Genomic DNA, 288358 nt, shown 5'->3' on the forward strand with positions numbered 1-288358 from the left:
CTACCAATTAAGCATATTAGGTGATGTGCATCTCTGTAATGAGAAGGGGTGTGGTCTAATGACATCAACACCCTATATCAGGTGTGCATAATTATTAGGCAACTTCCTTTCCTTTGGCAAAATGGGTCAAAAGAAGGACTTGACAGGCTCAGAAAAGTTAAAAATAGTGAGATATCTTGCAGAGGGATGCAGCACTCTAAAAATTGCAAAGCTTCTGAAGCGTGATCATCGAACAATCAAGCGTTTCATTCAAAATAGTCAACAGGGTCGCAAGAAGCGTGTGGAGAAACCAAGGTGCAAAATAACTGCCCATGAACTGAGAAAAGTCAAGCGTGCAGCTGCCAAGATGCCACTTGCCACCAGTTTGGCCATATTTCAGAGCTGCAACATCACTGGAGTGCCCGAAAGCACAAGGTGTGCAATACTCAGAGACATGGCCAAGGTAAGAAAGGCTGAAAGACGACCACCACTGAACAAGACACACAAGCTGAAACGTCAAGACTGGGCCAAGAAATATCTCAAGACTGATTTTTCTAAGGTTTTATGGACTGATGAAATGAGAGTGAGTCTTGATGGGCCAGATGGATGGATTGGTAAAGGGCAGAGAGCTCCAGTCCGACTCAGACGCCAGCAAGGTGGAGGTGGAGTACTGGTTTGGGCTGGTATCATCAAAGATGAGCTTATGGGGCCTTTTCGGGTTGAGGATGGAGTCAAGCTCAACTCCCAGTTTCTGGAAGACACCTTCTTCAAGCAGTGGTACAGGAAGAAGTCTGCATCCTTCAAGAAAAACATGATTTTCATGCAGGACAATGCTCCATCACACGCGTCCAAGTACTCCACAGCGTGGCTGGCAAGAAAGGGTATAAAAGAAGAAAATCTAATGACATGGCCTTCTTGTTCACCTGATCTGAACCCCATTGAGAACCTGTAGGCCATCATCAAATGTGAGATTTACAAGGAGGGAAAACAATACACCTCTCTGAACAGTGTCTGGGAGGCTGTGGTTGCTGCTGCACGCAATGTTGATGGTGAACAGATCAAAACACTGACAGAATCCATGGATGGCAGGCTTTTGAGTGTCCTTGCAAAGAAAGGTGGCTATATTGGTCACTGATTTGTTTTTGTTATGTTTTTGAATGTCAGAAATGTATATTTGTGAATGTTGAGATGTTATATTGGTTTCACTGGTAAAAATAAATAATTGAAATGGGTATATATTTGTTTTTTGTTAAGTTGCCTAATAATTATGCACAGTAATAGTCACCTGCACACACAGATATCCCCCTAAAATAGCTATAAGTAAAAACAAACTAAAAACTACTTCCAAAAATATTCAGCATTGATATTAATGAGTTTTTGGGGTTCATTGAGAACATGGTTGTTGTTCAATAATAAAATTAATCCTCAAAAATACAACTTGCCTAATAATTCTGCACTCCCTGTATTTTTCAAAGTGTTTTTTTTTTTTAACCTATAAAGAACTATGAATTTGGAAAGCTGGTTAAAGCAGGGAACTCTTCAGAGAAAAACTATTACTACTTCTACCTGTTTGACACTTATAGAAACTGAGAAAGAAGATCCAACTAAAAATCCAGAAAACATGCCTGAAATAGTTGTATCTACTGTTCCTCAAATAGCAGCGACATAGGACAAGTCTAAAAAGAAGAGAAAAGCACACAATGCTAGTCAATCTTTTTCTCAAAAAAAGAAAAGAAAATATGATGACAGCTACTTGTCATTAGGATTCACAAGTGCCAGAAATGAAGATAGTCCTGAAGCACAATGCGCACTTTGCAATAAAATATTGTCAAACAGTTCATTAGCACCTGCTAAATTACATCGTCATTTTGAGCAAAACCACGCAGAGTACAAAGATAAAGACATTGACTTTTTGAAGCGAAAGCTAAAGGAGTATCAGAAGAGTAAACAATTTATGAGCAAAAAAATTTAAAATGCTAATGAAAAAGCCACAAAGGCTTCTTACAGAGTGAGTTACCGCAAAGCACTTGCAGGAGCAGCAAACACAATTGGGGAATCACTAATAAAACCATGTGCAAAAGAAATAGTGTAATGTATTTTAAGTGAGAAGTTGAGTAAAAATATTTAAGCTGTACCACTTTCCAACAACACAGTTTTGCATCATATTCATGATCTTGCTGATGACATCCATACTGAACTAATTTCTTGACTGCATCAATGTGATGGGTACTCACTGCAATTAGACAAGTAGAGGGGGCTCTAGACTTTATGAGGCCTTGGGCGAAACGCAAACATGAGGCCCCACTAACAAAAAAGTGTGACATATTCACATTGATGCACTGTCTACCTGTGTATGTGCCTGAGAGTGTGTCTGACAGAGAGTATCCTTGTGTGTGTGAATGTATGTCTCTGTGAGCATGTTTGCGTTTTTGTCTGAGACCCTATGTGTATGGGGTAGCTGCTTGAAGTGTGTTGTGTGTATGGGGGGGGGGTGATGGTGAGAGGGAGAGGCGGGTGATGGTGTGGGGTTGATGGTGAGAGGGGAGGGTGATGGTGAGAGGGAGGGTGATGGTGAGAGGGGGGGTGATGGTGAGAGGGGGGGTGATGGTGAGAGGGAGAGGGGGGTGATGGTGAGAGGGAGAGGGGGTGATGGTGAGAGGGAGAGGGGGTGTAATGGTGAAAGGGAGAGGGGGTGTGACGGTGAGAGGGAGTGTGATGGTGAGAGGGAGAGGGGGTGTGATGGTGAGAGGGAGAGGGGGGTGATGGTGAGTGGGGTGAGGCTGAGGGTGGTGACGGAGGGTTATGCTGAGGGTGGTGGGGGGTGATGCTGAGGGTGGTGAACGGGTGATGGTGAGGGGGGTGATGCTGAGGGTGGTGGGGGGTGAGGCTGAGGGTGGTGGGGGGTGGTGAGGCTGAGGGTGGTGGGGGGTGGTGAGGCTGAGGGTGGTGAGGGAGGTGAGGCTGAGGGTGGTGGGGGGGTGATGCTGAGGGTGGTGAGGGGGGTGATGCTGAGGGTGGTGATGGGGGTGATGCTGAGGGGGGTGATGCGGGGGGTGATGCTGAGGGTGGTAAGGGGGTGGTGAGGCTGAAGGTGGTGGGGGGTGAGGCTGAGGGTGGTGGGGGTGAGGGTGATGCTGAGGGTGGTGGGGGTGAGGCTGAGGGTGGTGGGGGGTGATGGTGAGGGGGGGTAATGTGAGAGTGAGAGGGGGGTGATGTGGGAAGGAGGGGGTGATGGTGAGTGGGGTGAGACTGAGGGTGGTGACAGAGGGTTATGCTGAGGGTGGTGGGGGGGTGATGCTGAGGGTGGTGGGGGTGAGGCTGAGGGTGGTGGGGGGTGGTGAGGGTGGTGATGGTGATGGGATGGGGGGAGTGATGCTGAGGGTGGTGGGGGTTGGTGAGGCTGAGGGTGATGCTGAGGGTGGTGAGGGGTGATGCTGAGGGTGGTGGTGAGGCTGAGGGTGGTGGGGGGTGAAACTGAGGGTGGTGATGCTGAGGGTGGTGAGGCTGAGGGTGGTGGGGGGGTGATGGTGAGGGTGGTGGGGGGGTGAGGCTGAGGGTAGTGGGGGGTGATGAGGCTGAGGGTGGTGGGAGGTGAGGCTGAGGGTAGTGGGGGTGAGGCTGATGGTAGTGGGGGGTGATGGTGAGGCTGAGGGTGGTGGGGGGTGATGGTGAGGGTGGTGGGGGGTGAGGCTGAGGGTGAAGGGGGGGTGAGGCTGAGGGTGGTGGGGGGTGATGGTGAGGGAGAGCCTACCTTAATTTCCCTGGTGGTCCAGTGGGCTCCCTGGTGGTCCGGTGGCCACTGCTCCCGGTCTGCAGCTCCGCAGAGCTGCATACCGTGTAATCTCGTGAGATTTTTGGGTTACCACGGCAACGCTCTGATTGGCCCGTTTTCGCAAGACACATGGTCTGCAGCTCTGCTCACTGCGGAGCTGCAGACCGGTGTCTGCAGTGGCTGGCCGGGCAGCCAGGAGGGGCCTCGCACCCGGCGGCATACCGGGCACGCCGCCGGCCCCCTCCTGGTGTCAGGTCCTCGATCAGTGACCGAGGACCTGACACACTCTGCCCACAGGCAGTTTAGGCGGCCGCGAGGCTCCAGCCAGTGCGAGGCCTTAGGCGGCCGCCTAAACCACCTAATTAGAGCCGCCTCTGTAGACAAGTGAGGACTTTCAGTTTTGTTAGATATAATTTTGACAAACAGATTGAAGAAGACTTGCTTCTGTGTGAAACTTTGAAAACTCATACCACTGGTGAAAACATCTTTAACTGTATCCAGAAGTTCATGAACACACACAGTATAAATTGGTACAAATGTGTAGATGTGTGCAGTGATGGTGCCAAAGCAATGGTTGGAAAAATGGCAGGCGCTGTGACACGAATAAGAAATGTAGCATAAAACAGCACCAGTCCTCACTGTGTTCTTCACGAATCAGTCCAGATTATTAATTTTCTAAAAAGTCGGCTATTAAAGTCAAGACTATTTAAAATTTTATAACAAGACACGGAGGCTCATATTGCATATCCCTTTCTTTACTGTTGACAAATAGCAGCAAAGGAAACAAACAGAATGAAAAAAGAATGAACATGTGATAACATAGGCCCCTCCCCCTCAGGTCCCAGTATAACAGGCAGCACTTCCCTTCCATTTCCCTCTTTCTTTGCTGCTCTGACACAAAGATAAGTACATGCCATATTTTCTCCTCATATTTCTCTTATATACTGATAATTTTCTCTTATTTAACTTGTATTGATTTAGTCTTTTATTTCTAAGGTTAGTATTTGTCTCTTTATACACTAGCCTCAGGGCCCAGACCTCCCCTGCTTATGTAATCTTCTCTGTTTCTTCTGCTCGAGCGCCTTTCTGCGCACTTCTTCTTGTTTCATAGTTTTACCGCGTATCTCGCGGGTGCCGCGAATCCCGCGAGATTCCCGGCGGCCATTTTCTGACATCCTGTCCCCTACCTCTTAGTGTGTCGCTGGTCTGGGCCCTGGTGAGAGCGTTTTTTTCCTTGCTTAGTTTGTTTGGGTGACTAACCCATACGTCCTTTATTTCCTATCACCATCATGCCTAAACCCAGACTATCTACTGGGTCCGCTCACTCTGGGGAGTCGGATTCCCCAGTAATCAGAACTGAGGCCCCTGTCACCTCAGATATTTCGCCTTCTATGGCGGATGGGAATACCCAACCCGGTGGACCACAGTTTCTAGCGCTACAGCGCTCAGTAACAGACGCCATTATGGCTGCTATGGGGTCTATGTCCTCCACCCTCTCCCATACCATTTCACAAGCCCTCTTGCCCCGTCCTTCAGACGAGCAACTCTCGGGCACCTTGACACCCCAGGGAGAGGTGTCTAAAGGGGACTTCAAAAAGGCTGCCCGTAAGTCCAAACACTCCTCTGCCTCCAGAAACACCATGACTGGCGTACCTTCGGTCGCCCCAGAAAGCGTGTCCCATCCACGCAAAAGAGCCTTTCCGCGCCAGGCAGAACGGGCGCGGCTATGGAAATGTGCTAGAGCACAGATTGAGAGCGACACCGACTCAGAAATCGGGTCAAATGAGGAGGCTATGAACGAGTCAGATACCGACTCTGATGCGGATTCCGCCGATGGCGCTCTTGACCTCCTTTCCTCTGCTCAGGCAGAGATGCCCGGAGGCGAGACAGGGACCAGGAACCCCGCGGCTGCGGGGCCATCCCTCGTGGATCCTTCGGGGGTCCCACTCTTCGACCCGGATGACCTTCATCATCCGAGGTCGGCGGAGTGGCTCCCGGCCGACCACGTTGCCACATACCTAGAAAATTGGGTCAGAAAACCCTTAAGCAAGGCGGCCCGCAACAAATTGAGGGCGGAGTGTCCTAGGCCTCTGGTGCCCAACAAGGTGTGTGACACCCCAGAGGTTGATCCTAAAATGACTCAGTTCCTCACTAAACTGGGCTGGAATCCCCGTAAAGGACTAGAGTCCGCTTTGAAGTCCTGCCAGGACAAGCACCTGGATATATTCGGGCCTTTGGCCAAACTATTTGACTTGGCGGAAGACGCCAGAGCGGAGAACCGCATGGTCGACCCTGAAGACCTTAGAGGTTGGGTCCAGAGAGCAATTTGTATTGCTGGGAGCGTAAATACCTCCCTATCGATTGAAAGGCGTAAAGCCATATTATTCAAAATTGAGCCCAAACTGGCCAACCTCGCCCTTACGGAGGCGGGCAAAGACGCCCAAGGACTCCTCTTCGGAGATTCCTTCATTAAAGATTTAGGGCGTTTTGTGGGAGCATTCACGGCTCTAGACAAGGCCCAGGCCTCCATGAGGCGAGTATTCCAGGGGCGGGTCTCTACCAGGGCCGGCAGAATCAGGAGCCGTCTGTCCGGCCGCAACTATCCCCAATCCCGTGGCACGGGAAGAGGCTCCTTTCAGCACTATAACCAGTACCAGGAGACCTCCCGCCCCATGTTTTTTCCATCCCGCGGACGTCAATGGTGATCCAGAGGCCTTCGGGGTAACCCAAACTCAAGACGACCATACGGTGAGTTGCCTTATACCACACATTTCTTCTCCGGGTTACATAGGGGGCAGACTCCAACATTTTTTCCCAGCCTGGTCACAAATCACTTCAGATCCCTGGGTACTGGCCACTATTCGGGGCTTCAAAATAGAACTCACCTGCCGCCCTACACACATTCCCCCTCCTCGACCGATCCGCTTTTCCCTCCAGGATCGCGGTCGGATCGACGAAGAACTTTCAACCCTCCGGTCCAAAGGGGCTATCGAACTAGCACCCCCCAACCCTGCGGGCGTAATAAGCAATATATTCCTAGTGGAAAAGAAAGGCGGCCAATTGAGACCAGTCATAAATTTGCGCCCCCTCAATGCCGTAGTCAGGTACCGCCATTTCAAGATGGAGGGTATTCATCTGCTAAGGGATCTCCTCTCTAGCAAAACTAGACCTAAAAGACGCGTACCTGACAGTGCCAATAGCGGAGGCCTCTCGGGACCTCCTACGCTTTTACTGGCGACACGAAACATGGCGGTTCACCTGTCTGCCCTTTGGCCTATCCTCAGCCCCGTGGTGCTTCACAAAGCTTCTACGGCCCGTTATGGCCTGGCTACGCAGTCGAGGAGTTCGACTAATCGTCTACCTGGACGACATTCTCCTCATGGCTCAGGAGCGTTCCACCCTCCTCACACATCTCCGACTAGCCATAAACCTCCTGTCACGCTTAGGTTTCATAATCAACTGGGAAAAGTCATGCCTGACCCCCGCCACCCGCTTGGAATTCCTAGGATTCCAAGTGGATTCGGGGGCTGCAACACTGAGTCTCCCGATATCCAAGATTCGATCCATCCGCAAAGAATTGCGCAGGGCCCTTATCCGACCCCAAATCACCTTACGCCAATTGGCACGCCTCATAGGCCTGCTGGCTTCTTCAATCCAGGCCGTGTTCCCAGGCCCACTCCACTACCGAGCGCTACAGCGCCTAAAGATCGCTCACCTAAGAGCCGGGGCATCCTACGCAGACCTGGTCTCTCTGGACAACGAGACGAAAGACGAGTTGCGATGGTGGATTCTCAACCTGTCTGCATGGAATGGCAAAGCCATCTTCGGCTCAATGCCGGAATTCACGATCGACTCGGATGCGAGTCTACACGGTTGGGGAGCCCACTGCGAGGGAATCTCATCTGGGGGCCGGTGGTCGGAGTCCGAAGCCCGACTACATATCAATGCCCTGGAGCTTCTGGCAGGCTCCTTCGCCATCCGCAGCTTCGCCAAGGACCGTGCCCTATCATGTATACGGCTCCGCATGGACAATGTTTCGGCGGTGAGATATGTCAACCACCTGGGTGGTACACAGTCGGCGGTCTTGGCCAGGTTGGCGAAAGATTTTTGGGAATTCTGCCTGGAACGGAACCTGATGGTCTACGCGGAGTACTTACCTGGTCTGCACAACGTCCAGGCGGACTGGGGTTCACGTTATCTTTCAGACACCAGCGACTGGAGATTAGCCAGGACGGTGTTCTCCAATATTTCATCTCTCTGGGGACCATTTACCATAGACCTTTTCGCCTCCCGGCTCAATGCCCAACTCCCACGCTTCTTCAGCTGGAGGCCGGATCCAATGGCGGAGGCAGTGGATGCCTTCCTGCAAGATTGGCAGGGAGGCCTCCTCTATGCCTTTCCCCCGTTTTCCATGATCCCTCGCTCACTCCTGCAAGCCCGCAAACACCGGGCGGAGCTGGTCATGGTCACCCCATTCTGGGAAACGCAGTCCTGGTTTCCCCAAATACTCGAGATGACGTTGGACTACCCTCGACTCCTGCCGGGGCACCACGACCTGCTGCAAGACCCGACGGGGCGCTATCATCCCCTCCGGCTAGAGGGCTCTCTCCCACTTCTAGCTTGGCGAATCTCCGGGGACCCTGGGAAATCCCAGGAGTTTCGGACGCAACTAGACACTTATTGGCAGCGGCATGGGCTCCCGGCACTAGACGGGCATATGGGTCAGCTTGGCGAGCTTGGGCTAGCTGGTGCATGGCTCGGAACGAGGATCCCGTTTCGGCCCCTGTAACAACGATCCTGCAGTTCCTGACGTCCCTCTTCGAAGCCGGTAAGGCTTACAGGACTATTAACCTTTACCGTTCCGCTATCTCGGCTATTCACCAAGGTTTCGAGGGCCGCCCCGCGGGACAACACCCTCTTGTGTGCCGACTCGTCAAGGGTTCTAGATTTTCAAGGCCGCCCAGGCCCCGCTACTCCACGACCTGGGATGTTTCCGTTGTATTGGCTTTCCTCTCATCCTGGCCCGCTAACGCTGGACTCTCCCTCAAACAGCTGTCCGCCAAATTGGTGTGCCTGCTCTGTCTCATCTCATGCAAGAGAGTCTCGGATGTTGGTGCACTGGACGTCGATGCCAAGTCATACACCCCGGACGGGGTAACTTTTAACATCAGCAGGCGCACTAAGACTTCCATCAAAGCGGTATCCTACCCTAGTTTCCCTGCCTCTCCTTCGCTATGCCCAGTGACCTGCCTTCGTGAATATGAATCTCGCACCGAACCACACCGCTCTACTGCCTCTCATCAGTTGTTCTTATCTTTCCGTCCTCCTTTTCACCCAGTTTCCAGCACTACCTTGTCACGCTGGGTGAAATGGCTGCTAACCCAAGCGGGCATTGACACTACAGTGTTTGGCGCCCATTCAGTACGAGGGGCATCAGCCTCTTCTATGATGTCAGCGGGCGCCCGCCTAGAAGACATTATGAGAACAGCTGATTGGTCTAGGGAATCTACCTTCCGTGAATTCTACTTTCGACCGGCCCCACACACATTCACTGTAATAATGGATCAGCTTTAAACTTGCAATATGAGCCTCCGTGTCTTGTTATAAAATTGCATGATTTTGCTATTACATGACGAAAAGTCATGATTTTATTAAAGACACGGAGGCGAGTATTGCCCCACCCTTTTTTGTTATTTTTACACGCTGGTAAGTATGTATCTCCCCACCCAAATTACTCATACCACGATACACCACATAGTATGGTTTGGGACGGTGAGTGGGGCCGTCCTTAGACTTGTTGTTTTCAATATTGCTGGATATGTTAACATTGATTGTTTTGTGGGACTGTACATACAAGGGTCCTTGTTCTCACTGGTGTAACCTTGTAACTAGTTGCAAGTATCGACTTTAACCTGTTGGCTCCTGTCCTTTATATCTCCACAGCTTAATCTGGCAAGACGTCTAGCAAGGGTCCGGTTTATTGGTCTCCTCCCGCTGTCCTCCATCGGTCCTATGGATTCTACGGTCACACTTCCCAGTTTTTGATGTTATACCTCTTCGGTTTTTCTGTTATTACATTGGGACTTTATTCTCGCACTACTCTAGTTATGGACATTGTTCTTTGGTCGCATCTGCAGAAAGAGGGAAATGGAAGGGAAGTGCTGCCTGTTATACTGGGACCTGAGGGGGAGGGGCCTATGTTATCACATGTTCATTCTTTTTTCATTCTGTTTGTTTCCTTTGCTGCTATTTGTCAACAGTAAAGAAAGGGATATGCAATACTCGCCTCCGTGTCTTTAATAAAATCATGACTTTTCGTCATGTAATAGCAAAATCATGCAATTATATGTGAAGAAATCGGTAGTCACCACTCTGCTTTGCTTTTGCATTCATAAGTCCACTGGCTATCACGAGGTAATTTCTTGTTAGAATGTTTGAATTGCGCCAAGAGTTGTTTGCATATTTCCAGGATCATAAATTTGGATTATCTGATCGATTAACAAACACTCTGTGGTTATCCAAAATATCTTGCATATTCACAAGATTAAATGACATATGTTCATCACTCCAAGGAAAAAACACTAATATTTTTAATGCAAGAGATAAAATATTTTCACTGTCTCGTAAGCTGCAGTTTTGGACCTCATCTGTTGAGCAAAATAATTTGAACTCTTTGCCAACACTTAAGGATTTTCTTGAAAAATCAGAAATGGAACTTGAAGATGAAATTCACAATGAAATTGTAGATCATCTTCTCCATTTAATCACATCTATTAATCAGTATTTTCCATTCTTGAATGAAAACAATAATGAGTGGGTTTGACATCCATTCATAAAAGACAAGCCAACCAAGTTTTCTGATGTAGATTTTGAGAATCTGATAGATATAACTTCTGACAGTCAACCTAGCCAAAAATTTAAAGAAGTTTCTCTTATTGCTTTTTGGGGTGATTTACGCGAAGAATACCCCGAATTGTCCGAGCGGGCAATCAAAGTTCTGTTGCCATTCGCCAGCACATACTTATGTGAAACTGGATTTTCGCTCTACTCTGCAACAAAATCAAAGTATCCAAATCGACTTGATGCAACTGCAGACATGCGAATACAATTGTCAACAATTAAACCAGATATAAAAAGAATTTGACAGCAAAAGAGCACATTACACTCTGCTCGTTGAAAGGTTTGCGCTGCGCTACTCTACAGCACACGTTTTTTTGTTGGGGTTCCAAAGTTTTGCTATACCATGTCAAAGGGTTCCAAGGGAAAAATTAATTGGGAAACCCTGCTATATAGTAATGTATGTGTATGTATATATAAATATATAGAGAGAGAAAGTCTCACTCTGAGTCTGACTTCCTCCACTATAAATTTATGCTGCGCTCCTACAGTCTGGCTCTTTCCTTTGCAAAAGTAAATTACTTCAATACCTTTATAACCACACTCTCCCGCAAACCCAAATGCCTATTTCACACTTTAAACTCTATTCTTTGCCCTTTTGCAGCTCCTACCAACTTGACCACCACAAGCTTTGCAACTCACTTCACTGAGAAGATTTCTACAATCAGGCAAGAGATCTCTCATTTATCTCCTTCCCCTACCAATACTTCCCCGAACCGCAGTCACTCCGCTGTTCTATGTTCATTCACACCTGCTACAGCAGAAGAGGTTTCTGCTCTGCTCCAGTCCTCCCGCCCCTCCCCTTATTCCCTTGATCTTATTACCTTGTATCTCATGCGCACTCTGTCTCCTTCTCTTGCTCTGTCTCTCACTAAAATTCTCAATCTCTGCCTCTCCTCTGGCATATTTCCATCACCCTTCAAACGTGCAACTGTAACCCCGATTCTGAAAATGACCAAACTTGACCCTAACTCTGCATGCAACTACCCGCCCTATCTCACTCCTGTCTTTTGCGTCCAAGATCTTGAGAGAGTTGTGTATGAGAGATTGACAGACTTCTCCGAGTCCAACTTTCTGCTTGACTAGCTTCAGTCTGGTTTCCGCACTCAGCACTCTGTGAAAAAAACGGCTCTGACCAAAGTATCCAATGATCTACTCGTGGTCACTATTCTATACTTATTCTCCTTTACCTTTCTGCTGCCTTTGACACTGTTGACCATCAACAGCTTCTTCTCATTCTCTGTAATATCAGTCTATGAGATATAGATCTCTCCTTGTGCTCCTCCCAGTGCTTTTTCTCTGGCTCTGCCTCTTCTCCCAAACCAATCTCTGTTGGTGTCCCCCAAGGTTCAGTCCTTGGTCCCCTGCTCTTCTCGATCTATACTGCCACCCTTGGTAAACTCATCAGCTCCTTTGGTTTCCAATTTCATTTCCATGCATATGACACGCAAATCTACCTGTCCTCTCCTGATCTCTCGCCGCCCCTCTTGACTCATGTCTCTGGCTCCCTTTCTGCTACTTCCAACTGGATGGCTGCTCACTTCCTTAAACTCAACCTGTCCAAAACAGAACTTCTGGTCTTTCCTCCCTCAAGTGTTGCTACTCCGGTTTCTGTCTCCCTCCACGCTAACGGCGCCACCATCAGCTCAACCTCGCAGGCTCGCTGCCTAGGTGTTCTCTTTGAATCCGACCTCTCCTTCACCCTTCACGTCCAGCCAATCGCTAAATCCCTTCGATCTCAAAAACAAGCGTGCATCGGCCTATATCTAACTCTGGATGTGGCTAAGGTGCTGGTCCATGCCACTATCCATTCCCGCTTCCCAGTAGTCTTACGTGCTCCCAACTTGCCCAGTCTATACTGAACGTGGCAGCGAGGCTAATTTTCCTGCTTGCTCCTACCTCCCGCCTCTGTCAGTCCATGCATTGCTACAACCTATCTATTGTCCCTAATACACAAATACGTCCCATTTAGGCCCTTACACTTTGCTGAAAAACTATGTCTATCCTCTGTTTATACTCCCACACCTGATGCTCGTATCCAAGACTTCTCTAGAGCTGCACCGTTCCTGTGGAACTCCCTTCCCTTCTCTGTTAGACTTCTACCCAGTCTCCACTCCTTCATAAAAAAAATAATTGAAAATGCACTTCTTCAGTAAAGAGTACGGTACTGTTAATAGCTCCCCCACATCACATCCCCTGATTCCTCTCCTGCAACAGTCTTTAGTGAATACTAGTCTACTAACTACTTTTCTACTCTACCCTTACCTTTTGTGTCACTATACCCCACTCCCTTTAGGATGTAAGCTCATTGAGCAGGGCCCTTAACCCCTCTTTTCCTGTGCTCCAACTCATCTGGTTACAATTATTATTTTATTATTTATATAGCGCCATCAAATTCCGTAGCGCTGTACAATTGCATGTTAGTACACCCATTGTACAGCGCTGTGGAATTTGTTGGTGCTATATAAATAATAATGGCAATTTTTTCAGTTCCTGACCAATTCTGCTAACAGTCCATTACTTTTGTAACAATTTGATGGGTTGTAGTTGTTTCCTATCTTAGATAGATGCTCCTATTTAGTCATATTTCGGTCTTTATTTAAATAACTTCCTCAATATATTGTTACTGTATTCCCTTTTAATTTCCTCTCTCAGTGTTCCACCCTGTGTTTTTAAACATTCTAACCAGACTCCCCCACATTCCATGAGATCCGTTATCTGTCAACAACCATGCCCGCCTGTCTTCCCGCCCTTCTGAGCTCTGTCTATCACAGCCCGGCTCGCTAGCACTGCGCATGCGCAGGGAGGCGATACCTAGCTGGGGGGCGTGGTTATAGTCGAACCTCAGTACGTGGGAGGAGCAGAGGCGCCATTTTTAAAAATCCCTGACAATCCCCCAGGAAAAGGGTCTGCGAGACACTGGGCATCTCTACCCTCACCTAGCCTGGTCCATTGTGATCTCCCGGAACCTGGCACGTGAGTAGCTCAAGCGCAGTTTGCCCCAGGTGAGGGCATTTGGTGATACCTGTGTGGTATAATGAGTTTTAATGCCAATACCAGGGTTTAGAAGGTTAAAAAGCCCCCCCAGCTGTTGTAGAACTACAAGTCCCATCTCTGCTTGCCAGCCTTAAGGGTGTCAGTGCAACTTGGGAGTTGTAGTCCAGCAACAGCTGGAGGTTTTACTTTCTTGTCTCCCCCTGATCAGAAGGTACATGGAGGTGCTCTGCCTTTTATTGTATTACTGTATGACCCTGCAGCCCTCTCCTTATATAATGCCCAGTAACGGAGACAGAACTGATATGTTAAAATAATCTTTAATATTATCTTTTTATTGATTAGCTGAGGAAGGTAGGAGTGTTTTAAACTATTCCATTTATTCCTCCTGCTGGCTTGCAAGTTACTGTTTTGGTTTTTTTTTAACTTCTGTATTGCTATATATTTATGTGCTATGTGTTTTATTTTTGGATATTGTCCATCTGGGAGATGCAGTAGAAAGGCACTAGTTCATTTGAGAAGTTGCAAATCTATGCAGGAAGAAAATATCATCTTTCTTATTTTATTATTATAAGTATCCTACATATCCTCAATTAAAACTACTGCAGTGCACTGCAAACTGTGTATGTGTATGCTTTTTGCTGTTAAAGGATCAGCGTTGGTTGAATATATTTGCACAGTGTGTTGGTTATTGCTGCTGTCCCTGTTTAGGCAGTTGTCTTGGTTGCCATGGAGATAGAACGCTACTGTCGCTCAGTTAATCGCTGGAAATGCAGTCACTGAACTTGATCAGTAATGAGTTAATTCTAAACTTTGTTAAACCAGAAAATGTCCTTTCAGCTCCTACAGTAGGAATTTTCCCTGCAGAAGTCTTTGTTAGATGAGAATAAAAAAAAAAAAATTGGTAGCCTTTACTGTATTTGTGTGTTGTTTTTTTTTTGTGTTCTCTCAGATGTACCTATTATTATGTCAGTCTTCCTTGGTTTTTTTTTTTTTTTGTTTTAATTTTTATGACTGGGTTATTCAGTAATCCAGGTGTAAGAAACCTTATGGTAGTGATGTACAAAAATAATAATTTCTAGTCTTTTGGAGTGCCGTTTTTATGTCTTTTATTAAACATTTTTTTTAGCTACTTTGTTTAACCCCTTAATGACACATGACATTTGTGACATGTCATGATTCCCTTTTATTCCAGAAGTTTGGTCCTTAAGGGGTTAAATTAAATAAAGATTGTATAGAATACAAATGCATTTATTAGATTTTTATTTTTTTCAAAATTATTTTAAGTAAATATTGTCCAACAAAATGAATACGTATCCAAGAAAAAGTGTGTCCTCCTTTCAGTGGTGTATTTAGGATTTGTGCTGCCCTAGGCAGGACGGTTTCCCACCCCTTCCTGTCAAGGCCGCACTTTAACTGACAGACGCATATTCTCATATACACTGACAAACAATGACACGCACGCACTGGCTGCCGCAGGCACCGACTGACTGCCGCAGGCACCGACTGACTGCCGCAGGCACCGACTGACTGCCGCAGGCACCGACTGACTGACAGACGCACGCACTGACACACTCACACACACTGACACATACACATTTCTCCCATCACTCACAAATTATTATATTTATTTTATTTTATTAAAGCTACCCAGCCTCCCTGGGAGAGCTGGAGTGGATTACTTACCTGTCTTGTAGGGCTACTGGGCAGGCAGGCAAGGGGCGGACAGGCAGAGTGGGTGGCGAGGGAGCTTTAATCTTCCTGCTCAGCTCCCTCGCATGCCGCTTAGTGATGCTGGGAGCCGGTCTGATGTCATATTCTGGCTCCCGGCTTCATTAAGCGGCGCGGAGGGAGCTTAGCAGGAAGAGCTCAGGTGAGCATGCTCCCTCGCTGCCCGCCTCGGGGGGCTCAAAAGTGGCCAGCTCTTGAGCCCCCCAGGACACGAGGCCAGCAAGGGATCTGCCTTTGCGTTTGGGGGCAGCTTTTTGTGCCGTCCCCTGCAAAGTGCCGCCCAAGGTAGATCTTATGATTTCAGCCAAACAGGCATATCAGGGGCAGAGCCAACAGCCGCAGACTACAATAAAGGTAAGATTTTACTATATTAAGGGGGCTGGGGGAATGGGCTAGATGGTGTTTTTTATTAACACTATAAGGTCAGTAATACATGTTTGTGTTCCTTTAATTTTTTCAAGGGTTAATGAATATCCATTGTTGGTCAAAATGTTGACTTTTAGTTGGCAATCACACACACACACACACACACCTAAGGAGTGCTCGGTTGACTACTATATATATATATATATTATTTTTATATATATATATATATTGGCCGTAGTTTAAATTAGCCATATTATTATAGTAGTATATTATAGTAGAATTAATCTTTGAATACTGCGATACTCTGTTATTTTGGCATCATATATTTTATAAATAATTCATTTTCATTTGCACTATATTCTATGTATGTAATTTGTGTACCAATGTATTGTTTTTTTTGTTTTTTTTTTCTCCTTAGAGATGTTAAATTAGGTCCCACAGGGCTTATATGAAAGGGGGTGGGAGTAATGGGCAAGCCATCCACGGTTACACGTCTGGTCTTCTGAATTCTGCGTATCATTGTACTCCACCATTACTAAAAAGATGGAAGGCTATCCAGCAATGCTTTCGCAAGTCAGCGGAACCTCTGGGTTTCCTACCTCAGACACTGAGCTGCAAAAACTTTTGATTGATGAAAGAATGAGATGCGAACTTCACAAGACAAATTATCAAACCATAAAGGCAGAGCATACCAGGTACCGTTTTAGCTAATGGTTTTATGTGGTGTTTTTTTGTTTGTTTTTCTTCTGCGTATGATTTACTAGTGGTATTTTATTTATAATCATAGGAAAATTGTATATCTCATTTTGCAGGACTTATGGTCCATCGTTAAACGATTGACAGAAATATTCTAAACATATACAATTATGTTTTTCAGTTTAGTTAATATTATATTGGCACACGATATACAAGGTGAATTGATCCATAACAAGCCATTCTGGTGTTACAGCTACACAAACCACCTGCTTTTAGATTATAACATTAAGGCTTATTCATATTATGTGGGTTTTGTATTTGTATTTTGATCTCTAAATCCCTGGGTTATTAGACAGCCTTCCTTCTACATGTGCCTCATTAATGGTGCCCAGAGACTACATAAGTTACTGGAGAGGCTTGTCTATGGAATAATCTCCTGGGTAAGGAGAGACTTATTTTATGAAGATTCATTTCCTATTTAAATCTTCGTACCAGGTTGAAATGTTCCAAACAAGGAACTTTGAAGCAGTTGTGGGCTCAGACTGTTAGGACCACAAAATGCGACTCTTTATTTCTATTATATATTTAAAAAAAAAATAATAATAATAATAATTATGGTTGTTTGCTTTGGTTTTCAACATTGCATGTCTATATATTATAAAGTAGTAAGACGCCTGATAAACAGGATCTTTTGTAGTGTGTCCACAGAATCTTAGGTAGGGGATAACCCTTGATTATTTAATAAATATAGAGACTGGGGGTGGACCCGAGCCCAAAAGAGCTCAGGGACACCAAGAAAGATTCTATGAGTCTACTCTTAGTGGACTGAAAATAAAAAACACCTTTATTATAGGGTACAAATTCCCCAAAAGAAGTAAAGGAAACTTATAAATAATGCTAACACATCTAATAAAAAAGTGGGAGGTGGTAATATGTGTATCAGAGAAAGGAGTGAGCAATAAAATATTACACTGTCCACTACTTGAAACCGTATAGTCAAGGGTTTCTTATACATGTGGTTAGTGTGGAAAGTAGATAGTAATCATAGCTTGAGCGATCTAACAGGCCTTTGGGGGAGATAAGAACAAGAATAGTATCTCTAATAAATAGACCCGTTAACTTAGTTGCTAGTAGGATTGATACAGATAGTCATTGAAGCCTTAGACAGAGTATCCATTATATCCAAAACTAGCAAATCTTGTGTTATAGATCGCTATTGCTTCAAAATACTGAGCTTCACCACAGTGCTTGAGACTAGCTTGTCTATGTAAGGGGTTAAATGCCCAAAACAGTGGCTTAGTATATAGTGCACAGACCAATAGTGGAAATGCTATTGCTTATATTGAAAAGCCACTGAGTTGCACTCTAGTATCTAAAAAGGGTATCCATATATGGAGCTAAATGCCCCCAAATGGTTAATGTATCGCTTATATAGATCTTAGAGAGCTCATAATGATATATTATTCTGCAGAGCTTTAGAACTTGTGATCTCTCCAAATGATTCAGTAGCAAAGCTTAAGAAAAACTGATATTCATGCTATTGCTTCTTATTGAAGAGCCACTCCGTTTCACTCTAGTATCTAAAAAAAGCTATCCATATAAGGAGCTAAATGCCCCCAAGTGGTTAGTATACCGCTTATATAGATCTTTAGAAAATTCATACAGAAAAATGATTTCTTAGAAAAAGTCCTGTTGCACAGACTTAAGGAGCAAGTATAACATAGAAACCCCTATTTGAGAAGTTACTAAGTGAAACTTCCCGGTCATTTAACTATGAGAAGCGCCAAATTGCTCTAATCTGGTATCAGCATCAGTCTCCTATATTCTCATCCACCTCCCTCCACCTAGTGAACACACACAAAGTGCTGGTGATCGTTAAAAAAGCATAACCTAACGCACGTTTCGGCGCTATGCGAGCGCCTTTCTCAAAGGTAAATGTGACACTGCCGCCCGCTCGTTTTTATATCTCTTTACTTTTGGCTGGTAGCCTATCACGGGGCGCATCTATTCAGATTCACTCGCGCCAAAATTAGGATGGGCGGTCTATGCGTCATAGCTCCGCCCATCCACGTCAATGGGGGTGTGTATAGATGCTGCCGACCATGTGATGCAGTTAATACCATGACCTAAAAAGGTATGGGGTTACGGGGCATTCTTCTTGCGCTTAGTGCATCAATTGTGATGGATGGATTACATCCCCAATATGGGATTGTAAAGCATCCTTGCTGTACATCATGCACTCATTCGAAGGAATAATATTGATTGCTGAGATATATGTATATAGAGGGCGTATAACTAACACTCCCAATGGTGTGTTAAACTTTTACATCTCATGAACACCCAGTTCACTGGGAATACACCAGAAGGATAATTACATAGTGGTTGTCCTAGAGATATGAGTTATACACACGGTTCAATGAGGTGCGGTATAGCTAGGGCGTGATTACATTATTTAAGGGTACAGTTACTAAAAAGAATCCTGTAGACTGTATAGTAACTCAATGTAAGTTCCCTTGGTTCCTATACTGCCCTATTGCATAGTTGGGAGTGTAATCTATATGTTACGAAAGTATCACATTTTGAGTTAGCTTGTGTTAAGTATTGTAACCCTCATATATCTTAGGTGTAGAATTATGTCACGAGTAGACAAACTCTTTATACAATTATACATATTTACATATTTACAAATTTACACTTAGGTACACTCAACTAATGAAGGGAGTGAATGTGAACCCCTCGTTGAGTCCGTTGGGTGATAAGGTGTCTAGTTTATGGATCCAGTAACATTCCCTTCTTTTGAGGGCCTGGTCCAGATCGCCTCCTCTTCTACCCATCTGGATCTTCTCGATGCCTGCAAATTTGATGCAGCGGGGTGTGTCCATATGTTGGGACCTAACATGTCTGGCTACTGGGGTATCCCTACTTGATGTCACTGAGTGGACATGTTCCATTATTCGTTTTTTGAATGGACGTATGGTTTTACCAACGTATTTCATTCCACATTTACATGTTAGTAAGTAGACCATTCCAGACGTATTGCAATTAAAAAATTGTTTTATGGGAATAGTAGTGGTATCAGTTGAATCAGTGATTTGTTTAGATCCCTTAGCTATGAACCCACATGCTACGCATCTCCCACATTGATATGTGCCCTGCACCGTTAGCCAATTCTTAGATGTATGTCTAGATGTAGATAGGTGGCTGGGTACTAATATATCTTTAATATTTCTACCTCTCCTGGCCGTAATAGACACTCTCGAGGGGATGATGTCCCTTAGGTGTGAGTCTTGTGTCAAGAGTGGCCAGAATCGGTTTAAGATCTTTTTTGCTTCCTCCCAGCCCGCATCATAGTTGGCTATACATCTGATTTGTTTATCCGTATTCTTTTTGTTGTTTTGCAGAAGTATTTCACGGTCACTATCTAGTGCCCTTTGGTAGGCTTGTTTCAGGCATCTTATAGGGTACCCTCTTTCTCTAAATCTTTCTCTTAGTATCCTGGCTTTTATCTTGAAATCCTCAATTGATGAGCAATTTCTTCTTAGCCTGAGGTACTGTCCCACTGGAATGCCTCTTTTCAGGGGAGTGGGATGATAGCTCTCCCATCTAAGCATATTGTTTGTCGAAGTGGGTTTGCGGAAGAGGGTAGTGTTGATCATCAGGGATTCGGATATTGTAAATGTACAGTCAAGAAAATTGACGACTTGATCACCGAATTCCATGGTGAACTTCAAGTTTATAGTGTTCACATTCAATATTGCTACAAATTCTTCAAAGGCTTGTCTGGTTCCTCTCCATATCACTAGGATATCATCTATGTACCGTTTCCATGCATAGATGAAGTCCGTATAGTGTGAATTTTGTGCAGAGAACACAACCTCACTTTCCCACCAACCCAGGTGCAGGTTGGCATATGCTGGGGCACAAGATGTCCCCATAGCAGTCCCCTGCACCTGGTGGTAGTATTTGTTCTGAAATAAGAAGAAATTGTGAGTCAAGATGAATTTCAGTAGGTCTAGTACAAACTTTGTATGGGTGTCATGTTCTGGACCTCTTTTTTCCAGAAAATAACCCACATGGTCTAGCCCACTTGAGTGTGGAATAGATGAATATAAGCCCTCTACGTCCAGGCTACAGAGTACTGACCCTCTTGGTACTGTCAATGATTTCAAGTATTTTAGAGTGTCCTTTGTGTCCTTGAGGTAGGAGGGTAAGGTTTCTACATATGGTCTTAGGATTTTGTCCACATATATGCTCCCTTTGCTAGTAAAATTATTGGACCCTGAAACGATGGGTCTAGCTGTGAGTGTTTCATATTGTTTGTGGATTTTAGGTAGACCATAGAAAGTTGAGGTTGTTGGACATTTTATGAAGATACTACCATATTCTTCTTTCGTCAAGATGCCATCGTCAAATGCCTGATCTAGGAGTTTTTTGTACTCCATTTGGTATTTGATAGATGGGTCACTGGTCAGTACTCTATAGGTCTCATTGTCCAGGAGGATATTTTCAATTGTTTGTACATAGTGCGGTCTATTCATTACCACAATGTTACCGCCTTTATCCGCCGGTTTGATAATGATATTGTCATTATCTTTTAAGCTGCAGAGGGCTTTCCATTCTATCTTGGATAGGTTACCTTTGGGTTTTATGGTAAGCATATCCGTGTTGATCAGTTTTATCATATTGGTGGTGGATTCTACAAACATGTCAATATTCTTGAACTCTCTTATATTCGGGGTAAATTTACTTTTGGGACGCAGGTTTGTGTATGGAGTAGATATAACCGTATCATCATTGTCCTCTAATAAGGTGACCAGTTCCTGTAAGCATTGGTACTCTCTTAGGTTAAATCCCAGTTCTTTCGCCCTTTTTTCATCTTTGATTTTAAAGAATTTATGTAGGGCTAGTTTCCTGCCAAACAAATTGACGTCCTTAATCCATTCAAAATGGTTGAATGGGGGGATTGGGACAAAAGAGAGTCCTCTCATCAGGACTTCTATTTGGATAGAGGTAAGAGTGATGTCTGATAGGTTGACTACTCTCATATCCTTGTTTAATATCTCCTGCGTGCCCTGCCCCTGTTCCTGGTTTGTCTGTAGTTCTGTGTTTCCCCCTCCCGAGGGGACTGACCTAAAAAAGTCACTCCTTTTTTGAGGATTCCTTTACTGCCCTGTTGTTTACGATTACTACTGGTAGTGGGGGTTGGTTCACTATCTGTGTCAGAAGTTTCATATTCGGATGTTTCATAGTGGTCTGAATCCATCCTCATAGTTTTTTTGAAACGTCTATACACGTTACCTTTTTTGTAGTCGTCATTATCACGGACAAATTTCCCGTGTTTACGGCTCTTTATATTGTTCTGATATTTGTTCAAATTTTGTTCTAATCTTTGTTCTTGTGTGCCGAAAGAAGGATCATCCTTGCAACTTTGTATATCCTCTATTGCGGTCTTAACTTTCTCATTGACAGTTTTTAATCTGTCTGCCTCAAATCTTTGTAGGATGTCCATAAATTTTTTTGAACAAGTATCAGCTGCTTCCTCCCATTCTTTCAATAGTGCAGGGTCATCCATTTCTATATTCGGTGTGGTCTGGATCCTAAGGCCCCTCGGTATCATAGACTTGCTTTGATATTTTTGTAGAGAGGTTATTTCCCACCCCAACCTTATCTGTTGTTTGCACATATTGGATAGATTCCTGAACTTGAGGTTAATATTATCATGTTCAGGTAAATACGTTACATCTTTATCCGAGAAAACGGATTCGACATCTGTACACCATTGATTAGGTTCCTTGAGTTGAGACAAGAAATTTGCCATATCGGAATGTTATAAATATCGTATTTATGAGAGAATCATATATGTAAGAGTTGACACACTGGGATTGGTATTAAAACCTCTATTAGATAGATAAATGATTATAAAGTAGTAAGACGCCTGATAAACAGGATCTTTTGTAGTGTGTCCACAGAATCTTAGGTAGGGGATAACCCTTGATTATTTAATAAATATAGAGACTGGGGGTGGACCCGAGCCCAAAAGAGCTCAGGGACACCAAGAAAGATTCTATGAGTCTACTCTTAGTGGACTGAAAATAAAAAACACCTTTATTATAGGGTACAAATTCCCCAAAAGAAGTAAAGGAAACTTATAAATAATGCTAACACATCTAATAAAAAAGTGGGAGGTGGTAATATGTGTATCAGAGAAAGGAGTGAGCAATAAAATATTACACTGTCCACTACTTGAAACCGTATAGTCAAGGGTTTCTTATACATGTGGTTAGTGTGGAAAGTAGATAGTAATCATAGCTTGAGCGATCTAACAGGCCTTTGGGGGAGATAAGAACAAGAATAGTATCTCTAATAAATAGACCCGTTAACTTAGTTGCTAGTAGGATTGATACAGATAGTCATTGAAGCCTTAGACAGAGTATCCATTATATCCAAAACTAGCAAATCTTGTGTTATAGATCGCTATTGCTTCAAAATACTGAGCTTCACCACAGTGCTTGAGACTAGCTTGTCTATGTAAGGGGTTAAATGCCCAAAACAGTGGCTTAGTATATAGTGCACAGACCAATAGTGGAAATGCTATTGCTTATATTGAAAAGCCACTGAGTTGCACTCTAGTATCTAAAAAGGGTATCCATATATGGAGCTAAATGCCCCCAAATGGTTAATGTATCGCTTATATAGATCTTAGAGAGCTCATAATGATATATTATTCTGCAGAGCTTTAGAACTTGTGATCTCTCCAAATGATTCAGTAGCAAAGCTTAAGAAAAACTGATATTCATGCTATTGCTTCTTATTGAAGAGCCACTCCGTTTCACTCTAGTATCTAAAAAAAGCTATCCATATAAGGAGCTAAATGCCCCCAAGTGGTTAGTATACCGCTTATATAGATCTTTAGAAAATTCATACAGAAAAATGATTTCTTAGAAAAAGTCCTGTTGCACAGACTTAAGGAGCAAGTATAACATAGAAACCCCTATTTGAGAAGTTACTAAGTGAAACTTCCCGGTCATTTAACTATGAGAAGCGCCAAATTGCTCTAATCTGGTATCAGCATCAGTCTCCTATATTCTCATCCACCTCCCTCCACCTAGTGAACACACACAAAGTGCTGGTGATCGTTAAAAAAGCATAACCTAACGCACGTTTCGGCGCTATGCGAGCGCCTTTCTCAAAGGTAAATGTGACACTGCCGCCCGCTCGTTTTTATATCTCTTTACTTTTGGCTGGTAGCCTATCACGGGGCGCATCTATTCAGATTCACTCGCGCCAAAATTAGGATGGGCGGTCTATGCGTCATAGCTCCGCCCATCCACGTCAATGGGGGTGTGTATAGATGCTGCCGACCATGTGATGCAGTTAATACCATGACCTAAAAAGGTATGGGGTTACGGGGCATTCTTCTTGCGCTTAGTGCATCAATTGTGATGGATGGATTACATCCCCAATATGGGATTGTAAAGCATCCTTGCTGTACATCATGCACTCATTCGAAGGAATAATATTGATTGCTGAGATATATGTATATAGAGGGCGTATAACTAACACTCCCAATGGTGTGTTAAACTTTTACATCTCATGAACACCCAGTTCACTGGGAATACACCAGAAGGATAATTACATAGTGGTTGTCCTAGAGATATGAGTTATACACACGGTTCAATGAGGTGCGGTATAGCTAGGGCGTGATTACATTATTTAAGGGTACAGTTACTAAAAAGAATCCTGTAGACTGTATAGTAACTCAATGTAAGTTCCCTTGGTTCCTATACTGCCCTATTGCATAGTTGGGAGTGTAATCTATATGTTACGAAAGTATCACATTTTGAGTTAGCTTGTGTTAAGTATTGTAACCCTCATAAACCCTCAGTCCCCTGCACCTGGTGGTAGTATTTGTTCTGAAATAAGAAGAAATTGTGAGTCAAGATGAATTTCAGTAGGTCTAGTACAAACTTTGTATGGGTGTCATGTTCTGGACCTCTTTTTTCCAGAAAATAACCCACATGGTCTAGCCCACTTGAGTGTGGAATAGATGAATATAAGCCCTCTACGTCCAGGCTACAGAGTACTGACCCTCTTGGTACTGTCAATGATTTCAAGTATTTTAGAGTGTCCTTTGTGTCCTTGAGGTAGGAGGGTAAGGTTTCTACATATGGTCTTAGGATTTTGTCCACATATATGCTCCCTTTGCTAGTAAAATTATTGGACCCTGAAACGATGGGTCTAGCTGTGAGTGTTTCATATTGTTTGTGGATTTTAGGTAGACCATAGAAAGTTGAGGTTGTTGGACATTTTATGAAGATACTACCATATTCTTCTTTCGTCAAGATGCCATCGTCAAATGCCTGATCTAGGAGTTTTTTGTACTCCATTTGGTATTTGATAGATGGGTCACTGGTCAGTACTCTATAGGTCTCATTGTCCAGGAGGATATTTTCAATTGTTTGTACATAGTGCGGTCTATTCATTACCACAATGTTACCGCCTTTATCCGCCGGTTTGATAATGATATTGTCATTATCTTTTAAGCTGCAGAGGGCTTTCCATTCTATCTTGGATAGGTTACCTTTGGGTTTTATGGTAAGCATATCCGTGTTGATCAGTTTTATCATATTGGTGGTGGATTCTACAAACATGTCAATATTCTTGAACTCTCTTATATTCGGGGTAAATTTACTTTTGGGACGCAGGTTTGTGTATGGAGTAGATATAACCGTATCATCATTGTCCTCTAATAAGGTGACCAGTTCCTGTAAGCATTGGTACTCTCTTAGGTTAAATCCCAGTTCTTTCGCCCTTTTTTCATCTTTGATTTTAAAGAATTTATGTAGGGCTAGTTTCCTGCCAAACAAATTGACGTCCTTAATCCATTCAAAATGGTTGAATGGGGGGATTGGGACAAAAGAGAGTCCTCTCATCAGGACTTCTATTTGGATAGAGGTAAGAGTGATGTCTGATAGGTTGACTACTCTCATATCCTTGTTTAATATCTCCTGCGTGCCCTGCCCCTGTTCAAAAGAAGGGAATGTTACTGGATCCATAAACTAGACACCTTATCACCCAAAGGACTCAACGAGGGGTTCACATTCACTCCCTTCATTAGTTGAGTGTACCTAAGTGTAAATTTGTAAATATGTAAATATGTATAATTGTATAAAGAGTTTGTCTACTCGTGACATAATTCTACACCTAAGATATATGAGGGTTACAATACTTAACACAAGCTAACTCAAAATGTGATACTTTCGTAACATATAGATTACACTCCCAACTATGCAATAGGGCAGTATAGGAACCAAGGGAACTTACATTGAGTTACTATACAGTCTACAGGATTCTTTTTAGTAACTGTACCCTTAAATAATGTAATCACGCCCTAGCTATACCGCACCTCATTGAACCGTGTGTATAACTCATATCTCTAGGACAACCACTATGTAATTATCCTTCTGGTGTATTCCCAGTGAACTGGGTGTTCATGAGATGTAAAAGTTTAACACACCATTGGGAGTGTTAGTTATACGCCCTCTATATACATATATCTCAGCAATCAATATTATTCCTTCGAATGAGTGCATGATGTACAGCAAGGATGCTTTACAATCCCATATTGGGGATGTAATCCATCCATCACAATTGATGCACTAAGCGCAAGAAGAATGCCCCGTAACCCCATACCTTTTTAGGTCATGGTATTAACTGCATCACATGGTCGGCAGCATCTATACACACCCCCATTGACGTGGATGGGCGGAGCTATGACGCATAGACCGCCCATCCTAATTTTGGCGCGAGTGAATCTGAATAGATGCGCCCCGTGATAGGCTACCAGCCAAAAGTAAAGAGATATAAAAACGAGCGGGCGGCAGTGTCACATTTACCTTTGAGAAAGGCGCTCGCATAGCGCCGAAACGTGCGTTAGGTTATGCTTTTTTAACGATCACCAGCACTTTGTGTGTGTTCACTAGGTGGAGGGAGGTGGATGAGAATATAGGAGACTGATGCTGATACCAGATTAGAGCAATTTGGCGCTTCTCATAGTTAAATGACCGGGAAGTTTCACTTAGTAACTTCTCAAATAGGGGTTTCTATGTTATACTTGCTCCTTAAGTCTGTGCAACAGGACTTTTTCTAAGAAATCATTTTTCTGTATGAATTTTCTAAAGATCTATATAAGCGGTATACTAACCACTTGGGGGCATTTAGCTCCTTATATGGATAGCTTTTTTTAGATACTAGAGTGAAACGGAGTGGCTCTTCAATAAGAAGCAATAGCATGAATATCAGTTTTTCTTAAGCTTTGCTACTGAATCATTTGGAGAGATCACAAGTTCTAAAGCTCTGCAGAATAATATATCATTATGAGCTCTCTAAGATCTATATAAGCGATACATTAACCATTTGGGGGCATTTAGCTCCATATATGGATACCCTTTTTAGATACTAGAGTGCAACTCAGTGGCTTTTCAATATAAGCAATAGCATTTCCACTATTGGTCTGTGCACTATATACTAAGCCACTGTTTTGGGCATTTAACCCCTTACATAGACAAGCTAGTCTCAAGCACTGTGGTGAAGCTCAGTATTTTGAAGCAATAGCGATCTATAACACAAGATTTGCTAGTTTTGGATATAATGGATACTCTGTCTAAGGCTTCAATGACTATCTGTATCAATCCTACTAGCAACTAAGTTAACGGGTCTATTTATTAGAGATACTATTCTTGTTCTTATCTCCCCCAAAGGCCTGTTAGATCGCTCAAGCTATGATTACTATCTACTTTCCACACTAACCACATGTATAAGAAACCCTTGACTATACGGTTTCAAGTAGTGGACAGTGTAATATTTTATTGCTCACTCCTTTCTCTGATACACATATTACCACCTCCCACTTTTTTATTAGATGTGTTAGCATTATTTATAAGTTTCCTTTACTTCTTTTGGGGAATTTGTACCCTATAATAAAGGTGTTTTTTATTTTCAGTCCACTAAGAGTAGACTCATAGAATCTTTCTTGGTGTCCCTGAGCTCTTTTGGGCTCGGGTCCACCCCCAGTCTCTATATTTATTAAATAATCAAGGGTTATCCCCTACCTAAGATTCTGTGGACACACTACAAAAGATCCTGTTTATCAGGCGTCTTACTACTTTATAATCATTTATCTATCTAATAGAGGTTTTAATACCAATCCCAGTGTGTCAACTCTTACATATATGATTCTCTCATAAATACGATATTTATAACATTCCGATATGGCAAATTTCTTGTCTCAACTCAAGGAACCTAATCAATGGTGTACAGATGTCGAATCCGTTTTCTCGGATAAAGATGTAACGTATTTACCTGAACATGATAATATTAACCTCAAGTTCAGGAATCTATCCAATATGTGCAAACAACAGATAAGGTTGGGGTGGGAAATAACCTCTCTACAAAAATATCAAAGCAAGTCTATGATACCGAGGGGCCTTAGGATCCAGACCACACCGAATATAGAAATGGATGACCCTGCACTATTGAAAGAATGGGAGGAAGCAGCTGATACTTGTTCAAAAAAATTTATGGACATCCTACAAAGATTTGAGGCAGACAGATTAAAAACTGTCAATGAGAAAGTTAAGACCGCAATAGAGGATATACAAAGTTGCAAGGATGATCCTTCTTTCGGCACACAAGAACAAAGATTAGAACAAAATTTGAACAAATATCAGAACAATATAAAGAGCCGTAAACACGGGAAATTTGTCCGTGATAATGACGACTACAAAAAAGGTAACGTGTATAGACGTTTCAAAAAAACTATGAGGATGGATTCAGACCACTATGAAACATCCGAATATGAAACTTCTGACACAGATAGTGAACCAACCCCCACTACCAGTAGTAATCGTAAACAACAGGGCAGTAAAGGAATCCTCAAAAAAGGAGTGACTTTTTTAGGTCAGTCCCCTCGGGAGGGGGAAACACAGAACTACAGACAAACCAGGAACAGGGGCAGGGCACGCAGGAGATATTAAACAAGGATATGAGAGTAGTCAACCTATCAGACATCACTCTTACCTCTATCCAAATAGATACCAGGTGCAGGGGACTGCTATGGGGACATCTTGTGCCCCAGCATATGCCAACCTGCACCTGGGTTGGTGGGAAAGTGAGGTTGTGTTCTCTGCACAAAATTCACACTATACGGACTTCATCTATGCATGGAAACGGTACATAGATGATATCCTAGTGATATGGAGAGGAACCAGACAAGCCTTTGAAGAATTTGTAGCAATATTGAATGTGAACACTATAAACTTGAAGTTCACCATGGAATTCGGTGATCAAGTCGTCAATTTTCTTGACTGTACATTTACAATATCCGAATCCCTGATGATCAACACTACCCTCTTCCGCAAACCCACTTCGACAAACAATATGCTTAGATGGGAGAGCTATCATCCCACTCCCCTGAAAAGAGGCATTCCAGTGGGACAGTACCTCAGGCTAAGAAGAAATTGCTCATCAATTGAGGATTTCAAGATAAAAGCCAGGATACTAAGAGAAAGATTTAGAGAAAGAGGGTACCCTATAAGATGCCTGAAACAAGCCTACCAAAGGGCACTAGATAGTGACCGTGAAATACTTCTGCAAAACAACAAAAAGAATACGGATAAACAAATCAGATGTATAGCCAACTATGATGCGGGCTGGGAGGAAGCAAAAAAGATCTTAAACCGATTCTGGCCACTCTTGACACAAGACTCACACCTAAGGGACATCATCCCCTCGAGAGTGTCTATTACGGCCAGGAGAGGTAGAAATATTAAAGATATATTAGTACCCAGCCACCTATCTACATCTAGACATACATCTAAGAATTGGCTAACGGTGCAGGGCACATATCAATGTGGGAGATGCGTAGCATGTGGGTTCATAGCTAAGGGATCTAAACAAATCACTGATTCAACTGATACCACTACTATTCCCATAAAACAATTTTTTAATTGCAATACGTCTGGAATGGTCTACTTACTAACATGTAAATGTGGAATGAAATACGTTGGTAAAACCATACGTCCATTCAAAAAACGAATAATGGAACATGTCCACTCAGTGACATCAAGTAGGGATACCCCAGTAGCCAGACATGTTAGGTCCCAACATATGGACACACCCCGCTGCATCAAATTTGCAGGCATCGAGAAGATCCAGATGGGTAGAAGAGGAGGCGATCTGGACCAGGCCCTCAAAAGAAGGGAATGTTACTGGATCCATAAACTAGACACCTTATCACCCAAAGGACTCAACGAGGGGTTCACATTCACTCCCTTCATTAGTTGAGTGTACCTAAGTGTAAATTTGTAAATATGTAAATATGTATAATTGTATAAAGAGTTTGTCTACTCGTGACATAATTCTACACCTAAGATATATGAGGGTTACAATACTTAACACAAGCTAACTCAAAATGTGATACTTTCGTAACATATAGATTACACTCCCAACTATGCAATAGGGCAGTATAGGAACCAAGGGAACTTACATTGAGTTACTATACAGTCTACAGGATTCTTTTTAGTAACTGTACCCTTAAATAATGTAATCACGCCCTAGCTATACCGCACCTCATTGAACCGTGTGTATAACTCATATCTCTAGGACAACCACTATGTAATTATCCTTCTGGTGTATTCCCAGTGAACTGGGTGTTCATGAGATGTAAAAGTTTAACACACCATTGGGAGTGTTAGTTATACGCCCTCTATATACATATATCTCAGCAATCAATATTATTCCTTCGAATGAGTGCATGATGTACAGCAAGGATGCTTTACAATCCCATATTGGGGATGTAATCCATCCATCACAATTGATGCACTAAGCGCAAGAAGAATGCCCCGTAACCCCATACCTTTTTAGGTCATGGTATTAACTGCATCACATGGTCGGCAGCATCTATACACACCCCCATTGACGTGGATGGGCGGAGCTATGACGCATAGACCGCCCATCCTAATTTTGGCGCGAGTGAATCTGAATAGATGCGCCCCGTGATAGGCTACCAGCCAAAAGTAAAGAGATATAAAAACGAGCGGGCGGCAGTGTCACATTTACCTTTGAGAAAGGCGCTCGCATAGCGCCGAAACGTGCGTTAGGTTATGCTTTTTTAACGATCACCAGCACTTTGTGTGTGTTCACTAGGTGGAGGGAGGTGGATGAGAATATAGGAGACTGATGCTGATACCAGATTAGAGCAATTTGGCGCTTCTCATAGTTAAATGACCGGGAAGTTTCACTTAGTAACTTCTCAAATAGGGGTTTCTATGTTATACTTGCTCCTTAAGTCTGTGCAACAGGACTTTTTCTAAGAAATCATTTTTCTGTATGAATTTTCTAAAGATCTATATAAGCGGTATACTAACCACTTGGGGGCATTTAGCTCCTTATATGGATAGCTTTTTTTAGATACTAGAGTGAAACGGAGTGGCTCTTCAATAAGAAGCAATAGCATGAATATCAGTTTTTCTTAAGCTTTGCTACTGAATCATTTGGAGAGATCACAAGTTCTAAAGCTCTGCAGAATAATATATCATTATGAGCTCTCTAAGATCTATATAAGCGATACATTAACCATTTGGGGGCATTTAGCTCCATATATGGATACCCTTTTTAGATACTAGAGTGCAACTCAGTGGCTTTTCAATATAAGCAATAGCATTTCCACTATTGGTCTGTGCACTATATACTAAGCCACTGTTTTGGGCATTTAACCCCTTACATAGACAAGCTAGTCTCAAGCACTGTGGTGAAGCTCAGTATTTTGAAGCAATAGCGATCTATAACACAAGATTTGCTAGTTTTGGATATAATGGATACTCTGTCTAAGGCTTCAATGACTATCTGTATCAATCCTACTAGCAACTAAGTTAACGGGTCTATTTATTAGAGATACTATTCTTGTTCTTATCTCCCCCAAAGGCCTGTTAGATCGCTCAAGCTATGATTACTATCTACTTTCCACACTAACCACATGTATAAGAAACCCTTGACTATACGGTTTCAAGTAGTGGACAGTGTAATATTTTATTGCTCACTCCTTTCTCTGATACACATATTACCACCTCCCACTTTTTTATTAGATGTGTTAGCATTATTTATAAGTTTCCTTTACTTCTTTTGGGGAATTTGTACCCTATAATAAAGGTGTTTTTTATTTTCAGTCCACTAAGAGTAGACTCATAGAATCTTTCTTGGTGTCCCTGAGCTCTTTTGGGCTCGGGTCCACCCCCAGTCTCTATATTTATGTCTATATATTAGAAAAGTATTGAAGTGCTTGTCATTCTAATTAAATGGCTGCTCCTGCCTTCGTTTAAGAGAAGTTGCTCTCTACCTCTATCAAACCACTCAAGGTTAAGTCTGGTGTCTTGCTTTGTAGGTTGCAGGATATTTATGAAAAGTCCCAGAAGGACCACGAACGAATGCTGTCTGAGAAGCAACGCACACTTGAGAAACTTCAGCTCTTTGTAGAAGAGATACGCGGGGAATTATTGGATAAAACCAGAGAAATGGAGAATCTCAAGCTACAAGTAAGTGAAATGCTAAATCCCCACATGCATTCGGTCTTTGTTCCTCTATATGTAACTGTATCGATGCGTGATTCATTTATTTAGTTTGTACTGTTTGAATTTAGTTCTTCTCTGATCTTTTGAATTTCTTCCCAGAGAGTAATTTCACCAGCTGTTAACTTGTTGAATAAATCTAGTATTTTCTTTTTCTTTGTAGTTTGAGCTAAAGATCAAGTGAAACCCTAGGTGTTTGCATCATAGAGAATTGTTTGTTGCCCCTAAATGGTTCTTTTTTGTTGCTCTTAATAACGGTGTTATGTTTACCAACTCCCAGGTTTACTGAATCTTTAACAGGATAACCGTTACTATATCAGTGTAGCTAACGAAGATCGAAAGGAATGCTTCCAGTATTGCTTTGCTAACCTTTTAAATAATAAATTAATATTTAACATAACAAATGTACTGTTCTTTTTCAAATTACTGTATGCATGATTGTGTAAATGGTCGACCTTCTGTAGGAGTTTTTTCTGAGGCAAATAAAAACTTATTTGGGAAAAAAAAACTTAATCTCGACCATATCCGCAGAGTCCTGGAAGTCCTGTGTCATTTCGGTTTATCCCAATAAAGTGTGTGTGTATGTGTATATGTGTATATGTGTATATGTGTATATATTTATGTATAATAGTGATTTACACTTTTTGGGGGGGATGGGGGGAGGTTGTACATTGCTGATTCAACTAAACTGCAAATAAATCTTATATAAAATGTGCATTCTAGGTTTTATCACCTCAGAAAATAGAACTATTAAAAATTCAAATTCAGCAAGATCTTGAAGCCACAGTGAAGGAACGCTTCCAAAAACTAAACGAAGTAAGTGATGGTGACTATTCCTATTTATAGATACATTAAAATGTGTGTCATGGGAATTCCGTCCTCCTCATGCTTGTTTTGTGTGGTCCATCTAATTCCAGTTGTGCCACTAGCTTTCTCTTGACATTGTGCAAACATTGTGTAACTAGCTGTTTTGGTGTGAAAGCCATTAATGGCCGTAAGTGCAGATTGCTTCCAGCTGCCAGCTGGTGTGTGAGAGCAGTCACTGGCAGTGATTACAGTGCTGTTGGCTGTTGGTGTGTGAGAGCAGTCACTGGCAGTGATTACAGTGCTGTTGGCTGTTGGTGTGTGAGAGCAGTCACTGGCAGTGATTACAGTGCTGTTGGCAGTTGGTGTGTGAGAGCAGTCACTGGCAGTGATTACAGTGCTGTTGGCAGTTGGTGTGTGAGAGCAGTCACTGCCAGTGATTACAGTGCTGTTGGCAGTTGGTGTGTGAGAGCAGTCACTGGCAGTGATTACAGTGCTGTTGGCAGTTGGTGTGTGAGAGCAGTCACTGGCAGTGCTTCCAGTGCTGTTGGCAGTTGGTGTGTGAGAGCAGTCACTGGCAGTGATTACAGTGCTGTTGGCAGTTGGTGTGTGAGAGCAGTCACTGGCAGTGATTACAGTGCTGTTGGCAGTTGGTGTGTGAGAGCAGTCACTGGCAGTGATTACAGTGCTGTTGGCAGTTGGTGTGTGAGAGCAGTCACTGGCAGTGATTACAGTGCTGTTGGCAGTTGGTGTGTGAGAGCAGTCACTGGCAGTGATTACAGTGCTGTTGGCAGTTGGTGTGTGAGAGCAGTCACTGGCAGTGATTACAGTGCTGTTGGCAGTTGGTGTGTGAGAGCAGTCACTGGCAGTGCTTCCAGTGCTGTTGGCAGTTGGTGTGTGAGAGCAGTCACTGGCAGTGATTACAGTGCTGTTGGCAGTTGGTGTGTGAGAGCAGTCACTGGCAGTGATTACAGTGCTGTTGGCAGTTGGTGTGTGAGAGCAGTCACTGGCAGTGATTACAGTGCTGTTGGCAGTTGGTGTGTGAGAGCAGTCACTGGCAGTGCTTCCAGTGCTGTTGGCAGTTGGTGTGTGAGAGCAGTCACTGGCAGTGATTACAGTGCTGTTGGCAGTTGGTGTGTGAGAGCAGTCACTGGCAGTGCTTCCAGTGCTGTTGGCAGTTGGTGTGTGAGAGCAGTCACTGGCAGTGCTTCCAGTGCTGTTGGCAGTTGGTGTGTGAGAGCAGTCACTGGCAGTGCTTCCAGTGCTGTTGGCAGTTGGTGTGTGAGAGCAGTAATTGAGCAGTAATCCCAGTGCAGTTTCCAGCTGTCAGTTGATCTAAAATCTCTAGAAAAATCTAACCGTTCACAAATGGCGTTCATAGACTTCTGGGCTGGCACGGTAATAGTCCCTGCTCCATACAAACTGCTTTGCAGAGTAGGGTGGATTGCAGATTATGATCCTAGTCCTGTTTTTAAGATAATCTGTGCTAAATGTTCTTTATTATATTATAGGAAGCAGAAAAATATAAAGACGATTATAACAAATTGCGATATGAAAACACCTTTCTAAAATCACAGTTTGAGCATCAAAAGGAACAGCATGCCCGCGTTTGGGAGGAACAAAAGATGAAATATGAAGCAGAGGTATTAATGACATTTGGAGTGCATGGTGTAGGATGGAGCTTTATTTTAAAACCAGTGTTAATATATCAGATTACCTAATAAGGCCCAGTTCTACAATCAGTGCTGATACTTGAAAACATAATCGGTGTATTTGTTTTTATTAAAAAATGATTTTAAACCCGCTTTGGTGTTTTTATCACAATTCGAGTAACAGCATTGTAGGTCCCCTCACTCCCCACCCTTTTATATGATTGGTTTACTTTTAAAGGGGAACTGTAACTTATCTGGAATTAGCCCAAATTAAAGTCACCTGTAACTTGTGTTTTCCTTATTTTTCATGACCTGCTCCGTTTACGTTAAAGTCACATTGAAGATTTAACAAATAAAATCTTACACTTTGCCCACCATTGCAGAATCGGAGAGTGGATCTCTGCCTTTGGTTTTATTTGTTACACCTCACATATACATATTTTGTTAGATATTGGGATAAGTTAAACACCTTATTTAATTTTTATTTTTATTAAAAAAAAAAAAAAAAAATTCTTCTATTGGAGATTTCTGCTTTGGAAAAGGATAAGGAGGAGTTGAATAATCAGATCGTAAGTGTTGATCACACAAGAGACGGCAAGCGAGTGGAAGATCTTCTGAGGGATAAAGCTCACTTGCTTCAAAAAGTAAAAGGCTTGGAAGATGAAGTGAAAGAGCTGCGAGCCGAGAGAGAACATTATGGCTCTCAGGCCGAAAACGTTCAGAGGATACAGGTTCGACAAATGGCGGAGACGCAGACAACAATCCGATCTCTGGAGGTAACCGTTATTCTTTATTACTGATTCTCAAACATAATACACATTCACCCTATCCCTTCTGTCATCACGCCACCTAGTGGCTAAAAAGGCATATTGATACAAAAGTATCAGGATGTAGCGATGCACCTAAAGTACACTTCACAAAAAGAAACTAGTTTCTATTACAAAAAAAGTCTTTGAAGTTCCTTAGTTTTATATGAAGTCCATAAAATGCCAGCCAGTAATGCCTTCCAATTTCCCCTGATATATCCAGGTACATTAAAATTGAAGTTTATAAAGGATAGAATTAATAAATATGAAAATACTTGAAAAGGATATATATATGTTCTATCAGTTTATTTGATATATGCCATAAAAGTTCAACTGGTGATTACTTAAAATAAACCAATAAAAAGGGTATTCCTTTGTATGTATAGAACTCCTAAAATTCTGCTTTCACCTAAAAATATTAATCTGCAATATAAATACAGACCTTCCTCAGTACTTTCGCCGTCCCAAAGTTGATTAGATACAGCTGATTTGTAGCGGTCTCTTGCTGACGAAGTGTTGGAGCAGGATTGGAGTGATGGGAGTCGGCCGTTTCCAATTGCATTTCCCTGCTTCTGTAGCATTGAGCCATACCAGTCTGAACATGCCTGATCTCATCAGATCTCAGCAGCCATCCAGACTGGGGCTTGATTAGAACTCCTGTAGGAGACAAAGTAGGAACTACAGGTGCCATAGGACGCATTGAGAAAGCTGCAGAAGTGGAGAAAAACTAGCTGTGTGTGTGTGTGTGTGGTTTGCTTTTTCTCTTTTTGTATCAGTGTTTCGCTATGGGTGTGCAAGTTTCGCTATGGGTGTGCTAGTTAGAAGTGTGTGAGTGACCGTTTGCGTATGTGTGAGTTGGATAGGTGTGTGAGAGGAAGCAAATGACTATCCTAGTTATGCATATGGTGCTCAAAAACTATAAAGATTTAGTCATACAAAAAATATAGAATATTAATGAGGCCAAATGCATTAAAGTCCTATTGATGCCTGCAGTGTCCCTTTACATATCAATATAACATTTCTAAAATGTGAGATACAAATATAATGCACAGTAGTGTAGTGTTTTGCATTGAAATGTGGTACATACAGAGTTTAACCCATTTGCTGCTTGAGTTCTAACTCCATCTCCGCCAATGTCATTAGGGCACCATTCGTGAGCCTGGAACAAGCGTTCCGGTATGGCTAATGTTTGTTCTGGGCATATTGGACATCTGACATCAGCATTTAATATGGGGGAACCGGGATAGGAAGGGTTTCACCAATCGAAACTATTTATTTTTTTTAATTGATCTTCATTAGAATTATATACATTATAAAACCTTCATATCACATTGGAAAACTTCCATTGAGAGAATAAAGCTATTTCCCTTCTCCTTTTTTTTTTTCCATTTTTTTTTTTTGAGGAGTTGATTGCTTACAGATATCAATTTTTTAGTATCTATTTTATTAATGATTTTATCAAAGAATTGAAGAGTTTCTGAATTTTGAAAATGAAATTTTTCGACAAGTTTAAAAATTCCCCAAAAGGTTTCATTTAGTCATTATTCAATATATCTGTCGTCCTAGTAATGCCGTTAGTTATCCACTTAGACAAATCCACCTCTTTCAAAAAATCGCCAAGAGAATCTATCCTCATTATCATAGATGGTAAAATGTTGCCTCTAAGACCCAAGTCATCTTTAACCCCTTAAGGACCAAACTTCTGGAATAAAAGGGAATCATGACATGTCACACATGACGTGTCCTTAAGGGGTTAAATATTTTGCCAGTTTTTTAAGAATTTGATGACAATATAAAATACCTCCAAAAAAGTTCACTGGTCTGAGTAACCCTTGAATGAAACCATAAACAGATGTGTACACCACCATTTTTTTCCCTCCATTATCTGATGGTAATTTGATAATGAATGTGTATTAACACATAACTGCATTACAAATATTCCTTTTTTTTTTTTTTTTTTACTAGTCCGAAAAACAGTCTGTGAAACTGCAACTTGAACGTTTGGAAAAAGAATTCCAATTGTCCACAGAACAAAACCACACCCTCACTACTAAACTGCACAGAACAGAGCGGGAAGCTAATGAGCTTTCTACAAGAGTAAGTGTTAAAAGATTTTAATAGAATTTTTTTTTTTTCTTTTATTTCTTTGCACATTGTGCTTTGCCAATTAAGATTTATTTATTTTAATAACTTGCATATATTTTGTTTTTAGAAGAATTTCCTTAACATGCCAAACTTTATCCAGCTTATTGAGGCATAGATTGGGCATTCAAATGATTTGATTTTTTGCCAGCTAGTTACCATTTTGAAAAAGTTTTTCATTCTGTGCTGATTACAAAGTTATTTCCCCCTCCCCTGATTTCAAGCAATCCTGTCTCCGATAACAGAATAATTGGCACAAAGTAATCTCGGGGTTCCTTACTTCCTGTGTTTGTTGACTGAGTCTGTAACTGTAATTGTTTACCACAGCAGTAACCGGTAGAGCGCCCACAACTAAAGGAAAAGCCACGGAAATAAGGATTTCAGCATTATCATACATTGCAGGAATTTGTTTTGGTGCAGGGGTTGAGTTTGTAATCCAAGCTATTTTTATTGAACATAATAATAATAATTTTAAATGTGAAATGCAATGATCTGATCCAGTCACTGCCTACATATTAATCCCTTGAAGAGTTGACAGTCTTTTCATATTAAACCAAAAAAAAATACCCTTCATAAATTGTTATGCTCCCTCTAGATTGTAAGGTCATGGGCTTTTTTTTTTTTATTCCTCTAGAGCAGTGGTTCCCAACCCAGTCCTCCAGTACCCCCTACCAGTCCCGGATTTAGGGATTACCCTGTTGTGTATAAAGTGGTTTTTTTTTTTTAGTTTTTTTCCCCAAAAACACCATAGACACAATTGAGTAATCCTTAAATGCTGGACTGTTAGGCGATACTTGAGGACTGGGTTGGGAACCACTGCTCTAGACTGTAAGCTCTTTCGAACAGGATCCTGATCAACCTATTGTTCCTGTAACAATTTGTCATTGTCTCTTTCGTTGTCACCCGCTCTTTATAAAATTTTAAAGCGCTGCAGAAGAAGTTGGCGCCATATAGATGTCAATATTAACAGTACTTTTAAATACTTTGTTCTACAGAGCCAGATTAAGATCCCTCTGCTAGTCCTTGGTCACAGGAGTATTCAACTATTGGGGTCTCTACTCCATTTTGTTTCAATGTGTTTGGTTATTTATCATTTTCTCTGTAAACCCACCTGTGTGGGTGTTTTTTTTTTTTTTTTTTTTTTTAAAGTGATCTATATTAACAGTAAACTACATGACCAATGACTGATAAAAGCAAAGTTCAGGAAAGAAAAGTTTAGTTTCATGAAAAATTTAACTTAATAGCACCACCTGCTGGTTTAAGTAAGCATAGTCAATATTATTTTTAATGAGACTATGTAAACATGGTGGTGTCAGCTAAAATCGTCCCATACCGTTTGCTAGGAATATTGTTTCCAAACCTCTAGTTCAAGATTCTTATTTTATTTTAATTTTTTTTTTTTTTTTTTTTAACAGATTGATGAAATCAAATATGCTCACAAAATTGAAATTGATAACATCAAGCTAGAAGCTGAACGAAAAAAGAATGATGCAGAGAGAGAAAGAGACAAGATCAAAAGTCAACTAGATGGTATTTGGCATTCGGTATTCCATTATACTAGAACAACTTTTGTTAAAATTATTTACTCCTGACTACACCACTACACCATATTCTATGGAGCACAATGCTCAGAATTGTTATTGTATAGGGCTACATTTGTAATGCAACATTTTTACATATATAAACTTGCATAGGAATTGTAAACGAAGGAATGCCGTACACCAGGATAAAAAAAAAAAAAAAATCTTTTATGCCATTGAATTCTTTTAACAAAATACTTGCAAAGTAGAATTGGGAAAATGTTCTGTGTCTGTGTGTGTGTGTGTGTGTGTGTATTTATATTTTTTGGTCCAAACTTGACCATTCCAATGTCAATTCTCCACGATTCCTGGTTAAGTGAATCATACACCACTTTTTTCAATTTGACCGCAGCTCCATTCCCCTCCCTTTAATTACAGAGTATTCTTGGTCTCGTGTGTTGTGCGTCCGCAAGTTGGTTTCACCTTAAGCAAATCTAAAAGAGAGGCATTTGTGAAATGAACTCCAATCCTTAATACATGCTAATTTGTGTCCTTTATTTTTCAATGACAAAGCGGTGGAAACGGATAATGAAATCCTGAAAGTAAACCTAGAGCGTCAAAAAGAATTACTGACCGAAAAAGAGCGCGACTTGATCCGCAAAGTACAGGCAGCCAAAGAGGCGGGATTTCACCAGATTGCGGCTCTTGAAGATGAAAGGTGAGCAGATAAGCGTACTCATTTTATATAGTAATATTCTATTTTATCCGCATTGAGCATTTTGTAATTGGAAAATATTTCACACGAGTACCAATCTACATTTGTACCTGACTTTCCAGTGCTCTATTGAGTGTAAATAAGATTTCGTGCTTGACTTCCAACAACTATTAGCTGAAAGATGTTTTAAGAGAATTACCTACCTTTTTAAAGCAGCAATATTGAATTTTGAATATTTGATTTTCTATTCACTACAATTTTAATAAATTAACCAGGTAACATTTATGTCTGGTAATATTTTTTTTTTTTTTTTTTAACTACTGAAATATATATATTTAGAATAAAAAAGTTTAAAAACTTGTGGATATATGTTTTTAATGAATATCTTTAGAGTTAAAGGGACACTGTAGGCACCCAGACCACTTCAGCTCATTGAAGTGGTCATGGTGCGTATTCCCAGGTCCCTTAACGCTGCAATAGTAATTATTGCAGTTTTTTGTAAAGAGCAATTATTAGCTTTATGGGTTAACTCCACCTCTACTGACTGTCTACAAGACAGTCACTAGAGGGACTTTTGGTCGCCTATCTGATGCTGGATGTCCTCACGCTCTGCTCCTTTTCGGTTGTGATTTATTTATTAAATTATTTTATTTAGATTGGATTTTGAAAATCGGATCGCTGAACTTGAGAAGTATAAAATGGACCATGATAACCAAAAGCAGTCAGAAATCAGTCAACTGGAAGAGAAAATCCGCATTGCCCAGTTAGCAGAAGAATCCACCCGAAGAGAGCTCCAAAGCTTGAGGTTAGATGGCTTTTTGTAAATTTTAACAGGGTTATTCACTAAAGTAGGAATTTTACATTTAGGACAAAATAGCGAACTGTGAAAATATGGTCAAATATATTCCCATTCTAACTTTCGCTCTAAAATTTTAAATTCACTTTGAATTCTGGACTACTTACAAATGATTGAATAACACTGTGTGAGTGTGTTTGTGTAATTTTCACTTTGTAACTTAACTTCAATCACAGTTTATCAATTTTTAAACCTTTTACTTTTCTATTGCTGTTCAAACCAAAATAAGGCATTCTCCCCCAAACAAAATCTGGTTTGCAAAATGTTGGGGCATACCTCTGATGCTTGCTCACTAAATACAAATTGTAGACTATTGATATTGGATATCAGCACTGCAAAGTTTATTTGGAAATTTTCTTTATCCATAGCTGTAGTCACAACTTGGCTATCTTGCATTTTTGTTTTTATTTGACTTCAATTCACTACAATTCTTTGTTTAGTGAATAAATCTCTTTCGGAGTAGTGATGCATACAATATTTTATTACATTTTTATCAGCACAATATTAAAGAGATGTAATAACTTTATTATTAATCCATCAAATAATCTAAATATTGCTAACCAAAATGTGCCTGTCATGTGAGATGAGAGCTGTTTCCAAGAACCAGTGGTGATTGGAGGACATGCTATGTGTAGTTATCAGTTGCCTAGGCAAGCAACTATAACAAACTGTAAAGTGTCGGTGCACTTGTTTGCATAAGAATGTATAGGTTAAAAAAATTAAATATTGAAACAATGTAAAATTATTCGTGCAGTTAGGAAGCTGGATTCAAAATGAAATCGAATTCGATATTCTATGGCCACGTAATTGTGATGAAGCATAATATTAAATGATCTGTTTGCTCCATGCTCGGTACAGTTGTGAACAAAGAAACTATTTAGGAAATTTCAGTTGGGAGTATGCGTTCACTCTATACAGTATATGACCTTTTATTAGAAGAAAAGGCTGATATAGCGTAGCATTGAGGTCAATGGGTGATCCCGTGGGACACCGACAATTCCCTGCAGCACCCCTGAAATATATATATATATATATATATATATATATATATATATATATATATATATATATATATATATATAATTTTTATTTTTTTTATTATAAAAATAGAATCTTTATGAAATACTAATTTTTGACTGCCATATACACACACCTTGGGGCAGACTGATTGAAAACTGGCAGCTAGTCTCTATGGTCTTCCCTGCTTTGCTCCCTGCACAGAAGCTGGTAAGACCATGGAGAATTCCTGTCGATTTTCCAAACACTGTCTGACTCCAGGTGTATATATATGGCTGAAAGATCATGTCATACACTTAAGATAGGAGATTATTATAGTAAAATAGTTCACAAAAGATTATTATAGTAAAATAGTTTTGAGTCGACCGTTGTCCTTAAAGGGTGACTTTGCCTACCCATGACATTTTTGGGTACACTCCTGCATCTTTCAAATGACCGACATTAACGGGTTAGGCATGTATCATCTGGTATATTGAGATGGAGCCAATGTCATGGGATTCAATGACATTAAAATAATTTTAAGGGAAGCTTTGAAATCTTGTGGTGGATGCAGGAGGTTCGGTTCGGAGGAAAGAGACCTCCTAGTTATACTGAAAGTTTCTGTACTTTAAGTTGAATTGGTAATAACAAAGATCCTGTGTTTTGTGTTTCATGTTTTATTTGTGCTTAAACCCTGCCTGAGATGGGTAACGTTTTGTATACAGTGGAGGTGCAGTGCAAAAATCATTTATCTAGACAAAGTAAAAGAAATTTCACTTTTATAGAAGATCACACATTTTTAATAATTGGATGGATATAGATAACCTAATTCGTGTTAATATTTTCTTTCAAACTGCAATTACTCAGGTGAATTCCTGCATGCAACAAAGTGCCATTTTTGGTACTTGGACTTGAGTTAGCCAGCAATTGCACACACTTAGCTGCTGTAATTCATAAATAGTCGTTCTTAAATTAAACGTACATTTTATCAAGAGTTTCCATGTTGCCTGTGATTTGTTAGATGGTTTTTGTACTTGTAATTCGTTCCTTCATTGTGTTATGTTTTTATTTTTTGTTATAGGTCAAAACTTCAACAGCAAATGGTTTACACAGAGCAGCTGCAGAAAAGCAAACGAGATGAAACAGATCTTAAACAGGTAGCGCTTAAAGCACACAAATCTATTGAATGTATGAAAACTGCAAACAGAATATTTCTAGATTTCTATAATAAATTGCAGAAAGTCTGTGTTCACCTGCGCATGCATCATAAGAGATCAATTAATACTGGCTACAAAATAAAGAAAATTTGACTTCACCGTAGCCTTAACCCCATTAAAGGGGAAACTATAGTGCCCCCTATATGACGTCCCCCCCTCTCCCACGGTGCAGAAAGGGTTAAAAACCCCTTCTGTCACTTACCTGAGTCCAGCGCTTATGTTCCTCGGCGCTGACTTAGGACGTCAGCTAATGGGGGAGACCTAATGCGCATGCAAGGCAATCGCCGCACTCGCTTTAGGGATTCTCCCATAGGAAAGCATGTATAATGCTACCCTATAGGGTTTTGGGTGATGCTGGATGTCCCCATTGATACCATAAGGGTTAAGGGACCTGGGACACTGCATTCAGGCCACTTCAAAGAGCTGAAGCGGTCTGGGTGCCTATAGTGTCCCTTTTCAATGTAACTAAACAGCGGCTATAGGTAAAATAAAGTGGGTTTAGTTGCAAAATAGGATCAATTGCAAAAGCCTTCTACATTAATGTATAACTGGTAAGCTAGTATTCTAAGTGTAAAATAAAAAAAAAAATAAAAGTAGGCATTGGCTCTAATGTTTTAATGGTGATATTCAGCATCCAGGTTGTTTTACACACTATTATTTAAAGGGACACTCTGAACTGCTAAAGCACTTTAACTTGCTAAAATATATACGTGTCAAGACACAATCTTCACAATCAGTCCTGTTACTTTCTGGTGGTTTAGCACCATGGACGTGCCTTGCAAACATTTCTCTTTGAGCTGCATTGGGAAGTCTGATTGGACAGCCACAGAAAGTCTGGGCGGGGGAGGGATTGCAAAGGCTGCAAACAGAACTGCAGCTTTTGCGAGCTGTTTTTTGATAATCCTCCAATAGAAAAAAGTTTTCATTTTAGGTATTTCTACTAAAAAAAGATTTGTAGTTTTTGTGTTTCTTTTTGTTTTTAGTTGTTGGTTAATGGAGTGTCCCTTTAAACAAGATTGTGTTTTTCTTTTTTTTTTTTTTCTTTTTTTTTCTTTTTTAAATGTTTCATTTTTTCTATAGGAAATTAAAGAATTGAAAATTCAGGTAACTTCTATGTCAGAATCAGAAAACCACTTATTACGCACTAATGAAAAGCTGCAAGAAAACGTAGAGAGGTTAAAACAGGAAATACGTAACACAAGAAGCCATGCAGAACGCGTCCAGCATGATGCGGAGAAGTAAGCCTTATTTATTGTATTTGAAAATGGCCAAGTATTAAAGGTCCCCTGTCGTAATTAAAGGAACACTATAATGTCAGGAATACACTAGCTCTCAACTCTGTGAATATGAAAGGTTTGGTGTTCATAGGCACCAATGTAAACATTGCCTTTTCTCAGAAGGCAATGTTTTCAGTGCTAAGACTGCAGGGACAGGCTATAGACACAAGAACCACTACATTCATTTCTAGTGACTATAGTTTAGTTTAACCCCTTAAGGACACATAACATGTGTGACATGTCATGATTCCCTTTTATTCCAGAAGTTTGGTTTTGGATTTCATGGAAGGTGATCTGTTGTACATTGTGTTGTAAAAATGCATGCAAATCTTTATATGGAAAATGACCGATATGTGTTTGCATATGATTAAAGTGAACTTGTCATGAGCATGCCGTTGTAGTTTATGAAGGAACTGTCCCTTTCACAGCTTTAGCAATACCAAATGGATAACTGAACGTTTGCTATTTTGTTTCGTTAAATTTTGCAACCCTGAACAAACTTTTTAAATTCTCACAGTGTTGTTTTTTTTTGTGTGTTTTGCTTTGTTACCTCTGCTGCTATATTTACCTTGGTGAATCGCTTATCTGGAGGGGATAAGTCCTCTTTTTTTAAGTCTAACTTGTCTTGACACGTCGACTTTAACTGAAATGACACCATAGGCATTAAATATATTTTTTAACATAAAGATAAATTATATATTCAGACTGTGTGTGTATGTATATTTTATGCCACCTATAGTAGAGTTCTCCTTCTCTCGTTGTTGGTCAATTTTTCGGCAAAGAGGTCTGTCGAATTTGTGCTGAAATATTAATTGATATGTAGAAGGAATCCATTTTTAAATCTAAACATTTGCTAGCACAATGTACATATGGTATTTTGTTTTATTATTAATTTAATTTTGAATAAAAATATATAATTGTTTTTATAAATATTTAGAATTTCATTAGGAATTAAAGGAACACTATAGGGTCAGGAACACAAACATGTATTCCTGACTCTATAGTGCAAACCCACCATTAAGGTGATTTGCACCAAGCCCCCCCTAAAAAGGAATAAAACTCACCTTATTGACAGCGGCATGCAAGTCTGCCGTAGCTGGCCCCGCCCCCTTGGTGACATCATCGGAATTGCTGATTTTTAGCCAATCCAATGCTTTGCCATGGGGGGCTGGGCCAAACGCTGTTTTGGCCAATCAGCACCGCCTCATAAAGATTCATTGAATTAATGCATCTCTATGAGGAAAATTCAGCATCCCCATGAAGAGCGTGGAGACGCTGAACGGCAGGGCTGCTTACTGTGCAGCACTGAGCCAGGAAGCACATCCAGTGGCCATCTGAGGAGTGGCCACTTGGAGGTGTCCCTAGGGGCATGGCCACTGGATGTGCTTCCTGGCTCAGTGCTGCACAGTAAGCAGCCCTGACGCTCTGAAAAGGCAGTGTTTACATGAAAATGCCTAAAATCAATGATTGATTATACTCACCAGAACAACTACATTAAGCTTTAGTTGTTCTTGTGACTATAGTGTCCTTTTAAATGCATATGCTGTAGTCTCTAAAATGCATTGAATTCCATGCATGTGCTGAAGGATAGTAAAAATAATGCTGCTAATATTGTCTTTAGGATTCAAATATAATTAACCAGACTTCAATGTTACTTATGCGTTTTAAATATTGACGTGTGGGCATTGCACATTTTTATTTGTAGTAAAACTATATGAAAAGCGGTCACCGTCTTTGTACTTTACAGGGAACTAGAGGGGAACCGTATTGAATGGTTGGAGGAAAAGCACAATTTGCAGGATCAGCTCTCTCAATTACGAGAAAAATACAATCAGGTTAAAGGAAAACTACAACGAGCTGCTGCAGCGCAGAAGAAGGTAATATTTTTACTATATTCTGTCATTTTACACTCACTGGTCATGTTTCCATGACACACTGTGTTAAACTAATCAAATAGATCTACAAAAATAAAAAACACAGTTTTGCCACCTGCCATTGTCATGACATCTGAGTGGTTTATTTTTCTGCATTGTAAGAAGTTGCTATAACAAGTTACATTCATACATCCAGCTATGTCTAACTTCTGCAGCTTGTATGTCATTTTTTTTTTTTTGTATTTTTTGGTGCATGTTATCTGCATCCTGTAAGTTTTTAGCATTTTATTGTTTCCAAAGATCGGTTCAATTTATTAATTTGATGCACTAAATGCCTGGTGGCATTGTAGAATGTATGCAACGTTGTTCACTAAAGTGTGAACTATTGGATATTTAAAGTGAATTTTACATTTTAAGGCCAAATTGCCAAATTGAAAATGTAACGGTCTTTATTTTTTTTTTTTTTTTTTTTGTCCAAAGTATTTTAACGTCATTGTGAGTCCACACATTGTTGGTGTTCTCTTTTTGCATACTGCTGGCCTTTATTGATTTCAGAAGCCCATGGGGTTGTTCTGACTAAAGAGTCAAATATTTGAATTCTGTTTTTGTAGAACATTCTGAGAACGCATGGATTCATTTTTTTTTAATTTTTCATGTCCCCAGAGAAAGACGTTAAATGAAAACAGGTGCCGAAAGCACGAGGAAAGAATTGAGCTCTTAGAGGCAAAGAAAGAAGAACTTGAAACCCAGATACACGTGTTGAATCGGTAAGAGTTCATCTGAGAGCCGAGCTGCTATTTGGCATATCATGGTAACCGTTTGCAGGAGCTCTAGGTCTGCTGCTGTTTATATATTACACGTTAAATACACTCTCTGCAGAATGGAACTGCTCATTTATTTGTGTTCACTATATATAGAACTGTGGGGAATGGTGCAGAATCCTGAAATTTCGGCCATAAAAGCCAAGTTGGGAGAAATAGCTGAATTGGAGAATGCCTAATGCTCTGACAATGTTTCTCCTTTTAAACTCTCCAGAGTCATCCGTTCAGGAATTAAAAAAAGAACAATAATAAAAATATTTTACTAGTTTATTAGCACTTTATTACTGAAAACCGGAATGGAGGGGGAAAGGGGGGAGGGGGTTTATGTGCCATAACCAAATGGTTCAATGGTATGATCAGTGGTAGAATATGGAATGAGAGTTCAGCTCTATTAAAGGAAAAGCAGACATTTAGATCTAGTGTAATTTAAATAAAGATATTTAAAATAGTTTTTTCTTTTGAGATTCTCATTGAAAGTCCTTTTACATTCGCACTGTTTTTATTTATTTATTTTTATAAAAGAACCCTTCCATTTTTTGTGTGTGGATGAACACTTCAGAAGCTCTACAGTTGTTTTTGGGGGGGTTGGTAAATTCCTCCCGGTTCTTGGACTTTCACATATAGATTTGTATTTATTGTTAATAAAACAAAAAACGTAATATTTTACAAATGCAGAATTGACCTATAGAGAGGTGTTTGTATATTGATTTAAATAAATTATTGATGTAAATTGACCTCTCTATGGAATGATGCTTTTTTTTTTTTTATTTTTTTTTTATTTTTAATTCTTTATTTTTTGTTGTGCAGGTTGGTACATATTTTTGTCAGAACGCCACAACAGCGTGTTTATATAGTTGCATGCAGGATAAACAGTGGCATGATTTTTGGCACATTTTTTATATTTATCTGAACAAGCTTAACCTTAGCATAAACAAAGACAAGTTGACTAATAACTGGAGAAACATTCACGATAAATTGCCGCAATGCCAAGGGTTATTACTGAACATCATTGCATCTTTCTATATTATTATTAGGAATGTAAGGTATGAATTACTTAGCTATGCTTATCTGCTATTAATGTAGTTATTTGATCTCGGCTTAAGTAGGGATAGACACGTTTAGCTCAGAGCATTAGGTACAGTAATGGTATGAGGGTCAGACAGTGGAGAAACATAACATATTAGAGGAAACAAGCGTTATCTTTAGCGTTTGTAGTACAATCGAGTATGCGTTCAACGATTACAAGTGAACAGGCTTAAATATCCCTACTCCTATAGCGCTTTCCAGGTACTTAACCCCTTAACGACGAGTGACGGACGAGGTCCGTCACTCAGGGGAATGCGTTAATGTCGAGTGACGGACCTCGTCCGTCACGCGTTAAAATTAACGCCGCGATCGCGCAGTGCCGGCGATCGCGGGGTTAATGCTGTTGCTGGGTCCCTCCGAGTCAGGGGCAGACCAGCAGCAGCAAATCCGGATATCCCAGCCCATGTGATCGCTGTGACAGCCAGTCACAGCGGTCACAATGCTGCTGGGATATCTGATCCGCCTCCCTCCACCTCGTGTGGGTTTGTGAAGTGGAGAGAGACGGATCGGTGCTACATTGTGTCCCTGATTTATTGCAGAGTTATACTTAAGTATAAAATTCACTTTTCTGGAGTTAAAAAAAAAATTAACCCTTTCCCTGCTGCTTGATCACTGCTAGCAGTGATCAATATACAGGTCACAGTACTCTACTGTGATCTATTTTTTTTTTTTTACTTTCAAGGGTTAATTTTTAGTTTTTTTGTAACCCTAAGGGGTTAAATTTTATTATTTGATTTTATTAATTTGTGATTTAGTTATTTTGGTGGGTGGAATTTAGTGGGAATTAGGGAATAAAAAAAAAAAAATAAAAATTTTTTGTTAGCTGTGTTAGCTGTATTAACAATGTTTAGAAAGTATAGCGCGGAGGAGGCTTATGCCCTGTTAGCGGCAGACTCAGAGGCGACTGACACTGCCTCAGAGAGTGAAGCAGGGAGTGACGCAGGGGATGCAGGGGACATGGACTATGTGCCAGATACTGCAGGACCATCAGGAGAAATCGACGATTCCCCTAATGCTGACCATGGCGCAGATGACTGGGTACCCCCTAATAATTTTTCCCCAGACATCCCAGTGTTTACAGGCAATCCTGGCATACAGGCGGACCTGTCTGCCTATAGTGCGCTGGATGTTATGCAGCTGTTCTTGGGGGATGAGATTTTTGGGGAGATAGTCACCCAGACTAATCTCTATGCGGAGCAATATCTGGCACGCAATCCAGACTCTCTTATCTCTAGGAAAGAGAGATGGTACCCAACCAGTGTGCCAGAATTTAAACAATTCTGGGCACTGACCATGTTAATGGGGCTAATTAAAAAGCCCACAATTAGGATGTATTGGGCTAAACATCCTATTTGCAATACTCCTATTTTTGCCGAGACAATGACAAGGGAAAGATATGAAGACATACTAAGATTTATGCACTTTAGTGATAACAACAAGTGCCCCCCGGGGCGGAGCTTGACCGCTGAGCCGTGCAGACGCATCTGCCACGAGCTCCGATCCGACGGGCAGAAACCGGGGTACCAGCGACGAATATTGAGCCCAAAAGCGTCGGAGGGAGCACTACCCGTGTTGGGGGTGCCCCACTGCGCATTCTGACACCACCCCGGTGCCTGTCAATGCCGGGGAAGCGGAGTTACACGTGCGGCCTAATGGGGCTGAAGCAGGGAGGAGGCGGCCGCTCCTCTCAGCGAAGGACCTCACAAGCTGCTACACCTCTATCTACCCCCCCCCCAGGGACCGGTGGGGGACATCCCGGTCCACAAGGCACAGACGGACCAGCACGGAACAAGACCACACCAACCGCCAGAAATGGCAGGGCAACAGACCCCAGAGGTACAGCCAAAATGGCCGACCAACCCGAGCTGCGCAGGCGGAATACCCGCACAGAGGCATACACATCCCCTATGACAATACTAGACCGGACCTGCGCTGGTCTCAGGGCAGCTCTGCGAAATCAAGGAGTAACTTACCGGCAAGCTGAGCAGCTGGTAGCCTCATGGCTGCGACCGACAACGCGACGCAGGCACTACACACAGGTGCCCCACGCATCCAAGATGGCCGTCCGACAAAACAGATACCGAAAGGCATCAAAGGCCCGACTTGGCCCACAAGCTCACCTTAAATCCTGCATGCGGCGGACACTTAACCCGCAACCAGCATCAAGCAAGCTACAACCCCAGCCTCGATCCTGCTCGGAGCTATGGAGAGCCCCAGAGCACCAAGCGAAGAACACACTAATCCGCATTATCCACACCGGTTCCCGCGGTGACAAGCAGATGCAACAGCGACTAGAACCCACGACGCAGCACACTGCAGAGCCTCAGCAGGACCTCCAAACGCTCCCAACACCCTTCAAGGCGCTGGGTATCGGCTGACCGAGCTCTACCAGACCGGGACGCACAGCGGTATAAGTCCAAGGCCTTTCCTACCATGGACGCTATCTATACCACAGTGACACTTCCTAAGCAGAGTTTTTGTACTCCTTAAAATGTATCCTAGCTAGATCACTCATTTGCCTCTCAAACCTAACGATTATTTACAATAGCCTTAATAGACAGCACAGGGATTACTCAGCTTGTCTCTCATGTTTTAATGTATATACTTTTCTTAATTGTTTAGCTCATATCCTAGGCTAGCCAACGTTATATGCTCATTCACTCTAAAAATGATTACACAGCATGGTATACTTAACATTTCCTTAATAAGCAAGATAATGTACCTACAGCTTAAACTCTTAGATTGTGAATCGAGCCTCAGTCCAAAAACTGTGTGCAAAGCTTGTCATCCTTACTTATCAATATTAAGTTTAACACAAGCTCGGCAAACCACAATATAAGCATTAATGTACTTTTTTGCGTAGTGTTGGGTTAAACACTATAAGTTCCCTGTCTTACTACGTATTCTAATTACGATATCTGAGCCTGTCGCTCTGGTGCCCCCTGGTGGATAAATTTATGCATACAGAAATCTATAAATTAACTGAGACCTTAAATCACGTCTTCACGACAAAACGCAGTTCTCTATTATATTACACACAACAAATGCACAGTGAGACCGCCAACCCGGTTAAGCGACAGTTACCCTGACGCAAATCTGATAGTCTACTCGACGAATTATACATCTGCCCAGCTTAGCATGTTCATTCTATTACTGATATATAGCTTGATATCTCTATGTTTTCCATAAAATATATATTGATGTTATAACGTTACATTAACTAAGCTGGATAACCAAAACATATATTATCACTCACCTGTTTGAATAATTCCATGTTCTAAGCTTGTTTTAAAAAAAATATAAAATGAGGCGGATATCTTTAGGAGATTTTGTAAACTGTTATGACGATGTTAACCTGTATTACCCCTGCAAGTCTCCCTCTCTTTATTCTGTACCACCATAACCATATGCCTCAATAAAAGAAAGATTGACAAAAAAAAAAAAAAAAAAAACAACAAGTGCCCCCCAAAAGGTGATCCGCAGTATGATCTTCTTTACAAACTACGCCCTTTAATTGCCCACTTTAACAGTAAATTTGCCGCTATATATACCCCCAATAAAAACATTTCCATTGACGAGTCCCTAATGAAGTTTAAGGGAAGACTGGGGTTTAGACAATATATCCCATCCAAAAGATCCCGATATGGGATCAAATTTTATAAACTATGTGAAAGTGGCAGTGGCTACGTATACACCTTCCGTGTATACGAAGGAAGGGATAGCCACCTTGATCCCCCAGGTTGCCCAGATACAGTAGGGACAAGTGGAAAAATTGTCTGGGACTTAATAATGCCACTACTTAATAAAGGTTATCATCTATACATCGATAACTTTTATAATAGCATCCCACTGTTACAAATGTTGTATTGCTTCGAGACCGTGGCCTGTGGCACTATTCGTAAGAGTCGCACAGGTTTCCCAAAGGCTCTAGCGAACAAAAAAATGAAAAGGGGGGAAACAGCAGCTCTCTGCCAGAATGAACTGCTGGCACTCAAGTACAGGGATAAAAAGGATGTTTTCATCTTAACCACCATCCATGGTGAAAACACTCGGAGGGTCGCAGTTCGTGGCAGAGACGAATATAAACGGGTGCCAGTCTGCATACGGCAATATAATCGGCATATGGGGGTCGTTGACCTGTCCGATCAACTGATGCAGCCATATTTGATCATGAGAAAGACCAGGGCATGGTATAAAAAAGTGGGCATATACCTGATGCAGATGGCAATCCACAATGCCTTTGTTATTTTTAAAAAGGCAAATGCTGGGCTGAAAAGCACTTTTCTTTCTTTCCAGTTTGAGCTAATTTCTAAGCTGCTAGAATGCCACACAAGGAGACCATCAGTGGAGCCTAGCAGAAGAATGGAGGCAGGTCACTTCTGCTTTAAGATTCCACCAACCCCTAAAAAACAAAACCCCCAGAAAAGGTGCAGGGTGTGTTACAAGAGGGGCGTAAGAGTTGAGACCAGCTATTACTGCCCTGATTGCCCCTCTCAGCCCGGCCTATGTATTGGCCATTGTTTTAAAATTTTTCACACCCAGGCCGAATAAGTAGACCAGTTTTGGGGTGTGATTTTTAGTCATCTGTCTGATTGGTTACCGAATCTTGGCTTTGTCTACCGTTTATCCTGTCTTCTCTGATCCTTGACCTCGGCTTGTCCCATCGTTGTTCCGTTTCTCTTTACTCCTTTGACCTCGGCTTGTAACTTGACAATTCTCTGCTTGTATAGCCCGGCCATTCTAAGGACCGGTATTACAAGTTTCTCTCTCTGTGTTCTCTCTCTTTGTGGTCTGTCTGGGACGCAGATGACTGTGTACTACCCACGGATAAGTTTACCCCAACTATTCTGTATATGGGGGTATCATTGCACTAAGATGACATAGCTGAGCAACATATTGGGTGTTATACTGCCATAGCACACATAAGGATAGCAAAATATACAGTAACATCTCCAAGTGTGTGTCAAAAAGGCAGACAAAAATGCTAATTGCAACGAGACTTGTACAAACTAACAAAAAAATGATCCTACACTAAGGTTTAGAATATACCTTTTGAAATACCCTGGGGTGTCTACTTTAAGAAATGGTAGGCCTTTGTGGGGTAGTTTGAATTTAATACCTGCTAAGATGCTTGGAAATTGCACATAGGCCCAGCGTCAAAATTCAAAGTTTGGTAAAAACTCATATGACATGGTCTCCAATGTGCCCCTTCAACATCCACATAACCATGAAAAAGGTACACATGTGGGTATCGTTGCACTAAGATGACATAGCTAAGCAACATATTGGGTGTTATACTGCCATAGCACACATAAGGATAGCAAAATATACAGTAACATCTCCAAGTGTGTGTCAAAAAGGCAGACAAAAATGCTAATTGCAACGAGACTTGGTACAAACTAACAAAAAAATGATCCTACACTAAGGTTTAGAATATACCTTTTGAGATACTCTGGGGTGTCTACTTTAAGAAATGGTAGGCCTTTGTGGGGTAGTTTGAATTTAATACCTGCTAAGATGCTTGGAAATTGCACATAGGCCCAGCGTCAAAATTCAAAGTTCGGTAAAAACTGATATGGCTTGGTCTCCTATATGGCACTGTAGCTTTACAAAATAGTCCCAAAGACATACAATAGGGGTGTAATTTTACTCAGAAGACTTAGCTGAACATAATTTGGGGGGTATGAACTTAGTGGCACATGTGAAATATACAAAATGCCCAGCACAAATGCAATCCATATGTAAAAAACGCACAAAATTATTTTTTACCACATACTTTGGCATCTATTGGTGAAAAAATGGGGGCATGTTAAGGCACAATATGCACCTTATGAGATACCCTGGAGTGTCTACTTTTACAAATGGTAGGCCTTTGGTTTTTTTTTTTCGAACAGACAGACTGTTATAATACCCCAAATGGAAGCATAGGCTCATTAAATCCGTCTCTCAAAATTCTACTGTGAATACTGAAAAGGACAGGTCTCCTATATGGCACTGTAGCTTCACAAAATAGTGCCAAAGACATACAATGGGGGTACTGTTGTACTCAGCAGAAGTAACTGAACACATAATAAAACTTTGTACAGGAATAGCACACACCAACTTTACAAAATACACATGAGAAGTTCTTTGTTATAAGTTTGTGTGCGAAAACCCCAAAAAAACACAATTTTACTCCAATATTTAGCAGAGGTTGGCGGTAAAATGGCTACGTAGAAAGTGTCAAAACAACCTTAGGTAAATAGCCTGTGGTGTCTACTTTATATAAATATATACTTTTGTGTGGCAATTTTGTTTTCTTTTATGGCTATTAGGCTTACAAGACAAACATACCAAATTCTAAAATCGCTCCACATAAAAAGTTTATTTTACTCCTTGTGCTTTGTGACCTGTAACTACCAAAAAAAACTTAAAATCCCAGACACATTATATATTCTGTAATTCAGAACAACTAGATGAATTTATTTTTAATTACTTTCCTTAACCTGCACTAATTATGTACACATTATTATTGCAAAAACTGTAAAAAAAAAAAAAAAAAAATTCATTTTTTTGCATATTTCTGTATTTTTTTAATAATAAATAAGCATTTATATATATATATGTTACATCAAATTAAAGCCCTTTCTGTCCTTTAAAAAACTGTATATAATATGTGTCGGTGCAATGAATTAGTAAAAAGCAAATTGCAGTTGAACGCAAATAGCAAAAAATGCAAAAAATGCCGTTGTCATTAAGTGAAAGACAAGCTTCTGAAGCTCTGTCCTTAAGGGGTTAAAAGTTTAACGTCATAATATAAACAAGCTGTAGCATTTTTAAGTGTCGGCAGGCCTCACTCTCAAGATGATACTGCACTATTATGAACCATGAGTTAATGAGATAAGAGGCGCAGAGATATATCAGTACATATGTATATTTCTAGTGGGGAATTATGCTTTTGATGAAGCCCACTTATTTGAATATTTGTGATGTGATTTCTTGCATATTACTAATAAAATATGTATTTCCCATAAGGCAAAACGTTCCTCGTGAAGAGTGTGGCAGACTTCAGAAACGGCTCAAGGATCTGCAACGTAGACATAATGAATTTAGGGGCTTAATTTTGGGTCCAAACATTCCAGGTTCTGGTCTCCTGAATCCGCCCCATCTGTCCTCCACGATCCTTCCAGGAGCTGAATTTTCATTCTATAATATCCAGGTGAATAATTTTACCTCCTTGTATATTAATTCAATCTACATACGCAATTTGGTGGTGGTGTGTTTTTTGTTTTTGTTTGTTTGTTTGTTTGTGTTTTTTTTTTATTTTTTTTATTTTTTTATTATCCTTTCAGTTTAAAACTGTTTTGAATTATAGCAGGAAGTGCTATCAAGTTAACCCATGTAAGTGTGATCTGATTAAGGTGACCATAGTAAACATATCTATTGTGGTGTTTTGTTCTTATTGTTTTTTTTATTTTATTTTAGGAAGAGCATCATCAAAGAGAACTCTCTTTGGTTCGCAAGAGACTTGAGGACTTGGAAATGACACAAAAGAAACAATTGGAGGAGCTTGGTCCTCCTATCGAACGTGTTCGACCTGAAACCAGTAATTTAGGAGTACTGCATGGAAATCTAGAGACAGAAGATCTAAGTGAACTATCTGATTCTGCTGGACAGCCAAAATGTGAATGAACTTGTGATTATTTCATGTCTTTTTTTATTTATACTTTTGCCACTAGGAGGAAAAAAAAAGGTAAAAACTTAATTTTATATTTATTTTTTCAAGAGAGAAAAAATAACTTTTTATTCTTATTTTTCAACTCTTTTTATGCACACAACTGCATATGTCAGACTTCCTTACATTTCTCCTCCCTTTTGTGTATCACAGAAGACACTTTATCTTAACATATATTTTAATGTGTGTTAAAAAAAAAAAAAAAAAACTTGAATTAAATTTTTTTTAATGTTTGCAGTGGTAATCAACATCCCAAACTTTTTTTGTTTGTTTATACTGGGACAAAATAATAACAAAAAGAAAGTTATGGACAGTGTTCAAAATTCTAAACTCTTTTCCTCTCCTCATTAGGAGTGCCCGAAAGGAGCAGGTACACTAAGAAGAAGAATCATACTGTACATAGTTTTACGATGTTTGACAGTCCAAAACATTTAAAAAAGTAAATTAAAAAAAATACATACCCGAGTATAGAAGAAAAAGGAGAACAAAAAACATGCATATATTCAAACGTTTAGACCCTGTCCTGTTATATAATTCTCCTGACCTGTAATTTCCCTGCACTCTCCCTATAGACACCCACTCCAGAAATGCCTGAGACTTTTGTTGCCTCTAGTAAAAGGCAAAGTACTGGTTGAAGGCAAGGGGCAGATACCCTTCCTTGGCAATGGGGACACAAGCCATGAATGAAAACTTGTCCGGGTAAAGGAGAAAACTAGCTGGCCTGTAAATACTAAATCTAACCTCAGATAAACAACAACTTGTCTACACCACAGAGTGCTCCCCTCCCATCTAACTTCCTCCATAGCAGTATTCACATAAAAAGATGATTCGAGGTATGTCTCATAAAGGGTTTTATTTTGCCACCATCTCCATCAAGAACCAGGCTGTGCTCTTCAGGGTTTCTCTAATCTTGTATTATTATTATTATTGCCATTTATATAGCGCCAACAGATTCCGTAGCGCTTTACAATATTTGGAAAGGGTTGCCCCAGGTGGGAATGTAAAATTTCCACATTTGGAATAATTTATAAACAAAGATGTGTTTGTTTGTTAAAGTGTTTAAACAATCCAATTTAAAGAGAAATTGTAATTTGGTTAAGAATAGATGCAAAGAAGGTGCACACGGTTGGCTTCAGACAGGAGTATTGACTTGCGACCCAATCTCCAAACTGCTGCTATGATGGTTAAAACCTTCTGTGAGGAATGGAATTACCCAAGAGTGGTCCCAAGACCAGAAACCCCCGGTTGAAGAGACAAAGAGGGCATGTTATGATAGTCTAAATGGTGATTGACATTTCCCCAAAAGGACCTGATTGGACCACACTCCCTCAGACAGTGATATCAGTCTGCTTTGGTGTATACATTTAGAACATGTTTCTGAATCCCTACTAGCCATGAGAGAGAGGTGGTATGAACAATAATGGGCATAGTGAATTGTTTTTAAGAACATGTCTCAATAGAAGACCATTGTTAGTAATTGGCCTTGTGTTTAATGTGCAAGGAGGATAGCTGTTGGACCGACATCAGAAAAAAGGTGCTCTCCATTTACCCAATCCTGTTCGTATCAAGTTCCAATTTGGAACATATCTTTTTAAGGGTATTGTCACGCCAAGGGTGCATAATTCATTGATACACTATAGAATATTGCCATTTAATATCATTTATGTAGTGCAGATATGAATTGGCCACTCGGTTGCAAATCAGATGACAGAGGGGGTAGTGTGAATTGCATAGGAATGTGAAAGGAGGCAGATGGTTTGCATATGGTTGATCCCTTGATTAATCAAAGGCTCTGTAAGGTGTGAGAAGTCACACATGAGTGACCTGCAAGTCTATCTCCAATGTAAACTAGCTGACTTCAGCCATATGGCCTCTACCTTCTAATTGATGAGTGGATTTCTGTGATATGTTAATGATCATTAGCTTTCAAGAAAAGAGAAAAAAACACGCCTTGTGTTCCAGTGTCATATCCCCCAAAAAGATTAAAGATTAAATTAATATTTACCCATAGAATAATAATTAAGCCTCATTTTTGTTATATTTGGAATGTGTCAAGCACCATCTTCTAAACAAACATGATTGGCATAACTTAACCATAGGGGAAGGGATTGTGATGTCTGCTATATTGGGTCACAAGTAAGAAGTGTGACATATCTATGGAATGGAGAAATGGTAACAAATTCAGAGAGGCAATTATTATTTCTGTGGCAAGTACAAAAGAGGAGATAGAAGAAAATGTATCTATTTGGATTGATGTGGGTCTGGAACACAAGGGGGTGGTCACTTATAGTTACTATAGGTATGCCTTATCTCCACCTCTTACCAAAGACCCCCTGGGGCAGAAGTTTTACTTTGAAAGCTTGAGTAAGTGATTAGGACTGTTATGTTATCCCTTTTGTTTTTATCTGTTGTTGGTGTAACTAATTTGATTGTCATCTATATTTTTGTATGCACTGTGACTATTTTTTTTGCTCATAATAAATATTCCTTTATTAAGTTCTGCCTTTGTCTGGTTAAGAATCACGTTACCTGAAGAAACTACCGTATATACTCGAGTATAAGCCGACTGAATATAAGCCGAGGCACATAATTTTACCACAAAAAACTGGGAAAACGTATATACTCGAGTATAAGCCTAGGGTGAAATGCAGCAGCTACGGGTAAATTTTCTAAATTTGCGGTTGAACACAAACCGCAAAAAGTGCGCAAAAGGTGCCTGTGTCCTTAAGTGTATGTCCAGCTTCTGAAGCTGTGTCCTTAAGGGGTTAATAAAGGTGCTCATTTTAAAAAAAAATCTATTTGAAAATATTTTGTCATTTTCGTAATAGTGCAGATATTTTCTTTATGTGTAAATTGCTGTATCTGTAACATTTTGTTGGATTTTTTAATAAAAAATAAATACATAATCTCATCATGTGTTAACATCTTTCATCCTTTCCACCCAGCTCGTTATTCAATCGGTCTCCTCTACCATTTCATTCATTCATTCTTCTGATTTTCACTCCCTCTGACATGACTATCTGTTTTCTCTCCCTTCCCTGTCATCTGTTTTACTTTCATTCTCTTTGCCTGTTGTCTCCTCCAATATAGCCTATCCTTCTTTCTACCATTTCCTTTCATTCACAATTTCTCCCGGCCATCTCCCTTTTCATTCACTTTTCGCTCACTGCCATTTATTCTTTTATTCACTCTTCCTTCCCTGCCATCTCTCTTCCAATTGACTCTATCTCCTCTGTCAGATGCTAAATGTGAAACTACCCATTCCACGGCCACTTACCTACTCCGGGGGCTCCGAGCACAACAATCCTGTGGTGTTTAACCATCGCCATACCGAGTGGAGAGCTGCGGAGCTGCATCAAACCCCGCCCTCCTCCTCAACACTGACCAATCAGCAGGCGCATCGATTTCTTCCTTGCAGATTACCCTCACTCGAGTATAAGCCGAGGGGGGGCTTTTTCAGCATATAAAATGTGCTGGAAAAAGTCGGCTTATACTAGAGTATATATGGTAATTAGTATTTTGCAATTACATAGATATTGTGCTAAATTCAGTCTACAATCTGACAAGACAGCTCATCTTGATAAAATCCAGATTGTGGACTGAACGATTATTACTGCGGTGAATAAACAAAGCCAGCACTGGAAGCAATTTAAAATAAGACTTTATTTCGTCTGGATGGGCTTGGTATTCCAGAGACTCCCTCTGTGCGAGGCGGAGATTGCTATTTGCCGATTGGATCACGGCAAAGAGCCCTACAAATAAAAGACAAACAATGGTGGGAGGAGATACTGCTCATTTGAGAGAGCCCCAGGAGGAGGGGCGAAACGCATTACAGGACCAGGAACACGGAAGTGTTTGAAGCTTGCACACCGGTGAGACCAGCCACGATCGGAAGGAGAAGGATGGCGGCTATATCCTAACTGTCCTTCACTACCAGAGGGCTGATGAGCAGACGGTGGACTTATTTTGCTGCCATATGTGTTTTTAAGGGTTGAAATAAAGGAGATTTTTGTTTTTTTTACCTCTTACCCGGGTCACCAGGGCATCTGTTGGATTCCACGTACTCTAGGGACTGATCCTCCCTGGGCGTTATAGTGTTGAGTGGGGCTATTACCACTCTCAACTTGTGAGTTCAATACCTACAGAGGTTTTATACATATATGTTTTATTTTTGTAACTTTATTGAACTGGGAGTGCTTTCTATGTTTCTTTTTGTCTCTGATTTGCAGATACCACCAGTGTATACTTACGGAATTGCAAGTATATACACGTGTTCTATTGTGGGTTAATATTACTTCACTATTTTGCCTATAAACACCCAGACAGCACTTTTGCTACCTTGTGTCACTAAGGGTGTTCTTTTAAACCTTGTGCACCAGCACTTTTGTGGTTTCATATAATGGAAATAGGATACCAGGTTTTTGTTCCAATAATGTTTACCCCAAATGGCGGTGATTTCACAATCCGCCATGAACTAGTTGACATAACTAGGGGCAAACCTGGTCCCCATTGCTGATCTCTGTTTTTGCAAATAGAAAGAGTGCGAGTATCAGAAATAATTGTTGGATAGTATGTCTGATACTGTAATAAAATCTATTTGTAAAACCGGTAAGTTCTTTTTCTTGTAATAAAATAATTTTTACTGCCATAGTCTGGAAATCTTTTCATAAACAGGACTATATATAGGAAACAAGGTCACACATCTAGACTGAAAAAAAGGAGATTTAGTTTAAGGCAAAGGAAAGATTTTTTTTTCTTACAGAAAGAACAGTAAGGATGTGGAATTCTCTGACTGAAGACGTGTTTTTATCAGAGTCTGTATACATTTTTAAACCGCAACTGGATAAATACTTGCAAATACATATTAATTAGGGATATCAATCTTAATTTGTAAGGAAATAACTTCTTGATCCGGGATATGTGCCATTCTTATAAAATGAAATAGAAATACATACAATAGATATTCACACAGCTCTCTCTCTGTGTACTCATTGAGTGAAAGGAGAGGGGAGATACATGAGTAAAGTAGTGAACGGACTACTTCCCCTGTCACACTTGTCATAGTGAGTATAGGCTTGGATAGGACTTAGGGGGGGAAAAAAGTACAGGACGAAGCCTCCGCTTGAGGTAGGCATGGAGCTTACCCTGGGTATAGAAATGATGGATGTTCCAGGTCCGCTCATGTCAGTGATGACGCAAGTCCGAGGGACGGGTGCTTGGATGTAATAGGTGGGTGCATGGCTAGGAAGGACTGTGTTTCTTCTTTTTTTTATTTTTTTTATTTTTAATTCTTTATTTTTAGCGTGCATGAAGATATAACAAGTGGGCTCGTCATGCCCCAACAGCTTTGACCAGCATATATACAGACAATTAACAGTTGGTTGGCATGTGGAGTATTCTGCACAATTTTTTATATAGATTAGTTAGCATTAGTGTTATAATACTGCACTTTTTTTTTTTTTTTTATATAAAACATAGTAAACCATCGACATCTTGAACAAATGCTCTATGTAAGAATACAAATATTAATTAAGTCTAAACTGTGCCTGCTGAGCCAGGCTTGAATCACATAAGAGTGAAGCGGAGCGTGGATAGTTGTCAAACATTTAGTGGCACCAACGCCGCCAAGCGGGCGGGTATGACAATTATGTAGTGGGGGTTGTTCTGGAAGACTAAGGAGTGGGAAGTGGCACTCACTTCAATTGGTAGCCTGTTTGGCAGGGCGGTGAGGTGACATTACAATTTGGTTAAGCCAATTCAGCTGGTTGTAATAAAATCACTAGGCTGTTGTAGCCTTATTTGTGGTTTCGCGTTTCCACGGTAGGCTGTTGCAGTATGGCAGGGGGACGGTAAGCCTTCTCCCTGTCTGGGCAGTATGCTACCCGTTGAAGGGCCAGGTTACTGCGGTCAAGCTGAGATGTAGCTGGGTGGTGTACGGCCCTTATTGCATGAATATGCCCTGTGTGGAGGGCAAGAAAGTTGCGTGGTGTGGTCGCAGATGTGTGTGTATGTGGGGGGGGGGGAGTGATGGGCTCTGTCCTGATGGGAATCAGGGTGACGAGTCAGCCAAGGTAGTGTTCCTATATTGTGTGGGCTGTGTGGGCTATATGTGGGCAGTGGGTAATTGCATCCTTGTTTGGGCGACCCTTTAGACTAAGAGGTCTTGGGGTAGTGGGAATACATACTTTAAACATCACAGAATTGTGAGGAAAGAAAGAGGTGGAAACTAAAGTTCTCTTTAGTAAACAGTCCGTGGCTGTATACGGATATCTGGAGCTCTTCTTGGCCGCTGACCCCGTTTTCAGGTCTCAGCTCTGTCAGGCAGGGTGGCTTGTGCAGTCCTGGGAACAAACTCACAAATTCTTGCCGGGTCCAGGCTAGCCAGGCTAGGCTCCCCATTCGCAGCCGTCGGCATAATACCCTGAGCTTTCATGAGGTCCTCCAACTCCCGATACGTTCCCGCTCTGTGTGTTGCACCTTTAAAGGTGAGCTGGATGGTGCATGGTTGGCCCCACCTGTATTGGATGTCCCGGTTCTGAAGGACTTGTAAGAGGGGTCTCAGGGACCGTCGCCAGCTCAGTGTGTGTCTTGTAAGATCCGGAAAGACCAGCAGCGTCGCTCCTTCAAACGTTATCGGAGTCTTCCTCCGGATAGCCGCCAATAGTGAGGCCCTGTCCTGCAGGGATTGGAATCGGAGGATGAGGTCAGGTGTCATGTCCTGTGGGGCCCCTGCTGGCCTGGGGAGGCGGAACATGCCGTCCAGTTTCATGGCTTTGGCCTGTTTAGGCGGGAGGAAAGCTTCCATGAACCGCCGTATGAAATGAGGTAATTTTCGTAATCCCCTGTGATTCCGGTACTCCCCTTATCTTGAGGTTGTATCGCCTCCGGTGCTCTTCCAGTGCATTAATTCTGCCATCTGTCTGCTGTAGTTTGTGTTGTAGGTTTTCCAGACTTTGTTCTACCGCTGTCAGCCTGGCAGTGTGGTCGGTGTTGAAGGTTTCTAGCTGGGTGAGCCTCGAGGTGTTGCTTTCAATCGCCTTTCTGAAGTGGGCCATGTCTCCCTGTAAGTTTGCTCGGAGTTCCGCGAGCATCGCCTTTAATTGTGGTGCAGTGACCGGTTCTCTGTCTCCCGCTGTTGGGAGGGTAGGTCCCGTCTTTTTACTGGAAGTGGCCCCGTCCCTCAGTCCTGGGGAGGATTCCTCCGAGGAGCACGACGAGCCCTCATCTAGGAGCGCCATCTTGTCCCACGCGGCCCTCTGCGAGCAGCGGAACAATTCGCCAATGTCATGGCTTACCGGGCTTTTGTCAGCCTTTGGTCGCTTGTTTTTGCGCCCCATGCTGTCAGGCGTATAATAGTGGAGTTTAATTTCCCTTATTTCTGTTGATTTTGCAGGTTTTAGGGCAATAGTTTGCAGAGCACGGGAAAAGTGCGACTGCTCTGGTTCGCTGCTTGGCTCCGCCCCCGGGTTTCCTCTTTTTAAACCCGAGAATTTTCAATTTGAAGGTTATCCTCTGACGAAAGTGCCGTTAGAGCACCGAAAAACTTGTCGGGTTTTCTACTTCTTATTGTACCTACGCACTAATTCACGTGTTGCACCTTTGTATTGAGATTACGTTTTACTGGGGATCTAAGAGGGAGTTAGGAGGCTACACTCAGTGGGAGTTAGGTGTATGAGATCTTAACACCCATGAAGGTGTCGTCTAAGGAGTATAGAGTATTAGTGCCTGTCATATGTTGGAAGTAAACAAGGAGGCAGAAAAAATGACCTTAGATTGATAAGTAGGCTTACTAGTTGAGTCTTTCCTCTATTTTTAATAAGATTTCTTTCTAAACTTACTCTAATGTGTATAGCACTTTACTGACATTTTTGAGGGCCATCCTGGGGGATTGTATGCTCATTGTCTAATCCTATCACTTCCTGGATTTTCTAATTTCTATTACTTCCATCTCAGTAGGAATTGAGACAACTTTCCCTTTCCTTATCACCACTTATTGATTCTGCTTAACCCCTTCCCGACCGCGGACGGAAATTTTCCGTCAACCTTGTCCTTCAGTTAAGGACCGGGGACGGAAAATTTCCGTCGTTTACTAAAGTTAACCCCAGATCGCAGCGATCGCGGGGTTATCGGTGCTCCAGTCTGCCTCTGTATCAGAGGCAGACCGGGAGCACCCGATCGGGCTGCCCCAGCACCGGTGCTCGCTCTGACAGCATGTCAGAGCGAGCACATGTGCTCAATGTACTTACCTTCCGCCTCCCTGCACTTCCGGGTCCTGTGTGAAGTGCAGGGAGACGGATCAGTGCTGCTGATCTTCTCACTGTGTAAAAAAAAAAAAAAAAAAATTAAAGTTCAATCCCACCCCCCCTTTCCCCTGTTTTAATAAAATTAACCCCTTCCCTGCCAATTGATCACTGACTACAGTGATCAATTGGCAGGGTATACATTTTAATGTCATCTGATTTTTTTTTTTAACCCCCTGAGGGTTAATTATTATTATTTTTTTTAACCCTCAGGGGTTACATTTATTTTTATTAATTAATTTAAATATGTAAGAATTATATATTTAGTTAGCTGGGATGGGTGGAAGTTAGTGGGGAATTGGGGAATTTGGTGTTAGGCTAACTAGGGGTTAACGTTAAAAGTTTTAAAATAAGCTTTAAAAAGGTAAGAAAAATATTTTAAAAATGTTTTAGTAACGTTTAAGTAAAAAAAAAAAATACCACCCCCCTTTACCCAGTCTAAATAAAATTAACCCCTTCACTGCCAGTTGATCACTGCCTACAGTGATCAAAATACAGATCACAGTATTATACTGTGATCTAATTTTGTTTTGTTTTTTGTCAATCTGTTTTTATTGTGGCATGAAAATAATACATGACAATTTCTGTACTTCAAAGATAAATAAACCATATTTTGAATAGTAAAGCATGACTTATTGTAGCATATAGGATTTACAGGACAATTACAATACTACGAAAATAAATCACAATTTAAATGTTAATGTAGAACTTCAGGAGGGAATCAGCAGGTACACAGACAACATTAACAGATTTTGAGCAGATAGCAAATAGAATAATCAACTAACAGAAATTAGGGCTAAGCTAAACTCTGGGATAATAGAACACGGACTAATAGTCATTGGTGTGAGAGAATTCTCTGGCATGGTAGAAAACCTATAAAGTTCAAACGGAAACTTAAAAATAAAATAAAAGGAAACAATTGAAACATAGAAACATAGAATGTGACGGCAGATAAGATAATTGCATCACACTAAGTGGTTAGTGAAGGGACTGTCCCAGTTAACTGACCCCTTGTTGGAAAATACATTTGTACAAAAGGCATATAAGAGCTGACCAGAGCCCCTCGTCGCTCTGTCAACTGGCTTAAAGCCTCCATAAAATTCAAGTATGCGCTATCCCGCCTCCAGGTCTGTTTGTTGGAAAAGGCCCCATGCGTTGTGGACAGGGCCCTCCATGCCATGCAATCTATCCAGGATCCAGTGCAAGCCATCTTCTGCCTGATATTGCTTCACAATGATGCTTTCGTTATTTTTGTAAAAAAAATAAAGGCAGCTTTGAAAGTGAGGGTTTGCAGGGGTCGGACGCTCTTGAGCACCTACAGCTTCTATATCACCAAGTCTCCTGTGAGGTGAAATGCAGTGTGCAAATGAGGCTAGTGGTGGTATATTATGTGAAGAAGCACAGAAGCTGAACTTGCCAACAGTCTCTGCCAGAATGCCAGGCAAATGCCTCGAGGAGGTCTTGCTGTGATCTTAAATGGCACCCAAGGTGTACTTTTTGCATCTGCAATGCATTAACATGGATATGCCAGGTCAGTATGATGTGGGTCTGAGAGAGTAACCTTTGAGTAGCCAGTGTTGACTGGGATAACCACCACTGGCTCAAAGGTGGGTGGGGAGGGTGGAAAGAGGGAAAGTGAGCCCAGAAATTAAGAAGCACCACAACGCAGACTGTAAATCACTTCTATCACTTAGTGTCCTCCAACAGGTCACTGACAAGTCTTTTGTGCAAAACCCCCAACTCGATGTGGAGAATCACTGTATAAGAGTGTCAGGGTGTTGAGCAGATTAAAAGAGATCAAGTAACTGTGTGAAATGTTAAACACACTTGTTATTTGAGCTTGATTCACATAAAAATCAGGAGCTTCTCCACCATGGAACCTGCTCGGGCTGCAGTCAGGCCATACTTCCCCACCCGTTGGTAGAATTCTTTCCAGAAGTCACAGAGCATAGTTGGCTAAAACGTAAGAACACATAAGCAGCGTAGACACATCAAATCATAGCTTACTGCTAAACATACATGGTGGTTAGCTACACCATGAATTGTGGATAATCAACAAGGGAATTATAAATGTCAGAAAGAGGGTGAGAGTATTCCTTAAGATATAGTGGTCTACACTTCAGGTAATAAGAAATTACAGTAATTATTGGACCATTTAAACCAGTAAACTCCAGTTTATATTTATTTTCCCTGTAGGTTTATAAATCACAATACAACATTGGTCAATTCAAATATATTACTCCTTTTCCCTTTAACCCCTTAAGGACCAAACTTCTGGAATAAAAGGGAATCGTGACATGTCACACATGTCATGTGTCCTTAAGGGGTTAAGGACCAAAAAACACAAACTGCTTATAGCGCTGGTCCCTCAGACTTTTTTTTTTTAGCAACCATTTATTTATACAGCAATAAAGATAATAAGTGAATCCAGTGTGATTTAAATACAGTGTGTTAAAATTCAGTAATGAGAGGCTTGGCTTGAACAATTGGAAAAGGCTATTTTTGATTGAAAACTATATATTTTTTTACCAGTGATTATACACCAGATTTTAAAGAGTAGACGTTTCATTTAATAGCCTGCCCTGAAGCTAAACAATCACACTAGAAGCCTGTACGTGGTATCACTGGCCGCAATACAATCTGCAAAAAGTGAGCAAAACTTTGGGCATTCATTTACGAAGGGTTAGAAGATAAAGTGGCAGAATCCAAATGCTATAAAAGCCTGCTTTAAAATGTGTTTAGAAACTGGCACAAAGCATCAGCCCCAGCGCTCACACATGGGCAGCAGGAGATTATAGGGAAGAGTGATGGCAATGCAGACTATTCAATGGAACGTGATAGACCTTACACGCAGGTACACATTCTCTACACAACGCTATTACTTTAATGTAGTGATCTGACCGAGCTGCACACACTCCCACAGCCGAGAATTTGAAGAGGACATGAGAGCTAGACAGGGAGGATGTAGCCAGCTATCTAGACATTGTTAACAAAACAAAGTGAACAAGTCCTTATAAATAGAGATACATGTTAAAATAATAATAATGGAGTGTTCCTTTAATGACTCAGTAGATATACACCTGTATTTTCATGTATTTTTTTCCCCTGCATGTTTTCCTTAGGGGTAAATCTAAAATCGGTTGAAAAAGCTGCAGATGTGCTGTGTGCAGCCTTAGCAAGCTCTCCTCTTTTACAGCTAGCCAGTGGAGGCATTCTTGACAGTAAGCAGTATATGAAGCAGTCACACTTCTCAGTGGCTTAGTATGGAGAATCCTTATGCCCCCTGCTGGAAATATTACAAACATTTAAATACATGTTACTTTACATGGCTGGCTGACAGATTTATCTGGCTGCTACTACACTACACACCCGTAAACATTATGCGGCTTACCCCTTAACACCTGCACCTGAGACGGCTTGGCAGGACAGTTATAAATGGATTTATTTCGCCTCTTTATAGAATTTAAGTTTGCCCATAGCTGGTTTTATTCCTTCAGTAATATTATATATTAATACCTTTATTATAAAGACACTGTCATAACAAAACAAAATAATAGAGAGGGGTGTTTTTATATCTTCTGTCAAAGTCAAAATGAAACACATGGAATAAATATAAGTCTCTCTCCAATAGGTCTCCAGTTAGGATGGATGGACGACGCACACCTCAAGACTCGTGTCTTAACGCTACGAAGAGACTTCAATCACCCATTTTTACTTTGGACGTCTGCAAAATCGCAACAATGACACCAAACAGGCCGATGGCACTACCAAAAATTTCCACAATCAGGATCTTCACAAACAGACTGCCATTCTGAGCATCGGCAAGTGCAGCCCCGCTACCAACAATGCCAACACAGATACCGCAAAAGAGATTAGAGAATCCTACGGTGAGCCCGGCTCCAAACATTGAAAACCCTGCAAAATAATTTCGATTTCCAATACTCTCCGGGGTGGTTTCTTTAAAACTCTCCTGCATGTTGCTGATTACAATAGCCATGATAATGCCGTAAATTGCCACAGCTTCACAGAAAATGATACTGACCAAGTTCTTAGTTTTAATCCGTGGGGCCTTCACACCTCCTCCTAAAATACTTGAACCTGTGATGAAGATACCCCAAGCTGCGCCAACCACTGAAAGAGAAATGGCTAATCCTATACCGAGATTGGCCCACATATAGAGAGACGTCTCTGTAAGGAACCAAGCGACATCAAATCTAAATCCCAGGTCAAATATTGTATAACATGTACCCACGATGATGAGTGTGGCCCAGAAGGCCAGGGTGACCCCGGAGTAGAGCATGACATGGTCGTTCATGGGGTCGGACTGGAGAAGGAGCTTTCGAACTCTCTAATTTTTTTTTTAACCTCTGAGGATTAACTTTTATTTTATTTTTTTTAACCCTCAGGGGTTCAATTTATTTAATTAATTAATTTAAATATTTTATAATTATATATTTTGCTAGCTGGGGTGGGTGGGAGTTATGGGAAAATTGGGAATTTACGGTTAGTGCTGCTTACTGCTAGTTAGGGGTTAACGGTAAAAGAAAAGTTTATAAAAAAATCTAAAAGTGTAAAAAAAGTTAAGATAGTGTAAAACATTTAATAAGTAAAACAAAAAGTTTAAAAACGGGTTTTACAAAGTAAAAAAAGTTTTACAAAGTGAAAAAATAAATTTAAATATGCTTATTACCACTACACTTGGTACAAGCTAGCGGAAAAATGATCCCACGCTAAGGTTCAAAATATGCCTTTTGAATTACCCTGGGATGTCTTCTTTAAGAAATGGTATGCCTTTATGATGTAATTGGATTATATAGCCTTGTAAAATACTCTAAAATGGGACATGGACACAGCGTAAAAATTCAAAGTTTGGAAAAAACTGGAATGGCTGTGTCTCAAATGTGCCCCTTCAATGTCCACATATACCTGGCAAAGGTACATACGGGGGTATTGCTGTACTCAGCCGACATAGCTGAGCAACATATGAAGTAGTATATAGTCATAGTACACATAAGGTTTGCAAAATATACTGCGCAAACTCACTTTGTGTGTCAAAAAGGCAGAAAAAATGCTTATTACCACTACACTTGGTACAAGCTAGCGGGAAAATTATCCCACGCTAAGGTTCAAAAAAGGCCTTTTGAAATACCCTGGGATGTCTTCTTTAAGAAATGGTATGGCTTTATGGGGTATTTGGATTATATAGTCTGGTAAAATACTCTAAAATGAGACATGGGCACAGTGTAAAAATGTAAAGTTTGAAAAGAACTGGAATGGCTGTGTCCCAAATGTGCCCCTCCGAAGTCCACATATACCAGGCAAAGGTACATACGGGGGTATTTAGGTACTCAGTTGACATAGCTCAGCAACATATGAAGTATTATACAGTCGTAGCACACATACGATTTGCAAAATATACTGTGCAAATTTACTTTGTGTGTCAAAAAGGCAAAAGAACGCTTATTACCATTACACTTGGTACAAGCTAGCGGAAAAATTATCCCACGCTAAGGTTCAAAATATGCCTTTTGAAATACCCTGGGATGTGTTCTTTAAGAAATGGTATGCCTTTATGGTGTAGTTGTAATATGTAGCCTGCTCAAGTGCTCCAAAATGGGACACGGACGCATCAAAACCCTCCATGAAAATTCACACTCAAAAACCTTAACTTGTTACGTCTCTTTTACAGCAGTGTAACTTCACAAAATAGTGTCTAGGTCATACATTGGGCATATTGTTTTACTCAGAAGACTTAGCTGAGCATAATTTGGTGGGTTTGAACTTAGTGGCAAATATGAAATGTACAAAATGCCCAGCAAAAATGTAATCCGTATGTAAAAAATGGCCAAAATTATTTTTTACCACATACTTTGGCATATATTGGTGAAAAAATGGGGGCATGTTAAGGCACAATATGCACCATATGAGATACCCTGGAGTGTCTACTTTTATAAATAGTAGGCCTTTGTGGGGTTTTTTTGAACAGTCAAACTGCTATAATACCCCAAATTGAAGCATAGGCCCATTAAATCCGCCTCTCAACATTCTACTGTAAATGTTGAAACGGACAGGTCTCTTATATGGCACTGTAGCTTCACAAAATAGTGCCAAAGACATACATTGGGGGTATCGTTGTACTCAGCAGAAGTAACTGAACACAAAATAAAACTTTGTACAGGAATAGCACACACCAACTTTACAAAATACACATGAGAAGTTCTTTGTTATAAGTTTGTGTGCCAAAAACTCCAAAAAACTAAATTTTACTCCAATATTTAGCAGAGATTGGCGGTGATATGGCTACTTAGAAAGTGTCAAAACAACCTTAGGACAATAGCCTGTGATGTTTACTTTATTAAGTGTTCTTGCATAGCAAGACCACTTAATGTTATCTCACATATATATTATTATTATTAAGTGTTCTTGCATAGCAAGACCACTTAATGTTATCTCACATATATATTATTAAGTGTTCTTGCATAGCAAGACCACTTAATGTTATCTCACATATATATTATTATTATTATTCTTATTATTCTTATTATAGCCAAATTTGCCACCCTAACTCCTCCCACAGTTTTTACACTACATAGACAAAAATATACCAAAACGTACAGATTGTTCCCGATAGGATTGCTATTACTTTGTGGAACGTTTCGCCGAATGGTTCACGGAATATCGTCGTTCTTGTGGCGAAATTTGTCCCATAGGAATGAATGGCAAAGCTAGAGTGGGAGCTGGCAAAAGCTGAAAAATCAGGACATGATTTCTAAACTGCCACCACTCCCTCATTTTCAGGCCCACCTACACAAATCTTATATCAAAACGTTCAGCTATCCCTGCTGCCACTAGAAATGTCCACGGCTAAGCCATAGTCCTGATAGTTTTCACAATATGACCATTTGTTTGCAACTCACGCAGTCCATTGACATTCATTGAAACTCCACTCTGCAAAGCTCACATTTGAAGGGCAATTTCGAAACTGCGACTGTGCCTTCATTGTTAATATCTCAGAGACATACTATACATCAAAATGTAGGTCTGGGTCTTGTGATTCTCACAATATAAAGCTCTTCACTGTAGGATTTATAGTTTTTAAAATACGACCGTTTGAAGATGGCAACCGCCAAAATACTCTGATCTGTGCAAGGCTGCAGCAGCAAGTGATGTCATAGACAAAGCCTTTTACACCTGCTAATTTTTTACAACTGTATGTTTTAATGTAACTGTGAAGCACTTTGGGCAACAACATTGCAATTAAATGTGCTATATAAATAAATACTAACAGTTACTCCGCCCACTCTAGTTGTAGACTACTGATGGAGGCAAGAACACTTCACACAATTTCCCCAGAAATTGTAGCTTTTCTAGTTATTATTATTCTTATTATTCTTATTATAGCCAAATTTGCCACCCTAACTCCTCCCACAGTTTTTACACTACATAGACAAAAATATACCAAAACGTGCAGATTGTTCCCGATCGGATTGCTATTACTTTGTGGAACGTTTCGCCGAATGGTTCACGGAATATCGTCGTTCTTGTGGCGAAATTTGTCCCATAGGAATGAATGGCAAAGCTAGAGTGGGAGCTGGCAAAAGCTGAAAAATCAGGACATGATTTCTAAACTGCCACCACTCCCTCATTTTCAGGCCCACCTACACAAATCTTATATCAAAACGTTCAGCTATCCCTGCTGCCACTAGAAATGTCCACGGCTAAGCCATAGTCCTTATAGTTTTCACAATATGACCATTTGTTTGCAACTCACGCCTTCCATTGACATTCATTGAAACTCCACTCTGCAAAGCTCACATTTGAAGGGCAATTTCTAAACTGCGACTGTGCCTTCATTGTTAATATCTCAGAGACATACTATACATCAAAATGTAGGTCTGGGTCTTGTGATTCTCACAATATAAAGCTCTTCACTGTAGGAATTATAGTTTTTAAAATACGACCGTTTGAAGATGGCAACCGCCAAAATACTTTGACCTGTGCAAGGCTGCAGCAGCAAGTGATGTCATAGACAAAGCCTTTTACACCTGCTAATTTTTTATAACTGTATGTTTTAATGTAACTGTGAAGCACTTTGGGCAACAACATTGCAATTAAATGTGCTATATAAATAAATACTAACAGTTACTCCGCCCACTCTAGTTGTAGACTACTGATGGAGGCAAGAACACTTCACACAATTTCCCCAGAAATTGTAGCTTTTCTAGTTATTCTTATTATTCTTATTATAGCCAAATTTGCCACCCTAACTCCTCCCACAGTTTTTACACTACATAGACAAAAATATACCAAAACGTGCAGATTGTTCCCGATCGGATTGCTATTACTTTGTGGAACGTTTCGCCGAATGGTTCACGGAATATCGTCGTTCTTGTGGCGAAATTTGTCCCATAGGAATGAATGGCAAAGCTAGAGTGGGAGCTGGCAAAAGCTGAAAAATCAGGACATGATTTCTAAACTGCCACCACTCCCTCATTTTCAGGCCCACCTACACAAATCTTATATCAAAACGTTCAGCTATCCCTGCTGCCACTAGAAATGTCCACGGCTAAGCCATAGTCCTTATAGTTTTCACAATATGACCATTTGTTTGCAACTCACGCCTTCCATTGACATTCATTGAAACTCCACTCTGCAAAGCTCACATTTGAAGGGCAATTTCTAAACTGCGACTGTGCCTTCATTGTTAATATCTCAGAGACATACTATACATCAAAATGTAGGTCTGGGTCTTGTGATTCTCACAATATAAAGCTCTTCACTGTAGGAATTATAGTTTTTAAAATACGACCGTTTGAAGATGGCAACCGCCAAAATACTCTGACCTGTGCAAGGCTGCAGCAGCAAGTGATGTCATAGACAAAGCCTTTTACACCTGCTAATTTTTTATAACTGTATGTTTTAATGTAACTGTGAAGCACTTTGGGCAACAACATTGCAATTAAATGTGCTATATAAATAAATACTAACAGTTACTCCGCCCACTCTAGTTGTAGACTACTGATGGAGGCAAGAACACTTCACACAATTTCCCCAGAAATTGTAGCTTTTCTAGTTATTCTTATTATTCTTATTATAGCCAAATTTGCCACCCTAACTCCTCCCACAGTTTTTACACTACATAGACAAAAATATACCAAAACGTGCAGATTGTTCCCGATCGGATTGCTATTACTTTGTGGAACGTTTCGCCGAATGGTTCACGGAATATCGTCGTTCTTGTGGCGAAATTTGTCCCATAGGAATGAATGGCAAAGCTAGAGTGGGAGCTGGCAAAAGCTGAAAAATCAGGACATGATTTCTAAACTGCCACCACTCCCTCATTTTCAGGCCCACCTACACAAATCTTATATCAAAACGTTCAGCTATCCCTGCTGCCACTAGAAATGTCCACGGCTAAGCCATAGTCCTTATAGTTTTCACAATATGACCATTTGTTTGCAACTCACGCCTTCCATTGACATTCATTGAAACTCCACTCTGCAAAGCTCACATTTGAAGGGCAATTTCTAAACTGCGACTGTGCCTTCATTGTTAATATCTCAGAGACATACTATACATCAAAATGTAGGTCTGGGTCTTGTGATTCTCACAATATAAAGCTCTTCACTGTAGGATTTATAGTTTTTAAAATACGACCGTTTGAAGATGGGAACCGCAAAAATACTCTGACCTGTGCAAGGCTGCAGCAGCAAGTGATGTCATAGACAGGGCCTTTTGCACCTGCTAATGGTTTCTATAACTGTATGTTTTAATGTAACTGTGAAGCACTTTGGGCAACAACGTTGCAATTAAATGTGCTATATAAATAAATAATAACAGTTACTCCGCCCACTCCAGTTGTAGACTACTGGTGGAGGCAAGAACACTTCACAATTTCCCCAGAAATTGTAGCTTTTCTAGTATAAATATATACTTTTGTGTGGCAATTTTGTTTTCTTTTATGGCTATTAAGCTTACAAGACAAACATACCAAATTCGAAAATCGCTCCACATTAAAAATGTATTTTACTCCTTGTGCTTTGTGACCTGTAACTACCAAAAAAAAACTTAAAATCCCAGACACATTATATATTCTGTAAATCAGGACAACTAAATAAATTTCTTTTTAATTAATTTCTTTAACCTGCACTAATTAGACACACATTATTATTGCAAAACTGTACAAAAAACACATTTCTCTTTTTTTTTGTGTGCATTTTTCTGTATTTTTTTTTTTATAATAAATAAGCATATATATATATATATATATATATATATATATATATATATATATATATATATATATATATATATATATATTACAACAAATTAAAGCCCTTTATGTCCTTTAAAAAACAGTATATAATATGTGTCGGTGCAATAAACGAGAGAGATGCAAATTGCAGTTGAACGCATACAGCAAGAAAATGCAAAAATTGCTTGTGTCATTAAGCGTAAGACAAGCTTCTGAAGCTGTGTCCTTAAGGGGTTAATACAAGATATCCCTTTATAGTGAATTGCCTGTCTGCACCCTATGGTGTTTCCCTATCCCTAACATATATACTCTGTTCCCAGGGCCGGATTAAGAGCCCAGTGGGCCTGGTGCCGATAATTATGATGGGCCTAATTACAAAATCTTATTGACCAAAAACACTAAAACAGTCCTACCTCCTAAGCGTCATGTATCTGATGGAGATGATGCTGTAGGGAAACTCATAGGATGCAACTATGAGAAAACACATAATCTCATGCTAATCTCATGCTTTCATCTTTCAAGTAAACCCATACCCCCTAACAGCAGTGTCCAGTAAAGCAGGAAGTCTATGGATGCGGTAAAAGGGTGGGCTACTGACACAAATCACATAACCAGAACGTCCGAAAGGGCGAACATACACAAAAAGGGGGAATGTCTGTGTCCCTATGTCTCCCAGTCCCTTAGTGTTTGTGTCCTCATGTCTCCCAGTGTCCCCATGTCACTAGGGGACATTGAGAGACATTGGGACACTGGGAGACATGGGGACACAGATACTAGGGAACACTGGGAGACCTGGGAAATCTGAGACTCTTGGGGACACTGGGTGACAGACACGAGGGGACACAGGGAGACATGGGGCACTGAAATACTGTGATATATAGGGGACACTGGAGACTTGATAAAAACCTGGGTACAGGTCAAAATGTTGTGGTGTCCAATAAACCTGCTTAAAGCTATCACAGTGAGTGCCTGAGATTTTTTTCTTTTATACTAGGGGACACTGAGACACTACGGGCACAGAGACACTACGGGCACAGAGACACTATGGGCACTGAGAGACATGGGGCACTGAGACACTGATACATAGGGGACACTGATACATAGGGGACATTGGAGACTTGATAAAGACCTGGGTACAGGTCGAAACGTTGCGGTGTCCAATAAACCTGCCTAAATCTATCACATTGAGTGCCTGAGATTTTTTCTTTTATACTAGGGGACACTGAGACACTAGGAGACATGGGGACACAGAGACATTGGGAGACTAGGGGACTTTGGGAGTCTAGGGAACACTGAGACACTAGGGACACTGGCACACTACAGACACTGAGAGACACCAGGGACACATGGTGATACTGAGATACTAGGGACACTGGCTGGGAGACATGGGAACACTGCCATGTCTCCTATGTCTCAGTCGCCCAGTGTCCCCATGTCTCCCTGTGTCTCCATGCCTCTCAGTGTCCCCATGTCGCCCAGTGTCCCCTAGTGTTTGTATCCCCATGTCTCCCAGTGTCCCTTAGAGTCTGTGTCCTCATGTCTCCATGTGTCCTGATGTCACTAGGACACTAGGGGACACTTAGAGACATGGGGACACTGGGAGACATGGGGACACTGAGACACTAGGGACAGTGGCTGGGAGACATGGGGACACAGACTAGGGGCCACTGGGAGACATGGGGCCACTGTGTCCCTAGTGTCTCAGGGTCATGGGCATCCGGATGGGGGGTAAAGGGGGTACTTGGCCCCCCCGGATTTTTCAGCTTGTGCTGCTATTTTTCGTTTTAGTGTGAGAATACAGTGCAATACCAGCGCTGGCCAGTAGGTAGCGCTGTGAATGGAGAAAGGCAGGAAGCTACAGCTTATCCCTGCCTCTCTCTCATGACTGAAACCGCAGGGGAGCAGCACAGAGGCAGCCTACAGAGCAGGTAAGTGAGGGATGGGGGGTGGGGGAGACCGCATAGAGGAAGGTAAAGTAGAAGGAGCAGAAAGGTTCTGCAAGGGGCAGGAGGGGCCAGCAAGGAATAGAAAGGGGCAGCAAGAAGCAGGAAGGGGTCGAAAGGTTTTCAAGGAACAGGAGGGTAAAGTAGAAGGAGCAGCAAGGAGCAGGAGGGGTCAGCAAGGAGCAGAAAGGGTCTGCAAGAGGCAGGAGGGGTCAGCAAGGAATAGGAAGGGGCAGCAGGAAGGGGTAGGGACGGTCTGCAAGGAGTAGGAAGGGTCTGCAAGGAGCAAGAGGGGTCAGCAAGGAGTAGGAAGAGGCAGCAAGGAGTAGGAAGAGGCAGCAAGGAGCAGGAAGGGGCAGCAAGGAGCAGGAAGGGGCAGCAAGGAGCAGGAAGGGACAGCAAGGAGCAGGAAGGGACAGCAAGGAGCAGGAAGGGGCAGCAAGGAGCAGGAAGGGGCAGCAAGGAGCAGGAAGGGGCAGCAAGGAGTAGGAAGAGGCAGCAAGGAGTAGGAAGAGGGAGCAGGGAGGGTCTGCAAGGAGCAGGAAGGGGCAGCAAGGAGCAGGAAGGGGCAGGAAGAATCAGAAGGAACAGAAAGGATCAGCAAGGGGCTGCAAGAAGCTGGAAGGGGCAGAAAGAAGCAGGAAGGGCAGTAAGAAGCAGGAAGGGTATGCAAGAAGCAGGAAGGGCCATCAAGAAGCAGGAAGGGCCATCAAGGAGCAGAAAGGGATCAGAAAGAGAGCAGAAGGGTGCAAAATAAGCAGAAAGTAGCAGAAAGGTAAAGGAGCAGAAGGAGCCTCAGAAGGCAAAGAAGACTGTGTCAAATGAAGGAGAAGAAAATGAGATTGGAGCACTTCATTCTGGACACCACATCATTAGGCGTTGGTACCTGGGCCTGGCAGGGAAACTTTGGACCTTCTCATCTCCCCAGGTAAAAACAAACAATATCAGTGTTAATGTGTTCACTTTTATTTACTGAGTGTCAGGAAACACAGAGGGCCGCTGGGTAGGGGTGCCGCTGATTGGCTAGATGGGTCAGCTAGCACTCTAAGCCAATCAGTAGCTCCCCATTCATAAAAACGTAAAACATTTTTATGAATCGGGAACTAGCGATTGGCTTAGAGGGTCAGCTGACCACTCTAGCCAATCTGCAGCACCCATGCCTGACGTCAATCTGCACTTCCTGACACTCTGTTTCAGAAGTTGAATACCACTGAGCGACCTGGAGATCTGGAGCTGAAGGAAGCCTTTGGGGGTAAACCATTTGAGAGCGGTTTAACCCCTTCAAAGAAAGAGCACCCAGGGGCCTCCTTGCATCACATCATTTTCATTTAGATAAAGTTGTTATGGTGACCAGAATGTTCCTGTAATTTGATGAAAGGAACACTATAGTGTAAGGAATACAAACATATATTCCTGACACCATAGTTGTGAAAACGCTATTCACCCTGGCTTTATGTGAAAATGACTATGCTCCTTCCCTTTCATGACACTGTCAAAAAGGGGCCAAGCATGGATGTCATTACAATTATGTCCCCCCTCCCCCCCGGAAAAATTCCTGCGGACGTCCATGCTCAGGGTCCCCATGTTACCCAGTGTCCCAATGTCTCAGCGTCCCCATGTCTCGGAGCTGCTGTCTGGACTCTGTGCAGCTGTGCAGAACTGGTTTCCGCGGATCAGGAAGTAGAGAGATGCAGGGAGGGAGATGCCGTAACTTCTTATCACTGCCTCTCTCCACACAAACAGCGACCCCTACTGGCCGGCGCTGGTATTGCAGAATAAACTATGTTTATACTGAGACAGACAGTATTGCCGGTATTACTGCAATACCGGCACCGGCTAGGCAGCCTCAAATACCTGAGAAATACTTCTGAGAAATACCTGGCAACCCTAAGAAATACATGAGCAATACCTGGCAACCCTAAGAGTAGTGTGTAAAAAAAAAAAAAAAATGTAAAAAAAAAATATATATATTTTTTTTTTTTTTTTTTAAACCAATGGGCCTATTCCATGGGCCTGGGCCTGGAGCTGCAGCTCCATCAGCCCCTATGTTAATCCGGCCCTGTCTGTTCCTATTTGGGACTCATGCCATTGAACAGAACACTGGTGAGACTTCACTTGGAGTATTGTACGCAGTACTGGAGACCGTATATTCAGAAGGATATTGATACCTTGAAGAGAGTTCAGAAAAGGGCTACTAAACTGGTTCATGGATTGCAGGATAAAACTAACAAGAAAAGGTTAAAGGAGCTTAACATGTATAGCTTGGAGGAAAAACGAGACAGGGGGGATATGATAGAAACTTTTAAATACATAAAGGGAATCAACACAGTAAAGGAGGAGACTATATATAATATTTTTTTTGTATAATTTGTTTTTATTGTACATAAATGGATAATACAAATTTTACATCCGACCGTACATTGACCGTTCATTGACACATACAATGCGATTTGGTACAAGTAGTACAGGATATATAAATACTCTACATACAGTTACTCGCGTAGACCTTTCACAATATGTCTTTTCACATAGACCGTGTTGTATACATGATATACTAAATCCTATGTGGGTTACATGTCTGTTGTCTGGGTATCATCTTATAAGGGTGGTATCACCACCTGGTCACTATGTTCCTAAGGAACTTGCATATGGTGTTTGTGCACAAGTTCCAGTGTGCTATCCAGGGCTGCCATATACCCATATATTTCCTGTGAAGACCCCTGGTGCACCAGTGGAGTTCCTCTATGCCCCTCCCCTCCTCTACCCGGTTTATCCATTGGGCAATGGAGGGTGGTTCAATTTTCTGCCATAAAACAGGTATCAGGGCATTCGCCTCCCCTTTCAAGAACCATACAAGTTTCTAGTTGTTCATAATTCTCATTGAGTTGGGCCAACATAGTAATACCTGTGAGGGGGTCATAGTTGGTATACGTGGGAAAATTATTTTAATTACCTCTAGTACCTGTGCCCAGAAGGGGCGCACAATTGAGCACTGCCACCATATGTGATATACCATGCCTTCTTCCCTCATACATCTCCAGCACCTGTCACACACACTGGGAAAATGTGCATGTAGAAATGAGGGTGTTCTGTACCACATGGCTACACTCTTATAGAACATCTCCCTACGGGCAGTACTAATAGAGTATTTCATTACCTGTCCCATAATGTATTCCCAGTCTTTGTGAGTTAACTGTATTTTTAGGGTAGAGCACCATTTTGCCCAGTATGCTGGGGAAGTGTTCTCTGGGGTGTTTTCTGTATCAGGGAATAGAAAAACGATAGGGGTCGGTGCATTCTGCTACCTGAAGTACAAGACTTCTCAAAGGACGTTAAATCCCTCTTTTCCCAGGTTGGTAGTATATGTTTCTTGAGGTAAATGGACAGCTGGGAGTAAAGCATTACTTCTAATAGGGATGCTGGGGCACTCCTTTTTTTCAGATGTATCAGGGCCAGGACCGTAGAGCCTTTTTAACACTGATCCTATTGTTGTGTTACCGGTCCCCAGGAGACATCTAATCGATTCCTTTCCTGTTCCTAGTTGAAAATATGGATTGTTTGCTATCTGGCATAGTTGGGATGTCCCGGGGGACAGCTCGCAGGTAGTCCTGATCTTCCTCCATATATGGAAGATGTGGCCCAGAAAGGGGTGCCAGGATTGCACTAGCTTATTTAATTGGCAAGTTTGTCATGGTAAGGTCTCTAAAGGGGCCGTGGCAAATCCCTGTACCAATGCATACCAGGCTCTGGGGGACTTCCTATCCGTTCACTCTCTCATGCGTACCATAAGAAGTGCCGCGATATAATAGTGGTAAACATGGGGTAATCCCAGTCCACCTCTTTCTCCAGGGGCTGTTAGTACATTATATGTTATGCGGGGATGTCGAGTCTGCCAAACATAGGATGGGAACAGACTTTTCATATAAATAAAGAAGGATCTCGGAACATGGAGGGGCAGCGTCTGGAAAATATGCAATATCTTTGGTAGAACCATCATATTTAAGACACTGATCTATCATTGACATGTTTGGAAGGTCCCACCCTAGGAGGTCCTGTTTCACTTGCTCCAGGAGGGGGGATAATTTGCTTTGAATAGGCCGGATAGTGTCTGTGTGATATGCATCTCTAAATATTTGACTTCCTTCTTTGCCCATTGAAAACCATAAGTCTGGGAGATTTCAGTTTTAACTGCGTTTGGGACCTCTACACCAAGCACCTCACAATTGTCAGTGTTTATTTTATAATTCGACAGGGAGCTAAACCTGTCAGTTCTCGAACAACCTGCTGGAATGACTGGGTGGGCTTAGTTATTGAGACAAATATGTTGTCAGCAAAGGCTGATACTTTAATCTCCCCACTCTTATGTTTATGACCATGTATATTATCGTTAGATCTGATGGCATGGAGGAGTGGTTCCAGGGAGAGGTTGAAAAGTAAGAGGGATAACGGGCATCCTTGGCGGGTTCCGTTCCCTATCGTAAAAGGCCTTGAGTCTCTGCCGTTAACTCCTAAATTAGCGGAGGGGCCAGTATACGAAGCCCTAACCCAGGTGCAATACTTCGTTCTAAGCCCCCATGCCTCCATTGCTGCAAACAGATAGGGCCAGTCCACTCTGTCAAACGTCTTTTTGGTGTCTATGAATAATAAGGCCAGGGGTGTATTGGACATTCTAGCCCATGCAAGAGGTTCACTATTTTGGTTGTGTTAACGCTCGCCTCCCTACCCGGTACAAAGCCTGTCTGGTCAGAGTGGACCAGCCCAGGCAGTAGGGGCCTGAGACGAAGTGCCAACGGTTTAGCTAATATTTTTAAATCTGTGTTGATGAGTGATACTGGGCTACAGCTGACACATAGCAAAGGGTCCTTTCCCTGTTTAGGCATTACTGTTATGGAGGCCTGAAGCATGGGTGCTGGCAGTTGTGCCGTCCAATTGATGGAGTTTAGGGCTTCTAGAAATTTAGAAGGGAAGTTAGTCCTAAGCAATTTATAATAAGTGTTAGTTAGTCAATCAGATCCTGGGCTTTTCCCAGGGGAAGCGATCTAATAGCTGTGTCAGCTCCTTCACCGTGAAGGGAGTATGTAGTAACTTCCTTTCTTCGTCTTTGGCGCAGTGGTAGGCTGCATACATCTTGGCCATTTATGTATGCCTAAATCTTTTGCCTTGTATCTCTTGTCTTGTTTTATTTTGTCTTGTATTCCCAGTTCATGTACAGTCCTGTCCTATTCTGCCTTGTCCATGTCCTGTTCTTGTTTCCCTCATGTCTTGTGTACATGTTCTGGGTTCTGCTTTCTGTCCTGCTCTGGTTCTGGGTTCTTCTAGTCTTGTCTTGTTATCTTGTTTGGTGCCTATTTTAGTCTTGCCTTGTTTCTAGTACTGGATACATATCTGCATATATCAAGCTTCTAGGATCCGCAGAAGCTACATCATGGCCCTGGTATGTGGCCGCACAAACCCTGATGCTCAACAACAAAGGATGTGTGGTTACCCTGCACCAGACCCTGATTGTTCATTTTCACGCTGTAACTCCTACCATCATCAGGCATACAGGGATCACAGTCTCCACACCGCGACCCGTGACACAGGCCCGTCCAGTACTCCACACTCTCTTCTAGCAAACTCAGTCCCTAGTATGTCCGCTAGGGCCGTAATAGAGTAGACCTTGCCTTCATGCGTCACTGACTGTGCGAATGGATAGTTCCACCTCTATTTGTTGCCCAGTAATAACAACTATGTCCCTTTCAATGGCTTTATTCAGCTCCTTTCACTGTATCCAGATTGCTCTTGAGAAGTTTTTTACAGCCAGCAGTACTTGCAGCCTGATTTTAAAACAAACACTGACACTCATTGCCTCTACCTATTGCCATGTCTGATGTCATCATGCGATTACGGCACGCCCTTTGGGCAGAGCAAGTTCTACACAGGCGCAATACACTTGGTCGGCTGCCAACGGACCTTAGCTCCAGGTGGGGTGAGTTCATTGATAGTCTTTTGTCCTATATATTGCTTATGGGTGGGTTTAAGGTTATGTATGTATTTTTTGATCCTGTGGAAAATCCCATGGGGACTGAAATGTTGATCCTTATTTTAATGAATACCCAATAAAGCATTTTGGATTTTATGAAGCCCGTGAGAGCAGCCTGATCTGTGGAATTCTATTTATGTCAGCTCTAAGGCTTTGGCACCCGGCATTACAACATGAGTGCAAGGATTATTTATCAAATTACAGTTAAGATAGAATTACATATATAGATTATTTTTGTTTATTTTAATTTTTAGTATTTCTTAATTATTTTATATATATATAATAAAGCAATAGCTTGGTACTATCCTTGGTACTCTCCTTGGTACTCTCCTTACCAGGACTTGGTATCCAACTGCCTGGGTGCAATCCAATTGCATCCAAAATTGTAAATATCAGAAATCCTGGATGCACACTCAGGGCTTTCAAAATAGTATAATGTGATGATTTATTGAAGGTGGGTGTGCATCCTGGATTTCTGATATATATATATATATATATATATATATATATATATATATATATATATATAATTATTGTATATATGTAACTAGAAAAGCTACAATTTCTGGGGAAATTCTGAAGTGTTCTTGCCTCCACCAGTAGTCTACAACTGGAGTGGGCGGAGTAACTGTTATTATTTATTTATATAGCACATTTAATTGCAACGTTGTTGCCCAAAGTGCTTCACAGTTACATTAAAACATACAGTTATAGAAACCATTAGCAGGTGCAAAAGGCCCTGTCTATGACATCACTTGCTGCTGCAGCCTTGCACAGGTCAGAGTATTTTTGCGGTTCCCATCTTCAAACGGTCGTATTTTAAAAACTATAAATCCTACAGTGAAGAGCTTTATATTGTGAGAATCACAAGACCCAGACCTACATTTTGATGTATAGTATGTCTCTGAGATATTAACAATGAAGGCACAGTCGCAGTTTAGAAATTGCCCTTCAAATGTGAGCTTTGCAGAGTGGAGTTTCAATGAATGTCAATGGACTGCGTGAGTTGCAAACAAATGGTCATATTGTGAAAACTATAAGGAATACGACTTAGCTGTGGATATTTTTAGTGGCAGCAGGGATAGCTGAACGTTTTGATATAAGATTTGTGTAGGTGGGCCTGAAAATGAGGGAGTGGTGGCAGTTTAGAAATCATGTCCTGATTTTTCAGCTTTTGCCAGCTCCCACTCTAGCTTTGCCATTCATTCCTATGGGACAAATTTTGCCACAAGAACGACGATATTCCGAGAACCATTCGGCGAAATGTTCTACAAAGTAATAGCAATCCGATTGGGAACAATCTGCACGTTTTGGTAAATTTTCGGCTATGTAGTGTAAAAACTGTGGGAGGAGTTAGGGTGGCAAATTTGGCTATAATAAGAATAATAATAACTAGAAAAGCTACAATTTCTGGGGAAATTGTGTGAAGTGTTCTTGCCTCCATCAGTAGTCTACAACTAGAGTGGGCGGAGTAACTGTTAGTATTTATTTATATAGCACATTTAATTGCAATGTTGTTGCCCAAAGTGCTTCACAGTTACATTAAAACATACAGTTATAAAAAATTAGCAGGTGTAAAAGGCTTTGTCTATGACATCACTTGCTGCTGCAGCCTTGCACAGGTCAGAGTATTTTGGCGGTTGCCATCTTCAAACGGTCGTATTTTAAAAACTATAATTCCTACAGTGAAGAGCTTTATATTGTGAGAATCACAAGACCCAGACCTACATTTTGATGTATAGTATGTCTCTGAGATATTAACAATGAAGGCACAGTCGCAGTTTAGAAATTGCCCTTCAAATGTGAGCTTTGCAGAGTGGAGTTTCAATGAATGTCAATGGACTGCGTGATTTGCAAACAAATGGTCATATTGTGAAAACTATAAGGACTATGGCTTAGCTGTGGACATTTTTAGTGGCAGCAGGGATAGCTGAACGTTTTGATATAAGATTTGTGTAGGTGGCCCTGAAAATGAGGGAGTGGTGGCAGTTTAGAAATCATGTCCTGATTTTTCAGCTTTTGCCAGCTCCCACTCTAGCTTTGCCATTCATTCCTATGGGACAAATTTCGCCACAAGAACGACGATATTCCGAGAACCATTCGGTGAAACGTTCCACAAAGTAATAGCAATCCGATCGGGAACAATCTGCACGTTTTGGTATATTTTTGTCTATGTAGTGTAAAAACTGTGGGAGGAGTTAGGGTGGCAAATTTGGCTATAATAAGAATAAGAATAAGAACTAGAAAAGCTACAATTTCTGGGGAAATTGTGAAGTGTTCTTGCCTCCACCAGTAGTCTACAACTGGAGTGGGCGGAGTAACTGTTATTATTTATTTATATAGCACATTTAATTGCAACGTTGTTGCCCAAAGTGCTTCACAGTTACATTAAAACATACAGTTATAGAAACCATTAGCAGGTGCAAAAGGCCCTGTCTATGACATCACTTGCTGCTGCAGCCTTGCACAGGTCAGAGTATTTTTGCGGTTCCCATCTTCAAACGGTCGTATTTTAAAAACTATAAATCCTACAGTGAAGAGCTTTATATTGTGAGAATCACAAGACCCAGACCTACATTTTGATGTATAGTATGTCTCTGAGATATTAACAATGAAGGCACAGTCGCAGTTTAGAAATTGCCCTTCAAATGTGAGCTTTGCAGAGTGGAGTTTCAATGAATGTCAATGGAAGGCGTGAGTTGCAAACAAATGGTCATATTGTGAAAACTATAAGGACTATGGCTTAGCCGTGGACATTTCTAGTGGCAGCAGGGATAGCTGAACGTTTTGATATAAGATTTGTGTAGGTGGGCCTGAAAATGAGGGAGTGGTGGCAGTTTAGAAATCATGTCCTGATTTTTCAGCTTTTGCCAGCTCCCACTCTAGCTTTGCCATTCATTCCTATGGGACAAATTTTGCCACAAGAACGACGATATTCCGTGAACCATTCGGCGAAATGTTCTACAAAGTAATAGCAATCCGATTGGGAACAATCTGCACGTTTTGGTAAATTTTCGGCTATGTAGTGTAAAAACTGTGGGAGGAGTTAGGGTGGCAAATTTGGCTATAATAAGAATAATAATAACTAGAAAAGCTACAATTTCTGGGGAAATTGTGTGAAGTGTTCTTGCCTCCATCAGTAGTCTACAACTAGAGTGGGCGGAGTAACTGTTAGTATTTATTTATATAGCACATTTAATTGCAATGTTGTTGCCCAAAGTGCTTCACAGTTACATTAAAACATACAGTTATAAAAAATTAGCAGGTGTAAAAGGCTTTGTCTATGACATCACTTGCTGCTGCAGCCTTGCACAGGTCAAAGTATTTTGGCGGTTGCCATCTTCAAACGGTCGTATTTTAAAAACTATAATTCCTACAGTGAAGAGCTTTATATTGTGAGAATCACAAGACCCAGACCTACATTTTGATGTATAGTATGTCTCTGAGATATTAACAATGAAGGCACAGTCGCAGTTTAGAAATTGCCCTTCAAATGTGAGCTTTGCAGAGTGGAGTTTCAATGAATGTCAATGGAAGGCGTGAGTTGCAAACAAATGGTCATATTGTGAAAACTATAAGGACTATGGCTTAGCCGTGGACATTTTTAGTGGCAGCAGGGATAGCTGAACGTTTTGATATAAGATTTGTGTAGGTGGGCCTGAAAATGAGGGAGTGGTGGCAGTTTAGAAATCATGTCCTGATTTTTCAGCTTTTGCCAGCTCCCACTCTAGCTTTGCCATTCATTCCTATGGGACAAATTTCGCCACAAGAACGACGATATTCCGTGAACCATTCGGCGAAACGTTCCACAAAGTAATAGCAATCCGATCGGGAACAATCTGCACGTTTTGGTATATTTTTGTCTATGTAGTGTAAAAACTGTGGGAGGAGTTAGGGTGGCAAATTTGGCTATAATAAGAATAATAAGAACTAGAAAAGCTACAATTTCTGGGGAAATTGTGAAGTGTTCTTGCCTCCACCAGTAGTCTACAACTGGAGTGGGCGGAGTAACTGTTATTATTTATTTATATAGCACATTTAATTGCAACGTTGTTGCCCAAAGTGCTTCACAGTTACATTAAAACATACAGTTATAGAAACCATTAGCAGGTGCAAAAGGCCCTGTCTATGACATCACTTGCTGCTGCAGCCTTGCACAGGTCAGAGTATTTTTGCGGTTCCCATCTTCAAACGGTCGTATTTTAAAAACTATAAATCCTACAGTGAAGAGCTTTATATTGTGAGAATCACAAGACCCAGACCTACATTTTGATGTATAGTATGTCTCTGAGATATTAACAATGAAGGCACAGTCGCAGTTTAGAAATTGCCCTTCAAATGTGAGCTTTGCAGAGTGGAGTTTCAATGAATGTCAATGGAAGGCGTGAGTTGCAAACAAATGGTCATATTGTGAAAACTATAAGGACTATGGCTTAGCCGTGGACATTTCTAGTGGCAGCAGGGATAGCTGAACGTTTTGATATAAGATTTGTGTAGGTGGGCCTGAAAATGAGGGAGTGGTGGCAGTTTAGAAATCATGTCCTGATTTTTCAGCTTTTGCCAGCTCCCACTCTAGCTTTGCCATTCATTCCTATGGGACAAATTTCGCCACAAGAACGACGATATTCCGTGAACCATTCGGCGAAACGTTCCACAAAGTAATAGCAATCCGATCGGGAACAATCTGCACGTTTTGGTATATTTTTGTCTATGTAGTGTAAAAACTGTGGGAGGAGTTAGGGTGGCAAATTTGGCTATAATAAGAATAATAAGAATAACTAGAAAAGCTACAATTTCTGGGGAAATTGTGTGAAGTGTTCTTGCCTCCATCAGTAGTCTACAACTAGAGTGGGCGGAGTAACTGTTAGTATTTATTTATATAGCACATTTAATTGCAATGTTGTTGCCCAAAGTGCTTCACAGTTACATTAAAACATACAGTTATAAAAAATTAGCAGGTGTAAAAGGCTTTGTCTATGACATCACTTGCTGCTGCAGCCTTGCACAGGTCAGAGTATTTTGGCGGTTGCCATCTTCAAACGGTCGTATTTTAAAAACTATAATTCCTACAGTGAAGAGCTTTATATTGTGAGAATCACAAGACCCAGACCTACATTTTGATGTATAGTATGTCTCTGAGATATTAACAATGAAGGCACAGTCGCAGTTTAGATATTGCCCTTCAAATGTGAGCTTTGCAGAGTGGAGTTTCAATGAATGTCAATGGAAGGCGTGAGTTGCAAACAAATGGTCATATTGTGAAAACTATAAGGACTATGGCTTAGCCGTGGACATTTCTAGTGGCAGCAGGGATAGCTGAACGTTTTGATATAAGATTTGTGTAGGTGGGCCTGAAAATGAGGGAGTGGTGGCAGTTTAGAAATCATGTCCTGATTTTTCAGCTTTTGCCAGCTCCCACTCTAGCTTTGCCATTCATTCCTATGGGACAAATTTCGCCACAAGAACGACGATATTCCGTGAACCATTCGGCGAAACGTTCCACAAAGTAATAGCAATCCGATCGGGAACAATCTGCACGTTTTGGTATATTTTTGTCTATGTAGTGTAAAAACTGTGGGAGGAGTTAGGGTGGCAAATTTGGCTATAATAAGAATAATAAGAATAATAATAACTAGAAAAGCTACAATTTCTGGGGAAATTGTGTGAAGTGTTCTTGCCTCCATCAGTAGTCTACAACTAGAGTGGGCGGAGTAACTGTTAGTATTTATTTATATAGCACATTTAATTGCAATGTTGTTGCCCAAAGTGCTTCACAGTTACATTAAAACATATAGTTATAAAAAATTAGCAGGTGTAAAAGGCTTTGTCTATGACATCACTTGCTGCTGCAGCCTTGCACAGGTCAGAGTATTTTGGCGGTTGCCATCTTCAAACGGTCGTATTTTAAAAACTATAATTCCTACAGTGAAGAGCTTTATATTGTGAGAATCACAAGACCCAGACCTACATTTTGATGTATAGTATGTCTCTGAGATATTAACAATGAAGGCACAGTCGCAGTTTAGAAATTGCCCTTCAAATGTGAGCTTTGCAGAGTGGAGTTTCAATGAATGTCAATGGAAGGCGTGAGTTGCAAACAAATGGTCATATTGTGAAAACTATCAGGACTATGGCTTAGCCGTGGACATTTCTAGTGGCAGCAGGGATAGCTGAACGTTTTGATATAAGATTTGTGTAGGTGGGCCTGAAAATGAGGGAGTGGTGGCAGTTTAGAAATCATGTCCTGATTTTTCAGCTTTTGCCAGCTCCCACTCTAGCTTTGCCATTCATTCCTATGGGACAAATTTCGCCACAAGAACAACGATATTCCGTGAACCATTCGGCGAAACGTTCCACAAAGTAATAGCAATCCGATCGGGAACAATCTGCACGTTTTGGTATATTTTTGTCTATGTAGTGTAAAAACTGTGGGAGGAGTTAGGGTGGCAAATTTGGCTATAATAAGAATAATAAGAATAATAATAATAATATATATGTGAGATAACATTAAGTGGTCTTGCTATGCAAGAACACTTAATAATATATATGTGAGATAACATTAAGTGGTCTTGCTATGCAAGAACACTTAATAATAATAATAATATATATGTGAGATAACATTAAGTGGTCTTGCTATGCAAGAACACTTAATAATATATATGTGAGATAACATTAAGTGGTCTTGCTATGCAAGAACACTTAATAATAATATATATGTGAGATAACATTAAGTGGTCTTGCTATGCAAGAACACTTAATAATAATAATAATATATATGTGAGATAACATTAAGTGGTCTTGCTATGCAAGAACACTTAATAATAATAATAATAATATATATGTGAGATAACATTAAGTGGTCTTGCTATGCAAGAACACTTAATTAGTATAAAAACACAATAAGTATGAATATATATATATATGTATAAAGAAAAATATCAAAATTACAGGTATATCATAAATGTGCATATATATATCTTATACAGTATATATATATATATATGTATATATTTGAGGGCTTTATTAATAGATTTTTAGCTATGCTGGCCATGTGATCGCTCTGTGAGAGAAGGTAAGTCCCCAAGAGCTCCTGGGGCTGAAAGCCGTTTCGGGGTTCCATGTCACTGCAACGGCTTTAAATTCCATTACAATGCGGATGGCATGAAACGCCGTAACAGCATTACAGGGTTAAGGGGTTAAACCTTTAAATTGGTAATGGGTGATAAAGTTTTCATAAACAATGATACTCTCTAGATCAGTGGTTCCCAAACCAGTCCTCATGGCCCACCAACAGTATAGGTTTCTAGATCAATATGAAAATGCTTTTTTATTATATAACAGTTAATTTAAAATGTTAAACTTGAAGCTTTAGCTGACTGTGGAGTTTGCACATTTTTTTAAAATTGTAACAGTTTTTTTGTTTTTTTGTTTTTAATTAATAATCAAAATTAATTTGTAATGCATGACACGTATTATTGTGTGCATCAATAGGTACGTATGAGTTCACATTTGGAAATTGAAATGCAAAAAAATAAAATAATAATTCTATTCTGCCATCTACTGGACAAATACAAAACCAGTTAAAGTCTGTTAGATTTACATGACATCATCCTCAAAAACGATCTCACACACATATGTGGTTATTCACTAAAGTCTGCATGACCCTGTACCGAATAGGACAAAACCATCCTGCCTCGTAGAGGGCTATTAGCACCACAAAATCTGGACATTGTTCCTGGAATTCAACAATGTCTGGATTTTGAAATTCAGGCCCTGAATGGGCCTGAATTTGGTCCGGAAATCGGCCATACCTATAATAATACAATACTTTTTATGTATATAATTATTGATGTATGAAAGTGTCAAATTTGACGAAGAGTATGTATGAGACAATATAGGTATGACTGTCTGCATTTATGAATATACAGGATACCTACTACACTCACTTATCTACAAGTATCCACCTACTTCCATAGATAGAGGCAAACAAGCATGTGTGAAAATAAATAAACATAGAAACCAGTTAACAGCAATGCAGTCAGGGAATTTAAAGAAAAAGATGGTTTACAAAGAAACCTCCTGATAAATCAAATCCTGTGTAAATAAAGAAAAAGTACTACAATACTTATACCACTGTCTGCGTGAAGAATTACTAGTCATTTGAAAGGCTTCTAAATGAATTGTATAATGATTAGCTAAGTAACTGGACTAACTGCAACTTTAGTGCTAAACTAACTCATAAAAACATTCTTTATTTAAAACAAAAAGTCCAAAAACATCCTAGCTAGCTATTTAAAAATAAATGTATTCAAAAACAAAACAAAAACCTGTTCACTAAAAAAGACTTACTGCAAAAAAAAAAAAGTCGAGACAAAAGGCATTGCATGAGCCCTATGCCCCCAGTAATATTCCTTTTCAGAATTAATTTACAATCTGAAGAATTTTATTTTAAAATCCCTGATGTATGCAGTGCAGAAAGAATCAGTGTATAGCAAGAACTGGCACTCACTGCACATCACTGAAGATGCTAGAGACCCTGTCTCTCTCAGGATCTCTTCTGGAATCACAATCCAAAAACATTAACTACAACTCAGAAGGCAAACAGGTTATTTATTAAAGTTCGAATGGCCCCATATTAAATGGGACAAAACCATCAGGCTGCATAAGGGCCATTGGGACTACAAACTGCAGACGTTGTTCACATTCAACAATATCTGGATTTTGCAATTCAGGTCCTGAAAAAGCCTAAGTTTGGCACTGAATAGCAGTCAGACCTAAAGCCATCACAGGGTTGAAATCCAGACCGAATGCTTAAATCCAGACCTAATGCTTAAACTCCACACTTAAGAAAAAGAAGAACCCCCTCCCCACAGTTTAGTAGATATACCCTCAATGGATACATATAGGCATATTGTTATGTATGTATTTATTGGAGGTATAGTCTAAAACAGCTTGGAAAAACTGCAGTTCTTATGAGCCCTCCCCTTTTTCACAGGAAGTGACTTTCGGCAGCACTAGCAGTGAGTGAGCAAATAGTTAAAAACCCCTCAGTGGCGCAAAGCCAGTGGTAGTCAGCCACCACATTAAAACAATTATAAATAAAGAAATGAGGTTCAATAAGACCCTCATATTACTGTACAGGAGGTATTTCACTTCCTATGAATGCAGCAGAGTGCTGGGCAGAGTTTCCCGGTCACCTTAAAGCATGGCGCTTTTTCATGGGCACATGGAGCTCTCTTAAGTCTTTGGTGTCATTTAATTTCTCTCCACCTCCTCTGTTAACCATCCAAAGAGCGTCCTGACTGTGTGTCCTCTAACTGAAAGTGCGCTGATTACATTTTTAGCGGACCGCTGTGACTCTGCTATCCGCTTCAGAGTGCAAGGGTAACTTAGAGTTGCTCCCGGTCAGGCACACCATGTCTCAGCATCACTTCTGGCTGAAGATAGACGATTCTGGATAGCCAGGAAGGGGCGCTTGGCTGGAAGACATGGGCTGGATAGTTAGTCCTTTTTTTAGTCTTTTTAGTGGAGGTGGAGGGCCGAGGAGCCATGCACCCGGCTTAGGTAACCAGAGGGTCCGTCACACTGCTCCCCATTGACCTCATTTCAGCAGACATGGCTTGACCCTTTTCTGGTCAACTAGGAGATTTCCGGGCATTCTTAATCCTGGGTTACAGCCCGACAGCATTCTCATTTTGCTTACCGGGCTGGTAGTGAATAGTAAAATTGCATGATTGTAGGGCTAGGCACCACCGCAGCAACTGCGCATTGTCTCCGGCGACCCTGTTCAGCCATACCAAGAAGTCCATGGTGGTGGGCCAGTTAGCAGCGGGTTCGATCTTAGCTGGCTCTGGCCGCTGTGTCATGCTTTGGGGTTATGGAACCCAAAATGCAGTACTTGAAAAATAAGCAACAAAAGTCCAGGGCAAACAAAGTCCGATAAGGGGCAAGGCAAAAGCAAGTTCAGGAAATCCAAAGTCAAAATCCAGGCAGCAAGGTTCACTAACACTAGTCAAGGCCATAGGTCAGGTAAATCCAGGAGAACAGGTAACAAACAGCAAGGTAGTAAGGTAGGTTAGCACAGAACAACTGAGCAATGAAGGCTCAGCTGTGCTGTGTTTAAATAGGAGGCAAATGGGAGAATACACCTGTAGAGGATAGTCTTCTTAACACCCTATTGGTGTAAGGAGCTGTACGTCTTAGGAAGCTAGGAGAATTTTAATTAACTGCTAATGAAGTCCCAGCCATCTCTACAGGTGAGTATCGTCATGGACTAATCGCGCACGCTTCCTAAGTGTCTACCGTCGCCTAGGAGACGTGACAAGATCAAAGTTCATAGGTTGCATCCAGCTCAGAGTATTCGTGCATGCGCACGTTCGGGCAGTTGTGGAGAAGGATTGCTGCTGGAGCAGTGATGGGATGTAGGTAAGTCGTGACACGCTGCTTCCTGCACCTGACCTGGTGTCCTTTGTCAGGCTTCAAGGTTCAACATTTGTCAGGCTTCAAAGCTAAGCCCTGATCTTATCTAAGACCGTCCCTATGTGTGCCAAGTGTTCCGCCCAGGTGTTTCTAAAGACTGCTATGTCGTCCAGGTACGCGCATGTAAAGTCCTGGAGACCATCAAAGAGTCTGTCCACCATGCGTTGGAAGGTAGCCGGTGCATTCTTCATCTCGAACGGCATAACCCGAAATTGGTATAAACCAAATGGGGTGACAAAGGCCGACTTGGCGACAGCCTCCTCGGAAGGGGAATCTGCCAGTACCCCTTACATAGGTCGATAGTGGTCAGATACCGTCCCCTGGTAATGCGGTCCAATAGCTCATATACCGTGGGCATCGGATAGGCGTCTGTCACGGACTTGTCATTGAGGTGCCGGTAATCTACACTGAAGCGGGTTGTGCCATCCCGCTTCGGTACTAGAACTACCGGTGAAGCCCAGGGGCTCTTGGAAGGCTCTATTAACCTTAACTGTAACATTTCTTGTATTTCTTTCTGCATCCCTTCTTAGACTGCCTCAGGGATGCGGTACGGAGGTTGCCTAAGCGGGGCCTGCCCTGGGGTCTCTACTTTGTGAATGTCCAGTTGGGTGTTCATGGCGGTTTGGGAGAATGTCTCCCTTTTCACCGCTAACAGCCTTCTGGCTAGTTCCTTCTCTTGGGAGTTTAATCCTTCCCCTGACTGAACTTGTTCTAGGTCTCCCCCAGGCTTCACCTTCCTCTGAGGTCTGGGAGGGGTAGACTGTCTGGGTTGTCCAAGGAAGGAGCACATTCCATGGCCACATCCTCCTCTCTCTCATATTACACTTCCAACATATTTACGTGGATAGTGCACCTGATCTGCTCATTGGCACAACTAGCCACCACGTAGGTGGTGTCACTTACCTGTTCCACTACTTGGTAGGGTGCTTGCCAGGCTGCTTATAGCTTGTCATGTTAGACTGGTTTTAAACCCTTTTGTCCAACATGCAAGCTGCAAGTTTGGGCACTCCGGTCGTACCATACACTCTGCCGTTTTTAAGCCGCATGGAGGTTCTCTCGGACCATCTGGGGAAGCTGTTTCATTCAGTCCCTTAACTTTGAGCACATATGGTACAATGAGGGTGCCTTTGATCTAGGTCTCCTCTTCCCACTGCTCCCGAATGAGATCAAGGGGGTCTTGCATCCTTCTCCCATACAGGAGCTCGAACAGGGAGAACCCCATGGATTCCTGTGGCACCTCTCGGTAAGTGGAGAAGGTGAGGCAGGAATCTGTCCCAGTCTCTGCAAGCGGTAGTGAAAATCTGAAGCATCTGTTTCAACTTTCCATTGAACCGCTCGCAGAGACCGTTGATCTGGGGATGATAAGGGGAGATATATAGTGGCTTGATCCCGCATAGTTTCCAGAGCTGGTGGGTGACCGCAGCAGTGAATTGGGTGACTTGATCTGAGACTATCTCCCGGGGAAACCCCACTCTAGAGAAGACTCATACCAAGGCATCTGTGTCACGTCCTGCTCTGTTCTGTGGAGATGTCTGGCCTTGGCTTCTAGTATCCAGTACTCTTTTTACAATTCTTGTTTAGTTTTTCTTGGTTTTTGGTTTTCTATTCTATGTCTGGTTTTCTTTATTCTGGGATTTCTGGGTTCATTCCTGTAATCCATCCCTGGGATTCCCAGTCTCCAGGTTTCATTTAAATGTTTGTTTTATGTTGCCACACCTGTTTGTTTTCCATCATTCATTCTGTTTCAGTGTTCCTGCAGGCAGCTCCTCAAGGCTTCTGCCCTTTCTTGCAGGTAAGTGCTATATATGTTTTTTGGTAGTTTTAGCATACATTAGGCAGTGTAGGACCTGCCAGATATGGGGTACATCGGCGTTGTTGGCAGGCTTATGCAATGTATGATCATATAGTGTGACTAAATCCCCATGATTTCCATATGTAGTACTTAGTTATTTCTCCTCTTGTTTTGCCTATGTTATCTTGTCTTGTTTTAGTTTGTATACCCAGTCCATGTACGTCCTGTTCAGTCATGCCCATGTTATGTTCATGTTTTCCTCATGTCTTGTGTATATTTTCTGGGTTTAGCTTACTATCCTTCTCTGGTTCTGGTTTCTATTAGTTTTGTCTTGTTTTCATGTTTGGTGCCTATCTCTAGTCTTGCCTTGTTTCTAGTACTGCTGCAGAGCCTCCCTATTCAGCTCCTGGGAGGTCTGCTTAATTTCCAAGCTCCTAGTTCCTGGTATCCGCTGAAGCTGATTCAGGGTCTTGGTATGTGGCTGCACAAACGCTGGTGCTCAACTCCAGGGGGCGTGCGGTTACCCTGCACCAGACCCTGCTAATCCACCTCCACACTGTAACTCCTACTCTGAACATCAGGCATACTGGGTCCCGGTCCTGCTCCGCCGCCTGGACACTGTGTCTGGGTTCCGGACATTGGACCGCCACCCTGACAATCTGCTACCGTTTCTGCCTGAATGTTAGTCAGGGCCACCGCCTCTGGATAGCGGGTAGCGTAGTCCACTATGGTGAGATAATATTTCTTGCCAAAGGGACTAGGCTTAGCTAGGGGCCCACTATATCTACAGCTACCCTCATGAAAGGCTCTCCAATGATGGGCATCAGCTATAACTTGGCCCGAGGATGGTCTCCATTCTTTCCAACCCGTTGGCAGGTATCACATATCTGGCACTACTGGTGAACATCGCGGTAGACTCCAGGCCAAAAGAAACTCTGGGTCGTTTGGTACAGAGTCCAGCGGACACCTAGTTGCCCTGCAAAGGGGATGATGTGCCTAATCCGCATGAGCTCCAGCCGGTTTTTTTATTTTTTTATTTCTCCATTGTGAATCACCCTTCGATGTCTGAAACATATTTCTGTAATGTCATCATAACAATCTGTTCTTTAGCCCCCTAATGACCATATGGCATTGTATACCGTCACGCATTGCGGGGCTTTAAAACCATTGACATTATGCAGCAAAAGTACAAGCAGGGGTTAAATTCCTAAAAAAAATATTTTAAAAAAGTGTTGACTAACAGGTGCTCAGAATAGTACACTTGATTGCTGTTACCCACAAGGATTACTCCCTAATCCTTTAGACATTAAAAAGTAGTGTCTATATAGGTGACCCCACATACACCAGAGGGCGCTAAATAACAAATAAGTGCAAAATCAACTGTGAATAAACAGTAACAAGTACCACATGGGAAACAATTCCAAATTCATAAAGATGCTCCAATGCTTGTAGAATCTAAATAATAATAATAGTAATCTAAATAAATAATAGACATATAAGAGGCAAGCAAATAGAAATACAGCATTTATAAAACCTAAAAAAGATGAAAATACACTCGCACAGAGTAAAGGACAAACAAATGTGCAGAAAAGCCTGTGTCCCTAGGGCTCAATCTACCGAAATGTTGGAGGAAACCTTGTCCACTGTTCACTATCCGCAGCATAAAGTCAGGCCCGGGGCTAGGCAAGCCCAGCTACCTGCACACCCCCACCCAAAACAACAATTGTGTGTCTCTTTCTTACCCAATTCCTTTGTGTGTCTCTTTTTTCCCCTTCCCCAGCTCTTTTACCCCCTTAGCCTTCTGTGTGCCTCTTAGCTCCCTTAGCCCTTTGTGTGCCCCTTCCCCCAAAACTCTCTGTTTGCACCTGTTAGGGACCAGGAACCAGACAGAGACAGAACGTAGATGCAAAACACCTTTATTAATAAATAGCAAAAAATGAAATAAATCAAAAGCAAAGTCCAGGAGGCAAGCAGGAATCAGGAGAAGTCAGGATAAAGGCCAGAAGTCAGGAACAGTGGTGTATCCTGGTTTTGTGCTGCCCTAGGCAGGACAAAACTCAGGCGCCCCCCCCTCCCCCCGCGCCACCCCCACCCAACCTTTCCCCCCGCCCAGCATTCTAAATACACACACACACACACTCGCTAACAGAAACACACACACACTAACAGACAAACACACTCACTAACAGACACACACTCACTCACTAGCAGATACAAACTAGCAGACAAACACACTCACTGACATACACACACACTCACAGGCAAACACACACTAACAGACACAGACACACACTAACAGACACACACACTAACAGACACAGACACACACTAACAGACACACACACTAACAGACACAGACACACACTCACCCACCCACATTAACACATTTTTTTAAAAAAAAATTTTAACACATTTTTTTAAATTTTTTTAACACATTTTTTTAAATAAATTTTTAACACATTTTTTTAAAATTTATTTTTAACACATTTTTTTTATTTAACACCCCCCCCCCCCCCCAGCCTCCTTACCTTTGGGAATGCTGGGGAGGGGGGTGTCTCTTCCTCCCTGGTGGTCCAGTGGCTGCTGGGCGATCGGGCGGGCGGCCGGCCGGCCGGCGAGGGAGCACTTCCCCTGAGCTGACTGCTCAGCTCCCTCGCGCGCCTCAGAGTGAGGCTGGGAGACGGAATATGACGTCATATTCCGGCTCCGCCTCCCAGCCTCACTCTGCGGCTGGCGAGGGAGCTGAGCAGACAGCTCAGGGGAAGTGCTCCCTCGCCGGCCGCCGCCTGCCAGGCAGTGCCGCCCGATCGCCCAGCAGCCCACCGGCATGTCTGTTAGCCGCAAGGCTAACAAGACATTTGCCTTGGGCATTTGGGGGCGGCTTTTTTTGCCGCCCCCTGGAAAATGCCGCCCAAGGCAAATGCCTTGTTTGCCTCGCGGCTAATACGCCCCTGGTCAGGAACCAGGAAACCACACAAGGGCAAGGAGGTACTGGGACTTGCTGTTTAAATAGGTTCCAGTGATTAGCAGCAGGGCTGGTTACTACAATCAGATGAGTAACCGTGGCAACAGTAACGAAGGAGCTGATCGTTAAAATCAGCTGAAAGCTCAGACACAGAGATAGGAAGGATTGCTGTTGAAAACAGCAAAGAAACCCTGACAGCACCTTTGTGGTCTCCTCCCACTTCCCCTCCCCTCCCCCCATGCCAGCTAACCTCCCTCCATATAGCATGGCTGAGCCATGGGCCACATGTAACAAAAAGTTGTGCGATTGTGTGACCCGGGGACGATTGTATGATCAGTGGTGGAATGTAGACATTTGCAATTTATTTCGGTCCGAATTTAAATTCGACCAAATTTCGGCAATTTGGACATTTGGATGCGCCGAACTGAACTGCTAAAGTCTCAAATTGCCGAATTTTGGAAGTGCCGAAGGGCTTGGATTTCTGAAAAGTGGCAAAACAGGAGAGGGTGGTAAAATTAAGGGAATGATGACAGGAATCTAACCCCTACCCCTACCACTACTCCTAACCCTAGCCCTAACCCCAACCCTAGCCCTAACCTTACCCCACACCTAACCCTACTTCTTACCTAAACCTGCCTCCAACCCTTAACCAAACCCTAACCTTACCCCAACCTTCCTCTAACCCTACCCCTACCCCTAACTATACTAGGGTTGAGGGGTAGTGTTATGGAATTGCCGAAGTCTCGAATTCCCGAACTGCCGAATTCCTGAATTTCGTTGTTTTATTCTTATTGGGTTTTTATTTCATTTTAGGAAGAGCATCAAAGATTGTTTCTCAAGAGAGACTTGAAGAATTGGAAATGACACAAAGAAACGATTGGAGGAGCTTGGTCCTCCTATTGAACGTGCTCGACCTGAAACCAGTAATTCAGGAGTACTACATGGAAATCTCGAAACAGAAGATGTAAGGGAACTGTCTGATTCTGCTGTACAGACACAATGTGATTATTTCATGTCCTTTTTATTTATACTTTTGTAACTGGGAAAAAAAATAATTTTAATAAAATGTTTTCAAAAAAGAAAAGCTTTTTATTCTTGTTCTTTACACATATGTCAGACTTCATTACAATTCCCTCTCCCCTATTTGTGTATTGTGCTAGCTTGATCACAGAAGACATTTTATCTTAACATAGATTTGAATGTGTTAAAAATATATATATATATATATAATTTTTTTTATTATTATATTATATAAATGCTTCTCTCCAATATAATAGTTCCTCTTTCAGGTTTGCCTTTTATGTTTTTTTTTTTTTTAACTTGCATAATATTTCCAGTACAATAGCGGTGTTTTGTATAAACCCACCGAGGATTTTGAAATTGTTCCTTTAGACCTGACCATTGTGTAACCAAGGCTAAACCAGTTTCTCTAATTCCCCTTTGTGGACAATGCCGGATTGTACTTGACTTATTTGAAAGGTTACACAGATCAGTGTTTTAAAATATCCACAAATTTAGAAATTATACAACGTGCAATATGTTTGTTTTATGGCTATTTATTTATAAAGAAAACACAGTAATTTATTTACTGTCGAAATACAGCTTCTAGTTTAATAAAGAACAATAAATGGGTTTGTATATTGAAATAATTTACAAAATGAAGAGTGAGTGACAAACCAATCTAATCTATATTATCAGACATTTTACAATATGTTTTAAATCAGGCTGTTTTATGTTATAATAGTGCCGTATAACACCAGTTTTTTGTGCTTGAAAATAAATAAATGAAAAATATACCTAAAGGGCAACTCTAAGAACCATAACCACTACAGTGTACTGTCCCATAGTAATGGCACGGGGCTTCCTTTTTATTTAAAAAACAATTACACGTGGTAAATATAGTATTGAAATCCTAAAGGGAATGAAACTGTAGTAATCGCACACTGGGCTCACACTTGTGATAAAATGGATCTTTTTAGTAATCCATTCAGATCGTAAGCTTTTCAGGCAAACAATCGTATCGTAATGTGTGTACTGACCCTGTTTTCAAATGCCTGTGTATATATACAGTGCTTTTTGTACCTACCTCTACTGTAACTTATCTTGGAAAGTGCTATGTATATAATTTAGTGCTATATATGAATACAATGCATAGATTGGGGACCAAGGATGCCAGCAGGACAAAATGCACACTAGAGGCACTTTTAGGCTCTTTGTAGCCCATTTTTTAGAATTTATTTTTTCGCATGTTATTTGATGTAGATATTTTGCTACATAGGTAGATACATAAATGGCACCAAAACAACAATTTGGATACCTTTAACCCCTTAAGGACACATGACATGTGAGACACGTCATGATTCCCTTTTATTCCAGAAGTTTGGTCCTTAAGGGGTTAAACATAGCCCCCGAGACAGTCTACTAAGATGCCTCCATGCCACTTGTCTCTTGCACCACTCTCAAAAAACTGTCCTTCTGAGTAAATCCATAGTATGAAGTACATGAAATCTGGCCCTTGATACCATTTAGTAAAATGAAAAATCTACACAGTGTTTCCAATAAATATCCAATCCTCCTGCATGATTTAATTCACAGGTTTATGCAAAGCTTTCTAAATTGCCGAACCAGTATCTTGAAAATCCGTGTTGAGGAAAGTAAAGTGTAACCTCTGAGTGTTAACCAGAAAATGTATGGTAAGTGCGGGCATGACAGGGTGTGTTCTGACATAGCAACACGCTAGTGACATTCACTTCCTCATTCCCACTTCCACTTCTTCTTGTCTTCAAATACTGCTTTGACCTGCAAAAGTTGTTTACTCTCATCTTTAAGTTCTGGCTCACTCGCTAGAGTATTTATGATCTGCAAGAAAGAAAAATGTTACAAAGTACTTTAAATTTGTTAAAGGGAAACTATAGAGCTAGGAATACAAAGTCCTAGGTACTAACGGTTCTCAGAGCATCAACATCATTATGTCCTGATTTGTAGCATCTCACAGAACAATGTAACTATTCTGAAGTTACACATTTTACTGTTGAATTTTACCATAAATCAGGCACTTTATTTGCATTATGCTGTTAGTTCGGTTTTATTTATTGTGCTTTTTTTTTTTTTTTTTTTATATAAGGACAGTTTGAAAAATTGTCTGAGCTCTATAAATGAAAGTCTATAATTTCACTGTAAAACAAAAGCTATAAGGTAAGTCAAAAGTAGAAATATAGCCAAATAAAAGTAATACCTTTTATATTCGCTTAACCTCATCATTACCATTATACATACATGTATATGTCAGTGATGTATTTACCGCAAGGCTGACAAGGCATTTGCGAGGGAGCGCTGAACTGTGAGCTCTCCCTGCTCACTCCCTCACATGCCCCGCAGTGATGCGAGAGCCGGAGTGACGTCATATTCCGGCTCCCAGCATCACTGCGGGGCGCGAGGGAGCTGAGCAGGGAGATCACGGTTCCCTCACTACTAGCTTAGTGTGTCCGCCCGCATGCCTTCCTGCACGCCTGCCTGCCTTCTGCCAAGAAGCCCCAACAGCCAGCCCAGCAGACCCACTGGACCACAGCTAAAAAAATCCCAAAGGTAGGGAGGCTGGGTGGATTTATATTACATTTTTTTTTAAATAACAATTTGAGAGTGTTGGGGGAAAATGTGTGTGTCTGTCAGTCAGTGAATGTGTGTGTGTATATTTCAATGTGTTTGTTAGTGAATGTTTGTGTCTGTCAGTGTATATCTGTCAGTGCGTGTATATCTCAGTGTGTGTCTGTGAGTGAGTGTGTGCCAGTTAATGTGTGTGTGTATATCTGTTAGTGTGTGTCTGTCAGTGAATATGTTTGTGTGTGTATGTCTGTCAGTGTGTGTCTGTCAGTGAGTGTGTCTGTTAGTGAATATTTGTGTCTGTCAGTGTGTGTTTCTGTTTGACATTGTGTGTCTGTGAGTGTGTGTATATCTGTCAGTGTGTGACTGTCAGTGAATGTGCGCGCATCTGAGTGATTGTGTCTGTCTGTCAGTGAGTGTGTGTGTCAGTGAATGTGTATGTCTGTCAGCGTGTGTCTGTCAGTAAAGCTGGGGTCAGTGTGTGTCTGTGAGTGTGTGTGTGTATGTCTGTCAGTGTGTGTGTTAATGTGTGAGTGTGTCTGAGTGATGTGTGTGTGTGTGTCTGTCAGTCACTCAGACATACATGCTCACAGTATCTGTGAGTGAGTGTGTCTGTCAGACTGTCAAATCAGTGAGTGTGTATGTCAGTGTGTGTCTGTCAGTCAAAGTGTGTGTTAGTCTTGTCAGTGTGTGTCTGTGAGTGAGTGTGTATGTATATCTGTCAGTGTGTGTCTGTGAGTGAGTGTCTGTATATCTGCTAGTGTGTGTCTGTCAGTGAATGTGTGTGTGTCTGTAAATGAGTGTGTGTCTGGGAGTGTTAGTCTTTAACAGGAAGACGGGAAGGGGTAGGGCTAATTTAAATTAGGGGGTGTCCGAGTTCCTTTATGCCTAGGACAGCACAAATCTAAAATACACCACTGCACACACATGCAGGCATACATACATACATACATACATACATGCATATATACATACTTAGTAGGATAAACTGATTTTGTGTACTATAAAAAAATTGCCATCTAAAAAAAATCAGAATTAAATTACGTACCACATCAAAATATTTTTCGATATATTTGTACAATTCCAGCAATGGCATATCTTCTTTGAATTCATGTTCATGTTTCTACAGACAATAAAAAAAAAAACACCAGTGTAGTTATGTTTTGTTTTCAATTAGAATAGGAATGCAATGTTCTTGTTCTGAAAATACCTTTGATTCCAAGTTCAAGAACTCCTTTAGTTCTGCAGTAGAAACAGCTGGCGAGTCCCTGATATCTTTATAATAGGCTTTAATCTCCTCTTTGAACTGTGGAATGTCCTTTGCATAAAGAAGCTTATTGGTTGGAGCGGACTGGAAAATAAACAACAAACAAATATACCGGGTATAAAAGTTACCAAATGCTGGAGTTTTCCATTAGGAAATTTTGTAAAAATATAAGAGGATTGTGCTTATCCTATCAAGAAAGTGTATTTGGTAAATGACGACTTATTTTTGTGAATTTGGGGATTTATATAGTAGTGAGAGTTATTCAATTTAACTGGAAATTGTGCAGAATTCAGAACTAGAAGTATATTACACAATCTTCCTTTTTATAATGTATGGTAAAAAAAAATGAATGGGCCTTAAAGGAACACCATAGTCACCAAAATAACTTTAGCTCAATGAAGTAGTCTCACCACCCAATTCTCTGCCATTTAGGAGTTCAATCACTTTGTTTGTGCAGCTCTATTCACACCTCCCTGTATGTGGATTATACAGCCTTCCTAAACACTTCCTGTAAAGAGTCATCTAATGTTTATCCTTTCTTTATTGGAAATTCTATTTAATTTATAATTTCCTATCTCCTGCTCAGCTAATAGCTTGCCAGACCCTGCAGGAGCCTCTTGTATGTAATTAAAGTTCAATTTTCATAGAAATATAGAATGTGACGGCAGATAAGAACCATTCAGCCCATCTAGTCTGCCCAATATTTCAAAATACTTTTAATTAGATCCTGGCCTTATCTTAAGTCTAGGATAGCCTTATGCCTATCCCACGCATGCTTAAAATCCCTCACTGTGTTAACCTCTACTACTTCAGCTGGAAGGCATCCACCACCCTCTTAGTAAAGTAATACTTCCTGAAATTATTTTAAACCTTTGCCCCTCTAATTTAAGACTATGTCCTCATGTTGTGGTAGTTCTCCTTTTAAATATAGTCTCCTCCTTTACTGTATTTAAATGTTTCGATCATATCCCTCCTGTCTCGTCTTTCCTCCAAGCTATACATGTTAAGATCCTTTAACCTTTCCTGGTAAGTTTTATCCTGCACCCATGAACCAGTTTAGTAGCCCTTCTCTGAATTCTCTCTAAAGTATCAATATCCTTCTGGAGATACGGTCTCCAGTACTGCGTACAATACTCCAAGTGAGGTCTCACCAGTGTTCTGTACAATGGCATGAGCACTTCCCTCTTTCTACTGCTAATACCTCTTCCTATACAACCAAGCATTTTGCTAGCATTTCCAGCTGCTCTATTACGTTGTCATCCTACCTTCAAGTCATCTGAAATAATTACTCCAAAATCCCTTTCCTCAGATGTTGAGGTTAGTAGGGTATCAAATATCCTATACTCTGCCCTTGGGTTTTTACGTCCAAGGTGCATTATCTTGCACTTATCCAAATTAAATGTCAGTTGCCACAGCTCAATTTTTCTAATTTTTCTAAATCATTTTCTATTTGGCTTATCCTTCCTGGAACATCAACCCTGTTACATATCTTAGTATCATCAACAAAAAGACATACCTTACCATCAAGACCTTCTGCAATATCACTACTAAAAATATTAAAGAGAATGGGTCTCTGAGGTACCCCACTGGTAACTAGACCTTGCTTCGAATATACTCCATTGACTACAACCCTCTGTTGCCTGTCACTAACTCACTGCCTTACCCATTCAACAATATTGGAATCCAAACTTAAAGATTGCAGTTTATTGATGAGCCTTCTATGTGGAACAGTGTCAAAAGCCTTACTCAAATCTAGGTAAGCAATGTCTACTGCACCATCTAATATTTTAGTTACCCAATCAAAAAAATCAATTAGATTAGTTTGGCATGATCTCCCTGAAGTAAACCCATGTTGTCTCTAATCTTGAAATCCATGTGTTTTTAGATGTTCAACAATCCTATCCTTTAACATGGTTTCCATTACTTTCCCCACTACTGAAGTAAGGCTTACTGGCCTATAGTTGCCCGACTCCTCCCTATTACCTTTCTTGTGAATGGGCACAACATTCGCCAACTTCCAATCTTCTGGGACTTACTCCTGTTAACAATGATTGGTTAAATAAATATGTTAATGGTTTTGCTAGTACACCACTAAGCTCTTCTAATAGCTTTGGGTGTATTCCATCAGGTCCCATTGACTTATTTGTCTTTACTTTTGACAGTTGAAATAGAACCTCTTCCTCTGTAAACTCACATGTAATAAATGACTCATTTGTCCTTTTTCCTATCTGAGGCCCCTTTCCTTCATTTTCATCTGTAAATACGGAGCAAAAATATTCATTGAGGCAATCAGCTAGACCTTTATCCTCTTCTACATACCTTCCTTCTTTTGTTTTTAATCTAACTAATCCTTGTTTTACTTTCCTTTTCTCATTTATCTACCTAAAAAATGTTGTATCCCCCTTTTTTTACTGACTGTGCTATTTTATCTTCTGTGTGTAAATTTGGAAGCTCTTATAACTTGCTTAGCCTCTTTCTGCCTAATCTTATAGAGCATTCTGTCTTCCTCACTCTGTTTTTTTTTTATAATTACTAAATGCTAACTTTTTTTTTTTTTTGGCCACATCGAGGAGTATCATAGTGGTTTATTAATTTTTTTTGCTTTTACTGACAAGTGTAATGCAATTTTCTGTTGTCTTCAGCAGTGCAACTTTTAAATAATCCCATTTCTCCTGGACTTCATTTAAACTGCCCCAGTCTGATAATGACTCCTTTACGCATATTCTAATTTTATTAAAGTCTGTTTTTCTAAAGTCTAAAACTTTTGTTTTTGTGTGGTGTGACTCAGTCACTGTTCTTATATTTCAGAGCAGGAGATACAAACTTTTAAAGTTAGTTACATCTGATTGACAATGAAACCATTTTGTTTTCATGCAGGTTGTGTCAGTCACAGCCAGGGAAGGTGTGGCTAGGGCTGCAGAAACAAAAGTGATTTAACTCCTAAATGGCAGAGAATTGCGCAGTGAAAGATGTATGATCCATACACAAAAGCTGCTTCATTAAGCTAACATTTTTTTTATTTTATTTTTTAGGAGTTTAAAGACTAATTAAGAGATTTATTGCTATAAAGCTCTGTTATAGTTTCAAAACACATCAAAAACATGGAGTTCCTAGAAGAGAGGGATACCATAATGTAAAACAAAAACAGCCTGTTTTCAGTCCAGAATCGGAACGGAACCGCTTATACAGGGACACTTGGTCTGCAACACACGTGTAGAGACAGCCATCATGAGCGACTTGCAACATAAACTTATAAAAGTCAGTTTGAGGACCTTATTTCAAAGCTTCTGTAGCATGGTTTCATTTTCACTGTTTTTGTTAATTTTTTGCTTACAGGTGTTTTAAGAGTACACCATTTTTAGGAGGAGCCTTGTTTGATATAGTCAACATAGACTTTGCAGCCATGAAACTATCCCCACATGCATTTACAAACAGAACATGTTAAATATATAAAAATCCATCTTTACAACCAGACAGATTCCATAAGTTTTTATGTAAAAGGTGTCTAATGATGTACTGGGAATACATCAGCATCCAGGAACCTTCAGACAGGACTCTGGGGCAGAAGATATAGATTTCCTTAATGAGGTTCTTCCCAGTTTCAACTGGTTTTCCATTCTAATTGAGAATTGCTACAGTAAAACACTTATGGTGGGCAGATACTCCTTTCATTCACGTAGGAGGTTTCTTTTTGGGGCAAGGGTCAACGTAGACCTCTTTTTCATGTAATAAAAAAACATATTCTAATCACATGCTTAAAGCATATCTTGTTTCTTCTAAACACGGACTTCATTTCCTGCTGAAGCCACAGATCTGCTTCCTTCTCCCTTTTCACTTTTTTGACTTTTGTTCTACCTTTTTTTTTTATATTCTTTAATTTTATTGTGCAAAGGGAGGTACAAACACATCTGCAATGCCACAATAACAGTTACAGACCTTTCAAAGCTCACAATCTGTGACATAAGAGTAAAACTGCACATTTTTCTTTTAATAGTTAGAATATTGCTGAGTAAATCAGAGGATTAGTAAATACGATTAACTGTAGCAAGAGATGAGATTTGCAAGAAGTAAATTGACATGACGTGCGTTGTGGCTTCAAGAGTTATAGTAAGTAAGAGACAAGAGTCTTACATGCTTGCTTGAGTAGCCTAATACCCTACGGCATCTTATACATTTGCCTATCGCTTAGTGGGTCTGAGCAGGCTGCTCTTGGGCTGGAGCCGCAGCGAGACAACAATATTAAAACAGTGCTAATTTCTTTCTAGCAAACAGTTTTTTAGTGGTTTTGTGCCTAGCTTGACTCACTAAAGCTACTATATCTGCTTAAATCTTAGCTGTTCTTTTCTTATATGTTTGCATATAACAGTCGCTTTTTGAGAGGAAATATAAACAGTGGGTAAACGTAGCTTAATTCCTGCTGCTATCTAATAAACAGTAATATAATGGCTTTGCACATAGCTTGACATATTAAAAGTGTTATATCTGTATGTTTGGTATAACATCCTATTCATCAGCTCGTGTGTGTATATGCTAAGTGAGAGATATAGCCTATTCATTAACATGAATAAAGTATTCTTGCATAACCTTACAAAAATCAAGATGAGAGAACTAAATAAAAAGAACTCTAACAATGTAAAAACGGCAGGATAGCGTCCCTCGTGTGTGAGACTTGCATGTTAACGCCTCCAAGGTCCAGAGAATGACCAGTAGACACCCGCTTAGCCTATGCCCTCTAGGAGGTGGACAGAGTCCCCGGGTAAGCGCTCCTTGCTGTGGTAGGACTTTTCAATGATGTCCCCTTGTTGGGGGTCCGCTCCGGTTTTGACCCACAATGTGTGCAGCCGCTCAGCTACTCAATGTGCAGCGTGGATTGTAGCAGGTATGGTCGTGCTGCTTTGACTACTGCCTGTCAGGTCTGGTGCGGTGCTTGCGTATCTTCTGTGCGTTCCTCCCAGTGACGGACCGCTACCATCAGGTATGTGGGATGACCGACTAGTGTGCTTCTGCATCTGTACTTGCCGGATCCAGGAGGCTGTCGCCTTGCTCCTTTTGCCGCTTGTCGGGTCTCCGGTTACCTGTCGTCTGCTAATTTCTCGCAGCTTCTGTCCCACTAGGCGACTCGGTGCCCGAGGTGACTGTGCCTTCTGTCGTTTGGTGCTGCTTAGGTGAGTGTGCTTTCGGGCGTTGGGCACCATCACTGGGGACAGTAAAGCTTCCAGTTTCTCCCAGAATACTTGGAAAGCCCTGTCTAGTCGGCTCTCCACCTCTGGCTGCTCGCTTAGGATGCTGAAGGAGCACGCTACCTCCGCCATTTTAGGAGCTTCTTCCGCCGAGTTTCCCCTTTGCGGTACAGGTTTATTCCTGCGGTGAGTCTTTGCTGAGTTGCCCTGTTGTCCAGGGGGGACCGGGATGACCCCCACCGGTCCATAGGGGGGGGGGTGCTACGAGCTTACTGTTGGCTGTGTGCGTCTGGAGGGAAAGTGGCCACCTTTCTCCGCCACCTCCCTCTGTAGGCCCTAGTCTGCCGATGCGGTGCCCATTTACCCCGGACATCGGGTGTGGTGTCCCTGGGTTCGGGCCGGTTTCCCAAGTTCAGTGGGCCCACTTGTAGAAGGGTGAGCGCAGTTCAGCTTGATTTATCCACCGTTTTTATGCTCAGTGCACAGGAGCTGGTTCAGAGCACGTCTGCCCTGTTCGCTGGTCAGGCTCCGCCCCTCAAGCTAACATTTTTTTATGTCTAAAGTGACCCTTTAATGTTGGGCTGAATTAAGACAGACACACAGATGCTCCATTAGTGGGCTACAGGCCATACACCTGTAAGAGGGTTTGCATACTACAAATGTATACATTTGTATATAAATATACATATACAGTTGTGGATCCCCAAGCAATTGCATGCTTGTATATGGCAGGAGGGGAGGGGGGCCAGCAGACTCACAGCTTCCACCACCGGCAAGTCCTCACTCTCTCACAAGCCCCAGCCTTTTAGAGCGTGGGCTACTACACAATGCTCCAATACTACACAATCCATTATACACACACACACTTTCTCCATTACTAATGCACACAAACTGCATTTACTATACACACACTGCCTCCCTTACACACACTACATCCCCTACACACACACTACATCCCCTAAACACACTGAATACACATACACTACATTCCCTAAACACATGCATTACATCCTCTACAAACACTACTGGGGAAATAAAGTTAACGGTAGGTCCTGGAAATATTAATAACCCACTTGACTTCAGATGCAGTGTATTACTTCCTAAATGTAGATTTAGCAAAGCATTATTGTTTCATGATCGAAATGTATTAGTTAATTTTATTGACACAGTATAACCATACACAGGATCTGTCTCTCCCATTGTCACCATTTACACGTCATATAAACCTAATCAACACATGTATTTTTAGGGAACCAATGGATTTATTACCTTTCCAAGCTGATGTTCCGCAAGAGAGAATCCATCCATGAAAGCCTGTGCAACCACTGAGAGGGAGCTGTCCAAAAGGGCGGTCTTTTTTATGTCAAAAACAAACTGCGGATTTTTTAGTATATTAATCCAAAAGCGTAGAGGAAGGCTGGTGACAGAAAATTAAAGAAATAAGACAAAAAAAAAGAAAAAAAGTCACCTGCCCACCCAACCGTCCAAATAATTTATTAATGAATTTTTATAAATTGACTGAATTTTGTCTGTTGAAAATAAACTGCTTATGATACCAGTTTGTACCAAACCTTTCCTGAAGGTCTTAACACAGGAAGTGGTTTGATGGTGCCACAAAAGGTCTAATGTGGTTCTTAAATTAAACCTGCATCCGTGCTGTGGGGCAGGTTTAATTACACGTTGAGATAAACTGCGGCTTATGCTGCTAAATGTGTTACAGGTCAGGTTTTCTGAAAATATGTAAAATCTTTCAAGGGTTTAAAACACTGAACTGTGTATGAACTGTAACATTCTAATCAAGAGGAACACTCCAAACACGTTAACCACTACACGTCACTCTTGTGGTTATGGTGCCACTTTAGTACCCCACCCTATTGTGAAGATTCAAGCCAGTTTTAGGTTTGACTCTGTACCTGGCACAGTACTGCGAGTGATCAGCTGACACTCTCAACCAAAGTGAAGAATTGTTTAAGTGAACACTCCAGTGTTGTTCTACACCAGTATATTCACTAGAATCTGAATTTGGCCTACAATCCACAATATACCATTTAGTGAATAACCACATGAATAATCTAGTTTGTAACCGTATGCAAAGTCCACAAGAGCATTTGGGGTTTGGCACCCTGAGGCATGCGTAGCCATCAAGCAGTGTTCCAGCTGTTACATTACAAATTCAACAATCCTTACTCTGCCTCTGAGCAAACATAAATGTAATATTTCTACTTGCTATCTAAACCCATCTTAAAAGGACGCTCCAGACCCCTAAAGCACTTTAGCTTGCTGAAAAGCTTTTTGTGTGAAGAGTGTGTTCTCTTGTTTTATTATTTTGGAAAACCATCAAAGAGTGATTTTAAAGGGCTACTCCAACATCCATGGTCACTTCTGTTAAGTAGCACTGGTCATGAACCAAGGAATCTGTATTTTTGTGCTGGAGGCTAGTTATACCCCCTGGAAATGTTACTTAGGCAGCCTAATGTTAATTCTGCAAAAAATATATCTGTCAGCAGTGCATACAGCAGGCTGGCAGCAGATGTAGCCAGCTTTGGGGGCCCGTCTGCAAGTGGAAGTTTGAATGTCCCCTCCCTCCCTTCCTTCATTGTATTTCCACCCAGCCCACCCCCGTTGCCCCGGCACTAGATTGCAGGTAAGATTTAACATATAGGCAAATAAAAGGAGGAGGCCTAAATAGCATATGACACAATTAAATTATGATTAGAGATAATACAAAATAACGGTGGATTAATCCTTTAATAATACCTATTAGTTTTCCAAATGTGCAGCACGTCTGGATCAGAAACTTTCTTGTTTTCAGCCTGGGCATCCAAGAAATCAAAAAAGTATTTAATGGCGACTGGAGGCCGGCCATGTATTGTCCATATGGATCGAAAAAGTTTTTCCACAGGAGTGTGAATGGCAACCTGGAAGAAGCAGATCATTGTGTCACATGCGCCACAAACCATGTATAACTTGTATGTCCTTAAAGGAACACTACAGCATTAGGACTGGAAACCTTTATTTCTTGTGCTATAGTGTCCTTGCTCCTAGTAAGATATATGTCCCGCCCTCCATCATTTGCCATATAAATTAATACATTAAAAGTTTAACTTACCTTTTTCCTGCTCACCTCGCCATATATACTTTGTTTATTATACAAGTAAAGGAAGCCATCTCGTGAAACAAGGTTTACAGAAGTTATAGGTGATTTTCAATTACATTATTAATGGTGTAATTTTCACAGAAGTGGTAGTTCCTCTTTTAGTTATCCTCGCCTCAAGCCACAACCACTTGACCAGTGTCTGCTCTGTTTAGGTCAGTCACATAACAACCTAAGTTCTCAGAATTAATATAAAAGAAGCAAAACGGTAGTAGATCACCAATGAACTGAGCAGCTGGGGAGATACGGATCAACCAACCTAGGGCAGATCCAGAGCCAAAACTCAGGAGGGACACTGCCATCAGATTTGTGTGGCAACACATTGGAATATCGATCAAATAGTCCTTAATGTTACAAAGTAACATTTGGAATATGCGTGTCACAGAGTTCCAGAGTAATAAACAAAATAAAATAAATACAATGTGGTGTATTAATATACTTCATATAAAGTTGTTTTTCCCGAGGAGCTTTTTCCTATAGTAATCTATTCTATAGTGCACACTTGTATGTTTTTTTATTGCTTGGGAGATTTGTAAGGTAGTCATAGTACTCATCACTGGATTCTATTGCTACGGATCTCCCCATAATCTTCCAGGCCTTTCACACGTCACATACCATGTCTCCCTCTGGTACATTTTCTGTAGTCTGTGAATTTGTATCTCACATTGTATATACGCAATATAAATATTATGAATATATTTTACAGTAGGCTGATAGGTGCCTTGTCCCGCCATTCGGTTCACAGATCAAGTGAAAACAATTAACCAATACAGGGGAAAAGTGGCGTAGAACTAAAACAATCTATATTTTTATATTAAATGTATAATATATAGTTTCTGTTTTACTGATTTTCCTTTTTCTATTGGTCACTTCTTACTTTATCTGTGAATAAAATCAATGTTTAATGACTGTCCTCTAGCAACCAGTCATCTTTTTTTCCCATCAATTATCACTTTTTTTGTCGACGTGGGCGTAATTCAAAATAACAAATCAAAATAAACATGTTTGTGCAGCGCATGTTTCGTTTGGTTCGTGATTCCGCTACCTTTCTATTTAGAATTTGCACGATCACCCATTTTTGGACGAACCGCAGTTTGTAATGAAATGAATCTACATTCCTTGAAGGATTTATGTTTTTTGGAAAATAATATGCTCATTTAACCTTCCAAACTACAGACCCTGAAAACCCTGAGACACTGAAGCATTATTTTACAGGTAGATCTGTATGAATTGAAATACATACTAATGGGAAGGCGGGGAGGGAGCTGTGTATGTCAGTCAGTGTGTGTCAAATCAGTGAGAGTGTGTATGTCAGTGAGTGTATGTGTTTGTCAGTGAATGCTTGTGTTGGTCAGTAAATGTGTGTCAAATCAGTGAGAGTGTGTATGTCAGTGAGTATATGTGTGTCAGTGTTCTCTGTATGTAATTGTGTATCTGTCTGTCAGTGAATGTGTGTGTGTCTGCAAGGTGTGTCAAATCAGTGAGAGTGTATATCAGTGTGTGTCTTCTCTGTGTATAAATGTGTGTGTATCAGTTTTCTCTGTGTGTAAGAAAAATGTGTGTGTGTCATCAGTGTGTAGTTGTGTGCATCAGTGCCCTCTGAGTGTAACTGTGTGGCAGTTCCCTCTGTGTGTAAATGTGTGTGTAAATGTCCTTATGTGTAAAAGTATGTCAGTGTCATCTGTGTGTGTGTCAGTTTCTTGTGTGTGTAAATGTGTATGTGTGTGACAGTGCCCTCTGTGTGTAACTATTATGTGTGCATTATAATTTAATTTTGTGACTTTTATACTTGGGATTAAGAGTTCATACTCTCATCTTAACATACAAAATATTCACATTATGCCATATTTATTTAAAAAATATTTTTACTACCTTGTTTTCTAATATGGGATTAACCTAAAGGACCACTCCACACCCCCAAAAGAACTTGAGCTTGCTGAAGTGCCCTATGGGTGAGGAGTACCCCCATTTAACCCCAGTTTATAAAAATGCTGATTTCTATGAGAAATAAGCACTTTTTTAAATTAACTAGATAACTCCCCACTGGCTGTCAAACAGCTAGAGAGGATTCCTTCCTACTTCAGTAAGCTCCCCTGAGCTAACAAAAGTGGCAGGCACGCTCTTCTTGAGCGTGCCTGCCTCCCCCACCCTCCCTCACAGACCTCAGACCAGCTTGACAGCTTCATCTTTGCACATGCGACCAGGTGTGTGCGGATTCACTAACAGACGCGTGTGCACGATACGGTATACGTGCACGCAAGATTGTGCACGAGTGTGCAGGAGCCAGCACACCTTGGGACCAAGTCAGAGGTGTTGCAATGGTTATTTTCTTGTGAAGATACTGAAAGTCTCTTCCAGTAAAAAAAAAGGTGAGGGGCTTACAAAGGCTGCAGTCACAAAGACTGCAGCTTTTCTAAGCAACTTTAAACTATATTCCTAATGAATACATATGCATGCATGTATTCATTTGGGGTATATCTACTAAACTTTGTTTTTTTTGCTAGGGGTTTGGAAGTGTGGAGTGGTCCATTAAATATCAGAGTCTACATGATTAATTTGGAATTTAAATCAATAGAAATTACTTTCTGGAGGCATGGGTACTTAAGAATATTTTTTTACCTGCAGGGGTACTTCTCCATAAAAGGTTGAGAAACACTGGTCTATAAGATAATGTACTTAGGCCCTTTATAATTGCAGCACCAGGCCAAAAACCCAGTACGGCTCAGGTTGATAGGAGCTGGTGTTGTTAGATAGCCTAACTTACCACCTGTGTCATATGCAAGGAATACCATATCCAGTTGGATCTGCAATAACACCCCCCTCCTTCCGAGTTTGTTTAGAGAGGTCATTAACCCCTTAAGGATCAAACTTCTGGAATAAAAGGGAATCATGACATGTCACACATGTCATGTGTCCTTAAGGGGTTAAGAAAGCATGTAGCCCCATGTAGCTAGAGCGCAGCTAAGCGGAAAAAGGCCTTGACAGGGGTTAGGAGGCGGGCTTAGGAGGAAGTAAGCGAGGGTTGGAATTATGGGTAAGTGGGATTGGCTATTTAAATGAGCAGCCATTTTAGGTGAGTCATTCTAACTTCCTACCTGGTCGAGTTTGTGTTCGCCTCGGGGAGCGCGGACTTTGCTTGGTCGGATTTCTTTTGTCTCCTCTGCAGGAACAATGGACGACGTGGAGCGTTTGCTGGAAGGGATCAGGTCGGCAGCACGGCATCAAGGTGTGGACTGGCTACGGGCACAGCTTGGCCCTGCCCTGGCGGAGGCGGCGGATCGGGACGGCGATGGCGGGAGACCGGTCCGGGCCCGGAGGCCCCCGCGGAGGCTAAGCCCGGGCGCGGGGCCCGGTGAAGTGGTACCCGGTAGCAGTGGAGTTCCAGTTACGACCGGCAGCAGGCCCGGGAGCCGCGTGGTCGAGGCCTTGCCTCCCCGTGTGCGGACGGAGCCTCGGATGTGCACTAGGCGGCAAAGGGATGTCGTGGACGGGGGCGCGGCTGCTAGCAGGTCGGAGGCGGCCGGGCGGCCCCCTGGTGCTTCGAGACCCACGGAGGGGAGGCCCAGGAGGGCTTCCCCCCCTTCGGACAGCGGAGACGATGAGGAGACTGGATCCGGGAGACAGCATGGCAGGCATCAGGCAAGTGCAGAGGGCTCAGGTCGGGGCCCTCTTGGCGGGAAGATTGTTCGGGGGAGCTCTGCCACTGGGGGGGGCGGGAGTAAGCCGGTTGGGGGTACACAGGCCTTAGTGGGAAAGGGGGAGGGCCCTGGGGCCCCGAAGAGAAAATGTGGCTCTAAAGGAGTAAGTTCTAAGGGTGGTAGGGGTTCCCGGGAGGGGGCCAGGTCAGACAGAGGGTCTCCCGTAGGGGTGGTGGGTAGTTCGGGGCCATCGGGGTCTGGCAAGCAAGGGGTCAGAGGTAAGGGGGTGGGGGAGGGGGTTTCGGAGGTAGCTAGGCAAGGGCGTAGGGTAGGCCGGGAGTCGGGTCTTTCCGTAGCGGAGGGGCGCAGGGGGGGCCCGGGTTCCAGGAGTAGTAGTGACAGTCCCTCGCCCGTTAGATCTCTGGGGTCCCGGGATGCTCGGGGGCGGTCGGGTCGGCACTGCTCCCCTCGGATAGCTCAGCAGGGGAAGGTGCGGCAGCCCCTCGGGATGGACGGCAGGGGCGGCTTGCTGGTAGAGACGGGAGGAGTCGTAGCCCCAGGGGTTCCCGGGTGCCACGTGGTGGTAGAGGTCAGCGGGAGGCTTCGGTGCAGAGCAGGCGCTCCCGGGGTCGGGACGGGAGGGGAGTGGATGTTCGTTACCCCCTACCCAGGACTTCTTCTCCTTGTCCTAGATTTCGGAGCCGTTCTGCTTCCTCACAGGCTGGGCACCGGGTGGGCTCCCCGGTCGGCGAGATGGCGGCGGAAGTTCCTCTTCCCGGACGTCAGGCGATCTGTACTGCAGCCCCCACCGCTCCGGTGTCGGGGGGCTTGGCCGGTGAGTCCAGTGGGTCACTACACTCTAGCGCACTAGTTACCACACTTCAGGCACTACTCCACTCATTGGGGGCGGGGGGTGACACTAGCGGCGTTGGTCAGGTGTGGGCTCCGGGTGCAGTGGCTTCAGGTTCTCGGATCCGGGATTCCGCGGGGCCTAGTTCGGGCGGGGATTTGGTGGTGCCGCAGGACGTAGGGGAGGTTGGGAGCGAAAGGGCTGAGTTGTCCGGGGGTATCCCCGACGCGGCTAGGCAGCACGCGTACGTATCTTTTGCGGGCCCACTGGGGGTCCATTTGAAACAGGACGTGAAGGATAAGATTTGGAAGGGCGAGTTCTGTGAGATTTTCTCCCTCCTCCCGTTAGAGGACTTCATTGACCTCAAGGAGGAGGATAAGAAGGATGAGAAAAAGGAGGAGGAGGAGAAGAGGAAGCGGTACCGCAAGATACCGAAGTCCTTCGGTAATTGGTTGCGGGCTTTTTGTGTGCTGGCTAGCGTGCTCGGCGAGAAATCGCCGGGGTTGTGCTCGTCTTTGTTCTGCTATTTGGATGGCATTTGGGAGGCGTACCGGACTTACGGGGGGTTGGCCTGGTGGAGGTACGACGAGCAGTTTCGGCAGCGGCTGGCGGCTAACCCGGGTATGCGGTGGGACCAAATGGACCTGCCGCTCTGGATGAAGCTAATGATGGCGCAAAAAGCGCAGCCCTTTCAGAGCTCGGCCGGCGCCAGGGGGCAGTCCGCCTCGTCGGCCACCTTACAAAAGGGCTTATGCTGGCTCTATAACGAGGGCCAATGCAAATGGGGAGCCTCCTGTCGTTTCAAGCATGAGTGCTCCGGCTGCGGGGGAGCTCATGGGCTCAACCGCTGCTTTAAGAAGGGTAAGTCCGGAGGCGCCGGCGCGGCTGTCGCGCCGGGGGGAGGAGGTGCATCCGCTTCCCCTGGGCCTAACCCCAGTGAAGCTAAGCGCGATGGAGCCGTGGCTAGGCCGCTACGGTAACAGGGCGGACGCTGCGGTGCTCCTGGCGGGGTTTGCGGTGGGGTTCTTTATTCCGTTTCAGGAGCGACGAGGGGGTCAAGGGAGGCTGCGCAACCTGAAGTCCGTGGCGGACTTCCCGGATGTGGTTAGGGAAAAGCTGGGCAAAGAGGTCGGACTGGGCCGCATGGCAGGCCCGTTTGTAGTGCCTCCGCTGGAGGGCCTGCGGGTTTCCCCACTTGGGGTGGTCCCCAAGAAGGAGCCGGGTAAATTTAGACTCATTCACCATCTCTCATACCCGAAAGGGGAGTCGGTGAATGACGGTATTCATAAGGAATTGTGCTCGGTGTCATATGCATCTTTCGACCGGGCGGTCGATTTGGTCCGGCGGGCCGGGCATGGGGCCCTGATGGCTAAGGTGGACATCGAGGCCGCGTTCCGGCTGCTACCGGTCCACCGGGACTGTCATCACCTGCTGGGGTGTTTCTTTGAAGGGGCCTACTTCGTGGACTTGTGTCTGCCCATGGGCTGTTCCATTTCGTGCTCCTATTTTGAGAAATTCAGCACTTTTCTCGAATGGGTGATACGGGTGGAAGCGGGGAGTCGTCTTATTGTACATTATCTAGATGATTTTCTGTGTGTGGGACCGGCCGGTTCCCGGGATTGCCTGCGCCTGCTGCGGACGGTTGAGTGGGTGACGGGCCAATTCGGGGTTCCGCTGGCGGCGGATAAGACCGAGGGCCCGACCACGTGTCTGAGTTTTCTAGGTCTGGAGATTGACTCTGGGAGGGGAGAATGTCGGCTGCCCCAGGATAAGCTGGCAAGGCTTCGGGGGGCGGTGGCTGCCGTTGCTGGGGCACGCAAGGTGACTTTGGTGCAGCTACAGTCTTTGATTGGGTTGCTCAATTTTGCGTGTCGGGTCATCCCGATGGGAAGGGTGTTTAGTCGCAGCTTGTCGGCCGCTACCGCGGGGGTTAGATCCCCGCACCATTTCGTACGGGTGTCGGCGGCCATGCGAGCGGACTTGGGCATCTGGGATGCCTTCTTGCGGGATTTTAATGGGACGGTGTTGTTCCGGCAGGAGGGCCAGTCGTCGGCCGAGCTGGAGCTTTTTACGGATGCTTCGGGCAGTATAGGCTTTGGGGCATATTTCGGGGGCTCCTGGTGTGCGGAGCGGTGGCCGGACTCTTGGGGTTCGAGCCCTCTTATGCGCAACTTGGCTTTCTTGGAGTTGTTCCCGTTGGTCGTTGCAGTAGCGTTATGGGGTGACAGGCTGCGTGATCGGAAAGTGCGGTGAATCGCCAGTCGGCGGCCTCAAAGCCGGTGGTTCAGCTGCTTAGGCGACTGGTATTGCTGTGTATGTCCCGAAATGTTGTTTTTCGCGCGCGCCATGTTCCCGGCTATTTGAATGAGGTGGCTGATGCTCTATCTCGTTTTCAGTGGTCCCGTTTCTGGCTGGCGGCGCCGGGGGCATCGAAGGAAGGGCTGGCTTGCCCGGACGAGATTTGGCAGCTGGGGGCGTCCTGCTTGGAGGACTCGTGAAGGCTTCTCTGGCACCGGCCACTTGGGCCTCGTACAGTAAGGTTTGGGGCTTGTGGGAACGGTCACTGGAGGGGTTGGCCATGGACAGCGGGGAGGCCCTGCGGGACGCTTTCTTGTGGTACACCTGTCGGTTGCTGACAAAAGGGCCGTCCCCTGCCGTGGTGGACAGATCCATGGCGGCTATGGCGTTTTGGTTTCGGTGGCATGGGAAGGAGGACTTTACCAAGACCTTCGTCATCAGGCAAGCCCTGAAGGGTTATCGCAGGGGGCGCAGGGCGCCGGATACCAGGCATCTAGTAGGATACCAGGCATCTAGTAGCTGTTTGAACATCTGTATGGACTCTGATAAAACCACTTCTTCAGGCAGAGAATTCCACATCCTGATTGTTCTTACAGTAAAAAAACCTTTCCTTTGCTTTAGACGAAATCTTCTTTCTTCCAGTCTAAACGCATGGCCTCCTGTCCTATGTAAAGTCCGGTTTGTGAATAGATTTCCACACAATGGTTTGTATTGGCCCCGAATATATTTGTATAATGTTATCATATCCCCTCTCATACTAAACGGATTGCAAATCTAGATATGATGACTACTTAATAAAAAGTCATAGGTTATAATCTTTCAGTCCTCATTAGTGAGCTATCACAAAAAAAACGCAAATATTTAAAAATGTGAGCTATCACAAAAAAAAAACGCAAATATTAAAAAAAAAATTGTAAATTTAAACAATTGTCAAGCCAATGCCAAGTGCACAGTGCTAAAATGTATGGTTTGTATTTCCGAATACAGGTTTGAAGATCTCTAGACTTTTCTTTTTAGAATTATGTATGTTCTCACTTTCAGAGGTTCGTACGTGCACAAAACACACTAAACTCAGGATCTCTAGGACAGCCATCTGACAGGTCTACAGACAGGCCATCTGACAGGACAGGAACCACTAACAGGGACTCCTCCAGAACTACTGCTGGTTTGTCTACATCACAAGTATGTTGAAATTAGTATGTGAATCATTTAGCTATTTGGGCTGACCTGGCTGTGTAGATAGTTACCGTTAGCTGACTGGACGTAGAGGGTGGTGAATTAAAGAATGACTAAACTGAATTTATGATGCGCATGAGATATGTATTTTGGGGTAATTATAAATTTAAAAATTGAATTTCTTAATTGCAGCTCCACTAAATAATTCCGGCTATCCATTTTGTCCCCTCTCTACTCTACTATAATATTACTATTGCTTGGAGACATCTGCGTGATGCTACCAGTATTAGTGGAACTTCCACGGTTTGTACTTTCTTTTTCCTAATGAAGAATATATTTATTATAGAACAGTTCCAGTAACACACTATTCTGTCTCCAGCATTTACCTACATACCTATCTGGCCTGCTCTGGCTTATAGGGTTTCAGTCACTAAACTTTGGATTGTGGGGTTTTGAAAGCAGAGATGCAAACATTGGGACAAATGTTTAGCTGTGAAAAAATTGTGGTTTCTTTAATTACTTTTTGGTCTGTGTATTCAAACATTTCAGATTCATTTGATGTTCTGAAATTAGTTTGTGAAAAATACAAATGCCCAGAATTTATTACCTTAGTGGAAAGTAGTTTTGTCAGATAGAGCTCTTTTACTTTAAACTTTTGTTTGCCTTTGACGTCCCCATTTTCAGAAGCCTCATTTTCTTCGGTATCAGATAAAATCTAAAAGAAAGCACAAGTGTAACGAATGAGTAAAAAAATTAGCTTTCATATATCATGCAACCTGTTTATAGTAAAGGTGCCGATCTAGAACAGTAGGAAAAGCAGAGTCTGGACCTCAACTAACCAGTTATAACACATTTGTCTGGTAAGGTCTTCTGCTGCATAGACTGTACTCCCAATCTCAAATAACGGTTAGTTTTGCCCTACATCAGGTTTCCAGCCGTGGACTCAACGCTGGTGTGTGTGTGTCTTTGTGTTATAAGCTCATATATTGACAGGAGTCTCTATTCCATGTCTTTCTCCTATCTAGACTCTCTCTCTGCTTATCTTTTTCTTCTCTTTCTCGTAGTCTATTTTTTAGCTACATATCGACCCATTATTGGTATTCCCAGTTTATACCTCAGCCCAATTTATGTTCCAGATTATTCGGTTTCCTAATCTTTTTTTCTGATGTCCATTTCTCCTGCCTCATACACTTGTATTTCCAGGTCTATGAACCTGCATTCCCTTTATAATGCCCTTTAAAAATACACAATCAAATATATACATTTTTATTGTTAAAAAAAAAAGTGCTGCTCTGTCAGGGTTATTCACTAAAGTCCAAATGGGCTTCCAGAAAAGGGCTATTCTTAATTTTGACCTTTCAGCTGTTTAGTAGATAGCTCCCTAATTTGCTATTCTTAGGTAGGGTTGGCATAATTCACATACCAAAATAGGCAGCTAACTACTAAACATCCAAAAAAGCAGTATGAGCAGTAATTACCAAGACACCAAATTGGGGTGCAGTTTAGCTAATAGCTCACACATTTCGTAATTGGTATCCTTAAGGCAATCCCATAAGGATAGCAAATTAGGGAGTTATCTACGACTAAACAATCAAAGTTAAGAAGAGGGATTTTGTTTATTTTGATCATTTAGTAGTTTAGCAGATAACTCCCTAAATTGGTTCTTTGTGACAGCCTCTCTCGAAAGGGAATAATGGGTTTTCGAATATCGAAAATTAATGACATGTTGGGGAAATATTTGGTTCAACCAAATAAATATTTTCTGAATCCAAAATTAGAAAATGAAGAAACAAAACAAATGTTTCGCCTGTGTACATTTTCACTATAATCTTCTAACAGGCATTGCAGTAAAATTCCACCAAGGTGTGTGTATAAAATAAAAATTTTGTAGTGGAAAATAATATGATTGTCTGAAGTAGCTAAGGATTTGTCCGGATAGATATTAACTGGCAGCATTAGCTTTAGCTTAATGATAAATCTTAACAATATGAAGTCATAAAACTACACTGTGTTCTTGTTCTTGCAGAATTTTATCTTCTGGCTGAGATGTTAGCTCTGGTAATACCCCCAGCACACATTCACTTACAGTATGCGGTAAGAGAATGGGAAGGAAATTCCACAAAGACTTGAAGAAACACATCTGCACTGCACTACTTAATAGATGCTGCACAGATTTTATTTAATTGTGGGCGGCTGTATACAATAACATACATTGCTAGGCACCATTCCTATAACATTGAAGAACAAAAATGTACTTGCGAGTGATGGATGCTAATGATTATTTTAACAAGAATACATTTTTTACCTACCAGATGACAATACAACTGGGGATTTTCAATGTCTAGAAATAAAAGAGATAATTAACAAATTTACATATTTCTTGGATAGACTATAAACATTGGTATCCCGTCATACAGTATTGTTTTTAGAAGTGTTAGGTTTGTGAATAGTTTCATCCCCCCTATCAGGGTTTAATTATATTGAAATGTACTTTTCCTGTCCAGTGCACATATATATACTAATTCATCTTAAATACGTACTTATCACACACTTGAAGAGTCACTCAAGTTATGATAAATTACAGTTAGAGATAATGATTTTAAATATGTATAATTTTTTCAAAAATCCAGGAGATGCCAGTGGACAGGGACAGACTGACACTGGCCTCGGTCAGTGGCATCTCAAGGATTTATTTTTAGGTGGGGCGCACAGAGACACATAGTCACAAACACAGAGACACGCAGTCACACACACAGAGGCACACACATACAGTCACACAAACACAGCCACACACACAGTTACAGTCACACAGAGGCAGACAGCCACACACAGAGAGATGGATAGTCACACACACACACACAGAGTTACACATAGGCAGACAGTCACACACACACACACACACTGTGTGTGTGTGTGTGTGACTGTCTGCCTATGTGTAACTCTGTGTGTGTGTGTGTGACACACACACACACAGAGTTACACATAGGCAGACAGTCTCTCTCACACACATACACACTGTACTTATAAAAGGTAATTTAATGTTAATAACACCTGACCAGTATGAAAGGCTGCACATACAGAGATTATATATTGCTCGAGAGCCAGCAGTGACATTAGTATGTTATTAGGCAGCCTAGATCAAGAGTTTCAGGCTGGCTAATGTCGATTGTGAGCATATTTCTTTGCACAGATGTTCATTCATTCGCTCAAAGCCATCAGCTCACACTCTTATCCAATGAAGTCCGTCGCTGGTCAATGACCATCATTTGAAGTTTGGAGTCCATTAGGACCAAGGTGAGTGGCAAACTGTTGCTAAATGGTTTGTCCCCTTACTGGGGAAAAACTACAGGGAACTCCATACATCATAATATGGAATTTTGGAAAGTTAATTAATTTCTCTGGATTTTCTGCCTGGTTTGTCAGGCAGGTCCCCCAATATATAATATATACACACACACATTTAGAACTATATGACATGATTAAAAAGATCCCTGGATTTAGGGCTTGCCCAGTTTTGTAAAGATATACCTGGCCATTGGTAATACCTGAAGACTGGTTTAATGAGCACAGTTTAAAATGACATGTCAAAGGAGTAAACATTCCTCTCAACTCTACAAAGACAATTTATTATAAAAATAATACTACAATGTGTTAGTTATCAGAAATTGTATTTGGAATTCAGTGATGACCTGGAAAACAACAAGAAAAAAAAGAAAATTGCAAAAGATTCCAAACACAATTCCTATATGTGAAATGCTTGTTTTACGTACAAAACTCAGGGAGTGGCCGGCGCAGAGCTAAAATGGCAATATGGCTGCCCAGGTACGGCAATTTTCCATATATCTCTAGTAAATATTTTGATAGCTTACAATTAGAAATCAAGTCTTACCTGTTACATCGTTACATTTATCTTTAATTACATTGATCGTTGCTCCATTCTCAATCTGGAAAAACAAAATGTTCAGTCAACAACCGTAAAATATTGCTCTCTTTAGTTTTTGGGTGCTAGACTGAAATAAATTAATTTACTGAATCTGTTTTATCTCCAACATTAGCATGCACAGTATGATGGTGCGGGATGCTGTATGTGTACAATGATCCTTATTTATTTATAAAATATTTTACCAGGAAAGATACATTGAGATTTCTCTCGTTTTCAAGTATGTCCTGGTCCACAAATCATTGCATTGCTACATTAGGGTGCAATAAAATACAAAACCAATATTAATACACAATATATAAAAAAAAATGGAACATAGAACAGGCAAGAAATATATAATCAACCATGACAGGTGTATTCTTGAGGAACATTGGGTTCAACGTTTTCACAGAGAAATATTGGAGTGGTAGATGGTGGCAACTGTTGTACATGCAACGTGTGTCCACAATGCTTCTCTAATAGAAGCATTTTATTACATTATATGATCTCACTGGAAGAGAATTGTTTACAGGCACATCTAATAAAAAATAAAAATAAATGTGTGTATTTTAAAAATCAATAACATTCTGTGAGCTTTGAAGTTGCTGTTTAGAGAATGAGTGAGTGTGCTGGATCTTGCATGTTGTATTAATTGGCCCCAGCATTACCCTTATTCTGTATGCATGTTTAAGTGAGTGCAACCTTCTTATTCCATATGTAAATATATACATTTTGGAGTCCAGGCCAACTCCCTTGGTTTTCCACCCGTCCCTATTGCAGGTGCCTCATTCCAGGGACCTATTTCACCTTGCACTGCAGAAAGTCCAGGAGGTAGGATTATCCAAGTAACTGAATAATCTCATACAAGCAGGCATTAGTTGCTAGGATACGACCTGCCAAGAATGGGGTACATTGACGTTGTGGCAGGCTTATGCAATGTATGATCATATACTGTAACTATTTCATTATTATTTTAAAGTCTATATTTAGAAGCAGAAGTGTCTGCTTTCAATTTGAAATTGTCACAGGAGATCATGTTACCTTCTTTCATGTTTATTATTCTGTTCATCAATATTGTTGCCTAAGTAAGGTGTTTATTTAAAAAAAAGTATTCTATTTTGTAAGAGTGAGGAGTGATTGTGCTATATACATACATACATATATATATATATATATATATATATATATATATATATATATATGTACACACACAACATGCAAAATCCAGCACACTCACTCCTCACTCTTACAAAATAGAATACTTTTTTTTTTAAAATAAACACCTTACTTAGGCAACAATATTGATGAAATAGTTACATTATATGATCATATATATTATATTATATTAGAGTGTTCCTTTAATGCACTGATTATAGTTTTACTTAACATAGACTAATAAACATGAAAAAAGGTAACACGATCTCCTGTGACAATTTCAAATTGAAAGCAGACACTTCTGCTTCTAAATATAGACTTTAAAATAATAATGAAATAGTTACATTATATGATCATATATTTATATTATATTATATTAGAGTGTTCCTTTAATGCACTAATTATAGTTTTACTTAACACAGAATAATAAACATGAAAGAAGGTAACATGATCTCCTGTGACAATATCAAATTGAAACTAGACACTTCTGCTTCTAAATACAGACTTTTTTTTCCGTGCAACTCCAAGAAGTTGTATCCAAGAAGTTGTATGTAATTTAAGCAGATTATATTAGAATTTTTTTGCACCATTGTTATGTTTATTTATTTATATGTATATTTGATTTCAAAGTGAAAAGGGAAAAACTTAAAATTCTATTAGTTACTGTAGCTAACACCTATGGCAACGAATGCTCTAAACCTGATTTCTTGTGATGCTCAACGAGCCAAAATTCTGTCCATTCCATCTGTACCGCCAATGATATGCTATTTTACACTATGCAGTTATAATGGGGGAACATTCAGTATCAATGTTTTTTTATATACTTTGTTTTTATATGGAACCAGCAGCTTTGTACAGTATACAATTATTACAGACAAGATGGTGTTTTCTAACATTGCATACAAGTTTCCCATAATGTACACATAGCTACATACTGGTATAACAGGATTGAAGATACTGCTCTTGAGAGCTTACAATCTAGTAAACTTAATTTGGACAGAAGGTAACCAGGATATAATGGAGTGGAGGTCTGATTGTGGGAAAGTAATGTGTGTCAATATAAGATGGCTATGGTGGGAGAGAACTGTTGATATAACAAGTTTATGGGGGACTAGAATGGAGGTGCTACATTGTTCTCTGAATTGAAGGCACAAAACGAAATATTTATACTTCACGTGGTAAGCCCTGGTCAAATGTGCTAAGGTTCAAGAAAGTTAGAATAACACTGAATGCATGAAAATGTCTAACATTTCATTTTTTAGTGAATAAGCCCTAGTGTTTTTACACTAGGTCACACCTTCCCAGCAAGTCACAGAGGCAGTGTTTGCTATTTGTGGCTGTAGAATCTTTGTGCATCTGCTGATAGTCAATCTGTTTACAAATCTATTAAACTTTTTTTTTCATTGAGTGCGTGATCTGTGACAAATTTTGGCATTTGGCGGAACATGAGTTACTAATCTAATTTACCCACAATTCATCCGGCACATGAATCCCACAGAAGAGCAAACTGGACAGAGGCAGACATTTTAGACAGATAAGTGGAAAGTAATGGAACGAGGAAGAGAAAAATTGTAAATATAAAGAAAGGCAAAAGGCAATATGGAATATAATCAATAAGATACATGAGACATTAAGAAAATCTAAAAAAAAAACCAAAAAAAAACAGTGCTGCTTTAAGGTGATTTCATAAACTCATTTTAAAGCCACATACCTTGTAGTGTTTTATTGTATTTAATTTCTTTATTCCACTATCCAAAACAACAGAGGATGCATCAATGTCTAACAGTGTTTTATGTGTTTGACCATAATGATATTCTATAAACAAAACATAGAACAAAATAATTAAAAAAAGTTCCATAAGCATTGCATAAATTAACCACAGTTTCACTGGAAATGTAGAGGAGGAATAATAAGGATTATTCGTAATTGAACCTTGCACAACAGAGAATTACATCTATCTACCACACTCTTTAAACATATTTTGTGTCTTTCTGTATTGATTTAAAAGATAAAAGGTTTTGTGATAAATAAACTAATACTTCATATGGCTAGGGACAATGGAAACACCCTGCAATTAACATTTTGGGGTTTACTTACACAACAATGAAGTGAAATGAAATTTGACAAGTTATGGCCAAAGTGATGGAGATAGCTATATTCCCAACCAAAAGCGTGTGAACGGGGTTTGTCCAGCCACACCCTAATGCACCCTACAAGAAGGACCAGCCCTGCGCCTAATTTTTTTTATTTTCACATGATGTCAATCAAATTGGTACAATGTGTGTTATTTAATGTTGCTACTGCTTAATGAAGCAGTATTGGTGTATAGATCATACCCCTAAAGTCTTATTGCCATTTATATAGCGCCAACAGAATCCTTAGCGCTTTACAATATTATAAGGAGGGGGATTTAACTATAAATAGGACAATTACAAGAAAACTTCCAGGAACAGTAGGTTGAAGAAGACCCTGCTCAAATGAGCTTACAGTCTATAGGAGGTGGGGTATAAAACACATTAGGACAGGAAAGAGCAATCAAATAAGGTGGGAGTGAAGCAGAGCTGGAGGAGAGAGGAAGAGACAGGTAAGTAAGGCATAGGTTACTCTGGGAGGCCATAAGCTTTCCCAAAGAGATGGGTTTTAAGGCACTTTTTAAACGATTGAAGATTAGGGGAGAGTCTGATGGCGTTAGGCAGGCTATTCCATAGGAAGGGAGCCGCCCGCGAGAAGTCCTGCAAGCGTGAGTTCGCTGTACGAGTGCGAGCAACAGACAGGAGAAGGTCACGGGCAGAGCGGAGAGACCGAGAAGGGGAATATCTATGGATCTGTGAAGAGATATAAGAGGGTCTAGAATTGGTCAATGCTTTATAGGTATGGGTTAGCATTTTGAATTGACTCCTATAGTGTACAGGAAGCAAATGTAAGGACTGACAGAGGTGTGAGGTGTGAGAGGACCGACTAAAGAGGAAAATCAGTCTGGCGGCAGCATTCATTACAGACTGTAGCGGGACAATATGGCTATTGGGAAGACCAATTAGGAGAGAGTTACAATAGTTCAATGCGAGAGATTACTAGAGCATGGACAAGCTCCTTAGTAGCATCTTGTGTAAGAAAGGGGCGGATGCAGGCTATGCTTTTAAGATGGAATCTACAGGACTTGGTAACATGCTGGATGTGAGGTTCAAAGATGAGGCCAGAGTCAAGTATGACACCAAGACAGCGTGCTTGCAAGGATGGCCGTATGTGGATATCACTGACTTGAAGGGAGAGTGAAAGAGGAGGATCAGTATTAGGAGGAAAGACAAGGAGCCCCGTTTTAGAGAGATTTAGTTTCAGAAGCTGGAGGACATCCAGTCAGAGATGGCAGAAAGGCAAGCAGTGACACGTTGCAGGACGGCACGGGACAGGTCCGTGGAGGAGAGATATATCTGGGTGTCATCAGCATACAGGCGGCAGTGGAATCCAAACTAGGTAATACATTTGCCAAGAGAGGCGGTATAAGGATACAATAGAAGGGGACCAAGGACAGAGCCTTGGGGAACTTCCACCGAGACAGGACGAAGAGAGGAGGTATCATTAGAAAAGGAGACACTGAATGAGCATTGGGAGAGATAAGAGGAAAACTACAAGAGGACAGTCACAGAAACCGATTGATTGAAGAGTTTGAAGAAGGTGAGTATGATCAATGGTGTCAAAGACAGCAAAGAGGTCAAGAAGAATTAGCATGGAGTAGTGGCCTTTGAATTTAGCTGAAATTAGGTTGTTAGTAAGTTTGATAAGAGCAGTCTCAGTAGAATGAAGGGGGTGGAAGCCAGATTGGAGAGCATCAAGGGGAGAGTTGGGAAAGGATCAAGCGGGCAAGTGGTGGGGCGAGATGAAAGGAAAAGCGCAGCCACCTCTTGTTCAGTAGCCAGGAAGAAAGTCTGAAGGGTAAGAAAGGCATGATCTACGCCTTGAGAAAGAGAAAAGCAGGGTGAAGAGAATTCTTTCCTTAGCTGTTCAATCTTGTCGGTAAAGTATCATGCAAAGCCATCGGCTTTAAGGTTAGTTTGAGGGGTGGCCATAGCAGAGTATTTAGGATTTAAATCACATTATTTATGCAGACTTTGTTAAACCTCCCTGCATGGGACTCACACAGCCTTTCTAAACACTTCCTGAAAAGAAATATCTAATGTTTAAACTTCCTTTATTGCACATTCTGTTTAATTTGGAATTTTTTATCTCCTGCTCTATTAAGACCATGCAGGAGCCTCCGGTGTGTAATTGCCATGGCAACGTTTTGATATTTTTCCATGGGCTGGCTGGAACATGCTGCATCTCCCACCAGACCACCAGGTATTCGGATTCTCCATTTCACGTTCTAAGGTAAGTCTTATGGAGGGGGGATACATTTTCGTTTATTTGGGTTGTTGTGTTTTTTTTATTAGAAACATTTGTTTTCCTTCTGCTCATTATTTCTGCTTACCCTTCAATATGTTAAATGTTCAATGACAGAAAAGGACAGAGTTTGCAATAATGAATGACATTGGAATTTAATAATAAATTAAAATAATAAATAATAAATAATGAATGGAATTTGCCAATTCCTACATTTAACTGTATATTTCAGACATCACAACACACATATTTGTGAAATATGGGGATCAGTAAACCTATTATTACAATTCATAGGAAGTAACAGTACAAAACCAAAGAAGGGATTTTTGCAGTTTAGTTGGTAATGGGTACTTACCTATACTAATATCACTGACTTGATTTACAAAAGGATACCCTTTTATGTCGAGATAAGTTTGAAGAATTTTCTCTCTGGTTTGTCCAATGGTATCACAATCCAAAACGAATACATTAATACAATTGCTGTCATTTCGGCCCTTCTCATTTTCATGAATTACTGGGAAATTCACATTTAACTCCTAAAACCACAACAGGAAATGTTAAAATGTAGACCAGACCACAATCTGCAAATGTCCTAATTCGTCTGCATGGAAGGTCAAAGTTTATACAACAAAAACTATAAAGAACTGTGGAAATACACAACAAATGAAAAGAGAATATGAGTCCTAGTATTCACAACAAAATACCATAAAATAAAAATAATAATAAAATATAATAAATAATATGTCAATATACCAAATTGTCCTGTGTTTAATAAAGAGATCGACCTACCACGGTATTGAATTCAGAAATTTGCCAAAGCAGCCAGTCTTCATTCAGAGTATAGAGCGCTTTACATGTTATTGCATCTATGGGGCCTTTGTGTATGCTTTGATTTAGCGTTTGGACAAGCATGTACAGAGGTTCTCCAACATTTTCCTGAATAGTTTTCCAAAAGAAAAAGCAAACAAAGTCTGTAAAATGCAGGCAGAGATGCTTTAAAAACATATTGGTAGACTCAGGTACTCAAACATTGGGATATCACGGGTTCAACAGCGACAGACATCACATACTCTATGTAACGTGAGAGGAGTTTGATACAGATATCAAGCATAATAGGTGAATAGAATAAAGATCGGGGGACAAGTGCAATTTTATAAGTTACAGTAGATACTGAGCTCATTCTGGCTTTCAGTTACATAAATCGGAACAACTGTGCTGTATACGTTTGCCTAAAAAAATGTATTTCTTGCAAAACATTATACATAGTCAACTTTGATTTTTATATCATCGGCAAAATGTTACACAAAATAAATATTTGCTAATGGATGCCAAATGCCAATCAGGAGTAATTTACTTGTATCATACTTTTAAACCATTTACACCCAGCGTGGTTTACAGGTAGATTCCCAGCTGTCAAAGAAGTACAACTCATATGGTACTTAGGTAAGGCTTAAAGAAACACTATAGTGTTAGGAATACAAAACTGTATTCCTAATACTATAGTGTCCCTCTGCCTCCGAGGCCCACCACCCCGGTCGGTCGTGGGAGGGTTAAAATCCCTTTCTTTTACTTACATCTTTCCAGCGTCGAGGTTCCTTGACACTGGCTACAATGCTTCCCAACATTTTGAATGTACAAAAGAGGGACACTATTATTTTAGGGGTGTGAGTGGGGGTATGGTCAAGTGGGGGGCTGTTCTGATAAATTTTAGGTGACTTATTAATAACAATTTATGCAACTAAAATGATATTTAGAACAAGAAAAATTTATCATATTTACATAGACTGATTTCTAAACACATTTATTGTAGTTTAAAGATGCGGGGGGCGGAGCTAAGCAGGCAAGCTGAATGGAAGCACATTGCATGAGCTCCTGCAGAATAGGCCCAAATTCTACAGATAATCGGAAACCGACTGCTACGATTCCCCTACAAACCTGCCAGTAGGCTGGGGGAAGCAACCGTGAATATGCCGGTACCAATCTTGAAGACAGACACGACCAGGAACCGTGGCAGAGAACTGAGGCCTAGTGGAATCAGGGGGGGAAGGGCGGCCGCCTTCCCGCCGGATCCCAACACTGACAAGCAAGTGCAAACCACGCACCCCCCCCCCCCATGGACCGGCGGGGGATATCCCGGTCCCCACCAGGCTGGCTGCCCCGAACCCTACACCAACAAAATGGCACACTGACCACCATAAGAGACAAGGGGACGGGAGCGCCCAAGATGGCGGACAAGCGACAGCGGCCTCCGGATGCAGGGGACACCGGGGACTGCGCAAAAGACTCCATCACACTAATCTTCGAACGCTTCTGGGCCAAACTACAGGCACGCATACAGCCTGCGACACACGGCCAAACGCTACCCACAAGGGTAAGAGCCGATGGCGGACGGGAGAATGGGAGTCCTCCTCAGGGCAACTCTAAGATCCCTGCATCTATCCCCCACATCCTGAGCCCTCCTGGGCTGAGAGCAAGATGGGGAGTACCCCAGAGGCGCTGGCCACATAAGCGGAGAGGGGCAAGACGACACCACAAGCGACCTGATCTACCTCCCTGCAACAACCCGAAAGGGCCGATCCTGGACCACGAAGGTTCCCAGGCTCGTGGCCTACGAGCGCCAGCTCTCCCACAGCACCAGGGCAAGAGGGGATTCCCACATCCGAGACACCGTGGCACTACCCAGAAAAGACGGAACTCAAGCGAGAGGCCCAAACTTGGGAAGCAGCAGATAACCGGAGGTCACCAGGCCTGCAGCGACCAGACCAGCATTCTGGCACAAGCTCGAGGGATGAACCCCCTCATTGCCATCACAGCCCTAAGCGACTGTCTAGCTATCTCCATCCATACCAGACAAGCAGGACTCTGCAAGGCAAGGCACCGTGGCCAGCATCTGATGAACCCAAGGGATGGTATGGACCTGCCGAGCCAAGGCATCGGCTAACAGTGCCACATGCCCCCGAGCGAGGTAACCGTGCCCCCCTCAGGACTTACTGCTATACTGCTATATACTCATCCATTGTTACCCAGGCGGATGATCTTGATAAGCTAATGTATAACGATGATTTATAAAGGCATCCAGTGATATCTTTTATCTAGGTTATAACAGCAACCTTTATATATGTTGTATTGGTATATGGCTGTTGGAGACCGGGGCACATGCCCCCTGAGGAACACTTTAATTTGGCTATCGGGACTTTACCTGACTGGCATAGGCTGACACTAGTGCATTCCGCAACCTGTCAGCCACAAGGACTCGGGCTATATGTGCCTACCAACCCATTATCACCCAGCGGTACTCTCCTCAGTTTGCATGCCCTTCATATGTTTACTCATCTCTCGCATATGTTTTTTCTTATGCCTATCCTAGGAGCCCCAATATATATTTATATGCATTATTATTATGTGCTTGCCTCTTGACCCACAAGCTTCCCCATGGTAGCAAACAGGGAAACATGGAACCACTCAAACACTGCCCACTTTTAAAGTTTATAATGTTTTAAGTTTACAAGTGTAAGGGCACCCTAAAGCACCAGGGAATAAAATTTCCCCCCCTCCTAGGCTAGACAGGGGTAACAAGCTTGACGTTAAAATAGTGTTCAGGGGCCTCGTCCTAGCCTCTCTCGGCATGATTAGCCTATGTCTAGCAACATATCAACACCTACTACACGTTTCAAAAGCATGTATATTTTGATGTTAACACGTACTTTACTCTCGACTATCAATCGCATAATTCTACATATAAGTGCGTCTATGATCATTATCTCTTAAGAATGCGCTGTTTCTCTAATATAAAAATGTGCGTCGAATTCTATGTCACAACTGTTAAATATTGTTTAGAAGAGAAGAGACATTAGGATAGAAAAGAGATGCAAAGGTATTTGGACCCAAAATAGGGACTATCCCTCCTAAATAGGGAAACTTGGTAGATATGGGCTCTGTCTTCTCATCCCGCAATGTTTCACCAACGGGAGAACCTAATGTGCATGAACGGTGCACACTGACTAATGCATTGCAGCTTCCCCATGGGAAAGCATTGAATCAGATTGTGAGGACAACTACTAGAGTCTACTAGAGGCTGTCTTGGGCCTGCAATGTGAACATTGCAGGTCCTCTGAAACTACGATGTTTTATATTGCAGGCTTACGGAGACAAGGGCACTTCACCCAGACTACTTTGAAGATGTGAAGTGGTTTGGGTGCCTATAACATCGCTTTAAGGATAATGCATTGTGGGAATTGTAGTCCTGCAACAGCATAATTTCTACCTTTTGGCCACAACTGTATCACACACCATGTTCCTTACCCTTAGGAAGCCGTATAGGCAAGTAGACATCCAGTTGGTCAATAATTTTTCCACAACAGACTCAGTCCTTCTGAGCAAAAGTTTAGGGTGCTTATTGCTTGGTTGGTCCATTAAATGTCTGATCAAATCTTCCATCAATTCGGTTAGATAAACTAGATTATTCTGGAAGGCAATAGTAAGGAAAGATGCAAACATACACCTGTAAAAACAAGAACAACATAGATAAAATGGACACAACTGGTAGAAACCCCCCGTTAGACCACATTAGACAGATAACAAAACAACAAAATAAAATCAAATTGCCAGGGTTACTGACCTAATAGTGAACTGCTAAAAATGACCAAGGAAATGCAGATTGTGAGGTAAAATAATAGAATTGGGCAAATGTTAATATTCAGGTATTTTACTTGCTCTTCTGTTTTTATGTAAAATGGCCAATCCAGTGTTATTATTAGGCACTTCTAATATAGGGCCTCCAGATAATATATGGATATAGAGAAGCCAGAACTAAATAAAACCTCAGACAAAAAAAAACTCACAAATAGGCTTAGTATTTAATTCCATCCTCACTAGTGTACCATGCTGCAGTAAATGTAATAGAGGACCTTTAAATTATTACCTGTCTTTAATTGTAAAACTGCTCTGTTTTTCCAAGGTATGGATCAAGTGGATCATGAAACTCTTGTTTTCAAACAGTGTCTTCAAAACAGATAACGTTTCTTTATCCTCTGTTGGTCGTCTGCTTTGGAATGGCTGTCAAACAGACATAAAGATTACATTATTGTATTTACCAGGAAATTCCCAACCCAGTTCTCAAGGTTCACCGACGTTCCATGTTCTGTCAGCAGCACCATTAAAACATAATTGGAAAATGCTTAAATCCTGGACAGGTTATGTGCCGCGAGGACTGGTTTGGGAACCACCTGGCTATGAATACAACATACACGTAACAAAGTTTGAAGATTACAGTGAGCATGTGAACATGAGCACACCGATACATTCTAGATCAGTGGTTCTCAAATCAGTCCTCATGACCCACCAACAGTCCAGGATTTAGGTATTTTGTTTTATTCCAATGGAGATACTAACAAAACCTGGACTGTTGGTGGGTCTTGAGGACTGGTTTGAGAACCACTGTTCTAGATGGACAGGTATCACAACAAGCAACACTTTCTGGTTAATTTACATACACAAAAAAAGTCCCACTTGGTGTAGGGTTTCTGCCAGAATACAGTAGTAAATATGAGATGTGTGATTCTAATTTTTCATTTGAAACGGTTTTGGTCTGGTTGGAATTTGTATTTCTGCAGACACAGATCAGATATGCCAGTTTGTAAATATAATTTCGGTAAAACAACTCCATAATCTGAATTCAAATCAGGTTATTTATGCTTACTCAAAAAAGTGAGAGTGAACTGATGCCTTTGGCTACTGATCAGTAATAAGGTCTGGATTTTTTTAGTGAAGAATAATCCGTTGAGTATTACTGTATATATATAAATAATTACAGTAATACTCAACGGATTATTCTTCACTAAAAAAAAATATCTCACTAACAAAATCCATAGTCCCAGACAGTATGAGAAAGGATATAGTATAAAACATAGTGTTTGAGGGACAGATACAGACCATAATGAGCTAATGAGAGTCTAAGAATCTAAATATATTTCAGGTTGAATACTGTTTGGGTTATTAGATAATATGCAATCAAGGAGCACATCAATAATATGATGAATGTTTTATTCTTGGATGGGTACAAAACGATCAATATCTCAGGAATGCATATGAAAGAAATACAAAGCATAATACATATCATGAAAATATACAGATGATAATCAGAAGTTATTGTGATAAAGTGAAGGCAGAGAGGCCTTTCAAACCCAGGGGAAGTACGTGTAGTTTGTGTGTTGCACAACACAAAGCTATGTTTAGTTATGGGCCCCTGGGGTGGAGCATTTGGAGAGAAGGGTGGGCCAATGCTCCACTCCACAGTTTAGTGGTTTTCTTGGGAGACATAGATCCAGGCCAGGGTTTTTTGGACTGTCTCCAACCCACTGCTCAGCTGCAGATAATCAGCTGTAGCAGTGGGAATAAACCACTCCCTGCTAGGCAGGTACAGGGGGGATTGCTGGCGTCGTCCCAGGAAGCAGGTAGGAGAGAGGCTGTTCTCTCCAGTGAGAGAGTCAAGGAGACTAAGCACTAGGAGTGCAGAAAGGAAGCAGTCAAGGCTAGCTTGGAGCACTGGGAGTACAGGGGGAAGCAGTCAAGGCTGGCTTGGAGCACTGGGAGTGCAGGAGGAAGCAGTCAAGGCTGGCTTGGAGCACTGGGAGTGGAGAAAGGAAAGCAACAGGCTAGCTATCAGAGTGTTGCTATCTAATAAGGTTGGTGCGATATGTTTTTGTTAGTTTAACCCTGATAGAGAGGGATATTAAAAGTGAGTCAGTGCTCAGACGAGCTAGGTTTTTCTTTAAAGGGGAAACCTGTTATATTTATGTTTTAGTTGTGTTGCTGTGTGGACTTTATGCCAATAAAGTTGCCTGGATTATATGAAAACCAAAGGACTGTGCCTGTTGTTTACCCTAGAGGACCGTGCTGCCTGCTGACAAGGATCACATTATATATAAATATCCAACCCGCATCTATAGTACATAAATGTAAAGCTATCAATATAAGCATGAATACATAAAGATATCCAAACTTAAAAGACCACTTCGGCTTAATAAAGTGGTCTGGGTGCCAGGTCCATCTAGGGTTAACCCTGCTCGCTGTAAACATAGCAGTTTCAGAGAAACTGCTATGTTTACATATGGGTTAATCCAGCCTCTAGTGGCTGTCTTATTGACAGCCGCTAGAGGCGCTTCCGCGCTTCTCACTGTGGTTTTCACAGTGAGAAGACGCCAGGGTCCGTAGGAAAGCATTGAGCAATGCTTTCCTATGGACTGATTGAATGCGCGCACGTTTTTTGCCACGCATGCGCATTCAGCCGATGACATCGGAAGAAAGAGGAGACTCCCCAGCGCCGAGGGAGCCCAGCGCTAGAAAAGGTAAGCCTTTAACCCCTTCCTCCCCCTAGAGCCAGGCAGGAGGGGGGCCATGAGGGTGGGGGGATCTATTGGCACTATAGTGATCCTTTAGTAACTCATCGCAAACAAAATATAAAGAACAGCCAATGCATACCAGAGCAAGTGAAAGGAGGGAAGAAATGTCAATCAGCAAGCAGTATACAAAAAAACTTACTGATGGGATATTTTCAAACAGTTTTTCACTGAAGTCCATTTTCCCTCCTTCTAACTGAAAGATAAAATAAGGATTTATAAAAATGGCACGAGATATTTTATATATTTTTTTTTGTAGTATGTAGTCAGAAAATGTTGTTTAAGAGAAAATAGGGCACACTATTATTTTCGTACCCATATATTAAATGAGACTAACAGTACAGGAGACTTACAGCATTTACCAATAAACAAACAAAAACAAATAATTTTGTAATTACTAGTCTAAATCACACGCTGCCATGTTATGTATACTGCAACCTAGGAATCCGTAGTGTAACATCTGCATGGAAAAAAATAAGTGGTGTAGTAACCCGTACATAAAAAGTTGTAAAATTACTCACCAACAAATACTCACTAACTCAAAAAAAAGTGTGCACATTGCACTCTCAAAACAACAAAGTGGTATGGAATGGTAAAATAATAAATGACACCCAAATATAGAACATGACATACTAATATAGGTAGAAAACATTATGCCTTCTGTGTTAAAATATGGTACTCAATTACTCAATTGTTACAGTTTTCAAACGTTAATGCACTTCAAAAGATAAAAAGGTAATATATAATCTATTAGTAAAATGTTAGTGTAAAAGGGGAGGAATATAACATATTGCCCTTACAAACAAACAGTGCTGGTAATCTAAACAACCCTAAAAGAGCATTGTGGTCACTAAGAGCCCTCCAGCCGTAACAGCAGCAGAATAATCCAGTAAGGAGTACAGATTCGGATCTGGGACTTACTTCACTTTGTGGCTTTGTTAGTGAATGTGAGAACCCAAAACCACGGCGGAAAGTACTGATCTCTCTGTTAATTTGAGACGAGATTAGCCTGCCCAGCGCCCTATCAACAGACATGGTCCATTCTATCCTCGCAGACAGTACTGGGAGCTTCAAAAGTCCCCTCTCTCCCCTGTGCTCCCTCCGCCTCCCCCATTTTGTAAAATTGTCTTTTTTTTTTTTTTAAATATATTTTTAAAACTCACCTGTTCATCTACCCCCAACTCCCTCCCTCTCTCCATTAGCTCTGAAGCTGGAATAATAGTCCAATCAAACGCTTCTCTTATTTAATAAGTTTTATTAAAAAAAATTAATAGAAAATGGGGGAAGGACAAAGTTTATAGTGCACAATAAGACATTATAAAGTAATAAAACCATACGTGGAAAAAGGTTACCTTCCTAAGGTCCTGTAGTGCTGCTAAGCATTGACTTCAACTGAACTTGACAGGTCGTTATTATTTAACGCAATAAATTAATGTGTTCTTTGGGTGTATTACACATTGAAGCAAATAGGACACTTGGTATTAATATAAAGTACTTATCAGTTTGGTAGAGGGAAATATCACTTAGACTCAGCTATTAGTCCACATACCAATCCTGTTATAAGCAGACTAACTTACCACTGCGGCACCTTCTGCTCTCAAACGTTTCAGAGATCACATAGTTCCCTATGTGCTGATCTTTGGGCAAGCAACAGCCACAAAAGAGAGAACCACTGAGGGGGGAGGGAGATGACCACCAAGAAGGGGGGGGGGGCACCACTAAGAGGGAGGAGGGGGAGAGGTAGGACCACTAAAAGGGAGGGGGAGAGAGAGACAGGACCACCAAAGGGGAGGGGGTGGGAGAGAGACAAGACCACTAAAGGGGAGGGGGTGAGAGAGAGACAGGTCCACTAAAGGTGAGGGGGGTGAGAGAGAGAGAGGACCATTAAAGGGGAGGGGGGTGAGAGACAGGAAAACTAAAGGGGAGGGAGAGAGAGACAGGACCACTAAAGGGAAGGGGGGTGAGAGAGAGACAGGACCACTAAAGGGGAGGGGGGATGAGAGACAGGACCACTAAAGGGGAGGGGGGATGAGAGACAGGACTACTAAAGGTGAGAGGGGTGGAGAGAAACAGGACCACTAAAGGGGAGAGGGGGTGAGAGAGACAGGACCACTAAAGGGGAGAGGGGGTGAGAGAGACAGGACCACTAAAGGGGAGGGGGCAGAGAGAGACAGGACCACTAAAGGTGAGAAGGGTGGAGAGAGACAGGACCACTAAAGAGAAGGGGGGGGGACAATACCACTGAGAGGGGGGGGGGGGGAGAGGGAGGACCACTAAGATGGTGGGGGAAAGAGGACTACTATGTTGGAGGGAGAGAGGACCACTAAGGGACAGGGAGGGGAGAGGAACACTAAGGGAGGTGATGAGAGAGTACTAAGGGACAGGGGAGATCACTAATGGACAGGAGGGGAGAGCACTAGGGGACAGGGGGAGGAGAGGAGATGAGACCACTAAGGGACGGGGTGAGTGAAAGAGATCATTTAAGGGATGGGGGGGGGGGAGTGTAAGACAAACAGAGAGGCTGAGGAAGGGGTGAAAGTGAAGCCCAGAGGGGCAGGTAGGGGAGACAGACACGCAGAGGGGCTCAGGAGAGAGACGCATGGAGTCACTTTTGAGGGAGACACACAGAGGGGCCTGGGGGGAAAAGAGACACACAAGGGGCTTGTAAGAGATAAACTAAAGACACAAAATGTAAAGAAAAAAAATATACAAAAAAAGTATATTACAAAATAAATATAATAAAAATAAAGAGCTGCTCCCCTCTCAGCCCCAATCTTACCCTACAAACCCTCTCTTTCACACTACACACAATGCGTCCTTACACATACACAGAAACACACAATGCACCCCTACACACACACAGACACACCGAAACATACAATGCATCCTACACTCACACAGAAACACACAATGCATCCATTACACACACACTCAATGCATCCCTTACATACAAAAACACACAATGCATCCCTTACGCACACACACTGCTTCTCTTACACACACACAGAAACAAAATGCATCTCTTACAATCACACTCAATGCACCCCTTACAGACACATACACTGCATTACATTACATACACAGAAACACACCTTGTATTCCTTACACACAAACACACACTGCATCCCCTATACACACATACATTACATCCTCTACAGTAACACACAACACATCCCCTACACACATACACTTCACTCCCTGTGAGCGAACTCATGGGTGGGCCATGCAGGTGGACTTATGGGCGGGCCTTGTAGGCATACTCACGGTCAGGCCCTGGGGGCCCAGACATTGAGCTGTGTAAGGGGCCCCAAAAAATGGAAATGCTTCCTGTTCGTTGATTTTTGTGAGCACTGTTACAAACAGCCTCCAGAGAGCGTGTTCTACACCAGACCAGTGGAGTCAGACTGCAGCCTGAGCCCATCATTATCCTCCTGTCCTTATCTGGTTGTAAGTAGGCAACCCAGTATATCATTAGTGGCACTAATCTCTAATTTATCTCACATTAAAGGGACACTGTAGTCACCAGAACCACTACAGCCTGTCCATGCAGACTTTTTAATGTAAACACACTGCCTTTTCAGAGAACAGACACTGTGTGCAGCACTGGCGTTGGCAGATAGATCATAAGGGTGGGGCATTGTGATGTCACATGGTGGGCAGAGCATATGGGGGGCAGCACATTTTTGTTTGCCTAGGGTGGCAAAACTCCTTGCACTGGCCCTGGCTCTGGGCAATTGCTGCCCTTGAGTTTAGCTCCACTGAGCTAAGAAACCAGCAAGTAAAAGTACTAACTGTCCGATTGGCAGCTAGTGGGAGGTGGAAAGTAGGAGGTGGGAAGGCAAATTTCTAAAAGTGAAATAAGAGGGCACACTCTTTACACATTCAGCAAGCTAAAGGGTCCCTTTCATTTTTCATTCAAAGCTTTTCTTGAGCCAATATAATTCTTTTAACATGGCTTTCTATACCAGGCAACATATTGGTTAATTAAGCAAAATGTGATTTTCATAATAAAGGAACATTTTGATGTTTTACCTCTGGAAATAAAATCTTCAGAGCAAAATGCTTGTAGTCAAAGAAAGGAATTGTTCTTGTCGTTTGAATTTTCAAATCCAATTTATCCATTTGGAATTCAGCAAATCCTACAGAACAATCACAGACGTAAAACACAAATATGCTTTCAATATGGTTTCCACTTTTAAAGAGCCAGATATATACATATACATTTCCTGACCCATTACCTATTGTATTGAATACCCAGGAAGAAAAGGAGTAGGCAACTAATGTTAAACTCAGCTACTTCACAACCAAAAATGTTTCATAGAACTATTTCAACTATATAACTTACAGGTGGGACCCAACACATCTAACGACCAATAGTTGTCAAACCTGAAGATGTAGAAGAGTAATTTTTCCTTGAACATCCTAAATATATTGCTTTTGTCTCTCTACCCTGTCCGTTTTATTAATTCTACCACACAAGATGAGAAACAATTTGAAGCTGTTCGTTTATTTTAATTATTAGAGTTTTTATAGTGCCATATATAGTGAAGTATGTAGGGTGATTACACTCAGGGCAGGTATGGCTAGGCCTGCATAAACAAATTGACTTATAAAAGTGCCAATGGCAGAGAATTGAGTGCTAAATAATGGCGAATTGAGCATTGAGACTGCAGAAGTATGTTCTATGCACTTAATAAAGCTAAAGTTCCTTTGGTGCAGGTAATTTTAAAGGGACACTATAGTCACCCAGGCCACTTCAGCTCAATGAAGTGGTCTGGGTGCCAGGTCCCTCAGGTTTTAACCCTTCACATGTAAACTGCTATGTTTACATAGCAGGGTTAATCCAACCTCTAGTGGCTGTCTTCCTGACAGTCGCTAGAGGAGAAATTTGCATTCAGCGTGCAGAATGTCCATAGGAAAGCATTGAGAAACGCTTTCCTATGGACTGTTAGAATGTGCGCGCGGCTCTTGCCGCGCATTGGCATTCCTCTCCACTCGGGAGCTGACGTCGGCGGGGGAGGAGAGGTCACCAGCGCCGAGGTAAGCTGCTGAAGGGGTTTTAACCTTCAGCGCCACAGGAGGGGAACCCTGAGGGTGAGGGTTCCCAAGGATGACCTAGTGTCAGGAAAACGCGTTTGTTTTCCTGACACTATAGTGATCCTTTAAGTCAAATAAATATAGCAGTAAAGATAATTCTGATGATTCATGCTGTATAGTTAATCCTGATAATTCACAGACTTCTACTACTGTATATAAGTATAATAATAAATTTCTTGTCCTGTGTTATGTCCCATTTATTGTAACACTTTATTTCCATTTGTCTTGTTTAATCAGGAATAATGAGCATTGTTCAGAATTAAGCAGCAGATCAATACATAAAAACCTGTTAATTGAATCATTAATGACTTATTTTCTATTCTTCATAGATGGACAGTAGTCAAGGGTGATATAATAGATGTCTGTTGAGATATATTTTAAAGGGGACTGTCACACCTTTGGGATCTACACCAAGGACTTTTATTTTTTCCAAGAGAAGCTCCATTTTCTTTTTTATTTACACTAAACATAAATCAAGTGGCATTATAATCCAGTTCAGACAAGGCAAAGCCAGGGCAAGCATTGCAAATGAAGAGGAGGATTAGAAACATTGTTTCATTTCTACTCTTCTCTGTATGTTCTGTCTATCCTTAAAGGGACTCTCCAGTGCCAGGAAAACGAACCGATTTCCTGGCACTGCAGGTCCCCTCTCCCTCCCACCCCCAGTGACTCACCTGTATCCAGCGCCAATGTCCCTTGGCGCTGGTTCAGGGTCCACCCACGCTCCTCCCCCTGTCAACGTCATCCGGCAGGGAAGACCTATTGCGCATGCGCGGCCGCCGGCGAGGGGGGAGACCTAATGCGCATGCGCGTCTATGCCGTGCACGCGCATTAGACCTCCCCATAGGAAAGCATTAAAAAATTCTTTCAATGCTTTCCCATGGGGATTTCAGCGACGCTGGAGGTCCTCACATAGGTCCTCACATGGAAGTGCCCTCTAGTGGCTGTCTAGAAGACAGCCACTAGAGGAAGAGTTAACCCTGCAAGGTAATTATTGCAGTTTATGAAAAGTGTAATAATTACACTTGCAGGGTTAAGGGTAGTGGGAGTTGGCACCCAGACCACTCCAATGGGCAGAAGTGGTCTGGGTGCCTGGAGTGTCCCTTTAATGACAAGTGCAAAGGACAGAGCTTATAACAATGATTGACAGGGTGCTGGAGACACCCGTTTGCAGAATAAAGAGATGTGGATTTCTAAATGTTATTTTTCACATTTCACATACATATTTGTTTAATATAGGGATAAGTAAACGTAATATTAAAACCATACAACTCTTTAAAATCTGACCAGCTAAGAATAGGCAAAGATAATCCCAGATTGCAAAATGTAATGTGTAAAGAGATCAAAATCAATTTCACAATAAAGATGAGTATTTAAAATTTACATATACTTCTCACAAACTGTGCTTAAGGTTACTAACTAAAGTATAAAAAAACATGCTGACATCAAATTCTAAAAGTGAAATATCTGCACTCCACTAATCGTGTGCTGAAACTGCAGGAAATAATGTGGCAATATGCAAACACATAGACAGAACTTTAGTTTATTATAAGTTACACCACATTGCTGCAATCCTAGAATGGGATTAGTATGATTAAGATGTCTGAACATGTGGTCACCTGCTATGCTGATAATTGTCAGAAATCAGTTTGGGTTTGAGGGGCTGCTAGAGGTTACTTCTCTGTAAATTATGACCAGAAGTGATCTTGTGTTTGAAGGAAGCCAATGTGAGTAAATCCAAGTAAAATTGTTATGGCAAGGATAAAGAGAAACAGCTCCTTTAGTGTTTTGTACGTAGACAGTTGTTTGAGAAGCTGAGGACTCGATTTAAAGGGACACTATAGTCACCAAAACAACTACAGCTCATTGTATTTGTTCTGGTGAGTATAATCAGTCACTTTAGGCTTTTTGCAGTAAACACCACCTTTTCCGAGAAAATGCAGTGTTTACGTTACCGCCTAGGGATACCTCCACTGGCCACTCCTCAGATGGCTACTAGAGGTGTTTCCTGGAGCAGTGTGTGCAGCACTGCAATTTAGTGTCTCCACCCTCTGTATGCAGACACTGCATGAAGAGATGCTGATTGGCAAGGGCTGTATTTGGCTTGTGCTGGCTCTGTCCCTGATCTGCCTCCTTGACAAGCCCAGTCAATCCAATGCTTTGCTATGTGAAAGCATTGTGAATGGCTCAGAAGAGCACTTCTGATGATGTCAGCCAAACAGGCAGATCAGGGAGCTCCAGCAGCAGCATACTAGAATAAAGGTAAGACTTCGTCATATTTAGGGGGATACGGGTAGTGGGGGGAGGGGTTAGGTGGGGGGGAGGAGGAGGAAGGAGGGGGAAGATCAGGGAAGGCTATAGTGTTTTTAAGACTAAAGGGTCAGGAATACATGTTTGGCTGCGAGGCTGAGATTGCAGGGGCAGGTTTGAGAAAGCACTGTTTCACCTTACCAAGAAAACACATTTACAAACTGTTTATCTAGCAAGCTCTTTGCTTTCCAACTAATTTCTTGATATAAATTGTTAGATGTAGAATTAAACTTACCATCACGTATTTCTTGTCTGATCTGACATTCCAGCTGTTCAACTTGTTTGCTCAACTTGTTGCTTAACTGTTTGGATTTGTATCTGGTTATAAAGCAGGCAGCTAAGGTTGATGGAGAAAAAAAGAATGCTGTGAGTTAATTTCTATCAGCATATGATCAGGTGCAAAATATGAATAGCACAACAAACATTGTAAACTGCAAACACGATCGCTAACATTTAAAGTTATTAAATGCAGAGGTTTGTTTACTAAATAATGAATGGAACACAATTTAGTTCAAAATAGCTAGTTTGAGAATATTTTAGCATTGTAGAATTCAGAAAACTCAGATAATTTTGCTAAAATTTTGGTCCTAACTTTTTTAACAAGTTTGGTTTTCAATTAATTGCAATTCACTATTTTGTTACAGCATTACTGGGCAGCCGTGTGGCATTATTCGATTATAGTTTCTATACTGGTGTAGTGAAAACCAGATCTGTTTATTGTGGTTTGCTATATATTTCACGAACGTTGTTATTGTGTGTAAAGTGTTTAACCCCTTAAAAATATCATTAGTACTAGGAACGAACATAGTTTTATAAAAGACAGGTCATCCCACACTAACAGAACTGCATTGTATGGAGAAGTTAGTAGAAATGTAGAATAGGGTACTCCAGTGGATGTGATCTACATGGATTTTGCTACAAAACTTCATACATTACCACACAAAAGGTTAATATTAACTCCTTAAATGCAACAGTCTTGCAGCTATGCCCGCGATCATGTATACATGATTTAAAGTATTGCAAATTAAATGTGTGTATTGCAAACACATTTCATTTGCAATGGCAGTCAGGAAAGCAGAGCCAGTGTCAACATTCTAGCGCTGGTATGCAGAGCTACCCCTGCAGCTGCATGGCCCACATGGCCCACATATAGTGGACTTCCTCAGAGATAGTAACACAGTATTGGCAGTAATGCAATAAAAAACAAAGCATTACTATCTCTGAGGAAGTCCACTATATGTGGACGAAACGCGTTAGATTGCAGTAATTTTTATTTACTTTTATCAATTTTTTTTTACTAAGGCTTTGTATTGCCTCAATAAAAATATTTTCATACATTTAAATTGGCGTATTCCCACTTCATTGGAAGACAGAAGTCCCCATCCGTGGAAGGTGAACGCTTCTCCAGCCCCAGTGTGGGCTTAAAGGCACATTACTCTACACTATTTCGTGAGTGCAATCATTGGGGGTTAAATCCAATTGTAATTACTGTACTTCACTATGTGTTATGTATTTTTTTGCTATTTAGTTATTCAGCTGTATCCCAGTTTTGTCTATTTGCATATCTGTACTTGAGGTCCATCTGGGGGAAACCTCTTGGGAAGCTGTATCCATTCTATACTTAAGTTAAGTACTTTTGCCTATTTCTACCATTTGGTGGGTTAGGTGCATTTGTGTTTTTGTTGTGTTTTTTCTTTTCCATTCTACGGAGTATAACATCCAGTCCGGCACTTCTGTATAGAACACAAACTTATAGAAGGTTCTGCTTGTTCAATAACACTCGAGTACTTTGCTGGAGTTCTGTGTGTTGTTTCCTAGTAATCATTACTTATGCTAGTTTCCTTTGTCACCCACAGATACAACATAGATCCCTGGCGCAGCTTTTTCTATTCATTCCAGTGTACAAAGCAGTAACACATCATGCAATGTATTAGTTTTCTTCATTATTCTTGTCCATTTGACAAAGTATTCCAGGCAAGTTTCCTTTCAGTGTACCAGTCATCCAGGGCTATTTAGTTCAGTCCATCGTTTTTGCTTCTTGTAATCTCAATACCAAGTAAAATGTAACAGCCTTAACTCTAGTCTAGTTTCACTTTTCCATAATAATCTGTGGTTGTGTAGGCCATCGTCAAGATCTCAGCATCTTTGCAAGTCCAAGACTTTGACACGTGTGGTTGTTAAAGTGTAAACTCACGTGAGACACCCAGTGTCCTCTTAAAAAGAGTTCCAAGTTTTAGACTCCAATATTTTAGGCTGAGCCTCACAGTGACAAACTAATGATATGTTCATGTCAGTCCTAGGTACGGTTTGTGTTATAGATGGCAACATACATTGCACTGGCTAATGTCAGCTACAATTATTGTCTTAGCCATTGGTGGTAAATACAATACATTACAGATGGATAGAGTTGATTGACTTATGGTTGCCATTTGTGATCACATTTTTGTAGAAGAAACATAGTGTCATGTGTTTAAACAAGCTACAACTCCAGAACAGGAAAAAAATATATATTTGTGGTAAGCAAATATTAATTTCAAGCAAATGGCTTTTGCCTAACATTCAGGCAAATAGTTTTGCATATTTCTTGCAATTCTTACAATTACAAGAAACAGGTGACCGGGCAACCTGAAAAAGTGTCCCCTTCTCTGCAATAGCCACTCAGGTATCTTCGGAAAGTGGTTTCTTGCTTGCTGATAACCACCTAAGAACCAATCAAGGAAAGTGTCCTCTACTCACAAATAAGTGACCAGGAACCCCAAGAAGGTGGCCCTTGCTTGCCAATAAATACCCCAGGTGCACCAGGTAAATGCTTGCCATTTAATGTTAGATTGTCCAAGTATTGTTAAAGGGACACTCCAGGCACCCAGACCACATCTGCTCATTGGAGTGGTCTGGGTGCCAACTCCCACTACTACTAACCCTGCAAGTGTAATTATTGCAGTTTTTTTATAAACTGCAATAATTACCTTGCAGGGTTAACTACACCTCTAGTGCCTGTCTATTAGACAGCCACTAGAGGGAACTTCCTGCTCTATAGCACAGGAAACCTGTGCTAGAGCGTCGCTGGACGTCCTCACACTGTGTGAGGACCTCCAGCGTCGCTCAAATCCCCATAGGAAAGCATTGAAATTAGTTTTCAATGCTTTTCTATGGGGAGACGTAATGCGCATGCGCGGCATTGCCGCGCATGCGCATTAGGTCTCCTCGGCCGGTGGGTGGGATCAGTCTAGCCCACCGGCCAACGCAATATAGAGGCGGAGCGTCGCGGAGGAGGAGACAGCGGCAAGGGACATTGCCGCTGCCTCAGGTAAGTGACTGAAGGGGTTTTCACCCCTTCAGTATCCGGGGATTGGGGGGTGGGAGGGAGAGGGAACCTCCAGAGGGACGGATCGTTTTCCTGGCACTGGAGTTTCCCTTTAAGGTTCAACTCTTCAACTCCTTTGTCCTTTTATAACTTTTTCGGCTTGTGATGGATTATTGTGTTTTAGCATAATAGGTGGACAATCAGACTGGAAACAGATCATTTAATGTACTAATTGGGAATAAGGTAATGCACTCTAGAATGCAGGGACTTAAATACTCAACAAATAACAACTTAGATAAAGGTCTTAAGTGGTGAAAAATCTATTGTAAACTTGATGCATTTACACACAGTGATTTATCGAAGACTTACCCAAAATTACAATAAGCAAAAGTGGAATGACCAGAAGAATAAACCAGTATAATCCCAATCGATCTTTTTTGATTTCCAGGGTTTTGGTAAAGTTTCCCATAATGACCTTAGACAACAAAACATGAAAAGGATACATTAATCATCAATCATCATTACATGGGTTAACATAGGGGTAAATTACAATCTATCTTATGTTAATATGGTGATGAACCATTAGTGATGCTGAAGGAATCACAGTACCACTTTTTACATTTGGGTAAAAGATCCCTATACCCGTGTTAATTAGTCAAGTTTAAAAGAACAATCCAAGCACCATAACCACTTCAGCTCACTGTAGTAGTTATGGTGCCAGGAGTGTCCTTGCTCCTTCCCAAAGTAATTAGTCATCCATTTAAGAACTGCTTAACAACATACCATGGCAAATCATTACTCAGTAGAGCTAACTGAAAGCTCCTTGCAAGAGTTTTTGGCACCAGGGAAGGTGGCAACAGACACCAGGTGAAAGCCAGGTAACTTGTTATCTAAATGATTTGACTACTTACTCTGGAAGGGCACCAGGGCACACCTGGCACCATAACTATTATGAAAGGCTGTAGTGGTTATGGTGCTTGGAATATTCTGTTAATCAATCTCAAAACTTCCTAATGTCAGGGCTCCGCGGGCGGCGGTGAGGGGAGGCTGCAATCCTCTCGCAGCACTCACCCTCGGTCCGTCGCCGCCCGCGGTCCCCTCTCCCCTTACCGATAAGCGAGCGGCGTCCTCTCCTCTTGACACGCCGCTCGCGTCCTCCTCTCCTCCTCCCAGCGGCAGCATGTCTAACGCTGCACGCTGGGAGCCGGCACTATTATCTAAGCGCCGGGGTCACTCACGTGACCCGGCGTTAAAGCTACAGTGCAACAAACACAGTGGGGGGTATAGATATCCCCCACGTGTGTTTGTTAATACTGATTGGTGGTTAGCCAATCAGGATTCAGGCTAGGATGTAAATACTTACCTTTCCTGTTTTTCTGTGCCCTGTTGTGGTCTTTGCTTTATAGTATTGATTGTGAACGTGTGCTTTCTGGTTACGTACTCTCTGGCTTGTTATACTGACTTTGTGACTTTCTCCTACCCTTTGACCTCGGCTTGTTTCTCGTTATTCTGTTTTCTGGTTCCCCTTACTCGGCTTATCTCCTGACTATTCTGTGTGTGCTTAGCCCGGCCACTCTAAGGACCGGTACTGCACACTTTCTGTGTGTGTGTCTGTGTGTGCGTTAGCGTGTTGGGTTCCCCGGAATCGTGACATTACAACAGGGCCATAATGGAACCTGCTGACATACCACAGTTCCTAGTTAATCAGGAGGCTAGAATGGATGGCTTGGACCACCGTATGGATCAGTTTGCTCAGGCTTTGCAGACCATACTGGCTCGTACTGCACACCTGCAGCCTGCCGTCCAGGAGGCGGTTGCTGCTGTGCCCGAACCCATTGCCACTCCAGTACCCGTTCCTGCTCATGTAGTCCATATGACACCGCCACAGCGCTATAGTGGTGACCCAGCTTTGTGTCGTGGATTCCTCAATCAAATTGACATCCATTTGGTGATGAATCCACGTTCCTATCCCACCGACAGGTCCAAAATTGCCTTTTTGATAAACCACCTGTCTGGGAGAGCTTTAGCATGGGCAAACCCCATGTGGGAAAATATGTCTCCTATGTCCTTTGCAGATTTTTTGTCAGCATTCAAACGCACGTTTGATCAACCCGGTAGGGTTGCCTCTGCTGGCAAAACTCTGCTTAGGGTTCGACAGGGTAACAGATCTGTAGCGGATTATACTATCGAATTCCGCACTCTAGCAGCTGAAGTGGTTTGGAATAATGACGCCCTCGTAACAGCCTTTCAGGAGGGTTTGGCCGCTTACATACTGGATGAAATAGCATCCAGGGAACTGCCTGTTCTTCTGGATGATGTTATAGACTATGTAATCCTTATTGATAACCGTATTAGAGAGAGGCGTACTCAAAGACGGCTGGATACACGGGTGTTACCTGCTCTACCCAGTACTGCATTACTAGCATTACCCGCTCCTAGACAATCATCCCCCGAACCCATGCAATTGGGTGCTACAGGGTTAACTGAGGCTGAAAGAACGTATCGTAGAAGGGAGGGGTTATGTCTTTATTGTGGTAAGAGGGGGCACCACTGTAATACCTGCCCTAAGTTACAGGGAAACTACAGCACCTAAGGCCCAGAGAGGGGTCGGCCTTGGGTGTTATGACCTTGTCCCCTCATGTGTCCATCTCCAGACCGTTTATGACAGTTTCTCTTTTGGTCAATAAAACCACTATAACAACCAAAGCCTTGATCGATTCAGGTGCGGCAGACAACCTTATGGATGAGAACTTTGCCAAAACCGCAGCCCTGACTTTGATCCGAAAGGCCACACCATTGGCCGTTGAGGCCATAGATGGTAGACCACTTGAGAAACCTCTGGTGACCCATGAAACCCAAGATATAGTTATGTCTGTGGGTGCTTTACACAAGGAACGATTAACCTTTCAAATAATTGACTCCCCTACTGCTACCATCGTTCTGGGTTTTCCCTGGTTAGTTAAACACAACCCAGTACTTGATTGGGGTTGTTTAGATATACTCTCCTGGGGGGAATCTTGTCAACGAGACTGTATGGCCCAGGTACGTCCCGTTTGTTTACTCAACGTGCCCACAGCTAAACCACTTTCTGTTTCTGTCCCTTCTGTATATGCAGACCTTGCATTGGTTTTCGAAAAAAGGGAGGCAGATAAGTTACCTCCACACCGTGAGTATGACTGTGCCATTAACCTATTACCGGGTACTATGCCTCCTAGGGGTAAGGTCTACCCTCTTTCTGAGAAAGAGAACCAGGTCATGGAGGAGTACATACGGGAGGCCTTAACTAAAGGTTTTATTAGAAGGTCCTCCTCTCCGGCTGGTGCTGGTTTCTTTTTTGTGGCGAAAAAGGAGGGCGATTTGAGACCGTGCATAGATTACAGAGCATTAAACAATATAACGATTAAAAATGCCTATCCGATCCCTCTCATTACGGAGTTGTTTGATCGTGTCAAAGGTTCTAAATATTTTACAAAACTAGACCTCAGGGGGGCTTATAACCTTGTTCGTATCAAAGAGAACGATGAATGGAAAACGGCGTTCAATACACGCAGTGGGCATTACTAGTATCTAGTCATGCCTTTTGGATTGTGTAATGCTCCTGCCGTATTTCAGGATCTCATAAACGATGTCCTTAGAGACCTACTGCATGTCTGTGCCGTAGTCTACCTTGATGACATACTGGTATATTCTCCAGATTTGGAGACACATCATACTCATGTTAGGATGGTGCTTAAAAGGTTGTTGCAGAACGGTCTTTATTGTAAATTAGAGAAATGCTTATTCGACCAAACTTCTGTACAATTCCTGGGTTATGTTATTTCTGAACAAGGATTCAGCATGGATCCTTCAAAATTGGAAGCTATACTGTCCTGGCCCCTTCCCCAAGGACTTAAGGCAATACAGCGATTTATAGGGTTTGCCAATTATTATAGAAAGTTTGTTAAAAACTTCTCATCCATTATTTCCCCTATCACTAAACTGACAAAAAAGGGTTTACACCCCAGGGTTTGGAATCCTAATGCTATTGTGGCCTTCGAAACTCTAAAAAAGGCATTTGCCACTGCCCCTGTGTTACACCATCCTGATCCTTCCCTTCCCTTTGTACTGGAAGTAGACGCCTCTGAATCAGGTATAGGAGCAGTGTTGTCACAAAGACAATCGTATGACGAACCCCTCCTACCCTGTGGTTACTTTTCAAAACGTTTGTCAGAGTCTGAAAAGAATTACGACGTTGGGAACAGGGAATTATTAGCTATAGTGATGGCATTTAAAGAATGGAGGTACTTGTTAGAGGGAGCTAGACACAAGATTCTGGTTATAACCGATCATAAAAATCTATCCTATATCGCAGATGCTAAGAGGTTATCCTCTCGTCAGGCTAGATGGTCTTTATTTCTCTCACGTTTTCAGTACATAATCACATACAGGCCTGGTTATCGAAATGTCAAGGCTGATGCCATCTCCCGCCAGTACGAACCTGTAGATTCTATTACCTCCACTCCTGAGCCCATTGTACCCACAACTAATATAATAGCTACTACCCGTTTGGTTATCTCGTCTCTTTTTCTTGATGGTATCAAGTCATACCAATCCCAAGCACCCTCTGAGACTCCTACTGGTAAGCTGTACGTGAAAGTAAAAGACAGAAAGAAGTTGTTAACTTTATTTCACACAGCCAAAACGGCTGGTCATCCAGGGGTTACCAAGACTTACAAGGGTCTTTTCCAACAGTTTTGGTGGCCCTCACTTAAAAAAGACGTGGTAGATTACGTGCAGGCTTGCCGTGTCTGTACACAGTGTAAGTCCCCTAATGTTAAACCCCTGGGACTCCTTATGCCCCTATCTGTACCCAAGAAACCGTGGACACACTTATCCATGGACTTTATTGTGGATCTTCCTTCATCTGATGGGCAGACAGTAATTTTGACTGTAACGGATAGGTTCTCCAAAATGGCGCACTTCATTCCGCTTAAGAAGCTACCTTCTGCGGTTCAGTTGGCTCAGGTGTTTGCCAAAGAAGTGTTCCGCTTGCATGGTATACCACAAGATATCGTATCTGACAGGGGCCCTCAGTTTGTCTCTCGGTTTTGGAGAGGCTTTTGTGCTGAGATGGGGGTCTCCTTATCATTTACTTCCTCCTATCATCCGCAATCTAATGGAGCTGCCGAACGAGCAAATCAGTCTGTGGAGTTGTATTTACGCTGTTTCACGAATGCACACCAGGACAACTGGTCCCATCTCCTTCCCTGGGCTGAGTTTGCCAGAAACACTGTGTCTCATTCTTCTACTGGCATAAGTCCTTTTATGGTGGCTTATGGGTTCCAACCCGCTGTCCTTCCCGGTGTGTTCTCCGACAAGGGAATGCCCGCTTTGGACGAGCACCTCGCCTCCTTACGGAAGATGTGGGATCAGGTCCATGCTGCTCTTTGTCGTGCTGCTGCTACTCAAAAGAGATTTGCTGATTGTCGCAGATGTGCGGCTCCTTCTTATGCTCCGGGTGATAGGGTTTGGTTGTCCTCTAGGAATCTCCGCCTTAGGGTTCCCTCGATGAAGTTCGCGCCCAAGTTCCTTGGTCCCTATAAGGTGTTGCGTAGGGTGAATCCTGTCTCCTACTCCCTGGCCTTACCCCCTTCCATGCGCATACCTAACACCTTTCACACCTCCCTTTTGAAGCCCTTGCTCTGTAATCGGTTCTCTGGGTCTCTCAGGCGTTCCGATACCCTTCGCGCAGTCTCTAGTGACGTATATGAGGTGGCTGCTCTCCTTGATTCTCGTTTCTCTCGAGGTCGGTTGCAGTATCTGGTTGATTGGAAGGGTTACGGCACGGAGGAGCGGTCGTGGGTTTCTGTCTCTGACTTGAACGCCCCCTCCTTGATCCGCTCCTTTCATGCGCGGTTTCCTTTGAAGCCTTCGACTTCCCGCCCTCTGGGCGGTCTTCGAGGGGGGGGTTATGTCAGGGCTCCGCGGCTCGCGTCCTCCTCTCCTCCTCCCAGCGGCAGCATGTCTAACGCTGCACGCTGGGAGCCGGCACTATTATCTAAGCGCCGGGGTCACTCACGTGACCCGGCGTTAAAGCTACAGTGCAACAAACACAGTGGGGGGTATAGATATCCCCCACGTGTGTTTGTTAATACTGATTGGTGGTTAGCCAATCAGGATTCAGGCTAGGATGTAAATACTTACCTTTCCTGTTTTTCTGTGCCCTGTTGTGGTCTTTGCTTTATAGTATTGATTGTGAACGTGTGCTTTCTGGTTACGTACTCTCTGGCTTGTTATACTGACTTTCTCCTACCATTTGACCTCGGCTTGTTTCTCGTTATTCTGTTTTCTGGTTCCCCTTACTCGGCTTATCTCCTGACTATTCTGTGTGTGCTTAGCCCGGCCACTCTAAGGACCGGTGCTGCACAATTTCTGTGTGTGTGTCTGTGTGTGCGTTAGCGTGTTGGGTTCCCCGGAATCGTGACACCTAAGAAGAGTTTTTGACTCATTAATGAAACCACTAAACAATGAACAAATTCAAAACCATAAAAAAAAAACATTAACTTGACAAACCACAGAAAACACTTCTACACTTCTACTAACCAATGCGGTGAAAAATATATGAGTTTCTGTATGATCAGACCTAAGACCATAAAAAATTTCCACGGGTTGATGAAGTTTGCAAGAAACATCACCGATTTTTTACAAATGATTCCTGAGTAATCAATTAAACTAATGAAAGGACAAATTAAAATTTTTACAACAAAATAATACAGCAAAATGTGTAGAACAATAAATACACATCTACACTATATCTGACTTGTCCAATTTGTACATGTTTATTTAAATATGTGGTCGTATACAATAAGCAGAGTTATAGTGATGGTGGTGTAAGTCGGTTGTGGTGTGCCGGAACTGACGTTCGGGTAGGCCTGTAAAAAAGGGTACACCAAGATGAATGGCTTAATAAAGGGAGTGGTGGGTGGGCTGAACCAGGCAGTCTCAGCCCAGAGGAAGGGGAGGTCTGTGTATTTATTGGCCGAGTGACTCCTCCCACAATTACAGGCTCTGCCTAATGGCTTAGCCTTCTCATATATACATATATCAATGCCAATTTGGAACACATCAAGAGGTTAATGACACATAGGTCACCTGTTATCATATCTGCTACACTATAAAAAGGGATCAAGTAGATCAGATCATATCTAGATGTTTGTTGTTAAGCATGTGATCTCATGGTATTGGTCTCAAAATTGTATGATCAACAACGATGACTGAAGTTAAAGGAAAAACTTAAAAGTTGTTATGGTGCCCAAAAGTCCCTGGCGCTTTCTTGCCTTAATGGGATAAACTGTTCTCGAACAGATAAACCCTAAAGATTGTCCTCAAGTGCCTACAGTGGTGGCAACACACTTCCTCATGTGAGTTTCAGGAAGCACGGAGTGCCATTGGAAAGGGGCACTGCTGATTGACTAAAGTGTTCAGCTGATGCTCTAAGCCAACCAGTAGCTTTCTATCCATAACAAAGAGTAGGTACCTTTTTTAAGAATAAGGAGCTCTTGATTGGCTTAGAGGGTTAGCTAACTGCTCTAGGAAATCAATGGTACCCCTTACCACTCTGCTTTCTGAAACTCAATTGAAGGCTACTGAAGAAAGGGATATCCAGGGCTGGATAGAAACATTTGCGGTTAAACTATTCAAGAACGGGTTAACTCCTTAAGGTAAAAAAGCACCAGGAACCTCAGGGCACCATAAGAACTTAATTTCAATGAAGTTGTAATGGTGACCATACAGTGCCTTTAAGCCCAATTTTATGTTGATAATGGTTTTTAAGCTTGCCAGTGTTACTAGTAGAAAAATTATTTCTTGATTGTGGCAAACAGTCATGTTATACTGACCAAAATTCAGAAAATATTATAGATCTGATAGTGATACCGGTTTGTAATTTACCTTACAGGCAAATGAAATATCCATCTACTCACAGTGTTTTTGTACCTTTCACTACCCTTTCTTATGGATTGGTAAATGACGAGACCTAAAATTCCATGCCCTGCTTTCCTAACATGAGGAACATATCTCTAACCCCACTTAAACAAATATATCCCTCCCAGGCCATACAAAAATTTCATTACCCATGCACAATCTCATCATAACGTTCATAAGCCATGTTGACCATTGTTTCTTCTAGGCATAAGAAAAGGTTTGATGGAATTAAAGTAAAATAAAAAATGAAATTAAGAAATATATAAAGTATTAAAACTCACCGTTACTTTAACCTTATTCTCCTTAATTTTATCTTTCGATGGCTTACGCATTTTGCACAACACAGTACTTTCATCAGCATTTTGTGTTATATTATGCACTGTGCAATCATAGGTGCTATTTATGTAATCTATTTTTACTTGAATTTCATTTTTCTGAACATATAAATCATCATTTTTTTTCTGTGAAAATAGGAAACAATAAATTCAGAGGTATGAATAACTTACACATTTTTTATACTTAGTACCAAAATCTTTGCATTATTTCCTAAATTGGAAAGCAAGTGGCTTTGCAAAAGCAGAAATTAGTGACTGATTACCCAGAGAAACACGAAACAGAAAATTAATTAAAACCAGTAAAACCAAGCTATTCCAATTCTGAGTTAAATACAAAATTAAATACATCGTAACATATAAAAATATATAGATATATATTATTAGTTTTAAAATATGGAATAATTACCTTTATTTGGAATTCCACCTCATCATTTACGTCATGGAGTACGGAGAAGCTTTTAAAAGTGGGGTTTGGCTTGTACAATAAAGTTCCACATTCTATGTTGTCATTGTTAACTAGTATCTTCACCTCAACTTTGGTGTCTGTTGCAGTATGTGTTGGGGCCTCAAACGAGCAACTTCCACTGTTCTAAGAAATGAAAAAAAAAGATAGAATGCATAAGTCGTAAGACGTACCACAAGTCAGAAACCACAAAAAAAAAAAATACTTTAAGATGTTAGATAATCGTTAAGAAGATGATGTCAATGATATTAATTTTACATCTTTGTTTTCATTTTTGAGTCCTTATGGAGACCAACCTTGGTATCAATGAATGTTTTGTGAAAAATTAAAAAAGATAATTGTTGGCTATTTATCCCTTTTGAGCACCAGGATCTGAACATGGTAGCAGCCTCAGAGGACATCATGCGGTAAGAATAATTCACCTGTACTGCACTCTGGGCCGCGATACGCCAAGTGGCAATGTCACCATTGCGGGTGTTCAATATTCAAAGACCCCAGAAGGTGACACAGACACTTAAAATGCACATCGAAAAGGTTCCATTATGTGCACCCACACATCCTATTTTTCTTCAGCTTTTGCAGTTCTGCTTATTGTAGGTGGAAAATATTTCAAACATTTACTCCAATCTACGTTTTATGGGAACTGCATAAATTAAAATTTTTATTTATAAAGCGCCATCAAATTCCGCAGTGCTGTACAATGGGTGATATAGTTACATTTTTATATATCTTTCTTATATATCCATCTTGCATTGTTTGTGTTAATATAGAATGTTTATGTTTTCATCCATTAGGGTTTAACACAAGGGTGGTTGTTGTACATCTCTGACCATGATGCTTTGCTTCCCAAAAGAGAATGTCTGGACACAGAAAGCTTTGTCTTTAAATATATTCACTAATGGGGAGGCATGACCACAAAGCAAAGGACAGTTAAAGATGACATAACCCCCATAACCCCATAATGTTGTCAAGTCGATATATGTATGAGTATTGAGATTTCAAGCTAGGATAATAATTACATCAATACCATTAACATATTAATATGTATATTAATAATATTAAGTAGATTATTTAAATGGTGATATTTTCATATACAGTGCATCACTCTTTGAAGCAATATTTTATAAAATCGGAATAAAAAGAAATACTTACACAGTTAGATTGAATGTCTTTGCCTTCATTGTACTGTATCAGTAACTTGTCCAAAATGTCCAGATTTCTACCAAATATAGATATTTTGCGACCACCGCTACGCAAAAACAAAAAAATATAACTGTTGTATTACACAAACAATTTTGGCAAAAGGTATGCAAAACTCAGTAATAGTCATAGTCCTTACTCCAGCAAAATACAAGGATTTATTGCGATTAAGGCATAGACAAGGGTACAACGCACTATACAAGAAAATAAATCAAAATCACATGTATTATATGAATAATTTACTTAATAACCTTAATAACAAATAATATCCATGATACCGGTGCATTGAAGTTCAAATCCAAATAAAAAACGGACATTATATTAAAATTGTTCACACAGGTATAAATTGAGATGAGGCTTATGTCTTCATGCGATGTGTATGCACAGCCATATAGGTGCGCGCAATTTTTCCTACATGCTCATTTACTCAATCCTTTAGATCGTAAGCTCAATGGGTAGCCAGTTAAGTACTTGGTATAGCAGAGTTTCCATGGCTGGATCTCAGCTCGCAGGCAGAACCCTCTTTACCTTTTGCGTTTGCCTGTGTATATCGCAGAGTCTTTTCCCTCACCTTTACAGCACTGTGGAATTTGTTGGCACTTTTTAAAATGCCAGTATAATAATGATAATATATGCACATACACCGCACATGGCCTTCTTGGGAAGATTATTATAATTATAGTAATTTTTTCTAGTGTTCGTGTAATAAATTTGTATAATTTTACGATATTGCTGGAGTGCGGCACATCATACATAAAACAAATATGTAGAAAGGCCAATCTAGACTGTATGTTCCTTATCGGAAATTTACAAGCTTTACATCTTAATCACATTTCCTGCTACTTAGTACAGCTGTTTATCTCACTTATTCGTTGAACTGCCCATTGCAATTTATCAGCCAGATTGCTTGCATATTTTTTGAGAGCATACATTTATTGGAAATGTGGTTTCCACATATTTTCAAAGATTAATAAACAGATAAGGATTGCTTTGAAGGGTACATCATCTTGTTTTTTCTGGGCATACACGATGTTAGAAACACTCTGTAATCTGCCAACCAGCATGTGTCTTATCACAGTGAAATTACTATTTGGTGTGTCTGGAGGTCTGCGTCAGAAAACAACTGATCTACTCCACCAAGCCCTCCACCAAGAAGATGCAGAGAGTGGCATGACTCACGAATGGCTCAATGCAGTGTTATGCGGGAGCAACGTAGACAGGAGAAGCAGAGAGTGACAGGACCATCTATCTGTTGGTACTATTTCCAGCCCAGCTCTTTGTGCCACAATGACTCTTGTAGAGGGAATGTTACTCATAAAGCCAACAGATGCAAGGGCCAATACTGAGCAAACATACCCAGGTCCAACATACTGAGCCAACTTTCCTAGTGGGCACATAATGAGCAATCATACCCAGGGGCCAGAAACTGAGCCAACATACTCACAGGCCACATACGTAGTTGGCATACTCAGAGGCCATATACTGAGCAAGTATACCTAGGGGCTATATAGTAAACTAGTATGCCCAGGGGCCACATACTAAGCCAGCATGTGAATTATCTTGTAGACCAGCACAAGAGAGGAGGATACTCACTTGAGTACAGCACAGAAGTATAATGACATAGCACAAGAAAGCACTCTCACGGGGGCGGAGCCTGGCAGCCATCCTGTTCAGACGCCATCTACACCAGCTCTCCAGAATCGGGAGAGAATCTGGAAAATATCTTCCAAGCAGAGCCCCATCGAACACCGACTCACACCCAGCACGGGCCAGTGGCGAGTACCGCATCGATTGATGCCTTTTTTTCAGGCACCCAAACAACCGAGACAGAGGCGCAGGTCCGCGGCCTACCGCGCGGCGCCAGCCCAAAGCCTAGAGGCCTACCTTGGCGGACGCCTCCTAGAGCACTACTTACCTAGCCCGGAGACGGATACCACAGCCATGGGCCGCCGCTCACAAAAAGCCACGGCTGGCCCCACCGCACAAAGTAGAGACATAGGGGAAATGTGGCTTAGGCCCGCACAAACAGAGCCAACCCAGGCCACGCAAAGACTCCCCACTGACCTGGCACCCGGAACTGACAGAGGTGATCCGGCCACGACAACAATCCCCCTGACGGCACACCAGCTGATACCTGCAGTCCAAGATGACTCAGCCCCTGCGACCAAAGGGGACCTAAAAGCCCTCCTGCTCAACATCGAAAAACTGCTGGCAGCAGATGTAGCAATGGTTAAAGCAGACATACAAAGGGTCACAGAGAAGGTTGTGACAGTGGAGGCAGACGTTGCCAACATCCAGACCACAATGTCCGCCCACGAAGACTCGATCCAACGACTCCAAGCAGAGCAAAATGTACTAGCGGGCCAAATTATGTCCCTGGAGGATAAGCAACGCCGACAGCACATAAAAATCAGGGGAATCCCCACCACGGTCACGACAGAGGAACTACCGCACTATATGCGACGGCTACTCACAACCGTAATGCCCCAGGCAACTGCTAAGAAATTATCCATGGATGGACTCTACAGAATAACAAGCTCCACACATCTACCACCTAACATCCCCAGAGATGTTATTCTACGCTTGTCAACAGTCACGGATAAGATTCAAATAATGCCTGCAATTAAAGGCAAAACACCGCTGACATTTGAAGGCGCTCAGCTCTCCTTCTTTCAAGACGTCACTAGAGCCACATTGCTAAAACGAAAAACCTTTGGACCCGTGACAACCGCGCTGCGCCATGCAGGCATCACCTACAGGTGGGGAAACACTGGCGCCCTCCTTGTCCACCACAATGGGACGGCACACCACCTCACGACGCCAACATGTGGACAATCCTATTCCGGGACAGTCTACGCAGGACCCACAGTTTTTGGACACTTGATTTTACACAAGGACTAAACCCAGAGACGGTAAGCATGGCACGGACATATCTGCCAAAGAGACAGCCCAGACCTCTTCCAGTGAGGAAAAACAGTCCTGAGGAATACCACCTTCTCAACTAGACTTTTGGTTTTTGTTCTTTCTTATTTTTGGCATCTTGTTTCCTATGCGGGACTATTGCAGGTTACTCACCTCATGTCTCATCGCAAAAATGTACAACCTGATATTTCTGCCTTGATAAGCACTTGTTTGGATACTTATAAGCTTAATACAGCCCTACTCTCCCAAGCCAGAAAGATATAGCAATCTGGCGCCCACTATGATTATCGCCTAGCCGCTCACCCCCCCCACACCACCCCCAGGGATAGGGGGATAGATGAGATGCCACACGAGGTACAACGCACACTAGAGCACCTCACACACGTATGTCTTCATAGCAAACCTGGCCCAAATAAAAGCTCCACAGGCGAGTACACTGTGGCATCCAGAACTACAACTCAAACCAGCTTGCACTATCTATGTACACGCTCCCACACATGCTTACACCTAGCAGCTAGATCCAGGGAGCACCCTCATACCTCCACACTTGCAGTACACCAGGGGACCACCATCCACAACGCCACACCTGTAACAACCTTGATAACCCCGGGTATGTCACCAAACTTGATTTGTTATAAGAAAATGTGCTTCACAACTCTGTAACCTCAACTTGACAATGTTAAACTGTAACACCCGAAAATGTCATACCATGTTTTAAGTATGAAATTGTTAACTTGCTAAACCAAGCGCACAAAAATAAAGAATAAAAAAAAAAGAAAAAAAAAAGGAAAGCACTCTCACTTAAGGTGGTATATATTTGAGAAGCACTTTTCATGGTGCCACACTAAGGCATACTCTAAGCAACACAACAGCTTCAGTTTAATAAAGCCATTTTGGTGTATAAATAATACCCCTGCAGTCTTCAGATTCCCACCTCCCATGACTTCCCATGACACCTCATGACTTCCCATGACACCTCACACAGACTCAATGAAAAAGGGTTTCATTTTAAAACTGATCTTATAGCACAGTGTGTTTACTTTATAAATCCTTGGTAAGTGCTAACACGTCTCTTTCTGTACAATGTTATTTTTATTTTTGCAAAGCATTGCCAGGTAGTATTTTTTTCAGGTATTATCTTTCACAGGCAATTTCAGATGATCAGGCTATTATTGTTTGTGATAGCATTTTAGACAGTGGAAGAGTTAATGCTTTGCTTTCCCATCTTACAACTTCACCAGCCATTGCTGGTAAGATGGTTTACTTTTAAAATATGTCCCAATGTTCTGTCTGTCAGATTCCCATAAGATTCCCACCTGGAGGAGGGGTGCATGTTGCCACCCTAGGTGAAGTAAATTGCACCCTTACCCCTCCCTATACTACCATCAGTCTATCCAAATGCATCTAGAAAGGACTGTTCACATTCTAAGTGCCAACAATGGATCAAATCTGGCAATATGTCAGACATTGGAGAATAAAAGATCTCCTCAACAAGATCATATGTAGTGCATATGCCTGCTCTAGTGGCAACAACACAGTTTCAGCTCTCTCTTCAACCTGGGCAGTTAAAGGGACAATAGAGTCACCAGAATAACTACAGATTAATGTGTCTGGTGTTGTGGTGTCTACAGCCTGTCCCTGAAGACATGTAAACACTTCCTTTTCAGAGAAGAGGCAATGTTTATATTACAGCCTAGAAACACCTCTGTGTCAGTCACTTGGACGGCCACTAGAAGTGTTTCCTAGATCAGTACAGCACAATGTGCAGCACTGATGTTCTGCATGGAGGCGCTAAATGTTCCTCATAAAGATGTATTGATTCAATGCATCTCTATAAGGAGATGCTGATTAGCACAGTGTGGCATGTTGCTCTACATGCGCAAAAGCCTCCCAATGCTTTCCTGTGGGAAAGCATTGGATTGCAAAAGATCGTCAAGTTTGATAATTTCAGCCATGGAGGCTGAGCGGGGAAGGAGCCAGCCGCAAGACCCGCACAGCACTGGAAAAAAAGTGAATAAAATGACCTTTTACTTTGCTGACCGGGAGGCCGGAGAACTAAACGGCACTATTAGAACTATAGTGTCAGGAATACATATTTGCATTCCTGACACTATAGTGTTCCTTTAACCATAGAGTGGGACAAGATATGATGTGAAACCATATTCTCTCCTCTCAAACTCTGCTGCATGGAACTGTAAGGGGAGCTGCAAAAGCTGTCTCTGTCACAGACAGAGACTGCTTACTCCCTTACTCCTTACTAAACACTGAGAAGCCACCCTCTCATCTAGTAAGGTAAGCAAAAGTGGTAGCTTTAAGTAAAAATAAGCTTAAAGAAATGGGGTTGGGGAAACAAAGGAATAAAGAGAATAAAGAGAATGGGTTATTGAAGTGGATAGAGAGGAAGTCAATGGGGCAGTAGAAAGGACAGGGAGAGCATACTGGAGAGATTAAGTGCTTTGAGTGCGTTTGCAACATGGGGTTTTGGTGGGTTGAATAGGAACAATCTTTTATTAATGGACTCAGAGTGAAAAATTTAATGGGCTAAACCTGCTCCCTGTGTTTTATTTAGACTATGGCCTCTAAGTCTTCCTGTGATCTGTCTGTGAGAAATGCACTAAATTAACCTTTAAACAACAAATTAAAAACAGCAAAACAAAACAGAAAATATAATTTTGTAAATATATATACAGAAAGCTTACCCGACCCATGGTGTGTTAGGAGATATATGAAAACAAACTGGTGGTGATACATAATAAATAGTCTTTGCCTTAATGCAGTTAGATCCAGTATAATTTAGACAGAGACCCTTGATTTCTCTATGACTTGGCGGAAATGAGATCTTGGCGTGTGTATTATTAATGGGGAATACGTCCACTCTTAAAAGAAAACAAAAATAGTTTATTGTTAGATTGATTGAAAAATATGGTTTGTATTCATTTATACACAAAGACTTCACAAATTATCTCAATTTTACCTTCTGATATTCCATTTTCCTGAATAATGTGTCCCCTAACCTTTTTAGTTCCAGGGCTGAACCTTCTACCTATGGGTATCCAATTTCCCTCTTAATTTCAGAACCTCTTCTCTCGCTTTATAGATTTTGCTCTTCTCATCCACTTTTAGTGCTCATTGTCCCATTTTTATTAAGTCTGTCCTCTTTATCGGATCGTATATCAATACAAAGTCCCGTCTTCATTTTAGCTTTATTTTTTACATCTAATTTTCCTCTTTTACTCCATCAAGACCCATACTCATTTTAACTGTGCCTAGCTGTGTAATTCATTTTCCACTCTTTCATCAACTCCACGTATTGTTCTTCCTTTCCTTGTTGGTCTCACCTTTCCATTTCAACTCAAATCTATGCAATCCATATCAATTTCCCTGTGATGGATTATGCCTGGGCTAGTTTTCCTCCAATTTAGGGATATTGTAGTGGTTTATAAAATGTTGCTGTAAGGTTTTGGCACAGATTAACAGGAGTGCCCTGACCTTCCCCCATTCTAAATTGTCAAACTGTGTTTGAAGGGTATCTACTCAGGGGTAGCACCGCTCCCCACCATCACTACTAATGCTGGAGAGCCGAAGGTTCCTAAGAAGGAACTCTGTTAGCCCTCCTGAGCTAAGCCCTCATCAGCTGAGGCATTCCTGCTTGGGAACTTTTGCCTCTCCAGCATTAGTAGTGGAGATATGAAGTGCATGGACCCCATGTAAGAAGTTAAATCATGATAAAATGATGATGGGGTATGCCAACATATTACTCACACCATAATCACTACACCAAGCTGTAGAGGTTAGCATGCTTGGAGTGTTCCTTTAGCTTGTTACAAAATTCAAGGAGCCACCTGGCTGGACATTGTGACTATCCTGCTGGCTCTGGGTCTCTGCCACTTTTGAAGAAATGTATGAGGACACAGTGTAACACCACACTACACTATAAGCAGATTCTCATCTCTGTGATATGAGCAGCTGCATCTTATGACAGCATTGTTGTCTTCTATGATTCTCATATATCTTTTGTGGTTTTAAAGGTTTCTAGCCACCGCTGGCTGTAAGAAAAATATTTATCTGTGTTGAAGTGCACGTGACTTAAATTCTTTTTTATCATTGTTGGCACAGATAGTGTAAATGTAAGTGGTTGGGCGCTATCAGCTTCCTTTATTGTTATTGACTTTAATGCAAAGTAAAATACAGGGGGAGTCAATGAAAAATAAACAAATAATATGATATGTATACTTTTTAATCTGTCCAATTTTGTTAACCAGTGCAAGATTCACGAGAGAAGCAGTTTTATAGGAAAGTACAAAGGGTTAGACATTTGCAATATATGCCATGATTTATTCTTTTGCAAGCATATGTAAAGTTCTGTATCTAAATAATTACTGTTCTTGCAGACATCCCAAGTTTCCCAGAGGTTCGGGGAGAGTCCCGCATTTTGAATGCGGCTCCCTGACACCCGCAAATCATATACAATATCCTGGAAATCGCATGCACAATCTAACAATGTACAATGTATATCTGAATGTGTGTGTTTAATTTCCAGGATATACTATATAATTTGTTCCCCCACCCAAATACTCACTAAATAGGAACCCGGGCCCTTGAATATCAGCTGGCAGATAGGAAGTCACAACCTGTCACTTCCTCCCTGCTTTAGAGAGCTGCCCGGGAAGAATGGAGGTTGGAGGCAGAGGTGGAGCCGGCAGTATGAAGGCAAAGGAGAGGATGGAGTGAGCTGCTGTTGCATGCTCACTCCCATCAGCCTCACCCAGTACCAGAACTCCAAGCACCTCACCCTCCTGGACACAAATGTAAGTTATCAGGAGGGTGGCTGCAAATATATATCTGTATGTCAGTGTGTGTATCTGAGTGTTAATGTTGTGGCTCCAGTCAAGCCCTTTTTGGAAACACCTTGTGGTGCTCTCCTGTGCTTGCACTCTTTTGCTTATGGTTTTTTTTCTCCATAATAACTGCTATCTCTGACCCTTGAAGAAACCATTTTGTCTACATCCTGTTATAACAAAGCTATGCACCGTTGCCTGTCTTCGTATTATATGTTCTCCTAGATAGCATGGTCTGTAAGTATTCCTTAACCTGCCCTCCATGTTTATATAATCTCAGCAATGCTATTATTTTATTTCTATGTGTTTGTAATATAGCTAGTTTAGTATTCCCTACTAGTTCCCTTTCCTGTGTTACCTCAGTCCTTACTATAGCCTCCATTCTGTGGTGTATCGTTTAGACTACATCTCTTCTTTATGTCGCCTGAATGTGGGAATTAGAAATTTACTATGCAGCCTGTTATCATACTGTCTTATTCATTTGCAGGTCATTTGTTCCATCGCCTTAGTAACTTCACTCATTGAGTTATGTTATTTTGTATTTGTGTATTGCAATATTACTCTTTCACATGGATTGCACTGGGTTGGTGATGTGCATATAAACCCTGGATGGACATTGTCCTCCTCATCCATGTGGTCTGTGAAAAGAGTTTATCTCTCTGTCACGCCCTGTAGGGGAACACTGAGTGAGGACAGAACAGCCATCACAGTGATACACATTAGTAAACTGTACAGCAATAGATGATGAATTGTATATGTGGTATGTGACCTTAACATAAAATAGATTTCTAAGAAATACATTTACCAATTCATTACGGTATCTTAAACATATTTTCAGCCATATACTTACTGTTCTGGGTTACAAATACTGGTGCCTATTAAGACCAGTTTTGATACATTCTCAAGGTGTTGACCTGAAATCGACACGTTTTGCTTCCCAAAAACTGAAATTCGGTCATGTTCTAAAGATATATTGACCTGTGAAGCAATAAGAAAAGTTACAAAAAAGAAATCCACCATTTAAGGGTATGCATGGGGTAAACATTACCCGAGTCATTTCACCATTTTATATGATTACAAATCAAAAAAATACTCAGTCAGATCTTTATTAAATCCTTTCCTTCCAGCAAAATAAAGTTAAATTAGCTCACAAAGCCCTATGTGTGGTGACATTCTGTCATCAAACTAATATGGTGACCAGGGGTCATATGACCAAGCTCAGGTATGCCTTTCTTACAGTGGGATAAGCTTTACCCTTCGGTATGGTAATTAGGTTATTCAATATCTTTACAAGTCAGGAAAGAGATAACCACTTCCCCGTATCCCCATTCCTTCCTGTTCCTTCTTGGCTGTGCTACTGAGCAGACATGGGCTAATTTTTATCATGGTGAACTGTGAGTGGGATCTGGTGACTTTATAAGATTTAGTTGTTATTGTTAGTTAGAGTGTTGTTGTTTTTATAGTTAGTTAGATTGTGTGTCATTATTTGTATGTTGTTGTTTTGTCTCTGAATAAATATTTGTTAAAGTAGACGGACCACAGTTTATATGTGTATGCGTACATAATTTATGGAGTTTTGTAAAATACCACACTATGTACTTTCCCCTTTGGTCTTGCGATATTTTTTGTTTTTACCAACCATTCTGTCTCTTTGCTTTACTGTAAAGTGAATAGAAATAATGAACCACCCTTACTCTCCACATTCTACAGCAGACTTTGGCGTTTTTTTTCTAGAAACTAGGTTGGTGAGATGACAGAGTGTGGTCTCTGAGCAAACTAGACCTTCTACAGCAGTTCTTTGTAATGTCCTATATATTGTTTGCACATCTTGGTATATCAGTACTATACATGCTTGTGGGCATTAGAACCATATAAAGACATTATTATTACACTCTGGTGCTATTTTAAGAAGCGATATTCCTAGAAATGCCAAACGTTCCTTACAAATGCACATAATTGGGGTTATTTTTTCTGTGGTGGACCTTGTAACATTCCCTGGGGTTGCCTGAACCTATCTTCAAGTTTCCCGAACTTATACATATCCCCCTGTTTGTGGACTGAGCGGAACATGTGTGGTCCCCCTTTTTATTAATTCAGACCACTGACCACCCCTGTCTGTTAACCACAATTAAAGGATTAACTTGCGTGCTTTCTTTGGATGGCTGCCATTCGTATAACCGAACACACGTGGTCCAGTGCATGGTTGCCATTTTGTCTACCGAACACAGGCTGCAGTACTTGGTTGTCGAGTGTGAGGAACTCATTTCGGGTACACAAGCTCGCAAACCCCGGCAAAGAATGTGCCGCTGCCCATCCAACTTCCAGACCAGCTACACGACGACGTTCGGAAATAGGAACTAACAACTGGGGGAAGCATTCGCTCCCTGAGAGACAGGGGGAGCATTCATAGGTGTTTGTACGGGAACCCCTGAAAGGGGGCCAGCTGTTGCCCTCGATTCTCTGGAACTATTTTGGGTCATTACCTCGTGGCCGGCCAGTCAAAACTTTACCCAAATGGCGATTTCGTTTTGCCGAATGGATCTGAACGCTATTTGGATATGTTGGGCGCTCAGACACAGGCTACTCAGGGATATAAGACTGGTGGGGTTCCTGTATAATCTTCATATGTTTTTGGGGTGTTTTGTAATATTTTGTGTTGTTTCCTGTAACTAATAGATAATTGAGTTAGCCTTTCAGGGACTCAAGTATGTCCCAGACACAAAGACGCCTGGAATCAATGGAGACCTCATGTTGGGGTTGTGTGCATAAAAAGCAGAGTGTGGCACAATAAAGTTCAGTTGACTCCCAGAACGATGTGTCGTCAAGTTACTGCGGGAATGGGCTATATTCACTAAACAGCGCTTCTTTCCGGCTCCAGAGGATTTCAGATTAAATATTCGATCTCAGGATTGCAGCTCCACTACAATCATTTGTATCTTGTATATTTATTTTTGACACTCTTACTGTGTGAGAAAAATATTGTATTTCTGTTTCTATATTAATATGTCAGACTCCATTTGAAATATTGCAAATATTAATTACCATAAAATGTATAAAACATTTTTGTAAAGTACGAATGTATACATGACAAAGCAAAGTGTTGTAAATTTCCTACAGTAAGAAGAAGAACTGAGATCGAGCCAATATGTTAACTGGTACACTAGAAAGTCGGGGGTAACCCCAAATAGAAAACGAATATGAATAGGCAAAAAGTAGTGTACCAGTAGGGACTGGGATATGTAATATACTCTGATAAGAGTACCCGCTAACTTTAGGATAGAACCGTAAAATAGCTTCCAAAAGAAAGAGAAAATAATAAAATTAAAAAAGAATATCAATAATTTATATTAAATATAATATAAAACTATAACATACAAGGTGCTTGTGTACAAAAAGTGAATTAACTAACAGGTGTTAGATGGATAAAGCTCAACCAGTAATGATGTAACGTGAAAAACTGCTATTTCGGCAGAGTTTATCTCAAAATATCAAACTAGCCTATTCTGCAATGATAATCGGCTACCTCATATAGTGGTATAAGAATGAATTGATGCTCCGTTGGAACTGGTTGAAATAAATATGCTAGGTAACAAAACAACCTGTTACGGGATCGTGGTAAGTAATGAAACAAAACCTGATATTGATATTGCCTTGCACACGTCTGTGCCAGAGTATATATCTCAGTTAAATTCGGCAATCAGGAAAATTAAAATATTAATAGAGAAATGATGAGAGGCAGAATGATAAGAGGCAGATCCTCAATTAGACCCAGGTAATATTTTTATCCTGTAATCCATGAACCGGTTTAGTAGCCCTTCTCGGAACGCTTTTCAAAGTAAGCATTCTTTCACCTCTTAGATATATTAAAATGGATTGGATGCATTGACCACCAAACAGCAGGTACCATAACATAACTAAGCATGCATAAAAACTAGCTTTATCCTGGGATGCCGGAATAACTAATGTCAGTGAATTTACCACATCCTGAATAAACACAGCAGTTATCGACAGAATATTTACTATGCTTTGCCAACTTCAAGCATCAACAGCTGGAGTGTTTGACATGCTTTATTGCTTAGAACTCTCCTCCGGGGAAAATAGGTGCTATGGAAATGAACTATCTTTCTTATTATTATTATTATTATATAAACTGGACAATGTAAGCAGTGAGGATGCCATTGCAGATGTCACAAAATACCCCTTTCTGCCTCATTAAAGATTTAGCATTTTAGCTCAAAGAAGAAAGGTGAATTGTTAATGTAGGTTTGCCTTGACGTGGTGAGCTTACACTTTAATGGTCATTGGAGTGATACAAAAAAAACCTCCAGTTATTAAAATATTTATATGTGGATAGGGATTTAGGATAATGCACAGGTAACTTTTTTTGGTTTTAGAAGGAGATAAGTTTATAGGGTTTTTTTTTTTGCTCAACTTCTAAAAAGTCAAGGAGATTACAAAAAAAAACTGAGATATCTCGGGCGAGCAACCCAGGAAAAAGGAGACGCAAACTACCGACGCACGCAGGGAGGACCCTTCCTGGATCACAGAAAATGGAGAGAGTCAAGCTACGACGCTGCGGCCCATACACAGCCACCAAACGGAAACCCACTACTCGGGGCCAGTACAAACCATTATCTGGAAATCTATTCATAAACAGGGCTATACATAGGACACGAGGTCACACATTTAGGCTTGAAGAAAGGAGATTTCATCTAAGGCAAAGAAAATGTTTTTTTACAGTAAGAGCAATAAGGATATGGAACTCATTGCCGGAAGAGGTGGTTTTGTCAGAGTTTAAATTGCAATTGGATAAATACTTGCAAAAACATAACATACAGGGATACAATTTCTAATTAGTGGGATAATAAGCTGCTTGATCCAAGGAGACATCTGACTGCTATTTTGGGGTCAAGAAGGAAATTTTTCCTAGTTTGTTGCAAAATTGGAAGCACTTCAGACTGGGTTTTTTGCCTTCTTTTGGATCAACAGCAAAAGCATATGTGAGGAAGGCTGAACTTGATGGACGCAAGTCTCTTTTCAGCTATGTAACTATGTACTCAGTCCCGACGCGAAAACAAACCTGCCGACCGCGACAAGACCAGGGACGCAAGTACCTCAGACTGCCTTGGGACTCAGGGTGGGGGACTAGCACTTGGACTCATGTTCCCCAGGGAGGATAAGCTGCCATCACTTGGCATTGGTTGAGTTGCTCTGGGAAGAAGGGATAACCCCCTAAAGCAAGCTTAGTGGTACCTCTCTAAGCCAACACAAATGTACAATACTGCAATGAGCTTAAGTGGACAGTGTGCTTTCAATTAATTGTAATTTTGTAATACCTGGCTTTACTGTTTTTATGTCTTTCTTCTCTCACTCTCCTGGTATTGCTAGGTCTCAGTCTCAACTATCTAGGCTTACACTCCAGCCAAGCTTAGCTAGCATGTTACCCACTGCTCATTGTCCGCTACATGTTTTCTCTACTCAAGTAGACACGTCCACATATTCAGTCGCCTTGCAGTTTAAAGTGCGCAATATAGCATAATACTCTAGGCTACTGATACGAGTCAGGTTTCACATATTAACCCCTTCCTGACATCACTCTTTTATTTTTTCGCAATCATTCCCTCATACACTTGTACCTGTTTGATTTCTAGTCCAGCCTAATTGCTACACATTGCTGCACCACACTACATGTTTTCACTGTCAGTACGAATATCCTGATTATTCAATCTTAGGTTTTACTATTGCCTGACATATTAGTCAATGGGTCGTGATTGCTATAACTCTGAGTAATTTTACTGTAAAAATGGTGCATCACATATATATTACTGTTCCAGCACTTGCGAGTTAGATAGCACACTTACTGTTAATATAGCATGCCTAATCATACATTCACCTATTTAGCACACCTTTACCCACTCTTATACCCCTAAGGAGCAATGTACGTTTCGTATTTTAAACCTGAAAACCACGACGAGAACCAGTACAATAGACACCATTACTCAGCTGGTATTTAGCTTGCTTTATAAATTTGATGCAAATGCTTATAATTAACCATACGTGAGACTATGCCTGAAATATCATAACCTTTAGTTTAGTCTACAATCGTATCTCTTATCTTGACATAACTGTTCCAGCTCTAGCCTGATATTAATATAAAAATGTGCTGTCAAATCGCATGCCATGTTAAACCTACTGTTCTTAATCGGCTTGCTAATGCTGTTGTGGCATCGCAAGACAAAATTTTAAATGTCTTTACATGCACAAGAAAAATAAAGAATAAAAAAAACAAAAACAAAAAAAAAACTGAAATAGAATATGCAGAGTACTCGTGTTTAAAGAAATAGAGAGATTATGCTCATTATTTCGGTCATTCTTACAGCAGCTGATGGAGATTGGAAAGCCGTTCATTGCTGTACAGATCAGAGCAGTAGTTCCAAACCTTTTTTAACAGTAACCTAATTTATCTGTACAACATTGGCACAGCGACCCATTATTCAATTAAAAACACACTCTCTAACACTAACTAAATACTTATATTATAATGTAGTAAATAGCAAAATAAATTCTGCAAAACAACTTTATTAGGTAACTTCTCAATGTGAAGAAGGCTTGTTTTGTATTTAGTATTATAATTCACTAAAGTGAGAATTTTTTGAAATTCAAAGTGAATTTAAAATTAATAGACAAAATAGCTCAACTGGAAAAATTTTCCAAGTCAGCTAAGCTTTCAATTCGGCTACTCTGCCTTAGATTTGAAATTCACAACAATTCTCACTTTGGTAAATAGGTACGCACAGAAAGATATTTAATGAGGAAGTTGCCTAACTTATTTATAAATAAATAATGGCACAGAGACCCAATGTTCTTCTCTTGACCTAGGGGTTACAAATAGATTAGAGGCTCTGCCAATGTATAGATGCACATAGTGCCCAAATCAGCTGGATGAAGGCCCCAACTTAGTTAAGAAAAAGAAATTAAATACTTTGTGAGACTTGCTGTAGCTCACCACAAAGTTAGAAGAACTGCACAGAATGGAGAACTACAGGAATTTGGTTGTTATGTTTCCTTATGTATTTCGATTTCACAAAACTCTTATCAAATCACAGGATGACAGATCATGCATTCAGCATAAGTTGTAAACCAACTTCTGCTATTGCTCTGGGCTCTTCCCTACATTACATAAAATTGAAACAGATAAAAATAATCCGAATAACAGAAAATTATGGTGAGCGCATTCCAAGATGTATAGTTTGGGCGGCGGAGCTAGCAACAACCGAGTTCAGTTGCACTCACTGAGAGCTCTGTGCTTTATAAGTACTGTGACGAACTGAACCTCATCACGGGTTCTTGGAGGGGCCTGCTGGCCAGCCTCTTGCCTCAGGACTATGGGCCCTTCAATATACCTTGCCCAATGCATTTTAAAAGGCTCACTTCAGGTGATTTATGTACTTTGGTACTCCAGAAAGAGAGACCGACCCTGGTTCCCTGGAACTGTTTTGGGCATAGGACCATGTGCACAGTTGGTCAAAATTATGACTTCCATGGAAATCCCGAACCCCTGAACCGACCTGGGTAATCTTTGGATATGTTGGTCCCCCAGATCGTGGCTATTAGGGGATGTAACTTTTGTGGGGTTTACATGTCTTTTGGGGGTACTTACAGGAGGCTGTTAAAATGTGTGTTTTCTGTGCCTGAAAGAGTTTAGTATACTTCCTGACTCGATTATCTCTCAGGCACAGGGGAGGGATTATCCTCTTTTGTGTGGGAGTGTCCTGGACCTGAGAGCCAATGTTATTACAGTGTGTACTTTGTCATAGTCCCCTCTCAGGTCCAGTGGGGAATGCCCCTGGAATATGTTAGAGTAAACCCCTTGCATGGGCCAGTTGTGGCTGCCATTAAAGGAGTTCCTCTTCACCCTCAACATAGAGCCTCGTCTCATGTGTGGAGGGGACAGCTATATTCACTCTGGGGATTGCTATAATCACTATACTTCCTTGGATTACAACACTTGCTCTTGTAAGAACAGCCTGCTTTACTCTCTGGTCTAGGAGAGGTCTACCCACTGGAAGCTGGATCCTGGCCTTGGGTCCAGGGTGGGTGGAGGACAGCTTTATATTCTTTATGTGATAGTTCTAAAGGCTTGTTCTTAAACAGTTTCTTCACCTTCTTCTGCCCTGATACCACAGGTCAGGAACACAGAGACTTGAATGACAGATCACCAATTCAGGGCAAGGGTAAAAACATGATATATATATATATATATATATACACACACCTCTGTACATTCACAGAGAGGTAGATGTAATGTCAGTTTCATGCACGCCTCTCACTTGTTTAGCATGCTACTTCCAGCCCTCACAGGAGAAATAAAATGAAAGTCTCTCTTACCTGTCTCCCAAGGAAGGATTTATTTCCTTTACTGCTGCTGATTACTTGTAGCGGAGCACTGGGTTGGAGTCAGTCTAAACTCCTGGCCTGGACTTAATTTTCCCTAAGTTCTCTGTAAACTGTGGCGTGGAGCACCGGCCCTCCCTACTCTCTGAATGCTCCACCCCAGGGCCCCACATCTAACTATTTGTAATGTTGCACACTACACCCCTGTGGTTAAATATCATATGCCTCTCTAAAAATATAGAGGGTATAAACACACCATCACATACAACACCACGCACCTTATCACTATATATATATATATATATATATATATATATATATATATATAAAAATACAATAATCCCCTGCACTCACGCTTGAAAAATGATCCAATGCCGGGCGCATCACCAGAGCTCCAATAGATAAAGAATCCAACAAGTAAGGCTGCTCTCTGGACTCTAAAACGAAAATTTATTGAATAATATTAAAAATAACGACCAACGCTTCGGTCCCCGCTCGGGACCTTCCTCAGGGTCAAAAAGACAACAAGCCTTACTTGTTGGATTCTTTATCTTTATCTATCTCTCTCTCTCTCTCTCTCTCTCTCTCTCTCTCTCTCTCTCTCTCTCTCTCTCTCTCTATATATATATATATATATATATATATTGATTGTAGCAGGCTTGTCGGATCTTGGGTTATAAACCACAGAAACAGTTCTTTCTTCCAAAATTAGGAAAGCTTTATTTAGCAATCCAACCTTACTTTAGCCACAACAAAACATTGAACAAAAATATAATCCTACTCCACACTGGATACTAAATAACATAGGGTACCCCTTTTATGCTACTGGGTTACTGAGCAGACTCCAGTAGTTCAACAAATAAAATAAAACGCTTGCAAAATACCTGTCCTTTCGATACAGGTTTAGCAGTTTCTTTGACTCTTAGGCTCATAGGCTCATAGTCTCTCTGTCTCCGCCCCAGCTCTTCGCAGGAGAGACAGATTCCCCTCTGCATAGGGTTTATGTAGCTCCCTAATTAGTGTTCTAGAGCAGCCTGATTTTTAACCCCCTCTAGTCAGGGAACACAGAACGTGCCATTCTGGGGCTAATATAGTGGTGTTCCTTCACACTTCCACAATATATAAATATCTAGTGATATCATATGGAACTATGGTTTGCTGTCAGCCATCTTGCTACTATCAGCCATTTTATGGAATATAACCAATGTAGTACAAACTGTATTTTCTTTTCTACTTTTTGAAATGCTTATTTTTCCTTTTTCTGAACTATGCTGAACTAATAAAACTCTTTGGTAACAACGGCATTTCCTTATCGCAGGGTTAGCCAGCAAGAGAGGAAGTGTTAGCAGACCCAGCGATGGGTGCAGGATGTGTGGTTTTGATGTAAGTTGAGTATGTTGAGTCTATAGTAGGAGGGGGTACTGAAGAATGAGCAGACAATATTAACCTGCGCATTGCTTACTTCAAAAGTTCAGTATAGACCGAAGGGGTAAAATCGGTAAATTTACTTGTTCAGTTGTAGATTTATTTTCAAAGGCACATGTCCAGGAGAGATTTTGTTTTTTTTTAAAGATAGAGTAAACTTAAACTTAAAGGACCACTAAAGGCACCCAGACCACTTCAGCTTAATGAAGTGGTCTGGGTGCCAGGTCCGTTTAGGATTAACCCTGCCTGCTGTAAACATAGCAGTTTCAGAGAAACTGCTATGTTTACAAATGGGTTAATCCAGCCTCTGTTGACTGAATCATTGACAGCCGCTAGAGGCTTTCCTATGGACTGGCTGAATGCGCGCAGCTCTTGTCACGCATGCGCATTCAGACAATGGCGACCGAAGGAGGAGAGTCCCCAGCGCCGAGGGAGCCTGGTGCTGGAGAAAGGTGATCGTTTAACCCCCTTCCTCCCCTTCAGCCCAATGGGAGTGGGACCCTGAGGATGGGGGCACCCTCAGGGCACTATAGTGCCAGGAAAACGAGTTTGTTTTCCTGGCACTATAGTGGTCCTTTAAATTGTAAGAACAATGACCATATTTCTCCATTTCCCCATGTATAAAAGTCCTTGTTTTTATTACCATGTTAGACTTTGCTTGCTAAGGTCTCACTGTGATCACAGTTGCTTTGCATGAGCAATAAAACTCTTTGATGGACCTGGCGAATATTTGATTATTACGCTAACAATAGATGGTTAGATAGCTAGATAGATAGACACAAAATTGTAAAGCACTGAGGAATAATTGGCTCTACATAAATCCCAATAATAATAATAGATAGATAGATAAAATTACAATTGAACAAAGCAAAAACATTGTGAAAATTGCTCTTTTTGTTAAGATACAAAAATGCCCTTGTAGTAAGGTGCTTAAAAGTACTTAAAATTCAGCATGTAAGAGTATGTGGGGGAAGCTTGACTAAAAAAGAGTTAAACAGGCATAATGAAGAAGTGTAGATGCAAACACAAGGTGGTTTACCCTCAAGCAAACAGGAAAGGTTTGTCACGATATTTTCATGGCTGACATGAGACTATTTTTAAAGCGCTCTATTTACAGACTGAGATCCACAATAGCAACACGAGATTGAAATTTTTTGGTGTGTTTATTTTCCTTATGTATATTCAATACGCTCTATAAAGATACACCACGATTTTGATGTTTGTTAGTCTAGTAAGCTGATGCCTCTCACCATAATATCAGCTGGAGGAACATTACAGAAGCTGTTTAACTAAAAACTAGAGGTCGGGTATCCCAGACTAGGCTTGCTAATGTTTATATCTCTTACATTCTGTATGGACAAATAATCCTTTAAACACTGAGCATGTTAGTTACTGATACCCCCTCTCCAAACAGGGACAAAAATGAGAAAGAGTGCGCTTTTAAACATTAAACTAAAGTCAAATCTTGGATGATACCAATCATCTCCCCATATCTCATTTTGCAGAAATAGTAAAAACAAAAATGTTCAACACATCACTGAAAAAATTGTTGGATAAAAGAAGTACTACTTAAAATACAATACATTTTATCATTAGCATGTCTGCAAGGGTGACCTCAAATTTGTTTAAAAAAAACATTAAAACTGGGTCCAGCAATGGGGTCCTGCCATATTATCATGTTCAGAGTGTTAACATCACCTTCTGGGGTTAGGTCATTTATTGTGTTAGTGGTAGAACTTTGCAGATCTGATTAGTAAATGTGAGAATTGCTCAAAATAACTACTCCTCATCAAATATCTCACCACAGCATAGGATGTTAAACAAGCCGACTACAAAATGAGTTACTGGGTAAAACTAATTGGTAGCTTATCTGCCCAGTGATAAACATTACTTTCAGGAAACAGAGGGACAGGAAGACGCGTGGTAAACATCTATGTGAAGCTTTACAGATGGTTATGCAGAAAAAAATCATGTGTGTGCGCATCCTGTTATTTCTTCGTAGATTTGATGTAGATATTTAATGCCAAATTCTTTGCCCCATTCATCATTTTATAGACATACACCTTGCATAAAACTGTGTTTTTTTTTTCCTCCTGTCTCACATTTTCATCTCAGGCTCAATGAGTTAACAGAGATGGAATTAGAAAAAATTTGAGAAAGCTTATAGCCCATATGTTTACAAGTTTATTTTATTTGTATAAAACCAACAGGTATATTCAGTTCTTTCTCTGTACACATTATATTTGGAATCCAGACCAGATTCCTTTGGGGTTAAGCACCCCGCCCAGGCCCCCCCAGCTTCAGAGGCTCCTTTAGAGGTGGCCACAGGTGTGTGTATATATAGGAGGAGTTTTTCAATAGTCAGGTCACTTTTATCATTTTCTCCAGTCAGCACAGATATCATCTGCAATAGTGAGGATACTTATTTTAGCACCAACACGTTAATTGTTTGGTTTTAACACTGTTTTTAATTGCTTTCATCACTTATTTTTGTATACTCACTATGCTCTTACTAGGATTTAATTTAACACCTTTTATTTTTAACACTATTACTATTTAATTCGTCCCCCACATTTTAGCGTAGGACCCACCGATATTGGGGTACTTTGAAAGTAGTGGTGGGCTTAACAACATATGGCCATATGGTGGAACCAAATCCCCATATTTATTCTTAGATAGGCATTTTAGTAGCCTTCTTTGCGTTATATTTTTTGTAGTCTGAGTGCGCCGCAACTATTGACATGAAGGGATTTGCTGAATAACAAATAAATGGAGCAAAGTGAAAGTGTTCTGGGCAGAGTGTAGGTGGCTTGCCAATATATGTCAGACTGTCAGACTGAGCTGTAGGATGGTAAGAAGGATACTTATGTGAAGGCTATGTGTCACGACTTCTAGTGTGGTCCAGCTCGCAGAACTATGTAACATGTACATAGACAGAACAGAAAAAGATAGAACGTATACCGGTCCTTATAATGGCCGGACTAATACATTAAAGACAGAGAATGGTCATGGGATAGCCGAGGTCAAGGAAGCCAGAAATAAACAATATCGTTAAACAAGCCAAGTCAGGGAAACCAGAAATCAGAATAGTCAGGAATAGCCAAGGTCAAAATACCAGGAATATCAAAAACTGGACAAGAAAATGCACTCTCGGGAACCAGGAACGGAAACCACGACAGGGCAATGAACTAGGGAACTTCAGGGATTTAAATATCCCTCCTCTGGCTGTGACTGGTCAGAGGGTGACCTCTGACCCCAGAATGTGCGTGTGCGTCGATGTCGTGACGTCACACGCACGTTCGTGTGACCCTGGGGTGCAGAGGTCGGCGCCATCTTGAATCCGGGCAGGCGGCCCGGCTTGTAGCTGAGCAGGTAGAGCTCAGTTTGTAGGTGCGGTCGCACCGGTCGCACCTTGCGAGCCGGGGGCCGTGACACTATGCTTTGTTGTACAGGGAGCTATAATAGTATTTAGAAATGATTTGAGAAATTATTGAAGAGGACTTGCACATTCGCTTTCAAAACATTTCGTAATGTGCTTCATCCAAATTCCGCAACTTCAAAATGCCATATATAATGTATCACTAAACAAATTAAATGGGCAGTGGATGAACCATTATGTTTGTTGTGTTCTGTCCATGATGCAAAAGAAAAGTTGCTTTGTGGGAAAACAATGTTGATTTTATTCACAGACCAAGTGAGAAGTGATCAATAGAGGGGAAAAAGGAGAATCAGTAAGAAAAAAGACCCTCTCTGTTTTCTCAACTGATTAAGGTGGTGGTTAATGAAAAAATAGTGATACATCCAGAATTACCCCAAGGCAGAGTACTTTTCATACAGAGTACATGGTGGGGCCATCAATGAGCTACGAGGAGAGATTTAGGAGAAAAGATAACTAGTTCATTTGTTTTAGTTGCTTGCAACTCATTCAACTAGACTAAGTTATAAGGATGTTATAAGAAACATCCTGCGGTATTTTAAGTGGGAACAAGGATGTCATTATCTGCACATAAATGATAGTGGAGACCAGGGCCGGAGCGTCCTATAGGCGACTTAGGCAGTCACCTAGGGAGCACCGGCTCGGGGTCGAAAGATCTGAATGACCCAGCAGGAGGTAAGCGCACATCGCTTCCTCCTACCTGTCACTCAGACTCAGTGTAGCGTGGCCGGGCAGCGGACCGCGGGGGGAGAGAATCACTGAGGGGGTGGGAGATGACCACCAAAAAGTGGGGGGGGAGGTAGCACCACTAAGGGGGGAAGGGGGGAGAGAGACAGGACCACTAAAGGGGATGGATGGAGAGAGACAGGACCACTAAAGGGGATGGATGGAGAGAGACAGGACCACTAAAGGGGAGGGGATGAGAGAGACAGGACCACTAAAGGGGAGGCGGGTGAGAGAAAGACAGAACCACTAAAGGGGAGGGGGGAGAGAGACAGGACAACTAAAGGGGGGGTGAGAAAAACAGGACCACTAAAGGGGAGGGGGTAAGAAAGACAGGACCACTAAAGGGGGGGGGGTGAGAGAGACAGGACAACTAAAGGGGAGGGGGTAAGAGAGACAGGACCACTTAAGGGGAGGGGGGTGAGAGAGACAGGACCACTAAATGGGAGGGGGGTGAGAGAGACATGACCACTAAAGGGGAGGGGGTGAGAGAGACAGGACCACTATAAGGAAGGGGGGTGAGAGAGACAGGACCACTTAAGGGGAGGGGGTGAGAAAGACAGGACTACTAAAGGGGAGGGGGTGAGAAAGACAGGACTACTAAAGGGGAGGGGGTGAGAGAGACAGGACCACTAAAGGGGAGGGGGGTGAGAGACAGGACCACTAAAGGGGAGGGGGGTGAGAGACAGGACCACTAAAGGGGAGGGGGTGAGAGACAGGGCCACTAAAGGGGAGGGGGTGAGAGAAAGGACCACTAAAGAGGAGTGGATGATAGACAGGACCACTAAAGGAGAGAGGGGAGAGAGATAGAACCACTAAGGGGGAGGGAGAAAGAGAGGACCACTAAGGGGGTCGGGGAGACCACTAAGGGACAGGGAGGGGAGAGCACTAAGGGAAAGGGGAGATCACTAATGGACAGTAGGAGAGAGCACTAATGGACAGGGGGAGGAGAGGAGATGAGACCACTAAGGGACGGGGGAGTGAAAGAGATCATTAAGGGACGGGGGAGTGAAAGAAAAACACAGAGGCTGAGGAAGGGGTGAAAGTGAAGCACAGAGGGACTGGTAGGGGAGACAGACATGCAGAGGGGCTCAGGAGAGAGACACACAGAGTCACTTGTGAGGGAGACACACAGAGGAGCTTGGGGGAAAAAGAGACCCACAAAGGAGCTGGGAAGAGTAATACACAAAGGGGCTTGGGGGATTGAGATATACAAAATGGGGGAGTAAAAGACTCATGAGGGGCTTGTAAGAGATCAACTAAAAGGGGATGTAAGACACAAAACCTAAAGAAAAAGATACACAAAAAAAGTATATTAACAAAACAAATGTAATAATAAAAATAAAGAGCTGCTCCCCTCTCAGCCCCTATCCTACCCCACAAACCTTCTCTTTCACACTACACACATGCACAATGCATCCCTACTCATGCACAGACACACCGAAATTATACAATGCATCCTACACTGAGACAGAAACACACAATGCATCCATTACACACTCACACACAATGCATCCCTTACATACAAAAACACACAATGCATCCCTCACGCACATACACACTGCTTCTCTTACACACACACACACACACACACACACACACACACACACACACACACACACACACACACAGCAACAAAATGCATCTCTTACACACAGTCAATTCAGACACATATACTGCATTACATGACATAACATACACAAAAACACACCTTGCATTCCTTACACATAAAAACACAGATTCACTCAATGCATCCCTTACACACAAACACACACTGCATCCCCTGTACACACACACTACATTCCTTACACAAACTGGCATCCTTATACACTATATTCCATAAGAACACACACACACACACACACACACACACATAACATTACATCCTCTACAGTAACACACAACACTTCCCCTACACACATACACTTCACTCCCTGTGAACAAACTCATGGGTGGGCCATGTAGGTGGACTTATGGGCAGGCTTTGTAGCCATACTCACGGTCAGACCCTGGGGGCCCAGACATTGAGCTGTGTAAGGGGAGCTGCTTCCTGTTCATTGATTTTTGTAAGCACTGTTACAAACAGCCTCCAGAGAGCCTGTTCTACACCAGACCAGTGGAGTCAGACTGAGCCATCATTATCCTCTTGTCCTCATCTGGTGGTATGTAGGCAATCCAGTATATTAGTGGCACTAATCTCTAATTTAACTCACATTAAAGGGACACTATAGTCACCAGAACCACTACAGCTTAATGTAGTGGTTCTGGTGTCAATAGCCTGTTCCTGCAGGCTTTTTAATGTAAACACACTGCCTTTTCAGATAACAGATACTGTGTGCAGCACTGACGTTAGCTCATATGGGTGGGGCATTGGGATGTTACATGGTGGGCAGAACATATGGGGGGGGAGGAGAGGGGCACAAATTTTGTTTGCCTAGGGCTAAAGCTTTTCCAGGGCGTTGGTAAACTTGGACAAGAGAACGAAAATCAGAATAGAAGTTTGTGATACCTCTGCAGAGGAGTTGGTGGCATTTTTCCTTTTATGCTATATATTTTGTGGGACGTGGGATATTTGCACCCAGGCAAGCAGTAATATATATCTATATGTTGGTGGAATGCCAGCAGACTTCTATTGAATTACATATATATATATATATATATATATACACTGAATAAAATTATAAATGCAACACTTGTTTTTGCCCCTATTTTTCATGAGCTGAACTCAAAGATCTAAGACTTTTTCTATGTACAGAAAAGGCCTATTTCTCTCAAATATTGTTCACAAATCTGTCTAAATCTGTGTTAGTGAGCACTTCTCCTTTGCCGAGATAATCCATCCACCACACAGGTGTGGCATATCAAGATGCTGATTAGACAGCATGATTATTGCACAGGTGTGCCTTAGGATGGCAACAATAAAAGGCCACTCTAAAATGTGCAGTTTTATCACACAGCACAATGCCACATACGTCACAAGTTTTGAAGTAGTGTGCAATTGGCATGCTGACTGCAGGAATGTCCACCAGAGCTGTTACGTGTGAATCGAATGTTTATTTCTCTACCATAAGCCATCTCCAAAGGCGTTTCAGAATTTGGCAGTACATCCAACCGGGATCAACAACAAAGGTTTATTTGTTGATCCTGAGGAAAGCCCCGGACGTGGGCTGAAACGTTGATTTTATGGATAACTCCCAATAAACATTCTTTGTTTTATGCTACAAGACCGTGAGTGCTAACCCCTTTTTCTACTTTTGTAAAATAATTTTGGCTATAGCTTAAAGAGCACCCGGCATTGAAGTTAAATTGGGTTAGTCTGAGTGCAAGGACCTTGTTGTCTTTTTATGGATAACTCCTAATAAAGATTCTTTGTTTTATGTTACAAGACTGTGAGTGCTAGTTACTTTTTCTACTTTTGTGTAAATATACCCCAAAAGGGGTTAATACGTTGATTTGATGTACACAGCATGTAATATTTGATGTTTGATTTTTTTTGATGTTTGAAGAAGCGTGAGTGCAGCCTTTGGGACTGGCACCTGGCTAAATTTTTTAACTGTTGAGCCTGAATGCAAGGAAAAAAACTAAACTTCAAATATATATATATATATATATATATATATATATATATATATATAGACATAGCAAAAATGACCGCACTCCAAGGACTTTACAGAGATTTTCAAATAAAATTTTACTTTTATTCAATCCATTTAAAAAGTCAACGTTTCAGCTCCCACATGGAGCTTTCATCAGGACAAAACATGATGTAAAGTCCTTGGAGTGCGGTCATTTCTGCTATGTCTACATGATCCTTGCCAGACCAGCACCGGGCACCACAGGATTACACCAGGAGTGCAAGCCCTCGCTATATATATATATATATATATATATATATATATATATATATACACACATATATATATATATATAGTTGCAAGAAAAAGTATGTGAACCCTTTGGAATGATATGGATTTCTGCACAAATTGGTCATAAAATGTGATCTGATCATCATCTAAGTCACAACAATAGACAATCACAGTCTGCTTAAACTAATAACACACAAAGAATGAAATGTTGCCATGTTTTTATTGAACACACCATGTAAACATTCACAGTGCAGGTGGAAAAAGTATGTGAACCCCATAGACTAATGACCTCTCCAAGAGCTAATTGGAGTCAGATGTCAGCCAACTGGGGTCCAATCAATGACATGAGATTGGAGGTGTTGGTTACAGCTGCCCTGCCCTATAAAAAACACACACCAGTTCTGGGTTTGCTTTTCACAAGAAGCATTGCCTGATGTGAATGATGCCTCGCACAAAAGAGCTCTCAGAAGACCTAAGATTAAGAATTGTTGACTTGCATAAAGCTGGAAAGGGTTATAAAAGTATCTCCAAAAGCCTTGCTGTTCATCAGTCCATGGTAAGACAAATTGTCTATAAATGGAGAAAGTTCAGCACTGCTGACCAATTTGTGCAGAAATCCATATCATTCCAAAGGGTTCACATACTTTTTCTTGCAACTGTATATATATATATATATATATATATATATATATTTATATTATGTTTATAGTTTGCAGTACACTGAGTGTCAAATTTTCACTCCCTTTTGGTTCATCTGAATTGTTTTTACTGTAATGATTGCATGGGGAAAATTCTTCCACCTGAAACGCCACATGGAGGAATTTTGAATTACCCGAATAAGATATTTTAATATTATAATATTTGTTTTTTTAAATGTATTTGGCTGCACTGTTTTATATTGCCATGTGAAAACCTGATAAACACAGAGCTGGGCTCATCAGTTAAAGAGATACCATCGCTCTCAACCTATCTCTGCCAGCAAGATTGCATGTCACTGATATTTGTTTAGCAGAAGAGCAGATTTCAGTGGGTGGGAGGGGGATGCAATCTTCCTCTTGCCGGCGCTCTGCAAGCGGAGACACTGCACCTACTGACACCTACTACCATGCCCACTTCAAATCACTGAAGCTGTCATGGTGGTTGGAGTAACCCTTTAATATCTATATGTGCATATAATACACACATATAGTGGGTACAGTTACACCAACCATTCTATACACTAGAAGTCACGACAGGTTGCTATTTAGAAGACTCATCCCGTCCCTCTAACTGATCAACATAATGCAGCCATTAAGTTTGACCTACACGCCTATGATTAAATAAGTTATCATTTGTCTAAAGTAATTGAATATAAAAATGGCTAATTGAAATGAACAATTGGCTGGAATGCAATTTCATAATGAAAAACGTAGCACTAACCTGATATTTAGATATAACTGGTGTGCTCGGATCCATGCAACTGGTCTATAAGAAAGAAGAAACACTTAATATTCTTATTTAAAAAAAAAGAAAAAATTAAGCTGTTGCCTTATTAATGTGACAAATATTCTTACCAAGTTTGCATAATTGTTACATGGATTTAGTGGAGATCTGCATTTAAAATCTTTGTTGCACCATAAACATCCGCTGTTGATACACTCCGAGCACCTGGGAACAGATAGCATCACATTTTTAGTGTATTTGATTCTATCTTGTACTGTTTAAATACTAAATGAGAACTTCTTCTCAGACCTTTGGGGGTAAAAGGGGCATTTAAGGCTGGACTTAGTTACTTTTGTAATGTATTATATACATTATAAAATATAAATGATACAAACAAATTTATATATGACGTTGCAGCATCTTTAAGCTTCACCAGCCGCTACTGAGTGACACAAGACTTTAAACATTAAAACCTATGCAAGGAGCATGTTATATTATGTAACCTTATTTTGAAAAAGCGTGTATTTATATATTTTTTGGAAACATAAAAACATAGAATGTGACGGCAGATAAGAACCATTCGGCCCATCTAGTCTGCCCTATTTTCTAAATACTTTCATCAGTCCCTGGTCTTATCTTAGCTAAGTTAGCTAAGTTAGCCTTATGCCTATCCCATGCAACTTAAACTTGTTTACTGTGTTAACCTCTACCACTTCAGCTGGAAGGCTATTCCATGCATCCACTACCCTCTCAGTAAAGTAATACTTCCTGATATTATTTTTAAACCTTTGCCCCTCTGATTTAAGATTATGTCCTCTTGTTGTGGTAGTTTTTCTTCTTTTAAATATAGTCTCCTCCTTTACTGTGTTGATTCCCTTTGTGTATTTAAAGATCACATTTATTGCTTACATTTGCTAAAACTGATCTGTGTGTTTTCCATAGGGAAAGCATTGGATTGGCTAACGTCAGCACGGGGCTGGGGCCAAATGCCATTGTGGCCAATCAGAACCTCCTCATAGAGATGCATTGAATCAATGCATCTCTATAAGGAAACTTCAGCGCCTCCATGCAGAGCGTGGGGACGCTGAATGGCAGGGCTGCTTACTGTGCAGCCCTGAGTCAGGAAGCCCCTCCAGTGGCCATCTAAGGAGTGGCTTCTTGGAGGTGTCCCTAGGGGCAATGTAAACACTGCCTTTTCTCTGAAAAGTCAGTGTTTACATGAAAATGCCTGAAGGGAGCTATTATACTCACCAGAACAACTACATTAAGCTGTAGTTGTTCTGTGACTATAGTGTCCCTTTAAGTATAGTGCTAAATTAATAGAATATTATAATTCCTGAAAATGTAATTGTTCAATTTATTACATATCACTATGACATATCCAGAATGTTTACAGCTTTAGTTCACAAATAATAAACCTGAAGATTTATTTTAGTTTTTTTGTCTAATTTATCACACACAAGGCATTCTTAGTATTATGCTCAATCTTTTTAGCAGGTTTTTTTTGGGAGGAAAAAAAAGCATGACTTTCAGATATAATGACATCAAGACATGAACAAAACAAATACATATATTCACCTGCTTTGCAAACGGGAGCATCTTTCAAACTGGTAAATCTCAGTACGAATTGCATTGCTTGATGTGATTTCAATGATAACCTGATCTAAAAAAAAAAAATGGTACAGAACATCTTGAATTATAATCTACATAACAAGACTCCAAAGTTGTTAGTCTACAAAATACCTTGAATCGGCCCCTTTTTACAGGGACACTAAACGTGCTGGAAATGTTGAGTAAATCTGTTCTTTTATTAGTTTTATAGCGACCGGGGGACCTAAAAAAGACTAGGGACTAAACTATAACTTTAGGAACACAGATTTGTATTCCTAATTATGATTATTATTTATTATTATTATGTTATTATTTATATAGCGCCAACAAATTCCGCAGCGCTTTACAGTGGGTGGATGAACAAACATGTAGTTGTAAACAGACAAGTTTGACACACAGGAACAGAGAGATTGAGGGCCCTGCTCAATGATGCTATAGGGAGTGGGGTAAAGTGACACAAAAGGTAAGGATAGTATAAGACTAATGACAGTTGCAAGAGAGGAACCAGTCGGGAGATATTAACAGGGTAATTGATAAGTTTTTATGAAGAAGTGGGTTTCTAATTATTTTTTTGAAGAAGTGGAGACTGGGTGAGCATCTAACGGAGGAGGGAAGTGAGTTCCACAGGAACGGTGCAGCCCTCAAAAAGTCTTGAAGACAAGAATCAGAGGTGGGAGTATGGACAGAAGATAGACGTAAGTCTTCAGCAGAGCGTAAGGGCCTAGACGGGACATACTTGTGTATTAGAGAGGATAGATAGGTATGTAGAGATTTGAAAGCAAGAACCAGAATTTTAAATTGAGCCATATATCTTACAGGAAGCCAATGTAGGGACTGACAGAAGGGTGAGGCGTGGGTGGTGCGGGCGGACAGGAAGATGAGCCTCGCCGCCACATTCATTATGGACTGTAACGGTGCAAGTTGGGAGCACGTAAGACCACTGAGAAGCAGATTACAGTAGTCAAGGCGAGACAGGACAGTGGAATGGATCAGCACCTTAGTCGCATCTGGCGTTAAGTAGGGTCGGATGCGCGCAATGTTTTTGAGATGGAAGCGGCAGGAATAGACTGAACATGAGGCGTGAAGGAGAGGTTGAAGTCAAAGAGAGCACCTAGGCAGCGAGCCTGCGTCAGGGAGCTGATGGTAGCACCGTTGACTTGGAGGGAGTCAAATGAAGTAGTGTTCCTTAAAACATAAGAGAGCCCTGGTTAAACTTGTGCTTAATGTCCTGTACAATGAAGAGATTGGCCCTGCTACATATAACAGACATCATTACCTGTGTTGGATGTAAAAAAAACACTATTAAGAAGCTACTTTTGATTTTGAACTGACTAAAATATAAATGCTGCCTTCATCATGTTGTACATATTACATGCAGTAAAGCATTAAGATCCCACATGGCCCTTGGTTGGGTAACAGTTTGGGCTTCCTTCAAGCTAATATATATGCTGTATAATCCCTGGCCCCTGGGCTGTCACTTTATGGTTACACTGACTACCTATGATGATTACCTATGCCATTTTTCAGATATTCTGGGAAGAACCTTTGCTGGGAGCAGCACAGGAAGTTGACAGTTATAGAGGACTTTATTCTCCATGGTCTCTTTAAAGGAACACTATGGGTACCATAGTGTGGCGAAACCAACCTCGCCACTGGGCATTGGAGAAACCTGTTTGCCCGCCTCCTGCCTGCTGACTATGGCCCCTGGGAGATTTGACCCTTTAAATACAGTATTTGGGCATATTGTATTTTATTATGCGGCTGCTGGCCCTTTAAGAACAATCTGGGGACATATTGTGACTTTTGGGAACAATGCCCCTTTAAGACTTGCTGCCCCTTTAACCCCTTAAGGACACATGACATGTGTGACATGTCATGATTCCCTTTTATTCCAGAAGTTTGGTCCTTAAGGGGTTAAATTGTATTGGAGCAGTTCTGCAGCTTTAAATTGGCACTTCGGATGCAGCCGAAGTGTCGAAGTGGCCGCCATTCAACAAACGAACACGTGGCGGCGGCCATCTTTGTTCATTCGAACGAGGTCATGTGTAGCCAAATCCATGGAACTGAAATCGGCTACACATTTCAATGAAAACCGCTGACCCTTACCTTCTCGTACACTCCGTTTTCAGCTGCAGAGATTAAGTCCCGTTCGGCAGTTTGATCTCACTGCTATACTAAGCTAATTGCACGAATGGCCCCGTTCGTGCATTCGAATGGGACTTAGTAATTTTTCTGTGTAAAATAGACCGACCACACAGCCCAAATCTATGGAACTGTTTTGGGCAGGAAAATGATCACAAAGGACTTCCAGCTAACTTTTTAACTAATGGAAGGATGCATGCTTTTTGAGTATGTCTATATTTCAAGTATGCTGATTAATAATATGTAATTTTATGAAGATTGGATGTATATTTTTAAAGTTATAGTACATATATAAAAACTGTATTTTTTCTGCTTGTGATAATTATGTTAACCCATTGTGTACCATAATTAGATCACCGGCAGAGGGGAGGATTCTGTATGTAATTTTATCACATGACAGGAGGCTTCCTATTTTGCATAACTCTCTTTACTAAACTCCACAGCAGTAAAGAAAGTGAAACATTTAACCAATCAAAAATGTAATAGGGAGTATGATATTCCCAGTAAATAGGCTCCTCCCTCTTTTTCTTTACTGCTCCATCGCAGACAGGTCAGAGTTTTGGCTCTTCCCTTCATTTATAATTTATATCTATAATCATATGCTTTTTAATATTTGCTTATTGTTACTTGCTTATCTTTCTGTTACTTACACTCACTGGGTACACTTGCTACTAGTGTTGTCGCGAACCTGGAATTTTCGGTTCGCGAACGGCGAACGCGAACTTCCGCAAATGTTCGCGAACCGGCGAACCGCGCGAACCGCCATTGACTTCAATGGGCAGGCGAATTTTAAAAACAACAGGGACTCTTTCTGGCCACAATAGTGATGGAAAAGTTGTTTCAAGGGGACTAACACCTGGACTGTGGCATGCCAGAGGGGGATCCATGGCAAAACTCCCATGGAAAATTACACAGTTGATGGAGAGTCTGCTTTTAATCCATAAAGGGCAGAAAACACCTAACATTGACACCTGTCCTCAAAGCCCCTGATACACACTGACACAGAGCAGAATAGAGACTGTTCCCCCTACATAGGGTCACTTGGCAGATATGGATTGACACCTGTCCTCAAAACCCCTGATACACACTGACACAGAGCAGAATAGGGACTGTTCCCCCTACATAGGGTCACTTGGCAGATATGGATTGACACCTGTCCTCAAAACCCCTGATACACACTGACACAGAGCAGAATAGAGACTGTTCCCTGTCCACAGAGACCATGATACACACTGACACAGAGCAGAATAGAGACTGTTCACCGTCCACAGAGACCATGATACACACTGACACAGAGCAGAATAGGGACTGTTACCCCTACATAGGGTCACTTGGCAGATATGGATTGACACCTGTCCTCAAAACCCCTGATACACACTGACACAGAGCAGAATAGAGACTGTTCCCTGTCCACAGAGACCATGATACACACTGACACAGAGCAGAATAGGGACTGTTACCCCTACATAGGGTCACTTGGCAGATATGGATTGACAAATCCCTGACAAACAGCTACCACATGCAAGGAAGGCAGCAGGGGCGCAAATGACCCACTCCCGACGCGGGAAGGTAGTGACGACAAATAACAATACAGGACTCTTTAGAGGCCCTGTAATTGTAATCAGTCCACTTGAAATCCTTTAACTTTGATCAATTGGAGGGAAGTCTGGTGCAGAGCCACTGACCCATGCGCAGGGCCAGCCTTAGGCCTTTGGGCGCCCTGTGCAAGAAATCTTCACCCTGTCACACCCATGTGCAAGAAATCTTCACCCTGTCACACACACACACACAGGCAGACAGCCATACACACGCACAACTGCGACTGACTAGGTTTGTCACCTCCTCAAAAGGACGCATGAGCCTACAGGCATTGCGCATGAGCGTCCAGTATCGTGGCAAAAAAATTCCCAGCTCCCCAGAGGCTGTCCTAGCACCCCGGTCATACAAATATTCATTAACAGCTTTTTCTTGTTGGAGCAGGCGGTCGAACATTAGGAGTGTTGAATTCCAACGTGTAGGGCTGTCGCAAATCAAGCGCCTCACTGGCATGTTGTTTCGCCGCTGGATATCGGCAAAGTGAGCCATGGCCGTGTAGGAACGCCTGAAATGGCCACACACCTTCCTGGCCTGCTTCAGGACGTCCTGTAAGCCTGTGTACTTATGCACAAAGCGTTGTACGATCAGATTACACACATGTGCCCAACTTCAATGCCGCTATCAAATTTTTTCCGTTGTCACACACCACTTTGCCGATATCCAGTTGCTGCGGAGTCAGCCACTTTTCCACCTGTGCGTTCAGGGCGGACAGGAGTGCTTGTCCGGTGTGACTCTCTGCTTTCAAGCAAGTCAAACCCAAGACGGCGTGACACTGCCGTATCCGGGATGTGGAATAGTACCTGGGGAGCTGGGGGGGTGCCGTTGATGTGGAGCAAGAAGCAGCGGCACAAGAGGACTCAGCCGAGGAGGTTATGGAAGAGGATGGAGTAGGAGGAGTAGAGGAGGTGGCAGCAGGACTGCCTGCAATTCGTGGCGGTGTCACCAACTCCTCTGCAATGCCACGCATTCCTTGCTTGTCAGCCGTCAGCAGGTTTACCCAATGCGCAGTGTAGGTGATATACCTGCCCTGACCATGCTTTGCAGACCAGGTATCAGTGGTCAGATGGACCCTTGCCCCAACACTGTGTGCCAGACATGCCATGACTTCCTTTTGCACAATCGAGTACAAGTTGGGGATTGCCTTTTGTGAAAAGAAATTCCGGCGGGTACCTTCCACTGCGGTGTCCCAATAGCTACAAATTTTTTGAACGCCTCAGACTCAACCAGATTGTATGGTAAAAGCTGGCGGGCTAATAGTTCGGACAAGCCAGCTGTCAGATGCTGGGCAAGGGGGTGACTTGGTGACATTGGCTTCTTACGCTCAAACATGTCCTTGACAGACACATGACTGTGGGCAGATGAGCGGGAACTGCTCAAGGCGGGAGACGGAGTGGCGGATGGTTGAGAGGGGGCAAGAAGGACAGCAGTGGTTGACGTGGCTGAAGATGCTGGACCAGGAGGAGGATGGCGGCTTAGAGTAGGCATGCTGCTTGTACTCATGTGTTGATCCCATAGGCGTTTGTGATGTGAGATCATGTGCCTATGCAAAGCAGTTGTACCTAGGTGGGTGTTGGACCTCCCACGACTCAGTTTCCTTTGGCACAGGTTGCAAATGGCATCGCTGTTGTCAGAGGCAGACACACAAAAAAAATGCCACACTGCTGAGCTCTGCAATGACAGCATTCTGGTGGTGGACACAGCATGCGTTGATTGGCGTGCTGTCGGGCTGACCCCGGGTGCCAATGCATGCTGTCTGACTGTGCCACTAGCATCTTGCGACGACCCCCCCCTGCTTCCAACTCGTCTCCTCCTCCTCTCTGTCTCCCCATCTGAACTTTCGCCCTGTTCTTCTTCTCTTCTAGCGGGCACCCACGTGACATCCATGGACGCATCGTCATCATCAACCGCTTCGCTTGTATCTGACAACTCAGAAAAGGAAGCAGCAGCGGGTACAACATCATCATCATCACACCGTACCTCCATGTGTTTAATGCTGCCTGCCTGAGACATATCCCTGTTATCTACATCCTCTAGCAATAATGGTTGCGCATCACTCATTTCTTCAAACGGGTGTGTGAATAACTCCTCTGACATACCAAGTAAAGCGGCTGTGGTGCTAGTTTTGGTGGTGGCGGCAGGCGGGTGAGTGGTATCTTGAGAGGTGCCTGAAGCTAAGCTGGAGGAGGATGGTGCGTCAAGGTTCCGAGCGGAGGCTGTACAAGATTGGGTGTCCTGTGTTAGCCAGTCAACTAAGTCCTCAGAACTTTTCAAGTTCAGGGTACGTGGCTTCTGAAAACTGGGCATTATTCTAGGGCAAAAGGGAATCACAGCACCACGACCATGACGGCCCCTGCGGGGTGGCCTGCCTCTGCCTGTCATTTTTTGGGGGATTAGTGGTACTATGCGTGCAAGCTACTGTGAGACCAGATATGATTGGCAATGTGCACTGGAACAGTTCTGCAGAGCACACGCTGAAGGAAGGACTGACAGAGCTGCTTGAAGACAAGTAACTGCTATTCAATCTATAACAGTGAAAAACAAATTTTGGTTTTAAAAGCACGCTATAGAGACACCAGATATGAGTGGCAACTGTCAAAGCACGCTGGCACAGGTCTGCAGAGCACACGCTGAAGTAGGCCTGACACCCAGACGCTTGCAGACAACTAACTGCTCTTCTATTACAGTGAAAAAAAAATATTTATTTTAAATGTAAAGCTTAACCAATTGTTAAAACAGATATGAGTGGTGGCACTGGGCAAGTAGGCACAGTATCCAATGTGAACCTCACACAGAAGCTGGCAGGCAGGCAACTGCTCTTCTATTACAGTGGAAACAACATTTTGGTTGTAAAAGCACGCTATAGAGACACAAGATATGAGTGGCAACTGTCAAAGCACGCTGGCACAGGTCTGCAGAGCACACGCTGAAGTAGGCCTGACACCCAGACGCTTGCAGACAACTAACTGCTCTTCTATTACAGTGAAAAAAAATATTTATTTTAAATGTAAAGCTTAACCAATTGTTAAAACAGATATGAGTGGTGGCACTGGGCAAGTAGGCACAGTATCCAATGTGAACCTCACACAGAAGCTGGCAGGCAGGCAACTGCTCTTCTATTACAGTGGAAACTAAATTTTGGTTGTAAAAGCACGCTATAGAGACACAAGATATGAGTGGCAACTGTCAAAGCACGCTGGCACAGGTCTGCAGAGAACACGCTGAAGTAGGCCTGACACCCAGACGTTTGCAGACAACTAACTGCTCTTCTATTACAGTGAAAAAAAATATTTATTTTAAATGTAAAGCTTAACCAATTGTTAAAACAGATATGAGTGGTGGCACTGGGCAAGTAGGCACAGTATCCAATGTGAACCTCACACAGAAGCTGGCAGGCAGGCAACTGCTCTTCTATTACAGTGGAAACAAAATTTTGGTTGTAAAAGCACGCTATAGAGACACAAGATATGAGTGGCAACTGTCAAAGCACGCTGGCACAGGTCTGCAGAGCACACGCTGAAGTAGGCCTGACACCCAGACGCTTGCAGACAACTAACTGCTCTTCTATTACAGTGAAAAAAAAATATTTATTTTAAATGTAAAGCTTAACCAATTGTTAAAACAGATATGAGTGGTGGCACTGGGCAAGTAGGCACAGTATCCAATGTGAACCTCACACAGAAGCTGGCAGGCAGGCAACTGCTCTTCTATTACAGTGGAAACAAAATTTTGGTTGTAAAAGCACGCTATAGAGACACAAGATATGAGTGGCAACTGTCAAAGCACGCTGGCACAGGTCTGCAGAGCACACGCTGAAGTAGGCCTGACACCCAGACGCTTGCAGACAACTAACTGCTCTTCTATTACAGTGAAAAAAAAAAATTTATTTTAAATGTAAAGCTTAACCAATTGTTAAAACAGATATGAGTGGTGGCACTGGGCAAGTAGGCACAGTATCCAATGTGAACCTCACACAGAAGCTGGCAGGCAGGCAACTGCTCTTCTATTACAGTGGAAACAAAATTTTGGTTGTAAAAGCACGCTATAGAGACACCAGATATGAGTGGCAACTGTCAAAGTACGCTGGCAGGGTTGTGCAGGGCACACGCTGAAGTAGGCCTGACAGAGCCGCTTGAAGGACACTGACTGTCTGCTATTAGCTTACACTGGAAACCTTTTTTCTTTGTAAAAGCACGCTAAAGAGACACCAGATATGATTGGCAACTGTCAAAGCACGCTGGCACAGGTCTGCAGAGCACACGCTGAAGTAGGCCTGACACCCAGACGCTTGCAGACAACTAACTGCTCTTCTATTACAGTGAAAAAAAATGATTTCTTTAAAATCTAAAGCTTAAGCTATTGTTAAAACAGATATGAGTGGTGGCACTGACTGTGCAAATGGGCAAGGCATCCAACCTGACACAGAAGCTGGCAGGCAGGCAACTGCTCTTCTATTACAGTGAAAAAAAATTATTTATTTTAAATCTTAAGCTTAACCAATTGTTAAAACAGATATGAGTGGTGGCACTGGGCAAGTGGGCACAGTATCCAATGTGAACCTCACACAGAAGCTGGCAGGCAGGCAACTGCTCTTCTATTACAGTGAAAAAAAATATTTATTTCAAATCTAAAGCTTAACCAATTGTTAAAACAGATATGAGTGGTGGCACTGACTGTGCAAATGGGCAAGGCATCCAACCTGACACAGAAGCTGGCAGGCAGGCAACTGCTCTTCTATTACAGTGAAAAAAAAATATTTATTTTAAATCTAAAGCTTAACCAATTGTTAAAACAGATATGAGTGGTGGCACTGGGCAAGAGGGCACAGTATCCAATGTGAACCTCACACAGAAACTGGCAGGCAGGCAACTGCTCTTCTATTACAGTGAAAAAAAAAATATTTATTTTAAATGTAAAGCTTAACCTATTGTTAAAACAGATATGAGTGGTGGCACTGGGCAAGTAGGCACAATATCCAATGTGAACCTCACACAGAAGCTGGCAGGCAGGCACCTGCAATTACATTACACAGGAAAAAAAAAAAAAGCAGCCTGATGTTATAGCCCTAAAAAGGGCTTTTTGGGGTGCTGTCCTTACAGCAGAGATCAGATGAGTCCTTCAGGATTGTAGTGGACACTGAATACCCTAGCCTAGCTATCAATTTCCCTATCTAATCAGCAGCAGCTAAACTTTCCCTCCTCTCACTAAGCATGCATCTTCCGAATGAATCGAAAATGGATGCTGGGAGGGAGGTTGGAGGGTGTGGAAGGGAGGGAGTGCTGATGATTGGCTGGAATGTGTCTGCTGACCGAGAGGCACAGGGTAAAAGTTTGCCCAATGATGACGAATAGGGGGCGGATCGAACTGCGCATGTGTCCGCCCGCCGCGGCGAACGCGAACACGCTAATTTCCCCGGGAACTGTTCGCCGGCGGACAGTTCGGTACATCACTACTTGCTACCCCTACGTTTTTATATTTTTACACTCAGCTTCTGTTTCCTACTTTCCTGTCAGGTTTACCTTCAATCTTCCCTTTTCTGGTTTGCTCTTTCTTCCGCCCTCGGGCGGACCCCCCTCAACGTCTTTTAGCGATACCGCCGATACTCCCTCTCATCCCACAGCCGGCTCGCTCTCCAACGCCCTCTCCGTGCCGCCCGTGAGTCTCCTCACTCACGCGGCGGCCATCTTGGTTCTCGCATATCGCGAGACTACGGCGGCCATTTTAGATCGCCCACAAGCGTTTTTTCTTCACAGCCCGGCGGAACCACTCCATGAGGCCCAGTAATATATATTATAATAAATCCCAATCCTGTGGTTTACTGCCCTGCTGGGGAAAACTGACACTGCTAGTGTCAAATACATTCGGTGTTACCCTGCTGGGGTCCTCACAAATTTGATTTCTTCTCTATATTAACCCTGCTGGGGTTTATCTAACACCACTATACCCAGAATCTCACAAGAGCCAAGAACCCCTCCCCGGCAAGCGCCACTGGAAAGGGGAAAAAGGTCACCAGAACCCGACTAAGAGTAAGACCCCGGCCAAAAAGCACAAACCCTCCATGGTCACCACTCCGGCCCTACAACACGAGTACTCCTCGGACGAAGACGACACTCACACGAAGTCCATGGCCGTCTTAGACGAATGGCAAGCACACAAATCTGACTCACAAGAGGACGCATGGGGCTCGGATTCTGGGTCACAACCCGGCTTCTTTCCATACACCTTACTAGAGGAACCCCTAGATCCAGACACCTCGGAAACCCCACAAGAGGGTGAAGACACTATATTTGACCCATCGGGTCACAGACTCTTCGACCCGAGAAACATACGCCATCCACACTCGGGGGACTGGACACCCCCGGATCATCTTGCAAAATTTATGCACCTCTGGCTACGTAAATCCCTAGACAAGACCGTCCACAATCGAATGCGGTCAGAATGCCCTCGACCCTCGCTACCCGACCACGTACCTGAAACTCCCGAATTTGACCAGGTGATGACCACCTTTATGTCTCGAGGCGGCCGTGACCCCCGTAAAGGGGTAGAAAAATACTTCAGAGGGATCAGGACAAACTACTGGACTCGGTGGGACCACTAGCCAGAATCATGTATTTAGCCGACGATGCCTTGGCTAGGGCTGACCAATTTGATACAACCATGGTGCGTGAGTGGGCTCATGATGTGCGATGAGCGGCGCAAGGCAGCTTTACTCCGTATTGACGGAAAACTGGTGGAATTGGGCACCAAAGAATTAGGCCCGCTGGCACAGGGCAAATTCCTTAAAGATTTGAACAGACACGTCAACGTGTTTACATCTCTGAACAAAGCTCAATTCTCGATGAGGAGGGTATTCAGGCAAAATCCCACCAGAGGTGTTTTTGGACGGGCTGGCCGCCAAAGGGTTTTGGCCATCGGCCCCCCGCACCACAAGGCCCCAACCTTTCTACCCAGAGGTGGGATATCGTCAGCCATTCTCCTACACACAAGGTGCAGACAGAGGCCGTGGACCACGTACCCGTTTGTGGATTGGGAATAAAAGAGGCTGTATGTGCCCGTACAGTCAGTTCTACTTCACCCTCAATTTGGAGTGCCGTCTCTTATTGGGGGAATCTGCTACAAGGGATTGCTATGCTATTCATACTCCCTTGCTATATCACTTCTAAGCTTGTAAGAGCTTGTTCCTGTTCTGCTACCTGAAGGAGTCTACGGTGGTTATGGTGTCTGCTGGAGTGCTTGGAGTCCTCAGGAAGCGCTAGGAGCATCCTTCAACAGAGGTACCCAGTCGGGGTGCCCGTTGATACGTTACACATAGGAACTGCATTGACATGAAGTTGTTATGGTACCAATAGGTAACTGGTGCCAGCTTACTTTCAGGAGCTAAACCGTTCCCGAATGGTTTAACACCAAAGTCTGCTCTTTAGAGCTGGATCTGCTCCCTCCGACATGCTTGTTGAACAGTGTCAAAACTCCTTGTTGAACAATGTTAAAACAGAAGCCTAGGACTGCTGCGGGTAGGGGTTCCGCTGATTGTGTTAGAACATTATCTCACGTTGAAGTGAGCAGAGAGATCCAGTGCTGGAGAGGAGACTTTGGTGTTAAACTATTTGTGAACAGTTTAACCCCTAAAGGTAAGCCATTGTCAGGGACTTCCTGGCACCATAACAACATACCTTTGATTAAGTTGTTATGGTGCCCAGAGGTACACCTAAAATGAGTAATAGACACGTGCACTTTGCAAAGTAACAAACTGTCATGCAGAGAGGAAATTAATGAAGAGCTTAATGAGGCGAGTTTTGCAACTCCTGAAGTGTTGTAATCTATACAGGATATGACCATAAAATTGACCGTTGTAGAGAATTCAACTGCTATTTCTATAAAGCTTCAATATATCAAAAAGGTTAGAAAATAAGCTTAGGAGTTTACAGTAATATTCTACAAAGCTTCACAAAATAATTCCCCTCCACCACCGAGAAAAGAATTGTCTGATGCTATAGATGCTATTTAAATTGAAAACAAATATTCAGATTTCAATTCACTTCTGTTCTCAATGGTTTTATTATATAAAGAACTATAATTAGTAAATGTGATGGTCACTTGCAGGTGTGATGAAAGGGTGCAGAAGATGTGCCCATTAACACCTAATTCGTGGCCATACCATCCCTTTACCGTCCATTAACCCTCTAATGGATTTTTTGTGTCTGTTTATGTTAACTCATTTTCTTAATGATAATAAAATCATGAAAATGAATTTTATTTTTTTTAATTGATTCAAGTTTCAGTATGTTACTGTCTTATTAGCATTATGCTGTAGATCTCTTTTCTCACTATATTTCGACCTTATCAGTATTCTTGATGAATCAATAAAAAATATATCATAATAACAAACAATTAAAGGGACACTCCAAGGATCACATCCACTACAGTTTATTATACTTGTTATGGTAATATGAAGCTATCCCTGAAAACTCAATGTTTCAAAATGTTCCTTTTCATCTCTGGTACCCAGGCTCCACATACTATCCACTACACGATGTGAGGGGTCCATAAAAACATCATATGAGGAAATGTTGCTTCTCCTTTGAGCCCAGTAAGCACTTAGATGGAATGAGTGCATTCAAGTTGTTTAAAGGGACACTATAGTCACCAGAACAAATACAGCTTATTGAGTGTCATTTGAAAACATTTCTGAAAACACTCTCCCTTCTTTTCAGGATTGTAATGGTGACGGTGCATAGAATAGGGCACTTGAGCCTATTCTCAGCTGAGAATTGCAATGTAAAGATGAATCTGGCAGTCGGAAAGCTCAGTTTCAGCAATCTAATATCAGTTTTGTGCAAATTTTGTATGAGGCTTGAGCACGCCATATGCACAACTTGGACTAAGCTGTGCAGGAGTCTTGAGGAGTCGTGGGATATATGTCTCTTCCTGGCTAGGGATAGGCCTGCCTATAGTTGCAAGCAGGCATTCTAAACAAGGGAGCTTTAAAGGGACACTATAGGCACCCAGGCCACTTCAGCTAATTTAATTAGTCTGGGTACAGTGTCCCTATTACACTTAAAGCTGCAATGTAAAACAGAGAAACTGCAGTGTTTATATTTGCAGCACTAAGTCTGCCTCCAGTGGCTGTCCAGTGCCAGAGGGAGTGCCAGTGAAACAGCTGTGTATTCCTGGCACTTATAGTATCCCTTTAAACATGTGTATATTTTTCTTTTTTTAAATAATTTTTTCAATACAGCACAATCAAAATATGGGGTAATTTTTACAGCACTAGTCCTCCATAATAGAGGGTATTTTATCTCTGTTTACGTTTCATAATGTTTATTTTTGCCTTAGAAATGCTGAAAATAGGCACAAGGCAGGAGCATCAGCAGGGGGTGATTAAAGAAATGTTATTGAAATTATCAGATTAATGTATAAACTCTGTAGAATCCCCTTACCTTTATCAGACCACTTATTTGTAGAAAGTAAACACGAGCAACCCATTTTGTACTGTTCTGTACAAAGCTTTGCTTTAAGTCCCAACTTCTCAAACGCACATTTCCAGCTGGTGTTTTTAGTAATGAATCCCGTATTTTCTTTTACTGTTATATTAACCTACAAATGTAAGATTATCATACATGAATAAGCAGACAGGAGTGTAATTCTGATTTACAACAAGAAGCTTTTAGACTTGGGTTTTCAGTTCACTACAATTCAGTCTTTATTTGATGAATAAACTCTAATATTTGCTAGTGCCGTGTGTGACCAAAGACAGCTGTACAGTAAAAATGTATGGATAAATAATGTAAGAATAAATGGAAAATAGCAATATATATTTATATTTAATGCATATATACTTTCAAAATAATTTGTTATTTTGTCTCCAGTAAAGATGTGAATACGTGACTGTTCTCTAATATCTTTTTGTTAAATGGCAAAACACATGCTGTGCAAATGTAAATGTAACCTACAAAACCGAACTTCACTTCTACTTTGCTCCAACACTAGTTATCACCCACCAAAGAAACTAATTCCTTCCAGGGCTCAATATTGTTTTCTGACCTGTGTCACAGTAACCGAGGTTTACTATGTCAAATATCAAGGGTAAATTCTCGAAAACAGGAATGAGGAGGAAGGAGTAAATTGGATAATGACAAAACAAATTGTTGTCTACTCAATACCTTCATATTTTCATTGAATAATATATGATCAAAGAGAATACCTGTGTATTATCAATGGGAACAGCGTTGATTTCCAGGCACGTTCTGTTATCTGCAATACCAACCCAGTTTACAGCGGATGCTGATGAATCACATTCTGTTTTTGAAGTGCATCTGATGAAATTAAAAAGCAGTTAATGTGTAGGTAGACCATTTGAAAATTCTACAAAAGCAGTCTTGGTTTTCAGTTAAAATCTTCCATAGAAATCATCATAGATCTTTCATATTCATTCACATATACTCACATATACACACACTGGCACACATACATATACACAGACACATAGGTACACACATGCAGTTATATAGAAACACAGTCATACACAGATACAGACATACTGACACACATACACATACAAACACACATACAGGCACACAGAGAGAGACACACAGGCACACATACAGATACACAGACACACCGAAACAAACACAGACACACATACAGATACACAGACATACAGATACACATGTATAAGTGTGTGTATGCATAGTGAATGCAGTGTGTTTGCGTAGTGGATGCAGTGTGTGCGTTTGTATAGTGGATGCAGTCTGTGTATAGTGTATGCATTTTGTGTGTATAGTGAATGCAGCTTCTGTGTATAATATATGCAGTGTGTGTATAGTGTATACAGCTTGTGTGTATAGTGTATATAGTTTATGGAGTGTGTGTATGGTGTATGGATTGTGTGTATAATGTATGCAGTGTGTGTATAGTGTATGGAGTGTGTGTATAATGTATGCAGTGTGTGTATAATGTATGCAGTGTGTGTGTGTACAGTCAGTGGTGTATCCTGGTTTTGTGCCCAACCCTTCCCCCCGTCCTACCTTCTAAATACACACACACACACATTCACTGACAGATACGCATACACTAGCTAACAGAAACACACACTCACTAACAGACACACACACTCACAGGCAAATACACTCACACTAACAGACACACACACAGTCAGACACACACACACACTAACAGACACTAACAGACACACACTCACTCACTAACAGACACACACACACTCACACTAACAGGCAAACACACACACACTAACAGACACACACACACTCACAGGCAAACACACTCACACTAACAGACACACACACACACACACACACACACACTAACATACACACACTCACTCACTAGCAGACACACACACACTCACACTAACAGGCAAACACACACACTAACAGACACACACACACACACACACACAGTCAGACACACACACACACACACAGTCAGACACACACACACTCACACTAACAGGCAAACACACACACAGTCACACACACACGCCCCTGTGTACAGTGTATGCAGTGTGTGTACAGTGAATGAAGTGTGTGTATAGTGTATGCAGTGTGTGTACAGTGTATGCAGTGTGTGTATAGTGTATGCAGTGTGTGTATAGTGTATGCAGTGTGTGTACAGTGTATGCAGTGTGTGTGTATATTGTATGCAGTGTGTGTACAGTGTATGCATTGTGTGTGTGTATAGTGTATGCAGTGTGTGTGTGGTGTGTGTTGTGTGGAATAAGTGCTGGAAAGGTGAGCAGTGTGTATGGTTTGCCCCTCCCTGACACTTACCTGGTCCTGGTGGTCCGGTGGCAGTGAAGAGGGGCCCAGAACTCTGTATGCTCGTTTCCCATCCAGCAGCAGGGTCCTCTGTTCTCGCGATCCAGCCATGGCAACCCGCGGCAACGCTCTTGCGGATCGCGAGAACAGAGAATCCTGCTGCTGGATGGGAAAACTTGCGTGGATACTTGGTCCCTTTTCATAAGACACAGGGGTGGCGAAATGCCGCCCCCGGGTAAAGTGCGCCCTGGGAACCCCCCTAGTGAGTGGCACCCGGGGCGGACTGCACCCGCCCCCCCCCCCCCCCTTAGTCCGCCACTGAGTGTCAGGACTGGTAGAGAATCTAGGTCAACTCATTATAGTTGCTTAGAAGTAACCAGGCTTAATGTATGATCAGGGGGTTACCTAGAATATTTGGTCCCCTGTTTGAATCCTATATTTGGCACAGCCCCAACTTTAAAATGTTAAAAAAAACACCTGCATAATTTGTAATGTTTTCAAGAATATTTATTGCACAAATGTGTAAACTGTACATCAACTTTAAAAAAATAGAACTATGAAAAATAAATTAACTCACTAATAAATTAAATAAGTTTAAGTAAATAACATTTACTGAACATATAATCCTGTTTTCTATAAATAAAAAGCACAGAGCCAAAGGGTGACAGTGTGGGAGGATGACAGTATGTGTGAGTGTGACAGAGTGTATGGGAGGGTGACAGTGTGCAGGGGTGACACAGTGTGGGGAGGGGGACAGTGGGTGTGGGGGTGTGAAAGTGTGTGGTAGGGTGAAAGTGTGTGTGGGTGGTGACAGTGTGTTTGTGGAGGGTGACAGTGTATGGGTGTGGGTGATTTTAGTGACCAGCCTCCCCACACTGAAATACCTTTTTTTTTTTTTTTTTTTAAGTAATCAATTCTCTGGTGGTCAAGTGGTCTCGCTCCTTGGTGACCCAGTTGTCTAGCTACCTGGTCTGCAGCTCCGCCAGGTGCAGAGCTGCACACAATGTGGTAAAGGTCATGCGGGCTCCGGCACTTGAAGTGTCAGGGCATTGCTATGTTAACCCACGGCAACACTGTTATTGACAGTGATCACGAGACACAGTCTGAAACTCTGTACGTGGCAAAAGCTGCATACTGGAGACCTTGGCTCTTTCCCCCACAGGCAAACTGAGTGAAGGGGCCTTGCACCTGACTTCATACAGGGCAAACAGCCAAGCCCCCTCTTGTCAGGCACTCGTTCATGGACCGAGAACAGACTAGTCTGCCCGAGATAAGTTAGGCGGTAGCGAGGCCCCATGCAGCGAGAGTGCTTAGGTGGCACCTCTGCAACCCACCTAATTAGCGGCAACCCCTAATTATTGGCACTAAACTCCCTACTGGGATTGTCTCTAAAACAAGTCGTTGAGGAGCCAACTCGTAAAGAGGCCATACTAGATTTAGTGTTAACAAATGGAGATTTGGTATCCGATATTACTGTAGCGGAAAGTTTAGGATCCAGTGATCATCAGTCAGTGTGGTTTAATATAAGAACAGTGACTGAGTCACCCCACACAAAAACAAAAGTTTTAGACTTTAGAAAAACAGACTTCTCTAAAATTAGAATATGTGTAAAGGAGTCATTATCAGACTGGAGCAATTTAAATGGAGTCAAAGAGAAATGGGATTATTTAAAAGTTGCACTACTGAAGGCAACAGAAAATTACATTAGGCTTGTCAGTAAAAGCAAAAAAGAAACCACTGTGGTACTCCGCAGATGTGGCCAAAATAATAAAAAACTAAAAGTTAGCATTTAGTAATTATAAAAAAAAAAACAGAGTGAGGAAGACAGAATGATCTATAAGATTAGGCAGAAAGAGGCTAAGCAAGTTATAAGAGCTTCCAAATCACACACAGAAGAGAAAATAGCACAGTCAGTAAAAAAGGGGGACAAAACTTTTTTTAGATACATAAATGAGAAAAGAAAAGTAAAACAAGGATTAGTTAGATTAAAAACAAAAGAAGGAAGGTATGTAGAAGAGGATAAAGGTCTAGCTGACTGCCTCAATGCATATTTTTGTTCGGTATTTACAGATGAAAATGAAGGAAAGGGACCTCAGTTAAGAAAAAGGATAAATTAGTCATTTATTACACGTGAGTTTACAGAGGAAGAGGTTCTATTTCAACTGTCAAAAGTAAAGACAAATAAGTCAATGGGACCTGATGGAATTCACCTAAAGCTATTAAAAGAGCTTAGTGGTGTACTAGCAAAACCATTAACAGATTTATTTAACCAATCATTGTTAACAGGAGTAGTCCCAGAAGATTGGAAGTTGGCGAATGTTGTGCCCATTCACAAGAAAGGTAATAGGGAGGAGTCAGGCAACTATAGGCCAGTAAGCCTTACTTCAGTAGTGGGTAAAGTGATGGAAACCATGTTAAAGGATAGGATTTTGAACATCTAAAAACACATGGATTTCAAGATCAGAGACAACATGGGTTTACTTCAGGGAGATCATGCCAAACTAATCTTTTTTTGATTGGGTAACTCAAATTATAGATCAGGGTGGTGCAGTAGACATTGCTTACCTAGATTTCAGTAAGGCTTTTGACACTGTTGCACATAGAAGGCTTATCAATAAACTGCAATCTTTTGTTTGGATTCCAATATTGTTGAATGGGTAAGGCAGTGGCTGAGTGACAGGCAACAGAGGGTTGTAGTCAATGGAGTATATTCGAAGCTTGGGCTTGTCACCAGTGGGGTACCTCAAGGATCTGTACTTGGACCCATTCTCTTTAATATTTTTATTAGTCTTGATGGTAAGGTATGTCTTTTTGCTGATGATACTAAGATATGTAACAGGGTTGATGTTCCAGGAGGGATAAGCCAAATGGCAAATGATTTAGGTAAACTAGAAAAATGGGCAGAGTTGTGGCAACTGACATTTAATGTGGATAAGTGCAAGATAATGCATCTTGGACGTAAAAATCCAAGGGGAGAGTACAGAATATTTGATAGAGTCCTAACCTCAACATCTGAAGAAAGGGATTTAGGGGTGATTATTTCTGAGGACTTAAAGGTAGGCAGACAATGTAATAGAGCAGCAGGAAATGCTAGCAGAATGCTTGGTTGTATAGGGAGAGGTATTAGCAGTAGAAAGAAGGAAGTGCTCATGCCATTGTACAGAACACTGGTGAGACCTCACTTGGAGTATTGTACGCAGTACTGGAGACCGTATCTTCAGAAGGATATTGATACCTTAGAGAGAGTTCAGAGAAGGGCTACTAAACTGGTTCATGGATTGCAGGATAAAACTTACCAGGAAAGGTTAAAGTATCTTAACATGTATAGCTTGGAGGATAGATGAGACAGGGGGGATATGATAGAAACATTTTAAATACATAAAGGGAATCAACACAGTAAAGGAGGAGACTATATTTAAAAGAAGAAAATCTACCACAACAAGAGGACATAGTCTTAAATTAGAGGGACAAAGGTTTACAAATAATATCAGGAAGTATTACTTTACTGAGAGGGTAGTGGATGCATGGAATAACCTTCCAGCTGAAGTGGTAGAGGTTAACACAGTAAAGGAGTTTAAGCATGCGTGGGATAGGCATAAGGCTATCCTCACTATAAGATAAGGCCAGGGACTAATGAAAGTATTTAGAAAATTGGGCAGACTAGATGGGCCGACTGGTTCTTATCTGCCGTCACATTCTATGTTTCTAGGTTTCTATGTTTTGGTGCATGGTGACCCAAACTGTCCCCTTCCCCACACTCCTCCTGCACTCACCCACACTGTCACTGGGCCACACAGTCCCCACACAGTCAGGGAGAGCCTTGGGGCAGAGGAAGGAGAAGAGGAAGAGCTTAGGGCAGAGGAATAAGGAGCAGGGAGATCACAGGGGAGAGTAGAAGCGGGGAGAGGAAATGCAGGGAGAACCTGAGACAGAGAAGGTGAAGGGGGAGAGAAGAAGGGGAAATGTGGCAGAGAAAAACATATACATTTGAAATAACAGCAAGTATATACGTTTTAAACATATTTCTAATATGGGGGTACAATTTATGGAAATTGACTGCCATGGGGTACTCAACTAAAAAATGTTGGCAACCACTGGCATAGAGCATGGGACTGATGCCTGGATGGAGCAGGCATCTTGACAATAGGTTATTCAAACTTAAAGAGACATAAAAACAAGTCTTAAGCTGACACCCATCAATAAAGAGGAAGTGTAATTTTGATCAAATAAATAGCTATCTATAAGATCATGATGAGCTGGGCTATTTTTTAAAATGTATTTATAAGCATGTGCTTATATGCCATTTCTGTGTCGATACTGTACTTGCGTGTGCGCACTATTTGCTCGCAATGCGGAAGTGCAGTGTTTAATTAGTTTTTTGGTTTTCTTTTTTTCTTTTTTGTTTTTTTACATAGCTCTGCTGCTTTTTCACTAAACAATGTGAAAGTATTTAGCGGGGTTGAGAAAATAGGAACTGCCTCTTCCAGAGAAGTGTCAGTTCCAGTTTAATTTGAGATATATTGCAAAATTAAACTGGCAGTCCAAAAAATGCAAATAAAAACTGCATAAATACAGGGGGCGGAGCTAGCGCCCAGTGGGATCGGACGCACGATTGCAGCTCTCCTGGTCGGCAAACACTAACGGCTTCAATTCAGCCGATATAAACCCTCACACGACCCGGCCGACGGTCGGAAAGAGCGCCCACAACGATGGGGAGAAAAAAACAGAAAACGCGAGCGGATCAGCCGCGGTTTACAGCGGACATAGGAGACCTGCTGAGGAGACCGCATGGCGCGGCCGGATCCAATATGGCGGCCGAGTACGACGACTTCACGGACAGTTCAGAAGAAGCTCCAATACACAGCCCAGGTACGCTGGGATATAAGGGGCCCCCCAAACCACCACAGCAGACAGCAGGCACCTCTAACCTGGTCACCACGGAGGTAATCACTAACCTCCTCACAGACCTCCGCCAAACACTCTCCACTGAAATTTCCCAGGTGAGGGAAGACATCAGGGGGTTCACTGCCCGCCTTACTGCAGTGGAGCAAACCTCCCAAACAACCTCAACACAGGTCCTGGCACTACAGAAGCAGGTCACCGACCTGACAGTTGCTCACACCACTCTCACCCACCAACTGGCATTTATGGAGGATAAACGACGGTGGAAACATGTTAAAATCAGGGGCCTCTCTGATAAAGTTCTCCCATCAGAAACGCCTCACTTTATGCGTAGGCTATTCACGGCCCTCTTATCCCCCAGGCAAGCCAAAGGAATACAACTAGATGGGATGTTCCGCCTGCCCAAACCAACAACACCCTCAAGCGCAACTACCAGCGATTTACTGGTTAAGTTTCAAAACGGGCAGGACAGGGCAGCCTTCATGAGTGCCACCAGAGGGAAAAACCCCTATAGATTTGAAGATATGGAACTGTCGTTCTACTCTGACCTCTCCCGCAATACTCTACTGCTATGGAGGAAATCCCTTTGTCCGCTGACAACTACGCTGGCAGCTAGGGGAGTGAAGTACCGTTGGGGACCTACACATGTACTCCTCATTCAGCACCAAGGCACTGAACAAAGGGTGGCGGACATTTCTGAGATGGACACTGTCCTGGCGGCCCTGGGCCTCACAACCCCACCCCACGCTACAAGCTGGGACCCAGCAAAAACTGTCCCATTCATCCCCGCTTCAGAAGGAGGACCTGGGAGGGAGAACACTTGACTCATAAGCCTAAACATTCTTTATATGTCGTTTCTCTCTATGTTGGGCTTAGCCCTTTGTTAAATGTTGACTATGTGACAAACGTTTAGAACACTACACAAAGTTATAACACGACCACCCACAGAGGCCGTATGCGGCCAAGACCGGGAATTTCCCCGGACACGCTGGCTCCTTTTTAACAACCACCCCCCCAGCTCCCATCATATGCACTTATCATACTCATTTCATGGAGGAGCTGCATATGTACACGTTCGGACGCGAATCAGTCCAACCTGACCAAACACCACGCTCACCACGACAAGTGCCATGCATTCACCCTCTTAATAACCACACACCGGAGCTACCAATGTGGCTTGAAGCTCTACATTACCTATACACAGAGGTACATCACTCAATCACCTGCAACCCAGACACTATACATAAGGGCTCGGTTCCAGCACACCAGGGTCAACCGACCAACCCTTCTCCGAACCCTCTGACAAACATACGCTACAGCCCCATGAAAATCACCCAGCAGTACCTATAAAAGTTTATGTTGCCTAGATGGAACCAAGCTAGAGTCTTTCAGTTTGCTAAGATTGAATTCACACAATCCGGTGATATTTCAGATAACACTCACCGATCTCATCTACTGCTCATAATATATCACTACGTTTTATTACTATGTTTCCTTCTATATGCAGTATGCCTATCAAAAAAAATGTGCAGTATTCCATGTACAACTGTTTGAACTTGACAAACTTTTTCTGTTATATTTGTATATTGTGCAATCTTTGCATTTACACGTGCACAACAAAAATAAAGAATTTAAAAAAAAAAAACTGCATAAATAAAAAAAATACCATGGCATTTGTACTTTAAGACATTATTGGGCAATCCTGTCGCTAGTATAAAGTCCTGTAGGTGAGGTGGTATTTTTCATCAACTCCTGCTCAGCAAGAATTTATGGGATATAAATTTAATTATTGCCAGTAGTTTGGCGCATTCATGCTTTTTCATGAAGCGAGTTGCAGTCTGTGCGTTTTCTTTTGAGCTTTCATGTATTTTTCTTTAAGGAAGCCAGCTTGAATATATGCAATAAAACTGCCCTTTCGATGAAATCCACAGTTTACCGATTTGGACATGTGGAAGCTTACCTTCTTCCTTAGGATATTTGGTTGGGTGTGCTACTGCATTTTCTTCAAAAGCTCTGCCGCTATAGACACTATTTAGGGAGATCTGTTGAGCTCCAAAAACCTTGACTGTGCATTGTGAGCATTTACATCAAAGCACTATTACCTTCATTATTTAGTTATGACACTGACTTTTTCTAATTGTTTTTTTAATCACATACATTTTGCGATATATATATTCATAATGCTCTTACAACAGGTTCTTAAAATACACTTTAGCTCATATAGCACTAGCACTATTTAATTTGTCAATTTGTCTTCCATGTAGGAATTAGTGTAGAACCCACCAATATTGGGGTACTGTAAAGTAGTGGTGGGCTTAACACAATATTTGTGTGCTGAGATAGGTGATTTTAAGAAGCCTTATAATATGTTTGTTATGTGTGCATTGTTCCTTAATCTGTATTAATCATAAAACACAAACATCGTGGGTACATATGAAAAACACATACAGTGGCGTACACACAACCCATGGGGCCCCGGTGCGAAAATTGATCCGTGGGCCCCCCCCCCGCGAGCTTACTCTTACACACACTAACACTAACACACACACACTAACACACACACACTAACACACACTCTCTTCCGGCTCCGGTATCAATGCGGTGCGCGAGGGAGCTGAAGAGGGAGCACTCAGGGGAGAGTTCTCCCTCACGCGCCAGCCTGCCTGCCCGTCGGGTGACACCAGGGCCAGCCTCGGGGGCCCTGAGGTGTCCGGCTCCTGGGCCTCCCATGAGAAGAGGCTGGCCACAGTGGGTACATACCGGGTCGCAGGGCGGCCGGGCCCCCTGGTGGGCCGGGCCCGGTCACAGCCGCGACCCCAGTATGTACCCACTGAACACATACATATTTTCTTTTCACACAAGTGATGCATAAGTAAAGTTAGATGTACTGCACACTAATACCAAATGTTAGTGTTGCAAGTTACACACTTCATTGTATTGATTGTATAGGATATTCTATGTTGTATATGAAATTTCATCCTGTTTCGTGACTGAAAGACATGGCAAATGTGGATTTCCTAAAAACCTGCATTGCCAAGAAGATTTATCATCGGTACACTAATTTGGGGAAGTTATCTTCTAGTGTTTCCATTTGTGTGTTATATCAGTTCCTTTTAATTAGGTTCTGTTCTTAATCTTGGTCTGTCTGTGGTTGTATATGTTTTTTGCTATTGTTTGCAAATAAGCAGAGGCCTACCCAGGTGTTAAACATTCCTAGTGGGTGGTGATTTTAGGAGTATATAAGGGTTGTTGTCATTAGCTTGGCTAATATTGCTTGGTTGCTTCATCTAAGTGTTGCTTCTAAGTGTGTGTGGTTGGATATATTCTGGAGATAAACTGGAGGTAATCTGAGTTATTCAGGAGGATAAATAAAAAGTTAAAATGCGTTTGATTTAAAGTATTCACCTCATTGGAATGGCAGACTTAGTTCAGTGTAATAGTTGCTATGCATTTGTTTCACGTTCCACTTTTTGGATGTTTGGTTATTGTGTAATCTGTAGACAGTTCTCTATTTTGCGGCAGGAGAGTGTATTTTTGAAGTCTGAGATTTGTAAATTATCAGGTAAACAACCTCAGGCTGGAACTGCTGCAAAGCCACTGCCGCAGAGACATAGTAGGAATGGCAGATGGATCACTGTAGGATCTGGTAGATTTAGAGTTGTGGATAAAAGGCATATTGCACAGTCTGTTGCTCTACATAATTCATTTTCTGCACTTTCAGAGTGTAATGGTGTCATGGAGACAGGAACCGAGGCTAGTGGTGTTGTGCAGAGAGGCACTGAGGCTAGTGGTGTTGTGCAGAGAGGCACTGAGGCTAGTGTTGTTGTGCAGAGAGGCACTGAGGGTAGAGGTGTTGTGCAGAGAGGCACTGAGGCTAGTGGTGTTGTGCAGAGAGGCACTGTGGCTAGTGCTGTTGTGCAGAGAGGCACTGAGGCTAGTGGTGTTGTGCAGAGAGGCACTAAGGCTAGTGGTGTTGTGCAGAGAGGCACTGAGGCTAGTGGTGTTGTGCAGAGAGGCACTGAGGCTAGTGGTGTTGTGCAGAGAGGCTTGAAGACTATGGTGAGGCCTAATAGAAAGCAGTTGTTGTTGGGGGATTCCATCATAAGAGGTGTGGAGATGGACAATGGTGGTCTTGTGAGGTGTCTTCCCGGAGCTACTGCTCACAGAGGCAGGAGACGTACCTGTAATATTGTTAAGCAAGCAAAGCAGGAAGGGGAATTGGATGTACTTGTCCATTTAGGGACAAATGACTTGGCTTGCAATGAGGTTTCAGATGTTATGGAAGTTTTTAGTGTTTTTGCCAATGATATACGGCAGGTTGCATCCACACTGTCATTCTCTGAAGTTCTGCCTGTGCATAACACTCAGAATGACAGGCGGATGCATATTAGGGACTTTAACTTGTGGCTTGGTGAATGGTGTCGGGAGCAAGGATTTGGCTTTATTTCTCATGGTGCTCTGTTTGGAATGGAAATAAACTGTACAAAAAAGATGGTTTGCATCTTTCTCAAAAGGAAAGAAATGTTCTCAGGGAGCAGTTCAGAGGTTTTGCTAGGATGTATTTAAACTAGGAGGGGGGGGGGGCAAAAGGGTGATAAAACATCAATCCAATTGTCCCCCAAAACAAGGACAGAAGGTGCCTGTAGCAAGTGTGTTAAAAAATGATAAGCTTAGAGTCATGGCTACAAATGCTCGCAGTTTAGGGAATAAGATCCATGAACTTGTGGCAATAATGGCAACTGATAGTGTAGATTTAGTCGCTGTTACTGAGACATGGTATAATGAAAAAAATGACTGGGACATAGCAATACCAGGGTACTCTTTATATTGAAAAGACAGGGAAGGCAAGAAAGGGGGAGGGGTGGCCCTGTATGTGAAGGATAGCATAAAATCTAGCCTAATAAAGGTTAGTGAGGCAAACATAGAGTCCATTTGGGTTACGTTAGAATTTAGACGTTAGAGTTAGATAATCTACTAGTTGAAGAAATAGCTAAAATGACAATGAAGGGGGAAGTTATCATCATGGGTGACTTTAATCTTCCTGATGTGAATTGGAAAACAAAAATAGCTACTTGTGCCAGGAGCACACATATTCTAAACTCCCTACTGGGATTGTCTCTAAAACAAGTAGTTGAGGAGCCAACTCGTAAAGAGGCCATACTAGATTTAGTGTTAACAAATGGAGATTTGGTATCAGATATTACTGTAGGTGAAGGTTTAGGATCCAGTGATCATCAGTCAGTGTGGTTTAATATAAGAACAGTGACTGCTGTTTAGCATTTAGTAATTATAAGAAAACCCAGAGTGAGGAAGACAGAATGACCTATACGATTAGGCAGAAAGAGGCTAAGCAAGTTATAAGAGCTTCCAAATCACACACAGAAGAGAAAATAGCACAGTCAGTAAAAAAGGGGGACAAAACTTTTTTTAGATACATAAATGAGAAAAGAAAAGTAAAACAAGAAGGAAGGTATGTAGAAGAGGATAAAGGTCTAGCTGACTGCCTCAATGCATATTTTTGTTCGGTATTTACAGATGAAAATGAAGGAAAGGGACCTCAGTTAAGAAAAAGGATAAATTAGTCATTTATTACACGTGAGTTTACAGAGGAAGAGGTTCTATTTCAACTGTCAAAAGTATGGGACCTGATGGAATACACCCACAGCTATTAAAAGAGCTTAGTGGTGTACTAGCAAAACCATTAACAGATTTATTTAACCAATCATTGTTAACAGGAGTAGTCCCAGAAGATTGGAAGTTAGCGAATGTTGTGCCCATTCACAAGAAAGGTAATAGGGAGGAGTCGGGCAACTATAGGCCAGTAAGCCTTACTTCAGTAGTGGGGAAAGTGATGGAAACCATGTTAAAGGATAGGATTGTTGAACATCTAAAAACACATGGATTTCAAGATCAGAGACAACATGGGTTTACTTCAGGGAGATCATGCCAAACTAATCTTATTGATTTTTTTGATTAGGTAACTAAAATTATAGATCAGGGTGGTGCAGTAGACATTGCTTACCTAGAGTTCAGTAAGGCTTTTGACACTGTTGCACATAGAAGGCTTATCAATAAACTGCAATCTTTGAGTTTGGATTCCAATATTGTTGAATGGGTAAGGCAGTGGCTGAGTGACAGGCAACAGAGGGTTGTAGTCAATGGAGTATATTCGAAGCTTGGGCTTGTCACCAGTGGGGTACCTCAGGGATCTGTACTTGGACCCATTCTCTTTAATATTTTTATTAGTGATATTGCAGAAGGTCTTGATGGTAAGGTGTGTCTTTTTGCGGATGATACTAAGATATGTAACAGGGTTGATGTTCCAGGAGGGATAAGCCAAATGGCAAATGATTTAGGTAAACTAGAAAAATGGTCAGAGTTGTGGCAACTGACATTTAATGTGGATAAGTGCAAGATAATGCATCTTGGACGTAAAAACCCAAGGGCAGAGTACAGAATATTTGATAGAGTCCTAACCTCAACATCTGAGGAAAGGGATTTAGGGGTGATTATTTCTGATGACTTAAAGGTAGGCAGACAATGTAATAGTGCAGCAGGAAATGCTAGCAGAATGCTTGGTTGTATAGGGAGAGGTATTAGCAGTAGAAAGAGGGAAGTGCTCATGCCATTGTACAGAACACTGGTGAGACCTCACTTGGAGTACTGGAGACCATATCTTCTGAAGGATATTGATACCTTTGATACCTAGAGAGTTCAAAGAAGGGCTACTAAACTGGTTCATGGATTGCAGGATAAAACTTACCAGGAAAGGTTAAAGGATCTTAACATGTATTGCTTGGAGGAAAGACGAGACAGGGGGGATATGATAGAAACATTTAAATACATAAAGGGAATCAACACAGAAAAGGAGGAGACTATATTTAAAAGAAAAAAAACTACCACAACAAGAGGACATAGTCTTAAATTAGAGGGACAAAGGTTTAAAAATAATATCAGGAAGTATTACTTTACTGAGAGGGTAGTGGATGCATGGAATAGCCTTCCATCTGAAGTGGTAGAGGTTAACACAGTAAAGGAGTTTAAGCATGCGTGGGATAGGCATAAGGCTATCCTAACTATAAGATAAGGCCAGGGACTAATGAAAGTATTTAGAAAACTGGGCAGACTAGATGGGCCGAATGGTTCTTATCTGCCGTCACATTCTATGTTTCTATATATCTTCACTTTCGCTTATGTATACACAATTGGGAATTTATAAACAGAACCAACCTTTTCTCAGAATGACACCATCCACAGTAAGGATCCTGTGCTGATAAACACTCCGCGCAAGAGGTAAAACGTATACAGGTTTCCACTTTTATTCGCTTTATCTGAAAGAAGAGCATTATTTGTGAAATGTTATGCATTAAACAAGCTAACATGATTAGGTAACAGAGTCTCATTTTATTTAGAGTTTATATGCTTTTAAACATTTTTTTACGTAGCACTTTTCTGTATTCATAAACAACACAGAATCTGGATCAGGATCAGTCTATTTAGATGAAATCTTTTCTGTTTTTCAGAAAATTGCCATGCTGAGAAGCGCTATATATATATATATATATATATATATATATATACACACACAGATTGCTGGTACATCCATGGGTGCGGCAATGGCAAATGTATGCAAATGGGTACATGTACATGTTTGAAACCAGATACATTTTGGAACCCTATAAGGATAACATCATGATGTGCGTTCACTACATTGATGATATCTTTATGTTAATCAAAGGCGACATATCTGGGGTTCAAGAAATGGTTTGGTCCATCAATTTATGTACCCCAAATATTGAATTAACGGCTGTAACAGATCCCTACCAACCTCTGGTGGATGTGAAACAAACAAGGGAATTACAATTTACACATCCATCCGTTTCATTCCTCTGTTCGTCTGGTTCCGTGCGAATTTCACGTGTAATGCAGAGGTGGCCGCCATTTCGGGACTTTCCACGTGTTCGCGGCCATCTTGTGTGCGAACAGCGGTGTTTGCCTGTAACCGCATGGAACTGAAAACGGATACGCAAACAGGCGAACACCGCTGAATCCTCCAGACCTCCATAAGTTCGTACGGAAACTACCGAACGTCCCCTCGTTCGGTAGTTATATGCAATCATCTATGGGGATTCCAGCGAACCCCGCGATTCGCATGGATGGCCAGATTATCATACCTTTTTACCGTGCGAACGGAGACCGACCGCAAGGCCAAAACTCATGGAACTAATTTCGGCTAGTTGGTCTGTGCGGTCGGTCAAAACTTTGGAACGTTGTATCTCCCGAACTGTACATCCGAATGGGGTGATTTTTGGATATATTGTCCCCCTGAAGGAGAGCTATCCAGCGCTACCGGATTTAAAGCTGTACCCCCTGTTTTTGGGGTACATCCAGAACTGGTGGAAAAATGTGGACATTTTAATTGGGTTATGTAGTTATCTGAGGGGAGGAGACGTGGGGGTGTTACCATCTGTATTATTGGTTGTTTTCATCCTCCCCCTGGGAGTGTTCTGTGTGTATCTATTTCTAATAAAAAGCAGGCTGGGTGTTCCAGTCCTCAGTTCATCTTGACCCTTCAAAACGTAGCCTCGTCTCGTTCTTGGAAGGGGATTATTTGGGAATATTATTCTGCTCCTGTTTACAGCTGAACCTGCTCCTCACTCTGGATATCGTGGATGGGATTACAGCAGCCTACTTCTCCACAGCAGCTTGCAGGGAAAAAGGACGTCTTCAACGGCAGAAACCCTCTCTCTATCTGGGTAGCCGTTACATTGGTTGGCAGCGGTGGGATGGTTCTTTTGCCCAAGGAGCAAGTGCTGAATGGAGTCTCAGTATGCCAAGCTGAAAAGACCCACACTGAAAGATCTATTGGAAAATCGTGGTAGGAGTGCTAGTAACAGACCAAGGAGAGAGCTGATAGCTGACCTACTGGAGCTGGACGAAATGGATAGATCCATGGAGGTAACTGAACCTATTGCACCGGTCAGCGAGAACGATGTACTCACTGCTATTGTACAGCGAAGATTAGCATTATATCCGGAAAAGACCACGGAGCTATTAGACAGACTGTTCAAGAACGCAAAAGAGGAGATCGAGACTAAGAGGAGGCAAGACACGGAACATGTATTGGCGCAACAAGCTAGTACACATATAGTTCCTACTCCTCCTCCCGTTGCTGCAGGGAGGAAAATACCATTTACTGCATTTAAAGCGTTTGCAGAAAATGAGGAAGAGATTGATGGGTATTTGGCAGATTTTGAGCGGCAGTGCTCACTGCACCAGATACCCCCAGACCAATGGGTTACTATTCTGGCTGGAAAACTTTCAGGAAAAGCAAATGAGGCTTTTCGGGCACTCACGGCCGAAGATATCACACAATATCAGCGGGTGAAAGCCGCACTACTCACCCGATACGCAGTCACCCCAGAGGCGTATCGCCGTCGCTTCCGGGAGTCCAAAAAGAAGGCAGCGGACTCCCACATGGAATGGGCAAACAAGCTACAAAGGGTGGCATCACATTGGATGCAAGGGTGCAATGCTAACACCGGAGAAGAAGTGCTACAATTGTTCTTGATGGAACATTTCTTCCAAGATTTGGCGGCAGATACACAGGATTGGGTGAGAGATCGCCGCCCAGCCAACTTAAATGAGGCAGCACGACTAGCAGACGAATATGTGGAAACGAGAAAAGTGAGCCAAGGTACTACGCGACCAGCACCTAGAACAGAGGCCCGCACCCCAACCTACGCTGCACGCACAGAATTCCGGGCCCCGGTACCCCCAGGACCTCCACGTCCTCAAGGGTCTAACAACCAGCCCCGGGAATCCTACAGAGTGACGTGTCATCGCTGTGGCAACCTGGGACATATTGCCCGTGTTTGCCCGTTGGGATCAGCCAATAATAATTGGAGGCGCACATCTAACACCGAAAGCCCATCTTCACGCCCCGCTGCTGCTCATTGCCTGGAAATTGAAGGGAGCCCTGAGGAATGCCTGGGAATATTATATGAGGCCAACCCCATACAAGCGGCTTCCCCAGATAATCGCCAGCACCACCGTCAGGAGGTGCGTGTAAATGGACAGATAGCACAAGGCCTAAGGGACACTGGCGCTACCATCACTTTAATACAAAAACATCTGGTGAAACCAGAGCTTGTGTCTAACCGTACTGTTGCTGTTCGGGTCGCAGGGGGGGCTGTTTTTCGCTTACCCACCGCCCGGGTACACTTGGATTGGGGAGTCGGGTCAGGAAAGACCACGGTGGGCATTATGGACAACCTACCCGCTGAGGTCGTGTTGGGCAATGATATTGGCCCTCTAGCCTCGGCCTTTTTACCCACTACTGCTGCGGCTTGCCCCGTGACCACCCGCTCACAGACCCGTATCGAGGACGATCCGCCAACAGGTCGGGAGACCCAGGTAAGCCACAGACAGACACCTAGCAATGACACTACAGATAGACCGCTAGCTTGGGACACCCCAGAGGAGTTTGGGAGGGAAACTAGACAGGACCCCACCCTCCGAAAGTACCGAGAACTAGCTGACAATAGAGGGGATGAGCGGGAACGTTTTATATGGGAGGGGGACCGATTATACAGATTAACCGAAGGCAGGAAGAGAGGCTGTGCTCCTTCGCAGAAGCGCCAATTAGTGGTACCTAGAAAGTACCGATTGGAGCTTCTCCGAATTGGCCACGACATTCCGTTAGCAGGACATCTAGGGGGTAACCGCACAACCTACAGAATCACTCAGACCTTCTTTTGGCCAGGAATCTCGAAGGACGTGCGCCGTTACTGTAGCACGTGTGATGTATGCCAGAGGGTGGGGAAGAGAGGGGATCATCCGAAAGCTCGATTGTCCCCTATGCCTGTGATCGAGGAACCATTTAGCAGGGTGGCAGTCGATCTAGTAGGACCCCTACCTAACCCCAGTCCCTCTGGTAAGAAATACATTCTTACCGTGGTGGACTATGCCACCCGCTACCCAGAAGCCGTCGCTCTGACGAATATCCAGGCTGACACTGTCGCCAGTGCGCTAGTCGGGATATTCACCAGAGTAGGATTTCCCCAGGAAATCTTGTCGGACAGAGGGACCCAGTTTACCGCAGACTTAACCCAGCAGTTGTGGAAGGTCTGTGGTATTAAGCCCCTACTTAGTTCACCGTACCACCCCCAGACTAACGGTCTCTGTGAACGCTTTAATGGTACCCTAAAGCAATTGCTACGGACCTTTACGGCGGAATACAGAGACTGGGAGCGATTTTTGCCACACCTCCTGTTTGCTTACCGGGAGGTACCGCAGGAGTCCACTGGGTTCTCTCCCTTTGAACTGCTCTATGGACGGAGGGTGCGAGGCCCTCTCGACCTCATCCGAGAGCACTGGGAGGGAGAGACGGAACACGAAGGTGTCCCCATCGTACCATATGTGCTAGAAATGCGGGACCGTATGGAACAGTTAGCCCGGATGGCCCGGGATCATCTCCATGCGGCCCAGGGTCGGCAGAAACATTGGTACGATCGGAACGCTAGGCTGAGAACATTCCAGGTAGGACAGAAAGTTCTAGTACTTAAACCCGTTCGAGGAAATAAATTGCAGACCTCCTGGCAAGGCCCCTACAAAGTAGTAGCCCAGGTCTGTGACACCACCTATATCATTGCCAGTAGCAAGGACGAAAAGATACAGAAGTCCTTTCATATAAACCTATTAAAGGAATACCAAGAACGGCCCGAAGACATAGCCGCCATATGCATCCCCGCCACTGAGGACCCTGACAGTCTCCCCATCCCTGATCTATTAGCCAACCCCGAGTCCAAAACGCTGCTTAATACAGTACAGCTAGGGGAGCGATTAACTCCCACAGAACGAGAACAACTCCAGCAACTACTAGTTGAAAAGAGATTAACCTTTTCCCAGGAGCCAGGTTACACACCTGTAGCGACCCATTACGTAGAAACCCCAGGGCAAGCCCCGCTCCGACAAACTCCCTATAGAATCCCCGAGGCTGTAAAAGAAGAGATGAGGAAGGAGATTCAGGAGATGTTAAAACTAGGGGTTATAGAGCCATCCGACAGTCCCTGGGCATCTCCCGTCGTCCTAGTCCCCAAAAAGGACGGGACGACCCGGTTCTGTGTCGATTACCGACGCCTCAACGACCGAACTGTGACAGACGCATACCCCATGCCCCGAGTAGACGAGCTATTGGATCGCATTGCCAGGGGACGCTATCTGACCACCATTGACTTGTGCAAGGGGTACTGGCAGATTCCCCTGGCCAAGGACGCTATCCCTAAGTCGGCGTTTGTCACCCCGTTTGGCCTGTACCAGTTTAAGGTCATGCCTTTCGGGATGAAAAACGCCCCAGCTACTTTTCAGCGCTTAGTGGACCGCCTCCTTGATGGCTTCCAGGACTTCGCTTGCGCATACCTGGATGACATTGCGATCTATAGCGAGACTTGGGGGGAACACCTACAACACATAGAGACTGTGTTGGATCAGATTAGGGCCGCCGGCCTAACTCTAAAGCCGGAGAAGTGTAACTTTGGCATGGCTGAAGTCCAGTATTTGGGACACCGGGTGGGGTGTGGGAAACAACGACCAGAACCCGCTAAAGTAGAGGCCGTAGCCAATTGGCCCACACCCCACACTAAGACACAAGTGTTAGCATTTTTAGGGACGGCAGGGTACTACAGGAGATTTGTCCCTGACTACAGCGCCATCGCCAAACCCTTGACAGATTTAACAAAGAAGAATTTACCTAGAGTAGTCCTGTGGTCTCCCGCCTGTGAAACAGCATTCCAAACCTTGAAACAAGCCTTGATCAATGCACCTGTTTTATCTGCCCCCGTCCCTAACAAAAGATTTGTCGTCCACACAGATGCGTCCATGTACGGACTGGGGGCAGTGCTAAGCCAGGTCGGCGAAGACGGGGGCGAACACCCTGTCGCGTATCTCAGCAGAAAACTGTTACCTAGAGAAGTGAGTTACGCGGCAGTGGAAAAAGAGTGCTTAGCCCTGGTCTGGGCCCTAAAGAAATTAACCCCATATCTGTATGGTCAAGAATTCACCTTAATTACTGATCATAACCCCCTTGTATGGCTGAACAGAGTAGCTGGAGATAATGGACGCTTACTGAGATGGAGTCTCGCACTACAGCCATACAATTTCTCCATCCAATACCGCCCTGGCAAGTTTAATGGGAACGCGGACGGTCTGTCCAGACAAACAGAACTATTGCCCTAACAAAGGACCGGACAGCCCCAAGTTGACCCGAAAAGGATCAATCCGGGTCTGCCGGAGTGTTCCACAAAAGGGGAGCAGTGTAACAGATCCCTACAAACCTCTGGTGGATGTGAAACAAACAAGGGAATTACAATTTACACATCCATCCGTTTCATTCCTCTGTTCGTCTGGTTCCGTGCGAATTTCACGTGTAATGCAGAGGTGGCCGCCATTTCGGGACTTTCCACGTGTTCGCGGCCATCTTGTGTGCGAACAGCGGTGTTTGCCTGTAACCGCATGGAACTGAAAACGGATACGCAAACAGGCGAACACCGCTGAATCCTCCAGACCTCCATAAGTTCGTACGGAAACTACCGAACGTCCCCTCGTTCGGTAGTTATATGCAATCATCTATGGGGATTCCAGCGAACCCCGCGATTCGCATGGATGGCCAGATTATCATACCTTTTTACCGTGCGAACGGAGACCGACCGCAAGGCCAAAACTCATGGAACTAATTTCGGCTAGTTGGTCTGTGCGGTCGGTCAAAACTTTGGAACGTTGTATCTCCCGAACTGTACATCCGAATGGGGTGATTTTTGGATATATTGTCCCCCTGAAGGAGAGCTATCCAGCGCTACCGGATTTAAAGCTGTACCCCCTGTTTTTGGGGTACATCCAGAACTGGTGGAAAAATGTGGACATTTTAATTGGGTTATGTAGTTATCTGAGGGGAGGAGACGTGGGGGTGTTACCATCTGTATTATTGGTTGTTTTCATCCTCCCCCTGGGAGTGTTCTGTGTGTATCTATTTCTAATAAAAAGCAGGCTGGGTGTTCCAGTCCTCAGTTCATCTTGACCCTTCAAAACGTAGCCTCGTCTCGTTCTTGGAAGGGGATTATTTGGGAATATTATTCTGCTCCTGTTTACAGCTGAACCTGCTCCTCACTCTGGATATCGTGGATGGGATTACAGCAGCCTACTTCTCCACAGCAGCTTGCAGGGAAAAAGGACGTCTTCAACGGCAGAAACCCTCTCTCTATCTGGGTAGCCGTTACAACGGCCGTGATGAATTTTTCTTCTGTGGATTTTTTAGATGTAAGAGTATACCGTGAGGGAACAAGTCTGGTGTATACTCTGTTTTCCAAACCTACGGATCGCAATACCTTTCTCCAGGCCAATAGTTTTCACCCTAGTTCTTTGAAAGCTTCTTTACCTTACTCACAATTCTTGAGAGTTTTGCAAAACAATTCTGATGAAAGTAAAGCCCAGGAACAACTAAGCCTGATGTGGGATAAGTTCCCCCAGCATGGGTACAATTGATGTGTACTTCTAAAAGCTTTACACAAAAGCTTGGCCACAGCAGATACCCTTCCAAGAAAGAGAGAAGCTAAGAGGTTGGTATTCCCTACTACCTATACCACAGCAACCTTGTAATTCAGGATATATTTCATATTTCAGATCACAATATGCTAAATAGGGGGAAAAAAATATCTACGTCAGCTATATTTTCAGTTTAGATATATTAAGCTTTAATTATGAAATTCATTCTGAATTCCCAACACTTCACACTTAAGTTATTAAAAAAAAAAAACTGTGTGACTTTAATTAGTAAACTTTTCTAAACACAAATCACTGACACATCTATATCACATAGTTTTCCAAAGCAGCTTATTCCAAGATATGGCTTAATCACATTTCACAGAATGTTATCCAATTAAATCCATACTGACCTGATTGGTGGTGGCTACATATATGTAAGAGCTATTAACTGGATCTGGTGCAATCGTACGGAACACTGAGGTCTCATTGGTAAAGACATCTATTACTTCTGGGCAGCTTGCCGTCAAGTTTGCATCCAAGTTAACCTGGATGTTAGAACAACAGAGAGAGCAGAATTGCATTCAAATAGACTGCACAATGTATTGTGGTCCAGGAATAGTATACAGTGGGAATGAAGCCCATGGAACAGCGCAGTCAGGGGAGTGGGCCTTGACAGAGCCAGGAGTAGGCAGGGGAGTAACCAGTTAAAGGGGCGTAGTTATTGGAAAATGGGGGCTGGATAATAGGAGTATATTAAGCGGCCATTTTATGAGTAAGGGACATTTTAACTAAACTGACACTTACCTGGTAATTGTCCCTCCCACCCTCCCTGTTGTTTTGTAGTTCCCGTTTGGTCACAGCGGCGGGATAGGGCTTGGGTAATTGGAAGGTAGGAGGAGTATAAATTGGTTAGGCTGGATTAGACTGGAATGTGAAATGGTTTGTGGGTTCGAGCTCGTCGGTGGCTCCGAACCAGGTGGTGTAGGGGGGTCTCGGTACACCCCTACAGTTAAAAAAGTTATGGATATGGGGCCTCTTTGGTAGGCCATGTGTTATGTGTTATTTGTTATTTATAATGTTATTTATTGTTATTGGGCGGGGTCATTGCCGGGGGTAATTTATGTACGGTGGGGGGTGGAGGTAAATTTACATTTGTGGCAATGACCCCAATTTGTTACCTTGTTTATAATAATAAATAAAGCTGTGGACTTTTTTATTCCAACAGAAATACGGTGTCTGTAAGTTATTGGGGGGTTGGGGTACACAGCGCACCTGCCGAATAATCGACTGTGCGCATGTCATGGTTCCATAGCAGACTTATAGAAGAGTTGTGTCTGAAGTAATGATTCGTTTACAGTCCAGGTTTCTTCTAGTATTTCTTAGGATCTAATTGACCTCTCAGCTTGCTAGGCCTGAGTTTAAATTGCATGGTGCACCCCTTAATCCCAGTTAATCACATACAGGAAAACAAGTGGGTAATGGGCTGTATGGCAGTTTGACTTTAGTGCACAGCGTGTCGTTAGTGTGATTAACTTTGATTTTATTAAGACACGGAGGCTCCTGTTATGCTGCACTCTTTCTTTATTTCCCTCAGCAGCAAAGAAAAAACTTTTTATAAACATAACCAATAATAACATTAATAGTCTCAGGTGTATTCTTCCCAGCAACAGGAAACAGCCAATCAGGTTCCACTCCTCCAGCATAATAGGCTCTGGCAACCAATCCTGTTACTCTTTCTTTGCTGTTCCCTCAGTTAAGTATATCTGATCCCTCAGGCTCCTTAACTATGGCATTATTGTTTTCTTGTAATTTTTATTTGTAATTTTATTTGTAATTTTATTCTTTTATTACCATTAATAAAAGCCTGCTCCCTGCTCGCGGCTCACAAATGTGTAAACATTACAACTGATTACACATTTGCCGCGAGCTCTGCTTAACCCGGCATTACCTTCTGGGCTCTCCTCACCGCCGCTCGCGGCGGCCATTTTATTGGTTTCCCGCGCTCGGCAAGCAGCTCCACCCCCAACGACCGGACCTCGGAGTTGGGATTCAGCTGCAGTGGCGGTCGGACAGCTCCTTGCCCCCTCTAGTGTATATGATTATAAATGTTATATATATTGCCTGTTTTTCTGTGAGTACTACCTTTCATTACTCTTAAAGTCCTATAACCCCTTTTTTTTTCCTCTGGGTTAATCAACCCTCCATTTTAGGTTTCAATTGCTTTAACAATTTAGGTTTCAATTGCTATAACAATTAGGATATTGGCAGTTCTATATACAACATGCCTGGTGACAAAGATATGCCCACTCCTTCTGGGTCTCATAACACCAATCTAGGGAGTGCTAAAACACCTACAGGGGTATCTGATATTTCAGCGTCTATCCCCGCTGAATTTGATCCTGCTGCTGATATGCAGTTACTGATTGACAGCACTATGTCTAATGTCATGACTAAGGCCCTCATGTCGGCCATGGGACTGATGTCTGAGTCAATTTCACAGACTCTTACACATGCTCTGCTTGAAGCACAGAAATCGGCTCAGCCGACCGTTACCCAGGCTTTGCCTGTAATAACCCCAACACAGCCTCACACTGGCCACAAGGCCATGGCTAAATCTAAACACGCTTCAATCTCACAGATGGACAGCTACACACCTGTCACAGATGGCGCGCCTAATGTACCACGGCGCAAAAGAGCCACTAGCCGGGCAAAATCGGCTAGATTATGGAAAAGGGCAAAAGCCCAACTATACTCTGAGTCGGATCTCAGCGAGATTGAAGAAGAGACCTGCATGGATACGGAGGATCCATCAGATCCCGAGTCAGATGGCATGGCCTAAGACCATGACCCCAGAGAGCACAATACGCCTCAATCTGACTCGCATGACATGGAGCTTAAGGCCCCAGATGATGCAAACAAGCTCTTAGACCCCTATGGGGAACCTCTGTTCGACCCCGATGACCTGCGTCATCCAAGGTCGACGGAATGGTCCCCTTCGGCCCATGTGGCCAAATACATTGCATCGAGAATTTGCAAGCCTTTAAATAAGGCAACGCGTAATAAACTGCGGGCAGAATGCCCACGTCCCACTATCCCTGACGAGGCCTGCAGAACACCTGCAGTGGACCCAAAAATCATTCAATTGCTGGGCAAGACAGGTTGGAAGCCTAATAAAGGCCTAGATTTCTCCCTGTGCAACTGCCAGGATAAGATATTAGATATATTGGGCCCAGCAACCAAACTATTTGATATGGTCGAAAACGACCAAGAGTTGGATCGTACTGCCATAAGTGGTTGGATACAAAGGGTGATTTGTCTGATTGGCAATGCCAACTGTGCGATGACCACAGAACGTCGCAAAGCGATTTTATTGAAAATAGAACCCAAATTAGTGAACATGGCTATAACCAAGCCGGGCACCCAGGCCCATGGTCTCCTGTTCGGAGAAAATTTTGTCAAAGAGCTTGGCTCTTTCGTACATACTTTTACTGCCCTAGACAAGGCACAATCGAATATGCGCAAAGTTTTCCACCCTAAGATTTTTGGTGGGGCCGGAAGAGCCAGGAGCCGTCTGTCTGGCCGTGTTAACAGGGGTTTATTCCGACAGAACCGAGGCTCCTACACTGGACAATCCTCCTTCACGGAACACCGCAACACCCCGGCCTTCTTACCACAACGTGGGCGGCCATGGGTTGGGTGGGTCACGAGGCACCCGTCCAGGAAGACGACCTTATGGTAAGTCCTCTCATATTTCCTTCTTCCCTATGGGCAGTGGGGGGGCAGACTCCGAAATTTTTTCCATGCATGGTCACACATCTCATCAGATGCCTGGGTATTGAACACGGTAAAAGGGTATACCTTAGAGTTCCTGTCCCTTCCCAACAAGACGCCTCCCTTTTGTCCGAGGAGGTCTTGGAATTGGCACACAAACGAGCCATCTTAGAGATCCCTATGACTACCCCAGGCTATGTGAGCAACCTATTCTTAGTTGCCAAGAAAGGCGGCGGCGTCCGCCCAGTGATCAACTTGAAACAACTCAGCACTTATGTTGCCTACAACCATTTCAAAATGGAAGGCATACACTGCCTCAGAGATCTCCTCCAACCGTCGGACTGGATGGTCAAGTTAGACCTACAGGACGCCTATCTCACAATACCAATTGCACAACACCACCAAGACTTCCTACAATTCATATGGCAAGGAAGGAAATGGAGATTCACCTGTCTCCCATTCGGACTATCCTCAGCCCCATGGTGCTTCACCAAACTCATGAAGCCCGTGATGGCTCTACTACGAAGTCGAGGGGTTCGTCTCATAATCTACTTAGACGACATCCTCATCATGGGTCAGTCCATCCAAATTACCGAGACTCATCTGACGTGGACTCAGACTCCCACACATCCTAACTCCCACACAGCACATAGAGTTTTTGGGTCTCATCGTGGACCCTACACTACAGACCCTAAACTTACCGGCGACGAAATTAACCAACATAAAGAAAGAGATCAGACGCACTCTGACGACCTCACAGATCTCCCTAAAACAATTGGCGAGAGTGATTGGCCTCCTGGCGGCCTCCATACAAGCCATCTTCCTGGGCCCTCTACACTATCGAGCGCTACAGCGCCTACAAGCCTCCCATTTGAGAGACGGGACCTCATACACGGACATGATCACTCTGAACACAGAGGCGAAAACAGAACTCAAATGGTGGCTCTCCCATATGGAAGCCTGGAATGGCCGAGCCATTTTCGGCACCACACCAGACATAATAATAGAATCCGATGCGAGCTTGCACGGTTGGGGTGCACGCTGTGGCAATGTATCTACAGGTGGCAGATGGTCCGAAGTGGAATCATCACTTCACATCAATTGCCTGGAACTCCTGGCCGGTTCCTTTGCATTCCGCAGTTTTTCTCCGACTCAAGCCCGATGTGCCAACATATTCGATTCCTTGCCTTAAAGAAGCTGCAATTCCTATACACATGTAGTATCATTGTCCTCAGAATGAGCTGATGCCGTTTTACCTACCAGACTGTAACCACAGCAGCAATGTAATTTGTCAGGTGCAATATATTTTTTCCTCTAGAGCAGTATTTGAACTTGCTTTAACAATGAACAGTATAAGAATCACGACTATCTGAGTTTTACCTTAAGTACTTGTCCATTTCCGGTTCCGAGAAAGAATACCATTCTTTTATTTACTTCAACAGCATACACAGCCGATAGGGTTCCATGGGACAGTGTTATTCTCTCATTTATGGGTAATTGCTTATTGTCAACCTGAAAAACGAAAAGTGTTAAAATGTAAAATCAGATGACTTTACCATTGCATGATCACTGGATATGTAGAAGAATGTAAGTGGTAATACTGCTTTTTGTCATTCTTAATTTTGAGTAGGTATATACTTTTTTTTTTTTATTCTAAGGCACATTTTTCAATTATCTCAACAAATAAGGTTGACAAGCAAATGGATTTAAAGCTTCCATACCTTTCGTAACTGAGGCCATATTTACACTTTTGATATGTCCGTGTTTTATAATCATTTCACTATTATTCACATTATTTTCTAAAGAACAGACAGGGCTTTCTTTCGATACTCTGCATGTGTATATAACACAACATGCATATATATAACAAACCTTTCTGTATGTAATGCATTAATAATATATTAGGTTAGGTAGTTATTAAAGTTACAAAACAATTGGGAATAAAAAAAAAAAAAAGTACAACAAGAAAAATAACTCACAATTAATTCATTTATCAGTCCTGATTGTGGAAATACATTATATTTCTAGGACATCAAATCTTTTTTTGGACATTACAGGGCACATATTACATAGATGGCATTATGGTTTGAAGCTGGAACATGCTGGGACTCTAAATTTAGTGTATCAATCAGCAAATTTCAAACTGCTGAACGACATGATAACATCATGTAATCATTGTAGCATTAACCTCTGGCAAAACTTGTGGTTATATTTAATAGGTTTTATTTTTCATGTACATACAGCATAACACTGCATTTTCACTGTGAACATTGTAATTCTGATGGAGGCTAAAGCAAAAAGACACTTTGAGTTCAGCTACATTCATTATGTACAGCAATCTAACTCTATTGTAGTTTGCCAGATGTTTTCTGGGAAGTTCTATGTTCAGATTAGCTACCTTCCAATTTCAGAATCCAGACTGTTTTGACAGATTAATTTAATTTGTCCATGTAATTTTTGGGGAAAAATAGCAGACAGCTTGGGCTTTTTCCCATGGGGCATGTTGAATCTGGTCACATGACCATTTTATTAGCAATTTTCACAGTCATATTTTTTCTTACATTTTTGTGCACATTGCAATCTTGTCGTGAATTTCATGAGTCATTTTGTCATATCTCTTACATTACATTACATTTCATGACATGACACCATAATCAGCCTACATATTAGGTCAATTTGGTGGTCGAGTAGGGGCCTGGTTCTGGAGCACCGGCACTGAATGTAAAGGAAGCCCTCCCTTTGTGATATGTACCTCTATTGGGTGCAGATAACTTTAGGAGGTCCCACCCAGTCCTGGTGCTTCTTAGTAAGACATTCTGTGAGTCACTGATTGAGTGGACAGCAAGGAAGCTTTTAGCTAGAGGCACACACCATATGCTCTCCCACAGAGCAACATGTATTAAGTCCCCCTTCTGGGAAGTAGAAGAGGGGGGATTTGAAATAAAAAAATAAAAAATAAATAATGTGAAAGAATTTACCTTGATTCCAAGGTTCAAGCTTATAGGTGTCATATTAGATACCCTATATTAAAATTGGCTAACTTGGACTCAGGAAATGCCTAATGCTTAAAACGACACTTAAGACCATATGTGTCTAGTTCCGGGAGCAGATAGCCCCCACCTGAGCTGTCTCTCCTAAATCAGTCTGTTCCTTCTCTTTCCCGGAACGTATCTATTATATGTACCGTATATACTCGAGTATACGCCGAGTTTTTCAGCACATTTTTTGTGCTGAAAAACCCCAACTCGGCTTATACTCGAGTCATAGTCTGTATTATGGCAATTTGCATTGCCATAATACAGACTGGGGGCTGTCAGAGCTGTAACTTACCTGTCCTGCAGCTCCTTTCAGCTCTCTCCTCCTCCGCGCCGTCCGTTCAGCACCTCGGTCAGCTCCCAGTGTAAGTCTCGCGAGAGCCGCGGCTCTCGCGAGACTTACACTGGGAGCTGACAGAGGGAGCTGCACAGACCGCGCGGAGGAGGAGGGAGCTGACAGGAGCTGCAGGAAAGGTAAGTACAGCTCTGCCAGCCCCCCTCTCCCCCCCACTGAACTACCAATGACACTGGACCACCAGGGAAGGAGCCCCCCTCCCTGCCATGTATCAAGCTGGGAGGGGGGACGAAAAAAAATATATAAAAAAATAAATAAATTAATAATAATTAAATAATAAATAATAATACCAAAAAAAAAAAATAATATATAAAAAAAAATAATAATAACTAATAATATATTAAATGCCCACCCCCGCCAACACATACACAAACACACACTGCATCTCACACACACTCACACTTCATTCATATACACACACTGCACTCACACACACTGCACTCACACACTTCACTCACACACACTCACACTTCATTCATATACACACACTGCACTCACACACACTGCATTCATACACACACTGCACTCACACACTGCACTCACACACACTGCATTCATATACACACTGCACTCACACAGACTGCATTCATACACACACTGCACTCATACACACTGCATTCATTATATACACACACTGGAAATAAATATTCAATTAATATATACGCACACACACTGCACTCATACACTCACACACACTGCACTCATACACACACACACTGCACTCATACACGCACTGCACTCACACACTGCACTCATACACGCACTGCACTCATACACGCACTGCACTCATACACACACTGCACTCATACGCGCACTGCACTCATACGCACACTGCACTCATACGCACACTGCACTCATACGCACACACTGCATTCATTATATACACACACTGTAAATAAATATTAAATTAATATAATTTTTTTAGGATCTAATTTTATTTAGAAATTTACCAGTAGCTGCTGCATTTCTCACCCTAGTCTTATACTCGAGTCAATAAGTTTTCCCAGTTTTTTGGGGTAAAATTAGGGGCCTCGGCTTATATTCGGGTCGGCTTATACTCGAGTATATACGGTATATGACGTTCATCCCTATGTCTTATCTGTACTCCTTTTACCCTTTCACTCCCTTCCTACTACTGTCCTATGAGTATTTGCATGTAAGCACTAACTTTTTAATGCATAAAAGCACAAACTGTTAAAATAAAGGTCAGAGGCTTATTTTGATAACCAACAAGTATCTGGTGTCTGATTCACGCTTCTCCAAGTGCACTTGATACAATTTGGGCTCCCCTGATTATAACAAAGATCAATATTGGATCTATAACAATAATAAAGAAAGTTGTATGGGGAAACCTTCTTACACACTCAACCCCCCCAACAATACCCACAACAGTCTGCCACAACACACAGCTCTAAGCGTTGCTAAGTGTCTAAAAGACCATGGACCGCAGCTGTATATTTTATAACCTCTAACACGTAATTAAATATAAGACTTAAAGGGACACTATAGTCACCAAAACAACATTAGAGGAATGAAGCAGTTTGGGTGTATAGATCATGTCCCTGCAGCTCACTGCTCAATTCTCTGCCATTTAGGAGTCAAATCACTTTTTCTATGCAGCCCTAGTGACAGCTCCCTGCATATAATGCCTTTCTAAACACTTCCTGTAAAGTGAGATTTAATGTTTATACTTCCTTTATTGCATATAAATATGTTATGCACTGTTAAAAGAGCTTGCTAGACCTCGAAGGAGCTCCTGTGTGTGATTAAAGTTCAAGTTAAAGAGCAGGAGATTAAAACTTCTTAAGTATGTTCAAACTGACAAATAGATTAGCCAAATATCCCGACACTCAACACTATCATTCTCAAACCGGCCGAGGCAACTATACTACATTGAATGTATACAATTTCAAAATAAAGAATAAAAAAAAAAATACTTCTAAAGTATGTTAGCATCTGACTGAATATCAAACCATTATTTTCATACAGGCTGTGTCACAGGCAGGTTAGGTGTGGCTAGGGCTGCATAAACAGAAACAAACGTGATTTAACTCTTAAATGGCAGAGGATTGAGAAGTGACACATAAGAGATATGATCTATACACAAAAAACAGCTTCATTAAAGGGACACTGTAGGCACTCAAACCACTTCAGCTAATTGAAGAAGTCTGGGTGCTGTGACCCTTTTGCACTTAGTGCTGCAATGTAAAACATTGCAGCTCGAAGTCTGCCCTCTAACAGACAGCCATTAGAGGGCTTCCGGAATCTTTTGGTCCATTATCTGACACTGGACGTTCTAACGGACCTCCAGCGTCAGATTTTACCCACATGAAAGCAATAAATAATGCTTTTCTATGGGGAGTTCTAATGCGCGCGCATGCGCATTAAGTCTCCCCGCCCGCTGACGTCGGTGGGGGAGGAGCAGCGTTGACGAAGCCTGACCCAGCACCGAGGGACAGCGGCGCTGGATTCAGGTAAGTGACTGAAGGGGTTTTAACCCCTTCAGCCCTGCGGGAGGGGGGCCCCAAGGGAGGGTGGGACCTATTAAACCTATAGTGTCAGGAAAAGGGTTTGTTTTCCTGGCACTATAGGATCCCTTTAAGCGTAAGTTGTTTTGGTGCCTATAGTGTCTCTTTAACTAATTCTAGACCCCCCACCCTATAACATGCCTTTTACCATGCAGTATGCCCAACCCTAAACCCTAACGTATTCTATGATCATATTATAACCAAATCTCTGAAGTTTAGATAAACCTATATGTATAAGCCCCACACCATGCTGTATTAACTATATATTATGTATTAACTCTGCATCCACTGCATTAACACCAAGCCTGGTGCATTAAACCTGCACCCAGTACATTAAAACTCTCCATCCACAACAATAATCTTACACTTTGCTGTATAATAATTTCACATTATATTACATTCAAGTTTCATTGTTGCAAAGTATGTAAGTGGAGGTATTTAAGAGAGACAAAAGAATAACACTGAGTTGGTGCCTTTATAAGATCAGAGGCTTTTCAGAACCCCACATGTGTCTCTGGCTTGGTTGCCCCCTTAGCAATGTCTCTGTCCTTAGCCAACTGGCTAACCCTAAACTTTAAATTGAGCTCCATAGGGGCGTGGTCTGACGCTGGACTGAGATGGCTGCCTAATTCTGTGGCTCCGTCCCTTGATGCCCTAAATAAGCTACACGACATAGTATATGGCTTCCATGGGTCGCACGAAACGCACCCAGATGACACCCTCAACCCCTAGAACCCAGGGGGAGGCCCTCTCAGAGTCTATCAGGGGGTACCTCCAAACGCCAGCGGTCTTGGCGGCTCGCCTCGAGGCCTACAACATGGCGCCGGCCTCGCCAGGATCCACAATATCGGAGGCAGAATCTACACCGGACCAAGATGGGAGGCTGACTCCTCAGACCCCGGACTGGTACGCGCTATTTGCCTCCCTGCCCAAGAAAGAAGACTTCCAAAAGCTGGTAGACGAGGTGAAGGGCGCGTTGCAGACCGAAATCGCATCCGACCACGCTACTATGACTTCGCTGGAAGCAAGAGTCCGCTCCCTGGAAGAGAGAGACTCCCACGCAGCAGGCCCGGACCCACCCGCCATCCAACAACAAGCAGCACTGATTACAGACATGAGACTACACATTGAAGACCTAGACAACAGGAGCCGAAGGCATAACATACGGGTGCGGGGCCTACGGGAAACCTCAGAGCAGGAGAACCTCAAAGCGATACTCACCCGCCTTTTCAACATGCTCCTGGGCCGCCCACCAGACGCCAGAATAGCAATGGACAGAGCCCACCAGGCATTGCGCCCGCGCCCGCCACCCGACGCCCCGCCGAGAGACATCATCTGTCGCATACAAGATTACCAACTAAAAGCTGACATGATGCTGAGGGCACGAGCGGAACGGGCCTGGCGATTCGAGGGCCAGCTGGTGGAGCTGTACAATGATCTGTTGCACCTAACGCTGCAATCCAGAAGAGCATTAAGACCGGTCACGATGGCGCTGCAGCAGGCGCAGATCCGGTACAGGTGGCTATTCCCCTTTGCTCTCCTAGCCCGCAGGGGGAATGCGGAGGTGACCATCCGCACGCCGGAAGATGTACCGGCCTTCACGGAAGCACTGGGGCTCCTGCGCATACGAGTCCTAGACTGAAGTGCCCTCTCAACGAGAGAAATACGGGACAACCGGCCAGCAGAAGATACCTGGTGGAGGGAGATGCAGGGATGGACATATCCTCACTTCCCCAGGCTGGCCCGGAGGCATAGGCGGCGGAACGGCAGGGGGCCTGAGCATGAGAGTGGACTGAGACCTGGCAGCGCAATCCAGCACATAAGTACAGGGTCTGATGAGACGAGACTACGAACTTTTATTTTCCCTTCCCTTGGCTTTTCATTAGTTTCTTTCTTCCATTCCTACCTAATTTGATTTCTCCCCCCCCCCTCTTTTTTTTTTTTAACTCTAGATGTGTGGTATCGGGGATGTGGGAGGGAGGGGATCCTCCAGTTTACACTAGCCATACAGAGGCCATACTAGATTTAGTGTTAACAAATGGAGATTTGGTATCAGATATTACTGTAGGTGAAAGTTTAGGATCCAGTGATCATCAGTCAGTGTGGTTTAATATAAGAACAGTGACTGAGTCACACCACACAAAAACAAAAGTTTTAGACTTTAGAAAAACAGACTTTTCTAAAATTAGAATATGTGTAAAGGAGTCATTATCAGACTGGAGCAATTTATATGGAGTCCAAAAGAAATGGGATTATTTAAAAGTTGCACTACTGAAGGCAACAGAAAATTGCATTAGGCTTGTCAGTAAAAGCAAAAAATTCAAGAAACCACTGTGGTACTCCGCAGATGTGGCCAAAATAGTAAAAAACAAAAAGTTAGCATTTAGTAATTATAAAAAAACCCAGAGTGAGGAAGACAGAATGACCTATAAGATTAGGCAGAAAGAGGCTAAGCAAGTTATAAGAGCTTCCAAATCCCACACAGAAGAGAGAGTCAGTAAAAAAGGGGGACAAAACTTTTTTTAGATACATAAATGAGAAAAGAAAAGTAAAACAAGGATTAGTTAGATTAAAAACAAAAGAAGGAAGGTATGTAGATGAGGATAAAGGTCTAGCTGACTGCCTCAATGAATATTTTTGTTCGGTATTTACAGATGAAAATGAAGGAAAGGGACCTCAGTTAAGAAAAAGGATAAATGAGTCATTTATTACACGTGAGTTTACAGAGGAAGAGGTTCTATTTCAACTGTCAAAAGTAAAGACAAATAAGTCAATGGGACCTGATGGAATACACCCAAAGCTATTAAAAGAGCTTAGTGGTGTACTAGCAAAACCATTAACAGATTTATTTAACCAATCATTGATAACAGGAGTAGTCCCAGAAGATTGGAAGTTAGCGAATGTTGTGCCCATTCACAAGAAAGGTAATAGGGAGGAGTCGGGCAACTATAGGCCAGTAAGCCTTACTTCAGTAGTGGGGAAAGTGATGGAAACCATGTTAAAGGATACGATTGTTGAACATCTAAAAACACATGGATTTCAAGACCAGAGACAACATGGGTTTACTTCAGGGAGATCATGCCAAACTAATCTTATTGATTTTTTTGATTGGGTAACTAAAATTATAGATCAGGGTGGTGCAGTAGACATTGCTTACCTAGATTTCAGTAAGGCTTATCAATAAACTACAATCTTTGAGTTTGGATTCCAATATTGTTGAATGGGTAAGGCAGTGGCTGAGTGACAGGCAACAGAGGGTTGTAGTCAATGGAGTATATTCGAAGCTTGGGCTTGTCACCAGTGGGGTACCTCAGGGATCTGTACTTGGACCCATTCTCTTTAATATTTTTATTAGTGATATTGCAGAAGGTCTTGATGGTAAGGTGTGTCTTTTTGCGGATGATACTAAGATATGTAACAGGGTTGATGTTCCAGGAGGGATAAGCCAAATGGAAAATGATTTAGGTAAACTAGAAAAATGGTCAGAGTTGTGGCAACTGACATTTAATGTGGATAAGTGCAAGATAATGCATCTTGGACGTAAAAACCCAAGGGTAGAGTACAAAATATTTGATAGAGTCCTAACCTCAACATCTGAGGAAAGGGATTTAGGGGTGATTATTTCTGATGACTTAAAGGTAGGCAGACAATGTAATAGAGCAGCAGGAAATGCTAGCAGAATGCTTGGTTGTATAGGGAGAGGTATTAGCAGTAGAAAGAGGGAAGTGCTCATGCCATTGTACAGAACACTGGTGAGACCTCACTTGGAGTACTGTACACAGTACTGGAGACCCTATCTTCAGAAGGATATTGATACCTTAGAGAGAGTTCAAAGAAGGGCTACTAAACTGGTTCATGGATTGCAGGATAAAACTTACCAGGGAAGGTTAAAGGATCTTAACATGTATAGCTTGGAGGAAAGACGAGACAGGGGGGATATGATAGAAACATTTAAATACATAAAGGGAATCAACACAGTTGGCTGCCAGGGGGGGGAGGTAACAGGGGGGGGTTGGGGGAAGGCGGGGAGACGCTGGTACCGGAGGTACCCTAGATAGGGAGGGAGGGACATAGGATCTGTATCTGGGAGGGCTTAGGAACTCCAGTGTATAGTGGACCTACTGATCCCACGGGCCCCCTCTGACCCGGCGGACCTTCCTGGTTAGCCACGAGCAATGCCCACAACCCCACCTACACGCTGACACCAGAGCTCACCAGAAATAAAGCTAACCTCACAGACCCAGGTTACATTACCGGTAGTTAGCATAATCATAGTTGGAAGTAAGCACAGAGGCCCCCAGAGGGACCCGCCACAGGCTCACTACACCTTGAGGACACCTCATGCCTAGGCCCCCCTGCGGAGGCAGAAAAGGGCGCTACGGAACACCAATACTGACAAACAGCATCCGAGCGACTGCGGGCACAATCTAAAAGGGGCAACGAACCCTGGGAGGCTATAACGTTGGGCATAGTAATGGCTTACCCTGGCCACATGCGAAGACCCATAGGGGGAACAAACACAGAGGGGTAACACGAAGCTCTGACGACTACACCGACAGCAAATACAACACATAGAATGGGTAGCCCGGACGGGTCTACCCACACCACTAATCCCATGGAAGACCAGACAGGCCCACTTTTTTAGGATTTTTTTGGGGGGGGGGGGGGGGGGGCCCTGAAGACACCGACCTAGGGCATTGCCGAGACACGGGCGTACTGCCGAGATACTGAGACTCGAGGAGTAAGGGGCAGATACGAGAACCCCACCATCGAGTCCAGAGGCACATTGCCCATATCTCAACCGCCTTCAGCGGTAAAACACAACCAGCCGGCTAGCCGGTTCTCCGATCCATTGCCGATCCATTGCCCCACCCCTCAGGGACCGCCCGATGCCGCCGAGCTGCACACCCCTTCCCCTTGGGGGAGGGAGGTACGGAAAGGGGCTGGTGGTATACACACTCAACGCGAGGGGTCTTAACTCTCCACAGAAAAGGGCTCGGGCGCTACGAGAATTCAGGGCGCTGAAGGTCTCCGTGGCGTTTTTCCAGGAAACCCACTTTCTTTCAACCCAGGTACCAAGGTTCTCCAACAAGTACTACCAGATGGGATTTTTTGCAAACAACCCCGACGCCAAATCAAAGGGAGTGGCGATTCTCTTCGCGACAGATGTTCCCTTCCAAAGGGTGGCAGAACAATCAGACCCACAAGGGAGGTACCTCTTTCTGAAGGACACAATTCACCATGAACAGTTTACCTTTGCTAACGTATACCTCCCGAACAAGGGGCAGAAAGCCTTCCTAAAGGCTACCCTTGAGGCCTTGGAAACATTTGGAGAGGGTACATTCGTGCTGGGGGGGGATTTCAATGTCCCCATGGACCCCAGCATGGAAACGTCCTCGGGCAAGACAACGCTAATGGACCACGTAATACAGGGAACCAAGGCCCTACTACATGACCACATGCTCATAGACTGCTGGCGAGCGGTCAACCACGCGACCAAAGATTATACCTTCTATTCAACTGCCCACAAATCCTACTCCAGACTGGATTATCTATTTCTGCAACACCGACACCTAGACAACCTTATGTCGGCGCATATCACCCCGATGACGTGGTCAGACCACGCGCCGGTCCTCATGTCCATTAAACACCCCAGCCCTACCCAAAAGCAATGGATATGGAGACTGAACGAGGCACTACTGGAAAATCCAACAATACGCGCGGATCTCACCAAGTCTTTGGAACCATTTTTTCTAGCAAACGCTGCTCCGGAAGCTAACCCGTCCGTAGTATGGGAATCCCATAAATGTACAATTAGGGGGCTCTTGATTAAGCACGGAGTGCAACGAAAAAAACATCGCACTCAAGAAATCTCAGACCCAAATAGCAGCTATGGAGACGTTACACAAAGACACACGCTTGACGGCGGCCAGGTCGAGGCTGCAGTCCTGTCTCACGTCCAAGATCCAATTTCAATTCCGGCTAGTCCGGAAAGCATTCTACGAACATGGCAATAAATGTGGCAAACTACTTGATAGGGCCCTACGTGCCAAACGACAGAAATGCTTTGTCCAAAAAATAAACTACGGAGGGGAGTGCCATAGAACCCCCAAAACAATAGCGGATGCCTTCAAATCCTACTATGCATCTCTCTATAACCTGCCATCCAATACGGGGGGATTGGAGTCGGACACAATGGCTCTACAAAACAGTAGACAGGAATATGTGGCCCGTCATCTCACCTCCACGCTGAGCGAGGAAGAGAGAGAGGCCTTGGAAGAACCCATCACTACGGAGGAGCTGCTTAAGGCAGTGAAGCTAGCAAAGACGGGTAAAAACCCAGGGCCAGACGGGTTCACCACAAATTATTATAAAACATTCGCCAAGGACCTGGCGCCACACCTGGTGAACGTCTTCAACTTGATCAGAGAGGGGGGCACACTGGAGCCCAACATGCTCATGGCCCACGTAGTGGTACTGCCAAAAGAGGGGAAATATCTGACGGAATGCGCTAGCTACAGACCGATCAAGTGGGATTCATCAAAGGGAGGGAAGCCCGAGACAACACAGTAAAGGTTATTAACGTGATACATGCGGCTCAGAAACAGTCACTCCCTGCACTGCTGATATCGACAGATGCGGAGAAGGCGTTCGACAGGGTGGATTGGTCCTTTCTCATGATGACGCTCCGGCAGGTGGGCCTTGGGCCCCATATGTTGGCATGGGTGCAGGCACTCTACAGTAAGCCGGCAGCCCGGGTGTGCGTGAACGGAATCCTATCCCAACCATTCGATATATGCAACGGAACTAGGCAGGAGTGCCCCTTGTCGCCCCTACTCTTTGTCATCAGCCTAGAGCCATTTCTCAACGCGATAAGGGGAAGCGATGGAGTGAAGGGGATCAGGGGGACCTGGGGAGAATGCAAAATATCAGCATATGCGGATGATCTCTTGTTTTCCGTGACGAACCCGCGCACATCCTTAAGAACGGTCTTGCAGGAATTCGACATTTACCATCATCTCTCTAATTTAAAGATAAACTACGAGAAATCGGAAATCCTCAACGTCGGCTGCAATCCAAACGCAGTGCGGGAGATCCAAGAGGAATTCCCCCTCCACTGGTGCAATGAGGCATTGGGGTACCTAGGCATCTGGATATCTGCCAGACTGCCTGACTTATTCCGGCTCAACTTCACCCCACTCCTGGGTTGAATTCAGAAGGACCTACAACAAAGGATACTCCCACACATCACCTGGCTGGGGAGAATAAATGTCCTGAAGATGAATGCTTTACCCAGATTCCTGTATCTTCTCCAAACGATACCGATTGACATACCCAGGGAGTACTTCAACCAGGCGCGCAAAACGTTCGCCCAATACGTGTGGAACGGAAAGCAAGCTAGACTGAGATATGAGATCCTCACACAACCAAAACAGAGGGGAGGCCTGGGACTACCGGACCTGAGCAAATACCGCCAAGCGGTACACCTACAGAGGATCATAGAGTGGACGCACGCGCCCCCGGAGAAAGTGTGGATTACACTAGAAAGCAGCTTTGTCAGGGCTCCACTCACAACGGTGCCATGGATGCCGAGAGGAACATAGGGAGCACTCCCGAACGACCACCCGACCATCAACGCATGATGAAAGTGTGGCGGGCAATGACCCAGCGGAGAGACCTGGTACCGCAAGTGTCCCCAATGTATCCCATTGCGGGGAACCCGCTATTCGAGCCGGCGGACTCTTCTCAATTCCTGACCTCGCTGGGGCTGCCGAGGAGGTGCAGACTGAAACACGTAAGTAGGGAAGGAGAAGTGGTACCCCTCGCAGACTTGCAGGCAACGAATGCCCCGAGCTTCCTGACACAGTTCAGATACCACCAATCGGCGAGGCATGTGAAATCCATCCCACACATGGAAACAGCGAACAGACAACTAACTGCATACGAAACGCTATGCGAGCAAGATACCCTCCCGGCACACTGCATCTCTACCCTCTATCAAATGCTCCTTCCCATCAGAGGCGGAAACCAAACTCCATACTTTACCAAATATTGGGAGAGAGACCTGGGACACCCCTTGACAGAAGGTCAATGGCAAGACGTCTTCCTGAACACGCATAAAACCTCGATCAGCACCAAATACCAGGAGTCAGGTTACAAGATGCCTACACATTGGTATAGGACCCTGGAAAAACTCGCCCTCGCGGGATGTACTAACGACCCGGAGTGCTGGAGATGCGACAGGGAACTGGGCACGCAGTTCCACATATGGTGGACCTGCCTAAAAATTAAGCGCTTCTGGGAGAAGGTGCACGAAATTGTCACCACAATCACGGATGCAAGCATCGACTTCACTCTAGAGGCTTACCTCCTTCATGTAACCTCACTACCTCCTGCGAGATAAAAGAAGACGGTGTTGCCGCATCTGCTCAATGCAGCGCGAAGCCTCATACCCAGCTATTGGAAACGGAAGACGGTTCCCACCACAAGAGACTGGATACGCAGAGTGGAAGAAATAAGAGAGGCCGAGGAACTCATACTCTCAGCAACGGGGAAAACTGAGCGATACCTCCAAACATGGTACCACTGGACGAGGTGGCTCATGGAAGACGCCGGCGGGGAGTTAGGGGGAGGTGGGGGGCTCTAAGGGCTGGGTGGGGATGGCGTGACTGGGGGGGGATGGCGGGGGGCACCCCCGGGGCGGTGCGGACAGCAAATTCACTCCTTGGTCCTACCCTGCGTTGATGTCCTCCCCCCTCCCTTTGCCTTTTTCCTTCCCCCCCTCCTGTCTCCCTTGAGTGTTCTCCCCCGGCGGGGGAGGGACCTGGGGGGGGACCTGACAGACACCCACCGGAGACACAGGGAGGGAGAAGAAACCCCTCATGGGTTACACTGACTGATACATGACAACTTACGTAGGAGTACGCTGTGTGGGGGGGGGGTGCAGCGGGGCCGCAATAGGCCATCAAACCGGAGGGGGGGGGGAGAGGGAGTTGACACAAAGTTGACCGACACACAACCACGCGGCACATACACAGCAGACGAGAACTACACCCCAACGGGAACAGGAATCCAGCTCTAAAATAGGATGTTGAGGCGACATTGCTTAAATCACTACAGAGGGAGGGAGAGACAGGGACAAAAGCTAGAGGGCTTAGATCCTCGGTGGAACAAAGGACAATATGAGAACCACACGCTAGAGGGGAAAGTCGCACTTCAGCTACACACACAATCAGCAAACAGACAACATAAACACTATAACACACCAGCAACACTACACATCAACTCCCCCCAAATACAAGAAAAGGGGAGAAAGAATTTCCAGCAACTCTCCCACAGGGATGAGGTATTAAAGGAGATGAACGCAAGTTCGGAGGCTGTTATATAGAGGGAAACGGCATAGTTTTGATGAATGTTAATGTTATTGTTTAAGTTTATATTGCCCAGGAAAATAGTTGAGGCAGACGCAATTATTGATACTAGTTGTATCAAAGATACGCATACCAGGAATTGATGGACTCCCAAGAACACTGTGAAAAACTATGCTGGAAAAGGCTCTACACAAAAATGTGAATATCAACTGGTTGTCATAACTAATATATGCAACATACTGTACAATGTGGGCTCCGCTCAGATAACCTATGTATGTAATTACACATGTCACAATAAAAGCCTTAATAACTAAATTGAGCTCCATAATCCTAAACCTAAATTATTGTTCCTAAAAGATAAATATATATATATATATATATAGTACACTACATCTACCAGCTGAGCTTTAAGAGAACCAGTGCCATGTCATGGTCATTTGAAATGTACCTTAATATTGGTCATTATTCATATGCCGACACTTGAAATGGATTTAATATTAATATTGTTCCCTGTCCTCTCTTTTCACCTTTCACCAACACAGACTTTAGGAAAAGTTAGTATTTTCTTTTTATTATTTTCCAAATAAAAAAACTGCTGTGTGTGTAAAATTATAAATAAACTTACACATGATGTAAGGTCCACATGGTTAACGTCCTTATTTTTAGCGTCCTCGTCTGTTGTAAAGTCCTCATCTGAACAATTATTTTTGACTTGTTTTATAGCTGTCAAATCGAAGATACAAAGTGCTGTATTTTCCGTTGATATCATTTTGTTTCTAGAGGTGAATATCCCAGCCCAAAAGTGTTTTCCAGAAATAGAGAACTCGGCAGAAGACAAGATAACTTCCAGTGGTTCTTTATTATTACATACAAGTTTGACTCTTGCTTGAAATTCTACTGCAATTCGATTAAACATTTTTGATAAGACTGCCATTCGTGCATACCCACCATTTAAAAGATAGTATGAAAAAAACATATGGTTTTCCCATAAAAAGCCATCTACAAAATGCATTGCATTCTTCACAAATGCAAAGCTATCAAGACTGTTGATTATAAGTTTGCTGTTATCCTTTAACCTTAGTGATACATGTTTCAAACGCGTTACAGTCTCATGCTTGCAATCTCTTCCATGTGCATATGTTGCAACAAATAAATAGAATGGATTTGTAGAATGCACAAACCCAACAGCAGGATGTTGTGGATCACAGTACACTACATTTTCCGAATATGTGCTAATTTTCTCTACTTGATCAAGTCCTCTCTCATTGCAAATCCCCTTTCGACTCCAACAACTCAGCACAGTTTCATTGTAAACAAGTAGTAGCATGTTATAGTTGGTGATAGCCTGATCCAGTGAGGTTCTTCCTCCTTCAGTCTCCTTACATTCCGTACTATCGTTCTCCCTTTGTCCTACCGCTGACAGCAGGTGCAAGGTGTGATCAAATAAATACAGACAGTTCTCAGTGGCAACTACGACTCGTTGTTCTCCAACCGCAATATTGTTGATAGGATATCTGAACGAGTGAAAATCTTTAGCATAAACAGGGCCAGGGATAAAAAATGAGAATACCAGCAGAGAGATGGAAAAGAGTATGTGTGGCATGATGCTCCATCAAAGTCTTCAGCAAAAGAGACAGTGCGTCTGAATGTAAAAGTTTGTGTCTCGCAGGAGGAAGTTGGAATCTAAATTCTTACTTTACCACCTCATGTCTAGTTCCCTTTTTAAACAGAGATTTCATCACAGTTGTTGTTTGTTAAAAAAAAAACTGCACTATGCAGGATGTGTCACTTTCAACTTCTGCAAACTCAGCACTGGGGGTCACTCTTGTGTACCATGTAAGATTTGACTGACACAGGATGCAAATACAGGATTATTTACTAAAGTAAGAATACAAAGTGAATTTAAGGTAAAAGTAGCAGAACTGAAAATATTCTATAAATTAGCTATTATTTCAGTTTGGCTACTCTGGCCTAAACTTTATTTTGATTTCTCACTTTATTTTATATGTAAGCTGAAATTTCGCAACTATTTGCCAAACTGTGTATACACCAGCATGGGCTGCAAACCATATGCTGGAAATGATCCTTCGTGTCTAATTATCAAGCCCTCTGTTTGTACTGTTAAAAATGTCTACGTTTTGTCAGGTGCACTTTATTCTTACGTTTTGCAAGGCTACATAGGTTCTGTTAAATCATATAATCAATACAAGCATGTGAATAGCACTGCAGAAAACCACAAACTGTATCTGTTGAGTAAACTTAAAATTGAACTGATCAGCCACAACATTAAAACTACTGACAGGTGAAGTGAATAACGTCGATTATATTGTTACAATGCCACCCGTCAAGCGGTGGGATGTATTAGGCAGCAATTGAACAGTCAGTTCTCGAACTTCATGTGTTGGAAGCAGGAAAAATGGGCAAGCGAAAAGATCTGTGTGACTTTGACAAGGGTCAAATATTGATGGCTAGACAACTGGATCAGAGCATCACCAAAAAAAAAAAGTCTTGTATGGTGTTCCCGGCATGCAGTGGTTAGTACCTACCAAAAGTGGTACAAGGGAGGATAACCTCTGGATGTGTTAGGATCAGGGGCCTAAGGATCATTGATGCACATGGGGAGTGAATGCTAGCCCATCTGGTCTGATACCATAGAAGAGCTACTGAAGCTCAAAACGTAATGCTGGCCATGATAGAAAAGTGTCAGAACACACAGTGCATCACAGTTTGCTGCATATGGGACTGCGTAGCCGCAGACTGGTAAGATAGCCAACGAGTGTCCACTGCCGAAAGCACCTTCAATGGGGGCATTGGCATCAGAACCGGACCATGGAACATTGGTAAAAGATTGCCTGAACTGATTAAATAAAAACATATCTGCTCCTTCCACTCTACTTAAGTCATTTTACTGTATTTTGCTGCCATATTGTTTTGTGTTATATTGTAAATCTGTATGATATGCATGATACATGTATTGAATTTTTCTTTCTCAATGTCAAAAACCATTCCAAAAGGGGTTTGTACTTCTCTCTTCTTTGTAAGAAAATTCTGTACAGATTAACATTGACTAAAGAACATACAGATATGACAATTTGTTAATTGTTTAAAAATGTTTGAAAATATTTAAATGGAAAAGTAAAAGAAAAAAATAAAGATTCAAAAAAAAAAATCACCTTAAATCCTAGTTAAACATGGATGTATTATGACAATTACATCACCTTTTTAATAGTCCTGTCCGAACCAAGTGCCCCATTCAAGTACTGTACCTGTTCTGGAGTTTTAAAGGGCAAGGTCACTTCCAGGTATTAACACAAAGTAAACAGGAACAGCCAGAAATGCAGCAAGAGTCAGAAATATAAAATCCACATATTTTATTCCCCCTTAGAGCTATTGATAAAGTTGTAAAAAAAAATGCACTGATGGTGGCTGTCAAGTTTGATTTTTGAACCTTTGGAGGCACTTTATTCCTAGTATGGTCATACTATTTTGTTATGTGTTGAGATTTTAATAGACCTGAGGGGTAAATAAAATAAGTGGATTTTATATTTCTGTCTGTTGGCCTGATGAATCACATTTTCTTTTAGATCTGGTGTATGGCTGGGTATGCCATCCATTGTTTACCTGGGGAAGAGATGGCAATAGGATGCATAATGGGAAGAAGGCAGGCCAGCTGAGGCAGTGTTATGCTCTGGGCAATGTTATGCTGGGATACCTTGGTCCTGACGATCATGCGGTAGTTACTTTGACACGTACCACCTACTTAAAGATTCTTGCAGACAATGTACATTTCATGGCAATGATGTTCCCTGATGGCAGTGGCTTCTTTCGGCAGGATAATGCACCTTTCCACACTTCAAAAATTGTTTAGGAATGGTTTGAGGAACATGACAAAGAGTTCAAGGTGTTGCTTTGGTCTGCAAATTTCCCAGATCTCAATCCGATTGAGACTCTGTAGGTTGTGCTGGAACAACAAATCCAATCCATGGAGGCCCTACCTCGCAACTTGCAGTATTTAAAGGATCTGCTGCTCATTGTGTATGTGTTTGAGTGTGTGTGTGACAGAGAGAGAGTGTGAGAGTCAGGGTGTGCATCTGTGTGTGTGTGTGTGTGTATATATATATATATGGCAGTATGCTTCTGTGTCTGCGCACAAATCTATGTATGTGCATCTGTGTGTCAGGGTGTGTTTATGTCGATGTGTATCTGTGTCATGGTGTGGGCATGTATCAATGTTTGTGTGTGCCAGGGTGCATGTGTGTATATGTTGGTGTGTGTATGTTTCGCTGTCTATATGAATTTGTGTGTATTTGTCGGTGTATTTATATGCATCTGTGTGTTAATGTGCATGAATATCTGTGCGTGTATGTATGTATGTGGTAGTGTATGTGCATACATCCAAGCAGTCAAACACCAGCACAACATACAAGCACACTACTGCAATCTAACACAAATATTACATACAAACAAAAAAATATATACAAACACACCCCTTCCCTCAAACACAAATACTTCACACAAGTGTGCATCTGCATTTAAAAGTGAACATTACATTCAGACACACCCCTGCAATCAAATGCAAACATTACATACAAACACACCCCTGTATTAAAACACAAATGTATACAATTCACCCCTTCAAACATCAACATTTTACATTACACTATAGAGCCAGTAAATGCCGCAGCGCTGTACAGATATTCAACCTAGAAATTTTGACTTAGGGTGCCTTGGAAAAATCCTGAAATATTAAGGGCACCTTGAACCTAAAAAGTTTGGGAACCACCGATGTAGATCAATATGAAAATGCTTTATATTATATAACAGTTCATTTCAAATGTTATACTTGAAGCTTTAGTTGACATTCATACATTTGTTTACACATTCATTTTCAATGTTAACTGTTTTCAATTATTTTTTAATTAATCATTGAAATTAATTTTTACGGCATGATACATACTGGGTGGGTCTATACATACAGATGAATTCACTTTTGGAAATTTTAATGCAAAAAAAAATCTAGTCTGCCATCTATTGGACAAATACAAAACCAGTTGTAAAAACTTTATGTGAATGATATTCTCAAAAACAATTTGAAACACATATGCGGTTTTTCACTAAAGTCTGCATTGCCCCATACAGAATGGGGCAAAACCATTAAGCTGTGTTCAGAGCCATTTGGACCACAGAATCTGGACATTGTTCTTGATATTCACCAATGTCTGCATTATGCAATTCAGGCCCTTAACAGGCCTGACTTTAGTCCAAACGCTGGCAAAAAGCTAAAGTCTGGAACAAACGCTGCAAAACTGTGCCCCGGAAACTGGCAGGTTAATAGTAGAACTCTTACCTGTATTAGAGCCTCCTTAGTAGCTGGTTCTAGGATAAGGTAGCCTAGTTTCAACTTACGGGGTGATACTGCCCTAAACCAACCGTAGTCTGGCTACAAAAATATATAGGACTACTAACATAGCTAGAAAATAGCTCTAATATGTATTGGGCAATATTAAAAAAACAAACATAGGACAAGAATTAAAATAGAAGAAAAAAACATACCAAAAAATACTTTACAAATCAAAGGTAAAGAAAACAAAAAGGATGTTGCACTTATCAAGCCAATGATGCTGTAGTCGACAAAATGTTCCAGCCAAAACGTGTTTTGCTTACACAAACTTCATCAGTTGGCAAAAGTCAGCACCTGTACAGGTAGTACAAAAGAAAAAAAACAAAGAATATAAATGTATATAATCAGGGGCGGACTGACCGGTCGGGCACTTCGGACATGGTCCGAGGGCCCGGCCGGGAGGGGGGCCCGCCATCAGGGGGCCCGGCCGCCCCTTCGGCTGCAGCTTCTCACCTCCCCTCCCCGTAGCGTGGCCGAGCTGCTCTGCGTCCGCGGTGCCGGCCGGAGTGATAGGAAGGTGCACACACACTGAGTGAAACTCCAGGAGTTTCTGTTTCCTGTACCCGGCCGGACTGACAGGAAGGTGCACACTCAGTGTGTGTGCACCTTCCTATCAATCCGGCCGGCACCGCGGACGCAGAGCAGCTCGGCCACGCTACGGGGAGGGGGTAAAAAGAGAGAGGGAGGGAGGGGGGGAGTTAAAAGGGAGAGGGGGGGTAAAAGAGAGAGGGAGGGAGGGGTTAAAAGAGAGGGGGGGGTTAAAAGAGAGGGGGGGTTAAAAGAGAGAGGGAGGGGGGTTAAAAGGGAGGGGGGTTAAAAGAGAGAGGGGGGGTGTTAAAAGAGATGGTTAAAAGAGAGAGGGAGGGGGGTTAAAAGAGAGAGGAGGGGGGTTTAAAAGAGGGAGGGGGGTTAAAAGAGAGAGGGAGGGGGGGTTAAAAGAGAGAGGGAGGGGAGGTTAAAAGAGAGAGGGGGGTTAAAAGAGAGAGGGAGGGGGGTAAAAAGAGAGAGGGAGGGGGGGTAAAAAGAGAGAGGGAGGGGGTAAGAAGAGAGAGGGAGGGGGGTAAGAAGGGAGGGGGGTAAGAAGAGGGAGGGGGGTAAGAAGGGAGGGGGGAGTAAGAAGGGGGTAAGAAGAGGGGGAGGGGAGAGTAAGAAGAGGGGGGAGTGGGGAGGGGGTAAGAAGAGGGGGGAGGGGGGTAAGAAGAGAGGGGGGGAGTAAAGGGGGTAAGAAGAGGGGAGGGGGGAGTAAAAAGAGGAAGGGGGAGTAAGAAGAGGGGGGAGGGGGGTAAGAAGAGCGGGGAGGGGGTAAGAAGAGGGGGGAGTAAGAAGAGGTGGGAGTAAGAAGAGGGGGAGGGGTAGTAAGAAGAGGGGGAGAGTAAGGAGAGTGGGAGTAAGAAGGGGGTAAGAAGAGAGTGGGAGTAAGAAGGGGGTAAGAAGAGGGGGAGGGGGGGTAAGAAGAGGGGGAGGGGGGAGTAAGAGGAGGGCAATTGCCCCCTCCCCTGTCCGCAGGCACCGTGCGGGCAGCCGGCAGGGGAGGGAGGAAGAGAGGACCCAGGAGCTCAGCCTGCAGCTCCTCTGGGTCCTTCTTGCGCGAGCACAGATCGTTGCCGCGGTTACCACGGCAACGTTACGGCTCTTGCGAGAGTAAACTCTAGCCCTGGAGCTACGGGCTAGAGTTCACTCTCAACACTGTGACCACCAGGTATTCCTGGTGGTCGCAGTGGTGAGAGTGAACTTTAGCCCCATAAACACACTGCCCCCACACACCATACACATTCACACACTGCCCCCCATACACACACGCTGCCCCCCCACACACCATACACATTTACACACATTGCCTCACACACACATACACTGCCCACCCATACACACACAGCCCCCCATACTAACATTGCCACACACATACACAGCCCCCTCGTACACACATTGCCCCACAAACCCTACACATTCACACACTACACCCCCTCACACACACTGAACCTTTCACACACACTGCACCCCTTACACATTGCACCACTGCTCCTATACCCTACTACAGCCTCATATCCCAGCAGACCCCAGGTAAGTTGTCAAACTGTTCTTAAACGGTTTGACTACTTACTCTGGGAGGGGGCCCGGCCCTCCTGGCACCATAACGACTACACAGAGTAGTAGTGGTTATTTTGCATGGATTATTTCTTTAAATAATCTACGAGTGCCCCAGTAGCCAGCAAGCCAGCCAACCCACAGGCCTGCCAGCCCACAGGCTGGCCAGTAGACAGCCAGCCAGCCTACAGGCCACCAGTTAGGCTTAAAGCCAGCAAACCCACAGCCTGCCAACCGCAGCCAGCAAGCCACAGCCTGCCAGCCAGCAAGCCACAGCCAGCAAGCCACAGCCTGCCAGCCGCAGCCAGCAAGCCCACAGCCTGCCAGCCGCAGCCAGCAAGCCCACAGCCTGCCGGCAGTAGCCAGCAAGCCCACAGCCTGCCAGCAAGCCCACAGCCTGCCAGCCGCAGCCAGTAAGCCCACAGCCTTCCAGCAAGCCCACAGACTGCCAGTCAGCAACAGTAATTAAGGTAAGAGGAGCCAACTTGGCCTAGGTATCAGCTATGTTGTGTTGCTATATTGTGAATAGGAACCAGAGTGTTGGAGAGACCCCCCTCCAGGCCCCATTAGACTCCATTGTAGTCTCTAATGGGACCTGGAGGAAATTCTTTCTAACACACTCTCTAAAGGACACTGAGATAGCCTCTGCTAGAATGCTGCCCCCCTCCATGGCCCATTAGCCCTCAATTGTAGTCTCTACTGGGGCCTGGAGGCGACTGTTTCCAGCAGGGACACTGAGATGGCCTCTGTTAGAAAGACCCCCTTCCAAGCCTATTAGACTCCATTGTAGTCTCCAATAGGGCCTGGAGGGGATTCTTTCTAACACACTCTCTAAAGGACACTGAGATAGCCTCTGCTAGAAAGACCCCCCTCCATGGCCCATTGTAGTCTCTACTGGGGCCTTGAAGGGATTATTGCACTTTTGTTCCTTGTGTCTAAACATTGTGTAGGGTGTGGCTGGAGGCGGTGCATGGAGGCGGGACATGGGTGGCGCTTGCTGCGGAGTATGGGTGGGGCCTGTAAGGGGCCCTTGATTTATTTTGCCCGGGGGCCCTGAGGGTTCTCAGTCCGCCCCTGTATATAATCACCAAAAAGCGATAACAGTGTCAGGGTACTCACCTGTGAGACAGACGGCCAGACGTGGTCGCTCTTGGAATTCCCAACAGGGGACTTGAACCGGGGTACTTATCTATCCTAGTCCTGCTCTCTGCCTCTGAGCCACAGCAGCTTTACCAGAGACTTCTGATTCCGGTCTTGTTCACCCTGGCTTGGCTACTACACCAGGGGCTGCACCTTGACTTGGCTGCTTCTCACCTGACTCTGATCTTCATCAGCAGGGTATTTAAACCCAGCCTCGCCCTGTACTCCTTGTCAAGTCTTTGATCTGTGTTCCTGTGTCGTACCAGTGTTCCTGTTTATTCTGCTTCGTATATTTGACCTCGGCTTGTGACTACGTTTATTCTAACCTCTGGCATCCTTTGACCTCGGCTATCCCTCGACTATCCTGCTGGTTCTGTCCTTGCCTGTCCTGCGAATTTGGTACTGCATCCTGCACAGCCCCCGTGCACAGACCCACAGGCCAGGTGAATTCTTACCTGACCACCTCGGCCTGTGGCTATCTGCAAGGGTGAGCGACATATCTGCGCTACAGACTCCCAACTCAGGTAAGACCCTGACAAACAGATAGTACAACCTGTATAGCAATCGGCAGAATCTACCATAGGCACATATCTGTTGAAATAGAATACAAATATAGTATAGTACAATAAGTAAAAGTGGGGGGTGGGGGTGGTAGAAAACTCACTAGAAAGTGGTTGATTCAGGTGTGTCTCCCTCAATTTAGGGTAGTAGTATGAACATGGACGATCTTCCAGCATTAGAGGTCTTGATGTATGGAATATCTTCTTGATAAAATATATCAAAAGGTAAACAGCATATCTCCACATCAAAGAGGTACACAAATAGTGGATTTGTTCCTGTCAAAATATAATACAGAGGGAGCATGGCCAACAGACGAGATGCACAAAGGTGTGTTAGTGGAGCTCCGCTCGGGCCCCACAATCTGTCAAAACTGGCTGAAATTAAACGGATATCCCGAGACAACAAATACCAGTACCCCCCACACGATGTGGCACAGGAATTAAAAGCATCAGCGCTCAGAAACACATCGGGCACAAGATATTAGGCTATCCTTTGAGAAGCCTACACCGCCGGTGCCTCCAAAGATGGCGCCCGCAGCCCCAGCAGAGTCAGAGGCCTTCGAGGACTCCCAGGAAGAAGATCTTATAAGGACTCATCCCCATCGATGAAAGAGGATATAAAAAGGCTATTAAGAGACCTCAGACAAGTCTGGAAAGAAGACCTTCAGGAAGTACAGATGGAGGTGGGTGTGATACACCAAAAAGTCAAAGCAGTGGAAAGGAGAAGGAGGCCAGAGATGGGCAGATCCACGAAAATAAATATAGGATAACAGAACTTACCTTACAGGTCCAACAGCTATGTCAAGTGGTGACCTCTCTAGAAATGCACCATAGGTGACGAAATATACGCATCAGGGGCATCCCAGAGTCTGTCAGCGATGAGAACATGCTTCAGTTTACCAGAAACCCTGACCACCCTCAGATCACCTCCACATTTTGAGTTAGCAAGTCTGCAGCAGTGCCCAGTGCAGCCCCCAGGGACACCATCTCCACCACTAAAGACATAGCGGCACGAGACGCAATCATGCATCGTTCCAGAGCAACGGGGAACATAGAATATGATGACAACACTCTAGCAATGTATGCTGACATCCCGCTTGTGGTACTGGCTGAGACGAGGAGACTAGCCCTGGTGGCTATGGGAAGGATCCGTTAAATACAGCTGGGGAGTTGAGGGATCACTTCAGGTGACACTTGGGGACGACCACCTCACTTTGACCTCATCGGAGGACCCAGAGGCTTTCCTGAGGAAGCTGGGTCTGCAGTCCGTACCACAGGCTGAGGCAATTTATCCACAGATTACCGGCAACCCCACCACACAAAAGACATCGCTGCCGACAACATCCACAAGAAAAAATAGCCACCGGTGGTGATCAACTCAGGTGTCTAACACCAAAGTTATTATGTAGGCTCGTTGAGCGCCCATACGTTGGTTACCCTCTCTTTTAACACCACCAATAGGCCACACCTGGATGCTTGTCACTCCCCATCCCAATTTACACAGCCATATGTGCTAAAGACAGCCATAGATTTCCCACATTCTTTTATTTCACACTGCGCATCCCCATACCCAGCAGATATCTAAGCTTATTATTGTTATTTCCTTTCTGTGCATTTCTTTATATTTGTATAAACTTGAAAAAAAAAACACATGATACAGAGAGTAATATTACCAATTGTATGTCTAAATATATTGTATATCAATATGTAACAAGGCCGGTGGAATTGTCTACAGGAGAAACTACTTACTTATATCATTTTCCCAGGCGTCCCAATGAACTGAACTGCAAATTCACTAAAATCAGAGTTTCCTTAAATGATGGTAAAGTTGCAGACTTCCAATAACAAGGTATGATCAACGTGGCCTCAATAAGAATGTGGCCTTCCATGATTCTATCTAATTTACTTGATGTCTTAGGAAGATATTTGAATAAACCCACCTCTGGAGAGAATGTTATAATTGACGAATCTATCTTTTTTTTTTTTTTTTTATTCTTTATTTTTGTAGTGCATAAATTAGTTACAGGCATACATATGGTACCCCAACGGCATTCCATATGCAGGTTTCAAGACATTAGTTACATCAGGGGGTAAATAGACAATGCACTTTTTTTTTCTTTTTTTTAGTAAAGACGAAATATGCATGAAAAACAGGCGCGTATATCGGGCTTAGAAGACAAGCATATATATCAAGCTTAGAAAACAGGTTAATAAATCAGGCTTTGAAATCAGGCTTTTAAAGCAGGCTTTTAAGTCAGGCTTTCAAAACAGGCTTTTAAGTCAGGCTGTGAAAACAGGCTTTTAAATCAGGCTTTTGAACCCGGCTTTTAAACCAGGTTTTTAAAACAGGCTTTTGAAACAGGCCTTGAAAACAGGCTTTCAGATCAGGCTACAGGAGATTAAACCTATGTACAGCTTTTAGTCTGGTTAGCCTTGCATTTTATAAATGTACTACGGTTACCTAACAGTGTAATTACGCTTATTTAATGAGAGGACAATAGGAAGATATTAGGGCAGTTTGCATAGACGCTTCGTTTGCTGCTCTCATTAGTGTGCGCTTAATTGAGGCTCATTGTAAAAGAAACTATCGGTGTGACAACATGGATAACATAAATGGCTTAATATACCACTGGAGTAACAGTTTAACAATAAATATACCATTGCAAGTAAGGGTTATTATGGGCGTAGGAACGGTGTAAACATGCGACATGTAATCATTATCAGAGTCTGGGTGTTTAACCATAATGGTGGTTGGTAGCGTTCCGGGTTAAGAGTACCCTTATACTGCAGTATGATGGGTGCTTTATCCTATGCCCACACTCGGTAAGTCCCGGTTGCTGCCGTAAGGATTCCCTCCTGTAATGCCCCTGGGCATGGTATCTCTTCGTCGGGCGGCAGCTCCGGTAGAGCTCTGAGGGTTTCTCTGCCACACGGCCCCAGGTTTTGCAGCTTTGTCGGGAGGGTGAGCAATCCTGTGGTACTGGATGCCTTGGGTTTGCCCTGGTGAAGTGCTCACATGTGTCGCTCGGTTTGTGGTTCCCCTGTAGTCGGTCAGTGAGTGGGAGCGTGCGCTGGAGGACCATGGCGCCTTTTCCCGCCTTGCAGATCTCAGGTACCTGCTCCGCTGGACGGCCTCCCTTGATGTCAGGGGTACTCGCCTGCAGTAGCGGCGGCGCGTCGTTGGTCGGATCCAGGAGGCTACCGTTAGTTCTGCCCGACGGTAGGTTACTCCTCGGTTAATCAGCACTTCTTTGAAGATAGCGCAGAGTCGATCAAGGAACCCCAGGTGTGTCATGGGTGGGTGCATGAGCGTGCTCCGTTCCTTAGCACTCCGCTTGGTGGCCATTTTGGGAGCGCCTTTGTGGCCTGGTGCCCTTGTGTGCCGTGTAGTCGGCATATCTGCTTTCCGTTGCGGTCGATTTGTCCAGTGGGGACCGGGATGACCCCCGCCGGTCCAGAGGGGGGGGGGGGGTATACCGTGATGCAGTTGCTTACGAGGCTTTGTGCCGAGGACAGCGGCCGCCTCTCCCCGGCTTTCTCCCCAGTAGGCCGCATTTGGTTGACCGTGCTTCTGGCTCTGACAGGACCCGGAGTGGTATCAATCGGTTCAGGGGGGCACCCCCGACGTGGGTGGTGCACCCTTGAGGGTTCTTGGGCCATATAGCCCCCGCTTTTGTCCCGTGTTTCTCCGGTCCGACAGGAGCTCGTGCCAAACACGTCCGCACAGCTTGGCGGTCAGGCTCCGCCCCCCCGAATCTATCTTTTTAATCAGTGAATGTATTTCCTGCCAGAACGGTTGCAATTTTGCAGTGCAGTGCCACCATATATGTGAAAGAGTACCAAGGCCTGCACAACCCCTCCAACACCTATCTGAATATTTTGTGTTCATTTTATGAAGTCTTGAAGGGGCCAGGTGCCACCGGCATATCATTTTGCAGTTATTTTCTATATGGTTGGAACACTGTGTGATACCTTTGAGAGATGATGTGAATGCAAGCCATTCCTACAGGTCCCATTGCAGACCCAAATCATTTCCCCAGGCTAGAATATAATCTTGTTTTGAATCTTCAACTGAAAAAAAAATAAGAATAACATAAGGAGATCATATATTTTTGATTTGGGTGAAATAAATACATATTTTTCAAGGTTTGAAATGTTTAATTTTTCTCATTTGTGGTCAAGATTGGGGATGTCAAATTGCTCTTGTAGGATCTCAGTAATTGCAGAGTTCTTGGGGGAGGGGGGGGGGCAACTATCATTTTTAATTTAATCATATTTAATTTAATTTAAAAAAAATCGTATTTAATTTAAACATTTTCAAACGACATTAGCAAATCATTGTGGGAAAAACTATCAATATTGTTTATTAATTTAGAGCACCAATCAGTCAGATCTATTTGTGGATAATAATGATTTAGGGTAGAAAGCATCATAGCTCTTGACTAACACAAGTTGGGTTTAAAACTTTTAAACAATGCATCCCAAGCTTTTAATGAGATTTTCGTTGATGGAAACATTGTAGATCATTTAGGTTTTTTAGACTGATTTCTAAACCCATTTATGACAAATTACAGACAGTATTACTTCTGTGGAGCTCTGGTATATATTCAGACACACCAAGAATAATGAAATCTTAGAAAAAATGGACATTAAGATCGAAAAGAGGGAATGAAGGATTTGGGCCCAAAATAGGATCTTCATGCTATGTAGGATATCATGTGGATTACTTGTCACGGACTCCTAGAAATTGCTACAATGATAATTTGTAATTTGGCATTATTGAAGTGGCACAGTCACATCCCTCAAAAATGAGTACTTCATAATGATAAAATCTTTCTTGAATACTCACATTAACTATGTGTGGACAAAAGCTATTATAAGATAACATAGAGAATACTTTGTCTTGGTATTTTTCCTATGCTTGGCAAGCTTTACAAAAAGATGTCAAGCCCTCCGCCCACAAGTGATGGCCGAGGGGAAAAAGGCTCTATCTATGAGGGTCTCGCAAGATCCTCTATAGACCTCAGTGTTGTACCTTCACACATACACAAGTGTATAACAGTAATGTTGACTCCTGGCAGTTGAAGTGCCTGGATCTTAAGAGGACCAGCATGGTGGTATCCATAAGGGACAAATTCAGGTAAGTATAACTCACCTTCCCCTGCACCCCACTGCAACTGGATACCCAGCCGCAAAGTCGCCGTCAGATGTCTTTGCAAATCATTTAAAGACCCCAGATGGTGACAGAGCTGCTTTGAAATCAATTTTGTCCAATATGGATAGCAATGATAGACTGAGAGCACTGGGGAACTTGGGAATATCATCCATATGATCTTGTCAACATAAACACTACCCTGAGCTTTAGTAATTACTAAGAGTAGTTGTTAAGAGTAGTCCTTTAATTACCCTTCACAATGCAACATGACAATAGCCTTCACGGTTATAGTATGTGATTACATGTGAGGCCACTAGATGGCAGTCAGACATATTTAATAAATGGGAAATAACATGATTCTGAAAACATCATAAACAATACTTTTAATTGTGTAAATCAGTTACTGTTTTGCATGAACTTATAACTGCAGTATCACGCCAATTGTTTAATTTCATTGAGATTGTAGTTTAACATGACTGCACTATACAAGCAGAATAATGTGGCATAAAATGATTTAATTTCCATATTTTTTTATTTAATTTATTTAATTTTTTTAATTATTTATTTTACTTAGGTAGAGGGGGATGTTTAGCTTTCTTCGTCACATGACATATGTTTTTAGAAATCAAACAGTTTTTTGAAAAAAAAATAAAAAGAGGCAGAACAAATTGTGATTTTTCCCTAAACAAGACTGAATGCAGCTTCATTCTAATCTCTTTCTCCTCTAGCCCTAATACACAAGAACGACCTTGTATCCAATGAGGGATGAAACTTTTCGACAAGCAGAATAATTTCAAGATTATTATCTCCTCCAGATCCAGACATAAATGTGAAACACACATAGGCTTTACTCACCTAATTGGGAATTGTTGGGAATTCAAATTGTGATTTTTTTTTTTTTTTTAAATTCTCTATTTTTATTGTGCACAGAATAACAGTACGCTTGTTCAGCCACAATAGCTGTTGCAAGCTGAGTATCGATCACATATATATAAGTTTGGTACAGCATATCAGTAGGCGGCATATTTGCAAGTTTACAATAAAAGGATGAACTAACAGTGTGAGTAACATTTCACCTGTACAGCCACAATAGGAGTTGCAAGTAGCAAAATTTGTATAGACAAGTTGAGTTTGGCGTGGCATGTGAATAGGCGGCACATTTTTAATTTTATAATGAAATAAAGTATAAGAAAATTAAGTAATAACGTCTTGACAGTGGAAAGGCAAAGCATTGTGTAAGATGCAGGCTTTTCTGACTGTCTAGACTCTATAGTATGTACGACAGTGTTGCGTGCTATTGAGAAGGTCGCTATTGTTATATGGAGGCAGGTGTATACCCGCTTTAATGTGGTTAGGCTTAGGTCTCGTGTTGATGGTGCACTACACTTTCCTGTCCTTGTTGTCATGTTCTGTAGCTTAATGGTTTATGTGTCAGTGCGTGCGTTTTAGTGATTTGGTCTGGTCTGTGTGTTCGGGAGTCGGTGTGTGTGTTAGGGCTAGTGAAGCCTGTGTAGCTGTGTGAGTTGCCTTATAGTTTCAGCCCCTCTGTCGGTACTTGTGGCTTCCCGCAGTACATTGCAAGCTAAACTTAAGATATATAGTCAAGTAAATAATATCAACAGTAATTAAAATTAAAATGAGATAGTACAGTGAAAAATCACAAGTGAAAACTAGGAACTTAGCGGTAGTATGATCGGGCAGTCTTTTTAGCTTATTCTTCCTTGTCCCCCCCCCGCGGTCTCAGGTGTCCATTGTGGGCCGGCCGGCCCTCTGCGCTCTAAATGCGGTGAAGGACGAAGTGGGGGCCCCGGATGGCTTGAACGATTGCACTTTGGCCATGTCCCAGGTGTGAGGAGGCTGCTGTTTCGGGGCTTGGATGGTGTTCACCGGGTTTGTCGGTAATCCCAGCGCGGTCAGCACTGAGTCCATTTCCGCTGCATCTGTCAGACGGGTTGTCGCACCCCTATGGGTTATGATCAGGCTCCTGGGGAATGCCCAGTGATATGGGATGGAGTGTTGGCGGAGCGTGGCTGTGAGCGGCTTGAGCCGGCTTTTCCATAGCACTGTGGGCCTAGACAGGTCCTGATAGAAGGATAGGGTGGCATTGTCAAATGGGTGGTCGGCTTTGCTTCTTACTGCTGTCATGAAGGTCCGTTGTGCTGTCCGAGTTCTCAGCTGTAGTATGACATCCCGTGTGGTATCTGCTGGAGCTTTGGTGGCCCTCGGGATGCGGTACGCTCCGTCTATCTCTGCCTGGCTTGCTTGTTGTGGTGTGAGCAGGAAGGTAAGTAGTCTCCTGATGTAGTGTGTTAGGTCGCTCGAGACCACTGTCTCCGGGATACCCCGTCTAGGCGAGCGGTGACTTGAGACTGGCTGCGCTGGAGCTCCGTGTTTTGGGCTTCCAGTTGTACACATCGGGCAGCCAGGTCTTTTGTGTCCCCTTCTGTTGACTTGACGCGCCCTTCCACTGCTTGTATCTCTTCACGCAGTGTGGCTACATCTGCGGCAAACAGCATGCGGAGGTTGCGGAGCAGGGCTTTGATATCTCCCTTTGTGGAGGGCAGCTCACTGTCCTCGTCGGAGGAAAGGAGGTGTAGTCCCCCTGCGCTAGGGAACTCATCCAGCTCGTCCATTACTTGGTCCTTGGAGGAGGCAGAGGCTGCGTCGCCATGTTTTTTGGGGGGCCCGGTGTAGTTTGAGGCCTGTGTGGGTCGGAGGAGAAGGTCTCCGATGTCGCGTGCCCCTGTCGGTTTTGAGGTTCCTTGGTGTTTGGACCTCTTCCCCATCTCGTTATGACCTGGTGTGGGCTAAAGTCGGTGTGTTGTAGGTAAGTATATTGCTTATTTCAGGCTTGTTTCGGCGGAGCTCTCGGGATTTTTTTTTTTAACCAAAACAACCAAACTAAAAACAAAGCAAACATTTTCAGTCATAAGTTTTTATTTCTATTATGAATTCACTAGGGATTCCTGACATTTCACACTTTAGTCAGCAACCGTGTCTGACAAACAAAAGAGACAAAATTGTGCAGACAAATGACTGTATGCTGTGGGACACCGTGTTTATAGAGTATTGACTCACTTGTTAACTAAGGTCACTGAGTTCATAGCATTGGATCAGTTTTGTAGGTGATATCTTCTTTTTATGTTTCAGATTTTTTTTAATGCTTTCTTTCATTCACGGAAGCTATAATAAAACGTGATAGAACCTATATTTCAGAATTGATTTAGATATACGAAATATTAATGTTTGATTTAAACACTTTGTCTACCATTTAATATCTAATGAAATACTTGTAATTATGCTGAGCAAATCTTGAAGCACATGATTTCCACATTTTATATTTATATTTAATATGTTTTTACCAATACACATTAAACTAGATTTGAATAATAATCAGCAGGCATTATGTGTAGACCCAACATTGTGAACATGAACTGTTTTATAACTCCATAGTTATAAGAAGTTTTAAAACCAAACTCATGTGAAGATCTATGTCTAGTTTCATTGCCGTATAGTTTTGCTAGCGAAATACTAAACATAACTTAACTTGCAAAGCCAATTGTGGAAGGTGAATGTGACAATGTATACAGTTTATGAAGGCAAAAAGGACAGGAGAGGCTATATGTGTACTGAGGAAGAAAGATTGGGTAAAATGCATCATGGTTAATAATGTTGACTGGTTTGTATTTTTAATTACTCTAATTTTATTTTCTAATAAATTTACATTTTGGATTAACCAGCAGCATATGCAATTTAAAGATCAGCATTCAGGCACTTTGAATCCCAAATCAGGGATTTCATTTTACCTGTTTTTTCATTTCACAGCATAAAGTTGTTCTTTAAAAAATGAGTGAATTTAGTCATGTTTTTATTTCTTTGAACCGTTATTGTTTCATGGTCTTCAGTTCTATACTCATGAGTTGCTTGTGTGCTGCCATTCATCATCTTAAGAACTGCAGTTTATTATATCCTTAAATTATGATTTTTAGTGCCATGTGAACCACACAGAGCTCTGAGTAGCTCTGTAATATGTGAGTGCAACTCCATTTCATATTTATGTTTGAGCTTCCATTTACAATTATAAAATGTTTTATTGTATTTTCTCTGCTTTTTTATATGTATCAACACTAATTAATGTGATATGTTAATCATCACAAGCTTATAGATCACAATTACAATGTATATTTTACCCTAATTAGAGTTAATACCTCTCTATTTGTGTTGTCTAGCATTATATGATCATTGTGAATAAGATGCATCTAGCCATTTGTTTGTCCTGCAGCCCAGCCTCATCACTGGGCACCAGCCGCGCTGTGTGGTACACAGGGAGCAGGGATATGATGTCATTCATATCCCCGCCCCCTCCACACAGCCTGCGGCAGTCGGCAGACACCTGGGTAGGAGGTGGGCGGGCGTTAAGAGGCTGGGCTCCACGGGCGGGAATCTCTGCGCTCGGCCACGCTACAAATTGTAACCGGCTGGAGGGGAGCGCAGTGCTCTTCCCTACTTCCCTACGCAGTGCTCTTCCCTACGCCTTATGGTAGCGCCGGCCCTGGTGAGGCACAGGGTCAAAGTTTACTCAATGATGATGAATAGGGGGCGGATCAAACCGTGAATGTGTTCGCCCGCTGTGGCGAACGCGAACACGCTATGTTCGCCGGGAACTATTCGCCAGCGAACAGTTCGGTACATCACTATATATAACATAAAAGAGTGTTCTTTTAAGAAAATGCCTGGTCTCGGTGAAGTTAGATCAGAAAATTAAGGCTATTTTGAGAAATAGAATAGCAGATGTTCTCAAATGTTTTGAACATCAATTTTATTTGCAATCCAAAGCTTGAAAAACTGCTGAAAGATTGTTGTACTGAGAATGATGTTTCAGTCTATCTACAATAAACAGTAAAGAGAACTGTGAAAATGGTTCCACTACCAGATGGGCATGACCTGTACATATTTAACGCATTGTATGTATGTTTTAGACACTTTTGGCATGCGGGGTCCATGTAATATTACATATACCGTTCGGTCTCTGGAACATATTGCATTTGGTAATTTGCAAATATGGAATTTGGGGATTAAAATATATTCTGCTAGCACCAGAAGAAGAAAAAAAAACAGTTCACCGCAAGCCTCAACATTTAAAGCAATATAATGGAGATTTGCTTATGCTTTGTTTGCTGTGCAGCAGTTTGATAACCGTGAAGTCGTTCCAAGATGTAATTTTACTCTACAGCACTTCAGCAATGTGTACAGAGGACAGAATAAATTCTGAGAATATACACAATGATTTACAAAAGTTCTGGGAAAAAGAGGGAGCAGTTAAAGTTATCTGATACACAAACTTAAAGGTGTGGTTAAGATAGCTGCAAGGGAAAATATAATGCATCGGCCAGACTATCTGTGCAAAACATACAGTTCAGAAATGTGTTTATTATGGTGAGTTAAGGAACCAGCTGTGGAGGTCCCATTGCTAAAATATTCCACCAGCCTCCTGCAGTCTTTTAATGCCTCCTTCTAACATTTTACTTGTATAGCCCAATAGCCCCATTGTCACTGATTTGCTGTTTATATATGATGTATCATTCATTTCCCCTATTTTTTTCAGTTTAATTTGTATCTTATTTACACTCCTCCAGTGTTTTAAAACAATGGGGTAGATTTATCATCACACATTTATGTTGAATTTCTGGTGCAATTTAAGAAATGGACATTTCTTTGAAAGCTGTCTGATTTTATTACAAAGAAAACTAGTACTATACTTTAATACATTCTATCAAATTAATAGTAAGATTTAACTGTCACTTTTCTGAACACTTTGATAAATCTTCCCCAATATTCTGCCTAGCCATTTACCGAACATCCACTTTAACATCTTTCGCCCTTCTCTCTGACCCTTCTAACTATTTTTCCTGTTCTTTCTCCTTTCTAACTACCACTGTCTACACAGCCTTTTCCAATCTCACAATATAAAGAAACTTAAATACAAGTAGCGCTTTCCACCATAAAATAGCAAATGTTTCTCTGTATAAACAGGAGACCACATCTCCCCAATGGGTTCTCTCTCCATGTGGTGCCATATCTGGTGTGACAACATCTTAAGCTACAGCAGAAGTGAATACTCATCATTTATTGCTGGTTCTAGAGAGAACGTGCCTGTAGCATATAATAGTGCTTTACTTGTCATCAAATAAAAGATATCCTTTTATTGATACAGCATAAAAACAGCTCTGAGGGCAGTGGAGCACAAAAGACAATAAGGCAATGTAATGCATGTTGTGTGGTTGGTTAACCAATCAATCATAGGTGTTTGGCTAAGAGTGAGGGAGACAGGCTGAGAGTCCAGAACTAACCTATCAGTGAAATTTAGCTTGGATGAAGATAACATTGATATTGTGGAAATGTTGATCTGTCACTTAGCTGATAAACTGATCAGGAGCTGGAACACAATATCAGCGAGAGTGCACCCACTTTCAAGCACGACTTCAAGTGGATCTTGGAAGTGAGGACAGAATCCTAGGAAAAGGGGCTTTATTAATTTAATAAAATCCAAGCGAGGTGTCCAAGAGGAGGCAAAAGCTAGGTCACATGCTCCAAGGTCAAGGCAGGCACTAAAGGTTCATAAATAGGTCAAATTAGCCAAGTTAAGTAGCCATGATATCCGGTGACACTGGCAGCAGAGATGGACCAAAGAGCAGGTAAGCAGGGCAGGAACAGTCGCAGGACCAGGGTCAGAAAGAAGGGCAGCACGCCAAGCAACCTTAGACAATGTTTCAGAATAACCAAGCACTGGACTCAGTATGCTCAAAGCTTTTATTGGGTTATCTGTCCACAAAGTCTATCTCATCCTGAATGTGGAGTGTCACATAAATGATGCCAGGTGCAACAGTTCCATCTTATCACATAGTAATAGCAGAGACTGAGGGCAGAGCTCCAACCCTAGAAGTGTGGACAGAAACAGCATAGCGTTGAGAACGCCGAGGGTGAAGCTGGTGACAAAGAGCAAGTAAGAGACTTTCCCCTAGACCCTTGGGACATGATCACTATTAATGTAGCTGCGAAGGGAGCTGTCTCCAGGTACTCTGTAGAGACCCATTTCTCACCAATCCACTCATAAATAGTTTGGCATTAACCTGGGGGATGTCATCCACCGATTCTAGGAACTATAACCCCCACATGGAACAGAAATGGTTATGATGCATAGAGTGTCCGTTTAATACAGTAATTATAATTGATGGCACATTTTATTCAAAGTAACTGGTACACATAAAGCCATGTCACAATATGGATTGTGTATACTCTCTGAGTGTATCCTTTCTTCAGGATGTATGGACAGTGAAGTTCACACCTCTCTTTTACTTTTGGCATATGTCAGTATAATAGTAACAGTTATGGTGGGTTTTTGGTTTTAGACTGGTTTAATGTAGATAGTTTTATAGTGAGATTGTCTGGCAAAGTATAAAGGAGGCTCATGGGCGCACCTATTCCCAAAATCATGTGCAGCAGGGTGTCAGGGTAAATATAGAACTTACACAGGATGTATAGAGATAGAAGTGTCCACATATACTAAGTTTGGCCAGGTTGAATGCTATGCCTGTAGGAAGGAGAACAATATTAGTAAACATGGTCTGAGAATGAGCCAAGGTCTATGGACATACAAACATATAAACTATAAGGAAAAGCCTTGTATATGGTTTATATAGTGCAATTTGATCTCCCATTGCTCTCATTGCTTGGAGTCAGAGCTGTGACACCAGAAATACCATACATGATGCTGCATGAATAGTGCTCCAGAAAGATTATCTATGAATTGACACAGAAAAGGGGTTTAAAAGCACTCTGCAGTGAAGAAGTCACGGCAACCCCTTTGAAACCGGAACACTCGGGGCCTGGTCGCACTCACAACCTTTGCAACCCATTGTGTTCCACTACTCCCAGTCAGCATCGGAGCTGGAGTGGCACACACACGTTCAGATGCACAATGGATTAGCTTCAGACGAAGAGCCACAGGTCCCACGACACAGGGTGTGGTCAAAATAACATTGTGGCCTGCCTACTAAAAAAGTTATTTCCTTCTTCTTTGAACAGCAACAAAGGGATACACAGGCCCTTTTATATGTATAATGTGTGTCTAAATTGCTTTGGGAATTTTCCTACATACGCTGCAAGTTGGAGACAGATTCTGAGCTTAGTAAAATTGCAGAGAGAACTTCACAAAACAGATACACAATCCCAAGACATCTTGCTAGGAAGGACAATATTTGTACAAATGTAGGAACACTATTTATGGATAATATGTAACGTTTACAAATCTTTGGTAGTTAAGTAAAGAAATACGTAGAGATATTTGTGGTTTTGTACAATTGAATTTATCCCTCTTACACAGCTTTAACTATGTCAAACTTAGCCCTCTCTCTGTGTCCTCTCTAACTCTAAACAACCCAACCCCCCTCCCCCACCCCCCCTGCAACATAACTACCCCTAATGCTACCAATCCCAACCATACCCTATAATGATATGAAAACACTTAATTAGAAAAAATACATTTAGCTTGCTTACAGTTTCCTTGAACCGATTGGGATCTGGATCTTGTTATTACCCAACTTAAAAGGACACTTTAGGCACCCAGACCACTTCAGCTCATTGAAGTGGTCTGGGTGCAGTGTCCCATCACCCTTAACCTTGAGCATGTAATTATTGCAGTTTTTATAAACTGCAATAATTGCAATAATTACCTGCTAGGGTTAACTCCTCCTCTACCAGACAGCCACTAGAGGGACTTCCGGGTCTTTAGGTAATTTAAATGATGCTGGACATCCTCACGCTATGCATGAGGACTTCCTGTATCACTGGAATCCCCATTGGAAAGAATTGAATAATGCTTTCCTGTGGGGAAATCCTAATGCGAGCGATGCCATTGCCACGCATGCGCATTATGGCATCCCCACCTGTTGAAGTCGGCAGGGGATGAGTAAATGTAGACCTGAGCCAGCACCGAGGAACATCGCACTGGACCCAGGTAAGTGAAAGAACAAATTTATTAACTCCTTCTGCACCACGGGGATAAACCTTGAAAAACCTGGGTCTTGAATACTTTATATTGCTGTGCTTTGTGCACTGAATTTTTCTCCACGTTTAATGATCACATTTCTACTGATCCATTTCTTAATTCATTTAATATCAATCTAAGTAAATTGCTGTAATAATGATATCAAAGTAAAACACAGTATGTTTGGTGTCAAAAAGCAAATAAACAAAACTCAAACTTAGTAAATCTAGTATTTCCTAGTATTGGAAAAAGTCCCAATCAATATAATCCCATGCATATATTTTCAATGTTTGTGGCTATATAGAAAGGAGTAAAAGGGGAATATTCCAATAAAATATCAATGGTGCAATGGTGGGACTTTTGCTAGAATGTCATACTGAACTGTATATGTGAGCATACTTTACCTTTAAGTAAAATATGCATCTAGAAATTAGCTGCATGTTATCCCCCCCCCCCCCCCCCTCAATTTATGATTTAAATCTTTCCATTTTTGCTGTAACCCTGGCTCTCCAGGCATAGTCAAGGCACACCATGCAAATTAGGTTAACCCACATGACTCATTACAGAAGAACTCTTTGAGCGTGCATGAGTTCCTAAAGCATTTTTCCATCGATTCATGAGCGTGCATGAGCCCAGAACATTGAAGTGCTGCAGATGTAAGTGCACACAGTTTTGCTGTGCACTTAAATTTGACTTTCCTCCAGTCTGCCTTCTGCTTTCCTTAATTATACCAATAAAAAATAAAATAAAAATAAAAACACACAAAACTTTCAAAACTAGACAAAAAACACTGGTTTTACTCAGAGATACCCTGATGTGTATAATAGTAACATCAACTTTTAATCTTCTTTAACTTCAGGCAAATAATGAATTACTAATAGTGATGCTAAACTGCAAGTAGGTACCTAGAACAAAGGCAGGAGGACATATATATTTGTCATGGATGGAGTTTATTAGAATACTTTGTTCATGCCGTATGCAGTGGTGAGTTCTCTGTGTACACTGACATGGAAGTATCTCTAAACTACATTAATAGGAAGGCAGGACTTATTGATGTAGGGTTCATGTATCGAGTAAACAAATCAATACAAAACTAACTGTGCATATCTGCAGTAATTCACAAGTGAAGAATGGCTCTCCATGAACTAAATAGTTCCTTAAAACATTTTAAAACTAGAATTCCATTGTAAGAGGACAGATAGAACTAAAATGAATGTTGTAAACCGTAATGTATTATAAACCCCAATTTGCTTTTTTTTCAATCATGCCAAGCAAGAATTCGTTGAAGTGAGCTTATATTAAAGTGGCACTGTCATGCCAAACTTACCTTTCCCCCAATCGATTCCTCTTCTCTTCCTCTCTCAGGATCTGTTCTTCATTTCTTCCTGTCTGCTCTAGTTTTCTTTAAAACATAAGACCAAGTAGGGACTATTTGTCTTATGGAGGTTTCCTACTCCTGACCATCTATGACTAGGGGAAGAGCAAAGTGGTCAGAGAAATGTTCCCACAATTCTTACCTTTCCTCCGTGATCTTGTGATGCTTCCTGTCAGTAGTCCCGAACGTCCTGTTATTTTAGACAGGATGCCGGCGAAACTACAGAATTTTGTCCTAACAGAATGAGAACAGTTTCTCCATTCGTGTTAGGACGCAATTCGGGACTTTAGTTCTGTTCGGAATTTCATTAGAATTAACAAAATTCCGATCCGATTTGTGCAGTAAGTAAAAGTTCTGCACTAAGTAAAAAGTAAAACAAAACAGCTTGACTACTTACATTTGGTGGGCATGAGGGTACTACTTTCACCATATCCACTACAGCATGCTGTAGCAGTGGATGTCACCGGAGGAGGCTCAGACTGCGGTAAGAACCTGGCCTCAGCCTGGACACTCTGTCTGCATCAATAGCCACCAGTCGTTAGCACACATAGAATGCTGGCAATTAGTGACCAATGGGGACACAGCTCCATTCCCATGTGCCCAAGTCCTTTCTCGGCCCTGCAGTGATGTCACCGGAGGAGGCTCAGACTGCGGTAAGAACCTGGCCTCAGCCTGGACACTCTGTCTGTATCAATAGCCACCAGTCGTTAGCACACATAGAATGCTGGCAATTAGCGACCAATGGGGACACAGCTCCATTCCCATGTGCCCAAGTCATTTCTCGGCCCTGCAGTGATGTCAGAGGAGGAGGCTCAGACTGCGGTAAGAACCTGGCCTCAGCCTGGACACTTTATTTTATTTTTCCTTATGGGGGAGGAACATGCCAGTAAGTGCTACTCTGCCCAGAAATAGTGTTTTAATAAAATGCTGTTTTTTAATTGACTCTTTAAGAAGTCAGCCAGAAAAATAGCTGAGTTGCAGCATTTTTGGCTAATTTGGCCACATTTTTTTAAATTCGCTTAACCCCTTAAATCCGGAGGACGTACTATTACGCCCTGCAGGAACCGGCTCTAAACGCCGGCGGGCGTAATAGTACGTCCTCGCCATAATGGCCGCCCACGTGGCCGGCGCTAATCGCCCGCTGCAGATCGCGGTCGGGGGGGATGCCTGGCCCCCCAGGCAACCCCCCCTGTGGCCGGTGACCGCGATCTGCAGTCTCTGATCGCAGTGACAGGCTGTCACTGCGACCAGTATTAAGCATGTGTCAGCCGATTTCAAATCGGCTGACACATGCGGCCGGCGGCTTTCCCCTTCTGCAGATCGCGGTCGGGGGACTTACCTGGCCCCCCAGGCAGTCCCCCTGGGGTCAGTGACCGCGATCTGCTAGGTCTGAGATCGCAGTGACAGGCTGTCACTGCGATCTCAGAGCGCTCTGATCGCAGTGACAGCCTGTCACTGCGATCAGTGTTACATGTGTCAGCCTATTGGCTGACACATGTAACTGGCACAGTGATCCCCCTGCAGATTGGAAGGGGGGAGTGCTTGTACCACCCAGGCACTCCCCCCTGTGGTCAATTACCCAATCTGCAGGAGGTGATCACAGTGACAGGCAGTCACTGTGATCACTGATCCTGTGTGTCAGCCAGTGATGTGACATCACTGGCTGACACTGTCTCTGCCCCCTGTCCTGTAAAAAAAATAAAATATTAGTTAAAAAAATAAATAAAAAAAATGACAGTTACAAATAAAATATACTTAGATCATATATATTATATATATATGATCTAAGTATATATATATATATATATACACATACACACACATTTACACATACACGACGTGTATTTAAATATTAATATATATATATATATATATATATATTAATATCAAATTACACGTAGACTGATACTGATTAAATATATATATAATTATTGTTATATATATATTTATAAATAATATAAAAAAAATAAATATGTAAATACGTAAAAAAATAAAATAAAATAAATAATTAAAAATAAAATATTAAAAAATATATAGATGTGTTTTATTTCGTTCTAACTGTATTGTGATATTAATATATATATATTTATATCAAAATACACGTAGAACGAAATAATATATATATCTATATACATAAATATATACGTATATATCACTATATATATACCTATATATAAATAAAAATATTAAAAAAAAAAAATATATATATATACGTATATATACACATATGTATATATATACATATATTAATTCTACACATATATTTATGTAATAATTTTACATAATTAGGTATCCTAATTAATTACAATTAGCGGGACCTGCCTGACCACCCATGCCGAAAGTATAGGGAATTTAATTTGCTAGCACTATATTTAACCCTATAACTTTCCAAGACACCATAAAACCTGTACATGGGGGGTACTGTTTTACTCGGGAGACTTCGCTGAACACAAATATTAGTGTTTCAAAACAGTAAAATGTATTACAACCATGATATCGCCAGTAAAAGTGACGTTTTTTGCATTTTTCACGCACAAACAGCACTTACAGGGACGATATTATTGCTGCAATACTTTTTACTGTTTTGAAACACAAATATTTGTGTTCAGCGAAGTCTCCTGAGTACAACAGTACCCCTCATGTACAGGTTTTATGGTGTTTTCAAAAATTACAGCGTCAAATATAATGCTTGTGTTTAATTTTTTTCACATTAAAATTCGCCAGATTGCTTACGTTGCCTTTATGACCCTATGGTAGCCCAAGAATGAAAATTACCGCTATGATGGCATACCATTTGCAATAGTAGACAACCAAAGGTATTGCAAATGGGGTATGTCCAGTCTTTTTTAGTAGCCACTTAGTCACAAACACTGGCCAAAATTGGCGTTTTTTGCATTTTTCACACACAAACAAATACGAACGCTAACTTTGGCCAGTGTTTGTGACCAAATGGCTACTAAAAAAGACTGGACATCGCTTATTTGCAATACCTTGGGTCGTCTACTATTGCAAATGGTATGCCATTATGGGTGTAAATTTATTTCCTGGGCTACTATACAGTCTCAAAGGCAACGTAACCAATCTGGCGAATTTCAATTTCAAATGTAACACGCTATATTTGACCCTGTAACTTCCCAAAACACCATAAAACCTGTACATAGGGGGTACTGTTTTACACGTGAGACTTTGCTGAATACAAATATGTGTATTTTATTGCAGTAAAAGCAAACAGTATTATGACATTAACAGTTAAAATGTCATGTAGAACGAAAAAAATCAAAAAAAATCTTATTTTCTCCCATTTTTTTCATATTAAATTATGTTTCATAGCTAAATATTTGATATTAAATGAAAGCCCTGTTTCCCCTGAATAAAATGATATATAATAAGGGGGGGTGCATTTAATATGAAAGAGGTGAATTACGGTTGGACAGACATATAGCGCAAATGCCAGGTTTTGTTTACGTTTTGTTTCGTTCACAACTTGTACATTTGGCTGCGGTGTTAAGGGGTTAACAATGCTCCACAATTATTATTATTTTTTTTGTTTTTTTTAAATAAATCCCAAGTATGTTTCCCTTGTTCTTTGTTACAGCGATAGATGAAATTAAATGAACCAGCTTACAAAAGTTCAAAGCTTGAGCCCTATTGGTGAACTTTAATGATGTGCTTAGTTTGTGCTCAGAGAGCAAGGGTTTTGTTTTGTTTTGTTTCTGTTTTGCTGTAGTTCTGTTGCGTAGATTACCTGGTATTTTTCCTGCACTGTACGTGTGGTTTGTAAACATGCTGTGAATGAGATAAAAGTCCAATTAATTTACTAGATCTTCTGTCAAAGCGTATGTTATTTGAATGTTGTTATTAGGCCAAAGGTGAAGGTTCGAATGTAACTTTTTAACTCCTTCACTGCCAGTTACTTTGATAAGAAAAATATTTATACGAAACATGAGATAAATAGCTAGCGCTAAACACAAAACAGAAATTCCATGAATACACTGTACGTAAAAATACACAGTAAGTAAATGTATAGAATTTTCATATTTAGTTAATTCAGTCATTATTTACAACAATTTTAAGGTGGTTTAAATTGTTCTGTATATTATGTGATATCCCCTGTCCTGCCGTGGTTCGATTCAAGTCAGAAATATTAGCATAGAAGTAGAAATACAATTTTGTCCCCCTCATAAAATAGGGGTGAAAAAAGCAGATGAATAAAAATTTACTAATTACTCTGCTTATGTGTATTCGTTAAGATCCAAAAAGCATTTTTAGGAATGTGAAATGCTGGACCGTATCTGCATTCTTGAGGATTTTACCTGGATGACTCCATATTCTTTGGTGGTGAACATACCACCTATGCTGTTTAGGATTGAGCAATACTTATTTGCTCTTTCTTTGTTAGTATATCTCCTTTTATTTATTTATTATTTTAACATTACAGAGAGCCAGTGGCGGATCCAGAGCCTGATCTCGGGAGGGGCACTTGTAGATTATTTAAATAAATAATCCAGACACAATAACCACTACAGCTCAGTGTAGTGGTTATAGTGCCAATAATGCCAAGACCCCCTCCCAGAGTAAGTAGTCAAACTGTTTAAGAACTGTTTGACAACTTACCTGAGGTCCTCTGGGGAATGGGGCTGTAGTAGGGCAGAGGAGCAGTGGTATGTGTGAGTGGTGCAATGTGTGAGGGGTGCAGTGTGTGTGTGTGTGTGTGTGTGAGGGGGACAGTGTGTGTGTGTGTGTGTGAAGGTTGCAGTGTGTACGTGAGGGCGGCAGTATATGTCAGGGGTGCAGTGTGTGTGTGGGTCAGTATGTGTGTGTGACAGTTACAGTGTGTGTGTGGGGCAGTGTGTTTATGGGGGGCAGTGTGTGTATGGGGAGCAGTGTGTGTATGTGGGGGCAATGTGTTTATGGGGGGCAGGGGCAATGTGTGTGTATGGGGGGCAGGGGCAATGTGTGTATATGGGGGGCAGGGGCAATGTGTGTGTATATGGGGGGCAGGGGCAATGTGTGTGTATATGGGGGGCAGGGGCAATGTGTGTGTGTGTATATGGGGGGCAGGGGCAATGTGTGTGTGTATGGGGGGCAGGGGCAATGTGTGTGTGTGTATGGGGGCAGGGGCAATGTGTGTGTGTGTGTGTGTGTATGGGGGCAGGGGCAATGTGTGTGTGTGTGTATGGGGCAGGGGCAATGTGTGTGTGTATGGGGCAGGGGCAATGTGTGTGTGTGTATGGGGGGCAGGGGCAATGTGTGTGTGTATGGGGGGCAGGGGCAATGTGTGTGTGTGTGTATGGGGGGCAGGGGCTATGTGTGTGTGTATGGGGGGCAGGGGTAATGTGTGTGTGTGTGTGTATGGGGGGCAGGGGCAATGTGTGTGTGTATGGGGGGCAGGGGCAATGTGTGTGTGTGTATGGGGGGCAGGGGCTATGTGTGTGTGTATGGGGGGCAGGGGTAATGTGTGTGTGTGTGTATGGGGGGGCAGGGGCAATGTGTGTGTGTGTATGGGGGCAGGGGCAATGTGTGTGTATGGGGGCTGGGGCAATGTGTGTGTGTATGGGGGCAGGGGCAATGTGTGTGTGTGTATGGGGGGCAGGGGCAATGTGTGTGTGTGTGTATGGGGGGCAGGGGCAATGTGTGTGTGTGTATGGGGCAGGGGTAATGTGTGTGTGTGTGTATGGGGGGCAGGGGCAATGTGTGTGTGTATGGGGGGCAGGGGCAATGTGTGTGTGTATGGGGGGCAGGGGCAATGTGTGTGTGTGTGTATGGGGGGCAGGGGCTATGTGTGTGTGTATGGGGGGCAGGGGTAATGTGTGTGTGTGTGTATGGGGGGGCAGGGGCAATGTGTGTGTGTGTATGGGGGCAGGGGCAATGTGTGTGTATGGGGGCTGGGGCAATGTGTGTGTGTATGGGGGCAGGGGCAATGTGTGTGTGTGTATGGGGGGCAGGGGCTATGTGTGTGTGTATGGGGGGCAGGGGCAATGTGTGTGTGTATGGGGGGCAGGGGCTATGTGTGTGTGTATGGGGGGCAGGGGCAATGTGTGTGTGTATGGGGGGCAGGGGCAATGTGTGTGTGTATGGGGGGCAGGGGCAATGTGTGTGTGTGTATGGGGGGCAGGGGCTATGTGTGTGTGTATGGGGGGCAGGGGCAATGTGTGTGTGTATGGGGGGCAGGGGCAATGTGTGTGTGTGTGTATGGGGGGCAGGGGCTATGTGTGTGTGTGTATGGGGGGCAGGGGCTATGTGTGTGTGTATGGGGGGCAGGGGTAATGTGTGTGTGTGTGTATGGGGGGCAGGGGTAATGTGTGTGTGTGTGTATGGGGGCAGGGGCAATGTGTGTGTGTGTGTGTATGGGGGGCAAGGGCAATGTGTGTGTATGTGTATGGGGGGCAGGGGCAATGTGTGTGTGTGTGTATGGGGGGCAGGGGCAATGTGTGTGTATGTGTATGGGGGGCAGGGGCAATGTGTGTGTATGTGTATGGGGGGCAGGGGCAATGTGTGTGTGTGTGTATGGGGGGCAGGGGCAATGTGTGTGTATGTGAATGGGGGGCAGGGGCAATGTGTGTGTAGAAGAAGGATAGGGGGGGGGCTTTTTTTTTTAAATGTGTGTGTGGTTTTTGTTTTAAACATTTCATTAAAATTAATATATCATTTATGTCCCCCCTCCCTTCTTACCTTTACTGGGAGGAAGGGGGACATCTTTCTTTCCCTGGTGGTCCCAGTGGGGTTCATTGGTGGTCCCAGTGGTTCCAGTGAACTCTAGCCCGCGCTCCAGGGCTAGAGTTCACTCTCGCGAGATTTGGAGCGTTGCCGTGGTTACCGCGGCAACGCTCCAAATCTTGCGAGAGGAGGACCCGGAGGAGCTGCTGGTAACAGCTCCCGGGTCCTCTCTCCCTCCCCTTCCGGCTGTCAGCACAGTGCCTGCGGACCGGGAAGGGAGATCACTGATCACTGATCTCCCTCCCCGGTCTGCAGGCACAATGCAGGGCTGGCACTTGGGCAATGTCAGCCCTGCACTAGCCGGCAGGGGGGAATCTCGGGGGGGGCAATTGCCCCGTTGCCCCCCCCCCCCTGGATCCGCCACTGCAGAGAGCACTATGTTTTTTTTAAATATTTTTTTCTTATATTACTGGAGTGCTATCTACTGGCATACCAGAATCATCGAATGTGAGCACTGCTATTACCGCTGCTGACAACGCTAACCACTGGCCTAATTACACCTCCTCTTGTAGGACCAGGACTATCTACATATCCACTGATGGGGATTGTACCGTCCAGGCGCAATGATCTGGAGCTGATCTTGAACTCCAGAAACGTGTAAGTGCAATCTTTATTTGCCATATTTGATACCCTAAAATACTACACTATATTTGGGTTTTGTCCCTTCTATTTTTCATATTGCTCCATTGAAACTAAGGACTTCAGCTGCAAGCCCTGCTTTCCACCACTCTCTTATTTTTAGGAATGCAGATTCCTAATAATGCCAACAGAATATAGAGATAATGTATGCTAGGTAAAACAATTCCAAGTATCTGCTACTACAGAGGGCATTTGGAGCTGCTAAAGAAATCATTAAATATCCCCAGTACTGCATTGTTAATTTTGATGGCACATTTCAATTTAGTTTTAGTCATAGTCTTTTGACTAGAAGCCATTTTAGCTTTAGCCTTATTTTAGACATCTGAATTGTTTTAGTTTTAGTTTAGTTTTGGTCAACTAAATCCCAAAATCTTTTGGTTAGTCAACAAAATTACCACCGCTGTACTGTTCTCGATGTCCTTATAGCCATCTTCCATTGAGCAATGCAAACTGAATGTAATACCGTGTAATATATATTTCTGTGAGTAATGGGAATAAGTCACTTAACCCCACCAATACAGCAAAAGAATAGAAAGTAAAGTACAAGTAATAATACAAAAGGTAGAAGCATAAATGCATAAAATGTGATACAGGCAAGGTCCTTTTAGCCCCTTAGTGACCAGACGGTTTTTCAATTTTCTTACCGTTAAGGACCAGGGCACTTTTTACATTTCTGCTGTGTTTGTGTTAGCTGTAATTTTCCTCTTACTCATTTACTGTACCCACACATATTATATATAGTTTTTCTTGCTATTAAATGGTATTTCTAAAGATACCAATATTTTCATCATATCATATAATTGCATGATTTTGCTATTACATGACGAAAAGTCATGATTTTATTAAAGACACGGAGGCGAGTATTGCATATCCCTTTCTTTACTGTTGACAAATAGCAGCAAAGGAAACAAACAGAATGAAAAAAGAATGAACATGTGATAACATAGGCCCCTCCCCCTCAGGTCCCAGTATAACAGGCAGCACTTCCCTTCCATTTCCCTCTTTCTGCAGATGCGACCAAAGAACAATGTCCATAACTAGAGTAGTGCGAGAATAAAGTCCCAAGGTAATAACAGAAAAAACCGAAGAGGTATAACATCAAAAACTGGGAAGTGTGACCGTAGAATCCATAGGACCGATGGAGGACAGCGGGAGGAGACCAATAAACCGGACCCTTGCTAGACGTCTTGCCAGATTAAGCTGTGGAGATATAAAGGACAGGAGCCAACAGGTTAAAGTCGATACTTGCAACTAGTTACAAGGTTACACCAGTGAGAACAAAGACCCTTGTATGTACAGTCCCACAAAACAATCAATGTTAACATATCCAGTAATATTGAAAACAACAAGTCTAAGGACGGCCCCACTTACCGTCCCAAACTATACTATGTGGTGTATCGTGGTATGAGTAATTTGGGTGGGGAGATACATACTTACCAGCGTGTAAGAATAACAAAAAAGGGTGGGGCAATACTCGCCTCCGTGTCTTTAATAAAATCATGACTTTTCGTCATGTAATATCAAAATCATGCAATTTTATAACAAGACACGGAGGCTCATATTGCAAGTTTAAAGCTGATCCATTATTACAGCGAATGTGTGTGGGGCCGGCCGAAAGTAGAATTCTCGGAAGGTAGATTCCCTAGACCAATCAGCTGTTCTCATAATGTCCTCTAGGCGGGCGCCCGCCGACATCATAGAAGAGGCTGATGCCCCTCGTACTGAGTGGGCGCCAAACACTGTAGTGTCAATGCCCGCTTGGGCCAGCAGCCATTTCACCCAGCGTGACAAGGTAGTGCTGGAAACTGGGTGAAAAGGAGGACGGAAAGATAAGAACAACTGATGGGAGGCAGTAGAGCGGTGTGGTTCGGTACGAGATTCATATTCACGAAGGCAGGTCACTGGGCATAGCGAAGGAGAGGCAGGGAAACTAGGGTAGGATACCGCTTTGATGGAAGTCTTAGTGCGCCTGCTGATGTTAAAAGTTACCCCGTCCGGGGTGTATGACTTGGCATCGACGTCCAGTGCACTGACATCCGAGACTCTCTTGCATGAGATGAAACAGAGCAGGCACACCAATTTGGCGGACAGCTGTTTGAGGGAGAGTCCTGCGTTAGCGGGCCAGGATGAGAGGAAAGCCAATACAACTGAAACATCCCAGGTCGTGGAGTAGCGGGGCCTGGGTGGCCTTGAAAATCTAGAGCCCTTGACGAGTCGGCACACTAGAGGGTGTTGTCCCGCGGGGCGGCCCTCGAAACCTTGGTGAATCGCCGAGATAGCGGAACGGTAAAGGTTAATAGTCCTGTAAGCCTTACCGGCTTCGAAGAGAGACGTCAGGAACTGCAGGATCGTTGTTACAGGGGCCGAAACGGGATCCTCGTTCCGAGCCATGCACCAGCTAGCCCAAGCTCGCCAAGCTGACCCATATGCCCGTCTAGTGCCGGGAGCCCATGCTGCTGCCAATAAGTGTCTAGTTGCGTCCGAAACTCCTTGGATTTCCCAGGGTCCCCGGAGATTCGCCATGCCAGAAGTGGGAGAGAGCCCTCTAGCCGGAGGGGATGATAGCGTCCCGTCGGGTCTTGCAGCAGGTCGTGGCGACCCGGCAGGAGTCGAGGATAGTCCAACGTCATCTCGAGCATTTGGGGAAACCAAGACTGCGTTTCCCAGAATGGGGTGACCATGACTAGCTCTGCCCGGTGTTTGCGGGCCTGCAGGAGTGAGCGAGGGATCATGGAAAATGGGGGAAAGGCATAGAGGAGGCCTCCCTTCCAATCTTGTAGGAAGGCATCCACTGCCTCCGCCATTGGGTCCGGCCTCCAGCTGAAGAAGCATGGGAGTTGGGCATTGAGCCGGGAGGCGAAAAGGTCTATGGTAAATGGTCCCCAGAGAGATGATATGTTGGAGAACACCTTCCTGGCTAATCTCCAGTCGCTGGTGTCTGAAAGATAACGTGAACCCCAGTCCGCCTGGACGTTGTGCAGACCAGGTAAGTACTCTGCGTAGACCATCAGGTTCCGTTCCAGGCAGAATTCCCAAAAGTCTTTCGCCAACCTGGCCAGGACCGCCGACTGTGTACCACCCAGGTGGTTGACATATCTCACCGCCGAAACATTGTCCATGCGGAGCCGAATACATGATAGGGCACGGTCCTTGGCGAAGCTACGGATGGCGAAAGAGCCTGCCAGAAGTTCCAGGGCATTGATATGTAGTCGGGCTTCGGACTCCGACCACCGGCCCCCAGTTGAGATTCCCTCACAGTGGGCTCCCCAACCGTGTAGACTCGCATCCGAGTCGATCGTGAATTCCGGCATTAAGCCGAAGATGGCTTTGCCATTCCATGCAGACAGGTTGAGAATCCACCATCGCAACTCGTCTTTCGTCTCGTTGTCCAGAGAGACCAGGTCTGCGTAGGATGCCCCGGGTCTTAGGTGAGCGATCTTTAGGCGCTGTAGCGCTCGGTAGTGGAGTGGGCCTGGGAACACGGCCTGGATTGAAGAGGCCAGCAGGCCTATGAGGCGTGCCAATTGGCGTAAGGTGAGCTGGGGCCGGATAAGGGCCCTGCGTAATTCTTTGCGGATGGATCGAATCTTGGATATCGGGAGACTCAGCGTCGCTGCCCCCGAATCCACTTGGAATCCTAGGAATTCCAAACGGGTGGCGGGGGTCAGGCATGACTTCTCCCAGTTGATTATGAAACCTAAGCGTGACAGGAGGTTTATGGCTAGTCGTAGATGTGTGAGGAGGGTGGAGCGCTCCTGAGCCATGAGGAGAATATCGTCTAGGTAGACGATTAGCCGAACTCCTCGACTGCGTAGCCAGGCCATGACGGGCCGTAGAAGCTTTGTGAAACACCACGGGGCTGAGGATAGGCCAAAGGGCAGACAGGTGAACCGCCATGTTTCGTGTCGCCAGTAAAAGCGTAGGAGGTCCCGAGAGGCCTCCGCTATTGGCACTGTCAGGTACGCGTCTTTTAGGTCTAGTTTCGCTAGCCAGTCTCCGTGGAGGAGGAGATCCCTTAGCAGGTGAATACCCTCCATCTTGAAATGGCGGTACCTGACTACGGCATTGAGGGGGCGCAAATTTATGACTGGCCTCAATTGGCCGCCTTTCTTTTCCACTAGGAAGATATTGCTTATTACGCCCGCAGGGTTGGGGGGTGCTAGTTCGATAGCCCCTTTGAACCGGAGGGTTGAAAGTTCTTCGTCGATCCGACCGCGATCCTGGAGGGAAAAGCGGATCGGTCGAGGAGGGGGAATGTGTGTAGGGCGGCAGGTGAGTTCTATATTGAAGCCCCGAATAGTGGCCAGTACCCAGAGATCTGAAGTGATTTGTGACCAGGCTGGGAAAAAATGTTGGAGTCTGCCCCCTATGTAACCCGGAGAAGAAATGTGTGGTATAAGGCAACTCACCGTATGGTCGTCTTGAGTTTGGGTTACCCCGAAGGCCTCTGGATCGCCATTGACGTCCACGGGATGGAAAAAACATGGGGCGGGAGGTCTCCTGGTACTGGTTATAGTGTTGAAAGGAGCCTCTTCCCGTGCCACGGGATTGGGGATAGTTGCGGCCGGACAGACGGCTCCTGATTCTGCCGGCCCTGGTAGAGACCTGCCCCTGGAATACTCGCCTCATGGAGGCCTGGGCCTTGTCTAGAGCCGTGAATGCTCCCACAAAACGCCCTAAGTCTTTAATGAAGGAATCTCCGAAGAGGAGTCCTTGGGCGTCTTTGCCCGCCTCCGTAAGGGCGAGGTTGGCCAGTTTGGGCTCAATTTTGAATAATATGGCTTTACGCCTTTCAATAGATAGGGAGGTATTTACGCTCCCAGCAATACAAATTGCTCTCTGGACCCAACCTCTAAGGTCTTCAGGGTCGACCATGCGGTTCTCCGCTCTGGCGTCTTCCGCCAAGTCAAATAGTTTGGCCAAAGGCCCGAATATGTCCAGGTGCTTGTCCTGGCAGGACTTCAAAGCGGACTCTAGTCCTTTACGGGGATTCCAGCCCAGTTTAGTGAGGAACTGAGTCATTTTAGGATCAACCTCTGGGGTGTCACACACCTTGTTGGGCACCAGAGGCCTAGGACACTCCGCCCTCAATTTGTTGCGGGCCGCTTTGCTTAAGGGTTTTCTGACCCAATTTTCCAGGTATGTGGCAACGTGGTCGGCCGGGAGCCACTCCGCCGACCTCGGATGATGAAGGTCATCCGGGTCGAAGAGTGGGACCCCCGAAGGATCCACGAGGGATGGCCCCGCAGCTGCGGGGTTCCTGGTCCCTGTCTCGCCTCCGGGCATCTCTGCCTGAGCAGAGGAAAGGAGGTCGAGAGCGCCATCGGCGGAATCCGCATCAGAGTCGGTATCTGACTCGTTCATAGCCTCCTCATTTGACCCGATTTCTGAGTCGGTGTCGCTCTCAATCTGTGCTCTAGCACATTTCCATAGCCGCGCCCGTTCTGCCTGGCGCGGAAAGGCTCTTTTGCGTGGATGGGACACGCTTTCTGGGGCGACCGAAGGTACGCCAGTCATGGTGTTTCTGGAGGCAGAGGAGTGTTTGGACTTACGGGCAGCCTTTTTGAAGTCCCCTTTAGACACCTCTCCCTGGGGTGTCAAGGTGCCCGAGAGTTGCTCGTCTGAAGGACGGGGCAAGAGGGCTTGTGAAATGGTGTGGGAGAGGGTGGAGGACATAGACCCCATAGCAGCCATAATGGCGTCTGTCACTGAGCGCTGTAGCGCTAGAAACTGTGGTCCACCGGGTTGGGTAGTCCCATCCGCCATAGAAGGCGAAATATCTGAGGTGACAGGGGCCTCAGTTCTGATTACTGGGGAATCCGACTCCCCAGAGTGAGCGGACCCAGTAGATAGTCTGGGTTTAGGCATGATGGTGATAGGAAATAAAGGACGTATGGGTTAGTCACCCAAACAAACTAAGCAAGGAAAAAACGCTCTCACCAGGGCCCAGACCAGCGACACACTAAGAGGTAGGGACAGGATGTCAGAAAATGGCCGCCGGGAATCTCGCGGGATTCGCGGCACCCGCGAGATACGCGGTAAAACTATGAAACAAGAAGAAGTGCGCAGAAAGGCGCTCGAGCAGAAGAAACAGACAAGATTACATAAGCAGGGGAGGTCTGGGCCCTGAGGCTAGTGTATAAAGAGACAAATACTAACCTTAGAAATAAAAGACTAAATCAATACAAGTTAAATAAGAGAAAATTATCAATGAACAGTATATAAGAGAAATATGAGGAGAAAATATGGCATGTACTTATCTTTGTGTCAGAGCAGCAAAGAAAGAGGGAAATGGAAGGGAAGTGCTGCCTGTTATACTGGGACCTGAGGGGGAGGGGCCTATGTTATCACATGTTCATTCTTTTTTCATTCTGTTTGTTTCCTTTGCTGCTATTTGTCAACAGTAAAGAAAGGGATATGCAATATGAGCCTCCGTGTCTTGTTATAAAATTTACTATAAAAATAATTATAAAATATGATGAAAAAAAACAAACGCTTTTTCTAACTTTGGCCCTCAAAATCGGTTACGCATCTACAACCGCCAAAAAACACCCGTGCTAAATAGTTTCTAAATTTTGTCCTGAGTTTAGAAATACCCAATGTTAACATGTTCTTATTTTTTTTTTTTTTTGCAAGTTATAGGGTTTGCAATCTTACAGGGTTGAAACGATCGTCTGGGGTTGCCGTATCTCTTGTGCAGAGGGAACTTGCTGGCATTTCGGATCTGGACTGCCCATACAGGTAGGACCAGTCTGATATGCTTCAGAGATGTTCTCTCTGTAATGGCACAAGATGAGCTAAAACCAGCTTGAGATCGGAGAGGGGACCCACCGAAAGGGCAGGCTAATTGAGCTGTTGTCCGTTCTCACCTCTCTTGCTACTTGTAATCCAAAAATCCTGGTAATCCAAAAATGCTGGGAATTTCTGAAAACAAAGTTTTAAGGGGTACTGTCACTTTTCTGGACCTGACACCATTAAATTAAACTATGACTAGTGTTAAAACATTTTCATGTGATGCTCTGTTTTCTTTTCAATTTGTGTCAAAGATTTATCTACTCAAACCATGATCTAGTTCAGACAAGGCAAAGTCTGGCAAACATTCCGAATGAATAGGGGCAACTGTTGTATTTCTCGTCTTCTCCGTATGGTTTTTGCATCACTGACTGCCAGGTGCAAAGGACAGAGCTAATAACAACGATTGACAGAGCGCAAAGATGGAGGCACCCAGTTGCAGGATAAAGACATGTAGATTTATGTTTACTTTTAATTTTCAGTGCTTAAAAAATACACATTTTTTATATATAGGGAAATTTAAACATTATATTAAAAATCCTGAGAAGTGACAGTTTCTCTTTAAAAACCATGACAAAACTAAAAACACATTGACACCTTACTGCAGTTTTAGGGCATTGACATACCTGTCCTGTAAATGTTAAATATCTCTTATCTGTGCAGGGGATCTGGTGTTGTTAACTCCACAAACTAATAAATAATGTTTATTAATATGACATAAAAATCAGAAATCTTTGAAAAAATTCTAAGAAATTGCATTTGAAAATATATGGACCACATAATAAAAATATGAATGATTTCAAATCAATATGTACATATGTTTTTTTTTTTTTTTTTTTTACCATTTTTCAATCAAATATTTACAGTAACCCCCAGCCCCCCAACCACATATCATTAGTTACCAATTGACAATATATATATATATATTTTAAAATTTTTATAATTATTACAGCAACATTATTTGTGCACCTAGAGACGAGTCTTCATCTCCACTTGATTAGTCTGAATCATTACAAAAACATATCATCTAGAGGAAAATATATCAAGTTTAATTCCACTTTTACAAAGAGGACAATTGTCTACCTGAGATTTGTTCTAATATATGTATACAGGTTTATTAATTATGGGGGAGAAACGTTAAATTAAAATGTTTAATTATAATGCTTAGAGGCGAGTTTCTTCTTAACAAAATATTTACATTGCATATTGCAGTGGATAACTAATAAGGGATAAAAAATAGCTAATTTAAAATCAAAGAATTCATTAGAAAGGATGGAGTGTGAGTGGGAATCTAACAAATTATATAAAATACTTAAAATGAGAAAATCTATTAAAATGTATAGTCAGGATGACTGTGCTTATCTCCGGAAGCTACTGAGTATTAAATTATTGATTGGAGACGTTTTAGGGCATTGACACACCTGTATGTATTAAATCTTTCCTACCTGTGCAGGGGATCTGGTGTTGTTAACTCCACAAACTAATAAATAATGTTTATTAATATGACATAAAACCTTGAAAGGCTGAGTTATCCCCCCACCACCACCAAGAAATAATTAAACATGTAATCAACAAGATCTGCAGTCAGTGCATTAACCCATTGAGCTATATCAGGGACTGAAGGTGAAGCTTTATTGCCTGCACAACAATATATAAAATGAAATAATCTTTAATAAACTAATTTAAAAAAACATTTTATTCAGAGCATATTATTACCTTGGCTGGCTGTTTTTATGAGTTATACTATGTTTGTTTTTTTTCACATTTCATTTATACACATTCCTTTGCTGTGAATCAAAAAGCCAAAAGGCAGCTGAAAAGGCACTGGAATCTATTTACTATCTATATATAACTGCCAATCCAGGCCAGACTTTCAGCATATCCCTGCTGGATTAAGGCCATTTTTTTTCTGAGCGTTTTTCCAAGAAAGCATTTGATGGACTTGGCAAGACTATTCCTGGAAATGTTCAATAGGTCATCTTCTGAAAAACTGTGTTGACTGATAGACCTGAACAGAGCTTGTTCTTTTAGCCGCGTACCACTCACAGACTTTATCGGCCCTCAGGTGTAGCAGTGTACATTTGATACTTAATATTAAAGAAGAAAAAAAATGTTATCTGCAGTAAATTGGCTTAAAGCATAGTCTCACATTCTTTGAGTATTATATCCTATCAGGCGGCCTTATCCAATATTTTTTGGCTCCCAGATATATACATAATTATAAAAAAAAGAGAGAGAGGGTCTGTGACAGACCCCTTTTGGAGTGACAGATACCATCTCGGAGAATTGCCGTTGTATTTGGATTATTGTGGATTTCGGGTACTTGTGGATCCGTACGGTGCACACCGCCACGTGGAGAGAACAATGGGTCGCGGCCATTTTGACCGCATGAACTAATGACCGAACACTCACGAACTTTCCACACGACGAATTTCAACCTTACCGATAACGTACGCCCATGCTGGTCGACAGATCCAAAGTACCGAAATAGAGACACCGGATCCAAGAGAGAGTTTTTGTTTATGTTATATGGTTCCTGAGTAAATGGTGCAAACGTGTATCTAGCGAACGGCCCAACCGATCTAGGGGATTTTCACGTATATTGTTCCCTTAGATCTCCGTTCCCTAATACACGTAGCACATTGTATTTTCGTTATATATTGTGTGTGTTATTAAACCTGTAATAATTGTGAAATATTCTGCCCGGTACAGTGGGAGTGACTCCCACTGTAAATGTATTATCTCCTCCGGATACGGGGAGGAGTTGTTGTACGGCATAAAAGCCCGAGTTGCAGAATAAACATTATTCCTACTTTGACCCTCAACACAGAGTCTCGTCTCGTGCTTGGAGGGGATGGCTATTACTTGGATTCGTAATTACTGGGAACCTGTTATGCTTTAGCTGACTTCATCTTGGGGGGGAAAGGACACCTTCTCAGCGGCGTAAACCCCTACTACACCGGGGTGCCGCTACAGGGTCCTATACTATAAAATAAGCTATGGATTCTTCCTCATTTGATAGCTGTTTAAAAATAATCAGTGTAAAAATACTTGCGGTAGATATAGTGCGCTTTCCAAATGTTTTAATGCACAGAGTTTTTTTAATTCTTTAGAGGTTTATTTGTAGCTGTAGGTAGAGAGTATTATGAAAAAAACAAACCTACATATTGCAATTTTTGCTATGCTTTATAATATTTGAAAGAAAGTTTAAATGGAAAAAGCCACATAAGTGCTGGATAATTTATCATGAAATAAGCGAGTGGGAATTTTATTTAAAAAAAATGCCCTTTTAACATTTTATGAAGATTAACAATATTGAGACTTTATTAACATTTTTTATAAAGGATGCAATTAACAAAACTGAGCACACTAACCAGTCAAAGTACTTGATCACATTCTATCCCTTAATAATTATCTATATGTTAACGACTGGACCGCCAATGAGCTAATAATGTTGATCTGATCACTACAGTCATTTTATATATGTTTTCATTATAATTTTTTGCAACATTTATGGCATTTTCAGTTTGCAAAAAAAAAAGCCCTATCCTGTAAACGGTACAGTTTAAGATATCTCAATTATTCTCAATAACATTTATTGACACTTAAAATAGAGCTATTTTTCTTTGTAAATATTAATAAATATTTCTAGACCCTATGTAAGGCAAGGATAACTCACTCCCACTCACTGACGGCATTGTCTGTAAAGCAATGTTTAGTTTGTCCATGACGCTAGGCAGGGTGATTGGGGCCCCCTTTTAGAGCCCTGGGTTCTGTTTCTGAGAAAACTGTTTCTGTGTGAATGTATGTAGTGGTTGAGTTTGTTGAGAGCTGTATGGGTGTATTTGTCAGTGGCGTCTCTAGGATTCATATTTAGGGGGGGCACGTGGTGGGCCAGGGATAAAAGTAGGGGGGTAGTTATAAAGTGTGTATGTATGTGTGTGTATATAATTGCTGGCTGAGCAATTTGCAGAGGGAATAAGGGAGCGGGTGTATGTATGTATATATATATATATATATATATATATATATAATTTATATATATATATACCAACACACACACACACACACACACTCCCTTAATCACTTTGCAAACTGCAGTCTCAGCCAGGTAGGTAATGTGTCACACCTTAGATGTAGTCGCACTGTCCGTTCAGCTCGCATCTACACAATGGATTGAATAATTCATGTCTTTTCTGCCCCCCCCCTGCCATCCATGTCTGTGTTCCCCTCACCTTTATGTCTTTTATTCCCATTCTATCATGTTATGGATGTAGTGTATGTTATATGCAGTGTATGGGATCCATTCCCTGGTTATCCATTGTGGCTGCTTCGATCCTTTCATCTTCCTGATCTTCTTGCTCTGCTCCCTCACACGCCGTTTAGTGACGCCAGGGCTGGATTGACAACATATTCTGGCTCCCGTCATCACAGCAGCGTGCATGAGGGAGCATTCTGTTCCGCACAACCACCAGCTTCAGGGCGGCTCTAAGGTGGCCAGCCGGCCAACTCATGGCCCCCCCATGACAGGAGGCTAACAAGGCATTTGTTCGATTTGCCATGGCTGTTTTTTTAATATGAAAAATGTTGCTATGTAGCCCATTACCTGGTCGCCATAGTCGACAAAGTACAAATATTTGGAAACATAGAATAGCAAAAACATTGGGTTTTTTGTTGTTGTTTTTTTTCCCCAGGAAAATTTCAGGAATTGTACCAAAAGATCAGAGAAAAACACAGAAACTGAAGCCTTGTATGCTTAATAGCTGGGGTTGGGAAGTTATACAAAGGGTTATTAAGAAATTCATTGTGAGCAGCAATGTCATTACTGGTAATCGGCGTGGTTTTATGAAAGACAGCTCATGCCAAAATAATTTCATTGCATTCTAGGAAAAGGACTGTAAAAGTATAAATAAGGGTGATTTAGTGGATGTTTTTTGTTATCTTTGCCAAGGTATATAGTTACACACAAAAGGTTACTGTACAAATTCAAAGTAATTGGTTTAAATGAAATGTCTTGTGTTTGGATTGCATGTTGACCTAAAGTTTGGGCGCAGAGAGTAGCTGTCACTAGAACATTTTCAGGGTTGATATCTCTTAAGATTGTGTATTAGTAAACTTGCAAAGGGCATTGAAAGTCACGTAACAGTGTTTATAGATGACACAAAACTAGTTAAGGTTATTGAGTGTGAGCAGGGTATTACTTTGCTGGAAAGGCATTAAAGGGACACTATAGTCACCAGAACAACTGCAGCTTAATGCAGTTGTTCTGATGAGTATAATCATTCCCTGCAGGCATTTTCAGGCAAACACTCCTCAGTTGGCCACTGGAGGTGCTTCCTGGGAACGTGCTGCACAGTGTGCAGGACTGTTGTTCAGCATCTCCACGCTCTGCATGGAGATGCTGATTTTTCCTCATGGAGATGCATTGATCAGTGCATTTCTATTAAGGAGGTGCTGCTATGAGTTTGTTTTCCTGGCACTATAGTGGACCTTTAAGTGACTAATTTTTTTCTGTTCATTTTTAATGTAAAAAAGACAAAAGGTCACTCATTTAGATTCAAAGAAAAGAGATTTCACTTGCAGCAAATTAAAGCAATATTTACAGGTTGCCTACCCCTGCTCTAGGTAGATAATTTCACAGCTGTGTTGTTATTACTGTAAAGAGTTCTCCCCTGGGCTAGGGTGTTATTTTTTTTTATTTTTTTTTTAAGTAGATAAACAAAATCTGGTATTTTCTTAGGGAAATATTGACTATAAGATATATGTGGGCAGCGGAAGAAATGTCAGCAGTGCAGCCAGTTCACTTCCCACAGCTAACATGTGAGGAGGTAGAGGAGGGGGAAGAGAACTGACAGAGAGCCTGGATCAGGATCAGACGTCCATCAGTCTCAGCCAGCACATGCAGCAGCCAGATTCCACTGGATCCCAGGGAAGTCAAGCCATCATGGGAGTTGTACGACAAATGGAGATCTACCATTTGGCCACTTTTGTGATAGAAGGGAACCCAAAAACATTTCCTACATAAAGCCCTCTTTTCACAAGTTCTAAAACGGTATGTATGGAAACAGCTTGTTAATCGTATGAGAAACTTGAATACCATTATGGAGTAAAAAAATATATTCCAATTTTGGAGCAAAAATAGAAATCACTTCAGATTAGGTTTTTTTTGCTTTTTTTTGGCTGAACAAATAAGTCTTTTTCACCCAGATAACTGTGCAATTATTCATGGCAATCTCAATTCTCTACAGCTCTTTGTTACTTTCCTTTGTTTCCTTGATTGGTTCTGCATAGTTTGTTCTTTATTATCCTTCATCATAGTTCCCATATATTCCTTCTATAATTAACCTTATTGTGATTTTCTCTTACCTTTGCACTTGTATGTATCTTAGTAACACTGCCCTCTTTGCTCCTTCTCATTATCTTGCATTATCTCTATGGCACTACATTATTGCATTATATTTTATCATTTTATTTGTCAGTACTCAGAACTTTATTTTTTAAAGTATGTAATTATCTGTAGACAAAAAAAAAGGGAAAAAACCTACAACGTAGTATTGTAGGCCGAAAGTGATTCAAGTCCATCAAGTCCAGCCTTTCACATATCTTCATTACTGCTGTTGATCAAAGCGAATGCCCCCTACAAAAAAAAGTAAACACGTTTTTTAATGATAAAACTAAATAAAAATTCAACAAATGGCTACCAGTGGCAATATACCGTATATACTCGAGTATAAGCCTACCCGAATATAAGCCGAGGCCCCTAATTTTACCCCAAAAAACTGGGAAAACTTATTGACTCGAGTATAAGACTAGGGTGGGAAATGCAGCAGCTACTGGTAAATTTCTAAATAAAATTAGATCCTAAAAAAAATATATTAATTGAATATTTATTTACAGTGTGTGTATAATGAATGCAGTGTGTGTATAATGAATGCAGTGTGTGTGTATGAATGCAGTGTGTGTGTATGAGTGCAGCGTGTGTGTATGAGTGCAGCGTGTGTGTATGAGTGCAGCGTGTGTATGAGTGCAGCGTGTGTATGAGTGCAGCGTGTGTATGAGTGCAGCGTGTGTGTGTATATGAGTGCAGTGTGTGTGTGTATATGAGTGCAGTGTGTGTGTGTGTATATGAGTGCAGTGTGTGTATATGAGTGCAGTGTGTGTGTGTATATGAGTGCAGTGTGTGTGTGTGTATATGAGTGCAGTGTGTGTGTGTATATGAGTGCAGTGTGTGTGTATATGAGTGCTGTGTGTGTATGTGTGCGCAGTGTGTGTGTGTGTGTGTGTGTGTTGCAGTGGTGGGGGTGGGCAATTTTATTATTTTATTTATTATTATTTTTTATTATTTTAATATATTTTTTTCTTATTATTTTTTATTTAATTATTATTTTTATTTTCGTCCCCCCTCCCTGCTTGATACATGGCAGGGAGGGGGGCTCCTTCCCTGGTGGTCCAGCATTGGCAGTTCAGTGGGGGGGAGAGGGGGCTGGCCGAGATCTTACTTACCCGTCCTGCAGCTACTGTCAGCTCTCTCCTCCTCCGCGCCGTCCGGTCAGCTCTTCTGTCAGCTCACACTGTAAGTCTCGCGAGAGCCGCGGCTCTCGCGAGACTTACAGTGGGAGCTGACGAGGTGCTGAACGGACGGCGCAGAGGAGAAGGGAGCTGACAGGAGCTGCAGGACGGGTAAGTAAGATCTCTGCCAGCCCCCTCTCCCTCAGTCTGTATTATGGCAATGCAAATTGCCATAATACAGACTATTGACTCGAGTATAAGCCGAGTTCCGGTTTTTCAGCACAAAAAATGTGCTGAAAAACTCGGCTTATACTCGAGTATATACGGTAGCTGTATATTTGAGCATAGTTATTACAATGTAACTAGCAATGGGAAAAACAGGGAGGGTGGGGGGCAAATCCTCTTAATGCAACAGTACAGATTATAAAAAGCAATACCCACAATAGTACCTATCAACACACAGATATACTCGTAGCTATTAAAGGTACATATCACACTATATATATATATATATATATATATATATATATATATATACACACACACACACATATATATATATATATACAGCTCAAAAAATAAAGGGAACACTTAAACAACACAATGTAACTCCAAGTCAATCACACTTCTGTGAAATCAAACTGTCCACTTAGGAAGCAACACTGAGTGACAATCAATTTCACATGCTGTTGTGCAAATGGGATAGACAACAGGTTGAAATTATAGGTAATTAGCAAGACACGCCCAATAAAGGAGTGGTTCTGCAGGTGGTGACCACAGACCACTTCTCAGTTCCTATGCCTCCTGGCTGATGTTTTGGTCACTTTTGAATGCTGGCGGTGCTTTCACTCTAGTGGTAGCATGAGACGGAGTCTACAACCCACACAAGTGGCTCAGGTAGTGCAGCTCATCCAGGATGGCACATCAATGCGAGCTGTGGCAAGAAGGTTTGCTGTGTCTGTCAGCGTAGTGTCCAGAGCATGGAGGCGCTACCAGGAGACAGGCCAGTACATCGGGAGACGTGGAGGAGACTGTAGGAAGGCAACAACCCAGCAGCAGGACAGCTACCTCCGCCTTTGTGCAAGGAGGAACAGGAGGAGCACTGCCAGAGCCCTGCAAGATGACCTCCAGCAAGCCACAAATGTGCATGTGTCTGCTCAAACGGTTAGAAACAGACTCCATGAGGGTGGTATGAGGACCCGAAGTCCACAGGTGGAGATTGTGCTTACAGCCCAAACCCGGGCAGGATGTTTGGCATTTGCCAGAGAACACCAAGATTGTCAAATTCGCCACTGTTGCCCTGTGCTCTTCACAGATGAAAGCAGGTTCACACTGAGCACATGTGACAGACATGACAGAGTCTGGAGACGGTGTGGAGAACGTTCTGCTGCCTGCAACATCCTCCAGCATGACCGGTTTGGCAGTGGGTCAGTAATGGTGTGGGGTGGCATTTCTTTGGGGGGCCGCACAGCCCTCCATGTGCCTGACTGCCATTAGGTACTGAGATGAGATCCTCAGACCCCTTGTGAGACCATATGCTGGTGCGGTTGGCCCTGGGTTCCTCCTAATGCAAGACAATGCTAGACGTGGCTGGAGTGTGTCAGCAGTTCCTGCAAGACAAAGGCATTGATGCTATGGACTAGCCCACCCATTTCCCAGACCTGAATCAAATTGAGCACATCTGGGACATCATGTCTCGCTCCATCCACCAACGTCACGTTGCCCCACAGACTGTCCAGGAGTTGGCAGATGCTTTAGTCCAGGTCTGGGAGGAGATCCCTCAGGAGACCATCTGCCACCTCATCAGGAGCATGCACAGGCATTGTAGGGAGGTCGCACAGGCATGTGGAGGCCACACACACACTACTGTGCCTCATTTGGACTTGTTTTAAGGAAATTACATCAAAGTTGGATCAGCCTGTAGTGTGTTTTTCCACTTTAATTTTGAGTGTGACTCCAAATCCAGACCTCCATTGGTTTGTGTGATTTTGTTGTCAGCACATTCAACTATGTAAAGAACAAAGTATTTCAGAAGAATATTTAATTAATTCCGATCTAGGATGTGTTATTTTTGTATTCCCTTAATTTTTTTGAGCAGTGTATATGTGATTTATAGAGATGTTCCGAACATAGAATTTTCCGTTCACGAACGGCGGACGCGAATTTCCGCAAATGTTCGCGAACGGGCGAACCGGGCGAACCGCCATAGACTTCAATAGGCAGGTGAATTTAAAAACAGGGACTCTTTCTGGCCACAATAGTGATGGAAAAGTTGTTTCAAGGGGACTAACACCTGGACTGTGGCATGCCGGAGGGGGATCCATGGCAAAACTTCCATGGAAAATTACATAGTTGATGCAGAGTCTGGTTTTAATCCATAAAGGGCATAAATCACCTAACATTCCTAAATTGTTTGGAATAACGTGCTTTAAAACATCAGGTATGATGTTGTATCGATCAGGTAGTGTAAGGGTTACGCCCGCTTCACAGTGACAGACCAAACTCCCCGTTTAACGCACCGCAAACAACCGCAAACAGTCCATTTGCACAACCGCAAACTCCCCATTTGCACAAGGTTGGATACCAAGCTAGTCATGTCCCGTTCCTTGTCCTCACTGATGTCATTGAAGGTCTGTCATGGAGGAAAGACGCACTTCGTGTGAGCTCCCTCAATATCTCACTTTAAGCAGCTATCAACAAGCGAATTTCACCCCAGAAGGGGATGACCCAGCAATGTTGCTCCTACCTGATCGACCCGACATGCTTAATAGCGGTCAGCAACTCGACAGAGTCTTACTTACCTCCGCGTGGCAAGTGTGGCCTGGTGCTCAAAGGGCAGGAGAGGCGGCCGATCTCCCGATCCTGGGATGCCCAGGAGCAGCTACCTCTCGGCAGGAGCTCCGTTACCCCCCCCTCGGACCGGTGGGGGTTATCCCGGTCCACCCCTCAGAGACTGTCTGGAGCTAATGGATGCACAGAGCACAGCCGCCCAGGCTGACATACTCATCTGCGACTCTCCCAATATGGCGGCAGCCGCGTGTCCTCCTGGTACCAGCAAAGCATGGCAGGATATTGAGTCTAAGCTGGACATACTCTTTAATCAATTTTGGAAGCAAATAACAAGGAGGAAGCCCCAACATGCTCCACCACAGCCCCAACAAGCTCCACCACAGCTAAGCGAAGCAGTCCCCATTAAAATCCACCAACGCAAAAGGCGTCAAAGACGGGACCGGAGGCACAAACAGAAATGCAGAGCCTGCCCCACGTCAAGCACTCGCCTCCACCTTAAGCGACCACAAACCCGCACCGGACGTGAA

General features: G+C 42.6%; 3 protein-coding genes across 3 annotated transcripts; 1 reads left to right on the forward strand and 2 right to left on the reverse strand.

The window, feature by feature from the left end:
- The first annotated feature begins 13537 nt into the window (after positions 1 to 13537).
- CEP83 (centrosomal protein 83) lies at positions 13538 to 55527 on the forward strand. The gene is made up of 16 exons (XM_063445153.1): positions 13538 to 13624; positions 16158 to 16434; positions 31875 to 32025; positions 32782 to 32874; positions 34374 to 34505; positions 35039 to 35290; positions 37286 to 37417; positions 38878 to 38992; positions 39556 to 39700; positions 40353 to 40502; positions 42631 to 42706; positions 43847 to 44004; positions 45791 to 45920; positions 46581 to 46684; positions 54839 to 55022; positions 55289 to 55527. The coding sequence occupies exons 2-16, from the start codon at positions 16283 to 16285 to the stop codon at positions 55493 to 55495; spliced, it is 2181 nt and encodes a 726-aa protein (XP_063301223.1). The 5' UTR covers positions 13538 to 13624; positions 16158 to 16282; the 3' UTR covers positions 55496 to 55527.
- An 11873-nt stretch (positions 55528 to 67400) lies between these two features.
- LOC134600768 (V-type proton ATPase 21 kDa proteolipid subunit c''-like) lies at positions 67401 to 68169 on the reverse strand. The gene has a single exon (XM_063445154.1). The coding sequence runs from the start codon at positions 68151 to 68153 to the stop codon at positions 67536 to 67538; it is 618 nt and encodes a 205-aa protein (XP_063301224.1). The 5' UTR covers positions 68154 to 68169; the 3' UTR covers positions 67401 to 67535.
- Positions 68170 to 99706: 31537 nt separating this feature from the next.
- Positions 99707 to 240275, reverse strand: PLXNC1 (plexin C1). The gene is made up of 31 exons (XM_063447098.1): positions 239248 to 240275; positions 224714 to 224845; positions 219973 to 220107; positions 212255 to 212355; positions 198550 to 198661; positions 197786 to 197942; positions 184581 to 184665; positions 183134 to 183227; positions 183000 to 183044; positions 164587 to 164714; positions 161598 to 161774; positions 155929 to 156025; positions 154720 to 154902; positions 154260 to 154439; positions 146386 to 146491; positions 142948 to 143049; positions 139338 to 139444; positions 135448 to 135501; positions 132830 to 132963; positions 132211 to 132409; positions 128698 to 128844; positions 128264 to 128444; positions 125243 to 125346; positions 122347 to 122401; positions 120767 to 120798; positions 119065 to 119172; positions 110099 to 110259; positions 108611 to 108758; positions 102105 to 102245; positions 101943 to 102017; positions 99707 to 100153 (listed from the first exon to the last, which is right to left on the reverse strand). Exons 1-31 carry the CDS (start codon positions 240223 to 240225, stop codon positions 100049 to 100051), a joined length of 4563 nt encoding a protein of 1520 aa, XP_063303168.1. The 5' UTR covers positions 240226 to 240275; the 3' UTR covers positions 99707 to 100048.
- Between the last annotated feature and the right edge of the window lie 48083 nt (positions 240276 to 288358).

The sequence above is a fragment of the Pelobates fuscus genome, chromosome 3, assembly GCF_036172605.1.
Source record: "Pelobates fuscus isolate aPelFus1 chromosome 3, aPelFus1.pri, whole genome shotgun sequence".
Taxonomy (NCBI): Eukaryota; Metazoa; Chordata; class Amphibia; order Anura; family Pelobatidae; genus Pelobates; species Pelobates fuscus.

What these genes read in the sequence shown, in the direction of transcription:
- CEP83 (XM_063445153.1), top strand. Translation starts at nt 16,283, where the DNA reads ATGGAAGGCTATCCAGCAATGCTTTCGCAAGTCAGCGGAACCTCTGGG. An exon ending in GATCAAAAGTCAACTAGATG is followed by an intron (nt 38,993 to 39,555) that starts GTATTTGGCATT and finishes TCAATGACAAAG; the next exon opens with CGGTGGAAACGGATAATGAA. An exon ending in ATGAAACAGATCTTAAACAG is followed by an intron (nt 42,707 to 43,846) that starts GTAGCGCTTAAA and finishes TTTTTTCTATAG; the next exon opens with GAAATTAAAGAATTGAAAAT.
- LOC134600768 (XM_063445154.1), bottom strand. Translation starts at nt 68,153, where the DNA reads ATGAACGACCATGTCATGCTCTACTCCGGGGTCACCCTGGCCTTCTGG.
- PLXNC1 (XM_063447098.1), bottom strand. Translation starts at nt 240,225, where the DNA reads ATGCCACACATACTCTTTTCCATCTCTCTGCTGGTATTCTCATTTTTT. An exon ending in AAGACATTCAATCTAACTGT is followed by an intron (nt 154,903 to 155,928) that starts GTAAGTATTTCT and finishes TTCATTTCTTAG; the next exon opens with AACAGTGGAAGTTGCTCGTT. An exon ending in CCCAGTTGTATTGTCATCTG is followed by an intron (nt 119,173 to 120,766) that starts GTAGGTAAAAAA and finishes GCTTTCTTTTAG; the next exon opens with ATTTTATCTGATACCGAAGA.